The 288,358-nt window shown below is 44.0% G+C and overlaps 2 pseudogenes; both read left to right on the plus strand.

Moving 5' to 3' along the window:
• The first annotated feature begins 155,375 nt into the window (after window positions 1-155,375).
• Window positions 155,376-156,630, plus strand: LOC121838177 (annotated as a pseudogene).
• A 16,611-nt stretch (window positions 156,631-173,241) lies between these two features.
• LOC115317395 lies at window positions 173,242-175,275 on the plus strand (annotated as a pseudogene).
• The last annotated feature ends 113,083 nt before the right edge of the window (window positions 175,276-288,358 follow it).

Genomic DNA, 288,358 nt, shown 5'->3' on the forward strand with positions numbered 1-288,358 from the left:
CCTTCTCACGCTCGGTCGACAGTTACGCAAGAACCACCACTTTGTCCGCGTAAAGCATCACTTGTCCCGCTGAAAGAAAATTTTGCTGGACGGGAAAAATCAAAACTGATGACACAATAAAAATGATAAGCGGAAAATCACGAAACAATGAACATAAACTAAATAAGGTTTCCGAAGCAGCTTAAGAAATATGCCATACATGATCCAACATTTTTATTTTTTTTTTAATAAAACAGTGTGAAAAAGTTTTATTCAAAGTTAGCTGAGTGACCGCACTCAAACGTCGATATCTGAGTGCGCATGTGACTGGTGTGTAAGTGTGTGTGCGTGTGTATGCGTGTGCGTGCATCGTTTATTAAATACTTTAAATATCATTAAAAATAAACGTGCTTCAGCTGTTTTCATAACCAACCAGGTTGAAAACTATAAACAGAACAAGACACTCGCGAGCTGTTTAGTACCTAATATATTAGTCAAAAAACCCTAATGAATGAATACAGACATGGATAAGGTGGTTCTGCTGTTACGCAAACCTGGAAACCCACGAATCAAAATATTTTGAAAATTTCTTTTGTGAATCTTAAGATTTTACCTCAAGGAACAGAGCACGATTATCTGGTACACAAATATATTTTGTGCGAATGAGTAGCCTGCTGCTGTTTTTGGCACGATGCTGCACTTTCACCGGAAGTACAAAACCATTGTTCGTCTTGAACTTATAAATATTCGAACGTATTTTGAGGATCCTGTCTCCGATTGCTTCCAACGCATGAATTCCATATATAGATAGATGCAGAGAGCACCATCTTTAAACATACTCAGGTGTGATATAGATCAATGAACTATACGAGTAGGTATATTAAAATTTGTCGGCACCAAAAATGACTCCTCAAATTCAAGGCAGGTTCTAGGCCTATAACTTTTTATTTGTTTTGTTTTTTAGTTTTTGTTTTAAGTTTGCTGCAACCCTCACCGCCCACCACTCAGTCACACTTTGTCCCTGTTGACACTTTCAAACACGACAGTAGAATATCCCATGAAAATATTTCTTTATAATCAGATCCCTTGCTTGCTTGCATTTGCTTTTTCTTCTCCGAAATAAAATAAACAAGCCAAGCACGCGACACGACTCCAAAATTGTCACGCAGCTTTCGGCGCGAACTTTCGTCACAAATGTTTTTCGCGTTTAACTTAGCGATCGTTGTGCTCTAACATTATGTCTCTTCGTTCCTATTTCTCATTTTTTCGTTCTTTTCCAAGCCGACGTAGCCGGCTCCCAAAGTTCGGAAAGCATTTCTATTTCATTTCCCCATCTTCGACCAGAGCTGCCCTAAAACGCCAACGATGCGACCAAAGTGAAAGCGTCCCTTGCCAGGGGCTGAAGCTTGCCTCGCACACGCAAGCGAAGCATTTTCCTAGCGCCGACCGTTGGCAGCCTAAGTCGAATCTGGTGTATACCTCCTTCCCCGCCGCTCTCGCTGCCTCTTTCCCCCTGAAAAGGTACGAGTTTAAAGCCTGCTTCTTTTGTTCGCCGGCCTCAAATGGAAAGGAACGGCAGAGACGACGACGGGCTCAGAAGCTCGCTGCCAGATAAAAATGGCTTACCCCACCCCCTGCCGCGTCTGGCTCCTGCGCTGCGGCAAATGGCGGAATAACGGCATTTCTATACGGGCGCTTGAACTTGCTCTAGGCGACGGGTTTTGCCGTTCCCGAGAGAAAATTCCTTCGGGGGTTCTCGGCTTCGACCATTTTTCTTCTCATGTGGCCCTCGGATTGTCTTTGGGTTAGGCCGAAGAAAATGTTTGCGGTCTATTGTTTTCGGAATATGCAGGATTAAAAAAAAATACTTTGTTGAAGAAAAAGAAAAAGAAAAGAAACGTGTAGCTTTATTTGAAACTGTTCAAGAAGGCGCATCGTCCTTACTTTCAATTTTGACTGTTTCAGGTATTCTAAAAAAACAAAAACAGGACTTTTTTTTTTTTTTTAATTTCAACAGTTTTTTGGCGTTTCCCGCAATGGTTTCCTTTTTTTTTTTTTTTTGCCGCAAGGAGTTTACTTGTTTTCTCATTTGTTTTCGGTTGACGCACTTTATGGGCGTCGCTTGATCCTGGTCTCTGCTCTCCGAAAAGTTAACTGTGGGGCAAAGGTTATTTATTGTTTGGGTTGCCGCTCGCCGTAGATCGTGGCAAGTTTCTTGGCCCTATTTTTTACAGAAAGAGAACTACGCTTTATAATTCTACACGAAAAAAAAACGACCTGTGAAATACACCCTTGACGAAAAGACTAGATGGCTACGTGCAGGCGTCGATTTTTACGGTCCATTTTAGATCGAGCCTGGTGACTTGAACCACCCTATATATATATATATATATATATATATATATATATATATATATATATATATATATATATATATATATATATATATACATGTGTGTGTGTGTATATACATAATATTACCTGTATGTTACAGAACTTTCTTGACAAATCCTTATAACACTCGCTTGTTCAATACATTATATATTTCTGTTTCAAATTGAAAATGAGAAGAAACAAAAAAAACGTTACTGTAACTTGGCCGATCTTAAAGTATTGTGTTGAGTAACACTATGGTGCATGGAACCCGTCTCCGACTGGTGCGTTTACCGCGTCCAAAAAAGTGGTCCCTCGATTTCCGCCTGATGATATCATATAAGTGTCATGCTGCCACCAGTGGCGATCCTGGCGGCGTCCCAACAGGTGTGGTGTATGTGGCAGACGCCTGTTTTCCTGCAGGTCACTCTCCAGTCTGATAGTCCACGGAAGACTCGGCAGCGAAAAGTTGGGACGCCGTGTCAACAGCGACACTCGCGTTCGGTTGTGCTACTTGCAGCCTTCTAATTAGCATTTCTGCGACCAACCGCAAGGATCGCGACACGCAACCGCATGACACTCCGTCTTCTGCGACGTCATTTGTTGAAACTTCGGGACCACTTTTGATGTATGGGCAGCGTAGGACGCTAAGCACACCAGTCGAATACGCGCTACAGACGCCATAGTAACACAAGCAGTGCACTAACGGACAGCAGTTTTTCCGGCCTAAATCGTGGAAATTGGCACAAGGGCATCATGTTCTCTTTTTTACGACAAAACCTCATTCAGACTCGTTAGAAACTAGGACATTGACATCACTCGTGTGATTCATACGAAAGTAACAATTGCTTCCTATGCAAGGTACTGTGCGTCAAAAAAAGAAATATTACACTACGCAAACCACCTGTTGATATTCTCGGACATGAAACGCTCTCGATCTTAGATAGAAAGAACAAATAAGTAGTTACTTTTTATTATTTTGACGCAGTGTGCATAGGCGGGGCTGTACGTGTCTAATGGCGGTGCTGCGACATTCCGTGACGATTGGAAAGAAAAAACGTGTACGTTGGAACTCGTCCTTCGCCCATTTAATTAATGGGAACGATTTACGTTCTCACCGAGTAATGGACACTTTGCCGGGGGTTTCACGCCTCGGACGATTCGCCGAAGTTTTCCACGCCCTGTCCATGCCGCGCACGTTCACGCCACCGAGGACACACTGCACAACCCTTTAAAAGGAAATAGATGAGATGGCGTGGAGTTTTTGTTTCAGGGGTTGGGGTCCGCACAAAATCTGTGAGTTAAATGGGTGTTGAAAAAAAAAGATGGGGTCTGAAAAACGGTTGTCCTTCCATTCAAAGAAACTCCCCCCAGGCAACCTTTTCGGACATAAAACAAAGAGCAAGAAAACAAAACATGAATTTGTAGTTTAGGACACTTCAAGAAAGAGCTAATGACATGACGAGAACAGAAATGCGCCCAACCTCGCATAACCCTACTCTTTATTAAAAGTTTTTCTTTCCCAATTCCCTTTGTCGCTTTGTGTGTTCCTTTCGCCTTTGTGCCTTAGCTTTCACCGGCTAAACTAATCACTCACAGTAAATGCGGCGTGAAACTGCGCTTATCTTGTTTTGTGCGTGATTGATTTAGCCGGGGACAGCGACCACAGAAAAAGACGAGCGTCGTGGTGGTGCGGTTTCGGAGTCGCTAGACTGACTCCATCAAATAGTAGTGTTGGTTCCTTTTTGACCTATTGTTAAACAGAGCATGGACCTTTGCAAAAATCGGCCCTCTGCGAGCCGCCATTTTATCTACTGGGCTGTGGAACGCCTCCTGAGCATGCGGAGTTGCTCTGCTGTGCGGTATATTGGATGCTGCGCATGCGTCCACAGGTCAGTGACTCAACATTTTTCGCCCGGGTGATAAGCGATGCCTAGATCTACAGCAGGGGTGTCCAAGCCGCGGCTCTCGAGCCGCATGCGGATCTTCACGTGTTAAAGTGCGGCTCGCAGCTCCCCTCCCCCCCCCCCTCCTCCCCCTCCTTCCCCCCCCCCCTTCCCCCGCCTCCCTCCCAATCACACGAGCACTTCCCCGAAAAGGGCATTGGAACGCGTTTTAAATTCAAGGACAGGTTTCTGTTTTGGTAGTCTTGTGATACTGCTACCTTACGTACAGTGGACTGCTTTTGACTCGGATAGATTGAAAGCAGTTCAACTTTCTTTTGTTGCTAAAAACTAAATTTCGCCCCCCCCCCCCCCCCCCCCCGTGGCTTTTGGAAGTTTTGTGGTTTTTGTTTGCTGCTCTTAGGCCGTGTCAGCCTGGCCACCCCTGGTCGATAGGGTGGGTTGATGAAAGACGTCTGGTTTAAAGAGTTTAACCGTATCCGTTCATTAAGAGACCAACATAGCAACGATGAGGGCCGGGTGATTCCGATTGTCAGGCACTTCATGCGCCAACGTATTTCTTTCTAATTTAAGGATGCCAAAATGGATATAAAAGCTCTCTATTTGTTTTGTTCTGTTCTAAAGTAAAACCGCACAACTTCAATGCCGGCGCCATTTTTTTTTTTTTGTATTTTGAGTGACGAATTGACGCTCTAGGAAACACCGCACGCTACAAATGTAACATTCCATACGTAATTCGAGGTGACTCTTATGACAGGTCATAATATCTGCTTTATCGTCTTTACTCTTGTCGTTTCTCTAGCCATAACTTCGTCCATCACCCGACTAACTCAATTTGTAAGGTTTATTTTTTTTCTCCTCTTAGCCAGACAAAAAAAAAATACACCAAGGGGTAGTTTCTAGGACACAAAGTCCGGCTGACTTGCGGCCCGGGGCGACACCTGGTCTCCCTCGTAAAAGACAATTCCGCCCTCGTCACCAGGCGGGACGTGACAATAAACCGGGCGGTGCCAGCGCTGACAGCTCCACAGACAGACACAAAAAGAAACAAAAGAAAACGGAAAGAACACGACAAGAGGAGCAGGAGGTGCAAAGTGGAAATAAAAAAAAGAAATGAAGGCATTTCGACAAAAAGAGGGAAAGGAAGAGGGAGAGTGTCTCGTCAAACCGATGACCTTGGGACACTGCTACCCTCCCGAAATGCCGAGCATTCCGGCCACTGAAAGAAACAACCCAATCAATACCGCTTTCACTTGAAGTTACGTTGCACATAAAAAATAAATAATAAAAAAAACACATTCTTACTATAGAATGAAATTTCTAGGGCATCCTGCAGATTTTATTATACCCGCAATCAGTCGGTTATACTCCGTTTCACATTAAGTCCGAACGCAGCCAAAGGTACGACATAACGTGGGTCAATTGAGCAGCGCTTAAGGTAATGTCGTCATGGTACTGGTCGTCCTTAGAGAGTTTTAGGGAACCGTTTTTGGCGCATCCGATACGGTACGATGAGTCCTCCGGTACGAAGTACGCATGCGCGAGCCTTCTGTGGTAGCGAATGGGGAGTTGGATTTGGAGGGCCCATCCTACCGTATCGCATGTGCAAAAACAGTTCCTTAAAAACTCTCTTTTCTCTGTTCGCAATCACCGGAAAAACCAAACACGCTCAGTGAAGGCACCGCCGTCTTGCACCTTCTCTTTTCTGAGCATGCTTGGCGTCCACAGTGCAACACCGTGAAATTCAAGAGAAACAAAGTAGATGTGACGAACTTGATAAGGTAAAGGGGAAAGACCTCGGTAGGCTTTAACACTGATCGGGTTATGGCATTGTTCTACAGTGTTTCGTAATTGTGAAAGGAGATGACACAATAGAGACAGGTGTCGGACGAGTTACACAACTTGTTTTGTATCTTTCCGCCCTACATTTTTTTTTGTTTTTGTTTTGTTATCAAGTATTGTGGATACCGGAGTGCAGTTTCAGCAGCAATTTTCTGGGAATACCGATTGTATACCCCTGGTAATATTGAATAGTTTGTTTATTGTGATAAAATGTCTACCATTTTCTATGTCCATCTGAATGTTGTTCGAAAACAGCACTTTGAATGTTTTAGAAGACAAGGTAACTGGTGTGATTACCAAAATATAGATACGGCTAATATATTATATTTGACTACCTGGAGTGCTTTGAAATCCCACCGAAAAGTAAACCAAGCTTTTGTTATGGTTTACTTACACAAGCGAGAAAAAGTTAAAAACTTACTCATCACCTGTTATTGAGCAAACGGAACTCTACTATTACAGTGAATCATTACATGCATTCGATATCTTTGACACTAAAAGTTACAGATAAACAATCTAATGTTCTGCGTTGCTTTCAAGTTTGCTAAATTCTCTTCAACCAAATGCCAATAATGTTCATGGAGTGTATACGCAGCAAATCCAGAGCCGCTTGGAAACTTACAGTTTAAGAAGGTAATGATTCTTCAGAATACGGCTTGGCAACATCATAAGGCTCCTCAATACTTCGTTTTAATTTTGCTTTTCATTTTACGTCTAAGAAAAACGCATTAAAAATGCCGAGAGCAGAATACTTTGATACTTGACTCCGTTTTCGCTTGGTTTCTTTTTTTGGCAGCGTGTTAGTGCAGTCGTGAAAGTAAGGACATGTGGGGTGCAATGTTGAATTACGTTCGTTAAGCAAAATTATGCCCATAAACTTTAACATAATCTGCGAACGCATACCCTGCTTTGAACCGCGAATATTTACAAGGCGCCAGAACCCCAGTAAAGTGGGAATTTTGTTAAAATAAGAAGAAAAACGTTCAATACTGATATACGTATACTTGGCTATTTGTTCTGCCTTTTTTTCTTTCTTTGCATGTCAGATTAGTGTAACAATACGGAAGCTAGGAAAAAAAGACGCGAAACGCTTCCACTTTATCTTTGAGTTGTCAGTTAATGAAATGACAGCGCGAGTGTGTTGCATGGTAATTAAACTAGCACGTGACAAAACTTCGAACGCAAATTTTTCTTAATGATCATTGAACATGTGACCAGTGGAGCACAAATAAGCTTACTAATAGCCTAAAAATTGTTAAAACATGAAGTCTGCCAAGAATTATGGCGAATGCGATCACATGTGAAACAAAAAGAGGAAGTGTGTTCTTCGGGTGTGGAAGAGGATGACCGACTGCCTTACTGTCACAGTGTGGAACGGCACACGCACCCTTCACGATTGGACGAAGCTCGGAGTTTTATGGTTGAGGACAACGTAAAAGATCTTCATTTATCTTCTTATCTTCACAGAACGTGATAGATATGCCGCTTTGCTTATCTAATTTGTTTCGTTTTGGACGGCTCATTGTTCAGAATGTTGTTTGCGAAGTCTGTGTGGCGTGCGTCATTATATCCGTGTTTGTGCCAAATTTACTGGGTCAAGATTTTTGTCAAAAAAAAAAAGAAAAAAACAGCCGTGAATGCAGATTTTTGACGGGTTGTGGGGCGTGTCGCGCCTGACCTGCGCGGCGCGCGTCCTAGGAAATTCTAGATAAAAACCCTTATGAAGTTGAATGTTCGAGGACAAAAGAGCAGCCGGGAGAAAAGCGTTCAGTCTTCCTGATATGGGAACACGCGCAACTGAAAAATCCGTCCCTTTCGTAATGATCAGAGTCACTTTCTCCTCTTATAAACACTTCACTCGTTTCTTGTTTGATTTTTGCGTTATTTTGGATTTAAATAAAGTTTCGTAGCGTGCTTAGCAATCGTTTTGCTATATTCCGGTTTACGTTACGTTTAACCGCAGTATCCCTCAGCGTTCACTCAGCGTCACTGGTTGAGCAGAAGACTGCGAATGCGCACAAAAGAAGAGCCCCATGACGACACAACTTTGGCACTGCTTGATTGGTTAAATCGAATCGCAACTGCGGTAAAGTACCTAGGTAAGGGCTTCCTGCAAGTAGCGACCATTCTTTGAAGCGCCGTCAGCGTGAAGGTGCACGATTTAGAAAGCGAATGGCGGCGCAGATCAGAGCACTCAACTGAATGGCGCCATTTTGTTCCAGCCGAATGTGCTTTGTAATTTGTATTGATTGTCATCACTTGTAAAAGGAAGTATCGAGAGACTTTTGGGCTCCGGTAGGACTTATGGGAAATGGAGACTATACTCCGCGACAACTTTTCTTGGCAATGCAGTGGAAGGTACGTCCCGCGTCCCCTCCCCCATTTTGAGTGTACGCAGGCTCTTCTCTCCCCGGAAATGGGGGAGGAGGAGAGCCTTCGTACACTCAAAATGGGAGAGGGGACGCGGGACGTACCATCCACTGCATTGCCAAGAAAAGTTGTCGCGGAGTATAGTACAATGCATGCAGTACCCCAACTGCCTCGAGATTTTATATCGTCCCGTACGTCATAATATTTCCTCCGTGGCTCGGGGTTTACATTATGATGTGTTCTAACCAGCTAGCCTGCACGCTTTCGCATCTTGCAATCCTTATATTTTCGTATTTTTGTTTCTTTATGTGCATGCAATAGTGGCGCACCTCCCGTTTGATTTGCATAGGGCACTGTACAAATGAACGGCTAGCGCAGAGCACAGTGCTCCGCTAGGGTTCTTCAATTTGTTATGGCCGAACAATAAACCAGGCATTAAATATCGTACTTAGTTATTTCAAACTTGACTGAGAAGCAATATAATACCACTTGAAGTTCTCAAGAATTAAATGTTAATTCCTCTCTTCTGCTTTGTATCCAGAGGATTCCGGAAGAAATGTGCCCGGAAAAAACGTCCCCGGAAAAAAATGTCCCCGGAAAAAGGTCCCCGGAAAATGTGTCCCCGGAAAAAAAGCCCCCGGGGGGAAAGTAGGAAAAATGGGACCAAAGGACATTTGTTCCACTGCCGTACGATCCGCTTATGACTTTTGTGTATGAATCTAGAGTGTGCCATTTCATTCCTGATTTTATAACATTTCACCTCGACTGTTTTTTTGTTTTGTTTTTCATTGCGAAATAAACATTTATGACACTTCTAGCCAAAACTAAATTATTGTGTTTGGGAAATTTGATAGGTACTTGTGTACCATTTCCAAATAGGTAAAAAACGCGACACTTAACCCAAACAAGCAATCGCTAGCTTCTTTTATATTTTTCTTATAGAAACAAAAGGTTGATTGTCATTAAAGTTATAATAGGTACTGAGAGTGCTTATTTGTGGAAATTATACAGACGGTAAAATTTCGTTCCCACTAATACTCTTTCTAAGTAAAATGTGAAAATCCGCCGATGTCGTGTTCGCGCTAACAGTGTCGCGATGTGTAAGTACTTTGCGGAATTCTATATTTCCTTATTTGTTGGGGCCGTCTTTTCCTACTTGCCACATGGTGCCCTTTTTCCCCAGGACATATGACCGGACCGCCCGAAGGCTATGAGGATGAGGGAAACCCAGAGATAGAAAATCCTTTGGCGACATTTTTTCTACTTTTCCACCTGGGGCCTTTTTTTCCGGGGACATTTTGTCCGGAAACTTTTTTCCGGGGCCATTTTTTCCGCGGCCATTTTTTCCAGGGCCATTTATTCCGTTGACATTTTTTCCTACACTCGTAATCGGAAAAGTACGAGTAGGTTAAAATTGTTTTCATAGTCAGAATTAAGTGATATAATAACCAATTTTATGTACAATTTCGCTCCTATACCTTGTCTCATCCTACGATAGACTAAAGGCCAAAGCCAATGGCCGCCAGGACCAATCACGTTATACGCTAAACTATAACATGCCTACCTATCATTAGGGGTGGACAAATAATGCGCCGAACCCAAAAAAACGCTGTATCATTTCTATAGCCTCGACACTGCAAACAGCCTGTACGTCGCGGCTTTATTGCAATGTAAAACATTAAGTCACTCACTCCTATTCGATTTGAACCACTTTCTGCCCATCCATATCGGTGATCCGAGACGCGGGCACTGATAAGTGCATCAAAGTGCAATACCACGCAATTTGTAAGTGGCTTGTGATTGGATCTGGCGGTCTGTAGCTTTTTCCTTTAGTCCATCGTAAGGTGAGACGAAGTATAGATTGCTCTCTTGTCACGTCATTGAATTGCTGTATTTCCATCTGCACTCACTGCTAATATGAGCAACCTGTTTCTAGCACGATAACCCTTCTAAAGTGAAATTATTTAGCGTCACGGCTGCAAAGTGTGTCGATTTTATTACGGCACGTGTCATGTTTATGCTGCTAACGACTATTAAACTCAATAAAATGCTGGTTACCCCAGAACCGTTATACTGAACACAAGCTCCAAAAGCCTCATGTAAAACAGTCACACAATAAATGTGAATATAAATATTCGCAATTTTATTTATTATAACCGATATAAAGATGTTCCACGCTGCTACTGCGACGTGGGAATAATTTATGTCGGAGATGACGGTAAAGCCTTCTTCAAATTGACCTTACAATAGCCTTAAGGAATACCCACTATTATATACACTTGATTTAATTACCCTTCTCCAAATTATATATTTTTTCAAGGACAAGAAAAAAAGTTGTAAAGTATCCTGTCCTCTTTCCCTTTTCATTTTTTTTTTACAAAGGCGTTTTTATAGGTATTGAAATGTGAGAAACCAAAACGGTACAACTCCACTTGGAACCTCGACGCATGAGACACCTGCGAAATGAGAATTGAAGCTATGTCGACACACAGATTGGGATGTACGTTCATGCTTTTATTTAAACCGTCATGGCCAAGCTTTCCTAGCATGTTTTGTTGGCATGGTTCAGTTGATGGAGATGTCAGGGAAGGATAGAGTTTCAAAGTTATACGCCAACTCGAGTTTCTGATGTCGTTCCTAGGCTTACCATAGAGCCGGACACAATTATTGGAAAAGTTCTCTTGATGAAAAAGCTACCCTTCATTTAAAGAAGGGCGTCTGCGAACCTGAATAATTTCGTCAGCTGCTATGAGCTAAAATCCTAGTAACTGAACACTGAACACCAGTAGGGAAGCTGACGAAATATGCATTACTTCCAAGTTATATTTATTGATTGAGGTCAAAAGCATCAGAGGACGTGAAAAGGACGTAAAATATTAAATAAACAAAAAAGCGCGTATAAGCCATGGAAGTCACTGACCGTTTGTAAGAAGATCCCAAGTTCAAAAGTGTTCGAGCAGCGTCAGAAGGATAAAATGTTATGATCATGAACGAATGGCATATATTGGTTTCTCAATGCATTTCGGTAATGTATATAACGATGGAAAGTAGTTCATTATTGTTCAGGGAAAACATAAATGCTTAAGTCCAACACACACCATAAGTTCTCATTACAATCTGGCGCCGTTTTGCCTCAGACATTATTATGGACTGCCTACAGATTTTACCACTGAAAAAGACATGCGCGCAAAAGTTGTGGTGTTTTATTTAATGAAGCTGCCAAAATGAGTGTTAGGCGGTGAGTTCGATTTTTTCTTTTATTTGTTTAATGTACAAGTTATTTTTTTCTTGTGCATTAACTCTGGCGTTTAAATTTTAATTCATGAACAAATTTTTGACAAGAGTCATTTACTCTCTAGCCACATTTTTGTCGCATACATTAAACTATGGTGTTACTATAAATTATATCATACAGCTGTTCGAGGAACAAGCAATTGGTTGGGAACATTGTGTAGAATGGGCTTAGTAAGGTAATAGATAAAACTATTCCGCTTCGCAGCGGTGTGCATTTTAAGGGAATTCTTAGCATTTAAGCTTTTAAATGCGAAAAACAACTTTCGGGCACACTTAACCACTACTCTAAGAGTCAGGTAGGTGGGTAATGCTTATCATAGACGCTAGTGATAGCAGATTTTTTTTTTGAATATGAGCGAAACAATGATTTTTACTCGGTTGATAACCGCAAAATCGCACGCTAATGAATTTGTGCGAGCGGCATTAATTAAGAAAATTCATATGTTGATAAGAGATCAATAGAAACATTCCAGACAAACCTTGGGTGGCTTTGTGGGAAGCACATCCGAAATAAAAACTCATGGCATAGCTATTTTTCCGTCGAATGGGAAATAGCACGCTCTAAAACAAATCTTTTCGTAAAATAACTCTTAGGTGTTCTTCGGATTGTCTATATGTTGCACCCTGAAAAGTTATTTTAAGCGCCCCGTGAAAGGATAGTCGGTGAAAAAAAATTCTAAAAGAGTTATTTTAAGCTCCTTTTCTTAATGCGAAAGAGTTCTTCATCGCAAAGTTGCCTTTCTAGTGCGCCAGGCGTCGAATATGCCTGAGGCAAACTCGTTCTTCAGGAGCTGAAAGTGTTCTCGCGGCGTCAAAAAACCTTTCAAGAACGGAATTTATTTAGAGTATAACATCCTGACAAATATAGCTAAAGCGGTATTAATCGAACACTGCGCGACACAGTTAGCGCGGACACGACATTGGTACTTCTTTACCGATAATAATTCGAAAGGGTGTTGGCGGTCATTAAACTTTCCCTTTGAGATTAGCGCCTGAAACGACTACTTTTCACCCTAGAACATAGAAACAAAATCTGGTCGTAAGGGAACGATTTTGGGTTCTTCGGATTTCTAATATTTTCTCACCCTAACACGTTCTTTTAAGCACCCCCTAAAAGGTTTCTTCGTGAAAAACCTATAAGAGGCCCTTTTAAGGTCCTTTTCTTATGCAAAGGTGTTCTTCATCGCATAGTTTTCTTTCCAGTACGCGAGGGGGCGATAGTGCTTGAAACAAAACCGTTTTTCACGAGCTGAAAGCGTCTTGAGGTGTCGAAAAACTTTTAAAGAACAGATTCTTTTTTTTTTAGGGTAGAAGTTTTAACGACAAAAACTTTGATTCTGAAGCAAAAACACATTTATCGATTTCTTACGTTAACAGTGTCGCGCAATGTACTACCTGGATGTTGCGTGGCAAACAAACAAACACAAAGCTTTTTTATATGAAAAAGAAAATTCAGTTTTAATTATGAGGCGTTTCCTTTCAAGTGAAAACAAAGCGACGGCCTCCCTATAATTGTCGCAAAAGCCACGAGGGTCATACAGCATTTCTACGAGAAACAATAAAACCGGTGCTCTCTTACTGCAACAGCAGCAAAAAAAAAAAAGAAACACAAAAAAACGGGGTTGTAAAAAACGTAAGCCGAGTGTTTCCTACACAGCACAGCATGACAAACAGACACACCGATCCCCATATTTGCATCAACATCGTAGTCTGCGTAGACGGTTTTACAACAGTGTTCACCGTCTGTTTCGCTCTGTTTTCTCCAGATGTAAATGTTACCAGGCGGTCCTCAGCAGTGGACTAATGGGTGGCCAGCCATGATTTATTCCCAAACGCAGCGTGACCTAGTTTTCTAACGACACGTCGCCTTGCTGTTGGCAAGTAGCCTCCGTAAAAGCGCGCGTAACAACCCCTTTATGTATGGTCCGTCACGTCACGCTCATGTCAGCATTCGCGTAAGCAAAAAAAAGCAATCGTAATAAAACAAAACGCAAGATGAAAGGCACGTAATTTTGTTTCGCGTTTGCTTTTTGTCTTTATCTTTAGTTTTTGTTTGTTTGTTTGTTGTAAGTAGAGAAGGAAGCCTGCCGATATAATGAATCCCTGCTGAAGGAATGCGCTCTTTAATCGATAAGTAATTAAACGTACGTTACAATCAAGTACTTCAAAGGGGGCTGCTTTCCTAACTTAGGAAACTCCGCCTGGAGTAATAATGGTTTCTGTAATCGTCCTGACCAGCAAAGAAACGTCAGGGCGATTTCACACCGACGTCATAGCAAACGAGGACGCTGACTGGACGAGAGCGGGTAACGAACACTGAAGCGGTGCCTGCGACCAATCGGTGCCCCGACGTCGGACAAAATGCGATGACATATTGGAGAGGGTACCGATCTTGCAATATTCGGTTAATGTAGACTCGAATCAATACTTTGAGTTAAGCGACGTTCGTGAGGGTTAATCCAGGCACGAATATTGCGTCATGCTTCCAGGCACAATATGAATAGGCTTCTATTCCGCCGAGGAAGATTTGATTTTTTTGTGTGTGTGCCGACGAGAGGTTCTTTTATAATGGTAATTTTGTGCGGCTTCTATGGACAGATCAAAGTCAAGCGCAGCCACGTTGCGACGATTTGTTGATGAGATACTGTGTTGACTTAGCGATGGCAGTAAGCGACTGCCGCATAAAATATTTGCGAAGATGTGGAGCCACATAGAGCACTTTTATTAAATCATAGTGTACTCAATATAATGCTGGTATTACTGTACCACGCTAGAATAGTCTAGACAAATTATTTTCGTAATCAAACACGTTAAATCCTTGTCACGCATGAAGATTTTCAAACTGCGGAATGCAGCTCAGCCTGCTGTTCTCCTCTTTCACTTCGGTCACTAGAAATACAACCCGTTAACGTTCAAGCACTTGAAAATATTTTATGTCCTTCAACGTTAAACTTTCTCCGCCCCTCTACTTCCACTGAAATAACTGGCTATATTAAGCTCAAAGACGACAAAAAGACAAACGAAATATAAGCACACAAAACCAGGGCTCGACGGTATCGCGATGCAAATGTATTGAGGTACTAGTATCTTAAAGATACTTCCGAGTATCTCTATTTCTGTATCGAGATACATTCGAAAAATATACAGGGTTTTTCACGAAATGTGGACAAATTCGATATTGCGAAAACTACGTGTCGCAACAAAAAAATGCTTGTGTCGTTTTGGTCCTGGGCCCGGGACCTATTTAGGAAAATTATTAAAGTCCGGGATAATTATATTATTAATGATTTCTGCGTAATCAGCTTTTTAATATTGTGTTGAAGGGCATGGTTTCAATCAGAAAATTGCTCAGCATCATCGTAAAACACTAGATCTACAAATTGCATAACGATAGAAGGCACGCACAGCAATTTACGGCTTTCTGAAAAACCGCACAAATTCGAGAAATTTTTAAGTTTCGGTTTGCAATCGTAGCGCATCTCGGCCCTGGCGGCACCACGCCCTGTTGAGAAATAGTGTAACCAGCCTGTGCTGCATTTCGCGAGGACAGCACAGCAGAGGTTGGTTCTACTATTTCACCACGTTTCGCGGTGCCGTCGGGGCCGAGATGCGCTCCGATTGCAAACCAAAACTTAAAAACCCGTGGAATTTATGTAATTTTTCGGAAAGTCGAAAATGCTGCGCGTGCCTTCTATCGTTCCGCAATTTGTTGATTTATTGTTTTACGATGACTCTAAGTAATTTCTAATAGAAACCATACCCTTAAGCACAATATTAAAAAAGTTAGTAACGCATAAATAAATAACAATATAATTATTCAGGATTTAATAATTTTCCTAAATACGCCCCTGGCCCTGGACCAAAATTACACGTGCTTTTTTGTTGTTGTTGCGACGTGTAGTTTTCGCACTATCGAATTCGCCCACATTTCGTGAAACACCCTGTATTTGTATCTCAGTATAGTGAAATACAATTTCAATGTTTAGCTTATACCGCGATACTTTGCCAGACTTAGGTATCTCATTACATTTGTGTCCGCTTGTGAGGAAAATTTAAATTATAAAAACATCTCTTTGGTGCAAGGTGCTCCAGAATTTAATATATCGATCCCCCTGTAACATAATCCATCAATATCACCGCTGAAAAAAATGCGGTGGTTCAAAAGTTACTTGCAAGAAAAAACAGACTAAGCTACCTCTCAAAGCGCGCCACTTTTTTCAAATATAGCAGAGCGAACGCTGTAAATGAGTTGAGTGGATGAAAGCTACGGCTCTGTTGTGGAATCTCCCCACACTTTGCGTGACTCGGAAGTATATAAGACGACAGTTTTAGATACGCCATCACGGCAAAACAAGGCCCATTTCATGCAGACGCTTTTTGTCAAGCATGGCATGCAGTCTTTGCCGTTCACTAACTATGTGGTTCACCGGGAATAGCATGTTGTTGTTTTTTAGCGGCAATAATGATAAAAAAAGAGTTCAAGCTAAGGGGAAGTGAATGAATAGACACGAGAACAGGAGCACAAGCGTAAATTAATACTTTCATTCGCTCCTAACTACACACTCCCCACGTAGATCCGTTCGGGAGCAAATGTTTTTCTATAAGAATCTGTATCTGTATTCAGGAATACATTTTCGCCGTTTTTGCAGAAGTATCTTGGGGATATCCCGTTGCATAAAAGACATATAAATCACAGTATCTGTATTTAGGACTTTAAGATACATGTATCTAAGTATTTGTATTCTCGAATACTTTCTGGAGTATCTCTGCCTAGCCCTGCGCGAAACCCTACCTGCCTCCAAAAAAACTGCAACTACCGAGCCCTTGAAACCCGGTAACGGACGCGGGACTCCGATCAATCTCATATCATTCTGGTCGGTAGCAATCACGGCAACCAACACACGGCTATTCTTCTGTCGAAACAAGGTTTTCGCAATCATTCTTTCCTTCATTAGCCATCTAGTGTCGCTCGCCATTTCTTGCCTATTTTTATATCAAGGACGAGAAAGGGAGGACGCCCACTAATACCAGTTCCTAAACGCTACGGCAGAATATATTTATATCCCGAGCCGCAACGTGTTTGCGTCGCAGGATAGACAAGTCAAATTTGGGGGTTTTACGTGCCAAACCTACGACGGGCATCTGGCACGCCCCAGCGGAGGACTGAGGATTAATTTCGACCACCTGGGGATCTTTTGACGTGCAACCGAAAGCTCGGTTACACGGCGCCTTCTCCGCAATAAGCCTCCGCCATATTGCGGGCACCTCGGTCGGGATTCGAACCCGCCACCTGGGGATCCGTAGGCCGGCGCTCTCGCCTCGGAGCCACCGAGGCGGCTTTTGGCGCAGGATAGACGATTCCCATATTCTAATATCTTCTCCCTTGCTTTTAGAGTGCAGCTCTTAGGCGCCTGATTCCGGCTTGAGCGGCGTCGCCGTCGCCATCGGCGTCGCCGTTGGCGTCAGCGCAACCGTGAGCTCACGTGACCCTCGTGACATCACGGGGGTCATGGGGGAGGAGGACACGAGGGGAAGAGGTTGAAGGATGAGGGGAGGAGGAGGAGGCGAACGAGGAGGAAGGTAGGAGGAGGTGGAGGGAGGAGGGGTGGAGGAGTAGTAGGCAGGAGGACGAGGTGAGGAGGAGGGAGGAGGGGTATACCCTCCCCTTAGTACATTTCTATCCTCCCCCTCAAGAGTTGCGCTCTAATTCGGCGTTACAGGGAGTTGTAAACGGCTTTCATTCTTTTATCTTGTTTTGTTCGAGGATTTGTTTCGTCATTCCTGATTTTTTTCTTCGGCATGAATCTGTCTCATCCAGAATCGATGTCATTAGAGTTCCCCAGACGACAATCCCAATACGTGCAAACTGTCAGGGCCCGTGCCCTACGTTTCATTTTTTTTCTTATTATTTTTCCCTTCATATTTTTTTTTTAGTATACTGGACAGCTTGAGTGTGTAGGTTTGCATAATGCTGACTGTGAGTCTTGTACGCATGGTTCTATTTACTTTATAGTATTACAGATAGATTGGACTTGTTTTATCAAGTACTAGCGGGCCAGCCTTCCGAGGAGCACTGGCAAAAAAATCAGAACGACGCACCGGCACTGAGCCCCTAATAAAAAAGGCCCAGATAAAGTTGAAACCCAAACAAAAGGCTGTTCTAAGGTTTCGAACAACAAAAAAAAAAAAAACGGGATAACTGGAAACCGTATTTTGATGTCTTCACTCCAAATATTAGTATTTACGTAAAAATGTTCCCTACTGTAAACATCATCAAGCGCCAGCCGCGTTTTACAAAATAAAAAGAAAAGGCTCATGACCTACCTCTATAGCCAGTAGCCAAAAAAAAAGCAAGGGAATGCCGATTTCTTTTAAAGATCCAGACAGCGTTTGTAGATAACTAAAGTCACATTCATGATAACCTACTATCAAGTGTGAATGGTTGCATACGCGTTTGGGAGTGCCTGCATTCGTTTCTGTGTTTTCTGCAGTATCGTCGTACCTGGGGGTACGCAGATGCAGATCTCTGCACAGAGTTTGTATTATGCTAAAATCGTAATAGTGATTTTTCTCACCACGCGCAAGTTGTCGCAAAAGCTACCAAAAGAGAGTGAACGTGCTTAAATTTCGTCATTTTGGAGCCAAAACAAGTGGTCGCATGGGGTAGCAACGCGTTGCTGCAGGCGATCCTCATCACAGCCGTGTGCATTGATCATTGCCACTCTCCACACATGCTGCGCCCCGGGAATCAAAGCTCAACCGTTTCCGTCACCAGAAACCGCGGTCACTCCTTACACCTTTATAGTCCGCCAAGGCAGTTATTCTACACATAAATGCTAGCTCGGCGATGACGCACCACTCGAGTTTAAATCAAACCTGGCATGCTGCACTTCAGTGTTTTTTTTTTCCCTTGGTATACTATACAGGGTATTTATTTTTGCATGTAACATTTTTTTTAATAAGGTCGGTGACCTTTATTTGAATGATGTCTTCACTGTGCTTAACGGGCTCTGCGGACGTTAGACTGGGCAATATTCATCACGACCCGTTGGCTAATAACCAGAATTGCCTAATTAATTTTTAAAAAGCTTTATGAGTCATGTTTTAATTGCAGTTTTAAAGCCAATCACTAATAAGCGTTGGAGAAATGTATACCATTCGCGAAATGGCAATGATATTTGAGATATGTAGTGAGCAGAACGTAAGGGTGCAAGTCAGCTGGTGTATATTAATCACTTTAGTGAAAACTTAAGACTGGGGTATTGACAGACGACGACAAGGAAGAGAAGGAGAACGTCTCAAACACAGATAAACCTTTATTTAGGTAAGAACCATTTAAATGGGTTTGAACAAAGAAGGAGGAAAAGAGAATCCTTCTTCACATCATCTCTCTCCACAAAAGACACAACACCATCTGTCCACAATATACACGACACCGGACCTCTAACAATGGGGTGCTGTCAGTTCTTTTGTTGGTTTGACCCCATTGTTAGAGGTCCGGTGTCGTGTCTTTTGGGGAGAGGGGTGATGCGAAGAAGGGTTCCCTTTCCTTCCTTCTTTTTTCAACCCTATATAAAGGTGTCTTACGTCAATAAAGGTTTAGCCGCGTTTGAGATCTTCTCCTTCTCTTCCTTGTAGCCGTCTGTCATTACCTTAGTCTCGGGTTTTTCAATAAATGCCTAATATGTAGTGACACGTTTTTTTGTTTTTTTTATGTTCGTCGGCAATTCAAAAAGTGTGCACACCGTCAAGTTACAAGAGTGATGTACCCGTACCAGTCACCTCTTTATCTCGGTTTCGCGTTGTCGGTGGAAGCGTCGGCCGAACGCTGCCTAGATAACGAAAAAATGTCAGTCACTCTTCTTCGCATTAAGTAGGGCGCACCACCATAAATAATAATACTCGCTTCTATTGCTGCGCTTTTTGAACTGCCGACAAACGTTTGAAAACTTATGGATGAATATCTCAAAGACCATTGACTTTTCGCAAATTGTATAAATTGGTCTAGCCATTAATTGTGATTTGCTTTGAAACCGCAGTTGGATCATGACTCATGAAACGAATACTTAAAAAGCTTATTTTGTGATTTTAGATAATAAGCCGAAGGGTCGTGATGAATATTGTCCCGTCTAACGTCCGCCGAGCCCATGTAATAAATACGCAGTGAAGACGGTACCCATGTATTTGTGAAAACGGCACCCACCTACTATTTTTTTTTAATTCTTACATCTAAAAAAACAGCCCGTATAAACTGACTAAATAAGAAGGGATTTCTGAAAGAAGCAGTGCGCCAGCAAAGAAAAGGTGCCTCATTGGCGGTGATTTTTTAGGTTGTTTTGAAGCGAAGAATTTAAACACCTGAATTAACTCGAATGGAAACGTAAGGCAAAGCGAGGCGTTGCGTATATTCCTATCGGTCGTGACTCGTTCTATGCAATCAGACGTGCGATGTATGTACATTTAAAATATGGTTTAAGGTTAGTCATGACGCAATTTGTGTGCTGACTAATCCTAGAACCAAAGCCCGAGAACACTCCCGAATCTTGCTTCCTGTTTCTACATAGTGTCAACAGACCCACTCTACTGTTTGTATCTTTAGGCACGGGACCTGCTGATTCGTTGTGCATGCGCGATCAGCATTCTCGATTGCACGCCCTACATTCCCTATTCGTATGTACTCGGACGGTTGGCGGGCGAGCTTTTAGTGGTGACTCGCGAATTTTAAGCAACCCGCCGCTCGACTCTGCGCTCTTAGTGTTTGGCTTCAAGCCGACTGCTCAAGCGTTTTGCGAGCAAATAGAGGAGCAAAGAATAAAGTGTGGGGGCCCGGTTACGTCCAGCGATGAATACAAGTCGCGAGGGAATTGCGTATAGCACTCGTGGAAGTTTGTCCTGTCTACGTCATGCGATTTGGGGCAGCCCTCACGAATAACTGAATTCGCGAGGCAGCAATTGAGGGATCTAACAGGTTTAGGTACCCTAGAACTGGCAGTGTCCATATTTAAGAAAAAAATGCTTTCTCCTCCCTCTCTAAATTAGTATAAAGCGACTGGAGGAAAAAAAATTATTCGCGTGTGGTTGCTGGTCACCACTATTGTGATCCGTTTTTGTAGATTTTCTTTCCGTGGTATTTAGAGGTGGGTACTTTGTTTCGTAATAGTTTGGCGTCCGCTCCTTGCGACAAACACGCAGGCTTTTTTGTTGAACGCGTAATTATTTATTGAGCGAGGAAAGCAGCTGTTTAAAACTATTATGACTGTGTACCGGGCTTACTCGAAAGCGTGGGACCACTCCTCAGGAGTTTCTTGTTTTTCGAGAGCTTGGGACCACTCCTTAGGAGTTTTTTGTTTGCGGTTTGATAAACAAGTGAAGAGAAAGAGAAGAAACAAATGTATTCGGAAAACAATAAAAGAAGAGACATAGAGTGTAGATACAAGGTTGGGCTTTCATGGGAAACTGGAAGGCGCTTGTGAACTTGAGCGACGTTTTAGTGCGAGGCGCGTAGCTAACCCCTAATGGCCCGGGAACTTTTGTTTTCTTGTTTCTGATCGCGCCACGTAATATGTTGAGAGAAGTAACAAAAGAAAGAAACAATACAAAAAATGCAAATAGTCGCCCCTTTGTAAAGACCGCTCTGCGCGCGTGTATGCTGCTTCGTGTTCCTTAGGCATTGTCCTTGGGTATTTTCGTACAAGTCTCTTCACATGTACTTTTTTTTAATAATTTTATGTTCATAAATGCTAAATAACAATTGTATTTATATCCTTTTTTTTAAACTATGTGTAAATAAGACAGTATGCTTATAAATGTTCAAACTGTCCCTAACACACATTTGTTAACCGTTATTCAGTTGCCATTTTGACACAAGACGAGCGGTTCAATCAATAGTAGTGGCTAAGTTGTTAGTTCTAGCTCAGCTCGTTTCAGCTCGTGAATTCTTGCTATAAAGCAAGACGGAATAAGACGAGTCCTGCGGAGAAGAAGCGTTCACTTCGTTATGACAAGAAATATGCACGTGCTAGAAACGCAAAATCTTTAAATGGTGCATCTAGCACTAAGATTGACGGGGGCTTTCTATTACATCGTCCTAGGCAATGTAAGTGGACGGCAAACTAGCGCGAGCGAGCGTATGTGACTCAAATGCACATTAACAAAATGGCGTCGTGTATAACGTCAAACGAGCTGCGCCATTTTCTACTTGAAATTCGCGCATGGCGGGCTGTTAACCTCACTGCTGTGCCAGCCAACTGTTCGAATATGTTAAGTTCCTTCACTCTACTGCCCATCTTAATGCTTGAACATTATCATATTTTAGTATAGAGTTTCGACAATATATCCCTATAAGTAGCTTCTTTTTTTACACGCTTAAGGCTAATTAATTTGCTCTCATGTAGATATTATATATTTTTAACAAACAACGGGCAGTCATACTACACAATTTAACATTGCTGCCGAGTACTGATGCCTCAGGCGTCCCCCAGGGTTGTTTTCTCGCAGGTATATGCCTATTACATAAATACGTTGCATCCCTACTTCTGCTATAACAAACACACTTAGACATTTTGCTGACGATTGCGCTATTTCGACAAACATAACTGACGTTCTAAATACAATATCCTTATGCCGAGCCATGTGACCGATGCACATGACCACTCGCAAATAAAAACAAACTACAGTACCTAGATATTCCACAAAAAAAAACACTTACGGGGTTATTATTCTTCAAAAGATTAAACACGTATCACTGTACAAGTATTAGTGCATGCATTTGACGGACACTCTCTCACGAAACGAGCAGATATGAAGCTACCGTATATAAAACGAAATCACATTTCACAAACTTTTTTTCTTTTGCATTAGTTATTCCATGTGAACCCTTTTTAATTAAATAATTGCGTGTTCGGTCGGCATTTCTAGCAGCTTCGCGTAGAGGAATATCAATATTAATGCCCGTTTTGTGTATCGGTTCCCCAGCGGACGGATTTTTACAACTACTTCATTTAAAAACCCTTCAGCCGCTGAAAAATAAAATATGGCTTTCATATAATTTATTTTTGCTTCAACGTTTGCCTATAGAACAAACCCCATTTAAACGAGCAAAGTTGCATATTAAAATATTGAGTATTGAAATTCGCGACTATATAGCTAACAATAAAAACCAGCTGCTTCCAGAAAATGCTAAATAATTCGGACGCAGGAGCCTTTAATATGCCTGTTGACGACTAATATGGTATTGTGTTAAATGAGCGGAAGCATGCATTTCTTGTCAGGGCGGTAGCTACGAGAACATTATTACTGTTTAGGTTGCCCATGAAAATTTCAAAAGCTGTCCTGCGCTGCAAACGCACCACAAGCAGACGGAATTCGCAATTACCATTTAATGAAGCCCAGGAGCGTTATGCAAACCAAGAAACTGAATCTTTCCGGTTGCTTTAAGAAATAAATATTCCACCATCAAAATAGTCCAACGTTCTCAGGTAACAAAAAATACAATAAAAATTGCGTACAATGTAGCAGTTTAAATTCATTAGAAGCCAAATTATGCAAGCATTATCTCTCCGCAACATTTGTAATAAAGCAGGAATAATAAGGCTTGCTGAAAGATAAATAAATCTGCCCTTGCGCTTTTTTTTAATAATTTATGAGATTTCAATCTCAGATATACCTCAAAACTTGCACCTTAGACCCATCCTGCTCCTTTATATATATATATATATATATATATATATATATATATATATATATATATATATATAAACAACTTTATGTTTGTTGTTGTTGTTGTTTTTGTGAAACGCTCTCGGAAAGCTATTTTTCTTATTACGACATTACGTTGATTAGGCGAGCGACCTTATTTTGCAAGATTATGTTTGCTCAGTACAGTTAATGACAGTTCACACAACTTCTCTTACCCTGCTAAAACTCGTGTGATCATCCTCTTGAGAATGGATAGAACTTCATTCATTTTTCATTTCATTTATTGATACAGTCAGCCCTTGCACAGAGCTATTACAGGGGTGGAGAAAAAAAATACAATAACAAACAAACATGTACGCTTACACGCAAGCATACACAAAGGTTACAAACATAATGAGATGCTTCGTTATTTCGGCCGTATACGAAACGGATATCACTTCGTACTTCATCCTTTTTTTATATTCGAGAAAAGTAAGCCATACGACTCACCACACAGGTGCCCTGATCTAACCATTCTTGTGAAATTTCGCGGCTCTCCTTCCACGTTCTTACGTGAACTCACTGCAAGCCAGATTTTGCACTTACGGGGAATCATGTATCGTCGAACTAGGTCGTTTAGCATCCATTCTTGCAATTTCAGACTATAAAGTACGCATGCGCACTCGAGATACTCAATTTTATCTTCTCTGGTAAACTCTTGTTTTTTTGTTTGGTAGAGAGAAGTACTAAAACACTACATAAGCAATTTGCACATATCATTTAGTACAGAAAGTTTGAGCCTAAATTGTACAAAAGTTCCGTTTGGGACGTTACGTTTTTGCCCAGACTAGTTTATGGCTAAACGGACTGATCTCCTCTTCTTGCTTTCATTAACGTTTACATTTTTGTTAGCTAATCTCATTGGAATAAAACATATTTTATCCAGGATTTTATTGTAAATATCAACCGGTTTAAAAAATCTCAGCAATTTAACATACGCAGTTAACCTACAATTTTTTTATTGTCAGTTTAAAAGAAATTATACATGTTTGTTTGTAACGTAGTTGTATATCAATGTATGTGCGATGCACCCAAAGTGATCTCAGTCGTTGGTGAAGCACCAAAAAATAAAACCGTAATTGATTCGAAAACGTTTAAATATGGTTCAGAGAACTGTCTGTTTTCGTGACTACGAATATGCAACTTTTTTTAACAGCAGAATGCATTATATAGCAAGATGTTTCATAGGAGTTAAATAACTTATTATCTCGGAATAGCAAAACAACAATAAAGTGGTTACTATGAAATCGAATTATTTTAATGAATTAAGTGCGACGATTTAGGATGTTTTTACGGTGTCTCAAAGACTTTTTTTTTCAATTCCTTGTAATTTTTTATGATACTTAAATGCATGAAATAATATCCAGGAGGTAGCACATAATTTGAAGGTTATAAAATTTCGCTTCTACATTCATGGACATTTTGTTCTGGCACTCACATGAACACGTCACTAACGTCTGGCCGCGCGGTAAATAAATTAAAGTCCGACGTCAAACAAAAGGAACGATCTTTTTCACGCGTTGCATATTACTATAAAAGTGCACTTTTTTACGTTATCACAAGAAAAGTGTGAACTATTATTTATTCCTATTATTGCTTAGCTGAAGTAAAGCAGTTAAATGGTTCATTGGATTTCCTATTGCATAATAAAGGATACATTTAATTTTCTGAAAGCGAGATTAGTGCAGTTGTCGTTAATTTCAAACGTTTTCTAAAGCGCAAACGCTGTTATCTCTCTCTCTTTATATATATATATTTATAGAGAGAGAGAGAGAGTAAAAGAGAGGGAGAGAGAGACAATAAAGAGCTTTTTCAAAAACTTAACTCCTTTACATAGACGTTTCGACCCGAGAACCCGTCTTGGGTCGAAACTTCTAAGTAAAGGACTTAAATTTTTGAAGTGGCTATTTATTCTATACAAACTCTTTGAACTTTGAACTTTGAACTTTATTTCAGCAACATTATGCCGAGGACACCGGACAAAAAGCTAACAGAAGCTAGCTTGACTGGGTCCGGTGCCCTTGCATGTACAGGGAACACAATCATATTTAAACAATACTAAATATTTCTTACAATATTCAAATCAAACAATTTAAAATGTTCCAATAAAAATTATAAAATCACCGACATTAGAGAAAATTTTTTTTTCTTAATTTAACAACACAAAAAAGTACGCAATGTTTTCTTACTTATACAATGAATATCGATGCGGTTCATCACAATGTTGTTAAGCAATGTAGGTAGATTATGAGCAAGCGACTGCAGTGCATAATTTGTACGGAAATGGGGAACCTTCCAGAATTCTCTACGACGAACATCGAAGACTGATTCACGCTCAGTCAGGTTTTCTAGCTGTGACAAAAAAGCAATAAACTCCAAAGTTGAAAAAGCGTAAGAAAATAGCAAACGATAGTCATAAATACAAGAAACTTTCATGATATTGTAGCTCAAATATAATGGTTCAGCATGTGTGTCGTACGGAACATTAGCAATGAAACGAATAATTTTTTTCTGAAGAGTTATTAGTTTGTTGACGTTACTTTTGGTCGTTGTGCCCCAAACTAAATGGCAGTAGTTGATTTGTGAGCCGAACAGAGCATGATAAATTTGAATCTTAACTTTTGTAGGCAAAAGAGAGCGACAGTGACCGATGATGCCAGCTACCTTTGCCAGTTTGTGAGTTAGAAATTCTATATGATGATCCCATTACATAAACTCTGAAAAAATTATGCCTAGCGTTTTATGATGACTTACTATTTCAATTTCCTTGTTTCCAATCTGAAGAGCATAACTAGCATCAATATGTTTATTTACAGGTCTAAAAACAATCGCTTTTGTTTTGGTAGTATTTATTTCGAGGCCATTTTTTTCTGACCATAAGAGAAACTTTTCTAAGATAACATTACCTTTAATAATCAGTTCATCGATATTCGTCGCAGAAATAAAAATACTAGAATCATCTGCATACATTATAAAACGTGAGTGTTGACAAATGTTGACGATGTCATTTATGTACACATTGAACAGAAGTGGGCCAAGTATGCTGCCCTGCGGAACACCAGACTTCAATAGTTGCAAAGATGAGGTATAACGATTAATTGAGACACACTGTTTGCGATGTTGTAGATATGACTGAATGAGTGCCAAAGACGTGCCCCGTACACCATAACAGGAAAGTTTATCAAGAAGAGTTGCATGGTTAAGAGAGTCGAAAGCTTTGCTAAAGTCAATAAAAAGTCCCAGTGTCATCTGTCGTTGCTCTATATTTTTTAATATTAGTTCCTTCTGCGTTAACAAGGCGCATTCCGTAGACTTTCCCTTACGGAAGCCAAACTGGAAGTCAGTCAGCACGGAATGTTTATCAAAAAAGTTATCTAAACGACGCAAAATAATTTTTTCTAGCCCTTTGGAAAATATGGGTAAAACAGATATTGGCCTATAATTTGTAATTACATTTTTATCGCCTCCCTTATGTAAAACGGAAACTTTCGCGAGTTTCATGTTATCTGGGAACTTGCCAGTTGACAAGGCCAAGTTAAATATATATACTAACATTGGGGCAATTATATCAATCACGAATTTGACGGGCTTTATTTGTATGTCATCAATGTCGTGACTTCTGCTATTATTAAGTTTCATAAATACATTAAACACTTCTGACTCGTCAGTAGGGGCCAGGAAAACAGATTCGTCTACTCGACTCGAGATAGACGAGGAAGCACACGCATTGTGAGTGCGGGTAGGTAGGTTTGTAAAATGGCGATTAAAATAATCAGAGAGCGCTATTCCCGATACGTTTTCACCAGATATCGAAAGCGTATCTATTGATTGTTTTTTATTGTTACGTTGAAGTACTGTGTTTATGGACTGCCATACAATGGCGGGGCTCTTTTTGTGCGCGGCATGAAAGAGACGTTTGTGATAATCTGACTTTGCCTTTTTTAGTGTAGATGTAAGTTGATTGCGATATTTCTTGAACGCAGTATTATCATCGTTATCTCTTGACGAGAGGTAGGTCTGATACAATCGATTTTTTTTCCGTATCATTGCTAAAATAAACGGGGTAACCCATGGTTTTCTTATTCGGTTTTTAGTCGTGACAGTCTTGTATGGAAATGATGCGACGTAAATTGACGTGAATGTACTTATGAACTCATCATACGCGCTGTTCACGCACTTTCTCAAGAATACAGGGCTCCAGTTAGTTTCCATGACTGTGCTTCGAAAACACCGCAGTTGGCGGTCTGTAACAGGTTGAAAGGTGAAATGTCTACTAGCGCCGCTGGATAATTGGTGAGTTTTAAAACATAAAAATATAGGTAAATGATCGCTTAGATCACTACTTATCGTACCTGCGCTGGCAACAACAGTGTTTATATTTGTAATAAAAACATCAATAGCAGTTGATGTAGAATCGGTAATTCTAGTAGGAGACGAAATGACATTGTAAAACCCGCTACTACTGAGAGTGTCCTTAAGTCGCGACGAAACAGGCGAGTTCCCCAAAATATTCACATTTAAATCACCACCAAGAACAAGCAAATAGTTATTAGCACTAACAAAATCCAAATACTTTTCAAGAAAATGCAAGCAATTATTCAGATTGCCAGCTGGAGGGCGATACAATACAGATAGTAGCTGGCGCCCATGTTTCAGACTTAGAATCTCATAGTCATCTGTGATTTCATTAAATGGGTCAAGTATTTCACACTGAATATCTTCTTTGACATAAATGCAAACCCCGCCCCCTCGTTTGCCACTCCGGTTTAAGAAAAAATGAGTGTAGCCAGATAAGATAAGAACATCGTCTTCGCTTTGGTACCATGTTTCGGAAAGCATTATTATTTTAAGCATAAAACAAAACTGGTGTAAAAGTGTAATAAAACTATCCGTTTTACATTTCACAGAACGTATATTTAAATGCAAGATAGAGGTCATGCCATCTATTTCTGCGTGCTGCTTTACTTCATCGGGCAACAAATTTTCTAGGTAATCTGTCATGTGGTTAGGTTCGTTTGCGTCCCCCCGACAGCGCCCGAAACAACGTTTCTATCTTCGCTTCCGAAACGGCGTGACGAAGGGCAGCGAAGCCCTGGACCTCGTACTATATATATATATATATATATATATATATATATATATATATATATATATATATATATATATATATATATATATATATATATATATATATATATATATATATATATATATATATATATATATATATATATATATATATATATATATATATATATATTTGGGAGACACCAGGGGGCAATCTATGCGCAAGGTCACGCTTCACGTCGCTCCCGACATGCGATTCTCTATCTCAAGCACCAGGCATGATACACATACGAGATTTTCGCCAGATGTTTCTGACCACCATTTGAACCAGTGAGTTGAATTTCGCATGATTCCGAGCATTTCCTTCTACTTTTCTGGGCCCCGCAAATTTCGAAGCGACGAGCTCCCACGTTAGGGATAGCGCAGCGTGCGCCTCGGCGGCCGGTGGGCTGCATCTGCCTCGGCTATGGCGTCACCGCTCATCGCACCGGCGACGCTGCAGCTGCTTTCCTGTGACTCTGCGGCACCAGTGCCGGCAAGTATGCATGACGGACATGTCACTACGGATATTCAATGCATGGAAGAAGAACCGGTTGCGCTACGCAGTCGCTCTTATAGTATAAGCCTCAAGCGCCAGCACTAGGCTCTTCATGAACGATCGGATGACTCTTTGTACGTCAACCAAGGCTTACAAACGGAGTGGACTGCCCGAGTTCCTTTACCCGAAGATTTTACCGGCCTCTGGGAAAAGGCTGCAACCAGGACTCAGCGCAGAGCTCACCTCAAGGCCCAGGGACAGCCCCGACCCCCTCAACCGCAAGGCCCGTGCCACTCTCGGAACTCACGTCATCAAGTTTCAGCCAACGGAGCGCTGCGATGTATCGCGCTTGGATCCGGAGGACCTACTCGCCGCCGTCAGCTCCTTCGTGGCTGACCCCGAGCTCCGCAGGCTTCAACTTCTGCGAGTGAGTTCCGTTTCCAACACCATCACAGTTACTACATGTGACTCCACGCAAGCCGAGGCATCTTCTGCGTACAACCAGCCTTCCACTCAAAGCCTATCACCCTCTTCCGATCCGAGCCTATCAACTTCCCATTGAAGGAATCTCGAGAGGCGTGATTCATGAGTGCAAACCAAACGAATCTCCTGAGAAGCTTCTCTCAGCCCTGAGCGCGGACGGAGTGGATATTCTCTCCGCCCGCCGATGGGTTCCAGGGGCACTACCCTAATTATTTTTGCCTCCCCTAGACCGCCCAGCAAGGTAACCTACTGGCATTTCCCCTGGCGTGTTGAGTGGTATGAGCAGCGCTTCCATGTGTGTCAAAAGTTCCACAAACCGGGACACAAGGCAGCCGTCTGCCCAGCCGAAAAGCCAGTATGCGCCAACTGCAGAAAGCAACACAATCTTGCCCCAGAGCAGTTCCGCCACGCTGTCGACAAATTCTGCGTGCGTTGCAACGACTCTGGCCATGTATCCACGGACGCCTCCTGCCCGACCCGCGCTCAATTTGGCCAGAAAGTGAAGGAACGCGAAGAGGCCAAACAGGAACTGCGCTCGCGTAGCCGCATTCGCCGCCGCCGCCGCCGCCGGTCTCGGAACCCGAAGCTCGATTCAGCTGCACAGCCCACTTCACGTTCGCCATCCGAGACGTGAGACTCCCAGTTTCTACAGCAGTCACGTGTACCAAGTAAAGTACGGCTACAACGCAACCCCCCCCCCCCCATACGCAACGGCTGTTGCATCTGTACCTAAATTGGACAGACCAGCAACCCGCAGGGAAGCACAAATTCAGCCTATCCAAGCGGCACAACAAAAAGACAAAAAATAATTTCAAGCAGTTCTTGCTCGCATACAGCAACAAATTGCTGAACTCCAGCGACAGTAAAATACCCCCCAGAAGAAAAGGGATGGTCAAATCCGGGCTCTAAAACTAATGCTGGTCGTGGAGACAGAACAGTACGAGATAGATCTGGTGGCGCGTGATAACCGGCGCCAGTCTGGCTCCCCCGACCGAGCGCCCTGCGAAGCTGCTGAATCTCCGGCCCCTTCAAAGCAGGCCCGTCAAAAACTACCTCAACGGCTGTCGACTCCGGAAGCACCTCCAGCACCTTAAGACCCGCCAAAATGGTTACAAACATTTTTGGAGCAACAGCAAGCTACGCTACAACAGCACCACAAGTAAACCCAACTCCAGCTCCAGCAGCTCATTCAGCTCGACGCTCGCAGGATGACTTCCGCTGCACCTCCACCACCATAACGGCATCAACATGGATCCACCAGCCAACTCTCCTAGCGACGCGAGCGCCCACCGGGACGGTCCTCCGTCACACGGATCGTCCGTGAAGACGCCCCACGCCCTGGAGTGGAATTGCCGCTCCCTTCGACAGAGCGCCACGGAGCTCAATGAGCTTTTTCGCCTCATTGGGAAACCAGCTGAACTTTTACTGCAGAAAACTAGAGGCATAACACCAGGCAATGTAGTCTACAATGAATATTTTGAACCGTCCATCGAACATGGACCAAAGGGGGGAACGCAAGATCAATCTGGCGTCGTAGAAGCGCATGCTGCAGTGTTCGTACGCACCGATGTAACTCAGGCGCAGCTAGATACAGCCCGCTATTGTGACACTATACAGGAAGCTGTCGCAGCACAATGCATGTTGGGGAAGGTGCACATCGTCCTCATCTCATATTATGTGCGGCCTCAGCCACCATGCTCCCGCCGCGGTCAATCCAGCGGTGCAGGCTTTCAATGGATGCTGGATCTAAGGCGACAGTACCCCAAGGACCACTTCCTCGTCACAGGCGACTTGAACGCACATCCTCCAGCCTAGGGCTACCGAACATCGGACTCGAGAGGCCTCCGGCTGCAAGAAGCCGCCGAACTGGCCAACCTCATTCCGACCAACGACCTCGACTACCCTAGCAGATTCGGTCTCCAACCAGGGCACCGGGATACTACCCCAGACCTTACTTGGGCAGATTCCGGCGTAGTCAAAGAATGACGCTGTGGGCAGGACGCTATGGGCTCCGACCATTATCCCATTTGGATAGAGATACACACTACTTGTCGTGCTAGACGAACCAAACTGTCGCCGAACTGACTCAAGCCATTGATTGGGCAAGTTGTCAAGTTGTCAAGGATTTTGAAGATGACGTGCCCATCATACGGCGCCTCTCTTGTGCAGCAAACACGGCCACCAGGCTCCACGAAATCGATGCAGAAGATCCAGTGCCGGACGAACATCTATCCAACTTGTGGGAGTCCAGGGAGGAGCTACACCAAGCATACCTTCGGAACCGAGATCCACTCAGATCTCATTCGTGTACGCGCGAAGACGGTTCAGGCCAGATGCTACGCCAAGCGCCTCTATCGATCCAAATGGTTCGAACATTGCGCCTCTTTCTACTAGCGCATTGACCTCAAGAACACTGTGGGGCAAAACTAAGACTCCAAACATAGCACGCAACATCCAACTTGCCGCTAACCTTACAGCTGAGCAACTTGAAGAGGAAGCAGCAAATTACTTCTTCCCTCAACTTGGCTTGGACACCTCAGGCAACCTTCACGCTCCAAAAGAAACAGGCAACAGCGGTCCAGATGCACCCTTCTCAATACAGGAACTTTTCCCCGCTCTTGACTCTGTCAATGAACGTAGTGCCCGGGCAAAGATGGCATAACATGGCGTATGTTACGTAACCTGGACGAACCGGAGAAGAAGAAACTACTAGCGGAGCTTAATCACGTATGGGAGACAGGTGTCATCCCCGGAGAATGGAAGCATGCTGTTGTTCACCTCATTTCAAAACCGGGCAAGAAAGTGGACAGTATACATAATCTCTGCGCAATATCTCTTACGTCGACACTATGTAAACCCTAGAAAAGCTGCTTCTTACCCGGTTCACATACATCCTCGAAGAATCGGAAGACAGCGCGCACTTCGACGTAGCTCAGACCGGCTTCCGACCTGGGCTATGTACACAGGACAGCCTCTATCCCCTCTAAAATCTTCTCGGAAACAAGCGTCACTACCCGTACTGTTCGTATCCTCACACAGGTAGTACTGACATCCAAGGCCAGCTACAGAGCTGCTTGTTTTAACCTCACAAAAGTGCAAATGTCCCAACTGGAAGCACTCCACCGCGCCTGCCCCCGTGCGATTACGGGCCTTCCCCGTCATGCTTGCACGGCTGAGCTGCACTGCTATGCCGACCTTCCTCCCATCCACGCGCATAATTGACACTCGCAACGCGGGCCATCTCCGCCGACGGTTATCCTCTGTGGCTGGACAGCTACTTCTGACTCACCAACACCAAGATCCTCACCGTTCTCCACGGAGGCCGCGAGACCCAATCCTCAAGAGTGCCCCTCCATGGGAAGATTTCATGGAGCGTCTCCAAGCCTTTCACCCGAAGAACCAGCCGGGAAAAGCATCGAGAGGATCGAGCATACCTAGCCGACCGCAAAGATAGAACACCAATAGCCATCTTTACCGACATTGCCTGGTGTGAAGCCACCCAACGAGCTACCCTTGCCTGGGTCACTGGCAGTAACTCGCATGCCGAGACACACCGCTACGCACAAGACCCCAGCACCTGTCGCCTTGAACTAGACGCCATTCATCTGGCACTAGCCCATCCAAAGGTCAGCAGACCTCAAACCAGCTCTCCTGAACCCACCCGGGATCCGGTTTATTCGGAAAGCAGAGAGGCCGTCATTAGGCTTGGGCTCACACCCCGTCAGGGCTCCCTCTGCCAGCGCATTAAGACCCTAGGCGCTGAACTGCTCTCCACCCACAACATAGAGGTGCAGGCGGATTGGGCACCCGGACACGGGGGCGGCCAAGTCAATGAGGCCGCTCATGCGTATGAGAGCGCGCAGTCAGGTATCCGCTCCGACCCGGATATCTCGGTCCCATCTGCACTACTCGACCCCGATCCCTGGGAAAAAAAGGCCGCAGCCAAGAAGGCAGACCGCCTTAGTCTCAAGAAGCAGACACCAGCCAACCCGTCACCCCTACCGAGAGGTCTGCCTAGAGGTGCACAAGTGCTCATTCATAAAGCACGCACCGAGGCCCCTCTTACTGAAGACGTCCTGGCCCGATGGAGAATTTACACCCCCAAGAGAGGGCGCCAGCCTGCTACAGAATACCCAGGCTGTACATCCTCCTCACACACGAGTTCCCACTCTGAGTCAACGCAGTCAACCGAGGCTCCCTACCCGGCGGTGACCTGCTCTACATGTTCTACAGGCGTTCTCCCTACGGTCCAACATCATCTGTGGGAGTGTGCGGGCCTCCAAACTGAACGGAGTCGTTTTCTAGACCCCAATGTGCGTATCTACGAGGACTGGATTAACCCTAATACCCTAGTTACACGGGCGCTCTGAACTGTCGTTGAGTTCAATCACAGTTAACGGCCCCAACTGTGATTGAACTGAACTGAACTGAGATGGTGCTACACGGCTCTCTAGAACCCAGTTGAATCTAAAACGAAACTAGTTATTGTGCCTCGTGATCAGTCTAATTGTTAAAGTAATCTACTCGGAGAAACATATTTTATTTACTATAAGTATATCGTACATTATGTTCAGTACCTTGTTGCTTTTAGCGGCGTTTACATCAGTACCAAAGCAGATTTAGGGCTAAGTTGCGCATATTTTAGGCTAGGTGGAGCTAGCTACCACCCGCTACGATGGGTGCCCCCATTACTGTCTGTCCATTCACACAGCTGGTCCCGCCGCCATCTTTGCTCGTTTGGCGGCTTGCCGGCTAGCCGGGATCGTTTGAGCGGCAGCTCGGACGCCTAAATCTATTCCTTCCCCGATATCTTGCTGCTACGATTCTTTTTAGACGCCTCCCCCTGCATTCCGAAACAGTAAGTGCGTCGGAAACGATGGTCGGCGGCAGCGGTCCCGCGGACAGGCGCCATTTTACCTCAGTTGGTGAAGTCCGTTCAGTTGAACTGAGGTAGGGGAGCTCAGTTGAACTCAACTGTCATTAGCGGCTCGATGACAGTTGGCGCCGCCGTGTAACTCCGGCCGATCGCGATTGAGTCAACTGTCGTTGCCTCAATGGCAGTTGAAAGCGCCCGTGTAACTAGGGTATAAGAGTAGTTCCGGTGCGAAAGAGACGCCGCTGTCCCTCTGGGACTTTGCGCGCGCGCCGGGCATTGACCGAAGGATATAATCTTAATTTTCGTTTCTTTAATCCCCCCTCCTCCCCCTGTAAACCGTCCCCTCCAGGCCGTCGCGCCATCCTTATCGTAATAAAGTGTAACAACATATTCATAAATGGTACATTTATACTTGCAGGTTCGATCCCCGCTCCTGGCACAAATATTCGCCAGCTCCCTTTCCCTTCTCAAAACATTAATGTAATAAATTCAATAACCACTCTCTCACCTCTTCGTTCACAATATTACCACGGCGCCACTTGTCAATCTTCCATCGCTTCCAATACATATATATATATATATATATATATAATAATACCAAGAAATAATACCGCAAGGAACATAAGAGCCAAAAACATGGATTAAGGATATTCAACCTTCCCTTTAAATTGAAAACAATTCAAATTGGTATGTGCTTTCCGACTGAATATTAACTTCAGGTTACGTTGAAGTGCACTTGGGGATATTCGTATAATCCTACACAATCAGAAAAAAAATCCATTTGCGCAGAACAAAAAGCTCCATTTGCGGAAGGATATAGCTATCCGCGAAGCCTTTCCCTAACTTTGTTTTTCTCGCGCAACCACATCCATATAGGTTTAGAATACTTTCCTTCGGTCTTAAATATAAAAGAGACTTCGTGCTACTTTCACGCCTCTAATATTAAAAAGAAAAAATGAAAAATCCCTTTAATATCCTCACTTTTATCAACTAAAAAAGAAAGCAGAAAATGCAATTTCATTTTTATGCAGGTATAGCTAACTCGGTGTCTTGGCAGGCCCCGCGAAAGTGTGAATTTCATAAAACTCACATAAGCATATGAGCTGAAGATCAATTTACACAGTAAAATAAAAACAAATTGTGTCGGCTTCCTCATTTGAAAGTACATCACAAAACACTGTCAACACAAAATATGCGCAAATATTTTGTCCGAAACGCATTAAACGGAAAAATCCAAGCCGCACACGTCAGCGTTCACGACAGACTTCGCAATGCTCAATATTTGCAGCGACACTTTGAGAATTGCTGCATGTACCTCATTTTTAAATGTCTTGTTCTTTGTGTTTTCTCACAAACTTAATCTACAGGCTTGTCTGCTTTTGTGGCTTCACTCGTTGCTAAGGCATTCCTGACGTTGCGCAAGAAGAAATTTGTCCCGGCGCGTGTCAAGGAATGCTTCGGAAAACTTGAGCAATATCAGGTCGATCCTTAAAGTGTACTGTGTAAACCGAGGGACATTCTTGGTAAAGTTGAGGCTTGGGCGAGTTGGTACATACTTCGGAATTAAAAGCAGCGCGGAAAGACGAGGACCAGACAATGAAGTGACACGGAAACTCAGTTGTAAGTCAGCGCTAAGTCCGTGCCACTTCTTTGTCTGGTACTCGTCTTTCCGCGCTGTTTTTAATTCCGAAGACATTCTTTGGTTCAAGCAAACTTTCCGGCAACAAGAATTTCTGGGAGGCGGCGCCTTGGGAATTTCCATCGTGTGCTGACTACTCCAAAACTGAGTGTTTCGAATATTTAGAGGCATTATGTTATTATGACCAGGCGAAAACAAAAAGCCGACAGGAAATTATTAGACCATTTAATCTTGCGTCCTTCAACTTAGTAATCAGTGTGCGTTGCGACGTGGCAATAAAATGCAAAGCGCTGCTTAAGCTCGGATAAAGCCACGGAAACTTGAACCTCTAGAGAAGTTACGATTAGAATAAAATGCCTAGATGGGCCAGCTGGTACATCATGGGATATAAGCGCCAAAGAAACAGGGACCAAGAGCAGAATAACAACGAAACAGGGCGTACTCTCAACTGAATTTATTAGGAAAAAACAAACTTATATACCAACTTGAGTGCACCGTCAGACACAACACGTCACGTTAGTCCCCGTCCAGCCCACATTATTAATATTATTTGTATTAATTAGTATTGTACGATTAATTTAAGATTGCATTGCTCTTTCTCGCTTTAGTTATCTTGGCTACGGATTTTTATTTCAGCAAGATTTTTGCTCAGTAGCATGAATCAAAAATTACAAACGAGAAAATAAATTATTTTCCCCCAATGATTTATTTCGGAGTTTAATTATTTTTAGAAACATTGCGAACCAACCCTAGGGGGTTACGGTGCCAGCGATGAATGCACTATCAATATATAACATCTGGAAAATTACATTGCACTGCGAATTACTCAGCTATTTTACAGTGCACCCCATGGACTATTTAAGGCTCGCAAATAATAACGGTGAACCAATGGGCTCTTCTCGTCTTTGTAACTTGAGTCAGGTTTCTGACAAACTGAGAAACAAGTGTTCTTCCCGTATAAATGGCGAAGACATGGTTCCTAAAGCATTCAGTTAAAAAACAGTAAAATTTTGGACTTCTGAGTGAGATATTTTGTTAGCCCTAATAAACTTGCCTACATTCACTTTCCTAATATCCCTCGGTTTCTTTTTTGGATGAATGAATGGATGGATGGAAGGATGGATTCTAATGGCTGAACCGTTTATAAAGGGCGGTAGCTTCAGCCACCTAGCTGATGCTGATATCACTTGTGGCAAAATAAGAAAGCGCTCCGATTCGCCTTTTAACGATTCTGATTTTTGTTGTCTTCGACTTACGCCAGTACAAAAACCACAAAGTAAATCGTTCCAGTTTTTTTTTTTTTTTCGTGAACGGTTTAAATACATGAAATTCTCACGTTGAAAAATATATGATAGGTTTTTTCCGTCTTATAAACGAAAGTATCAGCTAAACCAGGAGCGTTAACGCGAAATTAATGGTTTCAAAGCATTTCGCACACTACAATAATGCCGTCAAGTGTATCCACTGTGATGGTTCTCGGGGGGAAAAAATTAAATAACCAAACAAAATCTACCGTGACAAAAATATAAAGAAAAAAAAGTGATTAAAAAGAACGGGGGCTTCAGCACGCTGACGACAATACAAACTTGCCAACCTTACTGCACCACTGCAAACTGATTAGCAATAAACGTGTTACATTGTGCTCTAAGGCAAAATGAAGTAGCTGGTTTTACCTTAGATACACGTTCTTATATAAACAAAAGGTTAATGAAAACGTGAAAGAGCGAGACTTTCCGACAGGAAAAAACGAAAGAGGGGTATGGTGCGTTGCAAAACGATATACGGCATAATAACAAATTGTAACTGGGAGCACGTATCGTTCAGGACAAAGCAGGTGCAAGCGCATGCATCCTAGATTTTTTCGCGAGGCTGAATAGAAAATGGGCACTGCAACGGCAACACTATATTAAAAAAACAAGCTTTCCCCCGGCAAGACAATGGAAAATGGAGGCGGGAAGGCCTGTTCGAACAGCCGCGCTGCGAAAGCAGCGCGGAGAGCAGTATCAAATCCGAACAATACTGTTATCGAGCACCCCTCCCCCCCTTCCCCCAACCATTTCCGCGAGGGCGGTAGCGGCAAAAGTTGAATAAGAAAAAAATACGAAAATAACAAAATATATACGCGATAAGGAGAGGGTAAGGCAAACAATGCCCATGCCTTAGCCATCAGAGGGCTGTGATAGAGCACTAGGACGCTAACGGTTTATCCCTTATTCATAGAAGGGTCGGTGCGCTGCCATTAAGACGCCCTTTTCTCCTCTCTCCATGAGGACTAAGCGATGTCGTTTCCACGTGACACGAACTAGCCCCCTTCTTCGCGCGAGTACGCGCTGTTGTTGTCGCCATAAATCTAAAGCGAGTCAAGGCAAGCACGTTGTCGGAAACTTCAAGCGTGTGCACGAACGTGTATGGAAAAAAAAATTCGGTTGGGCAGTGTTGTCCCTCGCTAACTAGCTCAACGCTGACCTGTTTGTTTAAGGGGAGGCTGCTCTCGAGTGTGGGTTGCATTCACGCTTTGCTGAGAATGAACTGAATTAAGCGTAGCAAAGGCTGTTTGCACGTGCAACTCCCGTTTTAGCCACTGACGAGGTAAGACCAGTAGAAAGAAGCTCCAATCGTCCCTCCTCCTGCATTTCCGGGGTTGGAATGCCGCGTGTCAAGTTTCCTCCTTGAGCTAGTTGCCCCGCGGCATTCGAAACACGAATCTCGCGATGGCATGCGTTCGAATCTGTTTGCACACTGTCTTTCGTATGATGTATAATCAGTGTGACCTTAGCTTTAGTGGTGGTGGTGCACTGAAGTTCCCCAGTCGATGCCAATGAATAGCTTTGTTTTTCTTACTCTACTTTCGTGGTGTTTTGTATTGAGCAGCTTGATTCCAGAAAAGAGTCACTTCCAGGATCTAAATAAATGAACGCATCGACTGGTTGTTATGCATCGGACCCGACTAAATACGGGCGTTACGAGAATTGTTCAGGAGGATAGCGGTAACAAACTCGGTAGTTCAAATGTCTGACCATCTTTCAACTATTGGGGGTAACGTTTTTCACGAGGAAAACTGACGATAGTTAGAAGGGGTTGCAAAGGTACTTTTGAAAGCTCCAAAAACGAAAAACGGTTGAAGAAGTATAAAAACTAAGCCCATTTAATCTTTCAGCTACTCCTTTAGTGCCACCTGACGCGGCTTGGCTTTTCTTAACAGCTATTGCCGCCATCGCATTATCTTCGAAGTGATGATCGGATGCTCAGGATCTGACATGCCCCAATTTTCTTCGGCTGTCAGTGAGAATAGCTGCGCGACCGGAGCGCCGTGACACGGTTACGGGCAAAAAAGAAAAAAGCAAAAAAACAGCGGCGTTCTTACGAGCTACAGACCTTTATGATATGTCTCTTATAAAGATGCAGTTGCAACCAGATTTTAAACAGTATTGTCAGCATTCAAAAAAGAAGAATTTACGAACAGTCCGCGGTACTAACTTTCTGAGCTTACTTATCTTAGTAAGAAAAGCCAGGTCTTCTCTGTTCCCTCTGTACGAAACAAAGACGAGCAAGCTGTCGTCCGGCGTTCTACGTACGATCCTGCTCATTACTTCGAATGAAATGAGTTTCCATTCTTTGGGGAAAAAAAAACAGCTTATTGCGCTCGTGTTTCGAACTCGTCAATTACGTAGCCCCACGCACGCGCCGTCATTGTGTGAGAGCCTCCTGGGAGTTTTCTAAAGCCGGCTTTAAATTAACGACACCTCTCGACGAAAGACCAAGAAAGCGTCGGATCTCCCCCCCCCCCCCCTTCCCCCTCTTCCTCTTCCTCCTTGATTTAAAGCATTCGCCAAGCTATCGTAAAACGAGCATCCAACAGAACCCGCGCAGAATAATAACATTGGAACAAAAGTGTGCCAAGAGAAAGGCTGCACTCAGAAGCAATTCCAGCTGCGTTAATTAGAAAAAAAAAAAAAACTTAATTAAACCGCTCTTAAGTTCGGATGTACATTCACACGATGTTCGAACGAAGTTCTTTTTTAAAACGACGCAGGAGAACAAAACCGGAGTTCGAATAATTGCCCAGTCTGTCCTTTTCGGCGCCGTACACTGCATCTGTCTCCGCCGTTCTGATCACCTACGTCCCATTAGAGACCTTTCCAAAAAGGGGCTCCTAGCTGGTTCCATTTTCAATGTTCGTGCGTATGGCGCGTTTTGCTCGCTTTGCGAAACGACGAACATGCTAGGCCGAGGAAATCACACGCTGGGCTGAGGACTCGTAAATATTGGAATGATGTGTAGACCGTTGAGTGCGTCACGAACCTTCCTTGAACCATATGCAACTTGGGCCGAAGTACGCACCTGAATCCGAATACAACAAACGCACGAAAGACACCGCAGAACTATAAATGGCTGGCTCGCACACACAACGATTTTCTTGTTTCCGCATTAAAGAGCGAAATTGGGGAAGGTCTTGCAGGGTTCAGAGGTAGACGAAAAAAAATGACTGGATCTCCACGTGGTGAATGATGTTGATTGGGGCGAAGCTCTGATGGTGCTGAGGATACTGATTTTATTGCTCATATGTAGTACTGATGGTGCTGATTTTTTTTTATTGCTCATAGGTAGTGCTGAGTTCCGGGTTGCGTTTCGACTTCATTATTACTGCTTTTATGGTCGGCGAAATGCAGAGCCAGTGGTTCTTCTAGCGGAGCCGCTTGGATCCACTAGAAGCCGTGGGAACGCATCTTAACCGCGTAAGTCAGTGGTCAATGTCAGAAAGAAAATGTGTGATATAGAACGTGGTTATATACGGATTTGATCAATTGACCGCAGCGCCCTCTCGTATATAAACGTTGAGCAAATGCATGCAAAGTTTAACGCGATTATATACGCATTTGACCGCAGCGCCCTCCCGTGTATAGACGTTGAGCGGCTACATGCAACGTTTCATCCATGACAGAAACCCCAGCTCTTGAGTTACTACCACATCTCAGAGCCCCCTACTCGTCTCGCAGTGGTGGCCGAGTATTAGAGGCGATAAATTAGAAATCCATTGGGGTCTCCCCGCACAGGTTCAAATCCTGTCGACTGCGCAAACATTTCTTATTTTTATGCGAGCACGGACGCCGGCCGGACGGACGGACGAGGCTAGACCCTAAGGAGCTTCGCCCCTAAAATCATACTCTTTCGTTTGCAAAAATTATCAGGCGAAGTTTCTTTTTTTTTTTTTTTTTTTGCTCTTTGCTTCGTGTGCTTTGACAATTTAAAATACACAGCTTGGAGTGGCAAGTGTTGAACGTCTTATCATGGCTCCGCTGCCAAATACGCTGTGAAATTAGCCGATAAATGCCGAAAGAGGAATCACGAAGCAAGGAGCGCAAACGTGATAAGACACGATCCTGCATTTTTTTAAGCTGCCAGGGACAAGAATTTTTTTTTATCATACTACGTTTAATGAAATTCGAACACAATAGCTTTATATGGTCCCTTTTGAAAGAATATGCGAAAGGCACGCCGTGACGCTATCAGATCCTGCCGAATGTAGCTAGTCTTAGCGGGTACATGAGTCCCGTTTATTCGATAGGCTGCCTCCGCCAAACGAAAAAAAAAAAAACATCATTTTCGCGTTGAAAAAAAATTAAATAAACGAAGAAACATTAAAAAGAATCAGACCTCAACAATCCTCTGTAACGCCGAATTAAAGCGCAGCTCTTGAGGAGGAAGGGAGGGTACGGAGTGGGGGCTATGCCCCTCGTCCTCTCCTGCTCGCCTTCCATTTAGGGGAAAATTTTCCCCTACATTGGCGGAGAGTTTTGCCGCAAAATTTAGCGGCGACATTCTTTCCGCTAACTTTAGCGGGTAGGATTTGGAGCTAAATTTAGCGGGGAATGTTTCCTGCCAAGTTTAGTGAGAAAATTTTTCCGCTAAATTTAGCAGGAAAATTTTTCCGCGAAATTTAGTGGAGAATTTTTTCTGCTAAATTTAGCGGGGAAAATTTTCCGCTAAATTTAGCGGGGAAAGTTTTGCACTAAATTTAGCGGGGATATTTGTCTATGAAGCAACGCGCGGTGGCGTTATCTATGACATCACACGTGACGTCATGTGTGACGTCATCATGGGGAACATCCCAAAATTCACCGCGCGGTTACGCCTAAGGCGACGTCGACGTCGACGCCACTCATGCCAGAAACGAGCGTTTAAGAGCTGCGCTCTAAAAACAATGGTTTTTGACCGGAATATTGTGATCATCGACACGATATTTTAATATTATTCATGGCTTGACTAATCGTAAAGGAAGACTTCTATCGCTCATTATCTTCTCGGAACATGAGTGTTTTTGTTTTTTCTTTGTTTTTCTTTTTCGAGAATAGTATTATAGCGAGAGCTGTAACACTCGACAAAATGTGATCCAATGATATTGCAGCGCCAGGACATCATATTGTCTTAAATTTAAGTGCGTTATTCATTTTTTTCATCGGACCAAAGTAACCCGAGGAAGTCCTCAAGAACGTTTCCGGCATTTTAGCGGTTCGGCGCGAGAGCATCGAGAAAAGGATGAATCATGGATGAACAACCTATTTCCTCTCTGATTTTAATTCCTTTTTTTTCTTTCTGTCTCTCTCTTTCTTTTTTCCTTTCTTTTTTCCTTTCTTTTTCTTTTCATTTCTTTTTTGTGCTTAAATTTTTATTTACTTGCTAGCATGCGCACACTTCTCCTCAGCCTCCATCTCGTTCGAGCTTCCTCCATGGCACGACTGAAACAACTCGCTCTCCTATTGATCTCTCCATCGATTTGCAGTAGCGCAGAACCTCTCTTCATTCCTAATTACACTCGGAACGCCTTCAGTTTCTTGTGGAGTAAACTAAAAGCAAGGGCGCGAGAAAGAGAAAGAAAAATAACACTGAAACAAAGGATGGCAAATGCACCGAAGGAAGCTCCAGGACTCAGGGCGAGAGAATTGCAGGGAAAAACAAAACTGCAGTGCGGAAACAAAAACGTAAACGGGTAGAGCAGTAATTTGAGAAATTGCTTTAATTTTGGAACAGCCGAAGATAACCGTTCGCCAGATTGCACATTTAGCGGCGATTTTCGCCCATTTGAAGGGTTGGATGGATTTCAAGACTTAAATATCGTTATCGCCAGTCGCGTGCTTCACTGACTCTCAGTGCCAACGGTACCTATTGAAACTAGGATGGACCAAAGCTGCTGGCGTTTTTACGAGCTATTTTTTCTTTCTCCGTTGGAATTGTTGGGCTTAGAAAAATTACACAATTTCAACACCTCGAAGTAAAAGCGGTTTCCTTTATTCTTCTGTACACATTACAAGAAAAATAAGAATAAAGAATTAAGAAAACACTTTGAAGCAGGGAAAGAGATACAATAAAGCTCGATATTTGCCCGAAACGGTTATGTATCTTGTGTTTATAGAACTAGACCTCAATTTAAACCCCTTCTGTGCAAATATAGGCATTCAGGTATCAAAGAAGAATTCCCGGTTCTACGAATGTTTGAGTGGTCCCACCGGACCTGAGTTGTTTACAGCCGTCTCTGGGAGGCTCGCCGGAGTATTTTGCTACGTATCATGACAAAACGGGGTATACATTCATGGTAGGGCTAAACAAAACACAATATGACGTAAACGTCTTACCTCGGTAAAATCAACGATTGCCTCATGACTCATTCTAACGTTGAGCCTTCGCATGCGACAATGTGGCTGATAATAAACTTGTAACTACAAACATGTGGTTTCTTTTATGTGTATTTGAATGTGAAAAAAAAACAATCTCTATGATGTGATTAAATCCCGTGGTTGTGTAAAAAAGTTAAAACAAATTAGGCATATTGCACACTAAACTATGGTAAAAAGCGGGGTCTCAAACATTTTAAGAAGCGATGTCAATTAAAAAGGCTGGTTAATTAACGTAAAAAAACCCAAAGGAACCGAAACGTTGAAATATTCTGGTTTTTTGTGTTTGTTTTTTATTTCACCCTTTCATAACAAACAACCGGGAAAAAAAAGATTCCATCGTACATTTATGATATTTATGCCCCAGCGCTTTTGTTTCTTTCTTTATTTAATCAATCGTGTTTTCTACATTATCGTCTTCAATATATAGACAAAACCACTACTACGAACCACCGGCAAGGTTAGGATCTCTTTTCGAGAGAACAGGATGTTGCAATCTTGGCTAATATATAAAAAAGAACCAACATCTCGTCAAGCTCCTTCATTGCGTCGGTAGGAGCGAGTGAAAACCCCTCGAGGACCTACGTTAAAAGCCACAAATTATTTTGGAGCTCAAAGAAAGAAAAGTGCTATACGCAACAATTAATTTTTAATAAAGCTTGGAATTGGGTTTGGGCTAGTTGGTTGTACATTGATAGACCTGCTGCGCTGCGAAGTTCTACAGAACAAACGCGTGACCAAAAATTGAAAGGAAAGGATGAGTTACATTGAGATGAGGAGAAGCACAACGAACGCGAATGGGTGCAGACTACACCGTGGCGCAGACTAACAACTGTTTATTAGGGTGCCTACATGTCTGTCTGTCTCAGGGTGAAGACATCCATTGTTGTCCTGAATGTGCCAGCGGGTGACGCTCTCGCGCACTCGGTGCGTGACTTGGGCGGTAAAATGGCGCCCATGCATTAGCCAAAGCTACGCGCTCGAGCTGAGTGACACCGGATGGCACGCAGTTCAAAATGCATAAGAAAACGATTGGGCGGAAAAATGGCTGAGATGTCACCACTCAAGCAAAATCGCGCGTGTGTATGCAGGCACTCTAACTGTTTATTCTTTTCTTTTTTCTCTTTTTCAATCCATGAGTTTTTTCTTCATGCGTGAGTTTGGAAAAGAACGAAAGCTATGAAATAATGATAAATGTCATCATTAAGATATGTAGACTTTCGATTTTTGTGGTGTTTTTTTCTTTTCTGATAAACGTCCTGTTTTTGTGGTGTGAGTGGGGACCTTGAAGCTGGTGCTGGTGTCCGCCTCGTTATGCTGTGTAGTGTCTCAGCAGTTCAATTTCCTTTTTGTTCAGTGCAATGGATGAATCACTGACACACGTGCCGTGCTTCCCTGATGCCATGTGGAATGCTTCTATAATTTCGCGCTTGTTTCTATTTTTCGATCTGTCTATGACTGATGTATTTCCCAATAGCGGTTCGCAGCTGCATCTTGCGCAATGCGCTGCTAAGTTGCCAGGTGCTTGCGATTGCCCGCATGCATATTTACGTTCTCTGAGTCTGTCATTTAAGCTCTGTTCACACGATGCATCTTTTAGGCGCGCAACAGTTTCGCGACTCTCAAGTTTCGCGAAATGTGCTCGTTCACACGTACCGCTTCACGTGCAAACACGATGACGTTTTGACTCGCGAAAATAGTTTGGGTGTTGACCATAAAGTGGCGCTTCAGTTGAAAGCCAACATCATCATTATCACAATTAGCCATTCAGCGTCGTGTCATTTACTTCCATTTACTTAATTTACTCTTAAATTGTCATTTACTAGTTGTTGAATTGTCATTTACTGCCATTTACTTTATTTAGTGTTGAATATGTATATTTTGAATGGAGGTTGACAAAGAAGACTGTTGTGGAAGTAAATGAGAGCTGTACGCTGTGCTGGTTTTGAGACGGTACTGTGTACGTCCCTTTTTGTTTCCTTGTCTCAAGGTTTTATTTCTTAATTATGACTAAAAATAGACGCGAATAATCATCATCACCAATTACGTCTTCGTCCATCCCTGGATTTTTTTCCGATATGCTACTCACTTTTCCTTCAGTGGTGCTTGACGTGATTGCGGAAGCGCCGGCAGTATCCATCGTTCGTGGTTTCGTTTTTTTTCGGATTTGGCTGGGCTACAACACCGGCAGTGAAGTGGTCTTCTCAAACAGCTCGCTCCCCCCTCGAAGGACACGTGAGAGCGTTTCTGAGCGGCCATTGGCGGCGTCCTCAGAGTGATTGACAGGACTCGGCAAAGTTTCAGCAAAAGCTCGCTCCAGAAGCGAGGTGTGCGCGCAACTTTTTTTAGATGCGCGCGTCCTTTTCGGACTCGTTCAGACGGCGCAACCATTTCGCGAAACTACGTTTCGCGACACTAGATGCGCGAGAAAAATGCATCGTGTGAACGGGCCTTTGAGCACCTCCCCGTCTGCCCGATGTGTGATTTGACCCGATGTATGGCACATCGGGTCAATCGTCGCGTCGGGTAAAGTACAAAAGCAAGTTCGTAGAATGCGTAGAAGGGGTCGTCTACAAAATACCATTGACGTGCGGAAATTTATATATCTGGCAGACGAGGAGGTGCTTAAATGACAGACTCAGAGAACATAAATATGCATACGGGCAATTGCAAGCACCTGGCAACTTAGCAGCGCATTGCGCAAGATGCAGCTGCGAACCGCTATTTGGAAATACATCAGTCATGGACAGATCGAAAAATAGAAACAAGCGCGAAATCATAGAAGCCTCCCCCATGGCATCAGGGAAGCACCGCACGTGTGTCAGTTATCCATCCATTGCACTGAACGAAAAGGAAATTGAACTGCTGAGACACTACACAGCATAACGAGGTGGACACAATCACCAGCTTCAAGGTCCCCACTCACACCACAAAAACAGAACGTTTATCAGAAAAGAAAAAAACACCACAAAAATCGAAAGTCCTCACATCTTCATGAAGACGTTTATCATTATTTCATAGCTTTCGTTCTTTGCCAAACTCACTCATGGGGAAACTCAAGAAAAAAGAAAAGAATAAACAGTTGTTAGTCTGCGCCCATTCGTGTTCGTTGTGTTTCTCCTCATCTCAATGTAAACTCATCCTTTCATTTCAATTTTTGGTCACGCGTTTGTTCTGTAGAACTTCGCAGCGCAGCACGTCTATCAATTAATTTTGCTTTATTAAAAATGATCGGTTGAGGGTAAATCTTTTTCTAGAATAGGCGCCGCCTCTTTAGCTTAAACGTACTCTTTAATGTGATTATATAACCAGAGATCAGAGTGCGCTGCATGCGAAGCGTTTTGGAGCCTGAAAAGGTATCCAATATCACGGATAGTCCATTCGTTTCAGTTTTCGTTTTCTTTTTCCTCCTTACCAGGAGCTTGTAACGCTGTAGGGGGGATCGGTGGCCGAGTGGGCTAGTGCGCACACCCAGCTCGACGCGCGTGGAGCGAAAGCTCGCGCTGCAGAACCCAGGGATCCTGGGCTCGAGCCCCACCCCTGCCCGTTTCGATCTGTATGAGCATCGTACCGGCGTGCGGTAGTGTATCACTACTGCGTGGTGCACGTTAAAGACCCCAGGCTAGCGGTTGTACCGCACTGGCTAAATTGCTCATCTAAAGTGAGTAACAATGTCGCCATGTTCTGGCAGACTGAACTCCTGCTGTATAAACAACAAACGACGAATTTGTTTTTATCAAGCTGTAAGCTGAAGACCTGTTCAACTCTGTCGCAGCTTAGATGGTAATTTACGGCAAAACAAAAAAAACCGCAATGTTTTTTTGTTTCTTTAATGATCGATTTGCTTGTTGCATAAAACGAAACTCATGCTTGTTTCGTGAAAAAAATCGTTGGAACTCTAGAGCCTACATTCAAGTATATAGGAATACTGGTTCCAGTTCAACAAAATGGTTAACTGTAAAAACAAAAACGAAAAAAAAATATTCTTGAATTTTTGGAACATTTTAGGTTTGTTTTCAAATCCTTTCGTGAGCTTTGAACACTCCGAAAAGCATGATAGCAATATAATTGCCACTGGATTTCTTCGGTGCGAGCCAAGTCTCCATTGATATTCATAAAGGGTATTACAAAATACAGTAGATTGGTGTCTTAAAATCCGGTGGCGTGCCTGTCAAGTGGATTATAATACGCAAAGCGTTCACCGCTACAATCAACATTTTTGTTTTTCTTTTTAGTGGTTATGCGAGTCGACGAGAAAAAAAAAGTAAAAAGGTCCGCGAAGAAATTTAGGTTGCCACTTTAAAACACATCACGTTTAAACATAAAAAGTAAAAAAAAGAAAGAAAAGAAAAGCGGCAGAGAGAACACGTGAAACTAAGCCGCCAGAACGTGCTTCTAAATGGCGCGTTATAATGTCAAGCGGTGGTTGCTGCTCCCTGCTGGAGCAAGATTTGCGTCAGCTTCAAACGCGTCGTTATTGCGGGAACTTTATTTATTTTATTGTATACAGCTCGTTAAGGAGCTATATGAGAAAATAATTCACGTTTCTGCATCAACAAATGCGTTCGTTAAAAAAAAAAGACATATCACAAGTGCGTGCGCACCGTTACATATTCCTGCACGTTTCTTTCAAGGATGTGCTGAGTATACACGCTTCCATGCTACACGCGTAAAAGGTTGACGAATGTAAGAACACATGACGGGCATTTCCACGCATGTTCATCTACGTACACTACTGCGTGTATGCTTACATTCGTGCGTGAGTGTAACATGAACTGTATAGGGGAGATCGTAAACCTTCCGCGTTAGAACACAGCGCACCGAGCTCATCGGTAAAGCTCGTGCTTTAGAAACTAGCAGTTCAGAACTCAATCCCCGCCTCTGCCTGTTTCTGGAAAGGTGGGGTCCCATAATCGCGACGGCGTGATGCAAGTTAAAGGCCTCTGTTTACTAATCGTACCCGATTACCAATCTTAGCAGAAGACACAATTGACCTCACTTCAATGCAAAATAAAACCCCACTATACAGGCTGTTTTCTCCTAAAATGTATATTTATTTTTATTTTAGATTCGTAAAAGCTACATCAGTGCAGTTTGTGCCGGTGAGCTACACAGTCAGGGGGTCATATAGAGGGGGCTAATTGTTATGCCCGCGTCCCACTAGAGCGACAGACAGAGACAAAAGACAGCGACAAGCCTCAAACACATGCGGTATGCTCGCAATGGTACCTTTGGCAGGCGTTTAGTCGTTCGGTGCTCGTGAAGTAAGCACGAGCGATTGCAAGCCTCCCAAAGCCACCCTAGCGTGCATGATGCTCGTGTTTAAGCATAGCCTCCTTTATTCCACAAAGCCTCTCAAATCGCGAAAGACTCTGGTTTGAGGCTTGTCGTTGTCTTTTGTTTCTTTATGTCGCTCTAGTGGGACACGGGCATTACGAGAAGTCGGATAACTTTCCAAAAAGTTTGTTAATAAACTTTTCAAATCGTGACCTATCTTGCTTTCAATCTGAAACTTGCTGAGGCTCACCAAAAACCACTATACTGAATAAAGTTTTACAAGTGATTGGGGCGCGAGGGAAGTGGGCAGTGCGCTAAAGTTATACCAGGCGTGCAAAGGGAACGACGCAGGTGTTGCGAAAACACGGATAATAAGAGGCGGAAAAGCCGTGCGGCCGTTTTATCACGCACACTATTGCCTCGCGCCTGCAGCACGAGGGGCAACTTTAGCTCACCACTGCGCTTCCCAGGCACCCTAAATCTTTCTAAAATATACTTACTTAATGTTGTTGTTGTAGTTGTTTATTATGACGCTCGGCAAGTTTCTGATTGTAACCATATATTTATCAATAGTTAAAAAGATGATGTTCGGTTAATTACCTGAGTTATTTAATTTTTCGATAATATGACCCCTGGCCGTATGACTCACGTGGAGGTACCGCATCAGTATAGCTTTCACTGCCTGTTTTAAACTGCTTGTTTTAAAACAAGTATTTAAACCTTAAGAAAATACCCTGTAGAAACATCCGTACAAATGGAAGCTTATTTTTGCTTGTATGTACATCGCGGTGAAGTTTCATCAAATATTGAATAAAGCTTTCGCCTCAGGACAAAAAATACCTCGAAGACTCGTCGATTTTAGCATTACGGACAACCTTTTATATATTCCACGCAACGGCCTCTCTCTCCGGCTACTTTGAACACACATCCTCCCATCTCGGGTTCTCTTCCGTGTCATCCACGCTTGAACGCTAGAACTCGGCTGTCATTCCTCTTCTATTTACCGTCTTCTCCAACGCTACAACTCCATAAAAGACACACTCTTGTCTGACAAGGTGTTTTTCGATCGACGGGAACCTCGGATCGAATCTCCCCGTGTGACAGCTTTGTAATCTGAGGCCGAGTTTTGAAACAGCCCACTTTCCACGTAGCGCTTCTGTCCGAACACTTTCCTTCGGGCGACAACTGACGTGCGGTGTGCATTACCTAGAAACACGAACCTTCAATCGCAGAAAACCCCGGCCCCCGCCGGAACAAAAAAAAAAAAACGACGTATAACTAATTAATAAGGGAAGTATAAAATCAAATGTGATATTCCTTGCAGCAATGTGGTCAGCTTCGCCAGTAAGACAGCGCACAAAGGACAAGACAAGGAAGAGAGACACATAGTAGACGCAAGGGCTGACTTGCATCTGATATTTATGAAAGGAAGGGGAAAACGACAATCATATACATAAAAAAAAGACGAAGCACAATACATTCCCATTTTGAATATTTAAAAAATCCTGAGAAACTAAACAAACTAAAAAGGCTATAAGGGCACAACTGCAGGGCAGGTCACAAGTTCAGGTAAGACTTAGTGTTAGCTGAACTTAGTGCAATTTAGTGTTACCAGAACTTGCGAACTGCCCTGCATGAATGCCCTGACAGGTTTTTTTTTTTTTTTTTTCATATATATATATTTTTTATATATTCATGGTGTGAACGTATTGTGCTTCGCCCTTTTTTATATTGTATGAATGTCGTTTTTCTCTTTCTCTCATAAATGTCAGTTGCTAGTCGCCACTTGTGTGTTCTATGTGTATCTCGTCCTTGTCCTGTCCTTCTTGCGCTTTTTCTCATCATGATAGTACTTGGCTCTCTCGGCCATCTATAATCGGTAAGCATAACCAAGAAGGCGGCTGGGAAAAGCAATGAACACCGAAAAAAAAGCCGACAAAGGGCAAAAGGAGGGAATGAAAGCTAGTGTCAGAAGGAAGCACTTTGGACAGGCAACGTCACAATGGCTAAGTAAATAAGGACGTCACTTCCCCTGGTAACACATGGTGCGAGAGTCACTTTACTTTTGCACACGTGAACACTTCCGTCTCGCACCTTCTTTTTAATACCACGAAAAACAATCATTTCATAAAAAATAAAAACATTATCCTTAAAAAAATGTGTAGCAGGTACTTAGAGTCATCTATAATAACATATGTTATAACGATTTAATAATGATAATAATAACAATAATAATATTAATAACGACCATTTCAGTTCCTGGCAACATGGAGCGTTCGGGAGAAACGCTGTTGGAGGTGATCCGACAAAGCAACTTCTTACAATGATTTATTTTTGTTGCACGAAGGGCCGTGATGGTGCATTCGGTCTCAGGTTTCACACGCCAAGTTATGCATATTCCATATATATATATATATGTATATATATATATATATATATATATATATATATATATATATATATATATATATATATATATATATATATATATATATATATATATATATATATATATATATATATATATATATATATATATATATATATATATATATATATATATATATATATATATTACGTAAAGAATAATTTCACTCAATTCTTCGCGAACCGTGGACGCATAATTCCCTAGAGGCTAATCCTGCCTTTGAGGAAGTGGGGTCTTCCAATTTATTTGGGCTAAATTCCTTTTCCTTTTAATGACATCGCTGGACACATTTATGTTCTCTCAGTTTTCTTTTAATATAGGTTTTTGGAAGGTCTCGCATTCAAAAATATTATCATAATGAGGCTTTATACCTTCTCTTTGGTTTTGAGTAGTAGGCAATTGTAACCTGAAAATACTAGCTTCCATCTGTCAAAACTTGCTTATTCCCCTGCGTAATTGTTTTCTGAAGAAATGGCACGCAGACCTCGTAAAACTAAATCTGCTCAAAAAAGAAAACGGCAGGTTTAACATCATCAGCATAAAAACGAAAGCCAGCATTTTCTCGCCCACCAGTAACATTAGGCTCGTACTATAGATCCACAAGATAATCCACCATTATCAGACGTATTCGTCAAATGAACGCGACAAAGACGTGTTGGCGGGAGGTTTGCGTCGTCTTTAACGCTACCGAACTATCCAGCATGTTGTTTACCTTTAGAAATCTCTATTTTTTTCTGCGTCTTTCTCACTTGGTTAGGAACAAAATAATCGTCCCTTGCTGCGGACGAATGCGTTTCTCCCCAATCAGCCCGACGTCCTAACCACTGGGCGCTCAGTGTCGCCACATTACAACTTCTCCCAGACACAAGAAGTTAAGCCAGGTCCAAATCCCTTCTTCGCAAAAAGACTTCGCTAACCCGTCTCCTCCTCGGAGCATCTCCCTCCGCACTCGCCCGCGTTTCTACGCAGCCACGCCTGAAAGCCTACAGCGCGCAACCTATAGATTTAGGCGGGATTAGCGTTACGTATGCCAACGTTAAGCCGTTTTATGCATTTCAGAGCAGCGATAAATATAACGCGCTCTTTCTTCCATCCCGGCTCCTTGTAAAACTTAAAACTGCTCACCTTTAATCTGACGAACCTCGCAGAATTTCCGGGAAACTAACGAGCGTATACGGTCCTGTACTTTCACGCGCACCGGCCTCTCTTGTTTCACTCCGTCCTCGGAGACACAAAACGGCTGTGAACGAAGTTTAGTTATAAATCATGATAGAAATTAACTACCCGGCTTCCCGTTTCCGCGAGAGGCGTCGACTGTGCGCTGTTTTGGACGGGGTTGTTGTTAGGCTAACAGCGCTCACTTAGTTGCACGGCATGACCAGATGGTATAAAAAATGTAATGGTTCTTAAACGATTAATCTTTTTTTTTTCGTCATAGTGAAATGAGAGACGTCTTTCCTTCTCGCTATTTGCGTTACAACAAAGGATGCAATATAATGAGACGACGTTGTTTTCACTGATTTCTCCTCTGTTTGTCCTTGTCCCTGGTTTCTCCTCTGTCTGTCCTTGTCCCAGTCGCGCTGTAAGTAATTAGGAAATAATCGTTCTCAGCTACGGTAGGGCTTTAGTGCCGTTATGCATTACAAATATGATGCGCATTATTTATCTCGTTTCAAAGAAAGTTGTTTAAATTTTATACACAATTTTTCTGTTTGAAGACTTTGACGAGCGTGTTGGGACAGATGTAACAGTATGAAAGCACAAAACAAACAGAGGGGCAAAAACAGACATGTACAAGCTTTCAAAAGCTTGTACATGTCTGCTTTCGTCCCTCTGTTTGTTTTGTGCTTTCTTACTGTTACTTTTTTGTTTTGTTTTTACGTTTTAATGTATACATATACAAAACGTAAACCTGCAATAACTCAAGCGTTGTATAAGTAAAACTTCCTAGACGTTGAGAGTATAAAGATGCAACCGGATTATGACCTCTTTAGCGCTAAGAATGTTTGACATTTTTTCTATATCCTCAAAAAATATTTTTGTCACGTGAAGTCATTTGATTCAAAGAATAATCCGCTTGCCCTCGCAATTAAAAAAAAAAAAAAATATGGTGGCGTAGCACAGAATGTCATGCTGTAAGAATGCGTCACACGTATCTTCAAGAACTCGAGAGTTTCTTATATTTCAGTTCAATTAGCTTATTTAGTGTTCTCACGTGTTAAGAATCATGAAACCCAAACTGCATCAGTGAACTGGAGGTACCCCATACTTTATTCCTAATTTAAACAAATATCACCGCAAAGATCTGGCACGAGTAGAAGATGCAGAAGGATGCACAGTTTTGCGAATATCTATACACAGTCTACTCGTCCCTTATATCTCCACTACTATTTAAAATGGCATACACTAAGTAGTTTCTTGCGAATACCACGATTGGCGTTTTATTTCTTTTGAAGCACCCCATTGTGAAAAACAAAGTGTGATTTTGCCTTAATGGTGCCCCACAGATCCACCTCACCCAGATTTCCAGGAATCCAGACAAAGAACGGTAACTTGAGAGAGGGGGATGCGTGACCGCCTGACAGAAAAAAGGCTTTGTCCGAGAAGTCACCTGCGACGACTAAGTAAACAAATCATGACACAACTGCCATCATGCAAAGTTTGTTTCCGACGCTGCTGCAACAAAGCGTGTTTTTTACGGGGATAGCAAGGGGCGCGGATCAACTGTCCCTAAGTTTATAATATACATCGGGTTTCGCAGAAATCCTGGACGCGTAGTTGGGAGAACGAGGGGTTCAAAACGGAATGGTTTTTATCATTAATATTAGTTTCTTATTTTGTAAAGCTGGACGAGGTAGGGATCGTGTTCAAATTCCAAGTTTCGAATTTCAAGAACGAAGGTTGCACACACCCGTGAAAGGGAAGTTCGATGTAAAGAGCAAACGGTCGAACAAAACCAAAAATAAAAGCGACTCTGTTCTCCAGTATTGAAATGGGAAGCTAAAGAACTACTAAGCTCCAAAGGTGCAATCAACTCACTCGAGAAATTAAAAAAAAAAAAAGACTTTAAGGAACTGCATAAAAAACTGGCTTGACCTTCCTAGTTGGAGAACTTCGAATTTGACGGCGATAAAAAAGAATATCCACAAATTAAAAAAAAGACAAAATTATCGTTTCCTTTCTGGTGCAAGGGCGACGTGACTAAAACTCTATTTGTTTTTGTACATTTGGCATTCCAATATGATCGTTCCCTTTACTGATCCGCCCTCTTCCAATTTCCTCCGATCTTCCTTCGGCCTTCTCCCTCCCCCCCCCCCTCCCCCGCCCCCCCACCACATAACACTAGCTTGCTCTGGGTTCCTCTTCTCGTTTATTTATTTTCATATTTCCTCTCGCGAGATACTTAATCCCTCTTAATCCTTCTAAAGCCTCGACAACCACTTATTAAGCGCACCCTGTGATACGATCGCCGTCCAGCCTTCTTTTTCTTTTCTTTCTTTCATTTTGTTTTTATATTTTTACAATTGTTAGAACGCGAGAAAGAGGACAGAGGGGGACAGGTAAGCGCAGAAACTGGCACAAACAAAAACAAACAAACTTGGGTCCGTGCTTGCTCATGCACACTAAAAAATGCAAACAACACTAAAAAATGCAAAATGCAAAAAAAAAAAAATGCAAATGCAAATATTAAGGACTTCAAAGATGTTTCGAAGGTCTATCCTTGGCCAATTAAAAATGCATTACAACCATCGGCCCTACCGGTGGCGTAGCCAGGGGGGGACTTATACGGCTTCATTCCTCCCCCCCCCCCCCTCGCTTTTCGCGCTCCAAGCACTGGGCATCCCAGCCAATTTAGACGCCCCCCACCAATATATATATATATATATATATATATATATATATATATATATATATATATATATATATATATTTATCCGTGGATACGTTACTAAAGCCTGCTGAAGTACTCACTAACATAATTCCCTAAGGTTGGCCTTAGGAAATAAACTATTTGTTATATGTACATTACTTTACAAAATATTCAGTATATGAAATAGGTGACAGACCCGTCTAGTGAAGTACATCTGTTTTCCATAAAATTTGCGAAATGAAATTAAAGGTACAAGAGAAGCGTCCTCTGGCAAGTTTAGCTGAAGTCTAATGCCAGGATCTGTGTATAGATAAACTTTTATTCGTTTCACCAGATGCGCTTTGTACTTTCAGCGGAATCATCATCGCCTGAAAGTACACCCGTGAACGATATGAAGGTGAACATTCCTCTTCTTGTTTTTGACGCTCCTGCAAGTTTTGGAACAAGCTCTGTTCCAGAAGAGAGCTAGAGCGCAACATTTAGGGCCCCACTGCCACGTACCATTTGAGACGTTGAGAGCTAGTATAGCTTTAGGGAGCTGTAAAACAGGCAAGAAACCAGGTAAGGTGTTTATCTTCATATTGCCGGTGGGTGCACATCAAAGTTGGACATGAGACTGAGTCCAATGCACAGTTTCTTTAAATTCTTAGATAAACCTATAAAGCGAAGGTTTATAGCGCAAAAATGATTCCACCATAAAATTAAATGCAACTGTTTCTTCTTTTTTTTTCAAGAAGGCAAAGCACGATGTTTTCGAGAGACACCTAGTCGCGCATTAAGACGTATTAAGACCTTAAACGCGCTAACATAAATACACCTTGAGCGTCTTATTGTCAATGCTCCTCACTATTCCTAAAAGCACCTGAACTGTGATGGGTAATTGGCCTCTCACCTGTCGTGCTGGTCTACAAACTCAATGCTCACTAGTGTCTCCACTACGCCCTTAATCTGGGGCCGTCAAACGTCACGGACATAGCCGCGACGTTCAAAGTTTTCAGGACTTAGCCGCAAACTGATCCGGCCCCGTCAAAATAGCCGTGTACAACGTCACGGCTGCAGTTGGCCCTTCCCCTCTTTGATGGTGCGAATGGCTATATAGGTGGCTCCGTAGGCGGCCCTGTAATTTTTGGCGGCCCGTTTGTGCAGGGCCGGCAAAAACGGGCCGGCTATGCGCATAACAGCGGGAAAAAAACACTCTACTCTCCGCTAGCTGGCGGCAGTAGAGGCCGCCCAGTGTTCTCCGCGGGCGCAGCCAACGTGCAAGGACGAGGAATTTCGAACGTACGAAGTACGAATCTAATCGGAAGCATCTGCGGGTGACATTTGTTTTCTTATCATGGTGATGTAAGCCTATGTTAGAAAATGCGCCGAAGCCGCGGGACAGTGAGTTAGTTCTTCAGGATGCTTACGTCGAAAGATACCAAAGGAATTCGACGCGGGCGGTGTAACCCTGAGGAAACATGTGAATACGATGGGTTCACACGGCCCGCTGATCTGGCGGCACGACCAGCGCGACCACCCCTACTGAGCCAACTTGGCTGGTGCCGTTGCTGCTGGCACAGTCCTCTTCAGCATAACCGACTGGGTAATTATGTAGTTCACTGGCTAATAGCGAATTAGAGTCCATTGCTGAAAGAGTTCCTAACTAGTAACTTGTGTTCTCGCCAACAGAGGACAAGTGGGACCCTGTCCTGGTCGATACAGGTATCTATACAGAATATTTTCGTATCCTAAAAACCACGTTTGGAATCGCCTCTTTTCATATTATTCAGATACCGGCTGGCGTAGCTGGTGGAAATCGGAAAACAGGTTTACTTCGTTTCACCTTAGCATGGACTTACCATAACGGCTACAAGCGCAGACTCTTCGCGTTTGACGCCGGATCGGCTGTGCACACACTCGTGGTGGGTGACAATTCTTAAAGTTATCAGGTCACAGTCGCAGCCCTTACGGTTTGCCTATGGTAAGGTGAGGCAAAGAAAGCTAGCCGGCTATGCATCGACGGTGGCCACCAGCGTTTTACAGCGACAAGGTGTAAATAGTTTATAGGGGCGTACTTTTCTCTTGTCGAAGTGTCCGCCGATAGAGCACGGCGTATACGGCGCACTCATCAGCTTGCCCGTCCGAGGTATATAGTCGCGCGTCTCGGCCGGCGTCAACAATCGCGTTGAGCAAAGGAGGACGGTCACACAAGGAACATTTATACTAAAATTGATGATGAATGAAACATCTAGAACACACTAAGCTAGCCCTTGTGCGTCCACCCTCGTTTGCTCACGCGGCCGTCGACGTCGGCCGAAACGTTCTTTTTTTGTGAATGAGTTTGTAAGCTTTTATTATTGTAACTGAATTTAATAAATGTATTGTATTAAAGAATATTTTTAATGAAATGTCAAACTATTTGTTTTACAACATTTGACGAAGTTTAGCAAGGTCTTTACGGTGACCTGACCATACTTTTAAATGTAGTAATTACAAAAAGTTAATTGTTCAAAACTTTTGACACCATTATTTTTTGAACATCAAACTTCATGAATTTTCATATTAAACTAAATTATCTTTTTATGCGCAACGTGTAATTTTCGAGCAACAATTTAGCCAGCGTTTCATGACGCAGCCTGTATGATTCAGCCATGAACCTGTAGATCCTGGCAAGTGGAAAGCCTCAACTCCCCTGCCTGCAGGTGGCGTCAAAATTTACTGTTTTGCTCCCACTGTTCAAACTGCCATCAAAGCTATAGGGTCATCATGACGTCAGACTGCTTTTAATGTCGAGTAACTACAAACAAGCATGGCCGCCGAAAGCAAAGCTTTCGGCAATCTTGTTGGCAAATTTCTTTTTTTTTTTCCGTAGAGCATTTGAATAAACGCTATGTAAGCGGTCATGTTTGTGGCCGATGACTCAGCATTTGAACAGACTCTAACATCCAGCAAGCTACTTTCTAAAAAAAAAAAAGCTGTTTGATAAATTTTAGCGACAGAGGCAACTTGGCGACAGAGGCAACTGGCCTTCGGACGTGCCGCAGAGACCCGTCTTGTGGCACGAAGCTCCGGCTGACTGCAACACACTTGGCTCAGAGAGCGCACCTTCAACTGCGGCGAGTCCTAGTTCGCCAAGTGTGTCAAGTGAAAGCAACGACCATGCTTCCACCAATGTTTCAGCAAATGACACAAGTTTCCATATACTACTTTTCTAATTTATTGTTTGAATGTGGTATTTATTTCAACAAAGCACCACCTGGATCTTCAGCTGTGCATCTAATTTAAACCAATAAATGGATTGTTTACCTGCGGACTTACTGTTCTTTTAAATGTTTAGAAACCATCGGCCTTGCCCTTAAGACAATTCCTGTATGTTTACTTTCCCCTAGAGAACTCGGGAAGTCAATGTCTAAAGTATAAAAGTTGAGCTTGGCAATGCTTTTTCCAATATATTTTGCGACTCAAAAATAAAGTTGCGACGTGACTATGTGCATGACGTCTCACAAGAAGACGTCAGGCTCAGTGGTACGTCACAGCTTTATTTTTACGGTGAATATTTGCTGTACTTCTCAATCCCCTGGCTTTCTTCGTGGATCACACTCCTGGACCCTCCGAGATACTCTGCGGGGGAGTGGACGACGGGACATTTTTATGGCCAGCAGAAAACGGGAGACCTAGAAAACGGGCCAGCTAAAAAACGGGCCGGCAAGATCCAACTCGTCACGGCAAATTTTGGGGCCACCTAAAAAGGGACGGCAAACGGTCTGGCAATTTTAGGTGGCTCCAAAATTCGCCGTGACAAGTTCGATCTCATTTGTCACGGCTATAGGTGGCTCCCTAGGTGGCCCCAGATTAAGAGTGTAGCCTCCACACACGTATCCGGTACTCCGCCGATGGAAATGGCCGAAACGTGTTATGAGATCAAGTGGAGAAGTTGTGCACATAAAAATGACATGATTAGGTAGCAAAGATACGCATCGGACAACTCTTTACGGAGCGAGGCAAAACAAATTGCGGTTAAACACAACGAAGACAACTAATGCAACGCATTCAGCAAGCCGCGAAGGCGAGAGCGGAGCGTCGAGTTCAAGCCGCCTTGTGGCGGCCGCGTCACGTGATTCCCAGATGACAGTGCCAGCGCGACGGAGGTTGAAAAGGTGTACACTCTTGCCCGTGCTCTGTGCAATTAGTGTGAATGCTCTGTCTCCACCCGCATTGTGGACAGAGGGAATCATCACGTGCAAACACAGAGAACCATGGACTAACAAGAGCACGCTTCCCCTAAACTCAATCTGGGTCTCAAGGCTACTTCTGTAATGGCATATGGATTCTTGGTGATTAGCTCATGAAAAACATTCCTTAAAACCAGAACAATTTATAAACAAAGACTTCCGAGAATGTTCTTCTAACAAGACTGACTGCGAATGTTGTCGTTCGCCGCTTTCCGGTACTATACTTCGGCAAATGTAGAATACCCCTACGACCGTTGCTTCAATGGCAATGGCCCCTTTGGAAGTGCACTGCTTTGCCACACCCGCACTAAGCATTCCACCACAATGTTAAGTACCCTGTGACCTGTGGTGGTGCTCAGTGATCTGGCCGACTTTCCAACCTCGAGCCCCTGGTGGGGGAGAGCGCGGGTTTTTTCGTACACTTCGCTTTGGCGTACGAACCCGGGCAGCCTGAAAATACTAAGACGGACCTGTGCATGAACAAATACACGAACGAATAGATCCGCAAACCACGGGAAACACTGTACCGTGAAAGGTGCGGTACTGTATCCTCTGAATCAGCCCTCCAAAAGAAAGAACACACAGTCCCGTGGGCAAGTCACGCGGTCAGGCATGGCGGCGCCTGTGGTCGTGTCCCTCCCTGCTTGACACAACGCAACTCGAGCGAGAAGAAAGAATATAGTTTTTTTGTTGTTTACCATAGCAACGTGAGCCGGAACAGAGCGAGAAAAAAGAGCGAGGGGTTCAGCAATGCGTCAGCAACCACTTTTTCAAAAAGAAAAAAAAAGAACACACACACACACACACAGACACACACCCATATATATATATATATATATATATATATATATATATTATACCAAGAGAAAACCATCGTTTTCTCCATTTCTTCTCCTCTCTCCCTTTTTTGTGTTTGTTTGCTTGTGAGTATGGGGCGGGTGGCGTTTGTTGACTTTCCGCACTCTGCCATGACCTGATGGAGAGCAGTCCCCGCTCGGAACGTCGTCCAGTAAACATATGACTATGTCTTACGCAATACCTCTCTGAGCTATTAGCCCCGAGCACATGGCTTTGCGGCACCTGCCGGGACTATCGTCGTGGCGTAGGATAGGGGATCACGTGATTGTCTCCTGCACTCTGCTTCAAGGGTGGGGTGTCTCGGTCTTCTCTTTTTTTTAATGCTACGGGTGATTAAGGCTTCTTTTCACCCAATTTTTCCTTTCACTACTCGACTTCGTCAAGTTCCTTAATCCGCTACCGTACGAATGCCTCCGGGGAGCCGGTTCGCCGGTAGCAGGCGAGCAGGGAGCCGGTCGCTGCAACCAACTTGTTTTCGGGGCTGTCTCGGGCACCGCAATGGATACTGACGAAGTGCGACCTACCGTTGAAGGTAAGCGAATTTCTTTACTTCTATTCGACCGGGCAGCCCGCCACAACTGTGTATCCTTTTTCAGTTGTGCTGCCTGTGAGCGGCATTAATGCGTTCGTGGAAAAGGCCCACGAAATATGCCTGCTGTTGCTCGACGGCAAAAGAGTTCTTGAAGCCGGACACATGTTCTCCTGCAGCATCAAGAAGCTGGATAAGGATTGCTACACGTTCATTAAATTCATTCTCCAAACGTCGGCACTCACTTCGGACCTGCACGAACTGGAGATAACACTGAATGGAAGAATGATGCGATGCAAGGATGCGTGGCATCACTCTCTCTGGAAGCTTTTCGTGTCTGTCGCTTATAAGCAGATTACGAGATAGCGTCAATCTCTGACCTGCGCCAAAAAAATCCCCACCCTTCACACACACACTTTTGTTGAGGTTCAGTAAAAAACCTTCCAAGGCACTTACCGAACATCTTCGCTCACCGCATACACGAAGCTTCATCTTGAAAGTGCATGCTGAACACTGTTGAACTCTTAGAGTTTCATTTGCCCATCCTCAATTTCTCAAGCCACTCCACTCCGTGCGCAGCTGCTTCTCCTTGACGTAAATGTGGAAGCTGATGTTTGGGTCGGTCGCGTAACTGCGCCATTGCGGCACCAAACAGTACTTTACCATTGCTTCCTGAGCTCGACAGCTGCCGAAGCCGATCCACGCGTGTACTAATCAGGCTTCAAACACAGAAAAAAAAGAAGCAAAAGTACCGAGCGAACGGTTTCCGAAGACCCGACCAAAACAAGGCGGAATAGCTGGCCCCATCACGTGATCCCCTATATTACGTCACGGTCGAGGGGATCGCAGCGCTCCAATCGGTCCCGCTCAGGGCCAATATATGTTATGGTGATGCTGTCGCCAGCAGAGAGTACAGGACAGTACAGGATGACAGAAACAACAAAGGATTTATAGAGGCCGAGCCGGCACATGGGGCTTGGCGCGAGATGTTCGTTCACGCCACTTCCCCGTCACCGTCTTCACCTTTCTAACTATATATATATATATATACCGGGTGTTTCATTTTAATTCGAACAGATTTATTACAAAACCTTTGTAAAAGGTGTACTAATACGGCTTGTGCCGTTGAGTAATACGGCCTGGAGGACATTACGTTGGTGGCTAATCTTTTCGATAAGTCGGATAATTAACAAAACTTTCTTAAATAACTTTTTAATTAGTAAAGCAATCATACAGTTTTAATAAGAAACATGTTGAGCATTATCAAAAACCACTAAATCAACTCTTTGTAGAACGACTTTAAGCTCGTTGGTAACTCGTGGGCGCGCCAAAATTACCCCTCGTGCAGCAGGCGCAAAGCTAGCTGTGGCGGAAGGCGGATGATTACCTAATCATCCCCGTTTTGCCACTGCTAGCTTTGCGCCTGCTGCACGAGGGGTAATTTTGGTGCGCCCCCGAGTTTCCCACGAGCTTTAGGTCATTTAAAAATTGACTGATAGAGCCGTTTCCTATTATGCTAAGCATGTTTCTAATTGAAAAAATATGACTTTTTACTAATTAAAAATTAACTCAGGAAGTTTAGTTCTTTATCCCACTTATCGCAAAGATTAACTACCTATATGATGCGCCCCAGGCCGTATAACTCACCTGCCCAAACTGCAACAGTGCATCATTTACGGATTCTTTCTAATAAATCGGTGCGCAGTAAAATGGACACCCGGTATATATGAGCCTTCAGGCGAGGGCTCTCATATAAATTTAGAAACGCATCCGAAGAAAACTAATTTGCATTTTCAGGTCCGGAGTAGCTTAAATTATTTCTTCGAAAGTGCCGGACATGCGCAAGGACACCCTCCGACATACGCAAAATAATGCCGATCTTACACAAACCGGTCACGTTCAGCGCTGATCACTTCGCGAGTCGCAAGAATGACAAAATCAGCGTGAAGCGCAAAGTCGGCGAAAGTACCACGCCCAAAAAGTCACTACTGCGTAACACGTTTGGAATCCTCTTGCGCAATATATTGAGAGAAAGGCAGTGAATCCCGCAGTCATATATTCATAGCCAGAGCATAGCGCCTTCGGTGAGCTTCCTGGGACCGAGCATAAAAGGCACAAAATCGCCGTCACGCGCATAAATGTTTCATTCCGAGACGTCAGAAAGCCTAGTCCATTGTAATATCCGAAGCCTAGCGCAACGCCATACGGAGTCTGCTCAAATCGACGTGAGCAACAAACCGATTCGAGGTTTTTCCCAAACCCCACCCTTCACAATACTCCAACGACTCAAATAGTATATCTATATACAAAGAAACCACTGTCGTTTTTAAACAGCGTGTGCCTTTGACCTAGCCCGATTTCGACATAAATCACTGGAACCAGAATCAGCAAGAAAACCAGTGTGCGGCTATGCCAAAGTATTTATAGCTCCCTCGACCGCCCCAATGACGCAATTCAATAACCGTGTATCAGCTGTTTTCTTCGCTTGAGATGCATTATTGCTGAGCAACCTATTCAGTGTCCATTTTTTTGTTTCTGCAGTCGTTAGGGATGCGTGCCGAAGCACTCTGTACTGTTTCAATCTTTTTTCCGAGTCCTACTGTCTGCAGTGAAGAAATAAAGATTGCCCCAGCAGACCTGATCATCGGCCCCTGGAGGAAAAAAATAAGAAGAAAAAAAAAAAAGAAGCAAGAGGGAGAAAAAAACAACAAAAACAACAGACGTCCAAGATTGATACGCGAAGTCAAAGAAGTCGTCTTGATCGATTGAAGTAGCTTCTCGGGGACAGCATATCAAAGAGAAATCACGAGACTCGGACCTAAGGAAGGAGATTGGCTGTCGTCGTTTCGCGATGACCAAGTAAAGCGAGGATGAAAGGTCCCGACGGAATGACCGCCGCCCGGGGTATTCAGCTAGGCGGTGACAACGGGCGGGGGCAGAAGATCTTTCGCATTGTTCGCGAATCAGGGTGCAAAGATTACAGACGTGAGAAAGTGAGCAGACGGGAGATAGTGGTATAATTACCCCTGAATTCGGAATCCTAAATAGTTGCAGTTGTGTCGTAATATTAGCTGCAGTACGCAATGCACAGACTGCCTAAACACTGGAACAACTATAATTATAAGAAGCGTTTAAGGCCCATTCACACTGCCCTGTTTTCTTACGCTACGTTATGTTACGAAATCTTACGTATTAAGTGTGGCTGCTAGTTCAGAGAAAACCTGGCACGCGACATTGGAGACACGAATGTTTCGGTGACTTGCACGTAACGTAAGAAAACGCAAGGAAAAGGTGGTGTGTGAATCAGCCTAAATGAATACACGTTTAAGTTAAGTTATTTTGTTCACTGATTGTAAACCACAATGCGAAACCAAAGTACAACTGCAAAACGTTTTGAAAATGTCCCCTGCTTCTAGCAAGCAACATTACAGTAGCCCACAATTATTGCAATCAAGCAATAAAAATAAAGTTGGGATAGAAAGAGAAACGAAGCGAGTTAAGGCGCGTTACCGCAGATATTAGGGAGTTTTAGTAGACCGTTTTCAATTTCCCGTTCCGCTCTATGGAAAGCGGAGTCGCCATCGCGCATGCGCGACCCGCTCTGGGATTTGAGCGTGGAGCGTCAGCTCCGCTATCATCGCCATTTTAAGAAGTACGTTCCACTCTCAGTAAAGGTTCAGTAGATGGTGCTTTTCTGGAAAGGTGGGTGCTCGCTATTTGAAATCATGCTTGGGAGCGCGTTTAACCCTTATGAACCTCGCTGCACTAAGAAGCTGCGCAGACTTTGTTTGAAAAGGCGTCCCCCAGAAAACGTTTCACGGTGGTCAAGAACCTCGGGCTGCTTCGAGAAATCGCTGGCCGCAATCATTTCATGGCCCCTGAACGGTGAGAACAGGTGCTGCCTTGTCTAAGCCAGCGGGCACGATTTTTCTATGCGAGATGACGACGACGACGTTGAGAGGATGACACACCGGGCGACGGCGGTGTCTCAATTTGAGCCCTGGGCCTCGGTTCCTCGGAGGCGGCAGCTTCTACTTCGGCTGGACTACCTCCTTGGAGCATGGTTCTTTGACCCCCGTGGACCCCAGTGAGCCATAGCGCCATTATGCTCCTGGTGCTCCTTCATGCACTGATCGAACGGCGTGCAAGACCCTCATAGCTCGCTGCTCACCCGCCCAACCCGCCTCCACAAAGTCTGGACTTTGCGAATCGGACTGCCACCCTCCCCAACACCAACAACCCATGTCGTCGCCATCTTGCACGTATATACTCATCACATTACCATGTTCCCTAGACTGCCTAGACGCGGCACCGCGGGCCTCGGTGGTACGGGCTGCTGCTTTCCGCGGTGCCGCGGCTCTCCAGAGCCAAAAATTAAAGGTTAAAGACCAAAGACTAAAGTAGTCGGCAAACGGACAGATATTTTGTTTGGTTACTTCAGGCAGCAAGACAGTGAAAATTAGCGAAAGCGAGTGCTCCATTTATATCTCTACTTTTCTTCCCAATGAAATGAGTCTTTTCTTCTTCGTATGCTTCGGTTTGTGATATGGTGCCTTGGTGTTTATGTACACTGCGCGACACTGTTAGCGGGAGCATCCAATATCCTGTTTTCATTTGTCACCTTAAATTCGAGGGGCTGACATTTGCCTATTGGTGTGAAATAAAGCGCTTGTTTGTGGCACTAATCTGAGCGACAGATTCTCAGCTTTTTCAATAACTGTCAAAAAAATAAACTGCAAATAAAAGCAATTTTTTTTCGTGTTCCTATTAACAGTGGAGCGCAGTATATGTATCTGCCTTGGGGGGTGACATGAAACCATTTTGCTTGACTATACACTTCTTTTTATTTCTTATGTGTGTTTATGAAAGTGCGTTTTTCAGCTTAAGCTCCTGCCCAGTTTCTGCCTCACTTGTGCTACGGTCTTTTTTTGCAATAGAAGACCACGCAACATAGTCTACTTTTACAATGCTGAATTCAACAGTAACACTGTAATTTGGCTAGATGCAATATTCACACGCACAACTGAGAAGTAAAATGGGAGTCGTTAGTAAACGTTTTTTATTAAAATATTTCTAGATGCCTTTCAGCCCAGTTGGACAGGTATTTCGCTCAGTACAAAAGCTTGAACATGATTTACTGTGATAATTTTATGCATTCTAATATTAAACAAACAAAAAAATGCCCATGGTCTTTGTAGGTTTCCTCCAGCCGTCAAATTATGCCGTCTGCGCATATCACTACCTGGTGCTTCACGACGAGCACCCCTCTTGTGGTCTTCTTCTAATTTTTTTGATGGACGGCATATGGGCATGCTGTGCGGTCAACAAAAGCCCAACAGTTGTTCAGGGGTGTTTCTTTGTCCTTGACTGCCTAATAAAAAAGACAAAGAAAAACACTCTTACAACACGGCTGTATTTAAACACTACCAAAACATGTGATATGGGACTTGTTACTCCTCTAAGATAAAGCGTACTTCCATTGTAGGGTTGTAAAAAATTGGGTATCGTAAATTAATATATATATATATATATATATATATATATATGTATATATATAGTTGCTCCTTAATTCTGCTAAGGGTTGAGGCCGTCAAACTGTGCATGCGAGGCCCGCTACGCCGGAATTCAAAACGAAACTTCTGAGAACTGTTCTAATCTACCACTATTGCTTACAAGTCCAGGGTTGTGTTTGCTAAATTTTGCATTGTTTATGCCTGTTTGGTTTTCACCAGACAAAAAATTGACGTGGAATATTCTTTCGAGCGTTATTGGTAACTATTTTCAAAACACCACCGGGTAACATATTCGGCCGCCATATTTTGGGCATCGCTTTTAGTGCGAGACCTGTGACTAGAACCCATTTCATATTCAGTATTGACGCAGCATTCGTGTCTAATACATTTAGACTCGCATCCGCGACAAACAATGACGTAGCTCTCTTGCTCCCTAGACACTTGGCCAAAATATGGCGGCCTCGAAGACTAGCGGCACTATGGGTTGCACTTTTAAAAAGGCTGCATTCAAGTTTCTATTATTTTCTAAATCTACCAACGAAATCCAATGCAAGCATTTCTTGAGGAAAGTTAAACAATTCAAAAGTTGCGAGCGAGTGTAAATAAATAAAGTTGAGAGGGAATGGTTTCTTTGGTGCAGCTTGCGAGCGCTATGCTCGTGGTCAGCTTTCAGTGGCATTTTCGACAGAAGGGCGTATGCACAGATATAATCGGCGTTCAAGCACGCGCACCCGTACATCTGACTGCATAGCCATAGGATGTCCACAAAACGCGACGACTTTACCGACGCCGTGCTGGTACAGTGTACTAGAATACTTGGGTAGTGTTGGGACCGGAGGGGCTCGCTTGAAGCGCGTGGTGTCGACACCGGCACGTTATCCGGAAGGTGTGCGCATGCGCGGCTGCACGCGCGAAAATATGAATCTTTGGTGCCGCTCTGGTGGAGTGCACATAGGATTTCTGATACAGCTACGACAAGCCAGCGGTCGTACCGCGGCATCAATTACGCTGCAACACGATCGTTAGCAACATGATGCTTCAATGTATTGGACGGTACAAGCTACATTACCCTTCCTTTACATAAAAAAACAATTGCGACTTTAAAGGAGCGGATTGCAAGTTGTTTCAACGTAGAATTAGCTGCGACTTTCGGTTTGTCTGATGGCGGGCATTTTAAATGAAATGCCCATTTCCTTGGTTGCAAAGGCCGAACATGAGATATTTGAAAGGAATGCCTAAAACTCGGAAGCATTTTTTTTTCTTTTTGTCCTATTTTATTTTATAATGGAACGAGACGGCACATACTAAAGTCCGAGGTTGTTTTAGTATGCTTTTAATATCCCAGGTTAACTTCTCTGTCATCTTTTCTGCCCGTCTTCTTTTTCTTGACCTTAATCAGCTCGCTTCACTTGTCACTTATTCTTGTGTTCAGTTATGCGACGAACCACCCAAGCGACGGTCGCAAAGGGGTTATAATTTTTATTTCTTCATGGCTGCCACGACCATCCGAGGGTCACCCGACGTTCACTTGTAAGAAATGGCTTATAAGTCGTGACAATTTTTATCACGCGTTTTAACATTGAACTTAAGTCCAAAAACTGTGACAACGTGGGCTGAATAAGTAATGCTTTATAAGATTTTAAGAAAAGCAAGTATTTCACATAATTTTGAGCAGAAAACATGAGCACAGGTAGATCAGGCAAAGAAAAAGTTGTAATAGTTTACACACGGCATTGAAATAATGGTTACAATGTGCAGCGCATACATGGTCACAATGCAGCGCATTATCCTCTTGAGGGTTAACCATTTGAAACCTACACGCTCATAACAATACATTTAGCCGACAGCTGCTTTCTGACAACCCGGGTAAGTCTCGCCTGAGCTGGGTATTTGAAGGGAAAGACCCATGGTTCCACAGGGGGCGTATCTGGTTCACGCAGATATACAGGGTGTTTTTGTTTTATTCTTTACAGAACTTTACATATTTTACAAAAAAAAGGATGTGACAGATACGTGGATGGCGTCTTTCGTTATATCTGTAAGACTCAGTGGACAATAAATGGGTGAATAACCGCTTGCAATGTTAATAAGTAACCAACATTTTTTAGTTGACTTGTTTATCAGCCGCTTAATTGGCCATGGTGCAATTGCAGTTTTAAAAGGAGTTGTTATTAAAAGGGCAATGCAACAATTTTTCTACTTTGCGCAAATACCACTTAGAACGGATCCCTGACGTTGATGACCTATGAAACACGCGTTCGTTTTTCACCCGACGCAATAGAAGTCCCAGAATAAAATTTAAAAAAAACTCGCAGCGGTCAACCTTTCAACTCGCAGCCAGAACAAGCGGCCACGTGATCTAGAGCCGATTATATGCCGCCAGTGTTGATCATAGCCACGCGCTGGGGTTGGTAAAGCACAGGACACGCGCTGAGTTCCAGACATTGTTATGGCTCGGCTGTTGTCGTCGTTGCAGCGATTGGACACGGGCCACTACCCAAATGCTTCTAAAGCTAGCAATTATCACGAGCCCAAATCGAGTGCGCACGCAATTCTCGGGTTCAATCTATGAACCGCATTCAAATATCGTCCATGGGGTGTACTGTGATCCCCACGTTACGTCATCAAATTTTGCAAAGAAGAGATTGAATGAAAATGATCGCTTTTGCCCTTGAAACATAGAGTTATTATAATGTACGCTAGAGGTTCAAGTGGCGCTAGTGTGCTGACGCAAATTGAAGCAGACAGCAACCAGTCGAAAATTAACTTCCGGTAATGCATTTCTATGGGAAAAAGTGAGTGCATTTTCTCTCTGCGCTCGACCATAAGAGCAAATATCCCGAATAATTCATACGTACTAGGTAGCTTGGAACATTTCTCAGTCAGGCCGACGAAATAATTGGTCAGTTACGGTGTTTTTCTTTCAAATACATCGCATTAAAAACGGGGCTAAAACAGCTTCGTAGGTATATTTATGTGCCCTGTAGGCCACTGTTAGTGCGAACACGACGTCGGCGCTTTTGAGCGTGGGGGATATACGTGCCAAACGAATGAAGAACATCTGGAAATTAAAAAAAGACGGCAAGAACTACGTAGTAACACCGGATCAGTAACTACACGTGCATATACGATCAAAATCAATTAAAGGCCACGTAATCTATTCCTATTTTAAATAAGTAAGTACCGTTTTATTCTTTCTGCTCTGAGCGAAGCTGCTTGTTCTACGTTCAAAATATCACTCGCACGCTCGAAATCTTTGAGAACAAGTGCCCGATAAAAGCTGCCCGGCAGACAAAACAATACGAAGAGACAACTTTTATAGCCCACGGACTTTATTATCTACGTGTTGAATGTTTTTATCCGCTCATGCACGACGGGGTCATTTTTATATAGTGACAGGACTGGCATATTATCAATATATAAGCGTCACCGGATTGCTGGCGAGCCTTGAACACACTCTACATTCCTTTCGATTGTAATTTTGCTTCGAATCGTCACTTGTTTCTACACACATGCTGCGGAACACACGTTTGGGACTGAAATGTAGCGAAGTTAAACATCGGTCACTGATGAAGAAAAATGAGCTAACTAAAGCAATTACTCTTTTACAGTGTTAATCAAGGTACATCCTATTCGGTACGACCCAAATAACTAAAGTGTTCCGTGTTATTTTCCGGCGAAGAGACAAAATGCACGCGCGCTTTCCCATAGGAATACACAGGAAAACTGGAAAAGTAGACTGGTTGCTGTCTGCTTCAATTTGCGTCACGGAAGTCGCATAGACACTAGCGCCATTTGAACCTCTAGTGTACATTATAATAACTCTATGCCTTGAAATTACACCGCAACAAAGGAGTTTGTTAGCCAGTGGCGTTCCGTTTAAGTATCCTCGAGTCCCAGTGACTCGAGGATACTCACACGGAACGCCACTGGCTAAAAAACTCCTTTGTGGCGGTGTAATTTCAAGGACAAAAGCGATCATTTTCATAGTGCCAGTAAGCTCGTGTAAAGTGAAAAACATTCCAATTGAATATCGGTTCACCGCCCCTTTAAAGGCAAACACAATTTCGACAATTCGCGAAAAAGCAACGAGGTTCGCAAATTTTATTGTAAAAATTTGCCTTTCTTCGCTTGATTCAAAAACCGCGTTATGAAAATAATATGTAGAATAGTGGACATAGTCGTCTTGATGTGTGGCGCCGGCGAGTCGACCGAAGACACGCTGTCGAGTTAGTGACGAGGGGACAGAAACAGCTGTGTCATTTTTCTACGCATCAATATCAACACAACCTCATTCGCGCTTTCAGCGCCCGGTTTTTTAATTAAGTGAAGAAAGGCAAAATTTTAGCGATGAATATCTCAGGACAGAACGAGTGGTTTGGTAGAGATATTTAAGCTTGAGGAAGAAAACGAGAAGGGACGGACAAACACAACAAAAGCGAGCGCCTTGTTGCTTTCGCTCAAAGCTCATTGTTTGTTCGCGAACTTTCTAAAGTGGGTTGGCCTTTAACAATGGCTCCCTATAAAGCTGCAATAGCAACATGGCCCATTAAACCGTTCATTAACCCTTTGCCTACCGCAAAATTTTCAAAAAAGAAAAGATTTGAAAATACAGATTTCTTTATGTACCCTATACTCTGTTTCACCTTGTGTTGTACTGCAGAAAAGGCTACAAGCGCGAGCTCGTTGCTCTAGGGCACATCTCGGCAGCACAAGCTCTCGTGCACCAAGGGCAGCTGCCAACGCTATGAGCTCGCGCTTCTAGCCTTCGCTGCGGTACAACATAAAGTGAAACGGAGTGTATAAAATCGTAGAACTGACACGTGCACCGCTCAAAGCGAAAAAAAAAAACAAAAAAAAAACGCGGGCGGCGCGTGCTGGATAACTCGACTACAGCGCCGCCACGAACTGTCAATACACGCGCCCTCACGAGCTCCCGTTGCCGAGCCGCTCCGGTCCCAACACTACCCAAGTAAAAAAAATTGGGTTGTATGTGTGTTTATACAGCCTAGAACTTGGTCTGCCTCACAAGGGCGACGAGTCTCCCAGCTGTAGATGAGAAATTTAGCCAGTGCGGTACAGCCGCTAGCCTGGGGTCTTTAACGTTCATCACGCTGTAGTGATACACGACCGCACGCCGGTACGATGCTCATCCAGATCGAAACGGGCAGGGGTGGGGCTCGAACCCAGGATCCCTGAGTTCTGCAGCGCGAGCTTTCGCTCCACGTGCTCCGAGCTGGTGTGCGCCAGAGCCTTTTATACTGGGAGAGTTCGGCGGGTGGGAGGGGCTTACGGCCCGCTAGGTCCAGCGGACTCAGCGGGCGCCGCTTCCGCCATGATGTGTCTCCCGGCGAGTGGGTCCCCATTGACATGCGATGTATACGCGTGTAGTTTTTGCCGTTTGCGCTTTTGTTGGCGTAAGGAGAAAGTCGAAGAATCAAGCATTTTGTTACGTTAATCATACGTTAATCATAAACTTACCTCGCACAATCGAGAACTCGGCTTCCAGTCAGCCCTTCTTGGTTTCCCAGATCTTGTGCCTTGCGCGGTTTTGTTTTCCTTGCGGGAACCGGTACATCCTGAACCCCTTTTTCGCGTTGTTCGAGCACCCAACGGCACTGCAGCCCCCCATTTCTTTTTCATCTAACGTCTGGCAGAGCGCAGCGCAGAACGATCATTTTCATCGTCGTCTCTCGCTCCATGGACTCTAGCGAGCCGACTGCCGGCTCGAGTCAGTAGGGCAAACGGGTTTTATCAGCCGCCACCAGCCTTACACCAAACTAGGGTGAAGCTTGCAATTTAAGGTTATAATTATAATGCCATTAAATGCAAAGGTGCAATCAAGCTAGACGGCAAGGCACATCATGGCGGATGCGCACAGTTGCCAGACTGTTTGATCAGTGCTGCCAGACTGGCGGCTGGATCAAAGAACCGCCGAACTCTCCCAGTATAAAAGGCTCTGGTGTGCGCTAGACCACTCGGCCACCGATCCCCCTACCCAAGTATTCTAGTACACTGTAGTGCTGGTTGCAAAGTGATACTCGTTCACTTCCTTTGATTATGCTGTTTTGTGTTACATAGAACTCAGATCGAATGGTTTACTTTTTACGCGCGGGGCGTACGCTTTACTTCTTGATTCGACCTCTTTCAAGCTGAGGTCACGGTCAAAAACATCGACTCGTATTGAGTAAGTGTAGCCATCTTGAGATCTAAGCGATCACGCTAAGGACGCTGAGGGCAGTCCGCTCTACAACTTGTGAAGCGGAGCGCACGCTCACTCCGCTAACTATACGCTCCAACTCAGAGCGGGCCACGCATGCGCGGTGGGGACGATGCTTCTCGCAGAGCGTAAAGTGGAGCAAAGAGGGCTCATAAAAGTGGCCTACTAATACTCATAGATTACGAACGCGCTCGTCGTGACTTGTCCTGACACTGCCCATGTACACATTTGGCGTATAGAAAAAAGTAATTTTTCACCAGACAGAGCAGCTGTGCTAGAAACAATGGAAGCGCGAAATGTACACAAACCATGCAGGGTCTTACCTATGAGCACAGCTCTAGTTTCGCCAGGGTCAACCACCTATGTTTGTTTATGTCAGCAAGCAGGTGGCCGAACCTCTCGTTGATGTGACCCACGATGAGGTTCACAGAACTGAAGAAAACCGACAAGTTCCGTCCAAACGCTCATCCAAGTACGAACAAACGGTTGGGATAGGCCAGTCGAGGAAGAACCATGCAAAGCGTCTCGCAAGATTGGCAACACCCTGCGCCGATCTGTCGAGTGCTAGTATTTGGAGGCCCGCATGCAGAACAGCCTTTTTTAAGCAGGATAGCTTCCTAAAGGGTTTCTTTTCTACGTTGGAAATATCCAGCAAACCGCGTTCGGAAAGGAAGCTCCGGCGCTTGATGGCACGAGGGACACAAATCATAGATTCGATGTCTCGCCAGCTTAATCTCGCTAGTAGAAGCCTCCTTCCTTGAGAAGAGCGGGGATTCATCGTGCAGATGCCTTGCTAGCATTGAGCCACACTGTACTCGCACTACGCAAAAGGATGTACTCGCAATGCGCAAACTTCGTCCTTTTCTCTTATTTTTCTACTTCGAATAAGTAATTCTGTTTCAGTTTTAATTCGAGTGGAGCAGAAGCTACAAGAGCGAGTGCCGGCCTTTCAGCGTCCTTGATAAGCACGCGCGCTCGTGCAGTGCAAGTACCGTTTAGAGCAACATGCTGATGCTTATACCTTCGGCTTCACTCACACACAAGGTGAAACGATTATATTTATATTTTATAGCTTAATATCTCTTCAGGTGTGTGCCTACTCTTTTGTGTTCATTATTGTCGCCTTCGTTTTTACTACCTCTACAATCACGCTCCCTTTTACTCTCTTGGTGTTAACGCTTAGGTTTTTTTGTCTTGCTAGTACTATAAATGTCCACTTGTGGGGCTACGCAAGCAAATTTTTCTAACCCGCTCAAAAGGCTCTTACGCTGAAGAAAAACGCTCTACTAAAACGCGTTTTTGGACCTCCGCTTTCCATTCCGGCGAAGCGGGCCGCGCATGCGCATTTTGGCACCCTCAGAGCGGAGCGGAAGATGAAAACGGTCTACTAAAACTCTCTATTACCTCGTCAAATTATCGTAGAAGCGTGAACTTAGGATCGCACTTGAAGAACAAATAATAGAGAGTTTTAGTAGATCGTGTTTTCAGACCACGATAATCGTAGCGGGAGCTCGCGCTGCCACTTCGATGCATGCTCTGAAGCGCGCGCTCGCAGCGGTAGCGGGCCTTTGGAAACGATCAGAGCCTTTTATACTGGGAGAGTTCGGCGGGTGGGAGGGGCTTACGGCCCGCTAGGTCTAGCGGACTCAGCGGGCGCCGCTTCCGCCATGATGTGCCTCCCGGCGAGTGGGTCCCCATTGACATGCGATGTGTACGCGTGTAGGTTTTGCCGTTTGCGCTTTTGTTGGCGTAAGGAGAAAGTCGAAAAATCAAGCGTTTTGTTACGTTAATCCTACGTTAATCATAAACTTACCTCGCACAATCGAGAACTCGGCTTCCAGTCAGCCCTTCTTGGTTTGGTTTCCCAGATCTTGTGCCTTGCGCGGTTTTCTTTTCCTTGCGGGAACCGCTACATCCTGAACCCCCTTTTCGCGTTGTTCGAGCACCCAACGGCACTGCAGCCCCCCATTTCTTTTTCATCTAACGTCTGGCAGAGCGCAGCGCAGAACGATCATTTTCATCGTCGTCTCTCGCTCCATGGACTCTAGCGAGCCGACTGCCGGCTCGAGTCAGTAGGGCAAACGGGTTTCATCAGCCGCCACCAGCCTTACACCAAACAAGGGTGAAGCTTGCAATTTAAGTTTATAATTATACTGGAATTAAATGCAAAGGTGCAATCAAGCTAGACGGCAAGGCACATCATGGCCGATGCGCAAAGTTGCCAGACTGTTTGATCAGTGCTGCCAGACTGGCGGCTGGATCAAAGAACCGCCGAACTCTCCCAGTATAAAAGGCTCTGGAAACGATCTACTAAAACTCCCTAATGGCTCACACGCGCTCGGAAATTAATTTGCAATGACTTATGATAGTATTCTTTTAAAACTATCCTATTTTCTGCCGACACAGAATGGCAACATAAGGCGGTTCACTACATATTTAAAACAAAAATGACAATACATATACTATACATGAAAAAAATACTAATTAGAAAGCACTTATAACGTTGCCAAGTGTCTATGTTTCGACCTTCTTGAAAGAAAGGTGTCTCTAGAGACCTGGTCGGCGTTTCGCAGGTCGGTCATTTTAAGAAAGACACGAAAGAAATTTTAATTGTTTATTGACTCATGAATCAAAGAAAAATGAGACAGAGAAAAAAGCAACTGACACGCTGCTTGACTAGCCCCTGCCCCCCGTAGCAGCCCAGGGAAGAACAAACATAAACGTGAAGACACTAGCATTTTATATATTCATGATAACATGGGAAACACAACATCATTTATGTTGCTAAAAAGATGCATGTAAACAAAAGTAAGCTCACATGATCAAAACGTTGTGCACCACTACACTGTTCCCGATTTCCGAGTCTGGTTGGACCCACAAACGTTGCGCGGTTCCGCCTGACCGTTAATGACCGCCTAGCTAGCATGACCAACGCAAACCACGTTGATCACCAACTCAGTCGGTTCTGCCTCTGCTCCGCCCATCAAGGTTGCAATCGAGAGGTCAGCTTCAACAGTCTTCCCGTCAAAGCACCCAGTTTCGGACACTACAGCAACAATCGGAGTCGGAACTGACTGCTCCGGCCCAACATCCAGATTGCACACTATTTGTGCAGTCACTCCGGCAAAGTATTCGCGCGCGGCGATTGCCGATGGTGGCCGCCCTATTAAGCCTATATACATCGTGCAATATTAGCAAGGCCGTGCACGCAGCTCAGCGCCCTTTCGCCGAGAATCGCATTTCCTTCCTTCCATCGCGCAGCGCCAAGCGCAATGAAAGTGGCATACCGCCCACCGCGTCCAGGGAACGCGAAAAGGGATCGTTACGGGAAGAACACACGCATTCCGACGATCGCCAGATCCTCCTCTCGCGTGGCATATCATTCCCGCACGAACGCATTGCGGCTCCGAAAACGAGTACAGACGGACACGTTGAGGTGGCACCACCATGGCGGGTAGGAATGAGAGGAGGAGGACAAGTCGGGGTAAGGGGACGCCCTCCCTGGCTGTCATGAGATATGCAGGCTGTCCGCTGTCCGAATCGCTCAGGGCACGCTCGGTGGACCCTGCTTTGATGTTCGGCCGTCCCGCTTTTCTTTGTGGTGTTAGTGAGGCTGTCCTTGCTTGCGGCTCCGCGCCTGCTGTTGCATTCGGCACCGACTCTAAGGGCCGATTGCACCAACGCCGCTTAGCGCAAAGCGGAGCTTAGCCGGGAACTTAAGCTAAGTTTTGGTTTCGTTCGGTTGCACCAAACTCGCTTATCGCTAAACCCAGCACTAAACTACGCTTAACTTAAGCGCTCAAAATTGGGCGCTTAGTTTTTGGTTGTTTCTTAATCCTGGATTAAAAACATGGCGGCTGGTTTGTGGCGGTCGACGCGGTGAACGAAATTGGTTGTACAAAGTGTTCTAGGCCACAACAGCGTGAGAGTTTCGACAGAATGACCTTCGATTGTGACAAGGATGCAAAATATCGTCGCGTGAAGTGTTTATCGACCCCTGTTTTCAAGTTGGCTCTCCACTTTCAGTGCGTGTTAGCCCTAACCGAGATACGTACGGAGCTGTGGGGCTCACGTCTGTCTTCGCGTTGGTTATTCTGTCCACGACAAACTCTATTGATTCTGTCAACGAGCTTATTCGCATGTACTTTCTGATTTTCGCATAACTGTAACGTATTGTTATTTACCACTTTGTTTATTTCTGCTTGCAACGCATATCCTTCTATCCGATCAGCGCGTTGAATAGTGGCAGTACATGATCTCGGCGATCAGCTGATTCTCGACGCCTCTGCCGTTTGCATCAGATTGCGGCGCTTTTAAATAATGAAATAGCAAAAATTAAATTTTTGTCGTTTTCTGAGTTTCGAGACAATCTTCAGTGAATGTTCCTTGTCTCGCGAGTAAAATCTTGGCTTCAGAAAACTGTATCGTTTCATAACCGTAACTTTTCTGGTGATCGCGCTTTTTAGGAATATTTTGGCGACGACAAACCGTAACGACTACAATACGAGATTTGTTCAGCGCTGTAATGGGGCAGGCTGGGGCCGGTGATGCGAAGAGACGGCCGTTCTCAATCGGCATGATGCGATGTACAAGTGGGAGTTTTCGTACTTCGAAGTCTGCCGCCGTCTATTTGTATGAACTCCAGATCTGCCTATATCACTCGCGAACGGGCTTGTGGTTCTCTATCAGCAGAAAATTAAAGAAAGAAAAAACGGTTCTGGGTGACCTTTGCGTGTTCGAAAATTGACAGTTTGTACGATTGTCAAGGGATCTATCTACCAGTAGTATCGCTTTGGTGTATTGGTAGTTATATCTTCTTTCCCCTTCACTAAAACAAAATATACGTAGTTCCATTACCAAAGGGTTTGACACAATCAAGCCATTTAAAGGTGTCATTTCTGTGGTGACTGCACACCCCTTTCTATGCAGTCACCAACGGTAGAACATGTCGATAGCAGTTGCGGTAGGCGCACTGTGCAGAAAAAGTTGGTCCACCAGCTGTTGATCGGAAGCATTCTGGTACACTATCCGAATCACTGGATAGGAGCATTGTTTTTAACAAATGGGCTTTTAAGGCAGATGTTGAAAGAGATCAGGTTTGGTCTTTTCCTATGAGATGAAGGCTACGTTTGCTTACACGACATCATGACACTAGTTGCAGCACCAGAGACGATTGCCTCAGGGAGGAAAGACAGGGCTCATGTTTGCATCTTAATGTTGGTGGTTAAGACCCCCCTTGAAAACAGTTGCATGCTGTGACTATCACATGCATTAAAGTTTTGTTCAACATCCCTTCAACTATGTGCTCCCATTTTGTTTGCTTAAAATGCTGTGTGAAGTGGCACAGGCAGGGGGGTAGTTTGAAAGGTCAAACCTGCCCCCTCCCCCAAACTCCCTCTCTGAAATCATCACTTTTTCTCTTTTTGTTAGTAAAGCAAGACAAATATTGAAGGACTACCACCCGAAGGTTTGGGACGGCTGTGCCTGTATCCGTCAGTCGTACAGTACATTGACTACTATACGCAAATATGAAAGAAAGCCCCCCCCCCCCCCCCCCCAAATATAATTCCTGCTACACCAGTGGCTGTGTGTATGCATACATAGGCATATCCACCTTATGGAAGGGCAGTAGGATTTAGAGAAACGGCTGTTTTCCTGATTTCAAATTCAACCTGACAACTGGACACTGCACTTTCTGGCATTGTGGCAACAGCAATTCTTCATAACATGGTGCTTGAACTGATCAAAGCAGTACTTCCTGTGGATATGAAGCTGTAAGGCATTGGTGTGTTTTCCTAGCTATGCCAACCGAACAGTCGCCTTGCAGGCTGTGATAAGAGCAACACTAAGACCATTCTCATCAACTGTGTGTTTACAACAAGCCTAAGTACTCCTAGGTATGGCTTCAAAATGGTGAATGGGTATCACGAGCAACACCATCCTTTGACAAGTTTTCTGGTCAATAAGTGGATGCTCTGTATTGTAGAGAATCATGTTTACCTTTAGTTTTTATTAATTTCACAACTAGCTTTTTATAAGTAATACATTTTGCTGTGCTCATGTATAATGGGGCAGCTTCTGCAGTCGTATTCTTCTACGATTCATTTCTGCGAGTGGTCTGGTACATCATTTGCACTGTTGTCACTGTCCCTAATCTCATTTTGTAATTGATAGACCAGAAGTCCAAGTTGGGCTAGTGTCATATTTGCAATAAGGAAGTGGTGGACTTAACACTTTGCCACCTTAGGCAGTCTAAAAGTGCCGCCTCACTCTACACTCGCATAGACATACATGCGCACGGATTGTTTCACCCCAGTTCTAGGGTATTCTTGATGGTGGTTACCAACCGCCCCTCTGTAACAACTTGTATGAGGTTGAAGTTACTATGGTCTACAATGCCGTCTAACGATGAGATTCACAAAAGTTTGAACTTGGTTGTAGTAAAGTAATTTTTGATGCATTTCAAGCACAATGAAAATTGTTTGTTGGTGCAGTACCCCACAGACAAGCAGAGCAGCACAAAACATATCAGTCTGGATGAAGTCGACAATTCTCTTTATGAAGGCGTCTACTCCTATCAATATCTTCTAGTAATCATTTCTCAGTGTCTCCTCCATTCTCTGGGTTTTTCTTCTGGATCCGTGTTCCTTTGATTAAATGGAGTTACGTATATCTGAATCACATACTTGCCTAGAGCCACTTTTCAAAACTTGGCACCCACCCGCTTCTACCTAAACTGCTGCCATAAACAACTACTTACTTTGCATATTGATAAGTTTTTCACTGGAGATAGGAACTTTAAAGAAAAACAGGAAGCAACTGGGATGGAGCACTAGATTGTCAACGTTGTAAGTGCTTGCTTCAGTTTTTCTTGGTGTTTCACCTATTACTGGTGTTTTGCTTGTCTTTAGGCTATCAGTTGTTTGTCTTGGTCTCTTCTTGTAGCTGTTAATAATTCCCTAACCATATAGTAAAAAGAATGTTAGAAATACCATAGGTGTTTTCTTTGTATTTTCAACAGAGTAGTCAGCAACTGTTAGGAGAATCCAATAGTTTATTGGAACTAGGAAATATGTGAAAGCTGTGAAAGTGAAAATTGGGTTCATACTGAGCTTAGAAGCACATAAGACATATTGTTATCAATAGGTGATGGCATGAGTGCCAAACTACATATACAAAGTTCAATGTGGCACACGCCAAACCTATAGTCACAGTATTTTACTCATACCTACAAGCCTCTAGTAAAAGTGACGAGTGTGGGGAATATGCTAATGTAGGATACCATCTTGAATGGTACAATAATGAACTCAGCGTTCATATGTGTACCTAGAACCACACCATATCAGAATCATATTCACCCTGTGGTCAGTGTACTGTGCCACAGCATATATGCCATGGCCCTCTCGGTACACATGTTACCACATGCTGTTCAGTATCGCAGAAGCTAACAATCGTTAGGCAATCAGGTCCTTCAATATATTCCATCTGATTATTAAAAGTAAATATAATTTTCACCAATGGAATGTGCTTTGTTGCAATGCACAAGTGTTGTGTGGTGAAGTAGGCATGAAGAAAACACCCTACACTGGCCCACAACGTTTTTTTGGCAATGTAGTGGAGGGTACAGGCACGCGTTCCCTCTCCCATTTTGAGCGCTAAATAAAGCTGTGGGCGGGCTCTCCTCCTCTTCACTGCAATGCCAAGAAAGGTTGTCGCCGAGTATAGAGTGTTTTCATGATACCTACTTCACCACACAACACTTGCGCATTGCAACAAAGCATGCCCCAGAGATAAAAATTCGATTTAATATTTATAATGAAATGGAATATAGTGATGGACGTGATTAAGTAATCTAAGGAGCCGACCTAGGGCTTGTGAGAGGTGGCCCAAACTACCTCCCTCATATACCTGTAATAAAGTTTTTCAGACAGACAGACAGAGTACTGTATTTTAGTATTTTGGCTGCAGTTCGCATTTCAATAGATATTTGGGCTTAAATTACTCTTGGCTTATAGCTCGGCACTAGCCCAAGAGACATGCCTTGCTTATTCAAACTTTTGATCGTAAAATTGCTTACGGAAGTGATTTGCATAATTAGCAAAAACACAAAATGTTCATGAAGGCTGATTTGGGCATCTTAATTATATATTTGGGACAATAATTTACTAGGTAAGGGGTCGGCAACCTGTGGCCCACGGGCTAGCAGAACGATAATCACTCATCTAGTACACAGAAGATCGGAAGGTCACGTTTGAAAGTTGCATGTAAAAACCCCAAGTTAGCAGTCGTGCTGCATATGGAAGGTTTGCCCTCTACAGTGGTGAGAGAAACCATCTAATTTCATAGCTGACTGACTCAACACTCTCTGAAGATTAAACATCCCATTTGATTTTGACGTTTATTATCATAATAAACTCAAAGTAGATAAGTTTGAGTCTATAGAAAGATATAAATTGCATATGTAGTGGATATGACCATACAAGAATGCCTTGGTATAAATTCTATATGTATTCAGTTACCAAAATTGGCTCATGAAATAAAGAAATTGAGAAATATGTATAGTCAGAGCCAGAATATAGGCGCTAAAAAAGATTCATGTTATACGACAGTGATTAAAAAATTATTAGCACTTCTGTTATCTTGAACCTAGAGTTGGTCACTCTGTCTTGTCAGCCCTTTTCGTACAAGGTTGCTGTCTCTACGGTCATTGCTGTGCAGGAAGTTGTGACTGTGTGGTAGTTGTGGCAGTAGTGCAAGAAAGAATGGCTGCCCCGTCTGTAATTTGTACACGGCTCTCCTGAGCCGAAATAAATATATATGTGTCTATCTACAAGTGGAGGATTCATTGTTTCCGTTTTCTGAAGGGGTGTCTAGTGCCAATATCTATCAAAAACTTTGTGCACACTATATCATGGAAATGTTTTGTTGAAAAGAAGTGTGTTTGAATGGGTACAGATGTTATATGAAGGATCCACAAGTGTCAGCCATAACGGAGCTTATGCCCGTGCGTGTCGACGACTGATGACGACAGTGAGCGTGCTTGTGAGCTCATTCTGCCGAATAGACGAGTGGCAGTAAAAGATGATAAATAATTTGCGAATCAGCCAAGGCTTTTCGCATGTCATAATTCATGGCAGGCTTGGGTTTTGAAACATTTTTATCTAAATAAAATCTACAGGCATGAATCATTTTTAATCACCCTTGTATTTAAGATTTTTCCTCTTTTTTCTTCAGTTTATTATTGACAGATTTACTGCTCCCACCAAATCAAATCAAATCAAATCAAGAGAGCATGAATGCTAGATTGTACTTTGCCATTTCTGAATGGTGTTCTCTTTCAATGAGCCAGGTTTTTGTTTTAGGCCAGTGATTTTCGGAACCTGTAACCTCTTCCCTATAGATAGTTGCAACTGCCACAGTGAGAGAAAAGATCAGTATAGTCGTGTTAAGTGCCTCTTGAGGCTGGACATGCTTGAACCATTCTTGTAGCCTGGTTTTGGAAGGTGCTGAGACACATCCGCAGGGCATTGGGGGACCTCCAGAGGGCACTGAAATGCTGAGGACTATCACGTGATCTTCGTCGTCCCCAAATCATAGTTAATCATTGGTCTTTGACAATGCTGTTGCGACAAAGATTTCTATCTGATTACCCAACGTCCCTCCAGACAGCACTGAAGTGATAAAAACTACCACGGGATGGTCGTTATCCTCAGGTTGTAGTCAATCATTGGTCTTAGATGGTACTTTTACAACAAAGTTTTCTGTCTGGTGAGCCAACTTGCCTTCAGACGGCACTGAAGTGCTGAGAATTACCACGGGATGGTTGTCATCCTCAGATTGTAGTTACTCATTGGTCTTAGACGGTACTTTTACAACAAAGTTTTCTATCTGGTGACCCAACTTGCCTCCAGACGGCACTGAAGTGCTGAGAATAACCACGGGATGGTTGTCATCCTCAGATTTTAGTCACTCATTAGTCTTAGGCGGTACTTTTACAACAAAGTTTTCTATCTGGTGACCCAACTTGCCACCAGATGTCACTGAAGTGCTGAGAATTACCACGGGATGGTCGTCATCCTCAAAATGTAGTCAGTCATTGGTCTGAGACGGTACTTTTACAACAAAGTTTTCTATCTGGTGACCCAACTTGCCTCCAGAGGGCACTGGAGTGCTGAGAATTACCACGGGATGGTTGTCATGCTCCGATTGTAGTCAGTCATTGGTCTTAGACGGTACTTTTACAACAAAGGTTTCTATCTGTTGACCGAACTTGCCTCCAGACGGCACTGAAGTGCTGCGAATTACCACGGGATGGTTGTCATGCTCCGATTGTAGTCAGTCATTGGTCTTAGACGGTACTTTTACAACAAAGGTTTCTATCTGATGACCGAACTTGCCTCCAGATGGCACTGAAGTGCTGAGAATTACCACGGGATGGTTGTCATGCTCCGATTGTAGTCAGTCATTGGTCTTAGACGGTACTTTTACAACAAAGTTTTCTATCTGTGAACCAACTTACCTTCAGACGGCACTGAAGTGCTAAGAATTACCACGGGATGGTTGTCATGCTTTGATTGTAGTCAATCATTGGTCTTAGACAGTACTTTTAAAACAAAGTTTTCTATCTGGTGACCCAACTCGCCTCCAGACGGCACTGAAGTGCTGAGAATTACCAAGGGATGGTTGACATGCTCCGATTGTAGTCAGTCATTGGTCTTAGACGGTACTTTTACAGTACAGTTTTCTATCTGGTGACCCAACTTGCCTCCAGACGGCACTGAAGTGCTGAGAATTACCACGGGATGGTTGTCATCCTCAGATTGTAGTGAGTCATTGGTGTTAGACGGTACTTTTACAACAAAGTTTTTTATCTGGTGTTTCAACTTGCCTGCAGACTACACTGACGTGCTGAGAACCATTATGGAATGGTCATTGACCACAGATTGTAGATTCACTTTTGAAATAAAAACTGTGATCACTTAAAATTATTCAAAATTATTTACATACGAAAATGTAATCCTAAAATGGTGCAAACATATAGATGCTTAAGGAACTAGATCATGTAAAATTTACTGAAAAGACAGAGGTTACTTCAATTGATATTACGGATGCAACACTGACATTAAGCACATTAAGTTTCCCTGGGTAATATCTCACTGTGCTTAGGTGTTTCTGATATTTGGTGGCTTAGCCTGAATTTCCCTTTCCCGTAATGAAACTATACTGAATTTGTACGAACTCCATTCTGTTTAAGACCTGCTACATCACGGTAGAAATCAAGTGAACAAAGCTTAGAGACAGCTAACCTGGGCCGTGGAAAAATAAACTCGTGAAGGTATTCAACGATAGCTGTTAAACAAAAACTGTGTTGAAGAAAGTGTTGGGGGGTTGTTAGCTTATATTTCAATCTATTGGGTGACTATGACTGACCAAGCAATATGTTGTAAGCGAGACCTTCAGTGTTATCTAGAGAATAGCCTGATAAGTAGAATTTCAATTGTGTAGTTCATATAACTCACTTCATGAGTGTGCAATAAGACAAACCATCAAAGGAAGCTTACATAATTGTTTATATAAGTGTGTGTAACTTTTATGGACAATCAAATCTCTTTAATTACATATACACTAGACATGTACATATTTGCATAGTTCAACAAATGTGTTTTTTATGAAATGGTAGCTTGAGTTAGTTGGTAATTCACAAATAAAGACAACAGTGAGAAAGACAAATATGAAAATAAAAAAACAGAGCATGAAGCTTTCAATAAAGAGCGATTCTTTATGTATAAAGCCATAAGAATAAGCAACAACAAGAACTTTATTCCGACTAGTTCAAGCCACCTTTTGAGATGACATACATTGGAGAGTTTCAAGTTCATAACATAAGAGCTTCAGTGACCGAGAAAGCTCAAAATTTTCCCGATTGTGAATGTATTAGCTTGTTTCGTGTACGCCAACAGCCTAGCTACCACCTCTCAACCTTTTGCAATTTGCAATAAATGCAGTTAAGGTCAAAAAGAAGTTACAGGGAAAGTCTTGTGTAATTTGTCTAGTGCATTCTTTGATTATACCTTAACCAAACGACTAGGGTTTGAGTTATTGGTTTAAGGATCCCAAGGCTGCTCAAACCGGTCACCGTGGTTGCCGTTTTCAGGATATTGGCGTACTGGGCATTTATAAAGTTGACAAGTAATCTGTGCCAGCGGCGGGACACATCGAGTAAACAATTCACTTCTTGCTTTCTTGTGAACTCGACAGTGAAACTGAAGTCTGTTTGAGGCTGCACCGGATTTTCAACGACGGTACAGTGCCGTTCTGTCACCTTTCTGATAGAAACGAGTACGGTCGTTGCAAGAACCTCGCGGCGATCTCTTGACGACTTCTATTCGACGATTTCTAGGCATTTTCGCAGCTGCCGTGACGAGTTCGTCACTGTTTTGAACTTCATCGGTCTCAGGCATGACTTGATTTTAGTAGTCATCTTCCCTGCCAACTTATTCTCGACGACGTTTTGTCTTCAGCGATGTAGCGAGTGGAGCGTCCTTCTCACGTTCAGTGAGATTTGGGGCCCCCGATCAAAATGTAAGCACGAAAACTACTGTTACTGTCAAGATATTCTGTCATCAATCGATATTAAACACACAATCACAGATGTAAAGAGCATAAATGTTTATTTAAAGCTCTGACTCCTGTTTTTAAAAGTTAAGCGAGAAAATTATTAAATTTGGAGACCTTAAATTCGTTACTCACCGAAGAAATACAGCGAAAAGCAGACGCCTACGACGCCTACAGCAGCAGTTTTTTTTTTCGTTTACATCACGTGATTCCTCTCCGCCAATCATATTCGTCCCTCCGAGCGTTCTCTAGTTTGCTCTGCTTGTCCCTACATTCCCTAGGCAAATCCAGCGTTTAGCTAGGGGCGCGTCTGTAAAGCCGGCTTAACGTTGGTGCAACCGGAATTTAAACCCGTGCTTACCTAAGCTCGGTTTAGGGCGCTAAGCCGGCTTAGGAAAGCGCCGCTTTGGGTTAAGATAAGCGACGTTGGTGCAACCGGCCCTAAGTAATATTTCAGCGAACCATCTCGCCGAGCGTGGGCGTGAAACGCCGCGACGTGTAAATGTGTTTTGGGAAAGAAGTGGCGGTTGTCCCTGCGTTAGTGCCTCGAATTGAAAGTCTGGAATGACATCCGTGTATTTTATTCCTCACACATTGCTCGCTTTTAATGTTAGTTTTTACAGCCCTTCAAAAAAAATTTAAGTAAACTGTTCATAAAGAGAGTTTGTCGTGTTTTCTAAATTCTGTGTTTTTTTTTATATATGCATTTGCAATGAAAAGGCGGGAGACAAAAAAGTGTAAGAAAACAGCGAAAACAATGTTTTAAACTTCTTGCGCGCAGATTTAAAACCGTAAAACGTTTCTTAGATAAGTAAAAAAAAAAATTAATCAGTCACTAATCACAAGCAGCAATATTCCTGCGATGAAGAAGGCCTAAAAATGTGCTTTGAGGGATTTGCCAAGCGTTTTAGCTTGATTCAACTGGAAATGTCATGTTTAAATGAATTGGTTGCGGTTTAATACCTAGCACATAAGTCGAAAAAAAAAAAAATAGAAAAAAATAAACATAATCTCGGTTCGGTTTCAAATGTCTATGTCCTTTCGCTTTGATTCTTCGTGTCTCAAAACACTAGGGATGTCGCGAACCACCCTAGGTTCGATTTCGAAAGGTTTCGATATTTGCGAAGCGAACTGAGGTTCGATTTCGAAAATTTTCGATATTTTCGTACCGACCGAGGTTCGATTTCGAAAAATTCGCAACTTTTGACCACAGCGGAGTTTAGAATTCGAAAATTTCGAAGCTTTCACGGTTTCCGAAATTTCGAAATCGAATATTTCGAATATTTTTTACTTCAGGTTCGATAAATTCGAAGATCTCGAAATTCTTTGTAAAAAATATTCGAAAACTTCGAACGCTTCGAATTTTTATAGACTGTGAAGTTCGAACAATTCGAAGATTTCGAATTTCTTTTTGCATAAAGTTCGAAAAGTTCGAAGGTTTCGATTCTCTTTTAACGCTAAACTAGAAAAAAAAAAAAAAAAACTTCGAAGATTTTGAATTTCTTTCTAATCCAAGTTTTGTTCGAAGTCCGATTTTCAAGTTTTTCCACAGTTTCAGTTTCAAATAACGTTTTCACGACTCACTGGTTTTCACGAAATCAAGTTTAGAAAAGTTAGGGTGTGATATCTAGATTCTGCGAAGTTGGTCAGGCAATTAAATGAGACGACGAGTGTCCCGGACATGCTAGAATATTTGCCAGTGCAGAATTGTGACCGCCAGCCCCGGGGGGGGGGGGGGTCTTTAACCTGCATCACGCAGTAGTGATTGCACGAACACACTGTTTTACGAGACTCATCCAGTTCGAAACGACCAGGGCGAGCAGAAGGTTGAGGCTCAGAAAAACCTTGAAGCGACCTGGCAAACTACCTCGCCACCCCGCACGCTGGTAGTAATCCGATCCGGTGAAGTTTGTAATTGTCCTGGAGGTTTATTTCCTGGGACGGAGGAATCGCCTCGCAAAAAGCACAAAAGCCGACTCAACTCGAGGTCGAGGAGCGTTCTACCATACAAGTGGCGTCGGAAGAGGAAAAACGGGGGGAAGAGGGTAGCGGGGGGGGGGCTTCAGCCTCCTTTTCCCCCTTGCAGGTATTTCGAACTGTTAAAGAAAACAATACGGGGAAAGAGGGCGTGGTCAAGCTTATTTTAATCTGAAATTATTTATGCATATATATAGCTACTGTCGCTCTTCCCTGCATAAAAGGTTGTGTAGATGGTCATTGTTAGAATCTCGTTGTCAGAAGGCACTGCTCGTCACATGCTTAGTGGTTCGGAAGCTCAAAGCTGTCTTTTCGACCTAAACACCTGTGCCGATAGTCACAATAAAAAAAAAAAAAAAGAATAAATGCGGGAATAAAAAGCACGAGAAAAAAAAAAAAAAACTATCAAGAATTCGTCGGAAGTGTTCTATTCTTGCATATTCAGAGGTTCAGAACTTCGAAACAAGTTTCTTTTACCAAAATGTGTACAGGCTAAAAGAAACACGCCCCAGGAACGTGAAGCGAAAAAAAACAACAAAGTTTTCTTTTAATGACGTGCTGAACTTGAACACTATTAGAAATCTTCTCCCATGAGTTAATTGATTCCTTAACGTGAAAAAACAATAAATATATTATTTCGTATTCTGCAGATGGCAATGATATGTACTGTCTGTGGTGTTAATTTAAATGCGATACCTCAAACAACTTAGACGAAAATAAATATCAAGTTTAGGTTATAATTGCATGCAGATACATGTTTGGACATTTCTTCGAAACTCACGTTGAATAGCAATAATCACATCTTAAGACGGCAGTTACCTAGGCTATACATAGATCATTCTTAAAAAAAGTATAACATATCTACCATAAATAGCTCCGGCTGCAGCGTGCTTCAAATCTGGCACAAACGATAATCGTCAAAAACCCGTCGTCCTTCCTCGCCCCTTCGGGGATTTATTTCTTTAAACCTAAGCATGCCAGAACATTGAACTAAACGACATTGTCTTTCGTAAGGAACGCAGCACCGCGTGTAAAAGTTCGAGAAAAAAAAAATTACGAATGTACCCCACTACTTGAAATCAAATGAAACCGTACGCCGGTCTTTCGAAGTTCGACGAGCGTCGAACTTTTACCCTAAAAGTTCGAAGTTCGTCGACTTCTGACTTTTCAGAATCCGAAAGTTCGAAACTTTTCGAATTCTCTTGATAAATAAGTTCGAAAGTTCGAAATTCATTGCATTTTTTTGTCAGTCAAGTTCGAAAGTTCGACAAGCATCGAACCTTGCAGCGCAATAAGTTCGAAAGTTCGAAAAATATCGAATTTTTTAGCGTAATAAGTTCGACGGTTCGAAAAGCGTCGAACTTCTTAGCTTAACAAGTTCGAAAATTCGACCTCCGTCGAATTTTACGATGTAGACAATTCAAAAAATCGAAATCTTTCGAACCTTTCGAACCGCTTGATTCGATCATCGAAACTTCGATTCGAAAAAAAGTTCGCAGCATCCCTACAAAACACACATTAAAAACCTCGCAGATGTCATATACAAAACACGAGGATAATATGAGCTGAAAATAAGATTAAATGTACCTTCTTGAAACTTCATTGTGGCTGTGAAAGGTTTGTAAAAAAAAACTTAACTACTTTAGGCATAAAGATTTTAGCTAAACAACAGGTACTACATGTAAGATTGAAAAAAAATTCAGTTGCTGTGTGATTACAAACTTAATTGCGAATCTTTGGACAAATACACGATGGAAGAAAAAGTACTTCAGCACCACATATTTGTATACGAGACTTTTTAAGTGCCGCTTCGACCGTAATTCATGACTTTGTTACTACAAAGAAAAAATCATTCAAACACCAACGACATCAGCGGTGTATCCCCAAACTATGCAAAGAACCATGGAAAAGAAAGGAAAATGTATGACCGACATGTCATCTGCGGTTCGATATGCCTATTATACGGAATAATTTCTACCGTGTTCCAATTTCTTTTATGGCCCGCTTCCCCCTCCGATTTTGCTTTTCTTGCTTCTCCATTTTTGTGCAAATTGTCTTTTTTTGGCTTCTTTCAAACGTAAACAAAATACGTGCCTTTTTTTCCCCGCATATTCTCCACTCTGTGAGAACGTTTGGATTTCAACTCTCGCCTCTCAACGCCACTCGTTGCAAACATCATCTTATTTTGCTTTCTCTGGCTTGGGCGAGGCTTTATTTTCTCACTGTCACATACCCCTTCAGATAATTGCCGAGAATCCTTTCATGAATCGTTTAAGACATACTTGAACTCCAATCAGCGCAGCGCAAAGAATAGCGATGCGGAACATCAGAAGCCTATAATTATGAAGTTGTAAAACAAAAACAAAATTAAAAATTATGCCGGCGATAAAAAATCGCCGAAAATATGATTTTTTGTTTCTTTCGAAGCACTCAATAAAAATTGTATGCCAAGCGTGACTTGCTATTTTAACGTCTGTTACCCGAGGCCGAATTCTTTCCTTGAAATATTAAGTCGGCCCCCTTTCAAAGAAAAGAAATGGGCAGTCGAAAAACAGTTTTTTTTTAATAAATGAGCCTGGAACAATTTTTTTTCTCTCCCTCAGACATCATCATTCTCACGTCAATGATGCACGTACCAATGCAATGAGAAATATCTTAAAAAAAAAAAAAAAACACAATACGTGCTGTGAAAACAACATTCTGTTGACCGAGAAAAAGTGGGAAAGCTTAAATCACCTACCGGAGCTGTATTTGGGCCAGCAGTCAATTGAAGCTTCCGTTCTCTCCGGAGGACTGGGTAGAGAAAGGGGACGAGGAGGCGCGGGGAGCAAAAAAGAACTTCTTTGCGTAGAATAATTCCAAAGGAGAAAAACCTGTCAATCGCAGAGAAGGAATGAGGCCGGCACGAAAAATCCGGAGCTTTCGAGCGACCTGCAGTTTCCCACTGTTTCCGCACCGCGGCGCCGCGCACACAAAAACTAGGTCGCATGCCGTATAAGCTCGCTCCGAAGCAGTGAAGCCAACTCCCAGGGGTCCGCACGAAGTTTAGATTCGGAGTATACGACGATTGGGATAACCGACGAAGCGAAAGATGCAAGAAGCTTTTAACAAAAGGCAAAAAAAAGAAAAGTTTAGGCGAAGTGTCTGCCGGGAATATCGAGGCGGCGGAACGCGAGATGAGGGTTCCTAGCTGCATTCTGGAGACGCCCTGAGGCTCCAAGTTCGTGCCATGCTAAAGGGACGCTACTCAATTCACGACGTCAGAAAAAGAAAGAGAAAACAGAAAAAAAGGAACAGAACGCTGAAGCGAAAACATACCTTGAAACAATTGGAGGCAAGAGATTTGTTGGTCCAACTGTCTAACGCGCCTCGTGGTTAGGGCGTTGTAATCTTGAGCTTTTAGTTCTTGTTTTGCTCTTTTTTCCTCTCCCTCATTTTTGACCCCCAAAGTAGGCCAAACACGTAATTCAATTCCTGTGCTTCAGTAAACCAAATGACATTAACAGAAAAGTGCACTATGTATTCTAAGTTTGTGGGGTATGCGCGATTCAATTAAAAATACGAAACATAAAAATAAAAACAAATTCTAAAATAAATTGTGCAATACAAAGGTACCTTGGAAATGTACGAACACAGACAGCCCTGTTACTTCCAGTTTATTGAAGTACCATATAACACAGATACTAAAAGAAGGAAATCATCGCCAAACCTGATGGAAGTTGAAAATGGACCAACCTTAATTTGCACATTCTTGTTTGTTGATAAATATAATAAATCAACGCTTTGAACCACGTAATGTTTCTTTGTTCTACTTTGTAAGCCTTTTCTACTAGTTATATATACAAACAACACACATATTCGGTGCCGTTTCCGGCGGACAGCATTGGTCGTTATGGCATTGAACCCTCATTACGCTGGTTTCGTAGCCAACTTTTTTAACCTGAAAAAAAGAATGAATTCAATCAGAAATATCGCTTGTCGCGCCGCCCAACGTTCGTTTTTTTATTAGGAATAACTCTAATTATCAACTGAATAAATGTGCAGTTGCGTATCTTTTTGGGTCCGGACATTTCATCGAACACCGTTTTATCGAAGCCGTTTCATTGAACTTGCCCACTTGGGCAGAAGGGATTTTATACACAGGAAATAATTTTCTTTTAGAATCGGGAGGACAGCAGTGTTATACTATTATTAATTATAATTTGTAAACCTAAAGTATAAAAGCAGAAACTTTTTTTTTCTATTTCTATTTTTTTTCTAGTAAACGATGACTACCCTTGTTAATGTGGCCAATAAAAAGCGGGAACACTGATGACACTTTTTAAACCTGTGAACATCGGGTGCATTGATGAACGCATGTCCGTTCAAGGGCGTATTTTCGCCGTTGAATGACGTATTCTGCTCCAAGACGAAGACGAGTTTTTGAAGCAATGGTCTGTCTTCATGTCGCATGATACAAAAAAAAAAAAAGAAGATATGTTTCCCCTCCTTCTTAATTTATTCTAACCGACAGAAGCATATATCTTCCGGATTTCGGACATACAACGTATGTTGTTTAAAAAATATATATTTATTAAGGATAGAATGAAAATATTACGAAGAAAAGCTGATTCCCTTTTCAGAAAGGGATTTTCACGCGTGAACAAAAAGGGGGATGAAGTGGAAAAAAAGTGTGTGGTGGAGAACAGCCGCTTACCGCGTCAGAAAAGGGCGAGTCGCGTACCCCATGAAGTTTTGATATGAAATTCACCTTCTATATTTCAGTAATCAATTTTTAGGTAAAAAGCAATTGACCGGGGTAGTAATTTTATTTCTGGTGATTTGAGAGTGGCGTCAAAACTATTTCAAAAGCGATAATAAATAATGTAAAAACAATGTAATACTCCGAAATTTAGTAACGGGAAATTCGATGAAACGGCGTTAAGCGATTGGATGAAACAGGATGCGATGAATCGGCGTTCGATGAAATGTCCTTTTAGTTGATTTAACGGCGCTCGATGAAATGGCTTTTGATTATTAAGGCAGAAACATTGGTCTCACCCGATTTTGTCCCAGAAATTCACATGTCCGTAAATATAAACTCGTCTCGATTGCGCTAACCCGAAACATTTCGTTTACAAAATATTTCGATTATACTATGTTCCACCAATATATAACTAAACACTCCGCAGAACGTGTTTTCTTCTAAAATTTTCAATTCCGTACAAAAATGAAACGTGGCAAACTAATAAAATACGTAGACAAAATACCTGTTAGCATTCTATTCGGACTGAATGGGCCCCTGCGCAACGGCTACTGAACTGAAATGCTGTTCTCAGAGTTCGAAAGCACCATTTGCACCAAGTCCCATTCAAACTCTCCGTATCTTCGGCAGCTTGTTCAATTCTTCAAGCGAAATTCAACAATGCGTCAACAGAAGCGCGCCGCCCTAAGAAAATCTAAAGCACAGTCGGCATACTGCGTCTCAAAAGCTTAAATATTATTTTCGCCAAAAAAAAAAAAGAAAAATGCATGCGCCAAGATGTAATTAAAAAATGCTATACTCTGAAAAGTCTCACGATGGGAGACAAGACAAGATCAAGACGCGAGTTTTACGCTGTAAATGTAGAGAATAGTTAAAACGAAACGAAACTCGTATAAAAAAAAATAAGGCAATCAAAAAGATAAAGCGAAATTTTCAATTCCATACTTTTCCTCGTAGACGCGGCTGCCCCTGGTTCAGGCCCACTTGTTCCTTATCTCCTGCTTCCGGAATTCAGTGGAAACTAACGCAAGGCCGCCTCGGGCTAGAGTTACCCTGCAATTGGCTCAATTGGGGCCGGCCATGGCCATTGTGAGGGAAGTCCGCCATTTACGCTGTGGCTGAAGCACCCTTTTGAGATAGCGCAGACGTCGACCGAACACTGTTCCCTTCTGCAACGCAAATACAAAAAAAAAAAGAAAACGGTGAAGGTTGATTTGAAGAGGATATTTTACGTATTTCTTTTTTTTTTATGACTGGTGTTCGTTGCAGCAGGCCAACCTGCAAAATTGTCACTTGTTCTTCGTTCCCGCAACAGCACCTTGTTCACCTCAGTTGTTGACGTCGACGGCACCGGTCACATGGAGAGAAGCTCCGGTCGCTCCAGACGCACAGGCGCGGGGTTCTCGACTGCTGGAATCGTTTCTGGAAGCTGTTGTTCCATTTAAAAAGTAAGGATACTTCTGAGCTAGATAAGTACATGTTCGTTCATAGACTTGCGTTGGCTTGCGACCGAGATCTTGCGATCTCTCATGACGGGATAATACACTGGCACGCTGGCGCCGTCTTTGATCTGACCCTAGAACTGCATTTCACTAGGGAGAAGGTTTTGCGGTATACACGAAACCATAAAGCAGTCAAAGCCCTATTACTTCACAGACGTTTACTGTTCTGCCGAAATATATACACTGTAAAAAATACACTGTTGTTTTTACAGGTATTTGACTGGCATACTCGGCTGCCAAACTTTTCCTGTAAATCTGACAGTGCGCTGTATTTCGCGTATTACGGCTTTTGTTTTGAATGATGTTAAATTTACAGCACTCTGTAAAAATAAAGTGATTGGCTCTGTAAAATGATCTGTTATTTCTACAGTCACTTAAACAGTATATTTAACTGGGACTGTAAAAATGTCTGTACTTTTTACAGGTATCTCACTGGTATATTCGGCTGCCAAAACTACTACTCTTGTAACAATAACGATGCACCTTGTCCTTTCCATCTTGTCGTAGGAAGAGACGCCCTCTAACTCAGCCGTGTCCGAATCGCTGTAGTCATCCTGGTGGCCGCCAGGTAAAGCCACTGGTAAATCTTTAAAAGTCACATGCATTTGAAAATAAAGCGTGATCATGCTGTGGTAAAGACTGGCAGGCATAGAGTGTTTAGCTATAAAGGCACACAATATGTGTGGTAGAGTGAAGTTTACCCCGGAAGAGCACAGTAGAGTTTAGCTTGGATGAGCAACCGCACAGATAATGTGCCTCCCTAAGCTAAACGCATTATGTGCCTCCCAGTCCTTATCACCATGATGAAGCTTTCTTAAATCTTTGTGCATATTCCAACAATACCACACTCGGCCGTCTTCGACATCCAAGCCACCACCTAAGACGATGTTGTCCTGAATGGCAACGTTGAAGACATTAATGTCGTCGTCTACATCTTATGTGTGCTTTACAAGACCTTGAACAGTATCGGGGTCAGCGTAACTATCCAGTGTGTCGCGTATCTCATAAAAACGAGCCCTATAACAGATTGCGTAATAAAACGTTAGTCGACAGCTTTATTGAACACTGTGCAACCTTCGAATCTTGATGCCCTTGTCAACATATATCCCTGGGATTCCTGATTCGGCGAACCCGCATTCGGTCTGTCTCTGTTCGGAGCCTCATGAGTCCGTACTCTTACCCGAGCCCTGGAGCTGCCTAGCGTCCAGCTCTAAAGTCTTGTTTTCTTCTCAGCACATGTGCACAGGGAGATTTTCCAGTTATAGTCCTTCAAGAGCAGGAACATCACAGGTGTGATACACACGCTGTAGAAGCGCCATGGAAGCTGACTGCCAGATGACTTTCTGAGCAGTGACGAACACAGCTGTGGTAACCTGTGCGTGCAAAAGAGATAGTTCTGTTAGCATAGTATGTCGATAATTACTCAAATCAGTACAGAAAAAGAGAATAACGTTTATTGATGAAGGGAAACAAGCACGAAGATGATGTGTCAGCATTTTTCCAGCCAGCTTGTCAGGGGCCGACAGCATCACATCAACATAACCCACCTTTTTTAGATTATGGGAAATCTTGCACAGATAGGGTATTATCACGACATTCTTGTTTTCCTTCCTTCGACCCTGTATTCGATCACTACTTTTAGTATTTCTGAAAAAAAGTAAGAGCAAGTTGCTTGGAATGTGCAGGAGGGTAAATTCAAATCCTAGAAGGAAATGTAACTGCACGAAAAAACAAAACCACTTTGTTGAATGCGTAGAAGGGGTGGTGTTCTATCCCATTATCGCGTGGGCGATATGTAAGACAGAGAGCTCGTTCTCTGAACTACAAATAGCAGGATCACCGTTACGATGTACAGGGTGTCACAAAAGAAAATTTACGCGGTCTTTTTTACCGCAAAAATAAACTAGGCATCACCGAACGCTCATTCTCCGCCCAAAGATAGCGCTAGAGGTCACAACCAGATGCCAAGGTTTCAGCCCGATCCGATAACTTTATCAAAAGTTATAACTGATTTTCTGAAAATTTAAATGGGGAAAATGGCGGCCGACGGAGTTTTTGAACACATGGGGCTCTATGGCACCAGAAACCGAAAACGGGCAAAAATGGGCTCCATTTTCCCATTGAAATTTTCAGAAAATCACTTATAACTTTTGATTAAGTTATCGGATCGGGCTGAAACTTTGGCATCTGGTTGTGACCTCTAGCTTTACCTTTAGGCGGAGAATCAGCGTTCGGCGGTGCCTAGATTATTTTTGCGGTAAAAAACACCGTGTAAATTTTCTTTTGTGACACCCTGTATATGTAGATTGAAGGGGACAGCTTGGTGTACCCGAAATCAAACTTGTCTAGAGTCGTCTAAGGAATTCTGATCCAGAAAAGAACTAATGGCTGATATCCCTGCGACATGGAATTCTGATCCAGAAAAGAACTAATGGCTGATATCCCTGCGACATGTATATCTGAAACAAAGATATGGGACACCTGCAATGGGACAGAAAGAAGACGTCTGACTTAAAAGTAGTGGAAGATTGTGCACGAAAACGTGTAAAAACATAAAAATGTGCCCAGAGTAGGCTTAAAGTTTGATATAGACAAGCTTGATTGTGGATGTATATTGCCGGGACTGCTGTTGCGCCCATATTTATTTTTGGAAAAAGTGCAGTGCCTGACGCGAATAAAGACAAAACAATTCAAGAAATTTTGGAGACTCACGAGATAAAACTGTTAGGGCCGCAATCTGTCAGCAAGCAGTCACTGGCGTTGTCTGATAATGAACTGCAGTCCCTTGAACAAGGGAGAGGAACGCACAACAGTGGAGTTCTTGATGAGTGACCTGTATGTATTGAGCCTTTTAGTTTTTTTCATTTTTTTTTTCACCACTTGTTGTATTGACGTCGGTTGCCAACAAGATTAGAGTTTCAACATTTTTGTGAAACCAGAGACTGAGCTATACAAAAGACGATGACATAAGAAGAGAAGGAGAGAGTTTCAAATTGCGGGAGTGTACTTAATGTTAATCTTTAACACAATCTTGCGACTCCCTCCCTCTCTTCTTGTGTCACCGTCTTTCGTATACCTCAGTCTCTGGATTCAACAAATCTTTAGTGCACACCAACTGACTTGCGCCCTTACGGTCTGTTCGTTAAAGCTTTAGTTGTAAGTAGAGCCACGTTTGTGTCTTTCCTTCTTGTTCTCGTCTGTGTGCTGTATTTTATTGTTACTGCTCTGCCGTAACAGCGAACTGGTCACAGAGCACAATAGACTTACCTATATGTTCCACTGAGACTCCGTTATTCGTTGAAACAGGTTGAGCACTCGTTTGTTCACTTGCGTTCTTCCTTTTTTGGCCTTGCTACCACGGTCAGGATTGATGCCGAAAAGTGCCCTGAATGTTAAGCGTTGGAAAATAACACAAGTCGACAAACAAATTCAACATATGTAAGATTTCGACCTCTTCCAATAAATAATAAACTACTTTGCTCTTCGAATCTCTCTACCATATTTAAGGAAGCTTGCGGGATAGTACATATTGGCGCCTTGCGTGGATGCCGATTTCAGTATCCGCAATCATACTTTGTAAGTCGTTTGTTTTTATTTCCTTTGATACAATATCTAGTCCAAACTCTAGTAATACTATGAAAATGTAAGCAACATCTTTACACTTCATGCCACCACAAAGATTGTGGCCTCTAAGAGAGCATGTAAGTATTCCAAACCAGGGGATGTGTTCAAGGAAGCTTGAAATTTGCATTTTTAACTGCGGGTATGCAAGGCACTTTCGACCTGCATCTGATCCACATTCGCAGCACAAGGCATCTGCATCCGACCCGCAACCCGCTAAATCTGATTCACGTTTATCTGCATCCACCAGCTGACTGCGGGCATGAAGGGCTTCGCATACTGTTATATTTCTGGTTAGAATGTTAATACTTTGAATTTTTATATAAACAATTGTGCGACAGGAAGTATACAATATTCGCGAAGAAGCAACGTGGTATCCTTGGGAAAGAGATACAAGTCTGTACACGAATGGAGAGATCCTGAATGTGTTTTAACAAAGTTAAATGGGTGGGATAAGTATTAGCCCCTGATATAACCCAGTATGTGAAATGACTACGATTAAAAACATAATAAAGAAAAATTGAGATAATGTATTAAAATAGTATGTGTCTTTTTATAGGCCGTAAGCTGTTTTTCATTTCAAATGCAAGATACTGGTCGCAAGTTTTAAGTTAGTCGAGAACAACCTAAAAAGATATAGTGATTAGTGGCACAAATTGAATGAGTGACAAAAGTAATTGCAAGGATATATATGGGATGCATGACATTTAAATTAAATCATAAATGGTGTATCGGCTGCATTTATTTTTAAACAATTAGGGTAACACCATTGCAAAGAATGTTACTAATGTAAGCGTTAAGTTTTTTTGGTAAGAAAATTAAATCGCTAGTGTTATCAGCATTAAGGAACATTTGACAGTGTGTAAAACGGGGCAATAATTGAATTCTGAGGTACACCTGTTTTATATCTCTCCAAAATAAAAAAGTCACAAACATAAACCTCATCTTGTTTATTAAATAAATAGCTTTTAATTATGTGAGTGCTTGGGACCAGCAATCATATTACACCAAGTTTAATTTTTAGAATACTGTGATTAAATCAAAAGGCTTTGCTGTAATATAAAACAAATTGCCAAAATAGTTTCCTGTGTCTATAACATTTTTGATGTTGTCAGTAAGCCATACAACTGTTAGGTCAGTAGAGCACCAGCTCGAAATCTGAAATGATGGGCTGATAAAACGGCAAAGTTAGTGAAGTATTCGGTTCAGCATTTTTCAATGTTCTTGGCAGAAGCGGCAAGTCAGCAGCCTTTTATAAGCCGCTGCCACGAAGGTGTAAACTTTAGACTACACATGCCTCAAAAAGGGGCATCCAATCGAACTTTGCAAGGCGCCTTGTTTTGCTGAGATCAGTGGTGTTCATATGCCAACTCTAATAGCAGCTGTGCTAAACACACAGCAAGGTTTGCAAGCCAAATTACACAAATATGTATACATAAGAAATTAAAGGTACCTCTGGATGAACTCGAGCGTAGATGAGATTCTTGGGCGTACCAAGTGTGGAATGAAAAGTAGCTGGCAAACAGCATGCGGAAGGCGACCTCGAACTCTGGTGCAGTTGCCAAAAACGTGCCCATCAAGGAGCAGCATGTATTCTTCTGGAGCCCAGATGTCATCTCCTGGATGTATTAAAGATGAAAAAAGACTTCTTTAGACACACTAGCGCATATTTTTCTATGTATATCTGGACTGATAAACTTTATATTTATAAGCTTACTTGGAACACACAAATGAACAATAAACGGGAGATTGTCTGAATAAGCAGCCTTTGATAAAATATTAATAAAAAAAACCACAATTAAACAAAAATGGGAAAATGCCTCAATACGCAGCCTTTAACAAATTGATATTAAAATCAGGAATAACTTGCCAACAAAATTTGAGAGTTCTGAACGATTTTCTAATAAGTACGTCACTTCTTATAAGCATATGATTACATCTGCCAAATGTGACATAACATTAATTATCAAAGAACACTTCCCTCAAATGCAAATAAAGATGTTTCATAAGCATAAGCCTGCTATGAAAACTCTGCCGGCAATCCTCCACTCTACAAGTGAAAACAAAACTGATTTACAATTCTTGTCCATCAGACACACCTCGGCGCTTTCGAAGAATCTGGCACCTCAGCGAAGCATAAGTCACGAATTCAGAACAAAAAAATGAATGAATGCAGGGTATAGTCCTGCCACAAGTGCTCGTGTCTCCAAAGTGGCGGGCATAACCAACAAGAGTGTCTGACTGAAAGGCGCACCTTGTGCATGTGAACATGACGGCAGGCCCCTATAAGATGTCACATGCGTCGGCTAATGAGCACATAAAAAATGGAATGCTGCATAAAGTAAACGCACCCTTTCGCCGCTCATGAAAAAATCGGTTACACGGTGCGTGAAACCGTAGCCAATCACAGCGTAACATATTTCTAGTACCAGCGTACGATTAAAAGAGCGTCTCTCTCTCTCGCTTCAATAAGCAATATTACGCACCACTCTGATCGCACGTTCCACACATCGCAGATTTCAAAACACGCGAGCAACGTTTGGGGCGCGCTATACTTTCTTCATGCCACAGGCAGACACCAAATGCGATCACGCTTTCTGCGCAAATCGGTTTGCTTTCCGTCTAACAAGCACAAGCTTTGCGGTATACGTTGCTCTAAATCAAAACTGCAGTTTTCTGTCACATCACCACTGCCACAAAAATCAGGAGCACCGCGGTACGCGCAAGAACAGCGTTCACGAGAACGAGAACAGAAACCACGGCAGTTCGCTCTCCCGACGACGCACGCCAACGAGTACAGGAGCGAGCATGAAAAGTACAGTACTGTTCCTCCGTGTTCCGCTCGCCTTGAACGCGACCGTTGTGCACCCAAACATCACTGGCAGCTCTAACAAAACATCGCACGAGTTTTGAGCTACAACGTACTTACCTGCGCGCTGACAGTCGACAACTTGCCACTTGACGCTGAGATGGCAGCACTCCGAGTAAAACAAAGCAGAAAACAAAAGTTCGGCGCCAAAGCAATGGGAGACAACCTCGACCTCAGCTCCTCGGGCACGTCCAGACGGTCCAGGCTGCAGGCCACTGTGTTCCAGGCGGTCCAGGCGTCCAGGCCCGTCGAACCGATGGCCGCGTGACTCTCCCACGTGACCGCCTTGCTCCGGTGGCGGCCGTGGCGACCAACGACGCTGCCCCTCCTCCTCTGTTTTCCGCTTATCCTTTCGCCTCCGCGCCTCATTTACAGGCATAGGACTGTGTTTCCGGACAACGATCGAATTTCTGCGATTTTTACGTTCACCGGAATGTAAAAATCACAGCACTTCTTACAGTGTACCCTACAAGAGAAATAGTGAGAAAGAGAGAGAGAAAGAAGGAAAATACATGGTTGTTTCAGAAAATTGGCAACCTTAAATCACCTGAAAGACAATCATCTGAACGAGGACCACACCAGAAGTCAAAATAATTTCAAGTATGGTACATGTTTCTCGCCCAAAATTCATCGCAAATGTGGTTTCTAGGGGTTGGTGAACTATATCTGGCAACTATAGAACATTGTAAGAGGCGATTATCATTTGACGCAGTCGGAATAGCAGCCTCTGCAAGGAGTGTTTAACTGGATGGGATATCGTTTCTCCGCACTGCATCCTATTATTATATCGTCTAGTGTATAGAAATATAGCCACAGAAAGTCAATCGAAATGTGGTGATGGAAGTGTTTCGCATTTCTAGCGTCCATCAGCAACTTTCTTAGACATCGACGGCGCGGCGGATGCAGTAAAATGAGATTTTTAACTGAACAAAAACAATCTCAATGTTCCCCTGAAATATTTTATAAGACAGTCATAAAATATCAATAAGCAGCATTTAAACTTTTGTACTTGTATAGTTTTCATTCCAAGACTTTGCATTGAATTTTGTGGGTTCCATTTCCAGAATTGTTAATTTTTGCTTTCGTTGAGAAAATATCGCAATGTCCCTGTGGACTGTGATTGCTTGGGCATCATAAAACGCAAATACTGGAATATTGGTATATCTTGAAAAAAGTTTATTCCACAGAATGTTCGAGAAAATTGGCCATCTGTACTATTCGCGACTCCAGCGACCTATAGAGGCGCCACCACCAAACAAACATGGCGGCTGGAAACGGGTAGTGTCGGCTCAGACGGGCCGCCTGAGCGGGTGGCGCATCCAATTTAACAAATTTTCTTCTCTTTAATGCCCTATTTTATAGGTATTTGAACTGCGACGGTTAAGTGTAGCCGGTGCACATAAACTTGCAGAGCATAGTTTTGTTTCCCGGTGCTTTTGTTCTTTTCATGTCAAACTTTTTTTTGGAAAATTTTGTTCGAAACCGAAACTATGGGCTTCGGAGAGACGGTAATAGACTTTAACCAGTTTTGATCAGCTAAGGAAAGCGGCGATGACTACGGAAATGTTTCATGAAGAGTAATTTTCAGACAACTTGCGTGCCACGACCATGCGACTTATCTGTCCGCGAAATCGAGATTTTGTGCATATCCGCGATGAAGAAACAGCTCCAGTCGTCTGCTCGGTCAACAACACAGGCTGCAGGAAAATTAGGAGCATTAAGCAAGAGCTTCTTGAGTCAAGGAGCATATTAACCCGCTGGCGCCCCACTAAATAGCTGATACTCGTATTTCAATTCAGGTTTTGGTAGCAATTGAGAAGTCATTTTGACGAATATGCGAGTAATGTATTATAATACGTACTATGAACCACTAAAGCGATATTAGTATATTCTTCGGGTTCTAATGTGAGCTTAGTTGACTAGCTATTAGGTTAACTGCTGAATGAATGTATATTTGACAGACACTACTTAAACACTGACAAATGGTTCTAGCCGGCAGCACGGAGAAGAATGCGGGCAAGCTGAAGAGAGTCTTCATCGGAGATTCATGCAGAACCCCTCTGCATTGAACTTGACTTTGAATCCTCAACGGAGAACTTGAATGTTGTTTTGTGGCCGGACAACCTGAGCAACGTAGACGTGTATTGCTGCTGGCTTCGACGAGGGTATAATATAAATATTGGAGGCGCGATAGATCATAATGTCGTGACAGCTTCTTACCTTGCTAGACGAGTCCCCGACCTTTTGAAAACAAAGAATTTCCCTCATTAATCGTATGTAGCGAGCAGATTTTCCGGAATCAAGTAATTGCGAAATCAGCCCTACTCCTTCGGTGTGGTCCAAAGGCTTTTTCGGCAATAGCAGCCAAGATGAATAGCCAACGCAGCGACCGGCGTGGGTGGCTCAGTCTTGAAGCTAATCGAACACAACCAAACTCAAGAAAGGCAGCTATCGAACCTTCCCATTCACTTGACTGCAACATTGGTGTTCCCTCCAGTAAAATATCCTCGTCTGTCGTCTTTAGTCCACTGTTCTACATCCCTATAAAGAAACCACTTATCAGTCACCAAGTATTCGTCACTTTGAATGCGATTCGAGACAAGCAAGAAATCAAAACGTTCTTCCGTGATTCCTTCCCATCCAAGAAATCGAAAGCACGGACCGTGTGTTGTGGAGTAGACGGGTTTTCAAAGACGTGATGGAAGGCAACAATCTACTGTGGCCCCCTTCACCGTACTAATAAACACTCAGGCAAATTTAATAAATATTCGGACCATCGTCAAATTACATTTTTTGCCACCGCGCTGACAACACGTGTCCACAAAGCCGCCAGAGACGCGGAGAGGCGCAAAGCTACCTGTTCCTGCTGCTTCCCGGTTTTCCCGTTTGGCGCCGTCCGTTTTGCTGGAATCGCGAATATGGACTTCGGTTGAAAGAAAGTCTGCGGAAAATTTATTGAAAACTGTCGATATATTTTGACTAGATAGGAAGACGAACGTGCGGTCAAATTGTGGATAGGACTTTTATAGACTGCTTAAAATATTTTTGTAAGAAAAAAAGCCGTTTACAACTCCCTGTAACACCGAATTAGAGCGCAGCTCTTGAGGAGGAGGAGGGAAGGGTACTGGGGGGTGAAGTGACCTGGGGGGGGGTCACGTGACCTTGGGGAGTCACGTGACCATGCCGATGACGTCATCGGTGACGTTACTGATGACGCCATCTGTGATGATGACGATGACGATGTGGATGCCCCCCGAAGTCACGTGACCCTGGGGTGGTCACGTGACCTCGGGGGTCACGTGACTTCAGGGAGGTCACGTGACTTTGGGTGTGACCTAGGGGGCCACGTGACCTTGGGATGACCTTGGTTACGCCGACGCCGACGCCAACGCCGACGCCGACGCCGACGGCAACGCCGACGCCGCTCAAGCCGGTAACGGGCCCCTAAGAGCTGCGCTCTAAAAGAATTGACCGCAACCACGGCATAAATTAAGAGCCACCAATTAGGAATATTACCTCGTGCTAGGATTGACAATGCACAAGACACGTGCTAAGTACGGACGTTCACAAATTTCGGTAGTTTTATTACCACAGTGAGAGATACGAAACTGAAAATCTACCAAGCTGTTGATGACTACGGATCTCAAGTCGAGGGCTAAAAAGTGCCTGTGCTTTCGTTCTTTATCGTATTAGCCAACTTCAGCACCACGAAGATAATACTAATTGAATTCTGTCACGCCTAAGCGTAGCTGTATCATATTTGTGCTCGTCCGCTTGCGTAGAGTCCCTGATATTTGAGCTCAATATTGTTCCATTTACTTTTCAAGATGTTTTAACTTCGTTGTTGTAATATTTGAGCTCAATATCTTTTCGTTGACTCTTCAAAATGTCTCAACTTTGTTTTTCTAATCCTCAAAATCTCTTTTTTTTTTAACAATTTCTTGGGTTATTTTAGAGGCATCAGAGAGGGTGAAGATTTTCTAGTGCGAGAGGCAGCCTGGCGTTTCTTTGGAGATGATAACGATGTCATAATCAAGGCCGTTTGTGTGCATGATAGTTTCGGGTAGAAGTCAATACTGGCATAGTTGCTGACAGGGAGAAAACGGCAGCGCGTATCTTTCGAAAGCATAACCTGCTGCACGCGCTCGAGGTGCGCGAGACATTAAAGCGTCGTCGAACGTAAGGAGGAAAAGCTTCGTGCACAGAGGAGATTCAGTTCTTCCGCCCGGGAGGCGGAACAACTGAAGCGTCTTCCCTGCCGTTCTTGGCTTTTCAGTTACTACACGTTGCAGACATCGGTGATTTGGGCAAGCAAACTGCTGTCTACGGCAAACACACCAGGGTATACCCTGGCGTGTTTGCCGTAGACAGCAGTTTGCTCGCCGACATTCAGGTAGTTTTCAATAAACCCTACGCAAAGGATTTTATGTCGTTCTATGACGCCATCCACCAGAAGTTTCCAAGATGCGCAATACTACTAACAAAAATCGAATTAAAAAAAAAGTATAGTTAGCGACGTTTCATAGAAGTGTTCCATTGCGTTTACTATTTGTTTCAGCTTTAAACTATATCTGGATATACAGACTTTTTTACCACTATTCGGCGTTAAATAAATAATTATATAAAGAAAAAAGAAATTGAGTGCAATTAAACATTTTTAAAGAGGTGTTTTTAGGTATTCGCGACTCCAATTCACTATAGGTGGCGCCGCTCGTTTTCCAAAATGGCCGATTTAGTGAGGGTCTGAGATGCGTGCCGCTGCTGCGCCTGTCTAGTTTTCTGGCTTCACTGAGTGACACAAATTACTTCTGGTAATACTAGGGAGCTAGGGTGTTATGAGCGCAAGTCACCTCTTTATCCTGAAAATAAAAGTGGTATTTAGCGTAATATTTAGGCCAGGAGGTACGTTTTAATTCCGGAGCAAAACCGAAACTAACCTTTATTTTGGATTTAATTTCTCGGTATCGGTCTTAATTTCAGATTCTTTCGTAACTCAAAATGTGTCTCACATTATAATTGTTTAGTTAAAGAGGTTGTCCGCGGAAACCTTCGTCCCTTTAAAGACAGTGTCTTTCGTACATCTTAGAGGCAACATAGAATGCTGTAGTTGAAACATTCAGTGCGGATATTTGTGCGTTGTTGCTGCCTTTTCTCGCTCACATGATTGTCATGAAAAAACAATGCACTGCAGGCCTTTCAATGGCTTTTTGGGTATTTACAACATTAATTGCTTTAATATCTTTCACAGCACAAGAATAACAAAATAAATCCAATTTTTACGATATGTTCAGAAAACGTACAAGTTAAGAAACGCTGTTAAGATACGCAATACTCAAACTCTCCAATAAGGTACAATCTCATACCGGCTGCAGCACCACGTTGGGACAGTGAAAAGTGTTGTTTGCATTCGGAAACGACATTTAGCGAGCCATGATCGCGAGCAGTTCCGCCGTGCCCGCTGAGCAGGAGAAGCGGGGGACTCTCACAAGAGCGCTTCTCGTTTCCGCCGCGGGAGGGCGAGCGACGAGCTGGAGACGCGAATATCTAGGCACAGGAAGAAAAACGGTAAGAACCGTCTAGTTAACGCCAGTTAACGCTGCTAATCCTGAGTGATTACGTGTTAACACATCCATCGAGCCATTACATTCACCGACCCACTACATTTATCGATGGATGTAATGGCACGGTGGATATACTAGCTCGTTGCATCTGTTGACATCTGTATGAATGTAGCTGCTCGATGGATGTAATTGCTTGTTGGATGTGGTTGCTCGATGGACGTAGTTTCTCGATGGATGTAAATGCTCATCCTATATGTTACGACGCCTAGCGTGCCATTACATCCATCGGGCTTGTCATTCATAGAAGGCAAGATGGCCGCCATTGGGCTTTTTTTCGTTATTCACATTCCTATACGGAGAGTGAGCTCGTCTGCTTCTTTTGCAGGGGTTGTGGTGACGTCAGTACGCCGAGCTCTGACTGGTTCTGCATGAGGGATAGTAGATAGATTTCAAGGAAGCTTGGTTATCCTTCATTCAGAGCCAATGAAAGTTCGGCGTCTTTCTCACGTCCCCGCAACCCCTGCGCAAAAAGCAGACGACTTGCACTCCGCATTGGTTCTGGAGCTACAGGAGACAAACAATCGTTTTCCGCATGCAAGCTGTTCATTTACTGGACGTCCACTTGCTTTACTCGTAGGCTTCCAACTCTGTCGCGAGCACTCTGTGTTCTTGTCCACGTTGTCTTCTTTTCCGCAACGTCACCTTCGCTACAGTATATCACAATTAAATTCTATAAGATAATCAGATTTTTTTTTCTCAAAGCGAAATACAAGGTGTGATTGTGTGTACCATTCTAATTCTATAATAAAGTATATACTTAGTTAATTGTGAGGGTGAAAAAAGTAGTAACTAAAGTTTGATCACTGTGAAAACAACGAACAACGAGCGGACTATGCGTGTACGACTTTGGACACGCCGAGGGCCGAAGGAAGTGCATGACGCACAAAGGGTCCTTTTATCGCTTTTGTAATTTCAATTTAGGGCACAACTCTTCAAAGTAATGTGAACTATTACACAGCATCGTTATACGAATAAATAAACCTTCGTGATTGATGGATGTAATGGCATGTTTTTGGAAGACGCTGCCCGATGAATGTGATGACACGATGGATGTGATGACACGACGGATGTAACGGCACGATGGATGTGATGGCACGATGGATGTGATGACTCAACGGATGTAACGGCAGGATGGATGTGATGGCACGATGGATGTGATGACACAACGGATGTAACGGCAGGATGGATGTAATGACACTCTTTTGGACGAAGTTGCTCGATGGATGTGATGGCGCGGTGAATGTAAGGGCACGATGGATGTAACGATATGATGGATGTAACGGCACGCTGGATGAACTTGACAAAAATGGATGTGCTGGCACTATGAATGTACGGGCACGATAGAGTTAATGGCACGAAATTGGGCGCAATTGCTCGATGGATGAAATGACACGACGGATGTGTTGGCCCCAAGCCCTCCTGATTGGCACATTCCAAAGCAAAATCGTGAATGGAGCTTCTTTGAGATGAGCGCCCAAAAGCGAATCCAGGCACATTTGTGAAAATATTCAATGCGCTCCGTTTATTGGCTTTGTTTTAGAAATTTCTTCGTGCCTTAATAACGCTCAGAAGCGACCTTTAATGTTAAAGATGTGGTGATAATAGCAAACGCTACTATGGTACTTATGAGGCAAGTGTACTAAATTTCACCTTTTTGAGAAATATTCTTCAGCCTCCGCAGAACGACAAAACAGGTCAAATATTTCTCGTGCAGTAGAAAATGAGCTACATGCCTGCCTCTGTACAGTGACGCAAATCTCTGCCTGCAAGTGTTGCCTGCGAACCAAGCGAACATTTCGATCCGAATGACTATATCTTCTAATGAAATATTAAAATAACTCGTACTAGCGGCCTTTTTTTTTTTTTTTGCTTCTATGTAGTTTTTAGCGCATGAGGGAAAAAGAACGATAATTCCGCAGTTGCGAAACGGCACATTACTGATGCACGAAATCCAATCGGTCCAATTGTGAATAGGGTCACAAAAACGCATGCGACACAGCGGCACGCTCAATAGACTGCGTTTCTCGCAGTTTATAAAATTGCTCGCTTAGTGGCGTGTAGGGTCGATCTTTCCTCAAATTATTCTGCGCACTCGCATCGATCGGCGCTCGCGCGCACCTCTTTTTCAAAGCGATAATCCTTAATTTTTTTTTTTTTTGCGAGGTTTTCGTTTTTTTCTGGGGCTGTGACCTGCACGACGGGACCAAGTGACTGCGGGGCATCACCGTTTGCTGCGATTGGTCAGGTTGTGTAGCTGGGCAATCGAAGCAGGTGGCGACGTCCCCGACCCTTTGCCCGCTTGGTCCCGCCGTTGATTAGGGCCACTGATGGACGGCATGCGCTTCAACTTCTATAAGCGCTACCCTCTAGTACTTCTCACTACTTAGGCGCTTTTTTGCGATTAGAGACGTCGTGTGCTCCGCCCCATGGGATACTTAATTCTTCCGCATTACACTTCGAGAACCTGTCAAGAAAAATATTGATGTTTCTACTATTGATGACTTTTTTCATTGTTTTTTTATAGTATACAATTGACAGTTTTGCGATAGTATACAGTGGATAGTTTGTCGATAGCTTATTGACAAAAGTTACTGAAAAGATTTCTTCCGTTTATTGATAGTGTTCCAAGAGCTTTTAGATTGTTCCTTGATAATTATGCGGAAGTTCCTAATTGGAGTTGACTATTCTTCCGAGCTTCACGACATTTCCTGAATGAACTGTTCGTTCTTCGTCAGCTAATAAAACACTATCTATTGCTTTACAATAGATGGTTATTGATAGTTTCACGACAGTCGACTATCGAGAGTATACTATCGATAGTACTATAAATAATTTTACGATAGTCGATAATCGATAATACTATCGATAGTTTTACAATTTCCGACTATAGATAGTGTGTAGATAGTTTTACGATAGTCCACTATTGTTAGTACTATCGATAGCTTCCCTGCTTTTTTACTATGAATATTGAGGTTTGGTTTTCTCTATAGATAGTATCATCAGTAGTGTCGATAGTTTGCACCAATAGATTGCTCTTACTCATGTTGCAACGATCGTTCATAAACATAATTTAAAAACGGGAGGACTTATGTCCTCTTACTCCGCCCTGTAAGTTTCGGCGCCCAACTGTAGTGTAAAAATGCTATAGGTCATTGGACGTGCCAAATGACCTAACATATTGCCGGGTGAGTGTTTAAGCAAGCCGGCAGCGCGCTTCACTTCTACGTGTATGGCCGAGGTTCGATGCTTACCAATGAACACCGTTTTATATTTCTTTATGATAACGTGGAATGTTCCAGAAGATACGAGGATGATGTAGTTTTTCCCGAGCATAGGAGGTTCGATTCCCGAACATTCTTGGTAGAATTCTTTAGACTCCCTGAAAGGGTTCAAAAGAAGACACCCCGCGCCGCACACGTACATTATTTCGCCTTTCGTTGATCCTGCTGTTACGCCGTCATCGAGGCCTGTCATTTGCCATTCATTCTTACATTATTTTGACACAAGTTGGCTACATTAAACTTTTAGTTTCTCCGGTTATTCGCCTCCTCATCATTTGTCATTCGTGAAGTTGGTCGGAATTCCGCACAAACAGAGTTGAACCGAGAGGGCGGTTTCACTTTCTTATACTCATATATCTGAGGCAGCTCTCGTCCAACCTTTTTCCCATTGAGAAGTAGCGTTTTTTTTTTCTTTTTTTAAGTGCTAAGTTTAACGCGTCCTGCATTCTAGGGTGATTAACATATCCTTTTTTATATAACGTTTTGAACTAGAGCCAAGACGAAATTCGTGTGTCGTTCTTTATCGTCTTTTTTTTTTTTTTTTTTTGATCTCGCCGGTATACATCTCAGGGTGAGTTCTGCCTTGCCATGCAACCTGTCATTCCGATGAACGAAATTTCAGTCTACCGACATCAAGAATCGGTTGCTGTAAAGGGCCCGATCGGAAACGTGGATGAGTTAACAAAGACGTCAAGCGACGTTGACGCGATGAAAATAAAATAAGACGGCTAAGTTCGAATTTCTGGCACCGGTACTTCAACTAAAATGCTCCTCGTGTCTCACGCGAAACAAAACAAAAAATAACGTTGATGTTCAGGCTGCCGCCGAAAATGACCCGGACTCCAAGTCAGTGACCCCAATACGGGCCCATCGATTGCCAAGCCCCAGACACGAATCCGCGTATAGGTTTCCATTTCGGCGCACGGAGCCGCGGCCCGAGTCCGCTTCACGCATGCGCGGCCAAGCGTCTCGGTGATGACGTCATGAGCTGTCCACCAAACTCATCCGTCGACAGGCGCCGAGTTTGCGCCCGGAGTCGGGTAGCTTCCGAGCGTTGGCCAGGGTCCATGAGGGTAACAGGGCCTGTTTACAGCGACCTAAACGATCATCTTCTGTAGAGAAAGCTAGCATCAAGGTGTACAATATGGCTTCATTTAAAAGTGTAGGCTCCGTGGGCGCATTCTCGCATTTTCACGATGACACAAAGTGGGGTGAGATGCCGAGGAATGCAGCACGCGCTTGTGGTGAAATTAAGGCTGTTGAAAAAAACGGCGAGGCTAACTGCGCGGCACATTCATTTAAAAACGCTGCTAACTTACACGCCCTCGTGGTCCTGAACCTTACGCGGAATGTAAGCTGGCTGCTGGGAATAAAACTAGAGGAATAATATAACTGAAGAAGCACGTGTCGTTATATAAAAACTTGAAAGGAAGCTGGAACACTTTTCAAGAAATCCGAGTTGGAAGCGGACTCCTATAATTTTTCGTCCCGTGAATTCAGTTATCGCATTTATCTTAGGCAGAAAGAACCGGATTTATTTTTTAAAAAAATACGTGCAGCGATTGCCGCAAGGCGTGCGGCGATCCTCTTCGGCGCCTGGTATTTCTTTGGAGTGTCGTGACGTCATTGACGACATCCTCGCGCCAGATTAGTGGCGAGCAAAGGTCATCTGACCCCACAGATGACGTCACTGTTTTCTAGTTTTTTTTTTCTCCCCGCTTTCGCGCTTTCCAATAGCGTCGCCGCGCCGCAAGGGACGGGTCTACGTGGAAATTTTAATTGACTACATTCCTACTCGTAAGATTGAAATAAAGCTTAATAAGCATAATTATTTAGTCCGCCTACATTAAAACTTTTACTCTTTGTTTGAATTCAAGGACCCTTCAGGCTTCCCTTTAATGACAAGGTGCCGTCGTTCGCCATGCACCGCTGTGCGAGTCCTGAAGCGGTAATTGCAGAGTAATGGGCGCACGGTGCCGTTTTCAGCATTGAACTAGGAAAGCTATATACGCCGCTGTGCGCAGCTTGTCTTCCGATGCTTAACTCAAAGATCATTAGACGCATGATCGCTTGCTAAGTTGCACGAGCTGAGATGCTACTAAGCAGGCACTCCGATTGCCCTTTATATCCGTTAACCCCCATAGCATTTAAATGCTTATCGGTAGCAATCTGACTAAGATTCACCTAAACTCAGACAAGCATGGCCCCCATACAACACTTGTACAGCACCTTTGGCGCAGGAGATTTTGACGTTTGTTATTTTTAATAAGCATGACTGTTTGGCGTTTATGCTGACTTTGAATATTTCTTGAGTACATTGTTCGTAGTTCATTGCCGAGGTTTCCGCAGCTTAAAAGTACAAAAATTAAACAGACAAATAAACGATTTAATAAAACATGAATGAATGAGTGAATGAAAGAATGGAGAAATAAATATTTCATGCCTGCGAATAAAGCAGTACTCTCTACCAAAATGACACTGACCTGACTCCACTTAAGCTTTGAGGCAAGGTTAATCCTCTGGCATCTGTAGATCGTTTTTATGCGGAGAATTTGTCGTCCGTGGGGTTTTTCCTAACATAACTTAGAGAGAACATTGCAAAACATATATAACAGTACTTTATATCTATACTTTCTTTATTCACTCATTTTGTTTAAATATTATATAAATAAATAAAATCCAAAGGAGTTTTTCGACGACAATATACATAAGACGGCAGGATAAAAATACGCTTTCCCCAAAGACGAAGCACTTCTTGACGGTAACTAGATCCCCGTTCGAGGCGGTATAATCAGGTCCTTATTAAAAGAGAGCTTCGGTTTCATTAATTAAGTCGAGCGATATTGATCCGCACCGTTGCAGTCGAAATCAAATAGACACTTCGCCGACAAAAGAAAATCCAGTTTCTTCAACCAGGGTTCGAGCGCTGGGGTGCTTCCCGCGAAATCTACCAACTTAAACAAAAGCTTCAACGATTGCCCGCTACACTTCAGTTGAAGTGCCTTTTAGCTGCGATGATATGCACGCAAATTGAGATCGGGAGTTTTGTGGAGCGTTAAATGTTCTAAGCCTCAAACTGGAGCGAAGGCACTCCCAGGCACTTACGCGCACACCCAAAGATACGTACTTGCACTTAACGCAAAGGGAAAGAAAATTCACAATCGACGCGAATCGTTAAAGTGCAAACGTAAATACCCAAAAATTTACGTAAAAGAATAAAACAAATTTTTAAAAAAGTTAGATAGAATACAATGACACGATATCAAAGCTGACTTCCGCAGCGTTCCCTTGGTGCGAGACACCAAGACGGTGCTATGAAAAATCCGTCAATGACTATGATGTCGTCCCGATATACTCTGCTTCACCTCTTTATACGGCTCTTGTATAAAAGGGAACACGGCAAAAGAGGATAAGATGGTAAAAACGTCCTCCAAATGCCTGAAGGAAGCTTTTCCCGAGGCCTTTCCAACTCGCTTCAGTCTTCCTTTGTGTTCGCTAACCTTGTGCTCTTTTTGTCATTCTTACAGCTTCTCTTTAAGAACGAGCTCCGCCGATTTTCTTTCCAAAATTCTCGCACTCCTTTTTTTTTTTCTACAGAATGCAATCGCTTTCTTGTGTCTTTAAAAAAATGCAGTTTTCAGCAAGGACTTGAACATCTCTAGCCCATTTCAACTAATTAAATAATATTAAAAAACATCAATTATAAGTTAAAAAGTAAAAAAAAAAAAAAAAACTAAGTATTTTTTTGAGAGACAAATGCAACTTGGAAACGAGCGATATGTGCAAAGTTCTGCTTGGGTTTTTGTCGCGACGTACGATTCATTTTTGATGACGCCGCCTCTTCAAAGCGGCCGAGTTCAATGTCTGCTGCAAACTCGCATCGACTATATTCCGTTTCAACTGAAGATGTTCCCCAGTGAAAGCTGAAAGCCCGAACTCGTATCTTTGGATGTTATCCCTCCTGTGCGAGAGTTCCTTAAGCCCAAAAATGTTCCAGTAGGAGGAGCCCACATTTAACTTTTTTGTGTTGCATCCACTTTGCAGATTTTCGTTTTCACTTCTGGGTTGTACTCTTGTCTTCATGCTCTACTCGAAATTTGTTTCAAAATCCCGTCCCCGGGGTGCGGCCGATATTATATGTCTCAGTCGTCGCTCCGTCCTTTCGACTTACCTTCTTTATACTTGCAGTCAGATATAAGTTAAGGATGCGTTGAATAACCACTATCACGTACCAGTCATGACGTCGACTCGTTCCGGTGGTCAGAAAATAAAGGCAGAAGCCAATAGGTGTTATGCGGACGTCAGCGTGGACGTGCGACTCGATAGCGGCCTATTTGAGTATTTGGAAGGAATATTCGCTGGCGGTGGTGAGGATGGGGGCCCGCTTCTGCCGTATTCTTCACTTGTGGTTGCCTATTGTGCACGTTATATGTATAGCCTATACTTGGCATGCGCTTACTACTTAATGTTCATCCAGTACCGAAATATGGCGTTCGTAATTAGCTGTGCCTTACACTCTGCATTTTTCTTTTGCGTTTCTCTTTTTATTTCCTTCTTTCTTCTGATCTCTTTTTAATCCTCCGCGAACCCACTCTGCGTATCTAATATTAACACCCTTTACTCTCGAGCCATCGCATGCAGCTGTCGGGTATTAAAATAAATGAAACCGCCACTTTTCTGTTTGTTTTTAGAAAAAAAAAAAAAACAGATTAAAAGCGAGAACAAAAATACGCATGCCGTTTTGATATGCACCAATGTTACAATACTCATGGCTCTGGCTTATGGAAAATGAAAGTGCACCTCTCCTCTTTTTTCTCTCTCCTTCTCATTTCCTCTTTGTTCCCGGGAGAATTCCCGAAGCCCGCGTTGCGTTCGCTTCCTTCCCCGAACTCTGTCGCGACTGTAGCGAGCGCCGCGCCTCCCCGGATGCATTTCAGAGTTCGCAGACCTCTCCGGGCGGGCATGCGCGCGTGAGGTGAGTACCGAGATAAATATGTGAGTCGCACGTTCGAGCGTTGGACCCAAAAAACCGTGTCGTCATGACCTCTCGCACGTGTGCATTCGTCTGTCAGTTCATCTGCGATCGTGCGACACCTTTACGCGACGGCGATTCCGCCCTCCATTTCTTGCATTCCAATCGAGGGAGCAAGACAAACAAAAAATCTAGACTAATGTCTTAGATTGAAGGACAGGAGTAAACAAATTTTCGGTGATGTAAATCGAGGAAAGATGGGCTACGTCGGAAGGATACGGAGTAAGGCAGCTAAGAGTAGTTTCTGAATATCAAAATCGGAAATGTATTTCTTTTTCTCTGCTGATTCCGCTTCTCTGAGCATTGCAAAACTTCCTAAACGCCTATTTTTTTTCCGAAGTACGATAAAAACCCGCCTAAAAAAGGTAGAGAGGGCGCTACATCTTTTATCATTTGACGTACTGTCGCCACTTTGATCTGTCACTTTTTCAACACGGTATGTTTTGTGAAGATATTTGCTGTACTGTGCATGTACCGAAGCTCGAGTGCAAAGCAACAACTTCGATCGTCTTTTATATTGTGGCTCTCATCGTACATTAAAAAAAATAAAAAAAAAATGAGTAGCATAAGCAACCAAACCTACACACGATCCGTACTAAAAACAAAGATTATAGTGAGGGGTATTTCTTTCCTGACTCGAAGAAAAACGGTCACGCCATGAAAGCTCACAGACTAATTTGGGACGTTTAATTCGCATCTGTCTAAACCATACCGGGCTGCTTGGCCTACACACTCTATGTTTTCTGTGCTAAGCATTTCTTTTGTAACTTTTGTTTTCGGCCTAAAGCGCAAGTCACGTTACTTTTCGGACATCATTGAGGTTTTCGTAGCGTGCCCTTTTTCAGTCAATGCGACCGCCGGACCCAGAAGACATCACTGTATCAGTGATTCCCGCCAGCGCTCGTGAACTGTTCACTTGCCGAAACATTCCTGTGAGGGTCGTCAAAAGAAAACGCGTTCAAAATGATGTCCTTTCCAGAGCTCTCAAATGACGGCCATCAACCGATCAGCACCGCTCCCTTTTTGGCATGTCTTCACGCAAACAAAATGTTCGAGTGTGAATAGCTATGCGGCACGTAATGCAAAGAACGCTCGAGCGAAGCCGAGTTAATGAAACCGATTGGTCAAACTTTATTTACTTTTTTTTACTATATTACGTTTCATCAAACCACAAAAATGACTGGGCTGCGGAGCTTAAGTCCTTTACTTATTCGTCGAGTCACAAAGCGTCTCGAATTGACAAGAAGCACACAGCCTCAATAAACAAAAAATATCTAAATGGCAGCCGAACATTTCTGGAATTCCAGCCGCGATGCAAAGACGCAGATTCAGACCATAACTACACGAGTTTGACAAGGACAAATAATGCTCGAACCTCCAAAGCGTTTGCTACAAAATTTTGTATAGGTCATTGTTTTTTTTTTAATTTTATTTGATAATGAATTAATTTCTTAACTCACAAGCTCATAACACGCCCACCCGATTACACGTGCACGTTTAGGTCTAACGTTTCTCGTGTACGCGTACATATCATTAAGAGCCTAAGGACAATGCCCAACGTCCTCTCAGGGTTCGGCAACGAGCGCGGACAGTCAAGCCAGACAACAATGCACGCAACAGAAACTTAAAAAAAAAAAAAAAAAAAAAAAAACCTAAGGCGAATTACTGTAAAAAGAAGAAAGAATAGCAATAAAACAAATAAATACAAGTGAGAAACCTCCCCCACCGCAAGTTAATCAACAAGCAAGCAAACGCACTTATACCTCTGCGCCCATAATCACAAAACTGCTTCGCACCGTTGGCTCGATACCGCCGCGAAACAGCACTCAAGCAGCACTCTGTATCATTCGCCTCTAAACGAATTATGGCTAGCCCTGGAAATCCAATCGAGCCAATCAGAACGATGAAGAGCGCCCCACGTGACCTCGAGATTCGGATACCTTTGCCCTTTTTGTCGTAGGACCGCGTGACTCTTTACTGACCTGCGGCTGACACTGGTATCTCATGCGTAGCCCTTGTTTCGGTCCACACAGGAAAGGGGGCGCCACTCGCTGCCCAGGAAACAGGAGGGCCATCAAAATGGCCGTCTATTGCACTCCCCTCCACGAAACAATCGACGGCTGGCGGTCAAACAGTTGTCGGATGGGGAAGGGAGACGGGATAACAACGGCGTGAGAGGTCGTAACAACGAGCTAAGAAAAAGGGAGAGGGGTGGGAACCTGGTACTCAGCGTAATGAGTCGGTCGAAACCAGACAGGAGGCAGAGATTGCGAAGAGACAGGGAGACCGCCCATTGCAGTCGGCTTAGAGGTTTACCACCGACTCGGTGGTAAACCTCGAAAACAGTGGTTCTCAAATGGGGTCCGCGAAGGCCTCGTTAGTGAAGCCCGGCAATACAAGTTGCTTTTTATCCGATTGAAAAGAAGCGTTCCAATTTTCGGTGAGTTTTCTCGTGTATATATCAATGAGCGAAGTTTACTTCACAGTAGCCCTCAGTTATAGCCACTTATTAAATCATTATGAACCACTGCTCTAAAACAATCGAACGGCGAGGGGGGGGGGGGGGGGGGGGGGGGCTGCTGCTGTTACTCCTGTACACCCGGCATATTCCCCTGGCTGCTCTAATTCATTTCGCTAACCACAGCGCCTTTTTTTTTTGTCTTATGGCAACACAAATAAACGAGAGACAAAATGCGGGCGCTTTGGCTTACTTCCTATCCAGACAATTAGCGGGGTCGTAGTGCTGGCTCGCAAACACGAAAGCGACTGCTATATATATTTTTTTACAAAGGTAAAAATATGAAATAATGAACCATCCTTCCGCGTCTTTTTTTTTTATTTTTTTAAATAGCCATTACTTTTAATTTTAAACAGAGAGAGAAGGCCGAGATGAGTACGGTTTCACTTCTTCCTCAGCGAAGTAAATTAAGATTGGTTGCGACAACAATAGGCACTATAAAGCTAACTCTAGACCAACGTGGTGTTTACAAACAAGCCGGGGTTGGCCAACACTGGGTGTGGGAAGTGTGCGTACGCAGAAAATATACCTGTTTTTCCCTCAAGAACCGTAGTAAAACAAGTCCGACTCCTCGCGGAGAATTAATAATTCCTCTCTTTATGGGGATAATTAAGATGCGGAAAATATAGCTACCTACGCCAGTGAAACCACGGCATTTTTAAGACGCCATCTGTATCAATCTACACCACAGGTCAAACGGCTATTATACTGCATCCTCGTCAGGTCTAAATTTGAATACGCTTCTACCGTTTGGAATCCTCATCAAAAGTATCTTTCCGACATGCTAGAATCAATAAAAAACCGCGCAACTCGCTTCATTCTTAACGACTACTCACCCACTAGCATTATAGCACTCAACGTCTCAATCTCATTACCTCCTCTTAAAGACAGACGCACTGTTGACCGGCTATATTTTTTTCCATAACATATTCTACAACCCCTGGACTGACCGCAGATTCTTCTCACCAGCTAATCACATTTCGCTTCGTCGTGACCATTGCCATAAACTCGAGTTGCCCTCTGCTAGAACTAATTACGTTACAAGCTCGCCTCATCTTGTCCATAAGTGGCTGGAATGCATTACGGGAGTACCTTGTAACAATCATTGATCATTCCTTTTTTATTACATCATCCACTCAGCATGCGTTTTCTAATTAAAATATTGAAAATATATGTTTAAAATGACTGTTCTCTTTTGTTGTCTTCTACGTTTTATAAACCTTATTTTGTGTCTGAATGTGCGATATATTATTCCCCTTATGTAATGCCCCTCGGGGCCTTGAAGGTATAATGAAATGAAATGAAATGAAATATATGTAGGTGAATTTTAGATTAGGCATATGTTATCTAATCAAGACGTACATATTTTTGACGTACAGACGTCAAAAAAACATCGCTGTTTTCTTCGGTAACCAAATCTCGTAAGAACTACTTATCGTCGCGTATGAACCATGCGCAAAACTTGCTTCTTTCTTGACGTGAAAATGGGCATAGTTTCGAGTGGGGTGGCGCGAATGCGCATGCGCCGTTACGGCAGCTGCGCCACCACAGCCAGCGCGACGTCAGAGCCACTTGTTGGACTATGGCCCATGTAAACCGCCGACGTGAAATTTCAGCTACGCCATGTTCACCGTTGCTTCAATTAATTATTCATTTGCAAAACATGCTGCTCTAGAAAACAAAAAAAGTTTTTTTTTTTTTTCATACGTTTGAGTACACGGAGTAAGCGACAAAACTACAGCTTCACCACGGCATAACACAGTTTTTTTTTTAAGTTGCTATTGAAAACAAGCATCAACAAAGTATCGACATGGCACCTCCAAGGCATTCCAAAGCGCATAACAGTTTGAAGTTCGAGGGAATGCCAGAAAACTTCTAGGCGTCCCAGTTACACGCTGGAGCCCCCTCCTCACATTAAGAGCATGAACGACAAACGACATCCTCGTTCTTAGGGGAGACACTGTCTGGGAACGCCAACTTTTGAATCGCCCACTATATGGGCGTGATATTTGCAGGGGGTGTTTGTAGCAACATAGAAGTAGGGCATGCAAAGTTTCAGCCCTGTGAACCAACTTCATAAGGGGACGGCGGAGAAAAGCTCACCGGACATAAGCTCACCGGAGAAAAGCTCACCGGAGAAAAGCTCACCGCAAAATTGGCAGATGCGGAGAAAAGCTTACCGATTTTTTTTTAACTATATATTCTTTCTTGTAGTATTCTTGAAGGTCATTGGGCATATTTGCTAATTCCTCAGAAATTTGTAATCACCCATTTTGTATATTAATGAAGCCGCAAAAATGATATCAGAACATTGTACACTGGTAAAACAGACAACAATATATTGACAACTGAGGGTGCGCCGTCGGTAGCACTGTCAAATAAAGAGGTTTGTTCTTTGTGAGCTAGTGTGGTGGACCGTTTCAGCTTCAAGCATTTTGTAGTGCCTAATAGTTAAGTAGGTGTTTGTAGATGCAGTCAGTGTCGGCTACGTTGTTTTCTTTCTGTTAATTTCACTAAAAAAACTTTAGTTGCGAGAACAGCTTCGTCCTGTCGTGTTTGTTGTCTTCACTCGGTCGTCGTCGTTTGAGCGGTTTTCATCATATATAACGTTCACCAACTCGCCCTATTCGCTACCTCACAGAAGACTATTTCTTATATAGGTCACGAGTAACAACGGTGCCAGTGTGCAGCTCTGAAGGTCATGGGTGGCTCGCCATAGGAGGGGACTATCACACAAAGGCAACGTGCGGAAACACCAGCACGAATGCTAGAAAACGTGCATATCCGTGGAAGAAGGAAGCCTAGATATCCTACTAACTGTTTTATCCTGTTTTAAAAGGTTAATAAAAACCTCAAACAGAATTTCAGGCACCGCGTTGCTGCGCATGTACTTTCGGATTTTCGGTGTTTACAGTTTAGATTTTTAGGTTTTAGGGAGACTTAAGTTTTCGAACTCTTTCATGTCACTCAAGTTCATAAAATTTTCAGTTAAGCTTCAGTTGCCTAGAGAGTAAGCCGAAGAAAACACTGGCCCGCCCTTATTAATTTGGGAGAAATATACTTAATAAGCTTCGCAAATAATACAAAAAAGGACATTTTCTTTTTGACAAACCTGACGAACTTTAGTGATAATAAATTGATATATGTTACGCATGATCCAACAGCCTCGATAAAAAATTTAAAAAAAATCGGTGAGCTTTTCTCCGGTGAGCTTATCTCCGGTGAGCTTATCTCCGCTGACCTTATCTCCGGTGAGCTTATTTCCGGTGAGATTTTCTCCGGTGAGCTATTTCCCGGTGAGCTTTTCTCCGGTGAGCTTTTCTCCGGGATTCTCATAAGGTACTATACCCCCTGAACGAAGTGAAGTGCAGCTTTGCGTGGAATCTGCTCAGTGAATCCATCCTTGAGAGATGGCGTTGATAACCACATATTTTTCTGGTAGAATGTGTACTGGAATACCTGTGGCCGGTTACTAAGAAAATAAACTAAAAAATGTGCAATTTTCCGGTAAAAAAAAGTAAGAAACATTTTTACATTTAATGACTTTTGCAAGTTACCATTTTTTATAATAAAGGAACATAAAAATACAAAGTTTAAGTTTATAGTAACCGGCTCCATAAAATTTCGGCTTATAAGCCGCAAATATTAAGTCTCTCGATAGTTTCATACTGAAACGTCAGCTTTATTAAAGTGAAATTTATTCTAAAAAGCGGAGCGGAGAAAAACGCGTTCAATGTGCTCGAACCTCTACCTTTTCATTAGCATCGCTAGACAAAAATAATTTATAAAAAAAAAAACAAAAAAACTATGCATTGTAAGCACATGAAACTTTCTGGACATCATGTTGGCGGATGTAATGGTGGCATTTTTCAAAATCGACTTTTTTGTGTATTTTGTTTTGGTAGTGTTTAACCTTAAGAAAAATGCAACGTCCGGGACCTCACGAAAAGAAAAATTAATGAGTCCAAGGCAGGAAACGTGAGGAAAAAAGCAACAACATTATTGACATCCTTTGTGCCGTGCAGAGAAGATAAAAATAGAGAAAAGTAAAGATGGGACCTTATCAAGACCCAGGTCACCCAGGAAAAGTGAGAAAACGAAAAGCGCATTGTTCCTTTCCGTCTTTGTCGCGGTGCCCAGTTGCCTCCACCCCCTCCCCCGGACCTCCGCTTTCCCTTTTACTACAAACGCACACACATACACGCACTTTTTGTTTTTTACTAGGTTCCGGAAATCGTGACCGACTTGACAGCGTGTCGTCGAGCTGCTTTCTTCGACTATAAAAGGGTTAATTCAAATCTTATCATTATTTTTGTCTTTATTGTGCATTGGCTCCAGTTATTATCCCTACGGCTGGTTCGTTTACTCGACACACGAAAAGGCGTTCACCCTTTTTCGCGCGTTTGCTTCTGCAACTGAGCATTTTGTAAATGAAACTAACTGTCTGGAAGAATCTGCTCATCTTGTGTCCCCGTCATTTCCTTCGTGCAACTCCAGCTGAAATTCAAGAGTAGATTGCAACAACTGAATACAGACAAAATGGCGTTCCCACAGTCACTAAAGGCAAGAAACGCTTAGATTATGGACACGCCGGAATGCCTTGTGGGCATCGTCATCTTGTCACCTCGTGCAGAGCGAGTGCAACTGACCATAGTTACGATTCAAAAGTGCAACTTTCTGACCCTTAGAAGCAGTGTCAAAAAGGTCAAGCGATGTTACTTATGCTTTGCCGCGGACAGTTTTCATGTTTCCGAAAGGCGGAATAGTGTTTATCGTTGTGAGCTTCGATGACTGGACAACAACGATTTCAAGCAACAAGACGGAAGTCGTAGGGGAGGAAACTGGTTAGATCAAGGATCCACTGCGGTCATTTGATGCAAAGGGGAAGACCCATAAAATCCAAATCCAAAGGGCTGAAGTGTGGTCACTCCAAAGCGCAGCTTGTTTAGGTGCACTATACTCGTATTCACCTCAAGAACCGTAGTCAAAGAAAACACAAAATCGGGCTACTCTCGGAGCATTACTGATTTATTCCTTTATGTGGTGAATTAAGATATGTTGGTGTGCATTTGACATTAGCCTGACGTTATTTTATTAAGACGAACACGTTTTAAACGCCAAAGGCATAGTTTCTTCCTCCAACAGCCGAATCTTGTAAGAACTACTTTTTGCAGGGCATAAATCATGCACAAAACTTCCCAGTCTATATTTTTTTATTATATATATATATTTTTGGGTGTGGCGAGGGGTTTTAAGCAGTATAGCTTAAGCGGTTTTATTTATTCAAACAAACTGTCATTGAAACGTTAAAGGTGTTAACCCTTTACCCTTTTCTGAAATGTCTTTGTTTAATGGTCACATTTCTTTTGGTTTTCTGGCGCACTCCCCAAGGAACCAAATTTCAATTAGGACAAAACGGCAGGAAGGGTCATGCCCGAATCATTTGCAGGCGATTTTCGATAACCTGGAGCAAGCTCCGGCGCTCGTTACACTAATGGTAGGACGTCCATCTCTCCGAATCCTTTCGGGCGACGAACAAGATTGAGATGTGTGGACGCCGTGCTCGGATTGTGACCGACCTGTTTCTTGTTTGTCTTTGTTTCTGAGCGAACATGCCATGACTTGGCCAAGGCATATCCGTCGATACGGATGGGTTCTTGAACGAAACCCGCTTTCCAGAGGACAACATTTTTGGAAGACTAAAGTTTATTTTAGTGACGTTGCGTCGCTTCGCGCATATTCACATATAGTAATATTGTATTCTTAAATTGAGCGAGAAAAATACGAGTATGAAAAATGACAAAACTTCAAGCTTTAGGCTCACAATCTTTGAGAAATATCAAGTCCGAAAAAATTATCATCTTGATTTTTGTTTTTCTAGGGATGCATAGAGCTTAACAAATCAACTGAATTTGATTAGTAAAAAAAAAGATTATAAATTACATGTTTTATTTTACAAATTATGGGAAGGGCATCCAAGATGAATGTGATTATCATTCAGACAATTTGTAAAATAAAACATGTAATTTATAAACTATGGCTCTACGCAGAGTCATAGGCACAACATAATAAACTGATTATATACCCTTTCTAGAGAAGCCGTCCGCATCTGGAGGCACCGCCACAGAGTTGCCCATATAATTTAAATGTCACACCTAGTCACGTACGATCAAAGTGAAAGAGCAACCTGAGCGTTCGTTTAACATTTCGCAAGCTGAAATAGAACGAAACCATAATGCACCCTTGTCACATAATCATACACTATCGTCGCTCTAGTTTCGATGTTCAGCCGCTGGGTTTAGCGCCCTCACTCTAAGAAAAAAAGGGTGTAGGCGGGTGCATCAGGCGCTCATGCACCCTTTGCCTGAAAGACGCACCTTCCGTTGGGCAGCCAGTGTGCTTGTACACCGACAATGAGCATCCCCCTCTCCCTTAAAAAGATCTGGGTGTACCAATGCACCGCCACGCTAGCCACGCGCCCCGATCAGCTTGTGCTTGGATTCCCCCGTGGAGGTCACTTTTTGGGTTGGGCAGTTTCTTAGGAAGTATGGAGCTATCCTGTTCCCTCGGTATTGACAGTAGAGTGGACGCTATGCTTGTTGTAGGCCAATCGGGTCTCCGGGTAGGATCACATGACTACAGTCTCCAAGCTAAAGATAAGGCAGAGCACGGCACCTGCCTGAAGGCCAAGGCCAGGGATAGCATCCACTGCACTATTAACTTTGGGTCGAACTTTCAAGAGGATACAAGCGACAAACCCTTCATTGTTGGGTTGCCCCTGAAGATAAGCCTTTGCGGGGCTTATCTTCATTATCCCTTTTGGCCTTGAAGGAGCTGCAATTTTCAGACTCATTTCTTTTTCTTTCTCTCCCTAAGCTGAAAGCATGGAAGAAGGCGCGCAGTTGCCGGACCAATGAAGCGGAGGCTTTTTTTATGCCTCGACTTCTCTGTCTGAGCGCGGATAACGGCAGGAGCGTGATCATGTGGTAGAGGTTTCACGGATGACGTAGTAGCTTTTTTCGACCTCGGAATGTCTGCTTCCCGACATAGGTAGTTGCTTGTGTGCTGTGCTGCGAACAGCGGGGCTGCCGTAGATTTCGCCCGCGACAACGTATTCGAGTGTACCAAGATTTCCAGTGTTTGAAAAGTCCTACGCGTATATCGGCAACAGGGGATTTCTTCAAAAAAGCCCAAGGAATTCATGTGATGTGTTCGGTGTTCGGTTCGGCAAATTACTGCTTCTGCCACATCGTGTTGAATCTTCACGGACCCCTTTCTTTTCGTTTTTGTGTTTGTGTGGTTCTGCAGTGCCCGTGTCGACATATATACCGGATTACATAACTCAAGTCCGGTATTTTCATCGTAAGTGCACTGCAACCTACTCCTTTTCAACAATTGACCGCTTTGTTCCGGATTACCTCTAGAATTAGGCAGTGTCTATTTTCTAGCAGCCGGGAGAATAATTTCCCCGAAATTCTATCGGCAATCGCCTGCCATTAGCTGTCTACAATCATGCGACGACTGCATGTGGAATACTGACTTTCTTATTCTCCTGGCGTTTTGTGAAAACACGTTTTTGTCGATACACGTTTTGTAGACACGTTTCATCGACACCAACGTTCCATCGTCACTCGTTACGCAAAATGCACGCTGTAGGAACATTTTGTCGCGCGTGTATCTCTGAGGCGCGTGCTCACCGACCCAGCCCAACCGTTCGCGCCACTTCGTGGCGACAGTCTGCGGCGGCTCATTACAAAAATGTTAACCCACCTGTCCCACCCATACACGTCATTTCGCGGATACATCCTGGGGTGGCTCATTACAAGAAAAAAAAGGAGAGAAGCTAATATGGAAAAGCTAATCTGAGCTGTCAATAAAACGTCGTTCGATGAATTAAAGGCGACTGCAGGTGGAATTGTGTGGAAATAATTCTACCGGCTGCTGGCAGATTGGACACTACCTAAGACTCACTCCGGTTCTTCTTGGTTTAGTAATCATTTCAGTTGTGTAACAGCTTCTTTGTACGTCTTCAAATATCACGGATTGCTTGCAAGTTTGTACCTGTTTACGGAATAGGCTGTCTAATAAACTTCTATGATATTTGAAAACAATACCGTGTGTCCGTTTACCTGCCTTTTTGAAATCACCGGGGCCCACACATTTTTTACTGTTTTCCTTGATGTCCTAAATAGGTTTATGAAGTCATGAAATGGGTGCATAAAGTGGTGTGACCATGCACCTTTGAATCGGGTGCATCTGTGTTCTCTCCGAATTCAGTGAGTATAGAAAGAGGTGTAACAGTACGCTATTGAACGGGGTGCTCCTGTGTTCCCTTTGAGAGCAGTAGGTGTAGAAAGAGGAGTAATGGTACACTATTGGGCGGGGTGCCTCTGTGTTCCCTTTGAGTGAAGCGGGTGTATGAAGCGGTGCAATGGTACACCATCGAATGGGGTGCATCTGTGTTCCCTTTCATTTCATTGGGTGTAGAAAAAGGTGTAGCCGTACACCAGTGAATGGGGTGCACCTGTGTTCCCTTCGAATGAGATTTCTGTAGAAAAAGGTGTACATGTGCACCGCACCAATGGGTGTACACGAACTCCCATATTTGGGGTGCACTTGTATTCCCCCAAAGGGTGTAGTATATGTGACAAGCACTTACACCCCCTATGGGTGTACCCCATGACACCCTTTTTTTTAGAGTGCTCGTAAACATTTCACAATGGAGAAATTATTCTTAGCCCATACATTTCTTACCTACCATAAAATGCATTGCCCAACGCATTGCCGTAGTTACATTAGAAACACAGCTGTTTTTTGCAATCTGCCTCATAATACGTGTCCGCCGCCCCAATATCGAACCAATCTAACCTACCTAACCTGGAGAAAACCCTCGTTTGGATGCGCCGCAGCACACACGCGCAGAACCTTAGCTCCAGCCTAGTTGGCCGCAATGGCCGCTGTTGAGTGGCCTCCCACTTTCCACGCGTTGAAGGCGCCCAGCCTGGCTGAATGGCGCTCATTAGGAAAAGAAGTGGCCCTAATTTCGACCGTAACGCCGCAACCCAGTCGGAGCAGCCCCTACATACAACTAATAAGCCCATGCGTCGGGCTTCTGCAAGTCATACCTAAGTAGAGCAGAAAACTGTCTACTTCTTCACCCAAAGTGGGATCGAAGAGGAGACCGAAACCCTGCGGTACCAATTAAACGCTCAGAAGGCAGCTACGTCAGTTCCTTCCACGGACCGCATTTACCGGTGAACCGTCCAGAAATGCGCCACGTCATGATTGTCTTCGGTCGAATCAGCCAATCAAGCATCTCAAACAGGAAGTGATAACGCGCTTTTCTTCATGCAGGTCTTTACTCTGGTTCATTTCTACCGAAAATGGAATGGAGACCCTCTGCAGTCTGCGATCTGTTCGCAGTTCCTCGCCGTGCACCACGGTTCGAGAAGTTGAACCTGTTCTCTGGCACCTCCATCTCCTTTGTTTCTCTCTCTCTCCTATATATATATATATATATATATATATGTATGTGTGTGTGCGCGCGTGTGTGCGTGCGTGTGCGTCTGTGCGTGTGTGAGTGTGTGGTGTGAGGCAGAGTAGTTTGAGAACGATGGACCGGTAAATTGTAATAAGTCAGAGATCCGTACTTACGGAGTTGCTATGCTAGGAGTTTATTGTATGTATTACGACAGTTTCGCCGAGAGGCTAGGCTTCGTCAGGGGATGTCATACATGTGGGGACATCAAACTGCGCAGAGCAGCAAGTGGCCAACGGGGCGAGAAGGACGTGATGTCAGGAAAAATAGAAGTAAAAAGACATATGAAAAAAAAAACAGACACATTAAAACAAAATCAATCACCAAAGAAAAAAAAAAGTTTGACTTGAGCCTGCTCTTACGGTTGGGCGGCGGGTTTCAAAGCTAAAGAGGCGTATATGAGATCTCTGACACTGCGGTGGGTACAATAGGTCATAAACGGCTCCTATGGAAACGCAGCGAAGCCACCGGTCTTCAAACCATAGGGCGTTTTATGGTTTGAAGACCGGTACCTTCGCTGCGTTTCCATAGGAGTTAAGCCTTCTCTTTTTTTTTTAATTTTTCCTCGGGTAAATTCGCTCTTCGCGAATTTTATAAAAACAATGGACCACCTGTGGCCAACGCTGTACAAAATCGTAACTCGATAGGTTACGAAACTGAGTTTTGCGGTCGATGTAAAGAGCCTGGCCGAAATTTGGGACACGGGGTATCTATATATATTTCCCTTTCCTACTCTCGCCCCCCCCCCTTCTCTTACTTTTTCGCCATCTATCTATGCAGCTATGTTTCTTTCTTCTTTTTTTTTAATTTATCTTTTTCTCTCATTCTCTCCCTTTCTTTTTTCTCTCGATATCTTTATTTCTCTTTCATTCTTTAACCTTCTTTCTTTCTTTGTATCTTTCTCTTTCTTCCTTTCTTTCTGCCTATATATATATATATATATATATATATATATATATATATATATACTGTATAGATTCCCATCTCTCTTTTTCATCCTATCTCTCTTCCACGGCAATACCTGGGGTTTCATAAAACGGCCCAAGTGTAACACAGTTTTGCTATTTGGAGGCAAGCTGCAAAACGACTCGTTCGGTTTCTGCGACTAGGCACGTGGCGGTGCGCTGTTTAATGAGGCAAACTCCTAGCGTCTGTCTCGGCGTCTGAAACGTAGCCTTCGCCGCTAGGTGCTGGCGGCTTACTGGCGCGACCGCACGCATTGCCAAATGAAGCGGGTCCCCAAGCAGCACGTTGTGAATGGGCCATCGCTGGCAAGTGTACTATGGCCAACCAGATTTTCGATGGCCGAAGCTTGGCCAAAGTGCTCGGCAATAGCAGTGTTTTCGTCCTCGTCTGGTGATTTGCCATTCACTTTGTGCCAGTCGCTGGCCATTCACTTTAGGCCAGTGACTGGCCATTCACTTTATTCCAGTGACTGGCCATTCACTTTAGGCCAGTGACTGGCCATTCACTTTAGGCCAGTGACTGGCCATTCACCTTTGTCCAGTGGCTGGCCATTCACTTTAGGCCAGAGAATGGCCATTCAGCTTTGGCCAGTCACTTTCGGCCAGCCACTGGCCATTCACGTTTGGCCAGCCACTAGCCATTGACTTCCGGCCAGTCACTGGCCAAAAGTGGCTGTAGTTATACACTTAATACATAATTTATCACAGACTGCCAGAAAATTTGGGTGTTCCTCAGAAGACTGTCAAGAGTTTCGGGAGGTCAAGTTTGAGAACTCAACCCCAGAAACTTTTACATAGTAATGACACGCGAAGCTGCTGCAAGTCTGCTCAATATTTATTGGACCTTTTTGAGTACTAAGTCTTACGACGCTGGTTGCGACCACCATTCCAGTCGTCGTGGGTTCAGGGATGGTATGTTGTCCCACCATTAAGATCCCCCGGTAGTGCAGCAGTAAAAAAAAAATAAATAAAAAGAAGTAACTTTAGGTGAAGGGACAGTACAACAATGGAGAGTTTTAGTAGATCGTTCCGATACCTCCGATAGCCCCGATAACGATACTATGCATGCGCAAGGGAGGCGGTGGAGGAGTATCGGGTATCGTTATCGGAGTCATGGGAGCGATCTACTAAAACTCTCTACTCTTCAGTTACAATATTTTTCAGTTTACACAAGCTTACTGGCACTAATGGGAAAGAGAAGCCTTGAGTACACAGTAAAAGTTTTTACACATTTAAGGGTGTAAATCAGTTTGTCCCTGGGCTAACACCCTTATGGCGTTCAGGCAAGCACCCTTCATAAAGGGCGCTTGCTAACAGCCTTGTAAAGGGTGCTTGGCATGAAATGGGCACCTGCTGGGGTGGCCCAGTGGATGCTGGGCCACCCCAGCCAATCTGTCGCCGGGAGAGTATCATGCGACGTTTTGGTTATGTGGAGTACAAGGTCACATGACGCTCTCCCGACGCTGGATTGGCTGGTAGCGTCCGCCGCGCTCGGACGAAGGGTGAAATGAAGTATAGACCCCAGTGAACATTTCATTGAAATGTGTCCAATACACATAACATAACTTGTAAATTGTACAAAAATCATATATGGTATTGCATATTCTTTTATTATTATTACATGATTTACAGCTTATCATGTTTACTGAACACATTTACACTTTTTTCACTTAGAGGGATTGCCACATCACCACATACGAGGCATGTGATAAAGAAATAATGAGTCACACTAAACACAACTCACTTCATGAAGTAATACAAAAGAGCTCCTTGCAGGCCACATCATAACCCCGTGGGCAATTGGGAAGTGCTACGGCACCCCCCTTTCTCGAACGCTAAGTGAGCAAGCAGTGGCCCCAAGCATCGCACTGCACGGCTGAACCATTGTGAACATCATGGTCTGCCACAAACGAAGCATGTAAAGCTTTCCTGTTTGGAGATCAAGTGACATGTTTTGTTTGTCTCAGGGGATTGCAGGCAACCCACGCTTCGCTTATCACTTGTCTCCTACGCGCATCTGGCTCAACTCACAAATCGCGCATTGTACCACACGGTCCAAGAAGACGGAAAGGAAGGACTCCCCTCATTCTCGGACCCTCGTTCGTGCAACCGGAAACAGCCATTCTCCCCCTAGAAGATTAGCCCGTCGCTTAAAACTCGAACAAAAGTTGCTTTCCCCATCCCGTTGAGCCCTAAGCTGACAGTGTTGTGGAAGCTACGTGCTCCTTGGGCCAGCCCACGTGGGCCAGCCACATGCTCGTCACGCCACGGGTACTTCGAACGGCTCGGTTGTAACGAGCGGACGCTATACACGTTTGCAAGTCCGGTCTCAGGGCGCCGCCATCTTTCTCCGTGGGGTGCGCTCTTGGGCGCAGCCATAATCCGATTACGACGCCTTAGCAAGGCTTCGTAATCCGGTTATGGCTTGTCCAGAGGCCCTGGGCTCGTCCAAGCGCACCCCAGCCAAGTAAGATGGCAGCGCCCTGAAGCCGTACTTGCAAACGTGTATTGACATCACCACAACGCTGCCAGCTCCACCAAGGGCAAAGCTGATAACCACGCCTGCCTTGCTACTCCACGAACGCGGGGAATCTTTTCTTTCTGCTTTTGTTTGCCCCGGATATCCGCTGACGCATCGCGCTCTCCGTTCGCTTCTCTTCGAGCGCTTGCTCGAGTGCACCGTTTGGAACGCAAAATATAGCCAGTCGTTCAAAAGACAAACGTGCGATTATCATTTACGGTTATTATCCCTCATACTTGATTCACTTCCGAACGAAACTTGAATATTTCAATTTTTGTTTCCGTACCCCTTTAAAGAACACAACTGTGATGATGATTTAATGAATGATGATGATGAAACAATTTTGACTAAAGAGAGTGACCACAAGGGTATACTGAAAGAATCACTAACAATGATGAAACCTAGAAATCTATTAGTGCCTTCCCTGTGTTTTGCCATTGAGTGGAAGAAGTTTCTTGGCCTATATATTTGTTAGAAACAGGTGTGATGCGTCCGTCTGTTTTTTTTTATCTTGATGTTGTGCATATTTTTTATTTCCTAGGTTGAAAGCTCAAGGCATTCCCTGTTGTTTGTTCAACCACCTTTACCCAAATGTTAGTAGGTTGCTTTCTTATGTATACTGTCCTTGGGTATGTCAGGGGTTGTGAACACTAAAACGCTGTAAGGCCCAGGAAGGAATTCCCTTTGTAAAGTGGTGGCAAGCAGAAGAGGAATTGTAAAGACTGACTTCATGTCTTCCCCTGCGTTTTCTTTTTTGGGTCGCCTATTTATTTTTTCCCATTAATACTCAGATGTGTCTGATACTTCTCTGCGTTTGTGTCATCCTTCAGAGAACCCGTCTTTAATAAATTATGTGTTTAGCCTGTTTAGCTAGCTTGCACCCTCCTTTTTGTTTTTGACCATTAATGAATGACTGTAGGATTCAGCTGCAAGCACGGTGTTAATGCATACTAATAAATAGCAGCATACTTTTATTGACTAGTGGTGATGATTGGACTAGTTAGTAGCCAATTATTGAAAAGAAATCATGAAGAATATGGGAACAGAGGATATGAACACAACACAGCGCTGTGTTGATCTCCTCCTTCTTGTCCGTGCCATTCCCATTCCATGTTTTTAATAACACATTTATTAATAATTTTCTGCTTGGTATCATCTGTATAGGGGTTCATTGGAACGACCCATCTGCTATTGCATTCACTTTAGGGCAGCTCCCCCTTCCTCATTGTGCCATCGCTCAGGAAGTGCAAGGCGGGTGTCACTCTCACTCTTGTGGTTCAGTTCCCCAGGTTCCCATAGGTTTCAAGCTGCTAGCCAAACTGAGTCAGGCCTTCCAGCCCTGCAGGAAATGTCAATTCCACTCTTTTAGACGTAGACACCCACATTTTGCGTGTACGTGAAAGAAGCTCTAACAGAGAGGAAACAAAATGATTGGCCTTTTTTTAATGGATACTTTTCTTTCGCTGAGAACATACATAAAAGTTACACGCTATTGTACATTCAGTGGTGCGGCTTAATTTAGGAAGAGCACTTTTTTCGTATAACTTTTATATAAAGAAAAAACTCAATATAATGGGTCGGACATAAATGGTTGCTATGAACTACCCTATACATTTACACATTACCTGATATCATCAAAAGAGTAGAGTAGCGTAGGGCTGCACTGCACCAATTACGTCTTTGTAACCAATTAATAGTTGGCATTTATTTGTTTATTACTATTGGCTATTATTCTTTGACAGAAAGAATAACCGGGCGAGTTGGTACGGTGGTAGTCTTTGAACTCCATCAAATATTCAGGTTTGACATTAGTTAAAGGGGCCCTCCGGATCGTTATGCGACGATCTATTTATGGCGGTAACTCAATCTACAGGCCCTAAGGATCCTAAAAATCATAAAATTACGGTCATGCGCGGCGGACTTCTCTACTAAAATTGCTATCAAATTCCACGGCACGCCCCCCTTTCTGAGATGAGCCCGGAAAACGGGAGGGGCATCTTTTACGCGTCAGCCAATAGCAAGCGAAGGATTCCGGCGTCACTGCCCGTCACCAACGCGGCCGACCGCCGACCCGCGGAGGAATCTCCTGAACACGCGCGGACCGTCGTCAAGGGGCCCGGACTTTGTGCTCGGCAGTCGTCGTTCGTCGCACCGCACCGTCGCGCTGCTACTGCAATACGCAGTCGCATTCCACAGATGACAAGGAAAATTTTGACTCGTTGACGTGGAAGGATCGCAAAGCTGGCTTCGGAGTCGGGATCCACGGAAAGGAGGAACATGTGTCCCGCAAACGCACGCCTGCAGACGCCCCGGGAAGCAGACGAGCCGACGCGCCGACGCATCGCCCACTAGCAACAAGCTTGCGGGTAGAAAACATAGTTCGCTGGTATTGGAGCGATAATTGCGGACTATGTTTCCCGCACGACAATCAGTTTACGTTTTTCTCAAACTCTAATTTACAACAAGCTTAAAAAGTGTTGCAATAATAACGTTCGGATTCACCGCGAGATGGAGCATTTCCATTGGTCAAGTTTTAGCGATGGGCAGGGAATGGGGGATCGTCTTCCAAGAGAAAATAGTCCCGATATATTTCTTCTGCCACCTGCTTAATAAACGGTTTTGTAATCTAAAACTTTGTATACATAATAACTTGCACCTACTATGCAATATAACAACATAAACAGACGATCACAGAAAGCTCCGGAGAGCCCCTTTAATTTTTTCCGCCTTTTTTCATGTTTTTGTTTTTTCTAGCTGCTCTGATTTTTGTAAGGGCTTTCGCCACTACTAAAAAACGTGACATCTAAACTCCTTTTATTTTTTGCATCACACAGTCGTAAACTTAAAAAGTGTGCCGGTTCGGTAAACGCGAAGAGACGTAATTTCCGAGGGTGAAACCTCTAAAAACAACGGACAAGTAAAAGAAACAAACACAGGGCGTTGTTTGTCCGTTGTTTTTAGCGCTTTTACCCTCGGAATAATGACGAAGCGACCGCGCGTCTCTACGCACAGGCATTAGCTTATGGAAAAAATCATGCTGCATGCTCGCTCTTCTAACGTTTTTCTCGCTCCCGCTTTATGAAACAAATCGGTGGCGAGCGGCTGTTAGGACAAGATGTCAGAACTAGCATGACCTGTGATTAACACTTTGGGACGGCGACTGAATGCTTGAACTGCCGTCAGACGGCACTTGAACGCTCCGCACAAGCGTCGTCGGACGAGCGCCGCACAACGGCGCAAAGAACATGCTCAAGGTTCCGCCGCGCGGGAATCTTTCTCACACTGCGGAGCGAGCCACAGGTTTTGAAGAAGATACGCCCTTTTCAAATAACGAAATAACACATGGCAGATGCATAGTTAGAATCAAGCATAGCTTAGCAAGCACACGGTACACGACAAAGTTTGAAACAGCAGCCCACTTCGCAGAAACAAAAGAAAGTTGCTTACCGGCGTTTGCACGAGTCGTGCATGGGCGGTTCTGAACTTACGGGCGTTGCCAAGACGCAGCGTCTCCCAGCTCTCAGTCATCGATTGTTATTCTTGAACACGGTATTCGTAAGGAAGATATTTAAAATATCCACTAAAACGGCTAAAACGTAAAAAAAAGGAGATTTGCGAAGCTTCTGGAATTTCAACGACCATTCAAACGAGCCCAACGGAAGCTGATTGCGATAGCGATGGTCTTGCGCAGTCTTCAAGAGTCTCTTTTCCTTTTTATTTATTGCTATTTTTTTTAGAACTATACTAAGCAAAATAAATTATATTAGTAACAATAAGAATTTCACTAAAATAATAATGTAAAACATTGCAAAAAGTGAGTAAATCTTAGGTTTTATTCAAACTTTAGGTTTTTTCTTTTTTGTGTAAACCGAAACCGAAACTAACTCAAGCAACGTTTCCTTCGTCGTAATTGTTTTCGTGTGCGTGTGTGCAGGCGCGTGCGTGTGTTTGTGCGCACGCGTGTGGATGCGTCCACGTGCATGCGCGTGTGCGTTTCCGGTTGTGCGTGCGTGTGCGTCTGCGCGCGGGCGTGGGTTTGCGCGTGTGCACGCGTGTGTACGTGCGTGCGCGCATGTATGTGTGCGACTGCGAGCGCGCGTGTATGTGTGCGACTGCGAGCGCGCAAGCGTCTGTTTGTTCGTTCTATTGCACTGCGCCCGCAAGAACAATTGGATGTCCCTGGACACTGTTAAAACACTAACTTATTGATTATTATTATTATTATTGTTGTTGTTATTATTGAAAAATAGCCCTGAGACTTTAGACACAGGGCCCTAAACTTTTCTATAGCTGGCTGTAGCTGTATCTATAAATTTTTAAGGCCGACCATGCGAAGCTACAGGGGGTGATAGCCTCCCATTGAATTTCCCATAGACGACCATAGGCCATTTTTTATGGGATGTCTCGGCCTGGTTTATTATGGGATTGGCCTCTTTATGTGTGTGAGTTTTTGTGCATGTCACCATATTCTCAAATGAATATTTTACTCGGGTTGACATGGTCATGAGACAGGTTCTAGCAGCATGTCATGAATATTTGTCAAACATTTTCACAATATTTTGATTTCATGTTGCCAGATATAAACTCGAGACTAACTGATTTTCTTACTGTACACTTCCATCAATCAATATTTGTAAAAAATGCTAGTATAGAGCATTTCACCCTACTTTCCGATTTCTGAGCATGGAGTGATTTGTAAGAAAATTAAATATGAACTCATATATAAAATTTTGTTTTCAAACATAAAAATTGTATGCAAAAGAGGCACTTAATTATCAGCTATTTGCATGAATTACAACTGACATTATAAGAAACTAGACTGCTAACAACTGTTGCTTTTCAAGCAGAAATCTTACCTGTACATTATGTACAGAGCCATATATAAGCTTTCCAAAACCATTTCACATTATTTATTTAGCACCCTCTTCTACACCCTTCTCACATTCTTCACTAAATGTAGGGTGTAACACGAAACAGCACCTTTTTCGGTAAAATTATGAGGTTGTATTCCTAGTTTTAGGTTGTTAAAAAGGTGTAGCCGAGGGTGTATGTTGCTACAACACCCATTTTACACCCTTAAAGGTGTAAAAACTTTTACTGTGTAGTACGGCCGAGCATCACTGGCGTCAATCACCACGATAGCGTCAATAGCGTCACGGCATTGCCCACCACCCGCCAACAATCACGTTGTTAACAACAAAACCAGCGTTCTGCACATCTAGGTCGAGATGTTCATTTACTCTTTCTTTTACGTGTGGCTCGATTTTGAACATTTCCGTTGCGGTTTTAACCGACGCTTTTAGCTTTTTTTGGCTCAGGAAATCAGTATCCTAGCACCTATATGAAACATTACTGAGACTAGCTTAAGTTTAATCAATATATGAGAGACGTCTTGTTTAGGCTCTTCCAAAACACGAAGTCTGAAATATCCAATCTTATCCGATTCAAGCACAAGCTGATCGGGGTGCATGGCTAGCGTGGCGGTTTACTAAGCTGAGTGCATTGATACACCTATAGGTTTTTAAGGTAGAGAAGGGGGCTTATGGTCGGTATACAGGTACACTGGCTGGGTAACGGTGGGTGCGTCTTCCAGGAAAGGGGAGCATCTGCGCCCGATGCACCCGACTACAACTTTTTTTTCTTCGAGTGCAGTTGGGAAGTAAATATGTGGAGCGGTAACCGAAAAATCGCGGATGTGGCATTCGCACTAAGAGTGCCGCGCTGCGACAGAGCGGTATAGTTAACGCGAAGATGACGTCGGCGCTGCTTTCGTATTTTATTTTCATAGAACAACGACGGGCACAATATTTTCCCACTTCTAGTATAATGCTCCAAATGAACATATCACATGACAGTGCTAGTTAAGACAATAGCCTTTCAAGTCTAACGAAAAAAAAACTGAATAAAACGGTGATCGTTTGCTTGCGCTAATAGTGTTCGCGCGATGCACCCACTAATATTCTGCCAACCACTCGCTCGTGATGCTTCTCTCGCTGCCCGTCGTTATAACAAAGTTTCGTCAACGCGATGAATGTTTAGATTATGGGTGTCCCTGCGGCGAAACTGAAAATCAGCACTTTTGGCAGAACACTTGTCGGCCATGTTTATGTCCACGGCGGCCCAGCTGAGAATCAGCACTTCTGGCCAAACACTCGCCGGCCGTGTTTATGTTTCCGGCGGCCAAGGTGGAAATCAGCACAGGTGGCCAAACACTTGCCGGCCGTGTTTATGTCTCCGGCGGCCAAGCTGAAAATCAGCACTGCTGGCCAAACACTCGCCGGCCGTGTTTATGTTTCCGGCGGCCAAGCTGAAAACCAGCACTACTGGCCAAACACTTGCCGGCCGTGTTTATGTCTCCGGCGGCCAAGCTGAAAATCAGCACTTGTGGCCAAACACTTGCCGGGCGTGTCTATGTCCCCGGCGGCCAAGCTCAAAATCACCACTGCTGGCCAAACACTTGCCGACCGTGTTTATGTCCCCGGCGGCCAAGCTGAAAATCACCACTGCTGGCCGAACACTTGCCGGCCGTGTTTATGTCTCCGGCGTCCAAGCTGAAAATGAGCACTTTTGGCCAGGCACTTGCCGGCAGTGTTTATGTCTCCGGCGGACAAGCTAAAAACAGCTAGTTTGTGGCCGGACCCTTGCCGGCCTTGTTTATGTCTCCGGTGGCCAAGCACTTAAAGTGGCCAAGCTGTCCAGACACTGGCCAACCGTCGGCCGATCGAAATTCACTTTCTGGTGCTGCTTGGGTCCATTGTTTTCCGAGTGTCGGCAGGAGTGCGCATTAGGCAGGACGAAACCAAGCGGGGTTACTCTTATATGACGACACCGGATTCCTGTTCCGATTTGGCACTCGGAACTGTGGAACAAATTGAAAAAAAACTCACGTCGAGGTTTTGCAAGTGAGAGCTGTAGAACGAATGAAGAACGGTGTTGAATAAACCGCTTTAAAAAAAAAAAAAACATCATTTAAAACACATAACGTTCCATCTAACGAAAACCAGCAATAAACGCCCGTCGCTCTTGGAACCACGATATCGGTTAAAACCGAAAAGTAGTAATTTATTAACCTATTTTGTTTAAATGGGACTGTGTTTTTGTCGAAACCAATCCCTTTTAGGCTTAAACTCTTAGTTTTTAATTATTTTGTTTTTTAACACCGTATTCCCCGGTTCTAGCATCCGTCCGAAATAGATCATCGAAATGTACCGATATATGAAAACTAAATAAACACCGAAAAACATTTGCCATTTTTTAATATAAATGCAGGAGCATCTACTGCCTGCAGACAGTGTTGTAGGAGTCAGCGAAATGTAACGAAATACGTGACTCCTTACTTGCAAATAAATGAAACGGGTTAATCGGGCTGCGTCGTTACCTCAACATAAAAAGTGCGTGTTACCGTTACTGTGACAGAAAAAAAGTAACGAATATTATTTGCGCGTTAGTTTTATTGGTGAATAAAAAATTTATTCAGAATTTTTTTTATGAATAAATTCACCAAAGGAAGATCCGTGGATGGACAGTTAGGGAATGCGTTAGCATAACCCTTGGAGCTGCACACGTCCCCTTTTGGGAAACGCTAACGCTGACCCCTTCACTTTTCTCTTTTGGCTCGCTCTTTTGCTTCCCCTATTCTTTCCTGCCTCTTTTTGGCCTCGTTACAGGGTCAGTATTTAGCGTTTCCTAAAGGGGGACATGTGCAGCGTTTCCCAACGGTCACGCTAACGCATTTCCTAAGAATCTACCGATGGATCTTCCTATATTCTTTTTCACCTCTTCTCTGAATTCTGCCTGTCAGAGTATGTTGACGCCGTTGGACGCGGTCATCCACATCACGCGTGGAAAGAATCATATCCATACCACACGTGGAAGGAACCGTATCGAAATCACTCGTGCAGGGAATCGCGTCCAATGTTTTACCTACACACACACATCACCAGCCCACGCACTGCTACTACGCAAACCCAAAGCGAAGAACAATCGGCGACGGCAGAGCGTCCACTGAGCGCGCCCGAATTCCACCCCGCATGATGCAATCTCATTCAGCACTACGGCTTTGTCATCTAGGAGGTCTAGATAACAAAGAGGTAATGCAAACTGAAATCACGTAGTCAGAAAAGACCAACGCTTGTTACAGATGACACGACGATTGCGTCAACGTTTGGCTTATGCTTGACTCGACGCCATGTGCTGTCGCAGCACTCGTTTGCAATCCGAGTTCAGAGTTTATCTGCTGTGATGACGCCTTCTCATTCAGCAATACAGCTTTGTATTGTTATCTAGGAGGTGTTGCGCGCCGCCTCCTTCTCTCTGGCTCCGCGTCAGCTTTGCGCGTGACTGACGAAAACGAAAGGACTATACTTTGTTTCAGCTTCGGTCCGAGCGCGGCAGATATTAGAGCCAAAGGGCCAATCAAACAGCGAAAGCAGCTTAACGTCATGGCGTGCTCTCTGCAGTTGATAGGACCAGCCGGTATTCACCGTCTCTCTGTGCGCACTCCTCCGCCGGCTAGTCCTATCAAAAGCAGAGAGCACACCATGACACTCCGCTTTTTGCGCTGTTTGATTGGCCCTACGGCTCATAACATTGGCCCCGCTCGTATCGAAGCTGAAGCGAAGCATAGTTTTGACAAAAATTTGGCGGCGTCTCTCAGTTTGTCAACGCCGGGGAGAGAAGGAGAGGTCGACGCGTGCTGACGTCAGCGCTTCAAACCAATGGGAGCATCGCACGCGTCACCATTTTCGTCCCCCTTCTCAATGTCTCCCCGGCGCAGACAAACGAAAGACACCGCGGGATTTTCGTCAAAACAAGCGTTCTAATGCTCACGCATTAAAAGTTTGAGTATTTTGACGTACAAGTGTGCATAAAAGCCATATTTCAAGAAACATGATATCCAAGCTAAAACTAAACATAATTAAGTTTTCTTTTTTACGGTTCTGATTTTTAAGGCATCCCTATTGAAAAAGGCCAATATGAACTCGGCTTATTGGAAATATTGTATTCCAATGAAGTTGATGGAAACCAATAAAAACTTATTGTTATCCGATTAACCCAATACGCACGATGGGAATTCATATCGGAGCACAATATCCCGATATTGTATGCGGTTATTGGTATACAACAGGATATTGGAGCACAATATCCCGATATAACTTGCGGTTATTGGTATACAACACGATATCGAAGCACAATATCCCGACAGAACTTATGGTTATTGGAATAGAATACGACACCGCGTGCATATTGGTGACCGACATGGACATACTGTGCGGCCAAACGATATATAAATATCGGTCGTCGATCACGGGCCCAAAGGAGAATACAATATCGCGTGGATAAATCTCAGAACGAATTCCAAGTTACCAACATGAATTACGTTTATACCGCGGACTAAGAGGATACGTAACACAGTATTGATCGCCCGTGAAGCAACATGTGGATATCGGTACGCCCACATATACGACATCGCGTGAATGATATCGTAGAACAGCAGGAGTTACCATACGGCAATACGAGAGAGAACGATATTGGAGGTGGATGCACACAGAACACAAACGTCCCGCGTTGCAAACACATTCACATTCATCGAAAGCGCAAGTGTACGTACGGCACACAGTACACACAGCCTCGAGCGCTTGAAATGCTAGACAACCACCAAACCGTTCAGAATAACTAGCTGGGACACCCGCGACCTACCTTTCAATGAGAAAGCCCAATAACGACGTGCTCATTGGAGTGATCGTTTTCAAACAAATGTTTATTGCAGTTTTAATGCAACAAAAGTTAGGTTACCGATGTTGGAACCCAAATCGAACGCGATACGTGACAATGTCAGTTCGCACGATAAAATAATGAGGATTAATGGGCTTGACAGGTCACGTGCTTCTTACCCGCACATTTATCGATATTGACCCACCTTTCTGGGTAATCCTACGTCGTACACAAAATCCACAACCACACGCGAGCACATTTCACCCACCACTCTTCGTCGCCTGTTTCGCAAGATTCACACACTGTAAAAAACGACGGGAAAATACGTGCATTTGCGCCATCAAACGATACGTTACACACTCGTTTTATGAGAAAAGTTTCCATCGTCAACCCGCGCGCGCGAAAGCTCGAGCGCTCGAGCTTCGGAGGCAGTTCGAACTCCGAAGGGAGGCGAGCCTGCGCGCATGCGCTGCCAGACAAGCTGCTGAGCGAGCCGCCGAGATTGCGCCGCCATTGCGCAACGACCGCGACCGCGGCCACCGCGCCAACCCGGCGGAACCGACGGATAACAGCTCGTCAAGTTCGTCGCGCACTTTGCTTGTGGGTTCCAAGTGAAACCAACGCACTTTCAATCGCTTCGAAAGGTACGTATAGACGACTTTATTACTTGCAGCATTGAGTGCTTTGGTATGCACAGATCAAAGTGAACACTGAAGGACAGAAGGGAGACATGATGTTTTGAAATCGCAGCTTATTTGAACGCATGCGTCCCCTGCTGAAAGCGTCTGGCTGTGCTCTGTTGCAGACGTCATTTCGACTGCGTGTACTCTGATGTAACGTCAGTCAGTGTTTACACTCGGCTAGCTATCACTCGGCTTGTTATCTCATGTGCGAAATCGACGTAGAAACCAGCGCCTCGTCTCTTTCGGATATTCAACCTCCAGCCCCCTGGCTCCCAGCGTGCTTACCGGCGCAAACCGTTCGACGTGTTGGATTCGTGGGCTCGTTCGAAGAGGCGTTGTTTAACGCTCGCGAGTCGCCGAAGTGTTACCGGGGCTTCTCTTTACGAAAGTCGCGATCGACGCTGGGCTCTGAGCTCGTACTTTTTTCTTCCCTGGTAGACTAAGAGTGCCGACCATTCATCTGTGGTGCCGACTGGCGCCGTACGAAGTTGAGAAAAGCTAGCGAGTCTGTCAGATTTTCGTGACGCCGCCCAACTGCTCTGCTACCGGCTGCGCTCAACAAATAAAGTAAGAAAAAAACAAAACAAAAACGCGTTTTTTTATTTTCAAAAATTTTTTTTTGCCATGTTTCATTTTAGTCGCTGCAAAGTAAATCGCGGCCGTACGTCGGTTGACTCCCGATTACTGTCTCTACATCGTAGATTGTCTCACCACAATGGTGCCTCGTTGGTGTGATCTTATTCTGATATCGTTACATCTTGCTTTTTCATCTTGGCACACTTCTAGACGACCTTCTACACGTTGCACTCCTTGTCGACATGTCGCTGGTGTTAGAGACAAATCTGAAGTCGCTGTTTGCTCACTCCTTGGTGCACATATTTCATGTTCAACATCAGGTATCTGAAGGAGGCGCCATGAAACCCTGGAGTTTGTTTAGAGGCACCTCAACATACTGTATACAAGTGTCGTTTTGTGTGTTATAGTTTCCTACAAAACCAAATTGCACTTTGTTCATAATATACCCTATAACTGTTCACAACAATTAAAGTTGCTATGAAACATTGGCCACGAGAGGTGACTCGGCCAACGCAGCCTGAAAATTCCTTGCATAATTTTCTTCATGGGTCATTTTGGACATTGACAAATTTTCTTGTGAATAATGAGTGTTATGCACATGTGTTCTACTTTTCGTACAGGTACTTCAGTTAGATAAACCCCAGCAAAGGCAGCAAGACCGTCTCATGGGGTCACACCAAGGATGACTGCATTCCTGCTCGAGTCTCGAGTCTTGTCACCAAACTTCACTGAACATAATGGTACATTCCGTTTCCTTAACTTTTTCTTCTGAAATGTGTTATTTTTTTTATTGTTGCTTTTTTCTATTGAAAAAAGGGTAGTACAACGTTTAAACACCCGATTTTTTTTTCTTTTTGTAAACTGTGTAGTACATCGTTTAAACACCCAAGCGTTCATAAATGGTCTCTGTACCAGACAATAGGGTGTCTTATACTCTGTTTCATACTTAGCGTGCAACGCTGTCAAAGGTACTAAAATGGTGCGCATGAAAAAATAGAAAAAGTGTTACTCCGCGCGTTTCGTGGACAAGTGGTAGAAGGCGCTGCTCTGGCGATATTGCAGGGGTGGAACGGCTGCGCCATTTGCGCCATTTTGCGCCAGACGCATTTGTCTGCGCCATCCTGCGCCATTTCACGGAAACTGCGCCACAGCCAATACCTTGCGCCATTATGCACCAAATCGCACAACGTGCGCCAAAAACAAAAAAAGTATTTTGTCTTGGTTTCGGTTCCTATCGACTCGATTGGCAACAATTAGCCCGTTTAGCTTGGTCGGCCTTGCAATCCTTTGTTCTGTTTATTCTCCCTGTGTATCCCGAGTCGGAAGCGCGCGAAAAAACTCGGGGATCGGATTCGAATCGCTACACCTGCGACTGGACTGTTATTCTTCAACCATAAGCTGTTAAGCAAGTCGGCCGAGGTGAGGTCGAGTCGTTAAGCATCAGATTGCCTGAGGCTCTGCAGCCCGGGATCCGGACGTCAGCCAATTGAAAACAAATGAGCAAAATATTCCTTTTAGTACTTCATCGTTAGAAGTTGAAACCGCATTCCCGCAAGATAATTGCGATTTGATAGAACTGAAACGCGGTCCGATCCGAAACCTTTCCTGCCAGCTGCTCTCACGCGAGCGGTAGATCTGCTCGGCGTACTTGAACCTTGCTCCCGCTAATCGCTTTGAATACGATAACTCCGTTCATTGTAGTCTGCTGCTTCGATATTGAGTTGCACAATAGGATAAACTCGAAATTCGTTGCCCTGTTCCTCCACGCAACTGCACTTCCGTTGCTTACGCACGTCATCTGGTTCGCACATATAATTACTATGTCGAGCACGTGTGGGTTGTGCGATAAGCAGTGCTGATTTGCATTTTGAACAGCTGAAAGCCACCCAGAAATTATCAAGGAAACCATCTTCAGAAACATATGGTACTTGCTTTTTGGTTCTCATCAAGGCTCACAAAGTTTCAAGTTTTGGCATCTGTTACACTGTTATTTCATTACCTAGGTCCCTAACCACTCATGTTCATCTGTGCTGCTAAGCACAATTGAAATTGCTCCCGTGCTCGTCTAAGACACAAGCTGAAGTGCAGTGAAAACTGATCTGAGCTGCTCCTAGCCTGCTCCAGAACGTAGTTTTAGCTGCTCCCAACCTGCTCCAAAACAGCGGTTTCAGCTGCTCCCGTGGCTGCTCCCAAATACATTTCATGAGTTCCACCCCTGTATTGACGTCTCGTCTCGGTGGCCGTGGTTCAAACCCATTTTACGCGCAGTTTTTTTTTTTCTTTCTTTTTTAGACATTCTTTTTCTGCAAGATTGTGCGCATTGACGAAGTGCATATTTCAGTTCCTCCTCCTTGATTTTTATTTATAAGTCGCCGAGAGGCCAGATTTCTACCATCTGGTCTGCCGCTTTGCAAGTGTTATTTGCCTCCAGCACCGAGTTATATTTTTCTTTCGTGCAGCGTGGAATGAGGAATCGCCCTGATAGCGGCCTTGTCCCAAAATTTATAATAAAACATTAACGACAATAGTTGTGGCCTGTACAGTTTATTTTGAAATAGCTGTCAAGGGTAGGAATCTCCCTCTCGGAGCACTTGCAATGCACCTTCAGGCGAACGGCGTTCTGTGTGAACTCGTCATGCTTGACGGTCCCCGTGCTCGAAACTTTCTTGTTGCGAGGTCTTTGCTTCGGGGACGCCACCTTGCCAGATTGGCACTGTGCCTTGCACTTCGCGACAGTACAGGGCACACTCCAGTGTCGTTACTGGCCGTCTCCAGGACTTCACGACCGAATTCTCCGGGGAATGTGTTCTTATACTCCTGTGTGAGGACTTAGTTCTGGTTTGAAATGGATCATTTTTGAAAGTAAACTGTTTCAAAAAGACGAGTTAGTATTCTCAGCCCAATTTAAAGATATAAAAACATGTTTTTAGGATATAACTGTGTGTCTAAATACTGTAAGAAAAATAAAATTTCATGATGATGATGGCAAGTCGTAGCAATTCGGTTGCTGCATGTGAACGCGGGCGGCCCGTGTTGCTGGTGTTACGACATGAATTTGCTGGGCGAAATTGTTCCGTCTGAAGCGGGCTTTAGGGAACTGAATTCAAGGGCCGTGGAGCTCTGGGGGCAAGCCCACCTGGAAACATTTTTTTTTCTTTTTTGCCTTTTTTAGTATTTAAATAGATATATATATATATACATATATACTTTTTTTAAGTTTTAACATATAGATGCATAATTTACACACTAATTCATTTGCTGAAGCGCTTTTATTCACACTCTGTGGCTTTCTAGTGCTTGCAATAGCTTCTCGGTGAACTAATGCCAGCTCTGCAAAGGGATAGGGATCTTCCCACGCTTTGCAGGCTGTAAAGCTGTGGCTTGCACAGCTCTAGTGTGTCACACCTCGCTCACTGGCTCCATCGCGAAGCATAGGTGCTTCATGAGTCGCACCACACCGTAAGCCCAAAAAACGGTTGGGTGACAAACCTGGGACCTTTTGTCACTGCACTCAGCTATGGTATGGTGGCATGGTCGGGGCATGAAGCAGGGGTACAGCTTGGAAATGCTGATCTTCATGACATTTTAAACACATTTTTCATTACTTTTGTGTCGAGTTGTCAGCATTCTAAAGGTGAGAAAGCAAGCAGCAGCGACAGCAAGAAAAGAAAAATTTAAGACCGCTTTCACCAAGAATCAATTACGAGCACTAGAAAGGCATGGAGTGTAATTAAAATTGAATTAGCCTATAAATTAAAATTGAATTAGCGTATAAATTAAGTACTTGTGCCTCAAAAATACAAAAAAAAACAATGTAAATAAAGTTTTAAGGATAAAAATATACACCAGGAGGACTTAAACCAAAACTACAGTCTGTAAGTTTGAAATTCGACACCTTAAACCACTTGGCCACCACCCAATTTTATTTCCAGGTCGTTCATTGAGGTATATGAATTTTGTTTGCAGCTGTCGGCTGCAAGAGAGACTGCCTTATTTTCATTTGCTCTACTATTCCCACCAAATATGACAAGTGGTAAAGAATAGAACCTCATTTGGTTGGCCGAGGCACTGTGCTTGCATGAAGGCAAAGTAGCCTGTCTTGCTGTGTTCATATTTTGTTTCATCATCTGTTTAGGATTCTGTTGTCGCTCATCAAAAGAAGAAAAAAAAAAAAAACTAATTCTGACTTATTCTGGTGTGCAGGTACCCTTGGCAATAAACTCTGCTAAATGGGGCAAAATGTAGATACTTTTTAGCAAATATGCATCGTTTTAGCAAAATGAGCTACACTATTTGACTAACGTGAAACAGAACGAGCCTCTCCACTTGGGTCTTTTTTCATCTCTCGCAGACACTATTTCCTGCTTTTTGTGGTTTGTATCAGACTTTTGTATTCTGTCCGGCCAAAGCATTTGTGTTACACTAAGACTGGGTTCTTTAGGATATCTACAGGTATTCTTCGCAGCAAATGGCTTCCAATCAGGAACACGAGTTTGTTCTCGGCCACCGAGAGCAAGTATTTTCAAGGTGAGCTATTGCCCGCCTATATGAGTTTTGTATTTCATTCCTCTTGAATACCATAACCTATGTGTAGTGGTCTTGCACTAGTATTTTGTTGTCTCTCTTCTGCAGAAGCACCCAAGTTTAATTAAGACCGGGTTCTTTCTTAAACATGCAGGTCTTGGTGGCAAGAACCAGCCAATCAAGGCCAGAAGTTTGTTTTTTGCCGCGCATGGCAAGTGTTTTCAAGGTGAGGGATTGATGTCTATCTGAGTTGTTTGTTTCATTCCTCACAGACACTCTATTTCCTGTCTGTATAGTGGTCTTGTTTCAGGCTTTTGTGTCTCTGTCCGGCCAAAGCATCTGTGTTAGACTAATCTTTAGGATATGTGCAGCAATTCTGGCAGCAAGTGGCTGCCAATCAGGAACACGAGTTTGTTCTCGGCCACCAAAAGCAAGTATTTTCAAGGCGAGCTATTGCCCGCCTATATGAGTTTCAGCATTCATCAAGGAGCGCAAAATCAAAGCCCGGGGGTTGGCCATTGCAAAATTGTTGACTCGGAAGCGCATAGGAAGGAAGCTTTATAAAAGTATCCACCTGCTTCTACAAGACAAACCAAAACTAAGAATGTGGGTTCCATTTGAAAAAAAAAAAAAAAAAAACAACATTGTCAGCCCGAGTTAACTCGGGGGCGGCACTGAGCAAACAAGCCAGGGTACGAGTATGCTTGGTTCAGGCGTTTGTAGGGGTGGTAGATGATTCGGTGTTTTCTAAAAAAAATATTTTTTTTTCTAAAGGTGTGGTGGTCGAATATTCAGGAATGGGCATTGAGTCCGGATGTTAAGGTAAAAATTTCATCCACATGCCGGGATTCATGTGCCTTGTCCCCCTAGCGAGGGGGACAAGGCCTTCAAAATTTTGGGTTCGCAAAAGGGGTGCATCAGTATTGACGTCTCATTTTACATCATTCGTCTCAATTTAAAACGCACTATAAATGACATGCCTGAGATTCGTTTGGGTGCACTTCCTTTTAGCAAGTATATGGTTCTGTCTCAAAAAGGTCTAATCTGATGTTGACCGCTCCTCAGGTCTCCACCGACGATTCATCAGGACGAGACCCGACCGGGACACTAGGGAGGAACGGCTTAAGCAAGGGAGGCTACATATACGACAGCTTCTTGCGGACAAGAAACGAAAATAGGTAGATGGTGTGTGTTTCATTTGCTATGCCTTTTGGCGTGCACATTATGTTTGTTATGTTTTTTAGATTCCTGCAGAGTTCGGTTTCAACTATTGTAAAATACCGAGCATGCGCCCAGGTCGCAGAAGCGCCTACCCTCTGATTCGGAACGATCCGCAAATAAGCAAAGGGCATACCAGACACCCATCCACCTGTTTTGAGCCATGCTCAAAATATTGAAAGAGCACATCAAGCGTCAGGTGCTGTGGCGCCTTTGCCACAATAGCGCCAGTCGCAGGGCTGACAGATCCGTGACTGGCGCAAGCCATGGCATGGCCTCTGGGAACCAGGGAATTGAGATTAAAGAAGTAGCGCAGAAATTGGAGGCGAGTGGTGAAGGTGAGCAGAGTTAACAGAAAACAAGGATGAAGGGAGTTCCGTCGCATGAGGCATCTGTGTCCCGTGCATGTAATTTTGAGTGTGCTGTGGGTGGCTACCCAAAAAAATTGTTACTTGGACGTAACTAATCGCAAACCTCTCTTGCAGTTTCCATGGCCCACAAGCCAGCCGGCGCCAGTTCGTTCTCGTTCAAAGGTGAGGATTCTAGATTTTCTAGATTGCTCTGAAGCAGCAATACTGAAGCCAGAGAAGCGGTACGGAATATTTAATTGACATAACGACTGGGGACGCTTTCACTGAAGCTTGTTTTGCTGCAATACACGTGTGTATTGCAGCAAAACAAGCTTCAGTGAAAGCGTCCCTACTCGTTCTGAGCTCTGTCAATTAAAGGTGCCGTACCTGTTGTCTGTCTGGCTTCAGTGTCGCTGTAGGCGACAAAACGTGTGCCCAGTTTTGTCACAAGAGGCATATTATGTCATGCACATGTAATTTTGAATTTATCCGGCTTAGTGTGCTGTAGGTGGCTGGTCAAAGAAATTGATACTTGGACGCAGCTAATCGCAAATCTTTCTGGCAGTTTCCACAGCCTAAGAGCCAGCAGGTCCCAGTTTCCTTTTCTTCAAAGGTGAGAATTCCAGATTCCCGAAGGAGGAATACTGAAGCCATATGACCGGTACAGCATTTTTAATTGACGGAGCTCAGAACGACTGGAAGCTCCTGCATTGAAGCTTATTTTTCTGTAATACAAGCGGGCGACATTGACACGTGCCCAGTTACGTCGCAAGAGGATATCTATGTCCCGCGCATGTAATTTTGAATCTTTCAGACTTAGTGTACTTTACGTGGCTACTCAAAGTAACTGCTACTTGGACGCAACTAACCGCAAATCTCTCTTCCAGTTTCCACGGCCTACAAGCAAGCAAGCACCAGTTCGTTTTTCCTCAAAGGTGAGCATTCCAGATACTCTAGTTAGATGCGAAGCAGGAATAGTGAAGCCAGAAGAGAGGATACGTATATTTAATTAACTGAGCTCAGAATGACCTGTGGCAGTGGCATTGAAGCTTATTTTTCCACAATCAAACGCAGACATAATTTTGAATCTACCCGCTTGGTGAAGGATTGCTACTTGTCACGAACTAATCACAAATTTTTATTTTGCAGTTTCTATATGGCTACAGCTAGCAGGTGCTGCTTTCATTAAAAGGTGAGGACTTCACATTCTGTTTTCATACACCAAGTTTTTGAATGAGGGTCCTAAACAATTAACTTTCTTTTGCAGTAAATGCCAGATCCTTCAGTTCAGGAATATGTTAAATATATTTGGTATGGATAAGCCTAGTGTTTTGCTTCTTTATTCATAATTTGACAACAACACTTTTTATTTTATCACTCAGAAATACACACAAGAAGAGACTGCGTTGCAAAGAAATGTCGTGCTGAACGTGATATTACAACTCGCATATAGTTTTATTGGTAGCCGATATAATATATTGGATTCCAATATCCATAATACGCTGAGTATATTGGAATCGTAAACCCTTATTGGATCCCCATACAACACATGGGGATCCAATAAGGGTTTATACGGTATTGGATTCCAATATTTTCAGCGTATTATGGATATTGGAATCCCATAACAAATCCTTATTGTAATACAATACAATAAATGTAATGTTTTCCAATACACTGTCTATATTGTATTGCAATACAATAAAAAGATATTGTTTACCAATATCCATAATACGCTGTTTATATTGGGGTTTTCCAATAGGGATGTATCTGAGACGAGTGTAAGAATTCACGACTTGGCGCCTAGAAACACGAAATAAATTGAAGTGGAATTTTATTAGGCTTTGGAAAGAAGATATAACGAATAACGCAACTATATGTTACCCGTTTTCCAATAAGTATCATGATAAAAGTTGTACCCGGGAATTCTTCGAGTAGTAATTCTGCGTTCTGCACGCCTGAGGAATTTAGGTCATGACGTGGATAGTAAGCTATGGTATCTTTAGCGTTCGCAATCTAGAGACTTGTTTTGTCTTCTATTTTTGTGTTAGTTACTTGAAGGTTTCTTATGGGAACAACTACTAAAGATATGCTAAGGAAGGAGAATAGCTGGAACACGTTTTTTCACACTTTTTAACGACGTGGAAATTTGTTGTATCGTACCACTGTCCTCTAATGTTTTTTTTTTTTTGCTGTCCTGTCGTGTTTTTAAGTATAGTATGGGATTATTTAGACTAATTTGAAGCTCCTCTTGGTGCATGCATTGTTTTGTGTCAAACATTTAGAAATGATGTATAGAATTCCTTCGGTTATTTAGAGTTAAAAAATAAAACAAAACTCCTTGCGCTTAATTCGTTTCTTTAATACCGCTATACTAGAATGCGTTGGATGAAATATTACATGGTTGTTGGGTTCCATACTTACGACTATAATTTCAGGTTTTGAAATTGAAGTACTGGTATTTCTGCGAAAGAAAGGGCGGTTGTTAGATAAGAGAAAACGGCGGTGTATGTGGCTGCCTATTGGGCGCGACATTACTTGTACACGAGCATTATGTCAAAACAACAAACAACAATAATTCCATTGGACACGAATTTCTCTTTGTAACTTTTAAGAAACTTCTCAACCACATCGCATTATTTATGTGCGAAGTGAAACAAATTATAGACAAAAATTTACACAAATTGCCGCCTCAAATTCTCCCCGACAATTTTCAAAATTATATCTAATACGAAGACGCAATCAAATCAATTCTAATCGCGCTAGTACATTGTCTGGTTCTCGAAAAAGCCAAGAAGCCATTGCCCAAACGATGATTTCTTCATTGCGGGCGATTCAACGAAGAAATCTTCGGCGGCTGTGCTAGCCATTCTTTTCTCGTGTCGCTAATGAAAGCAGTAACTAGGGGCTAACATTAGCTCACAGCGGTGTCCAAAAGTGCGGGGACATTGCGCGGGGGACAACTCTTTCGGGGAGACCGATATAATTGCTTGTTGATGCCCAGACCGAACGACGTGTAGCTGCTTGTCCGGACTCGACTAGCCTGATCGCATATGCTTTTTTTAGTGCTTTTACTATTCCGTCACGATGAACTCAGACTGCACTTGTTCCTGTGCTTATATTGCAGGATCGCCACACCAAAAGCAAACGTAATATTCAGTTTTTTGTTTTGTTTTGTTTCAACAGCACTAACATGTGTATTTGTTATATACCTAAAACAATTTTATAGATTCACCTATACCAACCCCAAAAGGGCTCACAGTATACATAAAAACAATAAAAAATGCGTTACACACATTCCATAAAATTTTGCCGCAATTATATCATTCGTATAAGTAAGGATACATGAGTTACTTTGCCACTGTGAAGGCCATTCGTTTAAGACATATCGGTTCATTATTTCTGGGTAAATTAGTAGGGTGGTACTCAACATATTTAATCTACAACGTTTACATAAGAAAACGAAAAAAGCTGAAGACATCACTCAGTGGAGTCGTCGTATAGTCCAGTTGCTGAACCTTGTGTCTCGTGTCGTATTCACTGGTGGCCACATCTGTGTGCGCGAATGCTGAGCGCGTGCTGATGGCCAGCTTCCACAGTTCTCTTGCAACATGCATTCCGCACCATCGAGAGTGCCGGTCTTAGCGGCCTATTGATGTGAGCTCGTTCTGAGCATGCGCTCTAAACAACACCCACAAATATGGCGTCCAGTGAATACTTCCTATACTCGATTTCAGCTCATGATGTACCGCAGGAAAGGCTACGCGCGCGAGCTCCTGCTCTGGGGCACATCTCAGCAGCATCAGCTCTCATGTATTAGGAGCAGCTGTCAACGCTATGACCTCGCGCTTCTGGCCTTCGCTGCGGCACAACATAACGTGAACCGAGTATTGGGCCGAATTTTCTTGTTTGTTTTTTATCAGCGATATTGAGGGTGACGACTCGAATGGCCGCTCCTTGTGCAACCACAGCACTGGTAAGAGTGAAGCGCTCGTGTCCAGACCGTGCGTAGCCAGGTTCAATTTCTCTGTTATTCTGTGCTAGTAAACACCGGGCTGTGGGGTTAACAAGCTCGATAAAGCTCCCCCTATAGTTCGATCTTCTGCCCAATAGTTTGTGCTTCTACGTGCCGACCGACTTCGTCGTTGTCGCCGCGGTAGCACAACTGCCACACCATCTTGTACGGTCATTTGTTCTTAATGCGTTAGCATTAGAACGCTCATTTTGACGAAAAGCCGGCGGGGTCTTGCATTTGTTAGCTGTTGCGTGCGATGCTCCCATTGGTACGAAGTGCTGACGTCAGCAGGCGTTAACCACTCCCCCTTTCCCTGGCGCTGACGAACTGACAGACCAAGACAGACACGGCCGGGGTTTCGTGAAAACGAACCCTTTCGTTATCGGCAGAGTCACGCGCACAGCTGGCCTGGAGCCAGAGGGGAGGAGGCCACTGCAGTAATGTTTGGAGGTGGGCTAGTCGGTGGTGCATTGTAAACATATAAATAAAACAGCACAAACGAACAGAAGGACAAGTAAAAGAAGAAACACAGACACAGCGCTGACTCACGACTTGCTCTCTTTTTCATCTTCTTAAAACGCATCAACATAACAAGACAAAGAAATAAAAAGAAGAAGAATCCCACATGTAGGACATCTTCACTCTCATGTGCCATCTGAAGAATTTTTAACAGAAAGTACACAACGACAAAAAAGAAACGAAAAAAGAAAAGTAACTAGTAGAGAAATATATAACTATATATCATTCCACCTCAGCTCTGAGGCTCTGAACAAAGCCAAAACTACAGCGCGAGCCCTAATGCTTTAGGCGTACCTGTCTCACACGCGGCCTCTCGGTGTGTGGACACCCTATTCTGGCTGCATGTAGGTATGCGCCTGTAGCTGTAAGATTGCTCCCATGAAAGCAGAAAGAAGGCCGTAAACAAACGTGCCCAAACTCCGAAGGAACTCGAACTGTTCACTGGATAACGTCACTGACTGTGAACTTACGCATTGATCGGGACCGTGTTGTCGAATCTAAAACGCTTCATGAATTTTCCTCGCCATTGTTTGTAAATGTTTTGCCAAAATTGCGATGTCACCTAACCAAGGTGAACGGCCGCACCTATATGTTTACGAAGAGGAGGCCACGCGCAGCAGCTCCTAGATAACAGAGCCGTAGTGCTGAATGAGATGGCTTGATCATAGAAGGCCAACACTGGACACACATTGGAAACGAGTGCCGCGTCAGCACTCGGCTTCGAGTCAAGTTTGAGGCGAAGGTTGACGCAATCGTTGTGTCCAGTCCGTGTCCTGCGTTGGCCTTCTCTGATCACGCCATGTCATTCAGCATTACGGTTTTGTTATCTAGGAGGTGTTGCGCTGCGGCGCGGTTGAACGCTGGCGTGCTCAGTTGCCGCTTGGCTGTCCCCGGTTGTTCTTCGCTCTAGGTTTCCGTAGTAGCGGTGCGTGGGCTGTGATGTGTGTGTTTAGTTAAAACGATGGATGCGATTCACTCGACGAGTAATTTGGATATGGTTCTTTCCAGACATGTACAAATTACTCAAAAAAGGTAGTTAAGTTAAGTTACTGAGTATCGACGATAAAAGTAGTTGGAATAGAGTAGAAATTCCGGATTTGTAATAGTAATTGAGTAAACTACTAACTACTGTAAAAAACGAACAAGTTACTTTGAAGTAACTTTCGAAGTTACTTTTTATATTTTTGTGGCAGCAAAATGAACAGCAGTTTTGATCAGTGAAAAACCCTGCGAGCCTGAAGTAAATGCACTCAGTTTTTGACTTCCAAAAAAGTTTATTCGCTCGCAGAAGCAATTGTCTTTCAAAGTTGTTATCAGAAAGTTTTCCCCTTTTCCTCCTCCTAAAGACGTTCCCAGCCAAGCTAAACAGACGTTTGACCGTGACGCTGGATGCAAAGGCAGCTTTCAATTTCAGAAGCAGGCTACGCAGGGTCGGGTGAGCAAGTGTCGGCATCTTTGGTGCCCACGACGAAACGTGTGAGGCTTGCCTCGGCTAGAGGGTCTTTTATAGCGAACTCTCCTCCTTTTTTCTTGTTTCTTCGGCATTTTGAGATTGTTATGACTAGCCCCCTCCTTATCCTCACGACGTTCGGAGGTTTCGCAGAGCGAGTGCACCTGACCGTCAAGGGATCCAGTCTCGCGCCACGACGATGAGAGCATCCGGACGACTGCGCGTCTCGTCGCAGTGTTACAGCTACGCCACTGAAAAACAAGAAATTGCTTTTCGCCGTTGACGTTGGGTGCAAGAAAAGGATCTCCCCAAAGTGACTCGAAATCTTCCCCGGCGGCTACGGTTTTCCGACGCGCCTCACGCGCCTGATAAATAAAACGCTTTCAACAGAAAGGTCCCCCTGACCTGGAAGGTCGGAAGGACTCGAAGGATTACGTGAACAAGCGTCGGCGCTCGCACAGTTGCAGCTGGAAGCGGGAACGTGCTCCTATGAACGGATTATCCGAGTCTGCGTTTGTGCGCGCGGAAGTCCGGCTTCGCAAGGGAGTGTGCGCTGACGACGAGGCGACCACGGGAACAGGCGCCCAGCTGCGAGATCATTCCAGTGGCGCCCACCGTGGAACCTACCACTTGAGTCAGAACTCACTAAAGGCACACAACATGAAAACAACAAGAACCATTGGAAAACAGCAACAACTTCTTTCGCCGTTGGAGCTCGAAGCGCGGCGCCTGCGCGCATTACTGGATTAGGTCAATACCCGACCAAGGCTTGTTAAGCATCTCTGCGTTCGTGCGCACCGGTGCTACGTTTTGGCTGCTCGTCGCCACCTTTCCCAAGGACACCTGTGATGCAGTTTCTAAGGCTGCCGAGTTTAAACGCGTGGGAACGGAATACGAGGTGGCCCCTTGTTCGTGAATACCACTTAATCTGCCAGCGTCTTATTTATTTCTGCGCTCAAACTTTCGTGATGAAAAAAAAAAACGATTAGATTTCGAAAGTAGTTAGTACTTTGAGTAGAAGTTACCTGAACAAACATAGTTAAATTGAACTACTAATTACCCAAATAAAGTTGTAATTGAAAGTTACCAAGTTACTCGGGAAATTGGTTAAACTACTGTAGTTTGAGTAAAGTAGTTGAACTACGTCCAAGTCTGTTCTTTTCACGAGTGATTTGGATGTGGTTCTTTCTATGATTTATATGGGTCACTCTATTCGAGGGGCGCCGAAGTACTCTGACAAAGTACAAAAAAGGGATGAAAAAATATTACAGGAAGATCTTTTGGTGGATTCTTAGGCAATCCGTTAGCATGACCCTTGCGAAACGCCAGATGCGTCCACCTTTGGGAAACGTTAACACTGACCCTGTAACGAGGCCAGAAAGAGGCAGCAAAAAATAGAACAAGCAAAAGAGAAAGCCAACAGAAAAAGCTGAAGGAGTCACCGGTAGCGTTTCGAAAAGGGGTACGTGTGTGGCGGATCCAAGGGTCATGCTAACGCATTCCCTAAGAATTTACCAATGGATCTTCATTTACCTTTCATTAGACACATTAGGTATCGTCCCAACGATGGTATCAGAAATTCGTTGGTTCAAACAGCATTCCGTGGACGCGGGTGGTTATTACAGTTGGCTCCGCTATCTTTTGTACCCAGCCCGTATGGAAATCTTATATATGGGCCATATCTGGCCATATCAAACATTATATGATTATATACGGCCTATATACAGCCTTATCTGGCATATATGCAGACATATCTGGCGTATATACAACCTGATTAGGCGTATATACAGACTTCTGTGGCATACCTACAGGCTTATCTGGCACATATACAGCCTGATATGGCATATATACAAACTTATCTGGCGTATATACACACACATCTGGCGGCCGGTTTTCAATAAATTAAAAAGTTAAAACAAGTAAAGAAAATTCTTTGTTAGAAAACTCTGAATGACTTATTGCTCGCGACCTAAATGTTAGCACAAATAATTCCAAACTTAGCTTCGACAAGCTTAAGTTTAAGATTATTTGTGCTAGTTTTCGCTAGGATTTCAATGGAGCTTAATTATTTCAAAGAATTGAAATAATTACGCCCGAATAGACAATTTGCTAAATCCCGTAAGCGCCTCGGCCGGTACTCGAGGAATCATGGGGACGGTGTTTCTTCAGCTGCCTAGTAATCGGAAATTTTGAGCAATTCTATGGTTACACAGATTTGAGTGTAATTCGGAGTCACCCTGAACACGTGCCGTACAAAACACAAATACCTGCCATACCACTTTTAAAATGTCCCGCCTGTGTCAATACTGTGCATTCCGTCCAACCTTCAACCTGGGTGAGCCGCAGACATATCTCTTACATTATTATGATTCTCGCACAACTTCAAAGACGCTGATATTAAGTTAGAAACGCTAAAAATATCATAAAGAGCTCCGCAGAATCCGAGCTAAATCCCGGTTTTGGTTGTTGTGATTTTTCAGCTTTTAAGTAATTCCTGCTAAAACAACAATCACGAGAATGATAATACGGTAAGAGATTTCGGCGGCTCAGCCTGGTTGAAGTTTGGGCACAATGCACAATATCCTGAACGCTGCGATTGACGAGAAACTTAAATCTGATATGATAGGTACTTGAGCCCTATGGGAGGCTTGTTCACGGTGACTACGAATTCCACTCGAAACTGTGTAATCATGGAATTGGTCAAAAGTAGCGATCACTAAGGAGCTGAAACATCTCGTCGCTGTTCCTGAGTTCCTGGTTTCCTGGCTGCATCTCGTCCGGGGCCTGCGTTCTGCGGTCCCTAGCTACGTGTCGCCGAGCGCCGCGGCGAGGGTGCGAACCGCCATGGCGGCCGCGTCGACGGAATCTTCTCCCCCGCCGAAAGCGCACGCTTTCGACGTTGTCGTGCCAGTAGGCACATCGGCGGACGATCTCATTGATGGGATATCCGCCATTGTGGGGCTGCCCGAAATTTTCTCGGCGCAGCACCTAGGAGGTACACACTTCCAAGTCGTCGTCAACACCCGTGCAGCCGCTCTCAAGCTTCGTGAGGCCGGCAGCGTCTCCATCGCCAACCAGTCAGTCCCCATCGTGCCGACGGGTCCGCAGGTGATGAATGTGACTTGCCTCTTCCTGCCGACGTTTGTGCGCAACGACCAGCTCGTCCAAGCCCTGGCCCCGTACGGCAAAGTCATCGACGCCTCCTACGCAACCTACCACCGAACAGCGACTGTGAAAACAGGAACCAGCTTCATCCGCATGGAGATGAAGGAGGCTAACCCTGCCCAACTTCCTGCGCGTCGCCGGACATCGTGGTACTTTTGACTACCGCGGCCTGAAGCGCGTATGCCGACGCTGCAGGCAGGAGGGCCACGTCCGGGCACAGTGTACGACGGGCTACTGCGACCGCTGCGGTGTCTTCGGGCACCCAACCGAGGGCTGCACTGCCAACTGTGGACGCTGCGGCGGAACCCACGCGACTGTGGACTGCACGGCCAAGAGAAGCTACTCCTCCATGGTCACCGGAAACTACGCCACCGATTTCCCGGCCCTGGACCCAGGAAACGCGACCCGTCCCATCGCCCCCGAAGCTTCGGCCGTACCAACCGTCTCCACCGTCGCCCCTCCGTCACCACCTGACGCCGCAGCCGCGGCCGCACCACCGCCTCTTCCGTCGCCGCCCCCACCCGCCCCACCTGAGCCAAGCCCGACCGGCTCGGGGGTGACTTCAGCCGAAGCGACGGACTCTGCCCGAACCGCCGCGGTTATTGTCGGCGACACCGTCTATGCAGCGTGGAGCCAAGCGTCGGGTGATGGCGAGGTGTCCAGCGACAGCGACCACCTCGTCATCGACGAGAACCCCGCTCCAGGTGGCCCCGCAGAGACACCGACCGACAGTATGGCTACGACCACAACTGAAACACCGGAGTCCAACTCCAACCGACTAACGCATGAAGACTCCAAGCGTCCCCTCAGGAGCAGCGGTTCCCGCTCAACTGACAGTGGGGGCCCACGAGCCACGTGCCCCAAGAAACCGCGAAAGTCCTCCCCCCCGCGTCGGGACCCCTCTCCAGCATCGTCCGACAGCTCCACGTTTTAAGCAACACGCCGGCGTCCCTATCCCCCCTTTTTACTTTATACTGGCCACACTTCGCATATTATCCCTGAATGTGCGGGGCTTTCGAAACCCACACACTTAACTTTTTTAAACCCTTTAAGGGTGCTACAGCACCCTTTAGGGGTGCTGCAGGGGGTTTGCACCCTTCACTTAGCCGTCTAGCACCCTATTTCTTGCAGGGTTAGCACCCCTCACGACGAGCGCGAGGGTGCTTTTGCGCGAGCACCCTTCCGATTCATTGTGAGGGGTGCTGAGAGCTGGAAGGGTGTTGGAACGGTGCTCAGTTATTGGGTCAAGGGTGTTCTTTATTTTTAACAGCATAATTTAGAAAAAAAAAGGAAGCGATAGATGTCTGTATGTCGTCTTCAGTTTATATAACTAGGCTCAGCGTACATTAAATGAATTGATGAACCACAGTATATTTTTTATTCCTTTTATTTTTATTTATAGCTAATCAACCAAAATCTGTATACTCCGAAAATCCGATCGGCATCTATTTCAAATTACGACCAGCAAAAATAAAGCTCAATCAATCAATCAATCAACTAGTATTTACTGCAGAGTTAAGGAAGAATCACTGGATTTCACGCTGGCATAGTTCAATAATAACAATAAAAATAAAATCATTTATTGTTTTTTGCAGTGCCCAGGGACATTCAATAGACCGATCCCACAGCTAGTTTGAGTACGCCACCGCTGCCGACATGCATCGTGGGAGCTGTAGTCTTTCTGCACACGCGACAACCCTGCTAGAGGTCTGCGCGAGCAGAGCACGAGGCGGCATGAGCTATCTCGTGAATTGGCGTCTGCCTCCTACAAACTACAGCTATGGCGGCGTCACGCATGCGTGGAACGCTTGGTGAGATCGGTCTATTGGCCTTCTTGCTAGCGTAGTTCAATAGAATGCATAAACAGATATGCTTGCGCGCGCGCACACACACATACACGCGCGCACGCGCGTACGCAAGCATGTACACGCGCAAACGCACGCAAACGCAGACGCACGCACAAACAACCACGCGGACGTATCCACACGCGCACACGAGCACGGGAGCATGCACGCACACACGCACGCACGCACGGAAATGAATACGACGAACGAAACGTTCTTGAGCTATAGTTTCGGTTTCGTGTTTAAAAAGGAAACCTAAAACTTAGATAAAACCTAAGATAGGCTAAATTTTTGTTAACTTTCTACAACATTATAGTGACACTATTAATAGTAATATAATACTTATTTGCTTAGTTTTGTTTTCAAAAAAAAAAAAAAAAAAAGAAGAAGAGCCTTTTGAAGACTGCGCAAGGCCCATCGCTATTGCACTCAGCTACCGTTGGCAGCCGTTGCAAGTTAGGCAGGCTTCGAGGATCGCTTCCTTTTTACGTTTTAGCCGATATTTTAGATATCTTCCTTACGAATAACGTGTTCAAGCGTAGCAAGGGATGACTGAGAGCTGGGAGACGCTGCGTCTTACCAACGCAAGTTGCGGACAGTCCATCAACACTGCTGCAAACGCCGGTGAGCACTTCTGTTTTTGCGAACTGCCTCGCTGTTTTGAAACTTTGTCGTGTACCATGTGCTTGCTAAGCTATGCTTGATTCTAACGATGCTTCTGGCCGGTGTTATTTCGTTAATTAAAAAGAGCGTACGTTGTTCAAAACCTATGGCTTGCTCCGCAGGGTGAGAAAGATTCGTGTGCGGCGGAGCCGAGAGGCTGTTCTGGGCGCCGTTCTACGACGTTCGTCCGATGACGCATTTTGCGGAGCGTTCAAGTGCAGTCTGACGGCAGTTCAAGCAATCACAGGTCATGCTAGTCTGCCGTGTGGTCTCAACAGCCGCTCGTCACCGATTCGTTTCGTAAAGCGGGAGCGAGAAAAAACGTTACAAGAGCGAGCAGCATGATTTCTTGCCTATGCCTGTGCCGCAGAGACGCGCTGTCTCTTCGCGTATGCCGAAGCGGCACGCTTTCGAAGTTTACGATTGTGCGATGTAAATAAAGTGAGTTTGGACGTCGCGTTTTTACGGTGCAGCGAAAGCCGCTACAAAAAGCAAAAGTATGAAAAAATGCGAAAAGGTCCTGAATATTCGATGGTGTTGAAAGACTACCAACGTACCGACTCGCCCAGTTATTCTTTCTGTAAAAAAATGATAGCCAATAGTAATAAATGAAATAAATACCAACTTCTAATTGGTTATAAATCATGTGTAATTCATGCAGTTCAGTCTTCCCTGCTCTGTTGCTTTCATGATATCAGGTAATGTGTAAATGTATAGGATAGTTCACAGGAACAATTTATGTCCGACCCATTATATTGTATGTTTTCTCTAAATGCTTGAAGTTATATAAAAAATGCTCATCGTAAATTAAGCCGCACCACTGAATGTACAATAGCTTGTGACTTTTATGTATGTTCCGAGCGAAAGAAAAAGATGCATTCAAAAAGGGCTAATTATTTTGTTTCCTCTCTATTAAAGCTTTTTTTCAGGTACACTCAAAACGTGGGTGTCTATGTCTAAAAGAGTGGAATTGACATTTCCCGCAGGCCTGACTCAGTTTGGCTGGCAGCTTCCAACCTATGGGAACCTGGAGAACTGCACCACAAGGGTGAGAGTGACGCCCACCCTGCACTTCCTCTACGATGGCACCATAAGGAAGAGGGAGCTGCCCCCAAAATGAATGCAATGGCAGGTGGGTCGTTACAGTGAACCCCCATACAGATGATACCAAACAGAAAATCATTAAAAATGAATTATTATTAGAAACAAAGAATGGGAGTCGCACAGACAAGGAGGAGGAGAGGAACACAGTGCTGTGCCATGTCCGTATGCTCTGTTCCCATATTCTTCACAATTTATTTTTAATAATTGTCTACCAACTGGCCCAATCATCAGCACTAGCCAACAAGAGTATGCTGCTATTTTTTACTCTGCATTAACACTGTGCTTACAGTTAAATCCTACAGTAATGAACAAACAAAAAAATGGGAGCAAGCCAGGCACGTAACCAAAATCTTGATTCGGCGGCACCCATGACAAAATGCTGTATGAGGGGGATGGGGGAGAAGAGGCCCCAGCAAAATGGAAGACTTTGGGGAGGGGGGGGGGGGGGAAGCGGAGAGGGGATGGGCTTTCGTTATCTTTTGAGTAGGACAGGCGCTGGCAATGCCTCTGTGCCACTGGGAAAGCTGGAGTTCATATCCTTCAAATTAATTGGATCCAAAAATCTATAATATGTATTAGTGGCCGAGAAATTGCCCTGGAGGAATGCAGGCTGAGGATAACAAAATTGAATGCACACACGACAGAACAATAATACAGAAAAACAAGACGGAAAGAATAATCCACTACCGATGGAGTTGCCTAGCAGTTGCTTTCATTTTGTGCGTTGTGTCGTCGTTGGGCTCCCTGAAGCAATTAGCTAGACATGTCAGTTTGTACTGGGCAAAAGACGATGAAGGAGCATTTTTTTTGTCGCTATTTATGATCTTCCATTTCAGCTTCTTCAGATAAGAATCCTTAGAATCCCTGTATTGGTGGTTTGGGCAACCTAGGCAATAAGGAGAGAATTATGTTACTAGTGCATTATGTTTTAATTGAACAAGGCAGAACCAGCTTGTGCTGCAGTGGCGTCACATAATGCCGAATGCACGTGACTTGCGACGCATTGGCGATGCCTCATGAAGCAACTACGATGGGTCAGACCTGCTATGTCTTTTTTAAAGCGAAATGAATATTATAATCACGGAGCTGCTCGTTATTTATTAAGGTACTTTTTATTTAATATTGCAGATAAACGAGGAACATCTGAAAGCAACGAAAACATCAAATCATCAACACACCCGCCATGAAGCGGTGGAACAGGGGGTGCACCACAGTAGCTCTCAGCAGTAAAGGCGCACTTGAACAGTTGTCACAGCTGTGCAGTGGCTGCGATTACACCTGTGTGATCGCAGGAAACTTTGCTTAGAACCAAGCTCCTTAATTTTGTGCAACAGGTGGTTATGGGACTAATGCAACAAATGCTCGCCAATCTGTGCCTTCGACTCGCCGGGCGCTGTAAGTAGGCATGCTCGGAACATTAGCATGGTCTTGGTCGTCTTCTGCTGCCCCTGATATCGGCTAGAGCCAAGAGTCTTCGCTAGTGCGCTTTAGACGCTTACAAGAAGTGTGCTTGTACAGCACTGCATCCAGCTCCACACTCCTTTTAGTGCCCGAAGATCCAACTTCGATGGACCTTGCAAATCATATAGGCAAGCGCCGTGGAAGGCGAGCCCTCCACGGCGCCAAGGGCATAAAAACTGTAGAGAATTTCTACTAACCTTATACTGGAACGGTGCTACTATTTTTCAGACATCTTGGCAGTAGCGGCTACGATGATCGTGGTTTACAATGTCAAGGAAACCATGGCACTGTCACATCTGTTTGTTGGAGAGGAGGTAAGCTCTCAACTATCCTTTCTAGCATAGGTTGCAAAATGTAACCTAGCGCTTTTATGAACTCCCTTGTGCACAATCTTTCTAAGCAAATGTTTAGGCAACATTGGGGCACATATGGGTGATTCCACGTCAGTTCATGCAATGATGGTCCGGGTCATAATTTTGATATTTTTGTTAAAAATATATATGAAAGCCATGTTCTTGGGAGGAACATTAAGCTATATATGAATGCCGTAACAAATTTTTTCGCTGAGATATAAAATAGAGAAGCTCGTGGCGTGGAAATCGAGAAGATTTCACTATGCTACTTTGCGCAGTCGTCATTTTCTCATCAAAGCTTTCACGTCACCATAACTTTTTTAATGCATTTTACAAAAGATATGCAACACATACACAAAAAAGTAAAAATATCAATAAATTATTTCTATGCAAACAAAACTATCAAACATGGCATAAAAACGCGTTTCAGAGACATATTCACAATTTTCTTTGCAAATAAACCATTTGTCATAATACTTCACAAAACATATCAAAATGCGCGCCTATAAATAGTCTTTACGAATGTATAGAGATAATATGTCTACCCTTAATTGTCTTCTTGTTATTAATGCGGAAATGCAGCTGATTTCTCGAAATGTGGCAAGATTGGGCGTCAATATTGCAAAAACTCCATCTTTTATTTTTTTTTTTAACTTTCCTTGGCACTTTGCAGTGACTTGAACTAATTTGTGATGGCAAAACATTGAGTAACATATGACCTCCAAACGGGAAAAGCTACGACACAACTTCACTCGGAGCGAGCCGACGTCTTCGTCATAGCGGCTTTGCCGCACAGCGCCAAATATTTTGAGCGTTAGTTATGGCATGCATTTTATATTTTTCAAATTCTTTTTTTCAGAAGGGGTTAGTGTAACTGACACGAAAATGTACTTAGGGCTGGAATACCATTACTGAGTTTACAATTCACAAAAACAAAATGGCCCCACTCTGCAAATTCGCTAACTATGCATACCTAAACTTAAAACTCTCAGTTGCGCAAGTGGCCATGTATACATCCGGCTTCTCGGCATATGATGACTTCCACAGATGAGATGCCTGGATTCCTCTCACAGGTTTTACGGTGGCCCACTCTACTTGCTTCACCACACGAAACTCTCGAACCCGTTCCGCAGACAGGTGGAACATTCAGACATTTGTTACTTTTTCACGCAGCACTTCCACAAAGTCTTTAGCGGTGACAATCGTTGAGTTGAGCGAAGATCTCAAGTTGGTGAGCGTTGCGTGGTGTTTAAGAACACCACCTACTCCATCACAAGCGCTTTTTCCATGTCCAGTGGCTGAAAGGATCCATCTTGCCAAAGAGTACGGCTTCCGAGATAATTCGTGCAATTGGAAGCGATTCTTGAAATGCGCCGCCGCTCCGTCTGATACAAAAATTATTTCAGAAAAGAGCGGGTAATGTTCATCAACATACTCTTCTATGGCTTTTGTGGCTAGAAGAGCGTGAGCTGTGTCATGTATCGTGTCATCGCTGACAACGGCAAAGCTTTCCGTGCCTTGCGTGGACGTAACCACACATGTGAGGAGAGACACTCGAGTTTTTTTCCAATGAAAACTCTGCACTTCGGTTGGGAAGATGACTGTCCAATTTTCCGCAAAATCGAAGTGGAACATCACTGCCTTGGGTGGTAAGGCGGTTCTTGTGTCACGTATCAGGCTTCGTTGAAGGTCACGGATGTAAGAATGCCTCATATACTTTTCGCTCCATGACTCCAGTTCCTTTAGGAAAGCGGAAGTGTCCATAACCTTTTTGACGAGTTCGCCGGCGTCCCATAACGCGTAACAGATCTCTTCGTCTTCGTCGAGATGGAGCGACTGCAGCGAGATGCTCTGCATTTTTGGGCACTTTTCGCAACGGCGCAGGAAGCAATCGTTTTGTGGAGGGCTGCAGAGGTAGATGCGCTTGAAGTCGTCTTCAGTAAATGTCTCCTGTGAGGCATTTGTTATTGCCGTTAAAAGCAACTGAAAATTGACGCAACATATGCAAGCGCACACCTCATGCTCGGGACTCTTTTTTACCCATTTTGGTCGTAGGGAATAGAACTTAGAGATGCCTAGTTCTCGATGGGGATGGTCCTTCCCAAACAGCTGGTAAGTTTCCTTAACAGAGCGGTCATAAACCTTTTTACGACTTTGGTCTTGTTGTCGTTGATCATGGCTTTGACGACGTCCTTTTTGTTGGGGCTTTGAATAGAGCATGCGAGGTTGTCGCGTGTGTAGTACTCAAGTGCAACTCTCACGTCTTCGGCATTCGCCTTTTTCCCCATGTAGGGATCAGGCGTTGCCCATACACCACCTTTACGCTTCAGTTTTTACGTTTGATCAATCATGTAGGCAGTCGCTTCTGGCACCAGACGCAATATTTCTTTTTTCGAGATGCTTGGTGGCAGAAGCGTGTACAATAGCTTGCGTTCCTGGTGGGAACTGCAAGCCTTCAGTGCTTCGCGGAATGCGTCAAACCACTCCGCGCAGTGCTCACAACTGTCTTCGCTGGTTTTCATGCCATAAGTGCCTGACAGCTTTCTTCTAATGGAAGAACTCACTTGAGCTTGTTTTTTCTTCAAATACGCTTCGCGCCTTTTTTTTTTTTAATGGTTTTACGTGGTTTCAATGGAGTTACCGACGGACTAGCAGCACATAATTCTTGACTCACTTCAGCCAGAACTTCATCAGAGTCCCGGAAAGAAGAGTCTGATGTACTCACGTTGTGAGGAGAAGCAATCTCATTCTGGAGGTATTTGTAGCAATGTTGGCATAAAAGGTCAGATTCGTTCACTGTCCGTGGAGCCAGTAGCTTTTCCAACCGCACTTTGTTGAATCTCCCTATTGATACGAGGTGCTTATCGCTATACACTTTCTTCTTGTGTCTCCGTAGATAGTCCACACAGGACAATCGCACGGTGCTGAATCGTTGGGCCATGGCTGTTCGATCTGACACTAGACTCTTACTCGCTTCGTAAATGACAGAACTTCAAACCTCCTCGCAAACGCCTATTTGAGGGGTTCTGAATTCCTCTCTCCCGGCTCCGAATATCCGGTCAGAGTTCGGAAAGAAAATGTCCTTGTGGTTATCAACTTCTGTCTTCCATTGTAGATATAATCGGTGCGTCGCGCATGGTTAAGCTGGTGTTGTTTGTTTGTAGTACCACTTATTGAGCACCAAAGACACCGAGTCTCCTGTAAGCATAGCGATAGTCAGCCGTCTTTTTTTCTTTTTTTTTTTCTTTTCTAAAAGTTTTTTATATTGTAATGTTTTTGGGGTTTTCGGTGGTGGAGTGTAGTTTGTGTGTGTGTGTGTGTGTGTGTGTGCATGTGTGTGTGTGTTTGTTTGTTTGTTTGTTTGTTTGTTTGTTTGTTTGGGGAAGGGGGTTACGGCAGCAAAATAGAAGAGAGGGTTAGGGGTTCGGTCTTGGTCGGTTCGCATAGCGTGGTGCAACCCATCTGTTCAGGTCCTTGGGAGAGTGCCCGTTGCTGTCCTTAACCTTGGAGTGATTTAGTTTGTCTGGTTAGGTTCGGTCAAGTCTTTGCGGTCGCATGTCTTGATCTTCCCTATTTTATTTCTTTCCGCGTGGACATGCATTTATTGTCGTTCTTGTTGTGAATAAGTTCAGCTGCGTTTGAGAGTTCGTTTCGCACTGTCCGTTATTTTTGTTTTTCCTCGTCTCTGGGTTTAGATTGAAATGTTTCCTGACCAACTGACATGCATATTTTTCCTTACAACTACTCTCGCCTTATTTTGCCGTAACTGACTCTTCACAGCTTTGGTTTCAAGGCAATGTGATGCGCTTACGATTACTAACTACCGCAAGCAGTGACGTTCGCAGGCGTTTCTTGCTCATGTTAAGGGGCGGGGGAAGGGGGGGGGGGGGGGTATAGTCACACAACGATAAAGCAATGCTTGGAACAGCACGACTTTCCGCTCTCTACGACAGAGTCCCGCTTTCCAGCTTTTGACGCTTCCATCAAGGGGACGTTATGCGGCAAAGCCGCTATAACGAGACGTAGGCTCGTTCTGAGTGAAGGTTTGTCGCAGCTTTTCCCCGTTCGGAGGTCATATGTTACTCAATGTTTTGCCATCACAGGTTAGTTCATGTCACTGCAAACTGCCAAGGGGAGTTCTAAAAAAATAAAAGATGGAGTTTTTTTAAATATCGACGCCCAATCTTGACACATTTTGTGAAATCAGCCGCATTTCCGCGTTAATAACAAGAAGACAATTAAGGATGGGCCCATATTATCTTTATACATTCGTAAGAATAATTCAAAGGCGCGCATTTTGATATGTTTCGTGAAGTATTATAGAGGATAGTTTATTTGCAAAAAAAATTGTGAATATGTCTCTAAAACGTGTTTTTATGCCATGTTTGACTTTTTTGTTTGCATAGAAATATGTTATTGATATTTTTACTTTTTTGGGCATGTGTTGTATATCTCTTGTGAAATTTATTAAAAAAGTTATGGTAACGTGAAAGCTTCGATGAGAAAATGACGACTGTGCAAAGTAGCATAGTGAAATCTTCTCAATTTCCACGCCTCGAGCTTCTCTATTTTATATCTCAGCGAAAAAAAACGTTACGGCGTTCATATATAGCGGAATGTTCCTCCCAAGAACATGGCTTTCATATATATTTTTAACAAAAATATCAAAATTATGACCCGGACCACCATTGCATGAACTGATGTGGAATCATCCATATGCAATTGTGAATGTACCCATCTTATTAAAGTTTTCCATTTTCTTTTTTTTTTAATGGCAGCCAAGCATGCAGTACATTACAAACTAGCACCTTTCTTGCACAACAGATAGAGCCATGTTCCATGCTTGTACCTAGTTTAGCCTTCATCTAGATCAGAGTTTAGCAAAGTTATGCAGTTGGAGGTGATGTTTAGAAGTCGCATGGTCTCAGGGGAGCCAATATGATGCTGATGGCACTGCTTCACATGTTTGACTACAACTTCGACAAACAAGCTTTCTAATCACTGCACGGCACACTCTTCTAGAAAGGTACAAAAGATCCAGTGGCTGTCTTTCCTGACACACTGATGGTTGGAAATATCATTGCCAAAAGTAGTTTCCACAAGATTTCTAACCATCTAAAGCAAAATATTTTGGCCAAAATGTACATGGGAGGTGAAGTAATTGCAGATCAGGAGATCATACAAGGAGAATGTGGGCTCCTGTTGACTGATTCTGGCTTTTTTGCAATGAGCAAGCCAAAGCAACGTTTACGTCTCTATGTGGAACCAGACTTCTGGCTAGCATTGCCGAAATTTTACTAATCGCAGAGATAATGCAGGTGTCCCTGTTGCACTGACGATCTTGCATATTTTTCAGTGCTGGGAAATCATGATTTACTGCCACTTGTCTAAGTTGCGTTCTGCACAAGTGTAATCGGGCCTGCAGGGGGTGGGGGTATTACATATTTAACATAGATCAAGTGACTATAGCAAATAACAGTGGACTAGCTCGCTGGTAGATAGTAATATATTAACTGTGATGATTTAGAGAAGACTATCACGCGTGGTGCCTGCCTTACATTGCATTGATTTTGTTTGCTAACGCAGGAGCAAGACATCCCGGCAATGCCGTACGTCGTGTACTCTGGCAATGACGCCGAGGGGGCTGACTTTTTGTACCTCGCTGTCGATAAGCAGCGGTTTTTGTCCGTGAAGAATGCAGAGGACGACATCACTGCCATCATGGTGGCTTACTGGCTTTTTAATATAAGTGCTTGAAAAAGGCAGCAAACACAGTTGCTCTTCTAGAACGGTTGTTTGTCGGCCTCAGCAGCACTACTCCGAGGCCAGTTGTGATGAAATTCCTGAACAAGGTTGCAAGAGCGTAAAATCAATGAGGCCGACAAACAACCGTTCTAGTACCAAAGGGATGCTGAACCGAGATTTGGATGGCACGAAACCAGGCAGGAGCACTAGGTGGGATGCTGCAAACCTTAGAACATAACTCATATGACGGTATCTCTAATGGATGGCAGTACTTTTTGGAAAATATGAGCATGATTGAACAAAGCTTGCGACATCTGTATTCTCCTCTTCTCTTTTTCGAAAATATGCCCATCCAGTTGAGATACTGCTGCATGAGTGGTGTTTTGGGGTCTGTAGCATCCCACTGTGTGCTTCTGGTGCCTTGTTTTGTGAAGTCAAATTTCAGTACCAGCACCCATTTAACTTTTAACTTTCTAACTCTAAACTAAAATAAATGTACCATACTTTCCAGACTATAGTGCACAAACTATGCATGTCTAAAAGTTGATATTTTACATCGTACAGTCTATCTACAGGTGTGGACTCTACAATTTTTGTTTCAAGATTGTTCATTATTACAAAACTGGTTAGGCCAGATTGCCGTGTTTTAGATATTTTACGCTGGGATAAAGTAATCAAGACAACCTCCTACTGTTAGTCTGTTTCCCAGGCTTTCGATACCTCGCATCTGACATGTTTGCTTGGGAGCCTGCAAGCAACCAACTCGGGTCAAGCTTAATCTTGAGGAGCTCTGCGATTGGCTGACGAGCGGATCACAGAAAGCCCCCTGACATTCATTCGCAGATATCCCTTTTGTGGAGTTCTCCAGCCTGAAGTTTTCCCCAAGGACTATACACTCCGTGCGGGAACTATAGGGGGCGCTTTGAAAAACGCGCGCAGCGCCGCTAGCGGAGGAGCTGGCGTTCGACTGCGAGGCGCGTTCAGCAGCCTGCGGCGCCTTTTCGCATGCCAAGCTGTGGCGGCGGAAGCGCGCACGGACGAAACATTTGCTTTTTGAGCCGATAAGTTGAGGGTGACGTTGCATGAGTGCTGGGGCAGAAGGGCATTTAGCTGTTCTCCACTTCTTGTATATTGAGTTTGAGTCGTAATTAGCGGTAATTTCTCTGGTTGCGACCGAAAAAGGAGTTGGAGTAATTTTCTGAAAAACAAGACGGCCGCCACCTTAATTGCTCTGAGTGGGAAATTTATTTCGCTCGTCGCTGTAAACCTAGGACTGCTGGAACGATAATATTTGGAGGCGAGTGAGAGGTTCACTAAGTTTGTGCACGAAGAGAGCCAAGTTTCTTTAAGACAGCAGGTGTGAAAGTTATGTTTCTAACGAATAAAGAAATAAAGCTGTACGGGATATCCAATATTGGACCCAAAATGTTGTGTTACAGCGGGCTGTGCAAAGTGCAGATTTGGGCACACAGTTGCTTGGACTTGACAGTAACATGACACAGCACTTATTACACAAAAAAAAAGTTGGCATAGGGAAACCAGTTGAAAATTTGGTTTGGGCGGCGTAACTCAATGGGAACCGGTTTTGATCATGAAAAGGCTGTCAAGAGAATACCACTGGTCGGGGGAGGTGGAGACTTTAGAGGTAGGAAGGGACTAGTGGACTGTACTTCCGATTGAAACAACTTTACGAAAGGTGGTTCCAAAGCCGAGAAAACAAAGTTGTCGGCCAACACACGGTTTGGCCGCCAATGGCTTTTGCGGTCAGCTGTTGTGTAATAACCTGTTGTGCGAGGTGCTGATTTTCGGCGCACAGGTACTTTGACATGACCGTCACTTGGCACAACACTTATTATGACAAAAAGAGTTGGCATAGCGAAACCAGGTGGAAATTTAGTTTGGGCGGCGTAACTAAATGGGAACTGGCTTTGACCGTCAAAGGCTGTCAGATAATACTACTCATCGTGGGAGGTGCACACTTTACAGGTAGGAAGGGACCAGTGGACGGTACTTCCAGTTCGAACCACTTTGCAATAGGTGGCTCTAAAGCCGAGAAAACAAAAATGTTGTCTACAGAACTCGGGGTGTCAGCGTTTCCACATCCAGAAGGAGGCTGGTCAAGAAAGAAAGCACACCACATAAACTTCCATACTCAAACGTCGAATCTCCAGTGATTGCAAGTTTCATTGTTGTTTTCTTTATATTTATATTTGTCACTTTTTTTACCTTTCGAATCTTTCTTCATGAAGTACAGATTGCATGCCATACTTGCCCGGAAATATCATCGACACGTACGATGGGGACGAAACTTCTTTGGAGGGCATTCCTCCAACGAAATTGGCACTGCATACATGGGAGTGTGGGTTCGTCCCATCGGCGCTGGAGCATGTAGGCGTTACTGGTACGAAAACAAACGCAGAGCGCAAAGCGGCAGTGTAGAATATGTCGGCCGTGCCGACACAGTAGCAGACATGATCGGGAGACCAAATTTCTCACGTCGTACGGCACGGCTCCATTGTTGTCGCTGTCCCACAAAACATCGGCGAGGTGAAAAACTGTGAAACTTTTTCTCGGCGAGATACGACGCATAACTATCGAAGCACTTAAAATGACGCAGCACAGGCAGCACTTCATGCTGTGAACCCAGCGCAACCGCACCACTCCGACTTCAATGCGTACCAACGTACGCGGCGTGGTTTCGGTTTCGTTTTCTCTGGGGTTCTCGCTGCCTACCTTCGGTACCGGCCGCGCGGCGGCGCGCCAGTCGCGTCGCACGGAGTGTATACACCGAGTGCGGACTATCTAAGAAAATACTTTTTCTTTTTAGCCGAAATTTACCCTTGCGCATTATACAACGGATTGTGTACTATAGTCTGGAAAATATGGTAGCTTGTTTTAATGTTTTAAGTCCTAAACTAAAAGAAGTGTAGCTTGATTTTTATGCAACTTTAGGGTCCTGAATGAAAGTCGCATGTGCAATGGAACAAAAAGTATACACTCGAAACGGAAGGCATCTAGATTGTTCTTCTGTTATAGTCATTTTTATCAAGAACCATTGTGATGTACTGAGGTAATCTGTATTGATTTTTGTTTTTTTTCTTATTTTTGCTAGCATCTTAAGCCTATGCTGTGATATTTAAAGAAAATATATTTGCTTATTTGTATGGAGGACATAGCTGGTTATTTTGTTGAGCTCACATAATAGTTCAATAAATGAGTATTCATTTAATTTGGCTTTTATTGACTCAAACCCCCCGATTGTTTCTCGATTTTTACTAGCATCTAGGCCTATATATGCTGTGATATTTGATAGAATGCCTCAAGTATTGTATTTTGATATGTGTGTGGAGGACATACCTCATTATTTTTTTGTGGTCGCATAATAGCTCAATAAATAGTTATTAATATAGTTTTCCTTTCAGTTTTTTGTTTCTCATTTTATAACAACTTTTATTTACTTGCAGCCTAATCACATGCTGTTTGTATGCGGCTGATGCCACTCGCCATGCCTTGGGCGAATGTGTAAAGGTACTACGGCATACCAAGTATGACAACTCGCAACCACCTCATATGCAAGGCAAATGACCGACGAGCCAGAGCGGGATGCAAGGACCAAGTATCGGGATTGAACAAGCTAAGCTCCTTGTTGTTTATGTTTGTACCATACACTTTCTCACATTGCATAGTTTGCATGAGCAAGTGCTGATCATGCATGTGATGCATATCACACTTCTGTGTTGGCAGTTTGACAATTGGACACTTTTAATGACACATTGAGATTGGTGGCAGACTCCTTCTTTAATATGATGTTTGAGAATATCTCCCACTGATCTTTTCTAGTATACGAGTATTAAGACCATCCTGCAATTAATAAATTCAGAAGCTTTAGCCATGGAACAAATTCTGGGATATTTTTTTATTTTCCTTCCAAATTTTGTGGGAACTAAAACTTAAATCACGCAAGATTTTCCTGTAACTTCCGTTTGCACATAAGTTAAGCTTCACATTGAAATATTACCTTTTCTGCCATGCACATCTTGCCTTCATTATCGGACAGTGCATCTAGGCACAGCTGCTTCAAGTAGCATGTGTGCTGATGCATTGCACACATATCAAATAATGAATCCAGTTTCTGTAACGAGGTCCTATGCTGGCACTGTACTTTTGCATCCCCTTATTTCATCACTTATCTGGTCTGCATACTTCGTGGTTTTCTGGTTGCCATACCTGGTATACTGAATCCAGTTTGACAGGTGCTGAGATACAGGGTGATTCATTCTCATTGGAACAGATTCTTGTAAAATAAAACTTCAGTTTTATGCAAATTATCTTTTTACAGTTGAGTTATAGTGGTCCTGGCAGACACTTTATAGAGGCAAGATGACAGCTAAAAGTGGACTTATTGCATAAAATCCATGGATTAGCTTTTTAGTGACTGGTTTGATGACACCAGCACATATTGTGAAAATGGGGCAGTCACCTTAGACCAGCTTATTTTTCGTGAAATGAGCACTAACCTTAGAAAAACGATTGAGAAAGATTCTTGCACACAAAACGGGTTGTGAGATACAGTACTTTCTGGACCGCTACATTACCGCTGCCTTTGGTGAAATTATATTTTCTCTTTTTTTTTTTGGCCTGTGTGCTCATTTCAGGATTTATAAAAAATTGACTGGTTTAAGGAGGTGATTGTCTTCAAGTTCGAAACAGCTGTCGAACCAGTAATTGAAAAAGTTAATCAACTAATTTTAGATAATAGTCCACTTTTAGTGCCAGCCTGCCTGTACAAAGTGTCGGCTTGGCTAAGTGCTCATCTGTAACGAGATCATCTGTGTAAATAAGATAAGTTTTGTTTTACAAAAGTCTATTTCGATTAGAATGAATCATCCTCGAGCATTCATTAAAATCAGCATCAGCACCCTTGGATTGGGGTGCATTGCACCTAGCACCCTATACACTTCACACCCCTATAGGGTGCTTTGGTACAGGGGTGCTCGTTTGCACCCTCAAAGGGTGCTCGTCCTGGGACAAGTGCTTTACACCCCTAAGGGGTGTAAAAAAGTTTAGTGTGCAGCGAAGCAAACGGAAGTGATGCATTTCGCGAGGATGCAGAACTGCGATCTTCTGTGCTTGCAAGACACCAACTTTGCCCGCTTCCGTGACGTTGCGGATTTCGAAGCCCGGTTTTCTGTGACTGCTTTTTTTTCTTACGCGCCGCGCCGTGCGACGGGCGTGGGCGTGGTTGTCTGCAATCGCAGTCTGCTGCGCAATGCCACTTATCTTTTTGATACGGAGGGAAGGACTCTTCGTTTGGACTTTTTCTTCGGTGCACGAAAATTTCGCCTCGTCACTGTCTACGCACCAACTGTATCGACCTTCCAGCACGAGTACTTCCGCAGCCTGGACGTGCATCTACTCGACGCGGGCCCGTGCTTTTTGGTCGGCGACTTCAATTGCGTTCTGGACTCTAACGCCGACGTTCGGGGTCCTGCTCAGGGTCGCTCAACCTGGTCCGCCCGTGAACTTCGGCGGCTTGTGACGCACTTCGACCTCGTAGACGGATGGTCCACCCACCAGTCGACGTGGAACAGAGGGGCTTCGGGAAGTCGCATAGACCGGCTGTACTTGCCTCGCACGCTATCTGCCGCGCTACAGACCTGTACTGCGGTGGACTTCCCGTCGTGCCCAGAAGAGATTTCCGATCACCGTCCGCTACTTATCAAGTTCTGCTTCGACTCTGCCGTCGCACGCTCCCCACGTCCGTGGCGCCTGGATTCCAGGATCCTCCACGACGAGACCACGCGCCGCACGCTAGGCAACCTGGTCAAGGAGTCGCTAGTGGGCGTGCGCCCAGAGCCGGCGTCTTGGGACCGCCTAAAAGGTCAATGGCAAAGCTTCAGCACTCTGATGGGACGGCACCTCCGAGAACGGCATCGAGGGCTTCTACAAGACACTATCCTCGGAATCCGTATCGTCCGCCGAGGGGGCGCCTTGACCCCCTTCATGAGGGCGTAACTCGACCAGCTGCAGAGACGCTACGAACGATACCTTCGGTGGGACTCCACCGCGGCTACTGTCTTGCAGGCTCAGGGGAGCCCGTCGGTCCACCCGGAGGTACTGCGCTACACCCATCGCACAAGCCTACAAGCCTTTGAAAGACAGCAGACGCCCTCCGCATCGGGGTCGCCCGGCCACCTTGACAATGGTCGCTTCGCAGCCCACTTCCGATCGCTGGCCCAGTCGGACGCGCCGGTTGATCGCTATTCGGTGTCCTCGCACCCTCTCCTCAGCGGCCCCCCCAAGATCTCCGCCGAGGATGACGCGGGCCTGCGGCGGCCCCCGTCCGCGACCGAGCTGTGGAACGTTTTGAAGCGGATGAATAACGGCTCCGCACCAGGACCGGACGGTCTCCCAGCGGAGTTCTACCGCACGTTCTGGCACATTCTCGGTAACTTCTTTACCGCTGTCGTGCGGGTCTACTTTGAAGACCTCCTCCTACCGCCATCCTTTCGGCTGGGACGGATCGTACTCATCCCCAAGGAGGGTGGTGACCATGCCGACCCCGGGACATGGCGCCCGATAACGTTGTTAAACAGTGACTACAAGCTCCTCGCGGCGACCCTAGCCTCGCGTCTGCAAACTTTCCTACCGGAGCTGGTAAACCCCCGACAGACGTGCTCGGTGTCGGGCCGCAGCATACATACTTTGACGACTCTCACTCGCGACATCCAGGAGTTCACACGCTCCCGAGGGGCGAACGGGCTTCTCGTGTCGTTGGACCAAGCCAAGGCGTTCGACCGCGTCGAGCACCAATACCTGCTCGGTGTTCTCGACGGGTTTGGCTTCTCCTCCGAGAGTGCTCAGCTGTTCGCAGCCTTGTACAGTGACTTGCGGAGTGACTTGTTCCTGAATGGCTCCTTAGTGGCACGCTTTCCGGTAACGCGAGGAGTTCGGCAGGGGTGCCCACTGTCCCTCGTACTTTTCGTCCTCAGCTTAGAGCCCTTCCTGGTTGGAGTCGACAGGCACCCCAGCATAAGCGGACTTGCTCTACCTGGGTCCGGTGAGCTTCGCGTCTCGGCGTATGCGGACGACGTGACCCTCTACCTGCGCGACGAAGACAGCCTGGTGAAGGCCCTCCGACTCTTCGACGAGTACGCGTGCCTCTCCGGCGCACGGTTGAACCCTGAAAAAAGCAAATCTCTCTGTATCGGGGCTCCCCCCCACGTGCCCGCCATCTCTGCCGCGAGCCCAGTCCGTTACCATTCTTGGAATCTCGTACGACGCCTCCGGCGTGGCTCCGGAGACCTGGTCCAACCTGCGTCAAGAGATCATAGAGAAGGCCGCTGAGGCTGGCCATTACGACTTCCCCATGGCTGTGCGGCGGTACCTTGTTCAGACGGTTTTCTGCGGAAGGTTGTGGCATGTGGCCCGCGTAGCCCTCCCGCCGCGCCCTTCATCCTCCAAGTGCGCTCGGCGTTGTTTACCTTCTTCTGGAACAACCGCACAGAACTCGTGAGGCGCTCCCGCTTATGCCTCCCCCGCTGTGAAGGAGGGTGGAGCTTTCCGTGCATCGAGCTGGCAGCGCCTCTACTGGCCCTGAAGACAACCCTGGCAATCCTTGACGACCACGACAACCCAGCACGGCCACTCACGCTCTACTTCCTCGGCGCCAATAACCGTCTTTCGGGAGACTCTCTTCCGAGCCCTCTTCGGCCCCGAGCGGAGACGACCCCTGCATTTTACAGGTCTACCGCGGATCTCTTCGACAAGCTCAGCGTACACGTGTCACGAGAGGAGATACTCGAGGCCCCGGCGTCTAGGCTTGTTAAACGCCTAGTGGTGGCAGACCAACCCCCGCCGCCGCCGGGCACGGTGCAGCCGTACCCGTGGCTGGCACTGACGTCGTCCACGCTGCCGGACCACGTGCGCGACTTTGAATGGTTAAAGGGTTGGGGTGTCCTCCCACCAAAAGACAGGCTTTTCCGCTGGGGAGTGGTACGGGACGCGCAGTGCGTCAATTGTGGTGCAATAGAAACAAACGCGCACGTCGTGAGAGAGTGTGTACCGGCGAGGGACCTATGGCGCGTAATACAGCGCTCGTTTCGAGGTCTCGGGGTGGACGTATACGTCACACAAGGCCGTTGCCCGCGGGGCGCCTTTGCGCTGCTACTAGTGGCAATATGTGAGTGGGTGCTGTGGCGAAACCGTTGTGTCGCGACGGCCCAGCGACAACGACGCCGCGCGTTGTGGCCGCTGTTGTGGGACATCCGAAAAGAACTCACCGCCTACCTGGACGACCAGCGGTTCTCCCTTGGCGAACAAGAGTTCCTCCGCCGGTGGTCGTGCCGCTACCTTTGTGTGGTGAGGGGTCGCGTCATGATCAACTTTTTACTGTTTAATGGGCCTTAAAATCTAGTTGATACTGCAGACCAGTCCCCCGCGAGACCGTTGAATATGTTTGTTGCGTGCAGCGAGCGTGCATTTTTGTGGAATAAAATTTTCTGAACAGCTGAAGGACCACCGTTTCCACAACTCCTCGAGTTTGGGACGGGGAACTTGAGAGAATTGTAGACAATAAAAAGATATAAAGTGCTGAATTCAGGCTTGTGTACTTTTGAAATGCCTGGCCAGATCTGGAATTTCTTTACTTAGCCAGATCTGGGAATTCCATATCTGGCCAGGGGTATCAGGCTATATCCGGCATTATGAAGCAATATCTGGCAGATATACCATATCAGGTTATATGTGGCTAATTTTTTATATGGCCATATCTGAAATCTTCAGACCTGGCCAGATATAATTTTTTTGTAAGGGAGAGGTCTTCGAAAGTGGATCCAAAGAGACCGAGATCTACGTTCGTCCGCCCCGAAAGAAAAAGGGTGCTGAACAATACAGGGATAAAACTTTGGACGGCCGGAGCGTGATATGGGCACAGCGCAGACCGGTAGCTTCTTGACAGAGACGCTAAGATACCCCGTACACAAAATTTATATCTGGCCAGATCTGAAGATTTCAGATATGGCCATATAAAAAATTGGCCACATATAGCCTGATACGGTATATCTGCCAGATATAGCCTCATAACGCCAGATATAGCCTGATACCCCTGCCCAGGTATGAAAATCCCAGATCTGGCTAGGTAAGAAAATTCCAGATCTGGCGAGGCAGTTCAAAAAGACACAAGCTTGAAATCAGCAATTTTTATCTTTTTATTGTCTACAATTCTCCCAAGTGCCCCCGGCCGCACTCGAGGAGTTATGAAAAGGGTGATCCTTCAGCTGTTCAGAATATTTTATTCCACAAAAATTTACGCGCGCTTCACGCAACAAACATATTCAAGGGTCTCGCGGAGGACTGATGTGTAGTATCAACTAGAGTTTAAGGCCCATTAAACAGTAAAAAGTTGATCATGACGTGACCCTTCAGCACACAGAGGTAGCGGCACGACCACCGGCGGAGGAACTCTTGTTCGCCAAGGGAGAACCGCTGGTCGTTCAGGTAGGCGGTGAGTTATTTTCGGATGTCCCACAACAGCGGCCACCACGCACGGCGTCGTTGTCGCTGGGCCGTCGCGACACAACGGTTTAGCCACAGCACCCACTCACATATTGCCACTAGTAGCAGCGCAAAGGCGCCCCGCGGGCAACGGCCTCGTGTGACGTATACGTCCACCCCGAGACCTCGAAACGAGCGCTGTATTACGCGCCGTATGTCCCTCGCCGGTACACAGTCTCTCACGACGTGTGCGCTAATTTCTATTGCACCACAATTGACGCACGGTGCGTCCCGTACCACACCGCAGCGGAAAAGCCTGTCTTTTGTTGGGAGGACACCCCAACCCTTTAACCATTCAAAGTCGCGCACGTGGTCCGGCAGCGTGGACGACGTCAGTGCCAGCCACGGGTACGGCTGCACCGCGCCCGGCGGCGGCGGGGGTGGTCTGTCACCACTAGGCGTTCAACAAGCCTAGACGCCGGGGTCTCGAGTATCTCCTCTCGGGACACGTGGACGCTGAGCTTGTCGAAGAGATCCGCGGTAGACCTGTGAAACGCAGGGATTGTCTCCGCGCGGGGCCGAAGAGGGCTCGGGAGAGAGTCTCCCAAAAGACGGTTATTGGCGCCGAGGAAGTAGAGCGTGAGCGGCCGTTCTGGGTTGTCCTGATCGTCAAGGGTTCAGGACCAGTATGGGCGCTGCCAGTTCGATGCACGGAAAGCTCCAGCCTCCTTCACAGCGGGGGAGGCATAAGCGGAAGCGCCTTACGAGTTCTGTGCGCTTGTTCCAGGAGAACGTAAACAACGCCGAGCGCACCTGGAGGATAATGGGGCGCGCCGGGAGGGCCACGCGCGCTACATGCCACAACGTTCCGCAGAAAACCGCGTGAACCAGGTACCGCCGCACAGCCATGGGGAAGTCGTAATCGCCAGCCTCAGCGGCCTTCTCGATGATCTCTTGACGCAGGTTGGCCCAGGTCTCCGGAGCCACGCCGGAGGCGTCATGCGCGACCCCAAGAATGGTAATGGACTGGGCTCGCGGCAGAGATGGCGGGCACGTGGGGGGAGCCCCGATACAGAGAGAGAGATCAACGGTGCGCCGGAGAGGCACGCGTACTCGTCGAAGAGCCCGAGGGCATTCACCAGGCTGTCTTCGTCGCGCAGGTAGAGGGTCACGTCGTCCGCATACGCCTAGACGTGAAGCTCACCGGACCCAGGTAGAGCAAGTCCGCTTATGCTGGGCTGCCTATTGACTCCAACCAGGAAGGGCTGTAAGCTGAGGACGAAAAGTACCGGGGACAGCGGGCACCCTTGCCGAACTCCTCGCGTTATCGGAAAGCGTGCCACTAAGGAGCCATTCAGGAACAAGTCACTCCGCAAGTCACTGTACAAGGCTGCGAACAGCTGAGCACTCTCGGAGGAGAAGCCAAACCCGTCGAGAACACCGAGCAGGTATTGGTGCTTTACGCGGGCGAACGCCTTGGCGTGGTCCAACGACACGAGAAGCCCGTTCGCCCGTCGGGAGCGTGTGACCTCCAGGATGTCGTGTGTGAGAGTCGTCAAAGTATGTATGCTGCGGCCCGACACCGAGCACGTCTGTAGGGGGTTCACCAGCTCCGGTAGGGAAGCTTGCAGACGCGAGGCTAGGGTCGCCGCGAGGAGCTTGTAGTCACTGTTTAACAACGTTATTGTGCGCCATGCCCCGGGGTCGGCTTGGTCACCACCCTCCTTTGGGATGAGTACGATCCATCCCAGCCGAAAGGATGGCGGTAGGAGGAGGTCTTCAAAGTAGACCCGCACGACATTTCCCGAGAATGTGCCAGAACGTGCAGTCCTGGTGCGGAGCCGTTCTTCATCCGCTTCAAAATGTTCCACAGCTCGGTCGCGGACGGGGGCCGCCGCAGGCCCGCGTCATCCTCGGCGGAGATCTTGGGGAGGCCGCTGAGGAGAGGGTGCGAGGACACCGAATTGCGATCAACCGACGCGTCCGACTGGGCCAGCGACCGGAAGTGGGCTGCGAAGGGACCATTGTCAAGGTGGCCGGGCGACCCCGACGCGGAGGGCGTCTGCTGTCTCCCGAAGGCTTGTAGGCCTGTGCGATGGGTGTAGCGCAGTACCTCCGGGTGGACCGAAGGGCGCCCCTGAGCCTGCAAGACGGTAGCCGCGGTGGAGTCCCACCGAAGGTATCGTTCGTGGCGTCTCTGCAGCTGGTCGAGGCACGCCCTCATGAAGGGGGTCAAGGCGCCCCCTCGGCGGACAATACGGATTCGGAGGATAGTGTCTTGCAGAAGCCCTCGATACCGTTCGCGGAGGTGCCGTCCCATCAGAGTGCTGAAGCTTTGCCATTGACCTTTCAGGCGGTCACAAGACGCCGGCTCTGGGCGCACGCCCACTAGCCGAAGTTCATGGGCGGACCAGGTTGAGCGATCCTGACCAGGACCCCGAACGTCGGCGTTAGAGTCCAGAACGCAATTGAAGTCGCCCACTAAAAAGCACGGGCCCGCGCCGAGTAGATGCACGTCTAGGATGCAGAAGTAGTCTTACTGGAAGGTCGATACAGTTGGCGCGTATACAGTGACGAGGCGAAATTTCCGTTCGTTGAAGAAAAAGTCCAAACGAAGACTCCTTCCGTCCGTATCAAAAAGATAAGTTGCGTTGCGCAGCAGACTGCGATTGCAGACAACCATGCCCACGCCCGTCGCGCAGCGCGGCGCGTAAGAAAAGAAAGCAGTCACAGATAACCGAGCTTCGAAATCCGCAACGTCACGGAAGCGGGCAAAGTTTGTGTCTTGCAAGCATAGAAGATCGCAGTTCTGCATCCTCGCGAAGTGCATCACTTCAGTTTGCTTCACTGGGTTTCGAAAGCCCCGCACGTTCAGGGATAATATGCGATGGGTGGCCAGAATAAAGTAAGAAAGGGGGGGATAGGGACGCCGGCGTGTTGCTTAAAACGTGGAGCTGTCGGACGATGCTCGAGAAGGGTCCCGATGCGAGGGGGAGGACTTCCGCGGTTTCTTGGGGCAGGTGGCTCGTGGGCCCCCACTGTCAGTTGAGCGGGAACCGCTGCTCCTGAGGGGACGCTTGGAGTCCTCGTGCGGTAGTCGGCTCGAGTCGGACTCCGGTGTGTCAGTTGTGGTCGTATCCGTACTGTCGGTCGGTGTCTCTGCGGAGCGGGGTTCTCGTCGATGACGAGGTGGTCGTTGTCGCTGGACAGCTCGCCATCACCCGACGCTTGGCTCCACGCTGCTTAAGCGGTGTCGCCGACAACAACTGCGGCGATTCGGGCAGAGTCCGTCGCTTCGGCTGAAGTCACCCCCGAGCCGGTTGGGCTTGGTTCAGGTGGGGCGGGTGGGGGCGGCGACGGAAGAGGCGGTGGTGCGGCCGCGGCTGTGGCGTCAGGTGGTGACGGAGGGGCGACGGTGGAGACGGTTGGTACGGCCGGAGCTTCGGGGGCGATGGGACAGGTCGCGTTTCCTGGGTCCAGGGCCGGGAAATCGGTGGCGTAGTTTCCGGTGACCATGGAGGAGTAGCTTCTCTTGGCCGTGCAGTCCACAGTCGCGTGGGTTCCACCGCAGCGTCCACAGTTGGCAGTGCAGCCCTCAGTTGGGTGCCCGAAGACACCGCAGCGGTCGCAGTAGCCCGTCGTACACTGTGTCCGGACGTGGCCCTCCTGCCTGCAGCGTCAGCATACACGCTTCAGGCCGCGGTGGTCAAAAGTAGCACGATGTCCGGCGACACGCAGGAAGTTGGGCAGGGGGTTAGCCTCCTTCATCTCCATGCGGATGAAGCGGGTTCCTGTTTTCACAGTCGCCGTTCGGTAATAGGTCGTGTAGGAGACGTCGATGACTTTGCCATACGGGGCCAGGGCTTGGACGAGCTGGTCGTTGCGCACAAGCGTCGGCAGGAAGAGGCAAGTCACTTTCGTCACCTGCGGACCCGTCGGCACGATGGGGACTGACTGGTTGGGGATGGAGAGGCTGCCGGCCTCACGAAGCTTGAGGGCGGCTGCACGGGTGTTGACGACGACTTGGAAGTTTGTATCTCCTAGGTGCTGCGCCGAGAAAATTTCGGTCAGCCCCACAATGACGGATATCCCATCAATGAGGTCGTCCGCCGATGTGCCTACTGGCACGACAACGTCGAAAGCATGCGCTTTCGGCGGGGGAGAAGATTCCGTCGACGCGGCCGCCATGGCGGTTGGCACCCTCGCCGGGGCGCTCGACGGCACGTAGCCAGGGACTGCAGAACGCAGGCCCCTGACGAGATACAGCCAGGAAACCAGGAAACCAGGAACTCAGGAACTCAGGAACAGCGACAAGACATTTCAGCCCCTAGTGATCGCTAGTTTTAACCAATTGCATGGTTAAAACTAGCGACGTTTCGAGTGTAATTCGTAGTCACCCTAAACAAACGTCCCATAAAGCTCAAATACCTGTCATATCACTTTTAAGTTTTCTCATCAACGACAGCGTTTATGATACTGTGCATTCTGTCCAACCTTCAACGAAGCTGAGCCGCCGAAGTCTCTTACCATATTATCATTCTCGTGATTGTTGTTTTAGCAGTAATTACTTAAAAGCCGAGAAATCACAACAACCAATACCGGGATTTAGCTCGGATTCAGCGGTGTGGTTTATGACATTTTTAGCGTTTCTAACTTAATATCAGCGCCTTTGAAGCTGTACGAGAATGATAATAATGTAAGAGATATGTCTGCAGCTCATCCAGGTTGAAGGTTGGACGGAATGCACAATACTGACATTGGCGGGACATTTTAAAAGTGGTATGGCAGGTATTTGGGTTTTGTACGGCACGAGTTCACGGTGACTCCGAATTACACTCAAATCTGTGTAACCATAGAATTGCTCGAAATTTTCGATCACTAGGCAGCTGAAGAAACACCGTCCCCATGAATCCTAAAGTACGGTACGGACCGAGGCGCTTGGGGGATTTAGTAAATTGTCTATTCGGGCGTAATTTTAACACTTTGAAATAATTAAGCTACATTGAAATCCTCGTGAAAACTAGCACAGATAACCTCAAACTTAAGCTTGTCAGAGCTCAAGTTTGGGATTATTTGTGATAATATTTAGCTCGCGAACAATGAGTCATTCAGAGTTTGCTAACAAAGTTTTTTTTTTACTTTTTTTTAACTTTTTAATATATTGAAAACTGGCCGCCAAATAAGTCTGTATATACGCCTGATAAGTAAGTATATACGCCATATCAGGCTGTATATATGCCAGATAAGTCTGTATATACACCAGATAAGTCTGAATATACGCCATATCAGGCTGTATATACGCCAGATAAACGTCTATATACGCCAGATAAGGCTCTATATAGGCCGTATATAATCCTATAATGTTTGATATAGCCATTTATGACCCAGATATGAGATTTCCATACGGTACCGCTCTCTTCTCTTGCGAGCGTCATCATCGTAAAGCTCAAATCCCAATGTCCACGAAACAAAGCGAATCCGGCACTCCGGTGCGGACGGAAGTGAGAAAAAGTAAAAATTTGGAGAAGAAAAACAAGTGGCAACAAAACTTGTATCTTCTGAATAAGAGAACGAAAGGTAGAGACACAGAAGAGTCGAAATGAGCCGATGGGACGATTTGGAAGGGTATACATTTCATTTTTCTTTTTACCTCTTCCAAAGAAGTTACCGGATGAGACGAGACAACGCTGCCTTCAAAATCTACAATGATCCTATATTGCGCGCCTCCCATGTTTATTTACAGTTGAGGATGCGCCGTTTTCATTTTTTTTTCAGTCTCTGAGTTTTTTTGCTGCGGTTGTGGTAGTTCATTTTTTTTTTACCATTCATTTTTCTGTTCTTCGCCTTATGCCTCCCCTGAAGAGCTGTAACGGATTTTGGGTTCGCGAAGATACGGTGCAAATCATCTGTACAAAGCGTGTTTTGTTCAGTTGTTTCCCGAAGAATTCCGAATAGAGATGAACCAGCACACGCGCTCGATTCACCCTTTGGAGACTGCGCCCACGTCGGATATTTCAAGGGAGCGTTTTAATAATTAGAAGCCTGCCGCCAGGAATGACCACGCCACTCACGATAATGATCTCTTTTTTAGTGTAGTTTGCTTCGGAAGTGACCACGGCAGTGAAGCTTAGCAAGTCGTGCTTGTCTTTGGTGCGCACAATTGGTTTTTATCATCCATAGCTTCCTTTACACTGAAAATGCCTGCCCAATTTCTGGCTTCCCAAATGTTTTGCACCGTTGCGCCTGGTGCACATAATCACCGCAGGCGGCGCCACCTTCCCATACAATGAAGACAAAGATTTATGCTCACTGCTACTACCCCAGCGTACGTAATTCCAAACCGATACTCCGGAACGCATACTTCATAGTGGGTGAGCAGCAACATAATGTTGTAGAACATGAAGGCTCGCACCACGACGTTTCTTGTGCAAGACGAAGGCCCCCACTGCAAGGAGTGTCGTGCAAACAGTGGGTGTGTGAAGGAATGGGCGCCATTAGAGCTTGATCAACGTTGAGCTTGGCGACGAAACCCGATGAAACCTGGCTTTCGAATAGACCGATCTCACCGAGCGTTCCACCCATGCGTGAAGCCGCCGTAACTGTATGTCATAGGAGGCAGACGCTAGTTCACAAGACAGCTGATGCCGCTTCGTGCTCTCCATGTGCAGACCTCCAGTGGGGTTATCGCGCATGCAAAAACACAACAGCTCTCACGATGCATGGTGGCAGCGATCTCGTACTCAAACTAGCTAGCGAAGTCGGTCTATTACCTACTGCCACGACATTATGTAGTTTCCAAAAATGAATAAATGTAGAAGACAGTAGGTATGACCCAACACAAATCACAAGCCAGAAGGACGAGCAGGTGGTAAACTTTCACAATGTCGAAACAGCGAACACTGAAAGTTATTTTTGCTAAGGTCATTGACCATGCGAACAGCAGTTAAAGAGCAATTGTAACGGCGAAGGTCCCCTGAGGCAGGGCTAGGCAGTATCACAATACAAATGTATCGCGATAGTACCTTATAGATACTCTCGAGTATTTGTATCTCTGTGTCGAGATACATTCCAAAAATGTACTTGTATCTCAGTAGTAAAATACATTTAAGATGGATCGCTTGTATCGCGATTCTTGGCCATAAATAGGTATTTCGTTACATTTGTAGTCCTCTTTATGATAAATTTATATTATAAAACCCCTAGTTTGGTGCAAGGTGCTTCGTTATCTATAACATGACCCCGCCTTATAACATAATCCACCTCAATCACCAGCATCAAAAATAACCAGGGGTTTAAAATAGAATACGGACAAGAATAACAGAATCACATACTGGAGTCCGCTTATTTTCGCCCGAACAACAAACGTTGCAGCACGACTGATGAGCTACGTAAAGTCAAGCCCATAAACCTGTAAGTAGAACTATTATATTTTCAAAAGCACAGCTATTATATTTTGTATTAGTATTCAATCGTATTCGTGACACATAAATCACTGCGGTCTACCAAGGAGTTGAGTGAAGAATGAAGACCCCACAAGCAAAATGCAGTGTTAGACACTGACCATGGTGGTACCAAGTGAAACGCTATTATCGCTGCCACTAGGGGGGATTGGTGGCCGAGTCGGCTAGCGCACACCAGCTCGGAGCACGTGGACCGAAAGCTCGCGCTGCAGAACACAGGGATCCTTGGTTCAATCTCCACCCCTGCCCGTTTCGATCTGGATGAGCATCGTACCGGCGTGCGGTCGCGTATCACTACTGCGAGGTGCACGTTAAAGACCCCAGGCTAGCGGTTGTGCTGCAACGACTAAATTGCTCGTCTGCAGTAGGGAGACTCGTCGCCCGTTGAGGCAGACCAAGTTCAAGGCTGTATAAACCTACACAGAACCCAATTTTTTTGACAGATTTTTACTTTTCGGTGGAGTGTTTTTTCGTCCCCGTGTACCGTCGAGCCAACGCCGTCTAGAATAGTCAAAACCGGCGCACTGACATTCTGACGTCATCGCAGTGAGATCGAGCGCAAACACTGATTGGACATGACCGTTGCGTCAGCATTCGGCTGAAAGTCGTGTCCAATCGATCTGTCGGAGGACACTCGGAGGCGCTCTCGGGCCCAATTGCTGAGCAGGCGCCTTCCGAGTGTGATCAGGTTGCGTGGAGGTGAAGGACCTTGTTCACTGGCTTTCATTACTCTACTCCTTTTCGCTTTAAGTTCAACCGCAGACGATGCTACGAATCGATAGAGCCAATCAAGCAGCAGCAAAAGAGCATCGTCAATGCATGCGTCGTTTTTGTGCTTTTAGTGAAACGGAGTGCAGGTGATGTTCATCGAGCCCCTTCCGCAGATAGCAGTTACTGGATACCTGAGTGCTTCACAGAAACGTTGGCGCGCATGCATTGTCAGGGTATACTGCCCACCCAATTGGACTGTTGCCGTAATCGACTCATCTATATCTACAGATTAGATATAAAATATATGTTGCCAAACCTGGTTACGAAGCATCAAAGTACATCAAGGGACATTTTTAGAACAGCAGTGTCGTCGCATCATGACGAACTGTGCAGTTAGGCATGTAGCGGATAAACGCAGCATATTTTTTACAACATTGAGACTAGGAGAAAACCAACATTACGTTATGATTTTTTTAACCTTTATTTTCTGACTATAAATTCAGACATAGAAAAGGTGTGTACAACTAAAATTTTAAATCATCGAGCAAGTAAAGTTGACAACTGTCTCATTTCGTACATATATTGCATCACATCTTTCACTAAACTCCAGCTTGGATGTTCCTTACGCCCCACAAACCTGACTACGCAGCGTGGTCCTCGTAAACACGCCTATACCAACACGATGATTAATCGTTGTGAAGACAGCCGCGACCCGTCCTGAATCTCTAATTTGGATCAAGTTCCACTTCCGACACACCAAACGACGTGCGGGCCAAGGGCGGGTCACCTCGTCCTTCTTCCTCACTCTTTCCCGACGCCAGATTCATTTTCTGGGCAATTTACAGAAACCTCCGCATCGTCTTGCTCGGGAAACACTGCGGCTGACACGGCCATTAATCAACGTCGACGTGCCACGGGAGGAATCGGCGGCAAGGTCCACGAAACGTCAGCTCCACTCTTCTAACAAACGAGACATGGAGGCGGACTCGAAGCGTCGCTTTGCAACTAAGTAAACTAATCCCCAGCTTGCGTGTGTGTGTGTGTGCGTGTGCGTGTGTTTGTGCGTGTGATGTGCGTGTGCGTGTGCGCATGTGTGTGTGTGTGTGTCTGTGTCTGCGTGCGTGCGTGTGTGTGTGTGCGCGTGCGTGTGCGTGTGCGTGTGCGTGTGCGTGTGAGTGTGCGTGTGCGTGTGCGTGTGCGGGTGTTTATTCCGGCTTGAGCTTAAACTTGGGTGTGTCGTCAGGATTTTCTCTATTTCGGCTGACTTTTCTTTTTTGCCCGGCTTAGGTGCATTCTTTTTTTTTCTTGTGTCAACCTAAAGGAAACATCGGGTCTTGAGATCTGTTGTTAACATTGCCGCTGAAAAGATTTTTTTTTAAATGCGTCGGATCCTCTAAAGCACAAGTGCTTTAGAGGATCCGACGCAAACTGTTACAAAAGGAAGCAACAGCCTGCGGCTGTTGCTTCCTTTTGTAACAGTTTGCTTCATTCGCATGTGGGGCGTTCAACTTTAATTATAAATGGAAGCTTTAAGACGGCAATCGATAGTTCATTTTATTTTGTCTTATGATCGAATTATTCAGTGTTGATATTGGTACAGCGTGGCGTAAACATCAAGTGCGCACGCCGTTGCAAAAACAGAAAGAAAAAGAGCCTCCTCCGTTTGCAGGACAACTAAGACTTCTCAGACATTTTTGTCTGGTCTGTGTTAAAATTTACATTAAATAGATTTTTTTAGTTGGTCCCAGAGTGCTGTCGTAACAGGTCAATCAGTTCTCTGGGTTTTTATTGTAAGTGATCACTGTTTCTTAGTAATTTTAAGGTGTTCACCACTTCAAAACTTTTGAATAAATATCAACTCCACCGTCTACCTTGCCGCCCTTTTCTGGGGCCAGGAAGCGATAAAGCAGTATCTAAGGGTTTTTTAGGGAGTCCTACCCAACGTTCCAATGTTGTACCCATTTCAAATTAAATTTCTCCCGTATTTTATAAAAAAACGGGCTTCTTTTTTTTTTCTTTTTTTCCTCTCGTTCAGAAGCGAAAGGAAAGCAGAAAAATAGTTGGAGAAAAACTCGATACGGTTTTCCAAATTGCCCGTGAAAAGTCTTATTTCTATTTTATTCTCAGAGGGCTGATGATACCGCATTAGGAATAAAATGTTGTGTAACTCTCCAAACTACACTCCTCCCTGCTGCACCAACTCAATATACAGACGCGTGAACAGTTAAGTTTTTTCTGTTGTGTATGAGTCCTTTTCGAGGAAAGTAAGTGCTACAGAAAATATATTTCAGCTGGGAGATAAAAGCAACTAAAATTATTAAACAAGTTAGGCAAGATATTTGGGCAGTTATCTCGTAATCAGATACCCAAAAGCTGTCTAGATAATAACTATAATATTTATTAAAACGTTCGGTACGCGCAAGAGTAATCCTCACTTGATTAGGTTGTGTGTTGATTATTTCAATAACTAATAAAACTTTGAAATGCAATATCTCGAAGGAGCTCCTATGATGACGAGGAGCCAAGGATTCCGCTAACGTTTGAGCTTCCGTTCACTAATGACATCGCGTTCAAAACACAGTAAAAAAAAAAAATAATAAAGCAAGCTCACGAGGGTTAGAAGTCTCTTTGTTTCACTGTCATTTCTTACTCTCAACTCGTTTCTTATTTCTTACTGGGTTCTGAATGTGGCTATTCGATCCCATACTAAGAAATCATCGCATCGTAAGTTCATATGTCAGTAACAACCACCTACACACAAGCTTAAAAAAGAGCAAAAATAAAATCGCGTGTTTTTTTTCTTTTTTTACTGCGTATACAACGGTTTTGTCGCAACAAACGTAAGGACATGATTGATAAAGGACGAAAAAACGATAGCAAGGCAGTACGTGCACTAAAGCCGTCCGTCAATACACCACCAACTACCAGACACAAACGCGTGTACTTGTCAAAAGAAGAGGGAGGATATTCTTTCCGTTCGATCCCGCAGCACTACAACGTAAGCTGTTATGCCGCCGAGGTTTGTCTGAAAAGCGTATCCTGACGCTAGAAGGAGAGGAAAGGCGACTCCGGAACACGAACCGCTCAGGTACTTGTATCGCCACATAGGGAAGAAGAAGGCGTTGGGGGCCAGAGTGAGAGATGGAGAGAGGGAGAGGGAAAAAAACGGGAAACGAGGATTCTTCGATCCTCGATTTATCGAACGGTCGGGGCTAAGGAAAGCAGCAACGGGTACGTATGCAAGTCGTGTTACGTGCGACTCGGCGTTTTCGGGGCACCAGATTGCCGGTGGAGGAAACGGAACGCATGTCTGGGAAAGCACGTGATCGCTTTAGATGGCAAGAAACCGTTTCTTTTTTTTTTTTCTTTCTTGTCTTCTATTTTTTTTTATTAGATGGATAATTATTTAAAGAACGCAATAGTCAAGGTAGCGGCTGCCTTTTCTCTTCTGTCTGCCGGGTTGTTGACAAATGAGCGGGGTTTCCCGGGGCTCGGTGTCTGATATTGTTTCTGTGTTGTTGGGGTAGAACAAGACAAAAAGGCACCTAGAAAGTCTACGATAAAAACTTTGAGCAAGCTTCACAATAGCTCGTAAACGTTTTTGTTGGTCCTCGATGGAGCGAGCGGGCGTATGCATCTGTTTTGAATGAACTTACCTTAAGAAAGTAAAAACATTTTATGGAGAGGGGCGGAGGATTGTATAAATTTTCAAGGTTTTTTTTTTTTTTTTTTTTCTTCTTGAACTTACCTAATACGACACTAAAGGAATCTACCTATAACTTTACGATAAAATTTGCCTGACTCCCCTATCCGCAAAATCGTCATTTAAATATAATTAGGCTTGTACCGGTGATGGTACCTCTGCAGGCGTTTCGTCGTTCTGTGCTCGTGAAATGAGCAAATAATTCTACAAAGCCTGCCAAATCGCGAAAGACTCAGGTTTGAGGCTTGTGGCTGTTAGAGTGCCTTCATGTGCGCTTCGCATAGAGTGATGCCAACTGCCTGTTTCCCTTTCCCACACCCTCTTCCACCGCCATTTTGTTTCTCTCATTGTTTCCCCGTGCGCCGGAAAGTGACCTTCGTGTCCATCGGTAATCCCATCCGAGGGGGAAAATGCTAATCCTCCCTCCGTGGGTTCCACAACGCTGCTCCGAACTTCTGAGATAAAGTGCTTGTTTCCGGGAGGGTTATAAGCCCCACGGATTATCGCCGAGGAACAAAATGGCTGCTGGTTTGTCGGCGAGTGGTATTACAAAGGGTGGCGTCACCCTAGCAAAGCGCACATGAAGGCTCCCTAGTGGCTGTCGTTTCTTTCTGTTGGTCGCTGTAGTGGGACTCGGGCATAAGCCAGCATCCTGCAGTGAACATGAAAAAAAATATAAAAAAAACTTTATAAAACTTGATTTGATTTGGCAGCTTATTTGCATGCCGACCACACGATTAATTAGAGCAGCTCGCACATGTTTTTAGCTTTCATTCAATTCTTCAAGCATTCTGAGCAAATTACTGGGCAGCTTTTTTAATCGTGAGGCACTAAATACGGAACAAAGTAGCAACCAGATTTTCTGCACACAGCACCGAAAATTGGAGATGGTGTTTGATTATATGACGCAAAAACATCCTTGGAATGACCAGATAGGCCTTCTTTGGAGTAGTCTGTAAATTCCCCGTATAGCCAAGATTGAATGACCAGAGAACTCCCACCCGTGCCCACACTACATTTACACCGTTTCGCAAAGCTTGACCGACCACTGAACTGCCAGCGTGGCCCAGTCTGCATATAGACTGTTTTGCCAAGTTTGGCTGACCAGTGAACTGCCAGCCTGACCCAGGCTGGTTTTACACTGTGTAGCCAAGCTTGGCGAGACAAGGAACCCCCACTGAACTGCCAGGCCGGCTAGCCAGGCTGTGACAAGCTTGCCCCATGGAGGAAAACGGTGCTTGGGACAGGGGTACTTCCCCTGGCTGCCCAAGCATGCTCAAGCTTGAACCAGTGAATTGTGCTGCTTGGGTAGCTTTCATGAAGCGTCATTTTCTTTATGCTTTAGGGTTCGTGCGGCATATGATTAAGGCTGTGCATAGAAACACAAAAATAATAGGCCGTTTTATCTCAGCCTACAATTAAGTATTTTTTCCTGGCATGCAGTGGGTGCAAATGAATTACTGAATGCATTAAAAAAATAAAAAAGGAGAGTTATTGAGCGCACTTCTCTAAGAGCATCTGTTTATTTTTAAATACCTTACTGCCACTTATCGCTATGCAAAAATGTATACAGTAACTGCGCTGCGGACGCAAGCGCAGTGATGTACAATCTTTCCGTCCTTTTAGTTCCAACTTGCTCCTTACGTCACAGCAGTTTTCATTTACGACCGAAGCTAGGCTGTGTATGGCTTCGGTGTTATCTCGGCCTGACTGTTTGTCTTCAATATAATTTCGCGGAAAAAAACTAGATCAGTTACACGTTTTGCCCGGGATTTGGCGGCGCTAAGTTCCCACATTTTGACATTTTACGTAGGGATCTAGTCAAACTTTACCTGCACAACACACATTTTAAGATCTGTTTTTTTTTTCTTCTTTTTAACGACGAGTTTTCAAAGAGGAAAAAGAAGAAAACTACAAGCTATGGTAACGGCCAAAGTAAACTACAATAAAGGTACATAGGCCTGCATATTTAATGCAGATATAGCAAGAAATCCGCATTCAAGCAAAATGTAAAAAAGACTGTAAATAACCAACCGAACGAAGCCATAACTTTTAATGCCACCATTTCCCCCGAGCAAAAGACAGATTCGCTTCCAAGCTGGCACGCTGATTTGCGTTCAATCAGCTGCTGCGAGATAAATCGACTTAATAAAGTACTTATGATTGAAGCTTCTCTTAACTACATTGCTTTTTTTTATCAAACTAAATCTGACTTGTAGACCGCGGCCTCATTTTTTGTGTAGCTATCGAGAATCGATTTCGCAAGCACTTCATTCGTAGGTGACGACAAAATTGCGAATCGGCGAGCATGTAGCTAACCGATTTTAGTACATACTATTTGGTACACAAATCAGTTTAATTATATCTATTCACAATTTATTCTAATACCTTGGGAAACATTTTTGAAGGCGAATTAATGACGCAATGAAATCTGCCGTAATATTTTGATCTATCGATCAAACCGTCATATGCAATATTGCGACACATGTTTCCGCGAGGTGGCTCTGTCCTTTGACTGAAGAAGCGGGGGGGGGGGGGGGGGGGGGGGGGGCAGTTTGATGAGGCCGGAAAGGGTGAAGACGAGGCGAGAGAGCCAAACACAAATAGGTTAAAATAAAGTAAACGGTAAACGAACAAAAAGTAAGGGCGCAAACGAGCTGGTGTACATTGCACATGGTTGAAAAAACCCCGAGACTGCGGATAAACAACACAACACTAAAAAGTCTCTAGAGACTTTTTAGTGTTGTGTCGTTTATCTGCAGTCTCGGGGTTTTTTCAATCATGGATAAACGGTAAATGCGCTTTTCCGCGCGATAAAAAAGAAAAAAAAAAAACGTAGAAAAATGTCTGGCCTCTATTCTCTGTCGCGACTAATGTGGAGCCAAACCTCCGCGCATGGTCGAACCCGCTGTAGTGCTAACAAGATAGTCATTTTTTTTCGCGAAAATAATCTGTATCTTTGCAGATACTTAATTTGTAGTTAGTTTTTCGAAAAAAGTATTTAAGTTATTGTTACAGTAACTTAAAAATGTATCGAGTTACAGTTAAAAGTCATTAAAAAGGTAACAAACTACAGCATTGCGGTACAAGTATCCTGATACTACCCAAGACTGGTGACAGGTTAACATTTCAGGAGAAGCTCCTCCAACCTCTTTCCACTTTAGCAGGGTGAACGCCGGAGAGGAAGCGACCTCCTCTCCAGCGTTCACTTTGCTAGAGTGGAAAGAGGTTGCAGGATCTTCCCCTGAACACTTAACCTTTCACCGACTATAGGACACTGAGACAATGGACCGGGATGACCGGCTCAGTATACTTCTTCCATGTGTTATTGTGGTCCCGTGTTCCCCTGCGCACAAACTCCGGCTCGTCAGAACCTCCCAAATATATGCTCCAGCATTCTATCCATATTAGTGGGCGACGCCTAGAGCATGATAACTTTTGGGAAAGTAAGGTATCTGAAAATGCATGCACTGTATTTTGTCGTGATGGGATTTCCTCAAGTCAGGTTAGCAAATCAAAACCAAAACCGTGACTAATGGGTTCCCAAGATGCTTTGCGCGGCAATACGCCGCTAGGATCACTTTGATTCTGCAAGACGTCTATTATGGCACCCAACGTTGCAATTAACACTTGTTTGCTCCTGTCTAATTAACAACATCACCCAAAAATCAATGAAGAAGTTGTTTAACAACACAAACTAAGATATTTTTTTTGCGAAAAACTTAAAAACTCCTTGAGAAAATTAAAAATTGTTTTCTTTGGAGAACATGCTTTATAAAAATCAGTGAAACCAAAATACACACCTTATTTTCACCTGAACTTCGCAGCTTAGTTAAGCGTGCATAGCAGACGCAGAACAATTTATGTGCAACGCCGTCAAGTGGAAGATACGCAGTAGTTGAAGCCCGTGCTATGTGCTTTACATTTTGCCTCGCCATCTTCGTTTCGTTCTAGCAACTCTATTCCAGCAGGAAATTTTCGTGTGCGTTTGTTTAAGTAAGTGTTTGTACAGCAGTAAAGTAGTAATTCTGAATGTCTCTGCTTTTCCCTGTGACGAGCCAACAAAATCTAACGCAATCCATTCTAAAGGAAAGGTTGAAAAGCACGAACGAAACGAGGACAAAGAATACAGGAGGACAACAGGATAACACTAATTAATATGGAACACCTAGATCAAACCCAAGTTCCAATGTATCATTTCTAGGCCCCTTTATTACGGCTGCTACCCTGGCCTCATTATTACTTGCGCGCAGTGCAGCGACACGGAACTTGAGGTATGCCCCCATGACTTTCCCGCGTAGTGTAAATTCGCCTTATTTAAAAAAAAAAAAAAACTACATTGGCGATGCAAATTAGACTAACAATTGTTAAAAATCGTGGCTAGCAAATATTATTGTGAAGGATCTAACCTGTAGCACACACTATTTTTTTTTTAACATCAATACATACGATGACTTAGAGAATGCTGTAAGCGTATCGCAACGGCTACAGTTCGGCATTATGAAGATTACATTCAAGTAAGAGAAACACCAGCTCAAATTACATGAATTTAGTTACATTTTGTTCAGGTTTATTTAGATTCCTGACGAATAGTTTGAAACACGCGGACGAGCCAATATATTGAGAACTTTATTTGCAACTCTAGACCTCCGCTCGCCTGCACGCAGACGAACAAAAACCCAGAAGAGTGGGGACGGCAAAGGCAACGGTGGCGCGGAGAACGTAGCAGGGAATGTCGGCCTCCGTACCTTGGTGCTGCTATTACCGAGTGGTTCTGGTCGGCGTGCTCGTACGTGAAGCAGATTTAACGAAAAAAGTGAGCGCGTTAAAACAGAAATTCTTGTTTTCCGTATTGCAACAGCGTTGCACGAAGGGACCGGGATGTCTAATTTCATCATACACTTTTCGTATATCGCATACCCTGCAGATTTCTCCTCTTGTGGTCGCCAGCCCAATCTGCTCTCAACCTGATGGTAAACGCTCCCGTTAGTAGTGTAGGGCTCTATGCGTATGGTCTACTGAAAGTTTATTCTTGCCCTAAGTAGGAATAAACTGGTCGCGCAACTATGTCGAGCAATAGACATTGGGAATCGTTTCGCATTATAAGGCCGTTACAAGGAACATGACCATTTGCTCCAAGCACTTTCAAAAGATGCGCGTACTCGCTTTCAAGTAATCACAAAGGCAGATCAAGAAATGCTCGAAGCCTTTGAAGCGCATCTGTCTTAGCCATCCCTTCGTGACGAGAGCTGATAAAAGGCAGTTTTGGCTTGGCAGGTCGCAACGTTGCAAATGACACACACAAATATACGGTATATTAAAATAGTACTTTCTCTAGAGCATGCTGCATATAAAAGCACTACTGCAGTAAATAAAACGCCTAAACGCGCCGATGACGTTATTACGCAGTTTTAGCACGGTGTTACCGTAGGCTACCGTGAGCAAGGAAACGCTCCAGCCGCGCTAAAAATTGGGTTTCAAAGAAGCCGCGCGAGCTTCCGGTTGCAATGCTACACCGTACGGTCGTCTGCGGTCGCGCTATCCTAAACTTCCTATCAATAACCATATCGCAGTTTGATCACGTGTCGCGATACACTAAAACCGCGACGGTGAGCGGCGAGTTGTTAGCCTGTGACACAAAGACATCAATACTGCAAGCCTGACTGTTCCAAGGATTGATGGTTTAAAGCGCTAATCGCCCCGCAAAGCGCAAACACCACGATATATTCATCACCCTCAAACATATTTAGCCCTAGCTACCCTACTGACGTGGCCGTGGTGCCTAGAAAAGCGCTCGCCCTCTACAAATATTCGCAAAGTTAGGCTTCCGCAACTTTCAAATATCAACATGCTCGTTTTCCTAATGCACATGAACATCTCCGTCAGCTGCAATAGGCTCTTGTCCTGACAGCTTTGAATTTGTAGACAAATATTTTTTTTTTTTTTTTTGCGCACTGACAAGCGTCGGCGAGCAGATGCACGGGGAATTTTGAAAAATCTGTCCCCGTCTCTTGTGCCATCTTGAAACTACCGCCCCAACATCTAAAGCCCGTTGGAGTTAAGAATAGCCCACGCTCCCAATTTAACGCGTGCACCACGAACGGGACCCAAAAGAAAGATGAACGTATTTAAGCATTTAAAGAGACGTTAAGACGAACCAATAAAAAAACTACCGTACATCGTAGAGTCTTAAGGCCGCTTTACACCCCCCCCCCCCACCCCCCCCCCCCCCCCGTTTTCTTACGTTACGTCAAGAAAGCTTACGTACAAGTCAACGGGACATCCGTGCTTCATATTAAGCGTGGCTACCAGTTCAAGGAGATAGTCTGGCACATGACATTCGTAATACAAATGCTTCGGGGACTTACGTTTAACGTAAGAAAACGGTGTTGTCCGTACCGGCAGCCTGTGTTGACTGTCTTTGATGCCCCTCTTTCGTCATCGTAAATAAGAAATCAAAACTCTCAACCATCTACACCTGCGTACCAGCCTTTGCGGTGTTCGGGACAGTTTACGTGCCAGAGCCATCGTTACCTTCGACTTTCAACCTCAAGTTCCGGCCGCTGCGCTTTTAGAACGCAGCTCTTTGGCGCCTGTTTCCGGCTTGAGCGGCGTCGGCGTTGGCGTAACCGCGCGGTGCATTATGGGTAAATTTCCACGCTAAATTTAGCGGAAAAATCTTCCCGGTAAATGTAGCGGAATATTTTCCCGCTAAATCTAGCGGAAAAATTTCCCCGCTAAATCTAGCGAAAAAATTTCCTTGCTAAATGTAGCGAAAAATTTTCCCCTAAATGGGAGGCGAGCAGGAGATGAGGAGGGGCATAGCCTCCTCTCCGTATTTTCCCCTCCTCCTCCTCAAGAGCTGCGCTCTAATTCGGTGCCACAGGGAGTTGTAAACGGCTTTCATTTTTTTTCCAGATATATGCACACTTTAAAGCCGCGGAAAAACTGCGAGTACATAATACGTTGAAAACACAGACTGCACACACTGTCTCAGGCGTATTTTTCTTCTAGCACATTGGTAGCAGATTGGTCATACCAAAAATTTCTGCAGGCGTATTCAAAGCACGCCTGAATCATGTCTGCTGCAAACAACGTTCCTTTTTTGCGCTGTACACGCTATGTGACTGTTGCTTAAGAGTAAGAACAAAGGCGCCGTTTATCGCAATACAAGCAATCACTAACCAACTAAACACGAAGACATACAAAGGAAGAACGTGGTATTGAAAAAAAAAGGAAAACGACACTTTCCCGAAAATATAGAAAAATAGTCTGGGAACGAGGACATTACTCGCGGTTCTTCTAGTGGCCTCTTAAATTGCTCGGGATTTTGTAGCTTCATATAGGTTATCTCCAGGTAACCCTTTTTTTTTCTTTCCTGCAGTTTTTCCACCCCCTTTATGTTTTTTTTTTCTTCTCGTTTGTTTGTAGACATATATTTGGGGTCTCCACAGATCTCACGAGACTTGTGGGACGAACCCGTCGCTGACGCTCTTGCTGCTTCGCCGGTAATTGTAGAAAGGAATTTACGACGACCATAAACTTCCAAAGCATTCCAGGCCTATTTCATCAGTTTGGCTTGGACGTGGGGCTCTTTCTTATTTCTTTGAGGAGTGGGATCCAGCGTCTTCTTGCCGGGCTGCGTAAACCGAATGAGGCGATGGGACCGGCCGTAATGAAAACACTGTCCCCGATGCACAGCCCGCCGTGCTCGGTCGCCCGACCGTAAACTGCGGAAGTAATGAGCTCGGCGGTTTGCCACGACGGCGATGATCTTTCGATGGTCCCTTTTCGTCGCTCGCTTTCGTGGACTTTTCTTGTTGTCGTCGCCAACTTCCTGTGATTTTCTCTGCAAGCTAATCCTCGTTGGCACCTGATCGCGAATTTCCATCACGCTGCGAGCGCGGGCAGATTTGAAAGAACGAAGAGAAAACCGCGCCGAGGATTTCTTTAAGATACCCGTTGCATGGTTGTAAAAGCGACTAGTCATTTTATGACGTACCCGATGATACGTCGTACCAACGCCTCCTATACTAGGCTTCAGCTTAAGTCCAGACGCGGCCGACGCTACGAGGTAATTGAACCATTCAAGCAGCGTCAAAAGAACAATTCACTCGACCTTTTTTTGTTTATGATTGGTTCAGTCATGTTAGAGCACGTACAAACTCATGACGAAAACCATTATGGTTCGCTTTCAACGCTGTCTGACTGGGCCCGTCAGCTCGAAGCGTCGGCTGCGTCTCAACTCAAGCTAAAACGAAGTTTAGATACAAAAGCCTTGGTGCTGAATTTTCCCGAGTCACTAAAAGGCGCCACCGCATGTCACTGATTGGACACGACTGTGACGTCAGTGTTCGGCTGGGATTCGGCTTCTCGCTGATTGAACCCGAGTTCCAGACAAACGCTCACGGTGCACTCGCGTCTAGTCTGTTACCTGAGATGGCCTCTCTTAGTGACGCAGAAAAATTCATCACTAAAGCTTTTTTGCCTATACTTCGTCTCACCCTACAATGGACTAAAGGCAGAACCTACGAACCGCCAGATCCAATCACGAGCCGCTTAGACATTGTGTGGTATTCCACTTCGAAGCACGTATCGGTGCCCGCGCCTCGGATCACCGACGGAAATGGGCCGACAGTGGTTCGGATCGAGCCATGAGTGACTCAAGAATTTTACATTGCAAAGAAAGCCACGGCTTACTGGCTCTTTGCAGTGTCGAAGCTATGAAAATTACGCAGCGTTTTTGGATTCGGAGCATTATTCGTCCAAATCTAACCAACGCTAAGCCTGTCATAGTTTAGCGTGGAACGTGATTGGATCCGGCGGCCCGTGGCTTTGGCCTTTAGTGCATCGTAGGATGAAAGGAAGTATAGGAGCTGTTGAACATACTGAGAGTCGTTAACCTTTCTGCAACTTTTTATACTTAGTCGTCATTTACTACAGGGGTATACAGACTATATTCTAATTGCTAGTTTGCTTACAGGAAAGAAGTGTGGTTTTGTATTATTCACATTTCACTTTTAGAGATCAGCTCTTAGGCGCCCGTTTCCGGCTTGAGCAGCGTCGCCGTCGGCGTAACCAAGGTCACCCCAAGGTCACGTGACGCCCCAAGATCACCCCAAGGTCACGTGACCCCCCAGGTCATGTGACCCCCAAGGTCACGTAAACCCCGAGGTCACGTGATCCCTCCCAAGGTCACCACAAGGTCACGTGACCCCCAAGGTCGCCTCAAGGTCACGTTACCCCCAAGGTGACCCCCCACGTGACCCCCAAGGTCACGTGACCCCAAGGTCACCCCAAGGTCACATGACCCCAAAGGTCACGTGACACCCGAGGTCACGTGACCCCCGAGGTCGCCGTTGGCGTAACCGCGAGTAACCCTCGTAACCCTCGTGAGGGTTGCGAGGGTTACTCTCACGAGGGTTACCCTCACGTGGATCACGAGGCCTACGAGGGTTAGTTACCCTCAAAAGGGTTACCCTCACGATGGTCACGAGGGTTAGGAGAGTTACCCTCACGAGGGTTATGAGGGTTACCTTCACGAGGGTGACGAGAGTTACCCTGAGGAGGGTCACAACAGTTACCCCCACGAGGGTCACGAGAGGTCACGTGACCCTCTCCCGGGGTCACGTGACCTCCCCAAAGTCACGTGACCCCCTTTCGAGGTCACGTGACCCCCGTTGACGTCATCGCCACTGATGACGTCATCAGTGACGTCACTGATTACATTACCGGCATCCGCATCGTCATCATTACTGATGACGTCATCAGTGACGTCACTGATGACGTCACCGGCATCCGCATTTTCATCGTCATCATCATTGATTGCGTCATCAGTGACGTCACTGATGACGTCACAGGCATCCGCATCGTCATCATCACTGATGACGTCAAAAGTCATCAGTTACGTCGCTGATGACGTCATCGGCATCGTCACTTGACCCCCCGGTCACGTGACCCCCCTCCGATGTCACGTGACAACCCACAGTCACGTCACCCCCACGAGGCCACGTGAACCCCCAGGTCACGTGACCCCCCCGCCACCCGAGGTCACTTGACCCACCCACCCAGTGCCCTTCCCTCCTCCTCCTCAAGAGCTGCGCTCCAATTCGGCGTTACAGGGAGTTGTAAACGGCTTTCACTTTTTGTGACAGAGTTCGCTCGACTAATTATGACTGTTTCCAGGAGTTCTGTGACTTCGAGGCAATAATTGCAATATCTGAGTGCATTCGACCCTAACCTCCCTCTTGCCGGTCCCACCAAAGGTTGTTATTTTAACTGAAAGGTGTAACTGTCATTTTAATTTGGCATCATTTCCTCCTCGTCCCACAATACACAGGTGGCGCAATGGTGTTGCTGTCACAAATGACGAACAACGACGGCCTCCGAGACGGCTATGTGAGAAAAGAAAGATTTCGATAAATACTCGAACATTTAAAGAAATCCCGTTTTTAAATTCCACGCACGTATTGATAAGAACAATTAACCTTGTACTTACAGCAACCTATAACGACCTTATCGAGAGGGCATAAAACTTGATATCCTAAAGTCGTGGCAAATCTGCTGATACATCTGCCGAGCGCCAAGTGGGCAGCGCGACCGTAGCCTAACGGTTATCGCGCTTGCCTCCCACGCGAATGGCCAGGGTTCGATTCCTAGACGTGGCTACGCATTTTTGTTTACACTGTAATGTGATGTTCTAGTGAATTCGAGAACCATCTAGCTGATTCGAGGTTGGAATGTTCTACGCGCAGAACCTTCTACATCGAATGCTCCAGAAGCCAATGCGTGTACAAAAGCGGCTCCGCCTGGCAAGCAGGAGTCAGTTTTCGCCCCAGCGTTCGACTGAGCTGCTACGCCGACTTCGACGCCCGCGACGCTCTGTTATTATCTTTGTACCCTTTTATTTTTGGCACAAGTTCGCCACATTAAACGTTTATTTCTTCCTTTTTATTTCCTGTTCTTTTGGTCACCACCCGTGACACATCATACACAAAATACATTGTCTGAGGTGGGTTTGTTCATTGTATGGCGGTCATGTCACATTGGCCACACAAAAATATATCTTCAGAAGTGTTAGAATCATTCGTATATATATGAAGGGCTTCAAACATCTTTCAAACATCTTTCAAACATGTCCGCAAAAACATTCTGCACTCACGTCTGTAGAGAACGGCCTGTCTTTTGTAGATCGGTTGGATTGCTGAAATTTAGCCCTGCTATTTAATAATTCGTTCTGAGCCAGCAAGGCCGAGCGGTATCACCTAGGCTGTTATTATACGTCGGTGCTCGTTCTTAAAGGTTCCCCGAGAGGTTTCTGATATCGCCTAAATATGGCGATAACTCACTCTGCGTTCTCTAAAAGTCATAGAAATCTATAAATCATAACGATGCGCGACAGATTTCCCTATTAAAAACAGTCAGAGATGAAAATTATCTTCGGCGATGGGAATTGTCTATTCGGCAGCCAGGTCGGCAAGTGACGAATGAAAAACGCGACATTTCGGTGAGATTGCATACGCTCTTATTACAAAATATGCATGCTTTTGTAGATGATAAACAGAAGTTAACAGTTGTAAAACAAATGTTAATTGTTCGCGGAGATGGAACATAATACTGTAATAATCGTCTCAAAAACCACAAACTGTGTTGTTGTTTCGTTTTTTTTTTTTTGTTTTTTTTTTCTTCCACGGGAGTGATGTGTTCGGTCGTCAGCTCTGGAGCGCTCGAACGTGCGCTCGCTGGGTTGAATCGTGATCCGGGCTGTATGTATGGGTACAGTATGGGCAACGAGCCACGCGCATTGGAGATATCATTCCACGGTTCCATCGGTCGGAAGCACGAGGTTCGTTCGCTTGCTATTGGCGACGTGCGGGATGAAAAGCGTCGCTGTGGTCGGCCTTCCGTGATTGCCCGAATACTGACTAAGAAGTCAGCAAAGGATTTCTCATTGACTCAGGAAGAAAAATAAAACAAAGAATAATTTGGGTAAATAGCTTAGGAAATTAAAACGTTAGAGTATATAAACCATGTACATTTGTATACAGAAATGCATCTCTCGTTAATTCCTTACATATTTCGACCTTTAATCCCAGATATAACAAAGCAACCTTCTTGATTTTCATTCACTATTCGCTGGACGCCATATTAGAGGGCGTTTTTTAGAGCGCATGCTCAGAACGAACTCACATTAATAGCCTGCTAAGACCGGCAACCCTGATGGTGCTAAATACACGCTCCAAAAGGACCCCGGAAGCTCGCCGTCAGCACGCGCTCAGCAGCAGCGCACACGGATATGGCCGCCAGTGAATACTCCCTATAGATAAACTGTTTATTTTCACAAAAACAGTAAAAAAAATTGTGTTAAAATTATTGTTAAAAAAATTCTAACATCAATTCTTGATGCATCGTTAACATTGTTCTTCTAAGTCAAACTAAACCAACCTTTGCAACACGGTCAATAATTCTAACATCAATTCTTGATGCATCGTTAACATTGTTCTTCTAAGTCAAACTAAACCAACCTTTGCAACACGGTCAATAATTCTAACATCAATTCTTGATGCATCGTTAACATTGTTCTTCTAAGTCAAACTAAACCAACCTTTGCAACACGGTCAATAACCCCACACCGCAATATTTGCTCCTAATAAAAAAAGTCTAAATTCTACCAAATTAAACACGCCTAGAACAAGAACTCTAGGTCTTAACATAGTAAAACATGGTACCAACGACATTTTCATATTTTTATCCTTCGATTGTTGCTATTTCTCTTGTCCCATGTCGCTCCTCCCTGCGTCCCAGCTGGCTCCTCTCTGCGTCATCAGCAACACGACGCGAAAGCAAACCCGGGAACATAAAAAAATATTTCAATATAAAAAAGTAACTTCAAATATAAAATAAATGCCCGTTGGTCTTCCTTGAAGCCCGTTCCCCACCTGGGATTTCGTTACCTTCCCTGTTATTTTGTTTCAAATTGGCTTCTGTATAAAATTATCGCCTATTGGCCGTATGCCGGCCCTATTCATTTATTTTAATTGGTTTAAACTTGTTATACCGTCTGGTGGTACAAGGAGAGAGATGTTTATTTCCTTTATTTTTCGCTCTCACCCAAAGACTGACACTGAAACTCACGAAAATAAGAGTGATGTAAAAACTTCAATTTTGACGGTGTTGGCAGTGCTGGTTTCAAAGTGCAATGATTTCAAGGTACACCATGCTCATTCCAAACCCCATAGTGCTTGTTGTTCGAAAGTTAATGACGTCGCGAGAGGGAACCGCAGGAGAGCGCCACCAAAACATCTCGCTTCCTATTGGCTGACAGTGGTCCTGGTTTCGGAACATGCTCCTCCCATCGCCGCAGATGAAATCGGTCTGTTTCGATCTTTGATTGCTTTTCAATAGGAAAATGGTGCGGGCATCGTCATAATTTAGGAATTTCTATGATGTTTAGAGCCCGTAGAGTGAGTTATCGCCAAAATTTTGTGATCTAGAAAACCTCATCAGGGCACCTTTAAGACTTTCTCGGCCAACTTGCTTAAACGTTGGGAAATAACATGACAGTCGCAATCTAAATACTGAAGCGTGATTTTATAGCGAACAGGATGAAAATGTCTCTTTGCCAAACTAATTATCTTAGTCGATTTGTACACGCACGTCGTTCTTTGACTATCTTCATATCAAAGCCGATTAAGCTGAATTATGCATTGAACTTCAACGCATAGCCGTCTTTTACATCTCGTGTTTGCCACGTAAACATCTCCAGTATTTTGCCAATTTTTTATACCCATTTTATTAACTATTGAACAAAAGGTAAGGGCGCAAACGAGCTGGTGGTTGTTAAACATTTCGACAAAAACCCCGAGTCTCGGGGTTTTTGTCGAAATGTTTATTAACTATATTGCGCAAATTTAAATGTACGAGTGTGTGTGTGTTTGTGATGGTGTGTGTGTGTGTGTGTGTGTGGGGGGGGGAAGGAGGGCGGGTTGAGACCCAGTCAACCCGCATTTTGGTTGCTTTTTTTTCTGTACCCCCAACATCTTGTAAAATGGATGTGAATCGTTTTTTCTATGATTTGATATGATTTTTCTTGTCATCTGCAAGTGCATCATCGTATCGTCTTTGTTTCGCTTTAAGTCCACCCACAGCTGATGTCGCTGCGATCCGCTGAAGCCAATCAAGCAACGCCAGAAGTGTATTGTCACAAGGCCCGTTGTCTTAAGGGTGTTTTAGGGAACCGTTTTTGCAGACCCAATACGATACGATGGGCCCTCCTGTACGAACTGCGAATATGCGAGATTTCTGTGGTAGCGCATGCGCAGTTGGAACCGGAGGGCCCATCGTACCGTATCGGATGTGCAAAAACGGTTCTCTAAAACAGTCTAATGGACAGTTTTAGGGAACTGTTTTTGCATGTCCGATTCGGTATGATGCGCCCTCCGGTACGAACTGCGCATGTACGAGTATTCTGTGGCAGCGCTTGCGTGGTTAGTTCTGGCGGACCCATCGTACGGTATCGGGAGTGCAAAAACAGTTCCCTAAAAAACTCCTTTTTTTCGGTTCGTTATCAACGGCTAAACCAATCCCGACGAAAAAAAACAACAAATAACGCTAAATTGGGGCGCGTATAATGTGCGTAATTGATTTTTGGTCGGCCACAATAAAGCAGAAAGTCGGTGAGTGCCATGATGATGCATATTTGCCTGTGCTTGCTTCGCTTCACCGAATCAGAGCGTCGGCTGCGGTTGAACATGGAGTAAAACGGAATGTAGAGTACCCAGAATGGCATAAAAGAAAGTAATAACATATATATATATATATATATATATATATATATATATATATATATATATATATATACAGGGTGTGACAAAAAAATTACAGAGTTTTTTTACCGAAAAATTGCACTAGGCATCGCCGAACGCTCATTCTCCGCCCAAAGGTAGCGCTCAAGGTCACAACCAGATGCCAAAGTTTCAGCCCGAAACGATACCTTATCCAAAAGTTATAAGGGTTTTTTTTAATATTTCAATGGGAAAATGGCGGTCGATGCTGTTTTCGAATACATGGGGCTCTATAACAGCAGAAACCGAAAACGGTAAAAAAATGGGCTCCATTTTCCCATTGAACTTCTCAGAGATTCACTTACAACTTTTGAATAAGGTATGGGAACGGGTTGAAAAGTTTGCATCTGGTTGCGACCTTTAGCGCTATCTTTGGGTGGAGAATGAGCCTTCAGCGATGCCTAGTTTATTTTTTCGGTGAAGAAAACCAATGTAAATTGCATTTTGTGACACCGTTTATATATATATATATATATATATATATATATATATAACAGAACAACGCACTTGAGGCAGTTGTTTGGAGTTTTATAATATATTATTTTGAAGTGCGTCGACGTTTCGGCCTGTTTTGGTGTCTTTCACAGGTCAATACATTTAACCTGAATTTAGAGCATTGAAAAAATAAATATATATGTGAACACGAACCCACGCAATGCCTCTCGACGTCCTTTCGGAAACTTGATGAAAAGAAGCGAAAGCAATCTTCAACGCTCTCAGGAGGATGTTTTCAGGGAGACCGGGCAGTTTAATTATTACTGACGTCTTTTTTAATGAAAAGCCGCACATCGATGTCGAGAAAGAAAGCCTTGATTCGTGCTCCGCTAATCGTTTTGCCGAATTAGTTGGCTGATTGCGCTTTTTTGTTTTCTATTATTTACGCCGCGTTAAACAGATAAAATAGGCAGATTCTTGGAGGACAACCGGAATTTAAAAGAATGCGGAAAGAGACATTCCGGAAGGCTGGCATACAAAATAAGTGAGATCGAAAAATGAAGGCAAAGCGAGAAAGCTTGTGGGTCACGAGTACGTTGCCCTTGAGGAACAATATAGTGTGCTGCGACCGTGCTTATTTAATTCCAAGAAATTCGATAGCCAGTGAAAAGAAAAAAAAAACAACCTTGCGCTGAACTTATTCTTTCAAGGTACTTTGTGCGTTCCTTTAATAGCGTTCTGAATTAAAGGGATGAGGCAACGATTTTTGTACTTCGTGCACATACCGCTTAGGACGAATCAATGACGTTAATGACTTGTGAGACAAGCGTTCGTTTCTCACCACATGCACTAGAAGTCGCAGAAAAAGAATTTAATAATTACAAGCAGCGTTTAATCGCCTCAACTTGCAGCCAGAGCAAGAGACTACGTGATCTGGAGCCGATTATATGCCGCCAATGTCGGTCATTGCCATGCGCTGAGGTTGGCAAAACACAGAACACGCGCTGAGTTCCAGACATCGTCGTGGTTCGGTTATTGTTGTCATTGTAGCGATTGGACACTAGACACACCTAGAGATGTAAAGGTGTCGAAAAAAAAACGGAACATTTTGGGAACAAAAGTGTTTGTGTGTTTTTTTCAAAAAGGCAAAAGTCGAAAAAGAAACTTCAAAATTTCTAGTCACGTTTTTGCTTCACAGTACCATTATTTGGACTAGTCCTACTTTTGATTTTATTTTAGGAAAATAATAATGGTGACTCAAATAAATAGCAGCCAATAATTGAAGTTATCATTTTCAAATGTACAAGCTCTGTCACTCTTTGAAATGAAATTTATATATTTCGTTTCGTCGAAGTGGTTAATTTTCGGCGAATTTGACGATGTGTTTCACGCGCACTTCAACATTTTCAAACATCTTCTCAGGCAGCACATAAACGTGAAGAAAACGTCGAAAGAACGTCGAAGACGTCTGTAACGTGACGTCGTACAACGTCGAAGGCCCGGACGTTACCTTCCTTCGACGTCGATGAAACCTTTAAATGTCCGCGAGAAAAGGTGCACAGGAGGTTGAGAAAACGTTTCCAATTACGTTTGTCACACGTCACATGCACGTCTTAGTGGGTCGTTGCGTCCTCCCTCGACGTACGATACGTGTGTTTACGACATCCGGACTACCAACGACGTTCATAGAACGTCGAGAAACCATTCCAAATTACGTTCCCTCGGCGTCGTGGAGAAGACGTTGTGTCCACCTCCCCCTCTCCCTCTCTTCCCCCCCCCCCCCCAAACACACTTTAAAAAAAAAAAGTACTTTTCAGTAATATTGCGAAGGCAAGTTGCTCTCATGCAAGAACGAAGGATGTAACTAAAACACAGGTTTGGTACACGAGATGCAATACGGAGCACCGCCAAAAGACGTCCCTGGATGGGCCAGCCTGAATTATTTAAAACAGACGAAGTCGCGTAAAGAAATGAACAAGGGACGATGCCACGCTGCGCGGAATGTTCCACCACTTACTTTGTTCTGCTTCTGATTAATCCGCTGACGCGCGTGCTTTATCCACCCCATTGCACATAGCTGGTACTCTCGCTGCGTGCACAGGAATGGTTTCAGAAGTGGTATCCCGTCCGCTGGTCGTTCTTGATTGGGATCGTCGGGGGCGTCTGAAGGGCCTTGATCAGAGACTGGACTTGACGCGCCATTAGGGAGTTTTCGTAGATCGTTTTCGCCATCCCGCAAGGCCCTCCGCAATCCGCTACGATAGCGGGAACTCCACAGTCAAGGCTATCGGCGCGCAGGCGCAGTAGCGACTTCTTCGTTGCGGAACGCTTAGCGGAGGGGGGTAGCGCGGTCTACGAAAACTCCCTATTATCTGCACTTCTTTTTTTCTGGGGGACCTCATTCATATCCTCACAGGCACCTTGATCCGAGCAGTAATACGATTCAACGTGTGAAGCGTCATGGCCTTGAAAAAGGTCCGAGAGCCGTGACTGAAAACGATGGCGTTTTTGGCGATCACCGACATCTTCATAGGGGCGAGTTGAGCGACTCAGTCCGGACAGCATTTTATAGACCTTTTCACCCTCCGCCGCATGGGCGCTGCCATCTTGGAATCACGTGATGCGGCCGCCATTAGGTTGCTTCAACTTGTTGCTCCGCTCTCCCGTCCGCGCCTTGGCGGATGCGCTGAATTCGTGTTTTTCGTTGCGTTTCGCCGCGTCTCTTGCCTTGCTCCGTAAAGCGTCGTCCGATACTTATACTTACAATGGAACTGCATTACATCATTATGCGCACAAATTCTGTAGTTGATTTTGTAACACGTTTTTCATCTTTTTTTACCGTCGGCCTGCGGGATACGTGTGAAAAGGTTTTATAGGAACAGGAATCAGCGTTAGCACTTGCGCACATTGAATACATATATGACTTGAAGAGAGCCTCGAGGGTTCTTATACCAATTACTTATGAGAACTCAGGTTTGGTTACTAATAAGGGCGGAACATTCGCAATAGGAAGCCCAATGTTATTGCATATATGAGTGCGCATTGGTGCCAAGGAAGGAAACGAAAACGCTCAGCGTAATTAGCCACGTGTTTTTCCTGAAAACATGGTATTTTGTAGTTACAACAGATCGAAAACAGTTTCTTTTGATTACACTAGGGAACTTGTGGACAAGACGCAGGAACAAACATTTAGTTTGAATTTTTTTTTTATGCTAGAAATAATGGTACCTTAACATTAGGCACCTTGTTTGTTCGCAATATCACACCTATATCTGTTTTACGTTCTTAATCTCGTGTTTGATATAAGCATCCGCTTTATCGGCTTATTTATGAATTCCACGGAATTGTACATCGTGTTTGGTCCCATGTCCATAGTCTTTCAGTTGCTTAAGTCATTTTCAATATAACCATGCAGTTTCAATTAATTTATTTCAACACAAATCTTTTAACTCCCCGCGTAAGAAACTGTCACAGACAGCTTGATAATGCCTATGATTCAAAATGTGACGCCGACAGAACCCTTCTGCATGAAAATCACCCGAGTGCAGCCGGTTGTCGATGGCGAATACGGAGTTACTTTCAGTAGCTGGCGACTTCAAAATGTGCAAAGCGCATCGTTTCAAATCAGTGAACAGCTTTCTGCACAGGCCCATTGGGTGGCACCTGGCGTTCGACTTCAGCCTAACTTATCGGAGATCATTTCTTTTGCGCCCTTCAATTTCATTCGGCAGATTTTACGAAAGATGAATATCAGACTTTATTTGAAGTGTGGCATTCACTTATCTTACCATTCTCATACCTTGAGAACGTCGTAAGCAAATGTCCATATAACAAAAAGTTTATATCATAAGACCAATATTTTGAAAGGCTGCAAATGAGTACTTTAGTTAAAGAAATTTTCTAGTCAGCCTAGGCATGGTCTATCAAAATATTTCTCGAGCGCTTAATTTCTTTAAATAAAACAGGCCGAGACAATATCACTTCTTTGAATTATCTACGTGATTATATGAAACTTCTCTAGTCATTATAAAAGACGTTTCCAGTCTCGAAGTTAGAAAAGGTTGGTGTACGGAAACCAAAAATCGAACAGGAAACTTGTCAGTTCATCTGTTCTTGGTGATTCAGCAGATTGGTATATATGTTGTCGATCTGCTTTTTCACTAAGCACTCATGCAATATAGTCTTGCAATATAAGATAATCAGTTCAATATCTGACTTGAGCGCGAGCTATCTACGTTCCGTACCACTCGGTGCACGCACAGCCAAAGCACGGCGGCAGCCAACGAGCGCACGCTGCAAGCGGAGCTTGTCCTGCTCTTTATTTTTTTTTCTTCTTGAAATTAGTGTCCTCGGGTACGGCCGTGGCCAATGGTACTTCTCCCTGTGCATCAGCGCAGTTGTTTCACCGCCGAACCTGGCCGAAACTAACGATGGACGGAATCAGAGGCATATAGTGTTTGTAAAAAAGATCGCAATTTAGGCTCGAAACCACTTCGTGGTTTGCCAAGTGGCTCAATACTATTGTTTCATTTGCTGTGTGCTACTAGAAAGAAATTCATATTGCAAAATTAAGCGAAAGTGGCATGAAACAGCATCACAATCGCGTGCACGTTGAAAGCAAAACCGATCAAAATGAAGCAACCTAATAACGGCGAGTGCGCCAGCGCCCTCTACCCGCTTGTTGGGCAACTACTGAAATGAAAAGGTCAATACGAAACACCAACTCATGTTTACAAACAAACCGGAGCGCCCGGAGCGCCCCTAGCGGACGCCACCGGCGCCGCGCATGCGCGATGGGGGTGTGGGCAAAAAGCTCGCCGTCGCCCATAAACAAACCATTGAAATGCGATGTTGTCGGCGCCGGTGTGAGTCCCCGCGCTCTTTTTCGCGTTGGAATTGTTGATTATACGTCCTCCTAATGATGTCTGACTACTTGAGCAGTGTCAGCGAATTAACGAGGCTTGTTACACCGCAAAACTTCGCGTGAATAATCTGACATGCGGCGATGCATTCCGCATGGACGCCGCAGAACGTACGCTAAATCCTGATTCACATAATGAGATTTCGCTCGCAATTTTCAGTAGCGACGTCGCTCGGACTGCAAAAGCGTGAACCGTAGCTGAGATGGTCGACGTCGATACTGAAAATCGCAAGCAGAATCTAACCAAGTGAATCAGGCATAACAAGTCGGTGATGGTTACTGGTAACAATGATCAACATCTCCTTGTATCTACTGTTTACGTCGAGCCTGCTTACCAGCCTTCAAACTTAAATCTTTTAAGGACTGCACTTGATTCTTATCGCAAGCACCGAGCCCACGTTCGGTCTACAGGCCGGTGTCCTCTAAAAGAGCAGACGACAAGCAGAAACGTTTGAAAGAGCAGACGACAGTTCGAACGATCAGGCGACCGTTTGAACTTGAAGACGCACTGAACGTAGTCCGCAGGTGGTCCGTACAACCTGAGGGTTTTCGGGGGTTCATTTTGGAGCAAAACAAATTAATCTGATGACCACAAGTATCCGTGAATTCAACCCAAAGTGCTTCCCGCCCAAGCAATCGTGGTCCGACGGCGTCTGGTTTTCCCTTTTCATTGCACATATCCGCGATCTCGGACGAACCGAGCGCATGAAAACTGGCCTTCAAATCTTTCTCGACTCGCTTGGTACAGCCCCAGTCCCAGCATTTTGACGACAAGGCAGGTTTTTGTCTGTTTCCTTTCGAAACAACGCAAAAATACACGTCTCAAATGGGCACTTCCGACCACAGCCCCAGACCGGAAGTGTGTCCGACACGCCACCACCGCGCCGTGACGTAACAGAGATAAGTTCGTGTATAGACCGTTTTATCTTGGGTAGCGCCATTTTGAGAGCGAGAGAGAAAAGGAGAAAGGGCTACCGGCGCTTTCCTCCTTTCTGATTGTGTAGAAAGAGTGGAAGTCCCGGATGAGAGGCATGGCCGGTGTTGGGCGTCTGCAGTGCCCCAACCTCGTCCGCGCTTTCTTCTACGTTTCAAACTGCCAAACTTAATTAGAGCCATGGTCTTTGATGGCGACAGTCCCCCGGTCATCGGGACACCATTGCTGGGTGATAGGGTGCACGAATAACGACAGAAAGCGTCAAATACTGTCCGAGGACCTATGTAGCTTGCATGGAATCCGGCAAGGCAAGTACGGCTGGAATGTTTTTAAGCTCCATTCCTTTCCGCATGACTGGAAATGATGAACTATTCGTACGTTTTTGCTTGCAATGGGCCTATTTCAACGTAGCCGCTTTTAATTGTAATCAACAAGCGATACACAAAACGGAAACCTCAATTAACTTTGTAAACGCCCGGAGCTGCTACATATCGTCTTGCTGTGCTGTTTTTTATCTTCGTGTCCCTGTTCTTATATTTCCTTGCGATTGAACGACGAAGACGCTCTAGATGTACTTTTATCGAACCGCAGAAAGCCTCGAAGTAGCCATGAATTATCTCACTATTTGATGCAATATTTTGGGTGCTCACCTCCAATTTTTATAGCTGGCACGTTCGCTGCCGCTGTTCCCCCCGTCGCCACACTGGCGGATGCCAGGACTCGAACAAAGAAACGTGCAGACTGGGCTCCAAAACGCGGATCGCAACACACGAGACGTTCCCTGTAGCGACTATCAAGCGCCTCAAAGTGCCTTAGTCAACGGAAAGAACCGACCAGCGGCACTCCAAGGAGCGCTTTTGCCGGCTGTCTGGTATCGCGCAAAAGATCGCAATTAAAAAGAAAAAAAAAAAGCAAACAAACAATAGAACTACGTTTTCAAAAATTTCCAGCCTCACCCGGCGGCGGAAATAAGCCTTCAACTAAGTGTTGTAGATGATAAAATCGATTCAATCACCACTGCAAATTATCACTATTAAGATAAATTCAGTTACGAAATTTTACAAGCTGAAACAGCAGTTATCATGAGATAACTGCTGTTTCTCGCACGCACCTGGCGAGCGTACCCCATGTTCATCGGTGGTACAGCGTTCGGTGCGCGCTCCATTCACGAAATGTTCCGAGCGAAGTCGAGAGGATGGCGTTGAGGAAACGTTTTTTCGGTTTACGGACGCAATCCACTGCCCCCGGAGCCAGGGGTCATGCGGAAAGCGATGGAGCTCAAAGACATTGCAGCCGCTCTCGCCTTGCCGAAATCCTTGCAAGCTACATATGTCCTCGGACAGTATTCTATGCTTTCTGTTTTTATTCGTGCACCCTATGACCCAACAATGGTGTCCCGATGACCGGGGGACTGTTGCCATCGAAGCCTCTGGCTCTAATTAAGTTTGCGAGCTTAAAACATAAAAGAAAGCGCGAACGAAATTCGCGCACAGCAGACACCCAACACCGGCGAAGCCTCTCATCCGGGACTTTCACTCTTTCTACACAATCAGAAAGGAGGAAAGCGCCGGTAGCCCTTTCCCATTTTCTCTCTCGCCCTCTTTCAGTAAAACGGTCTATAGGAATCGAATCGCAGCAGTTCCACAGTATGCAGACTCGAAACAAATCACGGCGACAAGCAGCCTGCCTCGTAGACCCCGTAGACGTGACGGCCGGTGCTAGTGACTGACTTTCGGAAAAAGCTGGACCGGGTTATACCCAGAGCTGTTCTCCCTGGGCCGACGTAGAATTCAGGGAAATATTTTGGGAACGAAAGAAAATACGTGCATCCGGAACTAACGCTTGACGATTGTTCGTCGCCACTATTTTCCCCCACTTTTCTCTCTCGGCCTCTTCTTGCTGATTTTCCCGACGCATCGCATGGGGCTCTATGGAGATGCCACTGGCATCTCCTCTGCGTGCCTTTCCCCCTCTCTCTCGCGCCGCGTTGGCGCCGGCCCTGTTCTTTTTTTTGTTTTTTGTTGACAGGTAGGTGCGTGTGGGCTGGACTTGAACGCTTTTTGGACCGTCATCTGGGCCATTCAACGGTGGGCATCATGAGTGCCAATCTACACAAACTGTTGACAGTATCTACCGGATTTCATCATTGCCGGGCATTTTATTTTTTGAAGTAGCGTTCCAAATGCGCCAGTGTGCAGTGAAATTGCGCTCCCATTTAGGGTGTGCCGGCGTGCGATTTTTGTTTGGGTACGTCACCAGTGCCAAAGAAAGCAACACATGTTTTGACAGTCACGTAACAAGACTGCGCACCGATCTACTGAAAGCGCTAATGTGCTGGAAACTGGTGTTGTGGATGAACTGTGATGTTGATGCGAATTTTGTGGTTGTGCGCAAGTGGGCATGGGTAACAAAACACAAAGAAAAATTGCCGAATCTTAAAACAGTTCCAGGTGGTCGGGGAGAAATATGGATGCTCCTAGGAGATTATGCATGCCTGAAATCACCTAGAGAGGGGATAGTGTGGCGATGCGCCTGTGGCGCGTCCCAGGACCCAAAGAAGACGACAACGCGCGTGCAAAAATAAGAATGGCACAATTCTAAAAAAAAGCGTGTGACCGGGGCCATTTTGAGTGATCGTGCGTGCGGCGCGTCCTTTGCTCGCTTTCTGAAGCGACAAACACGCCGGTGCTTGCCTGTGAAGATTTCACGCTGGACTGTGATTTTGTAACCACTGGAAACGTCTATACTCCGCTTTATACTTAATATGCAACTCTGTCAAGGCTACTGCCGCGAGCCCGTGTTTTGTCTATGGTTATAGACGCCATGGGCTTCACTTCCATGGGCTTGACTTCGCAATTTAAAACCGTAACAATATTTTAAACAAAACAAATGTATAACAAGCACATGTAAAAGGAATGATATTCCCAACATGCCTTCATATAATTTTTTTCCCTTCAGTGTGCATTGAGTTTTGTATGTGCCCTCCCTAGCGTAATTCCATGTGAAATTAATAGTATCTTGAAATAAATAAATAATGCATAAATAAATTCCTCAAGCTCTCAAAAATTAAGTTTTGCTTGCAGTTCTTGAGGAGTGTAACCTTGACCACAGCTGTAATTAAGCTTTTAACAGTGAACGCATACTATGCGTGATTCTGCGGCTAGAGATGGAGCTGGAAAAGCTAAAAAAACACAAAACAAAGGTTGTGGCATGACATCGCCAGGGCGTCAATGACCAGACAAAAGTGGGACGTAATTTAAAGATGTCGTCAACGTTGAACAAAACGTGACTGGTCGATGATGCCAGTACGCCCTGTATGACGTTTACGACAATTAGGTCTGAACGCGACGTCGCTGAAACGTCACTGACGGGACAATAATGTAACGTCGCTGTGGACTTTATTTTAACGTCGAAGAAACGTGAGTGTTCGACGCTGCTAAAAGGTCTTTTCGTGGCGTCGATGAAGACGTAGAATTTGAAACATGACGTCGCCAGCACGTCACGGACAGGACGATAATGGAACGCCATTTATGAACTTCACTTCAACGTCGAAGAAACGTGAGCGTTAGACGTTGCCTGAACGTCGTGCATCGATGTCGTGGGAACGTTGGCAACGTTTGAGTTGAAATAGAACGTCGTCACAACGTCACTGATTGAACTCTAATGGAACGTTATATAAGGACGTCACCTCAACATAGAAAAAACGTGATCGAAGTCACGCGGGACGTCACGGACGTCAGGGACCTTTTCTCGACGTTTCCACGACGTTTTGTGCTGCCTGAGGGAAATTGTCTACTGAAATCAATTATGAGCTATTTTTATTACTACAAACAATCACGCGAAACCCTGAAAAATTATCGGGGAAAATTTTTTTTGTTACATCAGAAGGCTGAACCCGTAAAAAGATATAAAAATTTCTATTCACAATTATATTTTCACGATATCAGACTTTGTGCAGTTCGGGTTTCGGTTTTGTTTGGCGAATACAAAACGCGTACTTCAATGAAATCGCGGCCAGCAATCGCCATCGCCATTTTCATATGGCGTTGATCTAAACTATTTCAACCAACGTGTATCTCATCGGAGAACGCGCAACGTGAAGGATTTCACAACATGGTTCGTCCGCAGTCTAGCGTTTGGAAGCATTTTAGAGTCTTACAAACGTCGACCGCAGGAAAAAAACAAGCAGTATGTAAGTACTGCCAAGTGTCGCACGGATTTCCGAATGCTACACGTCTTACAAGGCATCTGCTGTCGTGCAAGAATTAAGTGTCCTCAGGACGTCAAGGAGGCGTGTGCAAAAGAACATGGAAAAAATCCCTCTGGGAGCTCATCATTCCCCACATCAAGTGAGTCATAGGCTGGCCGACGCGCAGCGGAATCTACGTCGTCAAAAAAAGGCACGAGTATTTCTTCGTTTGTTCCCAAAATAACCCCTGCGCTTAAAAACCAAATTGACGCAGCTTTGGCTAGGGCGATGTACTCAGCCAACACGCCATTCTCCTAAGCGGAAGACGAGCATTGTCAAGCGGCCTTCAAGATGCTTCGACCATCGTACACACCGACTAGCCGATACCTATTGAGCGGGCCTCTACCTGACGCAGAGTATGAGCGTGTGAAAAGTCATGTGGAGGAGACTTTGAAAGACGCTACGTGCCTCACACTGCTGACTGATGGGTGGACCAAAATTCAAAGGGGAATCGGTGATAAACTTTGTCGTAGCTACGCCGCAGCCAGTGTTCTACACGTCCATTGAAACAAGCACAAACCGGCACACTGCGTCTTATATCAGCGGCAAAATATTTGATGTCATTGATTCCCTCGAAAGTGGAAAGGTGGTGGCACTGGTCACGGACAACGCTAGCAACATGCAAGCGGCATGTCAAATGGTTACATGCAAATTTCCGCACATCGCAACAATCGGATGTGCTGATCACGGGCTGAATCTGCTCCTGAATGATCTCATGAGGCTAAAAACCTTGGAGAAGGTTCATCAGACATCCAGAGAAGTGATTAAGAATGTGAAGCAGACACACGTAGTTGCTGCCACGTTCCAACAAAAGCAAGAGTCCAGAGATGGCAAAGGAAGTTCCACGACCCTCAAGCTGCCCAGCAAGACAAGATGGGGCGGCGTTACCCTCTCACTTCAAAGTTTGCTGAGCAACAAAGAAGCTCTGCAAGAGACCGTGATCTTGGAAGATCTGAAAGTAAACAAATCAGTGCGGCAAGCCGTCTTGGACGAGGATGGTTTCTGGAAACACTTGCGCAGCTGTTTTGGAACTGGTGACACCCATTTCCTCTGCCATTACAGAATTGGAGTCGGAGAAGGCTTTGCTGTCAGACATTCCGGAAGTTCTCCATTCCATAAAAACCGAAGTAATCACGAAGCTGGCGACCAGCACTTTAACAGACCAGGAGAAGGCTCGGAAAAAAAGAGATCATGAGCAGGCGCGGAGAGTTTCGCTTCCGACCCATTCATGATGCTGCTTACTTGCTGGATGCAAGATATAGGGGCAGGAACCTTGATGACGCAAAGATTGCAGATACATTTGACGGGATCTCCAAGCAGTCTGAGCACCTTTCGCTTGACATTGGGAAGCTGCTTTCTAATCTCGCAGAATATAGGGCCTCTACTTGGGTGTGGTTCAGGGCAGCACTTTGGGAGTGTGCGAAGTACGTGGAACCATCCACCTGGTGGCAATGACTCTGCACTAACCAGCCATTGACACCCCCGACTTGTAGGCTTTTGCAGATTCCCCCATCGTCTGCAACGTGTGAACGAAACTTGTTTTAGTTTGGAATGTACACAGAAAAGTGCGCAACCGGCTTGCAGGTGAACGTGTGAACGTGTGAAAAAAACTTCTGTATGTGCACTCGAATCTGAACCTGAAAAAATCTTCGACCGACGTGAACGCGAGTGTTCCTCTAACCAGCGATTCCGACTCGGAATAACAAGTGCTCGGGGACATGTGCAATGCTGTTTAGCCTTACCGAAATATGGTATTTCTGCTCGGTAAGCTGCTGTTATTACATAACCTTAATCCGAAGTATTTCAGATATTGAAACTTCCCAAATGGTCCTGTCTTATCATATTGTGTTGATGTAATAAATGCGTCTACGCAGCAATCTCAATTTTTCCGAAATTTTCAATTTTTCCTAAAAAAAACTTGAAAAAAAAAACGTTTTTTTTTTTTTTCGGGTCATTTAATATTTCACGACATTGTCCATCTCTAGACACACCCGAAAGCTTGTCGAGCTATTAGAGAGTTTTAGTAGATCATTCCCATGACTCCGATAACGATACCCGATACTCCGCCACCGCTTCCCTTGCGCATGCATAGTATCGTTATTGGGGCTATCGGAGGTATCGGAACGATCTACTAAAACTCTCTAGTGATTAACACGAGCCCAAATCAAGTGCTCGCGCAATGCTCGGGCTCAATCTATGATTATAACATAAAAAATATCGTCACTGGGGGATACTGCGACCCCCCAGCTACGCCATCAGGTTTTGCGAAGGAGAGATATTTGTCCTTAAAATTACATCGCAACAAAGGCGTTTCTTGGCCACTGTTGTTGCGTGCAAGTATACTTGGGTCGCACTAGTACCAGTAAGCTCGTGTAAAGGGAAAAACAATCCAAACTAGTATCGTTGCACGGCCCCTTTAAGTCGGCACGGTCTAGCGCCGTGACAATCTTAAGCGAAACTCGATATAAACCTTTGGTTCTCAGCATCTCAATTTCATTATAAAGGCATTGGCAATCGTTTTAGCAAATCCCTTTTTTTTGTGTTAATAAAACTGGTTAAAACAAATGCACTGTTTCTTGGGGTTTTTGTTGTTTTGTTTTTTACTGGACTGTTGGTATGAAGTCAACCAAAAGCGAAAGTAAGCGAAGCAAAGCGATGAAGGTTTAACTGAACAGTCTATATATCGTTTTCCAAGGCTATGCTGCGTAAATGGTCTCTCACACAAACTGAAGCAATCTAAACTCGGTAAAACGCTAATACTACTGTTTGTTTTGCTCATGGCTAGATCTTTGTGCACGTTTTGCTCTGTTAATGAACATTTCGGCTGTCATATGGGTGATATATATAAAACGATATTTTGGCCGCTTGTCACGGTGATCATCTTTACCGTCTTTTTGGTAAGCTACTCAACTGTCTCCGACTTAGTGATACAACATTATGGCTTCAATATTACTTCTTTGTCTGGACCATTGAACATGATACAATATTTCTTCAATATTTTACAAGGAGGGTCGTCCCTATACAATATCTTCTACATTCGTGTGTAAAAGCAACGTCTATGTGATTTACCGTCTATGAAAAGTGACTCATGCGAAGCCAGACTTTTATCATGTAACCGCTAACCACACCCAGTATATCTTTCTGCCATAAAGGCATGCACTCGGCTGTTCAAGTGACAGGAAATAATGTTTTTAATGAATGGTGACCAAGGTGATCACGCCCATGGGTGTCACTCTGACCGATCACACAGGGTCATGGATCGAAAGGTGCAAGTCAAGAAAAGGTCCAAGAAGTTGTTTCTGGTCCTTCTTCAGGCTTTAATCTTTATATGTATCTTTGTGTATGTGTGCCCTTTTTTTCTCTCCTCCTTCTACGGGGTTTTCACAAGATTATTTCTGTATTCCCTCACCTTCCCCTTCTTTTCTCTCTCAACTGCGTCATTGTGTCTCCCTCTTTAATGTCCTAATCTCGTGAGCAAAAAAAAAAAAAAAACGGTTCACACTTACGTCGATGCATCCTCGGCTACCGTGATTTCTTCCCCACACGCGCTCCTTCTATACTAATGTATTTCAATCCCCAAAAAATAGGCAAAAAAAAAAATGACACCGTTGAAACCAAATCAAGTCTTCTAAGAGCCACGTTGCGCGCATTTGCCTGCCTCAAGTTTGCCCTCCGACAATCTCACGAGTGCACCCTTTCCACATTCCTCATAAAGACCTCTTGCTTTTTCTTTTTTCTTTTTTTCCTATGCGTATACACTTCATTTTGTCTCTTTCCTGACTGGAATTCGAGGCTGGGGTCCATTCGCGGAATCCACTCCAGCCGTAAGTGTGACAGGAGGGCGACGAGGGGTGAGCTATCTTCTCCACCAATCCACAGAGGAGAAGTAATGCAGCCCACAAGGAAAGTACACTGCACACCAGCGGCAGCAGCAGCAGCAGCAGCATCGCGAGGGAGAGACAGCGACAGCTGAGCCGAGGATACCCCATTCAGCCGTTATTTCCTCTTTCCCTCGTTCCCTCCCATTTATTCCGGGTATCACCGGGGGGCCTAATCCAGCCCCATCCACCATCACAAATGAGTGCGACTCCGCGCATCGCCACAAGGACCGCCGAGTGCGGAGATGAGGAATTCCGTTGCCGGGCACCAGACAGAGAGGGAACCCCGACCAGGTCGCCGTGTGTCCGCCATTCGACCTCTTCCCCACCCTCCCCACCATCCCCACCCTCCGCGATCTTGACTTCAGGAGAAATAATAAACGCAGAAAACGCGCGGTTCGTCTCATTTAAGTATTATGTGCCCATTTTGTGTGGGAATTGAATGTTCTCCCGGAGAACAAATTTACCGCTCGCGTCTGAAAGTGCGTGCGTGTGGAGAGGACGTCTGTGTTCATATGCCAATCTAAGTTAAAAGTGGTTTGGATCCTGTACGGGGCACTAAAGTATGGATTAATTTAGAAAACACAGGCCGTGCCTTTCTATTTGTACTCGGTGTTATGAACGTTTAAAGCAAGCCTCTTTCAAGGGGCCTGAAACATTGCGGTGTAAATTTGATGGTGCACTTACTTCGTTTCGTTCAGGCCTTTTTATTTTTTTGTTCTCCACATAATTTTAATGTAGTTGCATGAATTATAGGGAGTATTCACCGGCGGCCATAACCGTGTGCGCTGCTGCTCAGCGAGTGCTGACGCCGAGCTTCCGCAGTCCTTTTGGAGCGTGCATTTAGCACCATCAAGGTTGCCGGTCTTAGCAGGCTATTAACGTGACCTCGTTCTGAGCATGCGCTCTAAACATTGCCCTAAAATATGGCGTCCAGTGAATGCCTCCTATAGGCAGGTTTTGAAAACAGATTGATCTTCAAAGGAGGTTCAATTTCAGTGAAGTGATATAGTAATCGGCGTGCTGCACGTCGGTTTTGTGGCGTAGAAATTTGATCTCAAACGCAATGAACAAGTTTTTTTTTTCTCGCAAGCTTTAGCAAGCCGTCTGCAGAAACGCTTTGCTGACTAGTTTAGAATAGTCACCACATAAGGTGACCAGACAAAAAGAAAAGACAACCCGGAAGCAAAGACAGAAATTGAACAGCCCTTTAAGTACCGCACGTTCGCCTCGCTATACCTCATCAACGTGCTTCTGTTAGCGTTGTATGCCTCTGAAGTCACGGTTTCATCTGGCATCTAAAATTTATCAGCAGCTCATTAGGATATGTAACAGTTTTCTTTGGAATACCTCACTGGATCAAGGTCTGTCGCTGCGCTCAATCTTTGTGCCTGTGTGTCAGCACAGATGTGCTCTGGCCTCCTGCCGCAACCGTTCTGGGTTCTGACTGCAATCCCGAGACCCTATATTGAATGAAGCGTTCATCTCTCCCTGGTGGCTTTCCGTTTGTGGGCAGACGTCGTCGCCGTATTGTGAAACGCATCAAACGAACACGGCTTCCGCACGTGGGGTTTCCTGAGGCGTAAAGGGCATCAGTCAACTTCGGGAGGTTACTGTAGCTTGCGGTGTTGAATGGGGAAAGGGTTTACCGCATTATCTGACCGCCGACTGGCTAAAAACAAAAAATATGAAAGAGCTCATCTTCACGCAGCCACCAACACTCACACCCACTGCCAGATCCTCAAGAGATAAAAAAAAGTGACACACGGGTACGGGACAAAACGATAAGGATGGATAACCGAGGGAAATGAGACGGGCGTCACACGGTTTCGTCATTGCGACTGGTGTTACCATTATTTTAGTTAATATTTTTGTCCTCGCTACTCTATTTTTTGTACCTCGTTTTTTATTTCTTGTTTCTTTTATATGCTTTTTTGGGGGTGCTTTTTGCGGCGAGCTGATGGATGTGCGCCTTCAATCAAGGGAGCGAGCTTTCCCCCAATGTCCCCGACCGTCGCCGAACTGCTCGTACGAACCGCGCCCGTGAGTAGTTGAACTGGGGACGAGTAAATGGTATACGGAAGCGACCGCTCTCAGCGACGCTTGCAGCGTTACGAGCAGGGAGTCTAGTTACTCTTCTTTTTCTTTTCCTTTCTTTACTACATTCTTGGAGTAGAAAGGGAGTCACCGCGCACGCCGAGTGCTTTTGGGCCCCTCTGTCGCAGAAGTTCTGAAGGGGGCGGGGTGGCGGAATCGAATGGAGGGGCTGATAATATTTATGGCGAGAAGAGCGACCCAGTCGTTTTGCGAGGGCGATTGCCGCACACCTTGGGGTGAAGTCGTGGCTAAGGGGACATTGTGGGGAGGAGGGGAGGGAGCGGGATCGGGGAGAGTGGGAATCGTTCTGGCGGTGCGAGTTTCATCTGGCGGGGGTGTACTCGAATCTCTCCGTGACTCGGAATACGCGAGGCGAGTTTCTCTGGCTAGCGACTCGGACAGATTGCCCTTCCACTGAAAAAGGGAAGTGTCGAGTTAGTCGCAAAAAATAAAAAAAAAATAAAAAGAATACGAAGTAGCCTATAGTCGGACATATATATATATATACATATATATATACCCTATTGAAAATTCCATCAAGGTACGTAATTTGGGACACTGACTGCCAGTCAGCAGCCTTGGTGGAACGTGATGGACCATCAGACGTCATCTGATGGTCCATCAGATGACGTCTGACTGCCCCTGCCAAGGGAATTTCATCAACAAGGGCAGCATTTATATAAGAGTAAAGCTATACGCACTCATAAATATCGCCAAATGCCTCGATAAAACAAAATGTTCGAGAAAAACAAAAAGAAAAAAAAGCAGGACAACCGCGGATTCGAACCCGCGACCACTTGCATACAAATCGCACACCCTAACCGCTATGCTATGTAACCATTTTTGAAACTCGATTTCACTAATCGTTTTATACGGGATGCTTCGGCTGCAAATGCAGTTAAGCCGTCAGCATGTTATGCAAGGCACTCGTACATCACTCGTACATCACTCGCCGTACTTCAGGTCTACTCACCTGCCATGTAGAGTACTTTCGCGTCGTAGAACGATCCTTTTGTTCGCGCGTCACCGGCCCAGTAGACCTGGTACACCTTGTCGTCTTCAACTACACCGCTAAAGTCCCTTACATCGTCGGAACTCACAACAGGCTGGGTCTTGTCGGGTAGAAATTCTACTAAAACATAAGTCATTGTAGAACCCTGGCAGGATCGTCAGGTTGGAGCAAGCGGGCAAACAAAACGAGTCGAGAGCGATCGTTCATGAAAGCTCGGCAAAGCGGCGAAGCCTCTATGGGCGAAGCGAAGTGTCGTTTTCAGCGCTTCGGCGGGCTTCTGATCAAGGTTGTCGGTCGGTTGCGTGTCAAATATCTAACGTCAGCGGTTTTATGGGCTCACGTCCCGAAATCGTTTTCTCGTGCATAGATTACTTTTCGTATTCATAGATTTGACGAAATAGTGGTGTCCGAACGAGCTTTACGTCCTTTGACCGTACGTCTGTCTGCACGTCAAAGCTTTCTGACGTACAGTCAGAGACAATCGATGTACAGTCAGAATCGCCACCAAGACATCCTGATGGAATTTCGCGGCGGCCGACTGCCACCAGGAAACCAAAAGAAAGCCGACAAGCAGAGTCTGACTGGAGTTTGACTGTCGGTCTGAGTAACTTGTTGGCCAATCAGACATGCTTGACGTACAGTCAGGCACAGTCAGCGGTCCACTAGAAAACATTGACTGCCAAACAGGGTTACATTGATGGATTTTTCCTTCGGGTATATATATATATTTTTTTTATGCGGCCCATGTGGCAATTATATTTGTCCGTGAATGTATTACCACTGACGTGCCACATTTATGTTTGGGTGCGCCTTGACCGCGGAACGTTGCTTTTTCTCTCTTGAAAACCACCTCGACTTGATAAATAAAGCAACAAATAAAACTAGGTTCTCGCCTTTACTGTGTCATGCAATGCGCAGAATTCACGCCGCCTCTACATTTTAAGAGAAACTACTCCATTAATTTACGTTCAGAATTAATTAACGACATCTACAATGTACCAGGTCAACTCAATGACGTCACGTCAATACGGCGGCGCTGCTGTTGGTACTGCGCATGTGCAAACGCTTTACTCCTCCCGAATGGGGTTTCTGCGCACGTGGTAGGGGAAAAGCGGGCTTGTTTTGTAAACAATGTGTTGGTGTATACACAAATGCAAACTAAAGGTGCTAAAGTCAACTTTTGGTTCTAAACATTGTTTTACTTTAAATTTAACCGCCACCTCATGGCATACGTTCCAAAAGAGCCAATCAAAAAGCGGAAAAAGGGTTTCATCATCGTGTTCGTCTTTTTTGTGCCGTTCCCATCCATTACTAAACGACTCATGCACATTAAATGCGGCGCCATCATGCGCTTTTTTTGTGTTGTTGTTGTTGTATTGACTGGTCTAGCGGGGGGCAATTCCGAATGGACAACGAGCACCCGGACGATGTATTTTTGCGCTGCTTGATTACCTATCTCGGAATGTCGCGTCTAGTGCGGTTGATTTAAAGATACACTGAACCAAGGAATTTAGTGTCCATAATAAGCGGCGCACGTTCTTTCCAGGAGCCAGCAGCCGCCGGTGTGCGCGAGTAAACGCAACAAAAATCACGTGAAAGACCTCCATTTGTGGTTAATATGAGAGTGAAATGTATGGGCTGCGGGCCAAAAAAGAATAAAGACAAGTTTTTCATCTACACAGTGTTGTCTGGTGTAAAAGGTAAGCGATTAATTGATCTAACAAGCACGTAGCTTTCACTTGCAGAGATGAAAAGCCTGTCTTCATTCTCCTTTGGCCCGAAGCCCATGCATTTCACTGTCCTATTGAGCGCGAATGGAGGTCTTTGACGTCATTTTCGTTGCGTGTGCTCGCGCACACCGGCGGCTGCTGGCTCGTGGAAAGAACGTGCGCCACTTATTATGGGCACCAGATTCTTTGGTTCAGTATCCCTTTAAATGCAGTATAACACGTTTGCGCCGTCGGTTTAAAGGGGCGATGGAACAATTTTTGTACTTCGCGCAAATACCACTTAGAACGGATCCCTGGCGTTAATAACCTATGAAGCACGCGTTCGCTTTTCACCCCACGCAATAGGAGTACCAGAAAAAAAATTAAAGAAAACCGAGCAGCTGTCACCCCCTCAACTCGCAGCCAGAGCAAGCGGCCAGGTGATCTGGAGCCGATTATATGCCTCCAATGTTGATCATAGCCACGCGCTGGGATTGGCAAAACACAGGACACGCGCTGAGTTCCAGACATTGTTATGCCTCGGCTATTGTCGTCGTTGCAGCGATTGGAGACGGGCCCCATACCCAAATGCTTCTCGAGCTAGTAATTATAACGAGCCCAAATTGAGTGCTCACGCAATGCTCGGGTCCAACCTATGAGCCGCACTCAAATATCGTCATCGGGGTGTGCTGCGATCCCCACGTTACGTCATCCAATTTTGCAAAGGAGAGATTAAATGAAAATGAAATTACACCGCAGCAAACGAGTTTCTTGGCCAGTGGCGTTGCGTGCTAGTATCCTTGAGTCCCACTTGTGCCAGTAAGCTCGTGTAAAGTGAAAACTACATTACAATTAAATATCGTTGCACCGCTCCTTTAAACAGGGGGAAAAATTAAGCGGGGAAGCGATTAACAACGAGGAGAAATAAAAAAAAAAGTACTTTACAGGCAGTCTGTCCGTCGACAGCAGGCGAGCAACTTCTTGAAAAAAGGTCTCGCACAACTAAATGCGCCAAAAATGACAGACCGACCAGCCCCCCCCCCCCCCCACACACACACACACATACACAAATCGGTCAAAACATCAGCTGAAATATAAACACTACCTCAAATTTATATACCGGAATACGTAAAACAAAAAACAAAAAAGACCGCACAACTAAATTTTCTTTTTGCCTTTTTTTTAATTTTACAGTTTTAGTTAGGTTTCATATTCCTCGTTATTCGCAAAGCAACGCAATGAAAGTCGTCACGACACTGGAACTCGGGTGTCGAGAGCGGACGTATCGTAGATTACAACGGGGTACCAATATTACGATCCCAGGAAGAAAATGATGTACCTACGTGACCCCATAACACATAGCTCGAGGTCTCAACATTACCTCATATATATATATATATATATATATATATATATATATATATATATATATATATATATATATATATGGGTGGTTTCATCTCAAATCGGGCAGGCAAAAAGGGTCGAATTTTTTATTTCGATGAAAAAATATATGTTATGGCGCCGTTTATAAAACCGCAGTCGACACAAACCGCAAGTTCGTCGGATTTTTTGTTGTCTACTTATGAATTTTTAAAGAGGCCGCGCCGAAAAGCAGTGTTTTTCACACCCGTCGTGGGTCGGATGTTTCGCTTGATCTCCCGCCATGTATTTTCAGTCCACATTATATTAACTTTTTTAAGCACTCTGTGGACACATTTAAAAGGCTCCAATACCATGAAATAATTTTAGGCCTTTTGATTTTTTTTCTGTAAAAATGTCAAAAACGCCTCCTCCGTCAATTGTTGACGAACTTTGACAATTAATTACTAGCGATCTACTTGGGTTGCACTGAAATTTTTATGCCCACGGAGAGCCCAAAACACGCTCTTTATATTTATTTTAAAATGCTTTGGCTGTATAAAATATCCTTTGCGGCACGTTTACGATAATATTATGCAAAAACCAAAAAGTACCATTTTTGAAATTGATTTTCTCAAAAAAAACATTTTTTATTTTTCTTATTTTTTGTTCAAATGTAGATATGATAGTTGTCTACACGAAAATCAAGCCTAGAAAGTGTATATTTTGTTTGTATGTTCTACATTTAAGCATCAATATCGTACAAAAACGTGTTTTTACGGCTCGAAATGGACTTGCGAATTGCGCGCCTTCACAAGCTTGGAAATAGTTTTTTTTCTTTTTTTCAACGTTCCCACATAAAACTGAAATACAGTATTTCCACCCTGATATATTTATTGATTATTTAAATATTATTAAAGGCGGCAAGCTACATCGGAGGAGTTCCAAAAAGAGAAAGCAACACTTCTTAACAGGCCAGCAGGTGTCGTAAATTTTTAACGTGTAGCACTCGGCAGACGTCTTATTGACTCGGGGCCCTCATTGGCCTGCATGAACGTCCCGCCCTTTCGGAGCCAGCAGATGACCACGACCTTTCGCACTCGTTGTGTTAGATGGGACGGCCCGTGAGAGTAAAGCGAGCAGCGCACCCTGTGTTACGAGGAGTGAAATGGTACGATTGTGTCGTTGACGCGGCGAACAGTGACAGCCACCCAGGAGGAGTCTGTCAGAGTATTGCACAAGGGAAAGCAAAGGAATCGTTGCCTGAAAGGATGAGGACACCACGGCCTTACAATGTCGACGGTCAACAACTGTTCTGCCAGCCAAAACAACGCCGCGTGCGCGCTAAAACCGGCGGCGCGGGTCAGAAATCCCGCAGACGCACACGCGAAGATGGGCCGGTTTCGTTAGGGATGTGGGGAAATTTGAAACCAGCCATCCGTGCACGCGTGAAACGATACTGCCTGTTTGCCCTAGCTTCGAGCGCCCTATCCTTACCTTGAAACGGCCGTGCTCTCTCTCTCTCTCCGGGGAGATCCGATAGCACCGAAGGGTTATCTATTAAACTAGAGGAAGAAAACGAGAAGGGAGTGTTTAAGTTTAATTATCCCCACCAACCCGCTCGTTCTGTCCTTATAAAGGGTTATCTCTTTTGGAAACAGCAAAGCCCGGAGACTGATATTAAAACGAGCGTGTTGGTAAATATACTTGTGTTTGTATTCTGCCCGGAGACTAGTTGAGTCGAAGTCAGCCTCCTGTCAACTATAACCGTTTGTGAAGAGTGAGCTTCTCCCGAGATTAAACGTTAGCGCCGGCTGACGTGTTCTTTTGAAAAAGGGAAGGGGAAAGAGAAAGTTTGAGTAACTGCAGAAACTACCTCGAAAGCTCCTCTCCCGAAATGAAGCTTGAAGCATAGTCTCGGTTACCTTCTCGCGCATCGCCTGCTCCAATCTATTCTTAACTTTCTTTTGTACAGCCACTGTTCCGCACACCTGTCGTGGATGTGCGTAATAGAGGGAGGAACAGATTCGAGCATCATCTGGACGCCGTCATCCTGCCAGACTTCATGTCGTGGGGCCGACTCGTGTGTGTTTCTTCGCCCCGCTGAACTTTGTTTCTCGGGTGCGGTTTTTTCTGAACGTTTTTTTTTTTTTCAATGTTTTCTTACTAAATGTTTGTTAGCACTGTTCAGTTGTTGGGTTTATTTCGTCATGGCGTAGCGGCCTGGCGGTGATGTAGAGAGCGTGTTCACACGCATTTGGTTGCGTCCCGTTTAGGGAATGCCCCGGTGGAGTTGGTTTTTTGTTCTTGCCATGTGCGGCTGAGTTTTCCCGTCTTTATTAAATTATTGATTTTTTGTTTCGTTTTACCTTTACGTGACGTCGACTTCTTTGTCTGACTCTCCACCAGGCGTGGACCTTTCGCCTTGCCACCGCTCGAACCTAAATACTTTATTTTTTTTTTTTTTTTAACGCAATTTTCGTTAAGATCGAAGTTGGGCAATTTAATTCCCATTTATTTATTTTTATTTCCTACCCCTCTCCATGACACACTCTCTGTGTGTTTCGGACCGTTTCTGTGTCACCACTTTTGTGTATTACGGAAGTGAAAGGACATTCCCTGGTGACCTGTGCGATGTGCGGTGAACAAGCCCCTGTGTTTGGTTTCGTAAAGAATTGTATATAATATATCGACGATGTGGTGACTTTCTTTGTCTTAGTAATATGACAGCTAATAGCTAGTCGTGCTAGTTTACTTTGAAAGGTTTATAAATCGAAACAATACAACGTCTGTGCCTTTTGGTTACTGAAAGTCTACTAGGCCTGCTGATTTGGTTAAATATGTATCTCATGGTTCCCGCTGTTATCAAAACATACATAAATATTCAATACCACAAAATCCGTTTATAATTGATTACAAAATGCAGAAGAAAATTCAACAAAACTTTTTCACAATTCATAGAGACGCATGGGTCGCTATGTCTGACTTAGGTCTTGCAAAACAAAGACGTCTTTTTCCGATATTGAGGCCTAAATATAAAACATGCAAACAAAATATACACTTTCTAGGCTTGATTTTTGTGTAGACAACTATCATATCTACACTTGAACAAAAAATAAAAAAATAAAAAATGGGTTTTCTGAGAAAATCAATTTCAGAAATGGTACTTTTTGGTTTTTGCATAATATTAACGTAAACGTACTGCAAAGGATATTTTATACAGCCACGGCATTTTATAGTAAATATAAAGAATCTGTTTTGGGCTCTCCGTGGACATAAAACATATCGGTGTAACCCAAGTAGATCGCCAGTAATTAATTGTCAAAATTTGTCAACAATTGACCGAGGAGGCCTTTTTGACATTTTTACAGAAAAAAAGCAAAATGCCTAAAATTATTTCATGGTATTGGAGCCTTTTAAATTTGTCCACAGAGTGCTTGAAAAAAGTTAATATAATGTGGACTGAAAATCCATGGTGGGATATCAAGCGAAACATCCGACCCACGACGGGTGTGAAAGACACTGCTTTTCGCCGCGGCCTCTTTAAAACTTCATAAGTCGAGAACAAAAAATCTGACGAACTTGCGGTTTGTGTCGACTGCGGTTTTAGAAACGCCGCCATAACATTAATTTTTTTCATTGAAATTAAAAATTCGACCCTTTTTGCCTGCACGATTTGAGATGAAACCACCCGTATATATATATATATATATATATATATATATGATTATAATGCAATTAAATGCAAAGGGGCAAGCGAGCTGGACAAGAATGATGGAAATAAACCCTGGAGAAGGGGAACAAGAAGGACAAAGGACAAACACAAATCTCCAAACACAGCTAAGTGACTGGTGAGGGACCGAAAAAATCCGCCTGGTCCGGGTATCGAACCCGGGAACCAGGCGGATTTTTTCGGTCCCTCACCAGTCACTTAGCTGTGTTTGGAGATTTGTGTTTGTCCTTTGTCCTTCTTGCTCCCCTTCTCCAGGGTTTATTTTCATCACATATATATGAACGAATATGTGCAGATGAATGAACCGTACTTAATCCAATAAATCAAAGAATCAAAGTTTCCAGGAACCCGCCGAAAGCCAAAAATTGGCGGAGCCAGGATTTGAACTCTGGGCCTCCCAATGTCCGGTCGGGTGTGCTAACCACTACACCACTCCACCTTTTTTTTTTTCTTTATTGCTCCCACACCACTCCACCTTGGCTTTCTGGCGTTTCCTACCTGTCTTATTAATGCACAAGAATGCACCTCGAGCCATATACCTATATATCTTTTTCTTTTCTCTTTTTGCCGAGTGGTGGCTATGTGTATATATATATATATATATATATATACCGGGTGTTTCTGCGAAGACTTTCAAAAATCCTAAAAATTAGGGCGTTTGAAAAAAGAAGAAACTTTCTTCGGGAACAAACTACCAGCCACGGCGGACGTCAGGGATAGCCAAAAACATAGTAATTAGCCAGCTAATTAATTAAAATTTGTTAATTAACTTTTTAATTAGTGGAAATAGACATATGGTTCCAATAAGAAAGTTGCTGAGCGTTATTGAAAACCACTAAATCAGTCGTTTTCAGAAAGACTTTGAGCGCGTGAGAAGCGTAGTAGCGCACTAAAGTTACCGCTCTTTGAGCAGGTACAAAGCTAACGGTTGCGATAAGGCGCCCGCGCGATTTTTCCGTCTTTTATCTCGCCCCAGCCTTGTACCTGCTCCACGAGTGGTAACTTTAGTACAATACTACGCTTCTCACGCGCCGAAAGTCTTTTTGAAAATAACTGATTTAGTGGTTTTCGATAACGCTCAGCAACTTTCTAATTAGAACCATATGTCTATTTCCACTAATTAAAAAGTTAATTAACAAATTTTAATTAATTAGTTGGCTAATTACTATGTTTTTGGCAATTCCTGACGTGCGCCGTGGCTGGTAGTTTGTTTCCGAAGAAAGTTTTTTTTTTTTTACGCTTTAATTTTTAGGATTTTTGAAAATCTTCGCAGAAACACCCGGTATATATATATAAATATATTTATATATATATATTTATATATATTCTTTTTTTTTGCTTTCTTTTTGCCGAGTGGTGGACGTGCCCTCGGTTCCGCTTAGTATGCCGGTCAGATTGAGCGTAAAATAAACTGCAGTGCGGAAATTTATATTCCACCTTTCCGTTCCTCTTCCGGAAGCTGGCTTTGCTCGAGGAAATAGAGAGAGTAAATTGCGAAACCGGGAAACGCTGTGAAACCGCTTTTGCTCAAAAATTTCAACAATGTTTTTGAGTTTTTTTTTTTTTTTCGCTTCTTTTTAATTATTTTGGCAAAAAGATTTTCGCTTGAGTTTTATCATTTGCAACTCGTCAAGAAGTGTCAAGAGAAAGAAATGGGGGGCTGCTTTTGGGACTTCCGCGCGTACAAAAAGATAGAGAGGGGTACAAAAAGAAAAAGGAGAAAGAAAGAGTGGAAGATAGGTAGGTTGAGAGAGACAGAGAAAGTCAAGTATGCGGCGACATTCATGGTAAACCACGTGTCTTTCGGCAACACACTGTAGTCATGTCTCGTGGATGCATGCCCGGTTAATACGGATTTTTAGTAAATCGGTTTCACTTTCCGCTCCGCTCCGAGACTGCCCAATCACGTATGCATAGACGGCTACGCTTCAACTCAGAGCGGTCACGCATGCGTAGTGGCGATTGTGCAGTTCCGTAGAGCGGAGCGGGCGCACGAAAGCGCTTTACTAAAACTCGCTAATGGGGACCCCCAGCTGTGTAGGCAAAGCACCTTTGGGGACAAATGGGCTCAACGAAAGCTGTCATGTGTGGTTATTGCAAAAAAAAAAAAAAAAGAACTCATAATATAAGTAAGTTTCTTTGGGGGGGAAACGGACCCTGCACGTATTAATAAGATATTACTGTATTGTACTTCGCTATGATAAGTAGCTCGTAGCATCGGGTCACTGCGTACTGATTCATGGGCTGTACCTGCCATATAATGCCAATGTTTCGGCGCTACAGGCTTTTTTTTTTGCAAATAAGCAGATTTTTGGCGCGTCCTTCACGCGAGCGTATCCTGTTCTACAGCCAGGCGCAAAACAGTAGTTTTGCCGGCGATTAGGCATTCACGCATTTTAGTCAAAGATTAAAACTGCAAGACAACAGTAATCACAGTGACCACATGGCAAAAGGCACGCAGGCGAGCACACGCCAACTCCAGTCACTCACTCAACGCCAACTAGAGTGACCACCTTCCTGATAGTCAAATGCGGGACACGCTGACCGGGGGGGGGGGGGGGGGGGGGTTCACAATGGCGGCGTCTAAGAAGGATGCATTGGAGGAAATGCATTACCATGCACACCACTAAATGTGGCTGAAAGCATATTATACACCTGCACACTGTATTGCGGCCATTAAGCTCAAATAACTTTCACACCAAGTGATGTATATATATATATATATATATATATTAATTTTAATGACAAGCTATTAAATGTGTCTAAGTTTAAAACATCAAAATTGACTGCAACAGTGTTCAGTGCATCAAAGGTAAAGAAGAAACTGTAAACCCTTTTTCGGCTCATTGTTTCCTGTCGATATACTTTTACCAACATACACTTACTCAAATTTAGAACCTTATGTTTTTATTAAAACTTGGGTTTGGCCCACACTGAATTAAAAGGATAAAAGCGCGAACAAAACGAGGACAGTAATAAGGTGGAGAACTGGGCCAGTTGTTGACGTTATACATGTCCTGTCGTGTTTGTTCCTCTTCGTAGTCTGTGTTTTCTGAACTGTTTTCCCCATCATATAAAACGAGGACAATAAAGACACAAAGACGACAGGACAAGCGCACCTCTTCACTAAAAATAGTTCATATCAACCCAGTTGATGTGAACTATGACACAGTTTAATTTGAAAATAATTGTAATAATTCATATTTCACATTTTGGCTAGCAATTTTTCCTTGCAGTGCTTTTCCACCAGGGGGAGGGGCACCACAGCACGTACGCGTTGAACTCCTGCAAGAGCGACGATCGCTTCCCGCAATGCTAGGATAGTAAATAGCGCACCATCGCATTTACACGATTATCAGAGGCCTCCACGCTTCCCCGCGCCCCTTTTTTCGGCAGCGCCATAAGATAAATTGTGAATTTTACGACAGCGTGAAATGCGGGACATTTTGAACATTTTTAGATTATCTTGCGGGACGCGGGAGGCAACCTCTCAATGCGGGACAGTCCCGCGAGTCGCGGGACGGGTGGCCACCCTAACGACAACACCGAAGCCGGACGCAAATACACGCGGCCGGGCGTTGCCGGGATGCAGCACGCTCCAAGAGGAGTCGACAGCAGCGCCCCCGTCGGCCTCCGACAGAGAACACCTCGCCTCAAATCACGAGCGAGAGGGGGCAGCGAGCTCACTACCCCATTCTAGGTCACTGTACTATTACCTAAGACGCTTCCGCGTCGCAACGTGCCCGGTGATCCCGTAAATCGTGTCCCCAACCAATGAATGCATTTGTCAAGCCCCATGCGAATGCGCCAAGCCCACGAGTTTCCCGATCTGGATACGAGGAAAAGCGTGAGCGTGGCCGGGCCCACTTATTCAATTTCCCATTTGTTTACCGAGTGCAATTCCAGATGGAGAAAAACAATACGCAATCAAAAAGTCTGAAAGTTGCCACAACGCGACGGGGTGTCTACGGAACGGAACTACAAATGCACATCCGTTCATGCTCGAAAGCAGATTTTGAACATGTGCAATCGCGCACTCATGATCTGCCCCGACAACAAAAACACGATGTTTAATTTGGGCAGCAGATCGTGCACGGCGGATACAAGTAACCCTTCACGTTTATCTCTCCGTTGTTTTTTGACGAAATGTGCCCAACTCGAGACACATTGTGCGTTTCCCTGCTGGAATGTGTGTTTGTACGTTAGCGTGAACTTACGGAAGCACGTAGTAATTGAAGACTTGAACGGGCGTGGGCACGAGTACCGTTGGGATATTGCGAAAAAATGTACTATACTTCGTCTCACCCTACGATGGACCGAAGGCAGAAGCTACGGACCACCAGGTCCAATCCCGAACCACTTAGAAATTGCATGGTGTACCGCTTCAATGCACGTGTCGTTGCCCGCGTCTAATGGCGATGGGGCGGACAAGGGTCTGAATTGAATAGCACCGAGTGACTCATCAATTTTACATCGCAAAGAAAGCCACAACACACAGGTTCTTTGCAGTGTCGAAGCTACAGAAATGGTGCCGCCCTCTTTGATTCGGAGCATAATTTGTCCACCCCTAGTCAATGTAAAGCATGTCATAGTTTGACGTGTAACGTGATTGGATCTGGCGGCCTGTGACTTTGACCTTTAGTACATCGTAGGGTGAGACAAGGTATAATAATCATGCTAATCTCGAAGGGTTGTTTTGTGTGAGAGAGGGCGCAGCGACATCATTACGTGTTCCCATTCAACGACAAGATATTGATGTACATTGTTGCAAAACGAAACTCCCTTTCTGCACACATGCCTGCGCAACGTTTTTTTTTGTGTGACCAATCACACGAAAACAATTGCATATATATTGTTGCCAAAATTGATTGCGTTGCCCCATTGAACGAAATAACGAGGTAGCCAGACATATTAATTTTTTAAAAGCCTTCGCACTAGAGGCGGTGCACGATCTTCGTTTCTGTAATCATGCGCTGTCCGCTTTGAGAGTAGATTTGTTACTCTGAATGAATCTTGAACGTCGTTTTGTGAAACCTTTTGCGTATGCCAACATAAAATACGTGATCGAAATGTCAGCTTCACATCGCCGGACCTGTTACAGGTATCGTGTATGTATAACTTCAAACTAATCACTACCATCAAATACTATTTTCACCGTATTGTAATGGGTAAAAAAAAAACGACATGTCAAGAACAAAACCAAGTGTGATATTTCTGTCAAACAACGTAGTAAAACCCCGAATACTCAATTTCCCCCTTTTTACAACCGTATTAAGAAACTTCAGTTCACTTGTAATTTACACGCAAAAAGGGCGTTTTTTCTATTTTTATTGACCTTCATAGAGGTGGTTTTACGTGATGTCATGCGATTCTAGATGTTTCATAATGAACCATGACATAATATGAGAATATCCGATTTGCTGTGCAGTGATGAGATGTGGTCAGATAATGCGACGGATATGTCTAGTTTAACTATAACTATTTCATTTGTTGCAACCTCATTTGAAAGCTTACGAAAACATCGCGAAATTCGGGCACTTAAAACGCAAGATAACCATGAATAAAACATCCGAATACTTGAAACACAAGATGTAGAAAAATACAACACTTCCATGTGCAAACAGGTTCATCTTGAAACTTTGAGCACACCATGATATGAAGCGGAATCCAAGTTAGTCAATTTTCAAAATTTCCTCAAAATGTATGCGTGGAGACGGCGATTTTAGTTTGCGCACTCAATGCAGGAGGCCTTGAGAGAACTTTTCTCTGATATAAGATGAACATCAGAACTCAGAACAGACGTGGAGTAGAAGATCTTTTATTTTGTGATTTTTTTTTACTGCTGTTTTGCGTGTTTAACGTAAACAATACAAACATATATTATTTAGTTCCTGGCGTTCTTGAGGCAAGCCCCTGCCGCCGTATAAATTCAAATCTATTCATCCTTCCACCTACTTACATTTATGGGACTCAAGGTAACGAGGGGCAACGCGTGTAACTTAAAAGCCCGTTCCGTCCCGCGCAATTAACAAAGTGTGGGCTAGTTTTTTTATATTTATACAGTTGCATTTGCGGCTAATTTCACCGGACTTTTATCCAAGACAACGTTCCAGCCAACGAGCGCGCCAATCTTTGTAAGCGATCTCTAATTTCTTTCCAAATAAAAAAAGAAACAGGTAAAGCTGTGTTTTTTTTTTCTTTGCGTTGGTTTTAGTGGATAGAGAAGTATCAAATTCAATGCAAAACTCAGTGACAACAGTTTGAATGAAATATAAAGTATAACTTCTAACAACATTGAGAGGCGAAAAAAAACAACATAAACGGGCCATGTTATGGTGGTATGGTTGACGGCTTAAAAAAGGCGAGACGTGGCGTGGCCCCAGCAGCTCCTCATCACTCCGCAGTCAGTCAGATTGCGACGCCATTAGCAGATTAGAACGCCTGAAAAAACGAGTCACGAAGAAATAAGCGTGAACATAATTAACCACGCCCCGCGTTTCTCAGCCTGTCAGTGGCCGAAGAAAAATTGCCGGGGTGTCGTTCGTTTAACCGCCACTTTTTATATGTAGCTTAAAGGTTTAACCACTTCTGAAATAACTAATTTCTTACATACTGCGGAGGGGAAAAAGAAGCTTCTTCATATATGCCGATAATATCCCGAGTTCGAGTAATGTTTGTATACTGTAAAACCCTTAAAGTTCGCGAGCCCTTAATTTTCGCAAATTTCGGGAATTGAAACATTCGCGAAATTTAAGGGCACGCGAAAATTTCTATCCTGAAGAGTTTCAGTGCAGGCGTCTGGAAATCGTGAAATTTAGTGGATGCGATTATGGCCTCTGCGACCGATTCGCGAAGACCAGGGACCGCAAAAATAAAGGGTTTTACGGTACATGTTTAGTTGGTAGCCCCCCGCGGCGGACGATATAAACTAAAACACCCAATACGGCTTTTTTTTTTTTTTTAGAAGGCGGTGTTTTAAAGTTTAATTACCTCTCTATTCGACATATAGTCCGAAAGGAACCTTAAGTCCGCACTCCATGCTTAGTTCGAAACCAAAACTCTCTTGAAAACTCGGAAGTGCGCTCCAAATAAGTATAAACTCATGGTTTCAGCTTACATTGTCCGCGATAATACGCATCGCGACGATAAAACATCGCCCCCACCCCCAAAAAAAAACAAAAAAAAAACAGGAGGACATTTAAGATTGCTAACGTGTAGGAATGCGAAAGGCATTCCTACATTCAGCATATTCCTACAAGCAGCGCGCCACGTCTTACTTTTTCACACGGCGCTGTGGCGGTGACATCACACTCCCCCACTGCGCAGGCGCGGTAAACCCCGCCGGCTCCACTGATTTCGTGACGAAGCATCTGATATGACGCGTCACAGTCAATAGGACTTTAGGCACCGTTTTGCCCAGCCAATGAAGAAATGGGAATTTAGTTGCCGTGTTTCGCTGCTACGGACACCGCCGGCTTCGCTGCATAAGACAGTTAATGTATTGGTATTAAAAAACAAATAAAAAAAAACAAACAAACAAGGGCTATAGTCTTTGACAACTTTAAAAACACCTGGCTCGGCTTACTATTTGTACGCTCCTTGCTTCGTAATTCATTCTTTTGCGTATCTTATCAGCAAGTGACGCAATCCCAGAGTTTCTGAAGTTGTCGGTGGCTTTCATTCAAAGTTTCTCCGTAGCTCCTTCACTTGTCCTAAAGTGTATGCTTGTGCTTTTTTTTTTTTCTTTTTTGCTCTTTTTACCTTTTCTAGCTTCGTCGAGCAGAGCGCTATTTTTTGTGCAGTGAAAGATTAGAATGTACTAATTTCTTACGAAAGTAAACGATGTCTAGGCATGCTTTTCAACTTGTACTTGAATGAACTATCTAAAATTACCGATTGTCATAACGATATCCTTCAACTTTGTTAGCGATCGATCAATTGAAGCGATTCATGACATTCAGTGCATTCAACTGAACCAAACATATAAAAAATACGAGCAATGTTGTTGCTGTTGTTGTTTTTTATTCACAGCGTTTTTGTGAAATGATCATTGTTCCATTTGTACGTTGCCGTTATAGCATAAATGCGTGCGCTTTGTTTGGTTTGTTTTAGTTTATTGGTAATGACAAACGTTGGGGTAGGTTATGGTAGGTTAGGTTAAAGTAGACGAAGAAAAATACATTTTCTTTTGCTACACGTATTATGTTTATGTGGCTAGCAACTAACCAATTACGGTTCGCACGCCTGAAATGAAAAACGAAACACCGACTGCCAGTCGAACGCCGAAGCAACGCTGGTGTACTCACTAAATGGACGCGAGAGTCAGCTCAACGTCTGGCGCGAGTACGTCCTTGCTACTCTCTCCCTGCGAGTCGCATCACGTGAACAAACAGAGTGACGTTCTATTCCTAGTAGAGGCTAAGAGAGCGAGCTCCGATCTTCACGAAAAAAAAAAGGTAAAAGAGAGAGGCAGACAAGCAGAGAAAGAAAGCAGACGATACGTTAGGCGTGTTCACTTTTCCGCGACGAGCTCAGGTAGTTCGAGTACTTGTCACCTATTTACTGCAGCTTTTTGTTGTTCTTTGTTCAATGTCTATTTTTTTTTTCTGCCAAACAAAAGCTTGGAAGCAACTAAATTCTGAACATAGAAGTGATATTTTGCGGCTTCTCTGTGTCTACTAAAGCGTCTAAAAATGCAATGCAACACCGAGCATCTAGCTCGGCGCTGCATCGCATTTTAAGTTACCACGGCATTTGCCACACCAGTAAGAGGAAGGGGCGATTTTTTAAAAATATTATGTTTTTGTATTTTTTGTTTGTTGTTTCGTTCAGATTTGTTTCTTTTTTCTTTTAATATAAAATAAGCCTTATTTCCTTGATTCTTTTGCATTTGTTTGCTGGTAAACTCCACTTTAAAAAAAAGTAAATAAAAAAGACATCTTGTGCAAGCAACAAATATAATTGGGATGCCTCCCAAAATCCCTAATGCACTCGCGGCTCCCCGTTCGGCCTAGGGAAAAAAAAGAGTATTGGGCGAAGCCAGGAGAAGTTTCCGATCGCGCATTTTCTTTCCCAGCAGGGGAAGGTCGACAGCGACGGTGTCTTCCCTTGCCCTGCCGTAGCCTCGCCACGAATTCCGTTCTCGAGGCTAATCGATCACGCAAAGCAGGAACGCTCCCGCTGGCGCCGAGGAGCGCCAAAGGGAAGCACTCCCGACATAATAGGGAGCAGCAGCAGCAACGCGGGAAGAGCTATACTTCCGGTCCGGGAAGCTATTTTCATGCTGCCAGGACCCTCGATGTGCGTAGCTTTCAGAGACTCGATGAGCCTGAGGTGAGCGGACCAGACAGGGATCCTCGGTATAATAGCGTGGAGTGCAGGATCCAAGGCCGGCGCTCATTTTATGCGGCGTTAGAATCTTTGAGCTGGAACGCACAATGCTTGGTGTACGAAGTTGGCCAGAAACAGGTAGAGGATGAATCATCCCCTCCAAACATAGGACGTCGCATGGCATGATGCATAATAAAGGGACGCTTGCAACAAAAGGCCAGCCTCATTAATATAGAGTTTCATGTTTTTTGAATAAGGACATCTTGACTCTAATTAAGAAAGAGATCTACTAGGTTCTGTGAAATTATGAAATACATAAATATATTGAAACGCAAGATAATCTAAAAATATCCAATATTAATGTTTATTAATCAAAGTAACTGGCTGCGCCCAGAGAAGGCAAATACTCAGCTTCCTGTACTTTAGAAGAAGCGAGAATATGAATATCGAACGATGATAGTAGGCTTTCAGCGCTTCCGATCCAGGCGTTGCTTACTTGACCGTCATGAGAAATAGTAGTCAGCATCGGAGGGGGAATATTGAAGTTTGGGACATCGTTGCTGCTTCAGCCGAAACTACTTAGATCCGGGCTTCAACACTGTAAAATATTTCGCTGGTTTTTCGTCATTTCTTTTAAATTGTGAAAACGAAAAGTTTTCCCGAAGTTTGCTCCCAGAAGCTTGACAATAATTCTACTTAGTATTCATTTCGTTGCAGTCCGGACAAATTTCGCACTGATCTTTCTCCAATTTAACGAGGAAATTTATCCAAAAAGTCTGCGAAAGCTCAAAAAAAATATTCCAACCACACATTACACGTTTCTGCTTTCTTCAGAAGCTGAGCAATAATTAATCCGTAATTGTGTACACAAATATACCGAACTGTAATGTTTAGTATATTTACTTTTTATTTCATGCTTTATTTTCTGTTGGATTTATATTTGTCTGTTGTAAGGGCAAGGTTAATGCTTGTCGGGATCCACCTTTCTCTTATGCCTATTTTCTTAGCCTCGACCTTCCCCGGCACTGGCGTCACATTTGTGTAATAAACTTTTGTTGGACTTATAAAAAAGCGTTAGAATAACTGGGCCTTGGCGTTATATTCTCCGCAAGAAAGCCCGTCATTCAAAAAGGAAGACCTGTATCCGCTCTGCCCCTCCGAAGAGACAACAAAGTAGGCGAGCGGAGGTTATTCCATTTACTTGCCTCCAATCCAGTACACGAGAACAAAGAACCAGAACCGGTTTCCCCATTGTTTTGATGGACGTCGCTCGATAACGGTACTCAAGCTGGCCTCCTTCCCTTCAACCCCGGTCCCACGTGCCCCTGATACCCCTACTGTTGTGTAACTCTGGTGTACCTCGAACCTCCCGATGGCTCCTTAGTTTGCCAAGTCTGACGTAACGATCCAAGTATAAGAGAAGGCATAAGGGAGGGCTGTCAGAGGCGCCAAACGCTCTAACGCAAAATCGATGCCATTGATCACGTAAGAAAGGCAGCCTATTCTGTGCACCAAGAAGCCTCGGAGGAGAGGAGGGTGTAAAAGGAAAAAAATCCCGGTTGGGAAACTGTTCATGTGAGGGTATTTCATGAGGCGATTTGGAGACGTCAAGCGTTGTCTTGTTCAGGAAACAACTTGACCGAGGTAAATGGACTCGCCCGAGAGCATCGAGCAGAATTTGGGTGGTCTCGTCTCTTATGCGCGACGAGCGAAGAAACGTGGTAAAAGTCGTGATTTGAGTTTCAAACCCGGCAACGACGATCCAAATTATACTTGCAATAACTTGACACAAAAGAAATGAATGTCTAAGGTCGTTCTTGTTTCCTCCTCAGTTTCAAAATTGGGTTCTTTAATGTTTGACAAGTGCTTTCATACCCAAGCAAGTTGTAGTCGGCTTGAACATATGGGCTCTACTTTTTTCTTTTCTTTTTTTTTTTCGCAGTGGAGGGAGAATTTCGTGAGAGTTGGGCATGCTGCAAACTTGGAGGACGTGCGTCGCTTCGTGTTGATTATAAGAATGCACGGCTCTTACAGGGGCTCGTGCATATATAAAACCGAGAAGGAATTCGCCATCTTCTAAATTGCCGGTTTTTGATTAGCTTAAACTCCACCGTCACAAACTTCACACGTCAACATGTGAGTCTCAAAATGAATTTAGAAAACCACCTTCTACCACTACCCAAATGCTTTCGGTAGTGCACAATTTCGGCCATGCGATTGATAACAGAGAACAAATTGGTGCAATATTTTTAGACCTATCCTAGGCATTCGACATTGTTCCGCATCGCGTACATTTAATAAAACAGCAGTGGGTTGGCGTTGATCCTCGACTTTTGACATGAATTGCTGCTTATGTGGAAAATGGAGTGCAATTTGTTGAAATCAACGAATGTCAATCAGCACATATTGACGTATTTTCTGGCGTATACCACAAAGGTCGGTCTTAGGAACACTATTACTTTTAATTGATGTCAATGACATCGCCGACAACATTGACACAAGTGTGAATGTGAAAATGTTTGCTGATGACTGCATTGTTTGTAGAACTGTCAGAAACGTTGGATCAATTATCGATTAGCAAAATCTTTTGCAGAATTGCCGAATGGTGTGATAGGGGGCAGATGGTTATAAATTACTCTAAAACATTCGCTCTCACAGTAAAACACAAGAAATCTCCTCTTAGCTTTGCACATTACGTAAGATGCAAATGCATCCAAACTGTAAACGAGGTGAGGTATGTGGAACGAAATCCTAATTGAAAATTAAATTGGGAAACTGATACAGATAATATACCAGCAAAGGCTTACAAAACGTTGTGTTACCTAAGACGGAAGCTTGGACCATGCGACTCGTCGGTAAAACTCTCGGCATGTAAACGGTTTATTCGGCCAGTGCTAGAATATGCGTCCATTGTGTGGGACCCGTACTTAATAAAATATATGAAAAAAATTGAAAGACTTGCGCGCGCCAGTGCACAATATTTTTCTTCTGATTTTTGGCGCCTATCATCAGTTCCGTGCATGATACTTAAATTCGGACCTGAGTCGCTCGAGTCTATAGGAAAACTGCTAGGCTGTGATTTTTTAATACAAATTTACAAGAATACGTCCGGCCAAGACAAACCTTACATCTTTTGCCACCATCCCATCGCTCTGCAAGGTTGAATCACACTAAAAATGTCAGACCATATGCTCCTAAAATAACACGCTTAAATACTACTTGTTTGTGCGTACGATTAATGATTGGAATTCACTGCCCTCCGGTTGTGTGCATGCCCCATATATTAACGGTTCTGGTGCTCTGTTCGAAACCTTATAAAACCCCCTCGTACTTGAATGGTGAAAAACAATCTGCATAGTTTCCTAAACAAAAAAATAAAGAAAAAAGCGCAATCCACGCGCGTGCTTTTATTCAAAGCTTTTACACTGTTCTGAAAATATTGTAGTAATAGTTTTCTGCTCAGTTCGTTACACGACCTTTTTATTCCGGGGGTGAGATGCGGATCATCCGAGAATGATCACAATCGTGCAAATAAACGTAAAAAAAAAAAAAAAAAAAAAATTATTATTTTTTTCTGGTACTCCCGCTTTACTACTTCTATTTTTTTTTCCATGGTTTTAATTTTCGTTATTGTAAGCGCCAAAACACTACTGCGATGATTGGCACATGTGGGGACGATACTTACGGCACGCCGCAAGCGAAGACATCTATACACGACGCTTCTCATGTTAGTTATACACAAATAAACATTTCGCAGCACGGCAGAAATAAACCGATAACGAAACCAACTCCAATTACAAATTCAGTTTTCGGGAGGACTGTACAGCTCATGTAAGCTCTAAAACTTCTAATACATTTCTCGGTTCAAATCCCCGAGGGGACCTAGGCGCACGGGTTGACCAAATGACAGAAAATTAAACGATTTATAAAAGAACAGTAAAACTGAATCGAACGCAGGCCCAATCAACAGTGATCCCTCGTGACGCTTATGTTTTTGTTTCGGAAATATTTAAAACGGCATCGCATTCCACGCTCGTCTGACGCTTCATTAAACGCGAAACCGCCTCTTGCGGCAGGTAAAAATTTGCCTGCTTCAGCGAAACGGGCGACGTGCACTCTGCGTTCAAAGGTTCTGTTTACGCACGCGCTATCGCCTCCGTGGTCTGCTTGTAAACTGACACACGTGGTGTTAGCCTTAATTTTACTGAGCTATTCCTACGTTTTCACATAGTTTAATCATGACACAAGTTGCGATAGTATCGCTCAAGTCGCAACACGCTGAGCCTTTTGATAATGATCCGACAAATTTGCTTTCATTGCTCGTTTTACTGTTTCTGCGGGTATGCAAAGTGTAGCCGCTCCCAGCGAAACGCAGAAAAGGAAGATAAAAAACCGGCACGAGACACGCTGCGCGGGTGAACAGAGACCGGCTTCCAGGATTCTAGTACCCGACATCGCTTCAAGCGACTCCGTTTTAGTTTGCCCCGTAAATATGCAAATATGTAAATAAATTAGTTGAGGTGAACGCGGCCCCTTCAAAGTGGTGACCCGGATATCAGAGATAACAAGCCCGACCTCTTGTGAAGGCTCGTTCAACTGGGAATGCCTCCACACATACCGACAACCGCCCCATCACTTCGAGCATCGCAACCATCAAGCTTCCAGATTTCTGGATGACGAACTCGGAGCTCTGGTTCCTCACAATAGAGCCCCCATTAAGAACAAGTAAGATAACCTCACAACTTCCAAAGTACGATCACGTCGTCGCGGCATTATCCCAACCTACCCTTGCCATCATCCGAGACGTCCTACAAGATCCACCTCCGGATGCTCTCTACGACAAGGTGAAATGGGAACTGACACAAAGAACAACCGAGTCCGAACAACGTCACTCACTGAATCGAAACCAACAATCCTCCAGTCTTTGCCAAGGCACAACGCTTCGCCCCAGACAGGCTCGTAATCGCCAGAGGCGAATTTGACCACATGATGGTGCTCGGATACTTTCGCCCATTTTCGAGCGCCTGGTCTAGTGCCCTTCACATGGCACCCAAAAAGTCTGGTGACTGAAGGCTAAGTGGCGATTACAGTGCACTAAACAAGGTCACGATACCTCACCGGTATCCGATCCCCCCCTCCAAGATTTTGCAGGATCTCTTTACGTGTCAAAGATTTTCACGAAAGAAGATCTAGTGGAAGTTTATCACCAAATCCTCGTACAGCCATCAGATATCAACAAAATTGCCGTCACGACACCTTTTGTTGTGTTTGAGCACAGGCGAATGCCGTTTGGTTTCGGAAACGCAGCACAGACCTTCAAACGGTTCATTCATTAGGTTTTTCACGGATTCACTTTTTGCTTCGCATACATTGACGGCATTCCCGTCTTCAGTAAAACCCTCGAGGAACACGAGGACCACCTTCGCCAGCTATTCGCACGTCTCGAAGAATTTGGGATCGCTATCAATGCTGCCAAGTGCGAATTCGGCGTCAACGAACTGGACTTTTTGGGACATCAAGTGGACACGCATGGCATTCGTCCTCTTGAAGACAAGATCAAAGTCATCAAAGACTTCCCCCAGCCACAAACAACAAACAAACTTCGTGAGTTTCTAGGACTGATAAACTTCTACAGGAGATTTATTCCTGGCTGTGCTGCGATTCTCCAGCCTCTAAACAGATGTCTTACCGGCAATCCCAAGAAATCTAGAGCAATCGAGTGGAGTGGAACGAATCAGCTGGCAGATCTTTTCAAACAATCAAGGCAGCGCTCGCTAAAGCAACCCTACTGTCCCATCCCAAAATCAACGCGCTGATTTTGCTTGTGACAGACGACACTGATGCAGCGGTAGGAGCAGTCCTCTAGCAGTTTATTGACTCTGACTGGCAACCGATCTACTTTTTTTTCGAAACAAATAACTCCAACCGAAATTTGCTACACCACGTTCAGGCCTGAACCACTGGCCATATATCTCGGCGTGAAGCCCTTCCGCCATTACCTTAAAGCACGCCAATTCATCATTATGACGGACCGCAAACCCCTCACTTACGGCTTAACATCCAACAACTCATCGTATATTGCGAGGGAAGTCCCTCAAATGGCATGCATCTCGGAATACACCAGCGACATCAGATTCGCCTAGGGCAAGAAAAACAATGCCGCCGACGCATTATTTCGAATAGCAGTTAATCACTGCAACACTGACGGAGTGCCCATCGAATTTAAGGGCCTTGCTGCAGCACAAAACGACGATCAAGTGCTTCAACACCTTCGCTCTACATCCACAGCATTGGTGCTGGAAGAAACCAAATTCCCTGAATGAAACCAAAGACTTGTCTGTGACCTCTCTAGCGGTCGTCGGGGGATCGGTGGCCAAGTGGGCTAGCGCACACCAGGTCGGAGCACGTGGAGCGAAAGCGTGCTGCAGAACCCAGAGATCCTCGATTCTATTCTCACCCCGGTCCATTTCGATCTGGATGAGCATCGTACCGGCGTGCGGTCCTGCGCCGGTACAATGCTCGTCCACTACTGCGTAATGCACGGTAAAAACACCAGGCTAGCAGTTGTGCTGCACTGGCTAAATTTCTCATCTACAGCGAGTGACTTGTCGCATCGCAACTTTGAAATGGCTGACCAGCTACACGCTGTCCAAATATTCACACGACCCCAATTATTATTCCTTCCGGTCGTCCTCTGCCCTACGTACCGAAGGCTTTCGGCAAGTCGTCTCTGACGCCCTCCGCTCGCTCTCGCACCCTAGTACACGCGCGTCGCACATTTTTCACTTCTCGATTCATGTGGCCGAAAATGAAGAACGATGTTAGAAACTTTGCGAGGACATTTGCTCACAATGTCAACGTGCTAAAGTACACCGCCGCACCCTAACCCCTGTAGGTGCATTCAAGCTTCCAGATGCACGGTTCAACAATGTCTACTTGGATATCGCGGGACCACTACCACCCTCACGTGACTATTGCTACCTACTTATGTATGTTCACCGGTTTACGAGGTCGCCGGAAGCAATGGCCATGAAAGACATCTCCGCCGAAACTGTAACTCACACCTTCGTTACGGTGTGGGCCAGCGTTTCGGAATGCCATCATCGATAAAAAATTAACGACGGAAAGAGGTAGCCAGTTTGAGAGCGATCTGTTCCGAAAACTGTCTTCCATACTCGCCACGAACATCAGGACGACAGCCTACCATTCATTCTTAAATGGCTTAGTGGAACGATTCCATAGACAACTGAAAGATGCGATTCGGGCAAACGACTAAACAGGACCATGGACGGAAATCCTTCCAGTGGTACTGCTAGGCATCCGAACCGCAGTCAAAGAAGACTTTCAGTGCAGCTCAGCTGAATTGGTATATGGTACGACTCTTCAACTTCCCGGAAACTTTTTCCACACCGAAACCAAACAGCACTGCACAGACACAGGTAATTAAACCAACCGACTACGCTTGACTCTAGAGAACATCCAACAAACCCCACCTAGAAAAGAGTCGTGCAAAGTTTTCGTGAGCCCTGGCCAAGCAACATTTCAACTGAACTGTTGAATTGATTGTTCTGGGTTGAAAGAAATGGTAGAATACGACAATACGAGAACATAAGTAAACCTTAAAATACTATTATTAATATTTCTGTGAATTAATATTTTCACCTAAAAAAGAAGGAGAATATGATCGTCAAACTATTTCGTAGGTTTACAGAGCTTCCGATACAAATAGTGCCTCGGGACTGTCATGTGAAATAGTAGTCAGCACTACAGAAGGGAAAAGGAAACTAGTGACATATTTCTGCTTCAAGCAAAAATATCAAGATCGGGGATTTACCGACGCCACAGATTGAGCTCGCCCTTTTTACTTTTTATTTTTCGATCATTGACATTAAAAATTTAACACGAAAATGTTTCAACCAAATATTGCTCCCTGAAGCTCGACATTAATTCAACTAAACTTCCAATTAGTCCCAGTCCGGATTACGAGGTGTCGCGTGCCTCTAAATATACAGACGAATTTAACGTGATATATTTTTTCTCTGCATCCATGAGAAATGTTGAAACAATGTCATAGAACGTTAAAAAATAAAAACAGCTACAGCCAAACGCTAGACAGATCTGATTTTTTTCAACGTACTCACGGATCAGCAATGGTGCAGCTGATCATACCGAGCATGTGACTTTGATATTATATGCAATATTTGATAGGTTGTTTTCTATTTCATGGATATGTATTAATGACACTAAAGTCAAGATAAAAGCTTGTCGGGTTTTGCGTTTCAATTATATTCATTTTCGCAGTCCCAATCTTCCTAAGGAGTGGCATGGCGTTGCCTGTCTATAATCGTTTTTTTGTGGATCTAAAAAAAAAGAACCATACAATAACGTATTTTCAAAATCCGTTGTGCGTAATGAAGTCAGTCACTGAAACACAGGGGCCCATTTCCGCTGTTCCCGCTTGTAAACGACACAAGGAAGGCGAACGAAGATTGTTTCATTACTTACGTGCGCCCCCTGACGCAAGAACGAAAAACCTCAACCGGACTCCCGTTTGATGAAGGTCGCTCGATAACGGTCTGCAATATGGGTCCCCCGCCCCTAAGTCACCAGCTGCACGCGCCCCTAATACCCCCAACGTTGGGTAACCCATATGACATCAAACCTCCAGGCGCTGCCTTAGTTTGCCAAGTCGGATATAAAAATCTAAGAAATATATGAGCAGGGATAAGCAAGGGCCGTCAAGGCACAAAAGCCCTCTAACGCAATATTGATGCTGTTGGCGGTCAAGTAAGAAGGTAACGGTACATCCTTGACAAGACGTTTACTCCACGCTGCACACCTGAAAACGTCACCAGCGGGTTTCATTTCACTTATCCAAGCGCAAAATCATTCGCAAGGTCGTCCAAGGACAGCGAAACTTACTCATATTTTACTACCAGTTTGCAGGAGCACCATAAGGTCCAATTAAGCTCTCATTTTTTTGTATTGTTTCTTCTGTTAGTTTTGCTTTTAAACCACCGAACTGAATTAAAATGCGTGGTGTGTCCGAATAAAAATAAATAAAAAGGCGTTATGAAAGCAATGTCAATATAGCGAACGCACAGTCAATCCGGACCTCTCGTAACGGTTTTTTTTTTCTAGTTCGGAGTTAATTAATACGGCTTCGCACTTCACACGTATGTTGAGCCTGCTTCAAAAGAGCGCACCGCTTTTTGACCAGGTAAAGTATGACTGAATAAACGGAACGGGCGACGTTCACGCTGCTTTCGAAGGTTCTATTTAAATATCTGCTAAAGTCAACATTGCCCGTTTGTAAACACCACACCGCCCCTGTTATTCTTCAATCCAGTGCTTTCTTCCTGCGATCTCACATGGTTCATTCGTGATGCAAGCTACAATTGTATTGCAGACAGTAAGGCACATACAATTCCTGAAAATGTTCTGATCAATATTTTGCCCGGATGGATAGGAAAGGTCATCATACCTTTAAAAAGTAAATTATAAAAGAAAATGTGAAGCATACATTTTTTTTTAAGTTTCGCGTTTTTATTTTACTTTTATTTACACAAATAATTTGAAACTTTCTCACCATTTCTTCAAAACTGGTGAACTTTCATTTGGCTGCTCATAAGCGTGTAGTACACTGCTCAGTGGGCTCGCACTTGAACCATCAAACATTGACGATATCTAAACGTTTGATTAGCTTGAACGGCAGTTAATATCGCAAGTTTTCACGACTAACCCCAGAAAAACGAATTCTCGTAACGGGATACGTTTTCAACGAAATATAGTGTCACCACCAATATCTTTCCCGCCACATAAGTTTTTTTCCGCGCTCAGTATCATTTACACATGAAAGTTCCGTTGTAGGACGCGCAGCACTGAACACCACACCTCACCAAATATCCGTACTGCTGTCACCGCAGAAACATTAGAGCAAGCAGCGAAGGCTCGTCCTCTCTAATTTCGACGGCAGCCCAGCTCGCATTCTCGATCGGGGCCGAGAAGCAGAGAGAAGCCTCGCAACACTGCCCAGCGTATCGCATCATAAACGAGGTGCGCGCAGACATGGCGAATGTGCTTGCCTGTACAATGAGGTATCACCGCGATGTGCACCAAACTTTTAAAAGCGAGCCACGTTCCCACTTTTGCCGTAGCTCGCTTCAGAAGCACTGGCGTGTTCGGAGCACCTCGTTGATGCATGTTATCCTGGGGCGGCCACGCTCCTTTGAGCAATTTTGAATACCCGCCGCACATTGTTCGCTTTCGGGTTGCCGCCGGTAAATAAAAATTCGCACTTTTCGCTTTTTGGTTTTCTAATTCCTTGGGAAACATTGGTTGGGGTGCGGGCTTTGTTATGAATTTTGGAGTGCGGGGACTGCCTGAGGTAATTTTAGAATATTGGAAGACAATGAGAGTTGTTATTCTTAAAGTGCTCCTACGATGAGTGTAGACATCTTCTGGTTGTACGCGAGGCTTATGTTTCCCGCGAAAATCTGTGATATGGGTGTTTATGAAGCCGTGAAATTAACGGCCTCTGCGTCTGTTATGTCTTAAGTAGAATGCTGAAGGATATAGAAAGAAATGAGCAGATGCCTCAGCGGCTTCATGCATGCTATATCTTCGTAAGATAGGGAAATAACTGGAATCGACAAAAACGGCTGTCTCAACAGCGGAAATAATAAACACTCCCTATTTCAAAAGGCGATCAAGTTAAGTTTTTGGATCTTTTCAATACATAAGTGTACTCTGGGAAAGGGCGAAAACCACCGTTGCGTGGAATTGAATACGAACCTCAAGCCAGCGTTCAACGACCCCCAGGGCCGCCTCAACGGATAGGCCCAATCTTAATTCTAACTCAAAAACATGCGGACACGACATTTTCGCCATGAAACCCCAACAACGCAAAGGAGGATTCTGTGCTTCATAGGCGATGGTCTCGATATTTTCGCTAAACCCCCCCAAAAAGATTGCTTTTGTGCGAAAAGAGAGGTAACAAGAGAGGGGCTACGATATGGCGCAGAATACAACACCTGGCGAAACGCAGCACAGTGTAATAGGAACACAAGCAAGAAAGTGTATACGTTCAAGCGCGGTATAGGTGGCGTGCGCATCGTTGCCTCTTGCTTGCATCAGGGGCTGAGCAGAGCGACTGCTGTCAAGGCAGGGATCTTTCGCGGCGGCATCACGAAGACAGCTGCCTTGAATTGCCGCCGACGTGCCCTACACTTTCGGACGTGTAAATACCAGGAACCGACTAAAGTAGAAGTTTAGGCTAGTTGGTATTTCATGATTAAAGATTAAAAAGAGCGCAGGGACACGGACAAGAACAAGAAGGTAGACAAAAAAGGCGCTGACAAGAAGGTAGACAAACAAAACAGCGCCTTGTTTGTCTACCTTCTTGTTCTTGTCCGTGTCCTTGCGCTGTTTTCATCTTTAACCAGGAACCGGGCGGACGTGCCGCAGGCTGCTTGCGTACGACGCGTTCTTCTGATAGTCTGTATCGAGATTCGTGCAGAAGCTGGCTGTGCGACATTTACCGGGTTCCAAGCATCCGTCGCGCTTTTTTTATTTCGTGTTCCTTCCCGTTTGACAAGTTTGATGCATATTTCTATTTTTACCGTCCTTGCGTTCTTCTTTACAGGATTACGCTTTATTCACTTCCTGACACTTTTTGGCTTTTTAGATTTTTTTTTTTTTTTTTGTTAGCAGTCGAAAAAATTCTTAAAACAACTAGCTCAGCTTCAAGCAGTCAGGATCCACTGTCCCAGACTCTTGATGTCAGAAACACACTTCTTTTTATTTCTTTCACACCGTTTTAGCCGTGAAATTAAAAAAAATATATATATATAGACGATAAGAAAAAAGGCAAAAAAAAAAGCTAAGAAAACAAAACTAAACGTAGCGACCTGTCAGTAACATGCGGTATTCCCTAAATAGAGATGTAGAAGGTTGGTTTCCTGTAGTATTTGATTTCCTGCTAGTTTTTTCGCCTCGCTTTTTTGTATATAGGAAAACGTCTATTATTGCGTTGGCCGGAAAAAATATACAGTCGATCGACTTGGAGCAATGCAACATTGGAAATCCACGTTCAGATTACTTGCAGTAAAGATATGAAGCAGGGAATGGTATTTATGTGGGAATGTTGCGGCATTTTAGGAACCTTGCAGGGCAGATGTTTGCAATGAATACAAAACAAAAGACACAAAGTAAAAAAATAAGAAACTAAAGTCTCACGTTACGACTTCTTTTTTTCTAATCGAGTTTTTAACAAGATAACATTTTCGAAGGCTCAAATTATGAAGTTTGCCAATTTATTTTGTGTACATTTTATCCATCATTATTATCATCGCGTTTCAGTTTATACAAATATATTAGCTTCCTAAATTATTCAGCTGTAATAACATCAATTGAAGGCAAATAAAGTGTTGAGAAACTGCACTTCAAAGAATCTTAACGGTTTTTTTTCCATCCTACATTTACATTATTGTTTGTTGCTCCAATCAAGATTATGGCATATTCAAGGTCACATCAAGCTATGAGTAGAATCACATGGAAATCAATTCGTTTTCTTGATATAACATAACCGGCAGGTTGCGTTGGGAAAATGTGGACCTTTCAAGCAAACTTTTTATTTTTATAAAACATCCTTCTAAATTCCCTCAAATATGTGAAGGACGGTGAGGCAATACACTATCAAGTATGTCAAGAGACAAGGTCATAAAAAACGTCTACAAAATATGTTAAAAAAAAGAACGCCAACAGGAAAAGCTCCATTCAAAAAGAAGATTGACAAACTTATCGACCCCATCAAAAAACAAAACTCAATCCCTACAAAAACCTCCACCCTTATAAAATAAAGAGTGTTTTGTTTTAATATCGTTAAACAAATAACTATCAAGAAGTTATACAACCCACGGAGCCTACACACCAAGAGATCATCCCAAGTCACGGCTGCCTTGGAAACTGGGCTTAGTGTGTCTGACTTGTTTATAAAATTACTGATTTAAAACAAACTTAATCTTTTTTCACCTATTTGTTTTGAACATTTTTCCGCCGTCCGTCATTCTCACCACCACCACTTCCCTACCCGCTTTTTTTCGTGGCATTTATTAATTCCAAATTTCCTGGAGGTCACTCAACATTTCACTGTGTTTTCTTAATTACTTTTGTTCGGCGATAAAGCGACGTCTGCCTTGCTGCTCCTTCACATTTTCTTTCTTCAAGAGGGCGGGGGGTCTCAACACTATTTAGGTAACAAACCCCTAGTCCCGAATCTTCGACGTCAGCCAAAGAAGGCGAACGTGGGGGAAACAATTGGACAGGACTGCTGTTTCGGCGTTCAAATGGGACTCCTGTTCATTCAGCGAGAACGCAAACCGCAGTCGATCGATGACGCAGCACTCGCGTTCTATCTGTTTCCCACATTGGCCTTCTTTAGCTGACGTCACAGAACTAGGACTTTGCTGTCTAGGACGTGTTGAGGTGCTCCGGTGCCGCTTATAGCCGATTCACACGACGGACCGAATCGCGATTTTCGCACGCGGTCTATGTACCACGTGACCGTCACGTCACCGATTCGTGCGATCCGCTCCTCGTCCGCAGAGTCACGGACTGATAAAGCCAAGCGCGTTTTTCACTCGCGGATTTTTGGCGGGAGATTGACTTGAAAAGCGGTTAGTCGGGCAACGGTGCAATGTTTTCTTGATTTTTTTGAAGGATTAAAACAAAAATGGCGCATTGTTGTGTTTAGTGCGTTCGCTGGTTCATTTTGTCGCGCGATTCTTGGTTCCGCGCGTGGAAAAAAACTGTAGAAACTGTGTCAGGATGACGCGACGAAGGTTCCCGTGCTACTCCGGGTCCGTGTCTCCCGTCAAAAAGTCGTCTAGCACATCGCGATGATTCCTGCACGTCGAATCAAGCTTTCGCCGAGCAAGGCCTTTCTTGTGGCTGTGGCGTGCTTGAGTGTTGTGCACGAGCGCGAAGTGCGTGAAGGCATCTCCAAACGCCCCTCCGCGAGCCCTGAACTTCGTCGCTCCTACGCCGAACCCGTCTCGAACAGGACCATGACTGTGTCAATGTCACGACTTGGGTTAGTAAAGCTAGTGGCGCCTCGCGCGAAGCCTATCAGGGTGTTTTGTCTCAATCGCTACGTAACAGCGGCGTAGGATTTTTTATCACGGTAGCAAACGTCGATTTTGTCTCTTGGACAACGGTGCCACTGTGCGAAGTTGGAGTTTCGTGGCACTGTGGGGTGGCGAACAGGTTCGGTTTGTCCTCGCTGGATCCGCGGATCAGTCCGTCGTGTTAATCGGCCTTTATCTTCTAATCAAGGGAAGAAGGACTGGATACAAGTTGTTCCTCCGGATTGAAGACCTATGAGAGATTAGGGCCTCGAACTCCGGCGTGATAGTTTTTTTCTGAAAAATTTGCATTGTAGTTTGTCACTGTCGTCGTCGTCGTCATCGACCGGCCACTTGAGTAGCAGTAGCTTAGCGGAAACTTGCACGCATTCCTGATTCCACTTACATTAACTTGATTTTTGCACAATATATTCCAGAACAGAGAAAGTGATGCAGAGAATAATACTTGCAAGTTGTTTAGCAATGAAGCAGAAATGAGAATGCACAGCGTTCTGTATCCAAATGAAATTTGATATTAACAACTCTTTATCTTTATACGCTGAATACTTGGTGAATGAAGTAGTTATCTCATTAAACACATGAGCTCGGAAACTACGTCTGTTTTCCCGGGAACGCGAATCGTCCTGGTGCCACGTGACCATCTAATCGCACCGGCTGCCGCCAGGCCAGCACTTCCCCCCTAAAAAAAATTCGTAGAGTCCCGTGCTCCGGAAGTCTTTGATTGCGAAGTTACATAAATTACTTTGCTGTTACAAATTAAGCACATCAGAGTGTGAATGCCACTCAATAGTGGAAGTCAATGGGGATCTATGAAGCCTGCAGATAATAAAATGATATGCACGAAATTTTTCTTCAGCCAAAACTAAATATATGCTTAAAAAAAATCTCACCTTTGAATTAAGCTGCTGCGTCGCCGCAACATGATGAAAGTAAGGAGAATACCATATTAATTCCAGGCCTAGAACCACACTCAAACACAGCCATAGCTTTCTATGAACAGAGCAGGTATACACGACAAAGCTTTTATGTGGAAAACAAGAAAGCCAGCGAAGAATCCAAACAGCGGTGCCGTCAGAGAAAGATCTGCCACCGCGCGGCAGGGTCTGATTCATATCCTTTCATACGTCGTGTCTTCTTCGCTGTCCCATCACGATCGGCGGGCGACCAACTGCGCGTAATACTTCCGTGGGGCCCTTGCGTCACAACAACGGAACCAGGTTCCAACCACAAAATCTGAATTGCAAATCATATTATTCCTGCTTCACTAACTACGATGTGCAAGGACGAAGCACAAAATCCGCACAGGCGTCGTCAAAGACCTCACTCACACTGGGCAAATAACAGACTTGTGGAGACCATAAACACTGGCTCCTTAGCAATGCCAGGACACAAGGAGATGGAAACAACTAGCTAGTACAGATAGCGGATGATGGCAAGCGAGAAATCAATCCAATACGAAGGTTCAGAAAATATTCCGGAGTTGCGCAAGTAGATCTCCTTAACTGAGCTGCTGGCTACTGGGGAAACTCCATGCAGCGCTGAGTTGAGAGAGGGAAGCTGACGGATGGCTCTTTCACTTCACTCCTCTGGCGAGAAGTTCGGTCGATGGCTGGGTGTGTGCTGCCATCTGGGTGCAGAGTTGTAAGCTCAACTCGATAAATTGTTGCTTCTTGCGCTTTTCTATTGAATGAGTGAGACGAATGGCGACAATAAGCGGTTTTAAAGCAACCTATATTAATAACATAAAATAAAATATTTTTAAAGCAAACATTTTGGCCCAGAAAGTTGATCGGCTGCTCCACAGCTGTTATGTACTCAAATCACCAGCTGCCGGTGATACATTCATGGTACGAAGATACAGTCTTTTCTCAGGGACGACAAAGGCGTCTAGAAACACCGCAGAATGACCAATGCCATTGGTGAACCTGCAGCATACCATTGTAAAATACGTGAAAGTAAGATATATGTTTTTAGCTTATTTGCACTTTTGGGAAAGAGTATATCGCAGTAGAACAACACGGAACATAGAACTGTAGCTGTCAAGTTGAGAGGAACGCCCCTGGCGAGCAAAATCTGATTTCAAGGTCCCGCGTTTTATTGTAAGTCGATTTGCGTCCTTTCAAAGATTTGTTAGTGCAATACCAACGTAAGAAATGACTTGTGCAATATGTCATTGATATAGGTTCCGCACTTGCCCTAAGCGGCAAAAAACGGCAGACGCCGTCGCTACATGCAAGCGTCCCACGAACAAACAACTGTTTTGGAAACTGAAGCCTACGCGCTTTCCTTTATGAAGTCAGCCACGTCGCAGCAGTTAGGCTATGAATCGTGAGCCAGCAGAACTTCTTCACCACCGAGCAGCTTTGACTACGATGACGATGCTTGCCAAATTGCCCCGGGAAGACTACATTTTTGTTTATTTTTTGGCTTTCTTTTTGTACAACACACAAAGAAAGCCAAAAAAAAACAAAAATGTAGTCTTTCCGGGGCAATTTGGCAAGCATCGTCATCGTAGTCAAAGCTGCTCGGTGGTGAAAAAGTTCTGCTGGCTCACGATTCATAGCCTAACTGCTGCGACGTGGCTGACTTCATAAAGGAAAGCGCGTAGGCTTCAGTTTCCAAAACAGTTGTTTGTTCGTGGGACGCTTGCATGTAGCGACGGCGTCTGCCGTTTTTTGCCGCTTAGGGCAAGTGCGGAACCAATATCAATGACATATTGCACAAGCCATTTCTTACGTTGGTATTGCACTAACAAATCTTTGAAAGGACGCAAATCGACTTACAATAAAACGCGGGACCTTGAAATCAGATTTTGCTCGCCAGGGGCGTTCCTCTCAACTTGACAGCTACAGTTCTATGTTCCGTGTTGTTCTACTGCGATATACTCTGTCCCAAAAGTGCAAATAAGCTAAAAACATATATCTTACTTTCACGTATTTTACAATGGTATGCTGCAGGTTCACCAATGGCACTGGTCATTCTGCGGTGTTTCTAGACGCCTTTGTCGTCCCTGAGAAAAGACTGTATATTCGTACCATGAATGTATCACCGGCAGCTGGTGATTTGGCCCAGTAGTCTTCCTTCGAAGGCGCCAAGAATGAAAGTGTGTTCTAGGCCCTAACGTCTGAAGTGTGTTCCAGCTGAAGTCCAGACGCAACCGACGCTACGAGCTAACGGGGCCAATCAAGCTACGTCAAAAGCGCAGGTCACTGTACCTTTTTTTTCTTTACGATTGGTGAAGCGATGATAGAACACAGAAAGATATGATAAATACCATGCTGGTTCGATTTTGACGCTGTTTGATTTCTCCCATTAGCTTGTAGCGCTGGCTGCGTCTACACTTTACGTAGAACAAAGTATAGATCTAATAAAAATGAAAAAAAAGCATTACGCGACGTTACAAGACAACTTCATCAAACGCCAAACAACTCGCATTAAAAAAAAAACAAAAAAAAAAACATGACATTAGGTTTGGGACGTAGAAGGTCGCTAGATATTCGGAGACGAGACGAGCCTTGGTTTTCCCTTCGTATCTCGTCGTCGAGAATATTTACAGAAAATTTGAATGGTGAAGAGCTTATACGTTTAGTGCGTAGGTGTGTTAAGGAAATTGCTCCGGAGAACCGAAGTTTACATTTACTTCCCGGCGGACGATCTACGATGCGACCAATGAATCAACGAAATACCTCAGAAAGAGTGCCAGGTGACGAGTTCTTCGAAGGTATGCCAAGGGGTTTAGCACGTTTATTTTATCGCTGCTCTTTCCTATTGAGACTGTATCACGCAAGATTATGTAGAGTCATAGCCTCCTATATAGTGTAAAACCCCACTTCGCCTTTCCTTATTTCTCAAGAAGGCGCATCAGGTATTTCTATGACGGTCTGCGGCTTCCAAAATGTTCTGAAACATTTGTTAGTTTTTGCCTGAGAACAACCTGCTCAGAACATTCTGATCAGTGTTCGCCTTATCAAAATATATGCGAGAAGCGTTTGTGGAACCATTCTTATTTTTAATTTTTTTCCCTCGAATGTTGTTTAGAAGCTACCGATTTTAAATTGTAAAATATTAAGTTCTTACATTTATTGTTCAAATTGACTCTTGATGAAATATAGGTTCAATATAGTTTTGTTAGAATTTTAAAAGCCAATATTGATGAGAGCGACACGATCTATATATCAAAGGAATGTGCATGCCATGAATATTTGAGCACCAGTGGGATACCGCACGCAGAATTGGCTGGAGTTTTTTGCGCCATTCATATTTCCTATTAAAATTCAAATGGCACGAAACAATTGTCTGCTTCCAGTAATCAACTTTTACCGCACATTTCTGTACAAAAAAGTTAACCCTTTCAATCTTTGCGGCAGAAAAACTCTTCATCACACGCTTTCTTGTTTCTACGTAACATAACGCTTAATGAAGAGGTTATTATAAATTCCGGTTTGCCATTGATTTCTTGAACGTGTTGGTCCAGCTCCTTGTTAGACCCGGCAAGCACTGATCTCGTACGTAGTAGCCTGGATCGCGGATCGAGGCTTATCTTGCGGGGTCGAGCTCCACTACCGCAAGCCATCGCCTGGCACAAGCGAATGCATGGGACATTATGAGGGGGACAGAGAAAACTACAATTCCTTAAATTAGAAGGTTGTTCTTGAAGATGAGACTTTTATTCTGTTTTCAGAAAATGGTAGTTATATTCTGGGCGCAAGTATTAAAAGCGTTAGGATAAATTTGTTTTAATAAATAAATATATTGTGGTTGAAGATCGAGAGTTGCGACTTTGTTGGGCGTAAACGGTTATACGGTTCATTGAGACAAGAGTTGCCAAGAGTAACCGTGGAGGCGTTTTAGAGCGCAGCTCTTAGGGGCCCGTTCCCGGCTTGAGCGGCGTCGGCGTCGCCGTTGGCGTCGCCGTCGGCGTCGCCGTCGGCGTAACCAAGGTCATTCCAAGGTCACGTGACCCCCAAGGTCACGTGACCCCTCCCAAGGTCATCTCAAGGTCACGTGACCTCCAAGGTCACGTGGATTCATCTTGGGATCACGTGACCCCCAAGGTCACGTGACCCCTCCCAAGGTCATCTCAAGGTCACGTGACCCTTTGAAGGTCACGTGACCTCCAATGTCACGTGACCCCTCTGAGGTCACGGGACCCCCGAGGTCACGTGGTCTCCTCCCTAAGGTCACGTGACCCCCGAGGTCACGTGACCCCCAAGGTCACGTGACCTCTCCCAAGGTCATCTCAAGGTCACGTGACCCCAAGGTGACCCCCACGTGACCCCCGAGGTCACGTGACTTCCCGAGGTCACGTGACCCCCCAGGTCACGTGACCCCCAAGGTCACGTGACCCCCTGAGGTCACGTGGGGGTCACGTGACCTTGAGGTGACCCCCATGTGACACCCAAGGTCACGTGACCCCCAGGTCACGCCTACCCGAGGTCACGTGACCCCCCTCCCCGAAGTCACGTGACACCCCCCCTCCCGAGGTCACGTGACCCCCCCCCCCCCCCCCGGAGCATATTAAAGAATGAGGGGAGGAGGAGGAGAAGGAGGAGGGGTCTACCCTCCCCTCAGTACCCTTCACTCCTCCTCCTCAAGAGCTGCGCTCCAATTCGGCGTTACAGGGATTTGTAAACGGCTTTCACTTTTTTAATCTGAAATTTATCAAAACTTAGCAGACGATAAGTTAGAAGGCCTCTGGACATCCTCCACGTTTCCAGCGCGTGTACAGGGTAGTTCTGCTGTTAAGATTTTGCTTTGAACTCCAGCAAGGACATCTGTAATGAACTAAAGCTCAGAGCGTGTCGTTCATATCTTGAACGTGTTATTTATTTAGAAACCAAAGCAGACAACGCTAGAGCGACGCTGGCACAGTCAGTGATGCTGCGGAACATTTGAAATGTTATTTTAACCGGCGTTCGATCGCTTAACATTTACAGATTCGATCTACAAACACCCGACATAATGACCGCAGCACATCATAAAATGCTCGCCTTCGAGCACTCGGTTGAAGCTTTAGTCTACCTATTTTTGCGTTTTTTTTTTTTTGTCGACTTGCGTGTATTGGCTGATGTCAAGGAATAGCCGCTGCTGGTACCACCGACGCGCTCTGTATCCGCAGTCCAGCCTACCACAATACAGATCAGTGGCTGCAAGATGCGCTGGCTGAGATTCTGGCGCAAGGTAGGCGACGCCGCGTAAATTCACTAGTAATAAAGCTTTTTTTTTTTTTTTTCGGGAAAGGGGGGGGGGGGGCACAAGTTTTGTACTCTTGGAGGTCTTCGTTTCTGTCCATGAACAGACGCAGACGCTAATTTACACCCGTGCATTGTGCATGATGGGGGCTAGGACTCCGCTTTACGTCAGCCTTAATTGGTCGCGTCTCGCAGACGCCTAGCAGAGGCTCCTCCTTTCTAGTATGGTCTCGTGTACACTATACCGCGACCCCTCGTTCAGAGAAACAGTAGAAACGGGGTTAGAACACAAAAGCTGTCGCGTTGGAGTCAGAATTATTCGGAATAAATTTGACTTTAGAGAAGGCTTCCGGTGTTGCGACGTAGCTGTAGTGGACGGTAAAGGCCTCTAGAAAATGAAAGCGGAGATGAAGGAGTCACCGAGGCGTCCAGAAAACGAATTAGGTTTTAAACATGGGGGTCTCTCCAGATATTCTCCTTTGGGAAATAGGAGAAAGAAGTGAAGAGGCTGTAAATAAGCCCACTAGTAAAATATGTTTTCTTGCGGAGATGATGATCAAACAAACGAAGCAGAGAGAACTTGGCAATTAACACCTGGATTCGCTTCAGGCAATTAAAGCGTGCGTACAGGCGCCCGGTAATTTTATGGAAGCATTCAACGGTTCACTTAATTAATTACACCAGAACGGCACGCCCTTAATCAGTAACGCGTCCAAAACTGAAACGCTAAGTTTTAGATGAGTGTTTTTTTTTTTTCTTACAAATATTTTTTGGCTTTTACGCCTCCTTTGGAGTTTCCTTTCTGATTACATTAGGACGCCTTTTGCCGCACTATTTGTTTACGGTAAGACAGAAATGGCGGAGGCGAAATGGTGTATAATTAAAATTTGTTCAAGTCAACTGAGAGTGTATGAAGAATACGACGATTCAAAAGTGGAAGACAGAGGAACAAAATGACAGAAATTAATGTTTCAAAATCAGCTGACTTGTGCAATCAGTAGAATGCTCATATTTATGAAGATACCATTCAATAAACATATCAGCTGAGTTCGAGACGTTGCCAGCTTTCATTCTGTTTCTTTCTTTTCCGCATCGGAGTATTACTATTTTTCCCCTGTCTCAGAAGGCTTACAAGAATGGTAAATGATATGTTTGTTTATTAGACTGTCATTATCAGTATGCTTCTTTAAGAGTGATGTTGTGTTGCTGCGACAAGTCATAGTGATAGTAGTCTTGCCTGCAATAAAATAGCACGCACTGAGATTCTTTTTTAGGGAATGGTAGGCCGGTGTGGCTAGAAGTTTAAATTGATTTCCATATTCAAAAACTGAATTATGTTTTATTTGGAAGACGTAGTCTCTCAGAGTATGAAAGTTCCATTTGCCGGAGCAGTTTATGCGATGGTGCTAAGCACGCATGGGTCAGTGTACTTTTTTGTTTGAAGGAAAATAAAACGAAGGTTAATTCATTCTCTCATCCTAAAGCAATGTGGCCCTGTCCAGAACAAACTCAGGACAACCGCTTGGAACCACCAACCAAATGGGTCTTTCATATTGTTTGGAAGCTGTACAGAGCGCGACACTGTTAGCGCGAACAAGCGACCGACGGTTTTTCCAGTTTTTCTCTTTGAAACCAAGGGATGCCATTCAAGTTATTATTGCTACGGAAAGAGCTCATTTAGTTCTATAATGTAAGTGATAAAATTTCGTGCTCGCTAATACTATTTAGAAGTAAAATGCGAAAATCCGCCGATGTCGTGTTCGCGCTAACAGTGTCGCGATGTGTACATCTCTGTCTACTTTGAGGGCACTCTTGATCCGATCATAATTAGCAGCAGTTTCAGCCCACTCATTCCTAAATTGAAGGCAATTTATGTCATTCAAACTGAACCTAGATGCACAAACGAAGTATGCAGGGGCTTATGTAAATACTTTATTGAACACATAAATAAAAAATAGGAATAAAATATTAACTCACTTTCTATTACGTGAATTCCTGTAACACATGCAATAGGTTGCTTTGGTAAAGAAATGTAGTCCGCGATAAAAAAAGCCTGAGTCATCCGACTAGTTTGCGAAATGAAAGTGGTTCGAGTGTGGTTAATAGTCAGAGTGGAAGTAGTCACAATAAGCATAAAGACCTTGAAGGAACAAGTAAAAAACAATATGTTGTTTTGAGGCTTAACGGGGCATGTGTAAGTGCATGGAGTACTGCAAAGTCTCCCAGTCGCATGTTTTCGCCGAATGTATTTCCTGTTTCTTTTTTTTTTTTTTTTTTGCAGGTATCTGCGCGTCCTTTGACCGACTTCCGCACTTTGCGAAGCGCGTTTTTACTTTGACTTCTTGAGATAAAAAACGTTGAAGACGTTTGGTTCTGGTCGCCGACGAGAATTGAAATTCCTTGTCTACATGCACGATCCACTTCCATTTCCGGACAAAGCCCTGTTCATTGCATTGCGCACGCGGTGTGTGCTTCTTGAGGTTCGCTTGGAAAGCGCTGCCTCTAGAACGCGTTCGGTGGGTATTGTGCAAATTTTACTTGATTTTTTTTTTCTTTGACGTTTGAATCTAGAAATATGGGTGCGAGGCAAGAGGCCTCGCACAGTTCCGAAAAGTACATTACAATACGCTTTATTCAAAACTGTTCTTTACGTATAACTAGTTTTTCGACAAAGTATGCCGTCGTTGGGGGAAGCTTTGTTGCTGGGTTTTGTCAGGTTGTGTTTGGGCAGCTATAGCCATGTAATTAACTTCTGTATTGACAAACAAAAAGGTAGTGCGCAAACAGGCTGGTGAAGCTTTAAAATAATCTAAGACAAACCCCCGATACTGGGGAAAGACGTAGGACAACACAACACGCCAAGTCTCAAACACAGCAAATTTCCCAGAATTGGTGGTTTCATGGAGCGTGACCTCTTTTTTCTTTAGCTCCCTCTTCACTAAAGAAATCTTACGGAAATCTCTCATCAGTCACAAAGGGCGAATATACCAAGGATTACATTCTTTTCATCGTCGATAAAGAAGGAGGTTTCCCGTAGGATCTGGTACTGAATTGGATAAAGTGTGAACAGTTGAGTCTTCAAGGTTTTACATTTTATTTGAACTTGATACCATTAGCTAGACATGCTTCAGTACGTTTTGTCAAGTCAATACTGATCGGATCGACTACTAAACTGGCCACTTTCGCGACCGCTGAAGAAGATGACGGCTTTGAAACAAACTGAGGAGGTATGCTCTGCCAGAAGCATCCCTCCCAAGTGTGTTTCAAAGCTGCCTTTGTCTTAAGCTGTCGCGAAAGTGGCCAGTCTACGAGTAAATCAGTTCAATTTTGACTTTACGAAACGTACTAAAGCATGTCTAGCCAATGGTCCCAAAGTTCTGTGACAACGTAACGCCTTCAAACATGGATATAGTCTCAAATGTATGCAGTTTATTCTATTCAGTATCAGGTCCTACGAGAAAAGAACTTTCTTTTTTAATTGATGTTAAGAATGATGCAATCCTAGGTAGACTTGTCTTTTAGAACTAATCAGAGAGATTTCCGAAAGATTGCTTTAGTGAAAGGTGAGCCGACAAATATGGGAAATATGCTGTGTTTGTGACTCTGGGTGCTTCGTCCTTAACGGGCCTTGGGGGTTTGCTTTAAATTCTGTATTGAGTTGCAGGTAAAAACATTTTATTGTTGTCAGGCGGTCGATGTGATTAGGAGGTACATTTCTCAAGTTCCCAGTAATTACCTGAAGAACGGCGTAATCATGCAATGCGTCGTAATATAGAAACCTCGCTAAATGCTCCTACCAATGAAAGTGTAAGTTACTGGCGTCTGCAATAGTATAAGATGCCGCAATCTGACCTTTTTTATGACATCACAGCTGTAAATTTAATGGAATGCCAAACCGATTCATCTGTTAGATCGTTGTATAATTTGCCACCCCCCCCCCTAAAAAAAAATTTACTGTCATTTAAAAAATAAACATTGGAAAACGTCACCGGCAGAGTTAGAAGAAATGCACAGCTATGGTGTTGTCTTATTGTGCTTGGAACATCTAACGACACGCATAAATACAAACGTTTCTACAGTTCATGTCAAACACATAAAGAGCCACTTCACAAAGCATGCTTTAAATATAGCTTCTCAAGATAAAAAAGCACGGATACTGACACCTGAGTTTAAAAATGCAACCGCGACTGAACAACTCGTACAAACCACTTGAGACGGATAAAGTAGGGCAAGAGTCTATTTATGGCATTGCGAACAATATTCTAAGGGCGTTTAAAACAAACAACCGGTGGCACTCTGAAGTTTTGTTTTGTTTATTACGTTGGGATGAACAGAAGTTGCTTAGTTACAAAAAATAAAACACCCAAGAAACGCTGGGATTTACGCTTAAATATTGAATTATTGCCTGAACCCACAAACAGATATTCTTCAAGTTTCCCGGAACATAAATGATGTGCGTTTGAGAAGATTTTGAATGTCAAATGAAGAACCTCGAAAAAAAAAAAAAAGAAGAAGGCAGAATTTTACTCAGGAAGCAAACAAAACAACGCTGACTTTTGAAGTCGAACTTCTCATGAATGTCTCGCAGTTACAACATTCGAGAAGAACGTCCGTGTGTTTGCTTTACTCCGCGTAAAACGTACTAGATTTTATTTTATATTTGTTTTTTTGTAAGCTTCCCAGTTCTAAATAATCTTAAGTTATATAATCGCTGATATAGTTGCTTCATGTAACTCCTCAGCATTGTTTAATTTAGACAAAAAAAAAAACAAAAAAAACGAAAGGGTTATCGCCCTTACGGGTGTAAACGTTTCAAATATCCCATTAACAGCCGAAGTGTAAAAAAGGAATATTTTGCAGACTTAGAGATATGGGTATCATATTTTATTATTCATATTTTATGTAATTTATGTTTTATAACTTTAAAGTTTAGAGCCGTTACATAGAATACCCTTGAATTGTTCATATTAGTAAAAAGGGTGTGAAAAATGGGTACAGCGATGCATTGCTACGATGCGACAGTATAAGTGCATTACCGGAAATATAATTATTTCACATGTACTTTACGATAAATTACCATAATGGTACTACGTCGCAAGAAAGAAAAGTTCAAAGGCTTGGCACACAACGCAGGAGATGTTCCTCCCAAATAAATGAGCGAGTAAGAGAAATATGCCATTCACTGAGTTCTTGTCGTTGTTTTAATTACGGTACGGCACTTATAACCTGTCTGCGACTGGTATGTTTACCGCGTCCTGAAACGTGGTCTCTCGAGATGCTTCTGATGCCGTCAGAGAGATGTCTCGCTGTCACCGGCAGCTATCACGGCGTTGTAACTGCCGCGGTGGTCGATGTGGCAGACGTCTGTCTTGGTGTAGGACGCACTCCAGCTCGACAGTTCATGGAAGCTTCAGCAACCGGGAGTTTGGAGTCCGCGACGACAGCGATACGCGCGTTTGCTCGTTCGTTTTACCGGGACTTCTAGCGCCAACCGTATGGATCACGACATCGGACAACATGACACTCCGGCGTCTGTTGCCACTTTGTAACGAGTTCTGATGTGGCCTAGGACGCTCAACCCACCAATCTAAGACGCGTATCGCGCACCGTAATTATGGCACGCGTATACATTTGATTTTTGACCCGAAAAGAACCCAATGAACAGAACGATCGATTACACGAGCCAAATACCGCGTTCCTACTATCTACGTGGAACTCACATCCTTCAAGTTGTTTCATTTGGCGTCCCCCGCGATTGGAAAAATTCCGATTTTAGGCTGGAGGCCGCAACAAGCAACAAAAGAAGAATTTGGAAATGGTTTACGGAAACGGATGTAAGTCGCACCTCCGTGGCTGGCCACGCTTTTAGATTTCCGCCATTAAGTCCCGTGGAAAGGATTGCTCAGTCCATTTTTCTCCTTGTATGTTTGGTGTGTTCTGAATCTCCATTTAGAGCTGCATTTGTTTATAGATATTTTTTAACCAAACAATGGGAATACAGTTTTTATCGAATACACAATCTGAGAGCCACGGCTGAAGTTCCAATAATGCACCATTCAAACCTATTTAATCTTGAACCTCTCATTCTACGTAGGCTAAATTTTCTTGGTTCTAACCACGGCCCACGAGGGCATCTTGTAACCACGTTTAAAATGAGTATTCACTGAAATTTCATCTTCAATAATAACACATAGTGAGTGCCCCCCCCCCCCCCAATGTTATGGCGAAAAAAAAAGGATGAATAAATAGCTAGAAACACGAAGAGCCTAAGAATATGTTCTCAGTGTTCAGCACTGGTGTGTGTGCAATAACCTCAAATTAGGACTGATTTTGCACAAATAAAAACACTAAATAAATGGAGCTGGAATGGAAACCATGTGTAGCTTTGTGCGCGAGCCGTCGTACGTTTTGCTCAAACAGTACACGCTTACCTCACGGCCCCTCGTGACTGAGTGAAAAAACAAAAACAACAACAACAACATGAATTTTGTTTATTACGAATGTTTTCGCGAGTTCACAACAAAAGTTGTTCATGGATTCAGTTTGTTTGCACTAATCATATCAAGTGAAGCCTTGATGTATTCTTAAGGTTTGCGTTAATATATTTGGAACTCTACGGTATACTGTCTCTTATAACCAGATAAAATCAGTACTGTCATTCATACGAATGTTCCACCCACTGTCCGGCTCTCACCAAGATAGTCATAGCGTATCGCAGCTTCCTAATTGATGGTGGCTTTAATGCATGTCGTACACCAAATTATAATTTGAACATTTTTTATAGGTAAGTTTACACAAGATTTATAAGCGTACGTGCTGTGTGGACATCGCATGACTAACTTGGATACTAATGTGCAAAGGTAATTTGGTGTTCAGTAAAAGTAGAATTTAATGCATCATCTTTGAACAAAGGAATGGAGAGGGGACAGGAATGCGTAATGAAAAAACTGCGACCTATACATATGCGCCTTAATGTTAGGATTGATAAAGGCGTCTTTCGCTCAAAGGGGTCTGTAAACATAGTACCCAGTCTTTAATAGATGGCATATTTATAACCCTTTGGTGTCACTGATCCCTTGAGCAAACAAGCCAGCCGCTGACGGCCACTTGAGCGGTATGACCTAGATTCTTTAAACCCTTTCTCGAAGCGGTGTGGTATTAGCGAGAGCATAAACTCACACTCACTTGATTAAGGTACGCGAAAATTTAGTACCGCTAACACATTAACCCTTGTTTAAGATGCGCAAATATCTTGTCTATGTATTTTATCAGTATTAAATAGATGCCATCTTTGTTTGGCACGTCGCCAACGAATCCACAATATCATTTTCGCACTTGCGGCCTGCTCACATGAGCTCAGATGCAACACATCCTCTGCGCTGACACAGTAGTAACTGACGCACAGACTGTATTTCTCTGTGCAAAACAAACAGTGCTATTAAAACTATATTGTTTAATTATCTCTCCACACAAAAAATACTAGGCACACGCCAAAAGAGGCAATAACAATAAAAAAATACTACACGGATGACAGAAGCGAACCTGGGTCTCGCCAGTAATGCAGCGTCACAATTAATGCAACATCACAATGCGACAAGTAACTAAAGCAACTTACACCAGCAACCCTTTAGAGCGAGACCTTTAAGAGAATTCCCAAATTATGGTCGGTGAAGCAGTAGCTTTTTATTCTAGATCTCGGCCCATCTATCATTCGGAGCCAATGGTAATTTTTTTTGGCTATACTTTTCATCATTTCTGCGTGCCAATAGACAAATATAGTGCTGATTTTTTTAACCGCTTCGTTTGTAAACAGTCACTGTCCTCTATGCACTCTGGCAAGGTGTCTTTTATTTTCGGTCAAACAAAAAAAGCAGAGATGCTGATAGATATCTAGCAAAACGTCGCAGTCTTTTTCTACGCCCAAGAAAACCTGTTTTCAATCTGTGAGCCTCGTTAATTTTAGTATGTTCAGTAGTCCTTTAGAAGCTCTTTTATCTCGAAACTCTTAACCAGCGTCAAGAGTTTCAAAAAGTGGTTACCATTAAACAGATATAATACGTTTCTCGCAAAATATGACGTGTTCTCAAAAATATTTTATGGTTAGATTACTGCAGTCATTTTTGTCGTTTATTTTTTTTTATCTTTAACAAACATCTATTTTAATATTTCAGAATTGATGTATACAAGGCTTGTAGCATTGCCCTATGCACAGTCATGAAATTAATTAGCAGAAACTACTCTAACTTCTCTCTTTCTCTCATGTACCATTTAGCCCATTGAGCAAACGGCACAACAGTATAAGGGACTGTTCCAAATTGCACTGCTGTACGAACGGCAAACACGTCTGCGTACCTCCAAGATGTATAGACACCATGCCCGCTCGCTTTCCTTGCGACTGTAGAACGTTCCTTCTATTCGGTTGAAAGCAACTCTTATTCCCCTTTCGCCAATACCGCTGGAAGTGCTCATCCTTCGCTTTTAGCAAAAAGCCTTCTTCTCTGAAGAGGTATGTCTGTCGCTGACAGTTCCTTTACTCGCTTCGACACCTTGCCGCCTCCAGGCATTATTTTCGTCAGTGTGTTGCCTGGCAGCGTTCGTCGCTATGGACTGTTGTGAATATGCGATGTACGGCACGGGGAGGACTATGAAGTTTCTCTTTTTTCAACGGCTGCGTCTACGTTTCATTCTCGATGAATGCTCGAAGGAATTTTTTTAAACATTCGTGGTTGAAAGCAGCAGAAAAGCATTCAACCGAGTGGTTCATACGGACTTATAGGCCAAAGTTTCTTCACTCTTCAGTTTGTAGCGTAGCTGTCTTTTTCCGGTGACGGCCGTGGAAGGTGACCAAGGGTGTGCATTTGTTCCGCGAGAAGGCACCGGTAGCTCATGTGGCTACTTTAGCCTATAAAAGCCTGCCTCGGCCCCCGTATGTACTATCCCCTGCACCAAGTGACCTCTACTCTCTTCCTCTCATCAAACGCAACTGCATGAAAAGCGTTTCTATGGCAACGACAAGGGGATTGTCAATTTGGAACACATCCTCAGATCCAAAATTAGGACTTCTTATTCCAGTGTATCCACCAGCTCATAAATCCGCGGGAGAGTCTTGCCGCCATCTGATAGATATGTCAAGATGAACTAACCTCACTACCGATGATTTTTATCGCACCATTTTTTCGTTATGGTGATGGCACAAACTTTTCAACCACACTTCGCACAGAAGTAAATTTTCGAATGAGTGACTGCATTATCGGTTTCTATACGTCGGTTTAGTTTGAACGCTATGACCGGCCTTCTGTTCATAAGTGGGCAGGTTTAATGTCCTGGTTAATAAATAAACTTTATTTAAACGTAGACAGAACTAAGTACTTTCTGTTCAGAGCAAAAGGATTGACACCACCGTCCAACTTTAAATTAGAATTTTAGGACTCTTTTATGCAACAGTCTTCAATGATTCGATTCTTGGGAGTTTTATTCTACGAAAACTTTTCGTGGACACCGCACATTAATTCGTTCATAGTAAATCCTTTTGAGCTGTTGGTATTTTGAATATACTAAGATACTATCACACCAAAAAAGCTAAAAATCAAGTTTATTTCTACCATTTACATTCCCACATACGCTTTAGCCTCTTGGTGTGGTGACTATGTCCCCAAAAAATTTAGATCGTTCCCTATCCACACAAATGCGAACATTTCCGCGAGCAATCGGAAACATATTTTTTTAGGAATGCCACACCATACTTTAGAGCATACCAAATACTAAGCTTAAGAAATCTACACAAATATGAACTGTCCCTCGAGATTCGGTGGCAATTTCATACTGGCAAATCATTGTTCTATGCAAATTACCCCGAGAAAATTGGCACTTACAGTTTAAGATAACATGTAATAATGAAATCTCGTTCACGGAAAAAGTATGGGGATGAAAAGCTACGTTTTCAGATACCAGATTTCTCGAACCAACACCCAACTATTTTAGACTTTCTAAATCGTGCCAGGGTAACCCCTTAATTATAAGAAATGTGTGAAAGAGGTTTTTTTTCACGTGTGGAGAAAACGATGAAAATTATGTCCTAAACTTCCTGAATGATAAATGCATGCATATGATAGCAAGAAAAAGTGTAATGTTTTATAGATCTCTCGAAGCAAAATGTAGTATTATGGATATCTAGCCCATCTCTCTTCGCACAGCACTGGCTGTTTCTTAATTGTTTTCTTTTTTATTTGTTTTTACTGTATAGCAGTGAAAGCATGTCACTCTTGTCTTCTGGTTTTCCTACCGCTGTTGCCAAAATAGGTGGCTTGGCCTCGCCAGGCACTTCAAGCGCCTTTAGCCATGTTTCTTGGGACTTTATGTAAGGCTGTCTGAAATAAACTCATAAAAACAAAAACATACAAAGACTATGATTTACTTGAGACAGCACTTTCAAGTAAACTTAAATTCTTTAGCGAAAAAAAAGCAGACGCAGTTTTTAAATATAAATGAATTAAGCATTTGCCTGAACCTACCTTATATATATGTATAGTTTTTTTACAAACCTGATAATCATGTTATTCGACTACAGACAATAATTACGAGGTCTTCCCTATTATGCTTCGCACATAGTAAACTTTATTTTTTGAAAAAAAATATTGTAATACCTACAGCAAGCACGAGTTCAAATTCGAAACTCAATTCTTGGCTAGAGTTTGCTATACTGCAAACTGAAGCTGCAGCCGAAAAAAAATATTTTGCATATGTAGTTCAGTTTTTTTTTCAGTATAAACGAAGGCATAGGTGATAAACACATACTTCTTTAATTTCATTATGAAACGGAAAGTTTCCTTGTCTACGCATGCTTTCCCTATCTTTCCTTACTCTCCTATAACACTCAAAGATGTTACTGATAATGGCGACTCCACAGCACCACACCACAAGGTAAAACAACCGATAAGATACAATCAACAAAACAATTTTGTAAGTAGCCACAATATTCTTGGGAAAGAAAAGGACCCAGAAAACTCGGTTTCAAAACACAAAAACACAACACAATTTAAAAAAAAACAACAAGATATGCCAAGGGTTTTGAAAAAATTTAAACTCCACAGACCGCATAATATGTTATAATATATTCCGAATTTATTTCGTAAATGTTCGCCATTCAGCTTTTTTGCAATTTTATTAACGTAGGCAACTTGTATTCCACGACACTTACTTAAACAGTAGTAAAACTACGTTTTTCTTTTTAAATCTTTTATATGGGGTGTGGTTTTGAATATGACCAAAATTGAGACATGGAAGGAAGAGCAGACGTAAAATGAACATACACACGCTGGGCACACGCTGGAGACGGTTTTTCACGTTGCTTCTTTCGGTGTCTCAGATTTTATCGTTTTCTTGGTATTCATCAGCTAGCCTCCGCGCTCACTCTTTTCTTATTGTTGGCCTAACTTCTAATTATTTAAAGCAGTATAGGCCACTATTGTTGCAAATACATTGACGTATTTCTACCAGTTTTAGCAACTCAAATTCATCATTTCAATAAGCAAAGTAAAGTGAAAATCATCGCTTCGAATGTTTATATGATATGTCCCCGGTAGCACACTTCTTTGAGTCAAAATTGTGTTTTCTCTTGGAAGTTTGGGCCTCAAAAAATCGCAGGGCCCTATTGGCCTGCATTCCCGTTGCTACGTGAAACGTTCTCGGTTTAGCGCTAGTAAATTCCAAGCATTTCCTCTCGAGCTGTGCCTCCAGCTGTTTCTACATCAGTCTACACTATTTAATTTTCCCGTCGGGTCGGCCTGTGGCCACAGATTATGGGGAATGACGGGCTGCAGCTAGTTATGTGTCAATTTCCCGCCCAATTTAGCAGGTAAACTGAATTTATATATAAAATTTAAGTGCGGCTAGTGGGTTCATGACTGGATAGATGCGCCGAAGGACAGGGACAAAGTGAAGAAGGTGACGACAAGTCGGGGCGCACTCGCAACTGAAAGGTTTTCAGAAAACAAACTGATTTTTATTCCTTCATGAAACCACGCCATTTCCAGCTACCCCACTTTCTATATAATAACATTTTCTTATCTAACGGGACCAGACACGGCTCACTTGCACACTCATCGGCACCCCTTGTTTTCATGACAAACGCTTCGTGAATTTCCCTAGTGTTTTTTTTTCGCTGTGCCGTTTAGGATAATTCTGTTCGACAACAAGGAGGTGCACGGGCATCGATCGAAATGCACTGCTAACCGCCCAGGCGGCGTCTATTTGATAGCTGCTGCGTGTTTGTTTTCTCGCACGCACTGGCGCACCTGCGTAGGGAAAACAGGCAGGTGCCTAAATGACCTTGCGAGAAAATACGCATCAGCTATCGAACAGACGCCGTCTGGACATTTGGCAGTGCATTGTGATCGATGCCCGTGTACCCCATTATTGTCAGAAACAACCATCCTTGGACGGCACAGCGAAAACTAACTACTGAAATTCGCGAGGATTTCGTCATCAAAACAAGGGGCGCTGGTAAGAGTATCTCTCAGCCGTATGGGCCCCTGTTAGATAAGAAAATGTTATTTATAGAGAAATAGTGGGGTGGCTGGAAATGAGGTGGGTTTACTAAAGCATTTCAGTCAGTGTGTTTTCTAATAACCTTCAGTCGCGAGTGCGACACTTCTTGTCGTCACCTTTTCCAATTTGTTCCTGTCCTTCGGCCCTTCTATCCAGTGAGTTTATTTGTAGGTCACGTGACCTCAATTTTTCCGCTAAATTTTGTCACAAAGTCTGGCGACGTCATATTTTCCGCTGAATATAGTGGTGAAAAGGATTTGGCGTTGAAGTCACTTGACGTCAATTTTTCCGCTAAAACGCGTGGAAACTGAAGTCATATGACGCCAGAGGCCACGGCATTACGGAATGCAGCTTCACAAAATCCGGAGCAACTAGCGAAAGAAAATTTCACTCTAAAAGCCCCAAAAATTCAAGGTGGAGCCAAACTTGACCTGCTAATGGCCAGTCTGGGTATCTTGACCGTAAATTGCCACTCAAGTGCTGATGTTAAGCTTCACTCCTTGTAGCTTAATGGCTGTCATCTGTTATCGTTGGGCCTAAATCTACAAACAAGTGCCTGAGTTAGGATTTACATTAGGGTTGTATGTTTATCATGTTGCAACTCCCGGCGCTAATTGCCATACAAGTGCCACATTTAGGCTTCACCACTGGTTCTTTGGTTTATAGATTGCGTCATTGATAAAGTTTGGCAATTTGACAATTATGGGGTGAGCAAAAAAAAAAAAACCCATTGAAATGCCAAAGTACTCTGGCACTAACTGACGCCTTGGAGTAAAACCGTATTAGGCCCAAGTCAGGCCTTTAGGATTGCCAAGCTAGGGCCCCGTTAAGCGTTCTCTTGCGTTCTACCCGGGATAGCATAGCCATCAATGTCATTGTTCTCCGGGTGTTTTTATATTTTGTTTTGTTTTGTTTTTTTTTCGTTAGATGTGCTTGTGTGATCAATAGGTGTAATGAAAGCGAAAGTCACATAAAATGCATTATTTTTCACTTCAACATTAAAAATTGACACTTCCTAATTGCATAAATGATTGATTTAGTGAACGGTAACTAGAAAATACAAAACAACTTACCCCGTCTCGACATATTGTATAATGTTTAGAGTCGGCGACGCATATTGAGCCATATATCGCGTCAACAGCGTACCTTTAGTCGAGCGTGAGTCTTAAAGTTCTGGAATTTAGGTTCCAAGAAGAAAGGAACCAGAATTATTCAAAGCTACATTAGGTCTTAAATGCAATCCTTTGAACCCTTGCAGAACAAGTTTGAGCACTCTCTGTCGAGGATGTTTCTCGTATCAGAAGTAATACGTCAAGAGGCCAAGCAATGATTCATATACCGTTTAATTAGTTTTGCTCGAACTGCCCTAATTTTTCTGCTTGGTCTTCATCATTCGCTTTCTTTTTTCCTTCTTGATTCGCTACAGCCTCATCAACAAATAAAATATAAAAATTAACCCTCGAGTCATATTTCCGCAGTTAAGGAACATACTTAAGCAAGAACAAATGCGTTAAAGCACGACCACTGTAAAATACTCAGGAAGAATATTTTAGAAACAAAAATACCGCTACGTATACACCGAAAAATATGGTAGTTGAAAGCTCCCAGGCGAAAACCTCGGTAATACATAATTAAGCGCTGAATAAAAAAGCAAAATTATAGAAACGATATATAAGACTGCTAGAGGCGGTTTTAGCAAGATGGCTTGTTGAATAAATCAAAAGCTTTAAGGCCAGATCTCATCACAAAACCATCAGTCTGTTTCGGTTAATGAAGTGCAGTCAATGAAGCTCTTCCCATTCGGTGAATAATAATATTCAGCTAAATAATCTCGGCATCGAGGACTTTAAGTGATCTCTCGCTGCATAGTAAACTTTTGGTTTAGAGGGTACCGGAGCTCGCAGACTGTGATAAGCCAGTCCGTTAAGCGGTCTTGGCCTTTCTCATTTAAATTGTTTTATTATCAACCTCAATTAGGTCGTAATTCTTATATCACTGTGGTTTTGGCTCTGCAGTTTTCGCAATAAAGTCGACGGTTTTGTTTACGGCGGTCATACTTTAGGTAAAACGTGACAATCTGCCATAAAAACAGATACCATTAGTGCGAGAGCGATGTTGCAGGAAGGGGGACAGTGCTGCAAAAGGACACATTCAGCTGAGATTAATAACTATAATTTACTCGCAGAGAATTTATAAACTTCGGGCATATTGGATTGAGACATAATTACAAATTTAAAGAAATAACACAAAAAATACTAAAATTTAAAATCAACCAATTTCCAGAAGGTGCTTTCTTATATCAGATATATATGATATTTCACGTAAAATAAACAGAAGTAAAATAATAAAACACGAAACTAAAACAAAAAAAGTAAAAGCCTAAATAAAAAATTATGTCAGAAAAATATAATTTTACCGAAAAAAATTGCGAGGATTTTTTTGAGTATTTTCACGTGCGTCTATCTTGTGCTTCTATTCCAAACGAGGTGCCAAAAGAGAAACACGATTAAAAATATCTTCTTAATTTAAATGACTCACGCAACTTAAAATTTAGCGGTAAAGTATTGTTTTTGAGGGGGGGGGGGGCGGATGCGTTTTTCTAAGGTCACATGTCTGGAGTCCAAGTACATATATATAGTGTTTCGTAAGTTCATTGTTTAAAAGGTATGCTCTGAAACATTACTTAAGCGCTCGTCCTGTTCGCCTTCCTTTTTTGTCCTCGTCTTTGTTAGCGCTTTTAAATTTTATAACATTACTTTATGTTCGGGTCGACGCGTCGAAATGTAAAAATTTCCCCGAAATCCAAATGTGTTGTGCTGACCCTATTGAAAATTCCATCAAGATACGTCATTTGGGACACTGACTGCCAGTCAGCAGCCTTGGTGGAACGTGATGGACCATCAGACGTCGTCTGATGGTCCATCAGATGACGTCTGACTGCCACTTCCAAGGGAATTTCATCAACAAGGGCAGCATTTATATAAGAGTAAAGCTATACGCACTCATAAATATCGCCAAATTCCTCGATAAAACAAAATGTTCCAGAAAAAAAAAGAAAAAAAGCAGGACCATCGCGGATCGAACCCGCGACCGCTTGCGTACAAATCGGGTACCTTAACCGCTATGCCACGCCACCGCTACGGAAACTCGATTTGACAATTCGTTTTATACGAGATGCTTCGGCTGCAAATGCAGTTAAGCCGTCAGCATGTTATGCAAAGCACTCGTACATCACTCGCCGTACTTTAGTTCTACTCACCTGCCATGTAGAGTACTTTCGCGTCGTAGAACGATCCTTTTGTTCGCGCGTCATCGGCCCAGTAGACCTGGTACACCTTGTCGTCTTCAACTACACCGCTAGAGTCCCTTACATCGTCGGAACTCACAACAGGCTGGGTCTTGTCGAGAAGAAATTCTACTAAAACATAAGACATTGTAGAGCTCGGGCAGGATCGATAGGTTGGAGCAAGCGGGCAAACAAAACGAGTCGAGAGCGATCGTTCATGAAAGCTCGGCGAAGCCGCTATGATCGAAGCGAAGTGCGAAGTGTCGTGTTCGGCGCTTCGGCGGCTTTTGATCATGGTTGTCGGTCGGTTGCGTGTCATATCTCTAACAGCAACGGTTTTATGGGCTCACGTCCCGAAATCGTTTTCTCGTGCATAGATTACTTTTCGTATTCACAGATTTGACGAAATAGTGGTATCCGAACGAACTTTACGTACTTTGACCGTACTTCTGTCTGCACGTCAAAGCTTTCTGACGTACAGTCAGAGACAATCGATGTACAGTCAGAATCACCACCAAGACATCCTGATGGCATTTCGCGGCGGCCGACTGCCACCAGGAAACCATCAGAAAGCTGACAAGCGGGGTCTGACTGGAGTTTGACTGTCGGTCAGAGTAACTTGTTGGCCAATCAGACATGCTTGATGTACAGTCAGGCACAGTCAACGGTCCACTAGAAAACATTGACTGCCAAACAGCGTTACATTGATGGAATTTTCCTTCGGGGAGCAAGTATTTTACCTGATTTTCGTGACTCGTTCATTTTATAACATGTGTCCTATCATAGAACTTAACAGTTATTTTTTTAGTTCAGTATATGCTTTAAACTAATGGGCAACAACATAATTAAATTAGTATTATTAAGGGCTAACCAGCTATTTTAGTGAATCCTCTAACAAAATGTGTGTATTGTTACGCGCTAAGCAGCTATTTCAGTGAATCTTGCAAACAAAATGTGTGTATCAGAAGGTGCTAAACAAAGGTTCCTTACTTTATAGCGCAATTTGTATGAGGGAAATACTTTCTCACTTTAAACCCTATCATATGCCATGAAGATCCATGGTATCTAAAGCGTAAATAATGCAGGGAACGATAAATGCTGCCTTCTTGAAATTTCTGCTAAAAATGTGAGAGCGGAACTTCCAAATTTGTTCTACACTTAGCTTAGAATAGCCAATCCCCAAGAGTTCTAAATCATAACCTTCGACTTCAATAATAGTTATGTTATAAAATATTTTTCATTGATAAGCCTTGTAGTTACCTGCTTTTATTCTCGTTGTACACGTGTTTCGCTCTGATCGAGTTTGCTCAATACTTGAGCAAATTGAATAAGAGATGATTGCCTTATACTGAATAAGCGACAACTAAGTGCATAAAGACTCTTGTTTTCATGGAAGAAAGGAGGTGCAAAGAAAGTACTATGTTATGATAACAATACATACGCTGTATTTAAGGGGCTTTTTTGATTTTTTTGCTAAAGGTTGAGTACTTTTTTGTCAAAACCTCCATAGCCAACTTTTCCTCAGCCTTTACGTTTCGGGTCTCGGCGAGTTTACCTCTATCAGGAAATTAAATACACTTAGTTAATAATACCAGAAATAAATTGATGTATAATGTGGTACAATGGTTCGTAAAAAATATATGTCGATGTTTCTGCGAAAAATACGCGATACATGAGCTCGAGTTTTTTTTCGCCATGCTGCAGATTTTCCTATTTATAATAACTGCGCGTCAAAGCATTTCTGTGCACGGTTGATGATTTGTGTGTAATTTACATGCGATATGCTCCAGTCGGGGTCATCTTAGGCATCTAAGATTCTTTAATTCGGCGTTTTAAGGCTCAGGTGCAAATGTTTTTTTGGAAATTAACGGGATACGCCTCTTGATTTGATTAGACGGTTGAGAATAGGGATGCGGGTTAGGATTATTCAGAAACAAAAATGCACATTGCAAGCCGCTGGACTCCTTAAATACGCCTGTACGCCGGACCCTGCAGTGGATCCCGAAAGGTTTCACACTGTAGCTATGACACACGAACGTAAGTCATCTTTGACTTTTATACCCATATGTATGCAATTTTTTCACTATTGCGGAAAATAGTTTTGAGTAACACGAAGGAGAACCACCTAACTTTGCGCAATCTTCGCATTCTTTTCGGGTCCTATATGAGGACGAACACGGTTGTACTCCGAGGCGGTGCTTAGTGTCAAAACACTTCTATTGGGCGTCTCTAAGGATTTTGTTTGCCTTGCAACAGTCGAAAATGAACATTTGCGCCCAATAAACTGTGCCCTGAGTTTTGTGTGATAACAACGCACCTTAGGAAGGGCCTCATTCAAGGAGATGCATATCGTTTGGGATCATTTAAATTTAGTTAGTTCTGAATTATTCAAGTAAATTGTATTAAAAAATTGTTTTAATTTAAAAATAAGACAACCTAGCAGGCCATAATCTAAAAAATGATGCTTATCCTTCAATGTATTCTTAATTTGGTGGTCTTTAACAATTTCGGTTTGCCAGACGCAAGTTTTGCAATAGAGAAACAAACAATATAGGTGTTTTCTTTTTAATGGTTCAAATAAGATATATTATGTGAGGAAGTGTGGGAACAAAGTACAACAAGAACGCCCTAATAATTATAATCACGAAATATTAAACTCTTACAACCATGAGCCCAATCTCGTGTATTTGACGCATCTAATTATCTTTTAGAAAATTAGATTTTGGAACTTTTGATAAGTGGCACACTTTTCATTTTTCTATTATTTTCCTTGTAACGGAAGACTCCTTTATGAGCTGGCTTTGAACGTAAGCAGCCCCCTACGTTGTCTTCAGAAATGTAATGCCTGAACTCCTTTCAACGCGAAAGTGTTAAGGAGCTCGTGTTCAAAGAAGCTGGCGTTCATGGCGCGACAGAAAAATCGTGATTTGTCGACAGCCATATAACCTCGCGCGGGAATTTTAACACAACCACAGCGTTGACGACAGGCATGATATCACTCGTGAAATGACATTGATTAAATCATATGTAATGCGAATTTAAGGTCACCACATGTCTCATAGGATTTCACGTTATTAAGTAATTCAATTTCCTTACCAAAGATGCGAAGAATTAAAAGCGGAATTCGAACGCGCGACCTTTCGGTTGCGAACCCGGCGCGCTACTGACTAGACCACGCAAGGCACGCTCAATTGCACGGCGAATGAGAAGATGATACGACCGCGGCCCGATAACGCTATCGCATTATTCTCCTGAAGGCAAAGCTCAAACAAACTTTATGCTTTTTGTTTGTTTTTATGATTTTTTAAACGGCTCTCTATCATAAACAATTAACGAACGTCCGTTGAATGACGCTCCTAGAAAATTGCCTTAAAATGGGGTGTCATAAAGTGGCGTTCTTCCAATACTACTTCCCGAGATTCTCCGATATCCATTTTTAATCATGCTGTTCAACTATTGATGTCCTATGCTGTCTTTTAGTATCGATTTACTTCGCCCAGTACCCTCGTATAAAATTGAAAGATTAAAATGAGAACAAGCTGTGAAAACTCGTTGGATATTATACGTTGTTTTGCAGGTTATCAAACTTTCTCCATTTACAAAAGCAAAACCACAGCCCTGTTCGATAAGTGAATGACAGGCGTTCAGAAAGGTACATTACTATTGTAGTTTTAACAATAATTGTTTTTTTTTTGTATTTTTTTACAGACGTTTACTTTTGTATTACAGTACTTAGATATAATATTTAATTTTGCATGTAAATATATTTTACAAAATGCATCACATACGCAGTTGGAACACAGATATTGGAATATTTCACAATGTGGCATTACCAAAACAAACTTGACATTTTCAGTGAAAGCAAAATAATAACAACCAGCTTTGATTCGTTAATGGCAGAAACGCATGCTTGTCATGTCAAGGCATTGAGAGTGACTGGATTTAGTGATGAAGGTGCAAATTTCGATATATGAGTCATTTAGTTTCAATTCTGGTTTGAATGTGTATCGGTGGACTGTTTTCAAGTTGCACTTTCAATTACCTTTTTATTATTATGCGCTTTTCACATTTTACGATATTTTGCAGGTACATTGTAAGGTTCTCAAAATATATTTTTAACATCTTCCGGTAGTAGGATGTTTTCCACTGACTTTGTATCGCCACCAGTGGGTGGGGAGCGTGTGTAGAGTTGCACGTCTGCTTTGAGTTTTAGCAAATCGATCACACAAAGATGGAAACAAACACTGCGATTCGCGAAGTGCTTCGCAGCTAGGGTGTACTAACATACTTTTGTATTAGTAACATTGCCAGGTCGCTGAAGCGGTAGGTAAATATGGTATATAAACACACAAGAATGATGACATCATTTGCACATTAGCTCTAATAACTCAATCTATTGGTTAACTTGCAGAAATCGGGCTAGTGCGTATCCCAACGGGGCATTCACCGCCTGTATACTCAAAATTTTCCGCATCTCTGCCCATGAGAACACAATTGCATCGTGCCGTTGCATGGGTTCTCATTGCTTTTTATGACGCCAACTAGAGCGGCTTTGAAAATAGTCAAAGGCCGATTACGCGGAAAGATAGGCGCGTGGACAAATGTTGTTTTGCGCGGGACGGTACCCTTAGGAACTGGCAACAAGGGGAAGCAAGGTGAGGGGATAAGCATAAAGGATACAGTTTATATGCAGAAGAAAACAATCTAGAACGCCTGTAAAGAGCGTACGCATGAAGGAGGTGTACGCATGCGCAGAGGACTATATATATATGCGCCAGGATTTTCAAATGAAACTAATTTTGCAGCTCCAGGGTGTACTAGCCCAGAAATACTGGAATTGTAAGGGAATTTCAAAGCATCTGAAAAAAAAAAAAGTCTAGAAGAAATAGTCAAACTATTGGTGAAGTCGGAGAAAAATGGCCGTTGTGAATAGCGTAATGATATGCATCGAAGCGGGAGAAAGTGGTCCAGAGTGGCGTGAATGGTTTTTATGCCGAGTAACAGTTGTCGAAGGCATCGCTGTAGGCTGGTGAAGCTACAACCCGTTTCACTGAAGTACACCAAAACAGCCCAAACAATGGCTGTCACCTCATCCACTTTTTTTATGGTTAGGGAATTTATTTGAAACATTCGGGGGAAAAAAACAGAAAAGTAAGAAAATTCAAGGAAGCAATTTGGTAGAGGCCCTGAGCTCGGAAACCACCATATCATTCATGATTCTAGCTATTTATTTTTACATTCCCTTCTATTCTTTCGCATTACTCACTGCAATAAGAAAAAAATAAACGCATCTTGTACTACGCTCCCCTTCTGTTTCAGCGGGTATTTTCATATTGTTGAACTCGGTAGAAATATTTCATTAATGCAAAAAGGGTCAGGCATAAACAATATTTGTGCAAGTGCGTAATGGGTTTCTGCATATTTTTCGTACGAGCTCCGAGCAAAAAGCTCGCGATGGCATACTAGACCGTGCACAAAACAATCATGAAAAAGCCAAAGCAGCTTTGAGAATATAAATTGATTTAAGGGGTACCTCCTATGTCTGAAGTAGAGAGGATTATCTTTTTTTTCCACGACCATTGTATTTGATAATTTTTAGTTGCTTCTTTTCTTGATTTTGGTTTTCTTTCAGACAGAATCGCACGCGCGTTGAGCTTTTTAATCAAGGATGATATGCGGTCAGCATTTTTTCCTAGTTGAATAAGAAAGGTGGATATGCCTTTGATCGATGCCTAGCCAGAGAGGCGGACTCGTGAAGTATGAATATCATTATTTAACATATCGACACACATTTTATTGCCGGCTGTGCTACCTTCCTGAGTCTCGCACAAAAAGATGAAATTCTGTTCAGTCAAAAGACCGGATGATTCTATACCGGAGGCGTTACTCGGTCTACGGACGGTGCTTTAAATTAAACAAAATACATTATTTCGTTTTGCCGTCGAAGTATTTATACTTTTACACGTACGCATTCTTACCAATCAACTACACCAACTATTTGCTTTCTAAACCTTACGAATTCACATAACAGGTGACAAGGAAAACGTATTGCACAATACTTTTATCTTCAAAGTCTATAATAAGTGGAACGTAAAATTTCTGGTTTAAATTTGTTGACTAGACATTTAAAAGTTGTTTTGGGGATTGAAGAACGTATGACTTATTAATTTCTCCACTAAACTTACTGGAAAAAGTAACGCCGCCTGACCTGACGACAGGTGATGTCACGTGGCACCATGACGTCACGGTGTGTACACCAGTGACAACGTTACTAGATTACCTCGGTTGTGGAACTTCCGCGGAAGGGGGTACATCCTCACTCACTTCAGTCCGCCTCCCGCAGTTCGAAGCGCCATCTAGAATTTCATTTACGAACTGTGCGTTCAACAGAGTACTGTGAAACGCCATTTTAATGCTTTGCTTCGAAACATGCGTATTCCATAGAATGCGCTGCAGTTACCGTAGCAGCCGTTCGGCGCATCGAACGACGTTCGGCTAGTCGTTCTGAGTGAGGCCGGGGGGTACTGCTGGTGCATGCAGCGTCTATGAGCAGTTTTGTAACTGAGATAATCTAATAACGTTGACCACTGATCAACACTTTTTAGATGTATTGCCCTGACTCACGAGTACAATCACGTGGTGTGGCATCAATTTGGTGTGGCATCAATTTCCCTGCTGAATCTAGCGAGAACATTTCCCAGTTACTTTTAGCAAGGAGGAGGACGGAAGCGCAAACGGACGGATAAACATTTTAAATTAGAGGGTTCCGTAGAACTGCATGCCATGCTTTAAAAGATGATGAAAATTGGGTTAGATGTTGAATATAAATACTTTTACGGTGGACGTTTAGTGCGCACTAACATTGCATTCCCTGTAAGCAGTGTAGAGTGAAAATTGGACAGGCAGAGTTGAACTGCTTGGCTCAGATGGGGGGTTAAAGGGATCATGAAACGATTTTGAAATCGAATTTCATCCCACGCAAGTCGTAAAATGTGTGAAAAAAAACCCCAAAACGCGAGAAATAGAGAGCAAAAAAAAAAAATTCTTCGCTCTAAAACTTTTAAAAGAAAACCGGACTCTTTCACCTTCTTTCCTTCGAAAGCACTCTCCCTTTTCACTGCAATGCCTCCGTTGAACTGCAGCACGTCAGCGAAATCCACATAGCCTATTGGGTAAGAGTCTACCTCACTAGCACCGCGATCATAAACAATAAATAGCCGGCGAATATTTCTTAAATGTTTTGTTTAATAGCATCCAGATTCACATTTTGTAGCATAATTAGAGGTCTGACGAAAATTGCCGAATTTGATAATGCTCATAGCCAAGCGCCTTCTATCGTGTGGTAAACGAAGCAAGAGAAAGACTGGGCGCCAGCGCAATCAACCTACGAGCGTCGTCTGCTGAACGGGTTTGCCCCTGGTCGCGCTCGCAGAGCAGACTTTCGATTTCTGGATGGTGGAGTAGTGTTCCCATTGTTTTTGGTTGATTGCTCGGTCGCTATGCCGAAAGACTGCAGTGTACCAAAGTGCCCGAATCACAGTTTCTGCAGTCCGGTGACTAAAAAGAAAAAGTTGCAGTTTCACCGTTTGCCACTCGATGAACCACGTCAAAGCATTTGGTGCAGGCTCATCGGTTTGAGGGACGCCGGGTCTAAGGTCATTCATATATGCGCGGAACATTTTGACACCGAGCGTGTTTACAGCCGCATTCACAGTGTTCTCCACGAATGCGGGCAGGTTCCAGAAGCCCCCCGCCTGAAACCCGATACGATTCCGACGCTTCGGCTACCGTAGTCCCCCGAACAGGAGAGAGTCAGTGGCATCAGCGCAATCAGCGCAGTAAAACATACCGGCACGCCGCCAACTCGCCGTCGCTAACTCTCCCATCTTCCTACTGCCGAGAGAACTTCCGGTTCCGGTTCCGGCGGACGGCACGATCGTCAAAATTACGCCACAACTTGTTTTGCGGTGAGTTGGAGAGGAAGAAAATGTCGATATTTTTTTTTTGTGTAGAAGTTAATAAACCGCAACGAAAACGGATGCCTGTTCGGCATTCGGTGAACATTGAAGGTTTAATGTAAAAGTCATTTCGCAAAAGTAAAAAGGTCATTTCATGGTCCCTTAAAGCGATGTCGTTCTTTAGTGATCAGTAAATACAAACTTGCATGTTGACATAACACCCGTCGTCATCGAGTCTGACTGGAGTAGGTATTTTTCTAATATTATTCGAGTCAACGAAGGTTACTTAACAAAAATTCAAATTTAGGGTGTTTAAAAAAACATTAATTTCAGCAACAACTCTGATTTCTCCATCGCGCAGTTTAAGTTGGTATTCGTTTCTCTGGATATTCAGGTCAAATGCACACTTGCGATGAGGTGCATTTCGACAGACGCCACATTGTGTCAGAAGTACCACGTACAAAGCAGTTAGTTGTCATAGGCTGAATGGGACAACAGAAAAAATAAATCGCTCTAATATAATTGCGAACCTTAAAGGGGTACTCCACAGGTTTTTTGAGCTACCTCAACTAACTATATTTTCTGACTCCTTGGAATTTACCCTTTCCGGTATGCTATTAGTATCCTTGTTGTTGTTGTTGAAAACGTTTTATTTAGGTATAAGAGGGTACGACGCTGCAGGTTGCATGCCTTGCCGCGAAGGGGAAGGGGAGAGGGGTATGGGGTGGGGAGGAAGAGGAAGAACTCTATGAGGCAGGCTACACCAGCCGTTCTGATGTAATCCAAGAGCGAGTCGAAGACAAGCTTCCTTGCTTCATTGGGGCTGTTGGTACCATCCAGTCATCGCGCGTCTTGGGTCAACTAGCTGGGCTGAGCTTGGCTAGTGCAGCCTCCTCCTCCTGTCGTCTTGCTGAGCACTCCCACAGCAGGTGATGCAGGGTGGCGAGAGGCGCTGAAGGATGGTGGTTAGAGGCTGTATCGGGGGTGAGGCCTACGGTCCGCTCGGCCTGAGGTGAAGTGGGGCTAGTAGAGCAACGGCCACTACCGTCATGCTCCGGGGAACGTAGTCCAATGCGGGCTACGCTTTTTGCGGAACTTATAATAGCTATTTTAAAATCGGCAAATGAAAATGATGCAGAAACAAACATTCAAGTATACCGCACTTTTCAGCGCCGTGGAGTCGGACTCAGGCAAGCTTGCCAGTCGAGCAAGCAGTCTAAAAATAGGATATGCCAATCATCTGTTACGTGCTAGAGCGCAAGTAGTGGAACGGGCTTCCAAAGCATTTATTTTACACCAGGAAACTGCTTCGAATCAGTTGGGAGCAAACTCTACGGTCCAAAGAGTGAACCCCTGCCTTCCACTGTCGTCACTTTTTCGTTGTTTCCCGTAGAGAGTTTCAGTTTGGAAAACACGGTGAGGACCAAAACGGTAAGTTCAATAATTTCGCGAAAAAACAGCGTGTCCCAATTTAAGGATCTTTCAAACCTAACTTCCCTCGATGTACGTCGCAAACTATCTCGTCTTTCTCTTTTTCATAATATGTAATATAACATGCCATCTTTCATGCTGGTGTACAGCGAGCCTTCCTCATACATTTCCCTACGTCAGGATCATTCTCTCAATGTTGACCCAATATTCGGTCGCACTAATATATTCAAATTTCACCACTTGCGCTTTCGATTATATCTGGAACTCCCTCACTGACGATATTGTTAAAGAGCAAGATCCTCCTGTATTTTGCAAGAAATGTTTAATTATACTGACTTTATTAGCGAACATTATATTTTCCTCATTATATTAGTTTCCATTACCTATGCTTCCGATCCCTGTATATAGTTTTCCTACGTATGTTTACGTATTCTTTAAGTGTACGTGAAATTAATGTTTAATCTATTTAGTATGTTGTTATGGCCGCTACAAATTCTTGTTTCCCTCTCACATAATGCATTCCGCGAGAATGCCCTTGAGGCTAATGAACTTGAACTTGCATATTTCGTATACTATTTTAGTGATGTTTTTTGGTGAGTTGAGCAAAATTTCAAGAAAATCGGATACAATTAACAAACCTGTGGAGTACCCCTTTATACAATATCGCGACGGTTTAGCCACCCTTATTTTTATCACGCCTCTTGATGAAAAAAAGACAGATAATTCAAAGCTGATTATTCGCCACGTGCTTAAAAACAGTTAACGTGCGGGCTACAAAATCATCAGCAACACAATCATCATCATCATTAACTTTTTTTGAGGGCCCAGGGACAATAAACGAGGAATTGAACACTTTAAAAAAATAGGAACAAAAAGTGATCTTTCACTAACATGCTAGCTTGAACAGAACACCTCCCAGATAATAAATCCGTAGTGGGCAATTCTCTGCGTCGCTAAAAAAGCTTCGCGTAGTGCGCAGTATAGACACAAATGCCGCGTCATGCATTTGGCTGGAACCACTTTTTCAAACACTGAAAGAATACAAGTTTCCGCCGAACAGCCAGGCAGCGTCCGTCGTCAATCTCTGCTCCGCGAGAGTCCTCTTTAGTTAGTCAGAAACTTCCACCACTAACTAAGCCTTCCTAATCGTGGAGGTGTGGTTGAAACCCGAGACAGGTACGCTCTAAGTTGGACGTTCGGCGAGCAAGTCGGCGAGATCACAGAACGCCGTCATTGGCCTGCAGCGTTGAGCTGCGATTGGCCAGTTTTATTATATTTTTATACCTGATTGGTTTAGTCGGTAACGGCAATCGCACAAAGACGACGAGGGCCGTGACGGTGCACTTTGGGCGCTGCGCTGATTGATTGGCTTCATTATATCGTCGCGTTGGCTGCGGGTGGGCTTAATGTAAAACGTGGTGCCTAAATTAGATGGTAACTGGTTTTCTATGAGGGGAAAATAAGTATCATAGACACGAGCATTCGGACAAAAAGAAAGAGCGTAGTGGAAGAGAAAGGCGGAAAGGAGGACAGAAGAAAACGGCACAAGATATTTGCTACGTCAACGTCACAGGCTCAACGTCACAGGCTCAACGTCACAGGCTGCACTAGTGCTTACAAATGTTCAGTTTTTTTTTTTTTTTTCATTATGCTTTTAGGGAATATTTAGAAGTTAACTTTGGGATATTTTGCTTATACAATTTAAGGCTGCGTTGAGTTTCTGTTGATTGTTGTTCTGTAGGTCAGTACTTAATTTCTTGAGCTTCAATATATTTACCATTTGCAGGGTAAATTTTCCTTTTGAAGTGTTACCCTGTTTTATTTCGCGAAAAAATATCTCAACATTATTTAGGCGCGGAGAAGTGACATAGCAAGTGGCCGTGTTTAAACTCAGCGGAACATGGAACCACAATTGGTGATGATTTGCGAACGACGCATAATGGCTAATCATCGGGGCATTCTTCTCTTAACGGTCAGTTCTCGATTGTTCATATCGGATGAAGCTCAGATCGCAACGGATCGCACGTTTTAAAAGGCATAATCGGTACCGATTACGCCTTGTCATTCTGAAACTGTCAGAGATAATAGCAGCAAACAACCATGCACGAAGAATGAGCTTGCTCAACTGCCCGGTATGGGCGGGAAATCTCATCAACTACGTTCGCTTCGTTGACTGGTGTCAGTTGATTGACGTCACAATTACCGCGGCATCTCGAAAGCCAATGCAATTTCGAAAGAGCGAGTTTCCGGTATTCTGGGGAAGGTTTAGAGGGACGGAGAAGGACGAAGATGGGGTGTTTACTAATTGATGACTGGCGCGACGCGGGAGTAGATGCTGAACGGACCAGAATAATGGCTCCGACTCTCTCAGTTGCTTTAAGTATAGACGTCTAGATCGTTTTTTCTTAATCGAGCACAGAGTAACTTTTTTTCTTTCAGCCCAGTTCATTTTAAGGATCCTTAAATAAATTAGCACCTCTAACATTTACTAAGCGTCGTGTTTATATTTCGGGAGTATTGGCTTCTGGAAGCTCCTCTCGTCGACTAAGAGCGCAATATCTTCACTTTTGTCTTCGTTTAACAACAAATATTAGAATCAGATGTGACCTCCCGAGACTCACAGAAAAAAAAAAAAAAAAAAACCGGCTGTACAGAGGTTAAATATGTTTCGTTTGTTTTTAACGTGTGCTTATCAAAGACGAACGCTGAGACAACTCGACAAGCCAGCTCCACGCTTAAAGTTATCGCTCTCTCTAAGAGATGGCGCCAGCTGACCGTCACGAAAGAAAAAAAAAACGCAGGAAACGGAAGCATGGGAGCGTGGCCTGGCACCAAGTGCGTCTTCACTGTTCTTTGCTCCTTCATCATATGCTTTGTTTTGACGTCTTCATTAGTGTAATTCAGTATCGAATGTGTCCTCAAGAACACTTTCTAACGAAATTTAATTTGGCAATTTTATTTTCTTATTTCCTACATAACTAATCTAGCAAAACAAAAAATGTGTTTATATAGGTATTTTAAGGACTTTTATTTCAATTATAGTCTTCAAATGATCAATTGCAAGCTTTTACCTTTTTTTAAGACGTTTGGTAGCTTTACTTGCGGCTCTTTAGTCAAGTATTCTAAAGTCGAAATATTAAAATAAACAAAATGAGATCGTTATTTATTTAAAGTAGACTAAATGTTTTACCACAAGAACGCCAACATTAGCACAGGTTTGTTTTAATTTTTTATTACTCTTTTAGAGAAATCTAATCTTTTTTATTATTTTTCTTTTTTTTTTCGTTTCTATTGTCGTCGTATCTCATTTTCATTCGAACGCTTAATTTATCTGCCCTTTCCAGCTTCAGATGATTGTAAATGTCATTTAGACGAGTGATATACTTCTTGATATTAATGAGGTTTGAAACTCATCATTAAGTAACAAGATCGTTAAACGAAAAGTTATTTTACGTACAATTATGGTGGCCGAGTACATAACATACTGAGTGACACGGTAAATCATATCTGGAACATTTGATAAAAAAAAACGCTTTCTCAGGTAAGATGCAGCATGTGTGCGAAATTACGAGCCTTGTGCTGAACATCTCTTTAAATAAAGAACAGTTTTTTAGGAGGGGCGACTTGATATTTTAGAGTTTGTTAAGAATCTCTGGTACTTGTTCTTCAATATAGCAGGCTAAAGTACACGCGAAATGACTGCGATCATTTAACTCCCATCAAGCGACTACTGATTTAGAAGGCATTGGTTTTTGACGGATGCTCAAAAATAAAGGAACAGCTTATGAGTAAACCAGGTCTTAATGTAGATATATTGAGAAGTTATTTAATGTGTATATATTGTACACGTGTGTCACAAGTGCTCTGTTGATTCAGCTATTGTTAGGCTTCACTTTGCATCAATTTTTTTTTATTTCAGTTTTCCAATATATATAATAATGCAGTAAAATAAAGGTTCCTGACAATAAAAAAAAAAGAAAACCCTAAATGTTTAAATGTAGGCTGAATATGATTTTGCTTTTGCGGACCCAATATTTTGCGAATGTTTATAAGCCATCCTCTCGGGAATTTTTCGAGGGCACAGCATTTTTCGGCTGGGATTTGCTAGCAATAAAAACGTTACCAGGCTGTGAAATTTTCGCCGGACAATGTTTCACACTATTAAGTCGTACATTTTGGAATAATTAATTCGCTCACGTTCTCTCTTCCATCTTTCAACTGCTTATTTTGTAAGATCATGTAAGTGTGCAGCCTTCACATTCTTCATACAGTTTTACAAAATTATGCCAATTATGGACCTGATGCAATTATCGCATCTAAAACTTCCACCGAACAAAAACGAATTTGCATGTTGCTGAAGCAACCTTAATCGGAATAATATTAATAGTATTATAGACACCTTACCAATTACCAGCGTGAAGTCACATAACATTAAATTTGTAGTTGATTTAAAATACAGCTGTATGCGCCCTGGCCAGAGGTTATATAATATACTTCGAATGGAAAAAAAAATTGAGTTAGCCTTAAAATTTATTGAGTTGTGGTATACTCGCCATATACAATTTGACTTACGTACAAACCATTTTTATTTTGAATTGTTCCCAAAAAGTACTTTGACTGGTCCCGTGCAGAATCCTGGCATCTGCCAGCTTGTTTTATTAATTAGAATAGACTTCATTTTTTATTAATATAATAAAATTAATTTTCCTGCGTCATGGATGGTATATACTTTTTTCATGGATTCTTATTGCTATTCTCAAACTCTCCACTCTCTTAACTTTAAAGATGTGGTGAGCGTACATGCGTTTCAGGGAAACCCGTAAATCTGAATTTCATTATTTTCTTTTGTACTTGCCTGATTCAATCATTAATAAATTTTTCCATGTGATTTCTCGTTCAGTCACAAAAGAAAAGCAATTTACGCTGTAGAATAAATAATAAAACCTGTCCAGCCTATAAGCGCATTTCAAGCATTCAGCTGAACACCATTCTTTTAATTTTAGCAAGAAATACTAGAAGAATCAATTCAATTATTTGAAGTCACTTAAACAAAGGCACGGTCATTGAAAAAGTACGCCTTTTAAGTCACCATGTACCCCCTAAGCCGCACATCACAGATTCAGGATACTCAATGACGGTGAATGCTTGAAATGCTTTGACGAAAAGATGCCGGGGGGGGGAGGGGGGGGGGCGCACAAGGTAAAAGCGAGTAAAGGAACTGTCAGCGAGAGAGGGATCTGTTTAGCGAGAATGTTTTTTGACCGAAAGTGGAAGTTGAGCCCTCTCAGCAGGATTGGCGAAAAGGGGGTGAGAATCGCTTTCAACTGAATACAAGGAACGTTGTACTGTGGCCAGAAGAGCGAGCTGAGTTTGTGTCAATCATACTGCGGACAAAACTAGCGTGTTGGATGTTCGTCTTACAGAGCAATTCGCATCTGTCTTTCATCCTATGCTTGCCGGGGGCGCCGGACGGAAAATAGGGAAGCAGAGGGAAGCCGTGCTTTGTGGGATCTGCTTGAGTGGTCAAACAATCCGCGGTGAGAAGAGCAATGGGTCGCTAAAGTTTAGAAGCTTGTGAGTTCGTATCCTATCTACTTTCAAAAGTCACAAAGCGAAAGTTTGTTATAGCCGAAAATAAGTGGAAGGAACCGAGGACAATCAAAGAGCTGTTGAATTTTCAGCCTTGCAAGAACCCGGTACCGTGGTTAGCACAAAATTAATCAACGTCTCACTTTGCGACATACGTCTGTTTGTTTTTATGTTACACCTGTTTTGGGTTGTCACAATGGCAAAGCTTTACCGAAGTGTTTTTTTTACTTATTGCAAATTATTATACGTAAAACAAGCACGTCTTTGTTTTACAGGAAAACCTACTGACATCAAGTCGGAAAGTTTAAAATTCAAGCCGCTTTTTCTACGTAACCAGTCAGGTAAAAGTTTTTGAAGTATCTCACATTATTAGAAAACATTCTAAATATCACTTGATTGGAAGCATAAAACAATAGATATGAGACGAGTCCTCACATGTAAGCAAATGTGCAATGACGTCTCTGCCGCCCGTGCG

This window comes from Ixodes scapularis, unplaced genomic scaffold (genome assembly GCF_016920785.2).
Source record: "Ixodes scapularis isolate PalLabHiFi unplaced genomic scaffold, ASM1692078v2 PGA_scaffold5__190_contigs__length_132052651, whole genome shotgun sequence".
Classification (NCBI taxonomy): domain Eukaryota; kingdom Metazoa; phylum Arthropoda; class Arachnida; order Ixodida; family Ixodidae; genus Ixodes; species Ixodes scapularis.